General features: G+C 57.7%; 7 protein-coding genes across 8 annotated transcripts; 3 read left to right on the top strand and 4 right to left on the bottom strand.

The window, feature by feature from the left end:
* The first annotated feature begins 16,604 nt into the window (after positions 1–16,604).
* PLEKHG3 (pleckstrin homology and RhoGEF domain containing G3) lies at positions 16,605–41,685 on the top strand. The gene is made up of 18 exons (XM_065403440.1): positions 16,605–16,668; positions 20,570–20,934; positions 21,601–21,701; positions 22,982–23,051; positions 24,164–24,210; positions 24,737–24,887; positions 25,392–25,523; positions 25,928–26,110; positions 26,668–26,760; positions 26,920–27,006; positions 27,993–28,026; positions 29,149–29,253; positions 34,934–34,972; positions 35,649–35,743; positions 37,316–37,615; positions 38,191–38,271; positions 39,289–40,600; positions 40,886–41,685. Exons 1-18 carry the CDS (start codon positions 16,605–16,607, stop codon positions 41,683–41,685), a joined length of 4,059 nt encoding a protein of 1,352 aa, XP_065259512.1.
* An 8,614-nt stretch (positions 41,686–50,299) lies between these two features.
* SPTB (spectrin beta, erythrocytic) lies at positions 50,300–155,990 on the bottom strand. Its single transcript, XM_065403173.1, has 36 exons — positions 155,912–155,990; positions 126,942–127,139; positions 122,309–122,460; positions 120,742–120,915; positions 119,778–119,869; positions 119,174–119,254; positions 118,659–118,774; positions 117,651–117,763; positions 115,046–115,233; positions 114,099–114,216; positions 112,871–113,029; positions 110,421–110,723; positions 104,598–104,748; positions 103,001–103,871; positions 102,329–102,466; positions 97,255–98,011; positions 95,432–95,634; positions 95,163–95,253; positions 89,954–90,100; positions 88,816–89,079; positions 86,965–87,180; positions 86,204–86,293; positions 85,029–85,307; positions 83,032–83,162; positions 79,230–79,434; positions 78,288–78,662; positions 76,520–76,764; positions 75,799–75,937; positions 75,152–75,236; positions 74,645–74,841; positions 74,056–74,165; positions 72,747–72,825; positions 56,176–56,438; positions 53,377–53,550; positions 52,151–52,193; positions 50,300–50,467 (listed from the first exon to the last, which is right to left on the bottom strand). The coding sequence occupies exons 2-36, from the start codon at positions 127,087–127,089 to the stop codon at positions 50,300–50,302; spliced, it is 7,065 nt and encodes a 2,354-aa protein (XP_065259245.1). The 5' UTR covers positions 127,090–127,139; positions 155,912–155,990.
* An 8,716-nt stretch (positions 155,991–164,706) lies between these two features.
* CHURC1 (churchill domain containing 1) lies at positions 164,707–176,377 on the top strand. Its single transcript, XM_065402536.1, has 4 exons — positions 164,707–164,823; positions 167,702–167,837; positions 170,512–170,582; positions 176,182–176,377. The coding sequence occupies exons 1-4, from the start codon at positions 164,785–164,787 to the stop codon at positions 176,272–176,274; spliced, it is 339 nt and encodes a 112-aa protein (XP_065258608.1). The 5' UTR covers positions 164,707–164,784; the 3' UTR covers positions 176,275–176,377.
* A 3,661-nt stretch (positions 176,378–180,038) lies between these two features.
* On the bottom strand, positions 180,039–182,334 carry GPX2 (glutathione peroxidase 2). The gene is made up of 2 exons (XM_065403764.1): positions 182,071–182,334; positions 180,039–180,622 (listed from the first exon to the last, which is right to left on the bottom strand). The coding sequence occupies exons 1-2, from the start codon at positions 182,290–182,292 to the stop codon at positions 180,272–180,274; spliced, it is 573 nt and encodes a 190-aa protein (XP_065259836.1). The 5' UTR covers positions 182,293–182,334; the 3' UTR covers positions 180,039–180,271.
* A 9,356-nt stretch (positions 182,335–191,690) lies between these two features.
* RAB15 (RAB15, member RAS oncogene family) lies at positions 191,691–211,468 on the bottom strand. Its single transcript, XM_065404176.1, has 7 exons — positions 211,345–211,468; positions 199,696–199,756; positions 198,341–198,401; positions 197,280–197,357; positions 195,270–195,359; positions 194,923–194,988; positions 191,691–191,849 (listed from the first exon to the last, which is right to left on the bottom strand). The coding sequence occupies exons 1-7, from the start codon at positions 211,466–211,468 to the stop codon at positions 191,691–191,693; spliced, it is 639 nt and encodes a 212-aa protein (XP_065260248.1).
* Positions 211,469–225,909: 14,441 nt separating this feature from the next.
* FNTB (farnesyltransferase, CAAX box, subunit beta) lies at positions 225,910–259,437 on the top strand. The gene is made up of 12 exons (XM_065402535.1): positions 225,910–226,022; positions 237,590–237,654; positions 240,808–240,880; positions 241,767–241,858; positions 251,887–252,033; positions 252,817–252,900; positions 254,010–254,096; positions 254,349–254,478; positions 255,026–255,158; positions 257,713–257,824; positions 258,062–258,176; positions 259,036–259,437. The coding sequence occupies exons 1-12, from the start codon at positions 225,930–225,932 to the stop codon at positions 259,159–259,161; spliced, it is 1,257 nt and encodes a 418-aa protein (XP_065258607.1). The 5' UTR covers positions 225,910–225,929; the 3' UTR covers positions 259,162–259,437.
* Positions 259,438–262,495: 3,058 nt separating this feature from the next.
* Positions 262,496–277,361, bottom strand: MAX (MYC associated factor X). 2 transcript variants are annotated; one of them, XM_065403046.1, is made up of 5 exons: positions 277,307–277,361; positions 277,159–277,185; positions 269,518–269,625; positions 264,939–265,062; positions 262,496–263,653 (listed from the first exon to the last, which is right to left on the bottom strand). In XM_065403046.1, exons 1-5 carry the CDS (start codon positions 277,340–277,342, stop codon positions 263,466–263,468), a joined length of 483 nt encoding a protein of 160 aa, XP_065259118.1. In that variant the 5' UTR covers positions 277,343–277,361; the 3' UTR covers positions 262,496–263,465. The 2 variants fall into 2 exon arrangements, with proteins under 2 accessions (XP_065259118.1, XP_065259119.1); XM_065403047.1 differs by lacking the exon at positions 277,159–277,185 and having other exon boundaries at positions 277,307–277,344.
* Positions 277,362–278,045: the final 684 nt, after the last annotated feature.

Genomic DNA, 278,045 nt, shown 5'->3' with positions numbered 1-278,045 from the left:
GTGGAAGGGGGTGGGCTAGGGCTGTGCTCCAAGGAACGATCCTGGGGACCCCGGGAAGAGAGGCGCTCCCCGCTTCACTTGCAGAAGGCCTCTGAGAGCTCAAGTCCTGAGGAGTAGCCAGCCAGCTCTCTTGGTCTCAGCGGAAAGACTGAGATCCCTGCTGTACCTGTGACTGGAGGTCTGCTTCCCTGCCATCCCCCCTAAGCCCGTGCGGTGCTTCTCGCAGGCTCCACACCCAGCCTTAGGGCCAGGCCCTGGCTTTGAGGTGGACCAGGGCAGCCTGGACGCTTGGCGTGCTGCTGAGGTGGCACAGACCGTCATGCTCGGCTGTGGGTTCTGGGCCCCTCTGGGTTGGAGTGGCCGGCGCTCGGCTCTCAGTGCTGTAAATCCAGGGGAGGTTGCAGGGATTGCCCTGGGAGACTGAGCACCGTCTGTCCCCACTGCGCCACTCCTGGCACAGGCTGGCTCTGGCCGCGGAGCCCTAGTAGGAGCCCACCTGGCAGCACCTGCGTTTTGACTGTGTCCGTAAGGCCAGGAAATGGGGGGTGAGGGGGGTTTTCTCCCCTGATCAGCTCCATACACCTATTCCGCTCGCCTCCTGACCCCTGACTGAACTAACCGCCCCGACTTTGTCCTGTTGGCCCCACAGAGTGGCCGGGGCTGTGGGAGTGGCAGTCAGACGGGGCGGCCTGCGGTGGTACCGGTCAGCAGAGCTTGGGCGCAGAGCGGTCGCCGCAGCTGGTATTTCCAGAAGGGCTCACTGTGCACCAATGGGCCAGATCTGCAGATGGGTTTGGTGCCCGGGCTCTGAGCCCACCTGGGAACCTGGCACTGCTGGCTCAGGGCTGGGGTGTGAATCTGGCTCGGTCTGGCGCAGCCTGTGTTGGTGGGGCTGACGGGCGAGGGGCCAGCAGGACTCTCCGAGCCCTGGTGCATGTGCAGGGCTGGCGGCTAGGAAAAGCTCCGTTGTTTTGCTTGTGAACGGAACCCATTGGACCCGGGGTTGCTGGGAGAGACTAACCCAGAGCCCCCCTTCTGGAGTAGAGCCGGCTGGGCGTAGCAGGGGTGTAGACGAGCCCCCTCCCCTGCCCTCCTAGCTCAGGTCTGCCCTTGGCGCAGGGCTGTCCGGCACCTCGGAGCAGTGGAGGATGGAGCGCCTTCCCTTATATGGCTTCCAGCCCTTGCGTTTTCTTCCCCCAGCGCTGGGTTTGTGCCTGTAATCGCATGACCCACGCGGGCTCCAGCTCTCATGCCGCTCGCTCGTAGGCCGGCAGGGCTAGAATCCCAGGTGCAGGGGAGTTGCCGCTGCAGCTGTGGGGATGGCTCCCACTCCGGTCCCAGACCCCCCTGCTCCCTGGCTGGGCTCCTGGAGACAGCTGCTTTCCCAAATGCCGGCCTCCCCTCCCCCACAGCAGGCCAGCCATGGGAAAGCACCTTGGGCGGGCAGCGCCTTGCTCAGAGTTTCCTATGCAGAATGTGTGATGGGCCGGCGGGAGAGGCTCCTTCCTGCAGGCCAGAGAGCTGAGGGCTGGGCCCGCTCCCACTTGGCTCTGCTCCCTGCCTGCCCTGGGCCCCCTTCCCCTCCCAACGTCCCAGCCTGGCTACTCCCAGGTGTTTGTGCTTGCAGCCTGGGAATGGATCCCAGGGCGGATCCCACCACCTGTAGCCGACAGGCAGCCGCTGTCCCCACCAGCGCACCCTCCCCTGGGTGGGTTGCCATGCTGGGGAAGCGCCGCTCTTGGCGAAGGCCAGATTGCTGCCCCACGGGCTTCAGAGCCAGGGCCCAGAGTCCCAGCAGCAGTGGGGCTGCCAGGGGCTAGGGGTCTCTGACCCCATGGTGCTTGGGCACATCGTCTCATTCCCCAGCTGCGGGCCTCTCCGCTGCCTCCGGCTGAGCAGTGACAAATCAGCCCCCGGCCAGCTCCGCAGCTAGGAGAGGCACACGCCAGCTCAGCCCCTCGCAGAGACAGCAGGCTCCCCATGAGCTCATCCCGCTGCATGAAAATACCAGCTGTTCCCTCTATGGGAGCAGCCCCCCCCACCGCAAAGCCAGTCACCGGGGGTTAACCCACTGCCGCCCCCCTACACGCTCCCCCTTGGGTCATGCTGAGCCCCAAAGCTGTGGGCTCCCCCCGGCCGCCATGCCCCGCCTTAGCACCCCTCCCCCTTTAGCTGAGCCGGCTTGCTGCTGTGTGTTGAATGGGGCACGCGCAGGCTGGGCTGGCTCGGAGCTGTAGTGCTGATGGGATTCTTTCCAAGTCCGGAACATCCCTGTGCTCCGGGTGCTTGTGTTCGGGTCATTCAGGGGGTATGGGGTTCTGGTGCCAGCAGCAGCAGACCCCCCCGGCTGGCGCCTGGTCCGGTTTATTTATTGGAGATATGCATTGGAGCCTGCAGGGCCTAGTGAGCAGGGCTCCGGGTCCGAGCTGGGTTCTGTTCCCAGCCCTGCTGCTGGCCTGCGGGGTGACCTTGGCCAGCCATTTCCCCTCCCGCCCTCTGTCTGTCTAGCTGTTCAGGGCAGGGATTGTCACCGTGTGTCTGTGCAGCCCCCGGCACGACGGGGCCCTGATCTCAGCTGGGGTCAGGGAATTTCTCACCGCAGTGCCTGGCACAACGGGGCCCTGATCTCAGCTGAGGTTTCTAAGCGTTAACACATGTAACTACTACTAATTATGACTGTAAGATTATTGGCTGAAATTTCGCAGGGCCGTGGGGAGTTGGGTGCCCAGCTCAGTGGGTGGTGAAAAGGATGTGGATCTGGGTGCTTGATTCCCTGAGGCCCCTGTGCCCAGCCTGCCTGTGGCTCCCCCATTAGCCCCAAGGTGCCAGAAGGCAGGGACCAGGTGCTGCGATATGCGATGAAGGGACTAGCGTTGCTGAGCTGACGTCAGGGTGCTGCGTGTTGGGGCTTGGAGCCGGGTATTGTGGGAGGGGCAAGTGCTGCCTTTAACTGGGCTTAGCTCAAAGGGCAGGGAGTTTTGGTGTCTGGCTGTATAATATCAGCGCACATCCCTTTAAGTCCTTCAGCAGGTGCCAGGTCTCTCTGGTAATGTTTTCCCATGGCGAGCACGGGAAGTGGGAGAGGCAGGGCTGAGGGCTGTGCCGTTGGTGCTGCCAGGCGGAGGGCTGCAGACCCAGGGCTGGCTTCCCTCTTGCACCGCTGGCTCATGCAGCCTCGCTGTGCCGTGCCTGGCACTGTGGCTTTGCTGGTCCTTGGCTTTCCGCTCCAGCCACGTACCCAGCGCCAGGGTGAGTGTGCCTCGGCAGGACGCTGGGCATAGGTCTTCGCCCGGGGCAGAGTGCTGCCAGCTGTGCTCCGCCTCCTGTGTGGGGTCCTGGATCTCAGCCTGGTCTCGGAGGCTGCCCCATGTTCTGAGGGTCTGGGCTGCCAGGGCCGGACCTGGGGGGAACGCACATCCTGGGGTCAACGTGAGCCCTGCCCTGGGCCCGGCTGTGATTGGAAAACCGATGTGAGCAGCAGGGTGCTGTCGGGGAGGGCTGGGCACCAGAGGGGCCACAGGGAGCTGGGTGGCCAATTTCCCCCCCCCCTTCTGCCCAGACTCCAGCCCTAGGACGGGCTCAGGCTGCCCAATCCCAGCAGGGCTCTCCTGCCCCTGCAGAGGGACTCAGCAGCGATGGGCCCACAGGGCTGTTCCCAGGGTGACTGAGGGTCTTACAGCAGAGAGCTGGCAGAGCCTCCTTGCTACCTCGGGGTTCCCCTGGCACCAGGCAGGTGAAGGGACTTGCCCCAGGTTGGTGGCAGGCTGGGAATTGAACTTGGGCATCCTGCATGCCAGTCCGCTACCCCAGTCTCCCTGCTTAATAAGCCCCCTGGGCTGGTGGGGTGGCTTCTGCCCTCTGCCCCACGGTGACAGCCTGAAGGAGACACGTGGGCGGACAGCTGTGTTCTCGGAACATATGGAATGCGCCAGGCCTAACTGCGTCTGTGCACTGCTGGGTTCTACAACACGGAGCCCAGTGAGCGCCGCTAGTGGGCTCCCAAAGTATTTAAATGGTTACTGCCCAATTCCTCTTCCCTCCCAGCAGTCTGGGAGCATAACGTAGTGAAATCTCATTCCATGGGCGAGTTAGTCCTAGAAAGGTGAGGGAGGGGTCAACTGATTCATAAAAATCTACAGAACCGTGGTTTCAATGGTGTCACCATCTGTGGCATGGCAGGGGAAGAACTTGCTTTTCCCCCCCAGCCCCCCCACACTCAGCTCCCAGCTCCTCTGGTTGGTGGAAATGTTGATGACCCAGTGTCATCGAAAATGGGTCGAGCTGGGGATCGTTTGAAAGGGGATCATGGGGATCTTTCTCCCATGAACATGTGGCGCCAAACCTGACAAACCTAGGACAATGATGTAGATCTACAGTCGAGAGAATGCTTAATGATCAGTGTTGTTTTTAATTATACTTGAACTCAGGGGTGCCTTGATAGTACATAAAAAAGGCATTGATCTTTGGTCATTCTAGGGGAGTTAGCCTTGACATAGACTCGTAGGACTGGAAGGGACCTCAAGAGGTCATCTAGTCCAGTCCCCTGCACTCAAAGCAGGACTAAGTGTAGACATGTAGGACTGCAAATGTTTATTCTCCAAAGTCCTCATCCGTGTCGTCTCCTTCCAGCACCCTGCTGCTAGACACATTGTCACACTGATCCTCGTCCGTGACACACTCGCACGGCTCCATACGGGGCAGGCTGCTGGCCAAACATCTGCCGGGCGGTGTGCCTCTGGTCTTTACACCCGAGTATTTGGTTGGCTGAAGGATTGATTTAGCAGCACACATAAGTGGTGTGATCAATCCATCCTCCAAAACCGATCCGTGCCCGATAGGGGAGGATAGTTTTGGATGTGCTTGGCCATCCTGGAGTCATTCCACTGCTTGATCATTTGCCCTCTTGATAAATAAACACACCCCTATTGGTGGTGATTTTTCTCTGCTGCTTGATAAACATCCATCAATAGCTCTGCAAGTGCCGTAATGTTGGTCTTCAAATGATAAAGTTGGCATACAAACCCCTCCTGTGCACTTCTGATCTTATCAATGTTTCTCAGCCATTCTGAACACCTCCAGAGCAAGGAGAGAGTCTTCGGCGGCTGAATCAAATGCCTTCCAGGAAGATAATTTGGTCTTTCCAGGCAGCCTTCCAGTAGTGTCACATCCTGAAAGGGCGTGGAAACCTGGCAGTGGGCGGCATTAATGGTCCGAGTGATAGGAGCGTATCTCTGAGAGAGATCCAGCGATTCTGTTCCCTGGCAACAGGCACAAAATCAGCATCTTGCAGATGTTTTGAGTAGCATCTCTCTGAGAGCACTGGAACATCTGTGTCCTGTGCAAAAAATTGGGAGTTTAGTAGGACCTTTCTCCGTGGCATGGATGGCAGGCAAGGTATTTGAGCGTCCGCCGCCTCATGAGAACTACTGCCTCTGAGTAGTGCAAGGGAGCAGCTTTATTGCACCATGCAATGGCAAAATTCTTCCAGCAGTTCTTCGTACGCTGAAGCGTTTTCCCTGCAAGGTGTGCAGTTAACTCCTCCTTCGTGCCGGTACGACACAGTAGCTTCTGCATTGTGACGTTGGAGATGGTTGTGGAGTCAGTGACTTTTGTATTGGACAGGTGCAGTGCCATGGAGTTTCTTCTTTCTGGTAATATTTCTAATGGATTCCTCTGCGTATGTGTCGAACGTGAGGTGGACTTTGTCATAGGTCCAGTATTTTCCTGGTAGCCTCCTAATGAAGTGTACCTCCGCCATGCCACCTCCGACGGCTGCGCTGGAAGTCCTCTGCTGGCACAAGGTACAAGATGTGTGTGTGTTTGATTTTTGCCTGGCACGTATGCTTTGTTCCGTCACATTCAAACATTGATCATGGTACCATGGAGAACTCGTACTTTCCAAAGTCTCACGTAGATCAGCATCATGCTGAGGTCCAGACACGACCAGGAGATGAACAAACAGCAGCCTCTCTGCGGTTAGCTCTTTAATAGTTCCTGCCACCTTCACTCTGACTTTTTTCTTTGCATTCAAACACCGCTTTAGGCTTCTTGATTGGACCCGTAGATTGACACAGCCTTGGATAATTCTTTGGGTTTTGAAAGCTTCATACAAGTTGTGACCCAAAGTATCCACTCTGGCATCTGTAGCTACCTCATTGCTGAAGACTGCTTTCGTTGTGATATTAATGCGCTTCAGTCCATCAGACTCAAATGGATTGCCAGGGCATGTAAGTTCATCCTGTAGCTTTAAAATTGCCCCTTGTGGCATCTAATAATCTAGCTGGTGCTTGGTTACTTGTGGGGAAGCTATTCCAGCAGTTCTTAATGTTTTGTTCCAAATTCGATGGAGTTCTAGGGTTGTCAGGAAAAACCAGGAAAGATCATTTGGCTGCTGTGTTATGCCCACCAACCTCCTAGTGATTTCCATTGCTCTGTTTTCATATTCTAGGGCTTCGTCTGAACCAAGTGCCCGGAAGGGATCTGGTGACCTTTTGGCAGCCCAATTTCCCTTGCTGGAATTCCTCCCCTGTCATAGTCAGATTTTTCTATACCTCTTATCTCAGCCAGGAACCATGCAATCATCGCTGAATAGTTGTTTACACCTAAAGCAAAAAAGTGTTTCACAAAGTCTTCCAGTGCTTTGAGGTGCAAACTGCAATGAGCAGTCCTGACAGGTTGAATAAAGCGCAGCAAAGACTCAACCCTCTTTGCGTGTCGCCACGCAATCCCGAAAGTTGGCTTTGTCACTGATTTGGCCTCCTGGAATTGCTTGATCTGTTCTGTGCTATTGCAGCTTTCCATTGTGTGCGGTAGGTCATTGAGAGCAGAACACACGCTGGATGTGGGGAACTGGTCTTGCAAGTCCTGTCCCCTTTGGGGAGTGACTTCAAACACATCAGATTGCTTTCCAGAGAAGACATCTAGGTAGCATTTTTGAAGGGCAGTGAGTGTTCGGGTGCATGCTTCTAGAGCACGTCACCGCTTTGTCCCTGCAAGAATTTGGTTCACAGTACTGTCACTGTACCGAATCTCCCAGATCTCAGGACTACCAGTGCCATCAACAAAGGAGCCGATTGCACGTGTCGCTGTGATTGATATGTGCAATTCGCCAGGACATAGAATCCACTGTCAATGAAGATCATCGGGGGCATTATTAGCTGTTGGATAGGCCTGTAAAGGCCCATGTCTAGTGTCACACCACGTTTTGATTCAGTTCCACAGATATATTTGTTCACACGTTCCAGCCGCATAGGAAACATGCACTTCTTATAGCATGTAAGGTGCCACTGAGCGTTGTGTTTAACCAGGATCCTCCATGGTGATGTTCTCCATGAGTTCAGCGACTAGTCAGTGTTCTTCGTCTCCCTGTTGGTAACTAAAAGTGATCAAGACCAAAGTAAAAACAAGGATTTTGTAATACATTACCTTGGGATTGTATTTAATTCGTGGTCTGGAACTGTGGGCATACCATTTGTGGATGGAGTCCAGTCATTTCTGTCTGGATGCTGACCTCTTAACCAGCGCCTCATTACAACTCTTTCAGCATAATAAACAAAGCTGGATAATCAATATCACTGCTTCGCCATCATCGGCAAAAAAGAAGCCATTCAACTTGAAGCCTAGGGTGACCAGATGTCCCAATTTTATAGGGACAGTCCCGATATTTGGGTCTTTTTCTTATATAGGCTCCTATTACCCCCTGTCCCAATTTTTCACATTTGCTGTCTGGTCACCCAATTGAAGCCCCCCCGCTACTCTGTAATGTTAAAAAAAATTAACCGGGTCTCGTGTTCTATGCATTAACTGATCACGCAGGACTGTCAGTCAAGGGCCACCATTTACCTTCGCGAGGGCTGTGGGTTTGACGGGCCAGTACTAAAGTATAATTTAAAAAAACCTTGATTTTTAAACCTTTTCGGGAATCCAGAGCTGCATCATTGTTCTAGGCTTATCAGGTTTGGTACCATTGGGCTCATGGGAGAAAGGGCTTTCGAATGATCCCCAACTCGACCCATTTCCGATGATGTGTCATCAAAATTTCCACCAACCAGAGGGCCTGGAGCTGCAGGAGGGAGCAGCGAGTCATCCCCTCCCCCTCCCCCCATGCCACAGAAGGTGACACCATTGAAATTATTTTCTGTAGGGTTGTTTTTTTTTAAAGAAATCAGATAACGCCTCCCTTATCTTTCTACCATGAACGTGTCCGTCAAATTACGCATGCCCCTGACTAAGGGACATTCCCCTGGATGTGGTGGGAGGAAGCAGAGATCTGTGGCTGTATTGCCCAGCATCTGTCCTTGATTCTGTCTGAGGCCTGGGCAGGGGAGAGCTGTCTTGGAGTGGGGCAGGTGAGGCTCTAGGGGGTGTATTTGGATATTAGGAAACACTTTTTCACTAGGAGGGTGGTGAAGCACTGGAATGGGTTACCTAGGGAGGTGGTGGAATCTCCATCCTTAGAGGTTTTTAAGGTCAGGCTTGACAAAGCCCTGGCTGGGATGATTTAGTTGGTGTTGGTCCTGCTTTGAGCAGGGGGTTGGACTAGATGACCTCCTGAGGTCCCTTCCAACCCTCATATTCTATGATTCTATTCCCCTGGCTCTCTGGGTTGGAAGGGGAGGCCAGTCTGAGCGTCTGTTTCTGCCGCTCTTTCCAGGCTGGGCTGCGTTTCGAAGTGGCGCCTCCTGGGTTTAACGTTAGATCTAATCTGGTGGTTGAGGAAGTTGCAGGGAGAAAATCTGCCGCGTGCCTGCTGGGGGAGCGGGGGCGGGGGTTAGAGTAAGAGGATAAAGGCTCTCACTGCCCCGCTGACAGGGAGGGGTGCTCAGGGATGGCAGCATGGACAGCACCAGTGGGGCTGTATGTAGCCAGGGAGGCATGGCTCCTCTGGTGAGTCGCCGTTGGCTGTGGCGACATTCCCCCTGGCAGTAGCATAATCCCAGGCCGTTGTGCTGAGCAGATTAGTGCATCTTGGAAGGACAGCAGGGCTGGGGTGGACCTAGCACTTTGTGGGTGGCATTTAGAGGCGAGCCGCAGAGACTGCTAAAGCACAAATCCCCCAAATGGGAACGTCCCCAGCCCCACTGTGCCGGATCAGGTGTCAGTAATGGTAATCCCTCGTGCTTTTCAGTCATTGATCTCAAAACACTTCACAGAGCAGGTCAGTGTCTTTATCCCCATTTTACAGATGGGGAAACTGAGGGGGGCAGGGACTTGCCCAGGGTCACCCACCAGGTTGGTGGCAGAGTCAGGAATAGAACCCAAGTCTCCCGAGGCCTAGTCCAGGGCTCTAGTCACCTAGCTTCAGAGAGATGCTTTGAATTCTGGTTTGCCTGTCCCCTTCCCTCTGCCGCATCCTCTCTGCAAACCCTGGGGCTGTTGCCTGAGACTCGGCAGGCAGCGTTAGACGCAGGGCTCTGATTTAAGGCAAAGGGGGACAGGTGCATGGCAAAGGCCGTGGCTTTGTTTGGAGAGATCTACTGTGTCTATTATGTGCAGGAGGGATCGGGGTCTGAAGCCAGATTCCGACGTGCTACCTCTCCGAGGAGCGTATCCCGGCCCTCCCACCCGGGGGGTTTGATCCACTCCCCCATATCCAAGTGTTTGGTTCAGCCCGGTTCAGGGGCAGAGTCAAGCTGGGAGTGGAGCCGGGGCCAGCTGGGGCAGGGTCGGTTTGGGCTCTGTCCCGGGGGGGAAGTGGAATTAGCGGGAGGCTGCTGACACCAGTGTGGAGGCTCACAGGGTTGGTTGGCGGAGGGTGAGTGGCAGCAGCAGCATCCACAAAGATTGGGCCAAAGGGCCCTGTTCCAGAGTCGGCCCCTGCCCTGTGTTTATGGTCTCTTGCTCCGGCCCTGCCGATGGGCAGCGTGGCCTCGCTAGAGCCTCTCGGAAGCCTCCGGCTGACGCGCTTTGCCAGGCGCTGCCCTGCTGGGCGGAGCAATGGTGAGAGCGCTGGTGGCGCCGAAGTACCCCGTGCCCCCTCCCCGCTCAGAGCAGTGTGATGTCCTGTGCCTTGCGCATGCCAACTCCCCCAGCACTGCTGCCTCCTCTGGGCCACGTAGCCCAGGTCCGGAGGCAAAGGGCCCTTCTACCCCTTCCTTGGCTGGGAAGAGTGGTACAACCCCGGGCCGCTGCCAGCATGCCTAGCTCCTAATAGAGAGGGACCCTCGTGGCTGTGGCCTGTGGTAGTCCCCCCCCCCCCCCCCCAACGGCCCGCAGTGAGATCTCACTGGACCACCAAACACCACCTGGCGCCTGTGGGCGTCCCCCTACAGGCGCAGACTCTGGCAGATAGAGGCTCTCCGGATCATGCTCCGCGTGGTGATGGGCTGGCACGGGGAGAGGAATCTGGGTGCTTGGGGGGCCAGTGGCTTCAGCTGCTGCTCGAGAGGAGAAACCCCTGTTTGTGACGGCCAGAGGAGTGACTAAAATAGCTGACGGCTGGCAGCGGGAGGGGGGAGTCCAGAGTTCATTAGGGATTTGGCTAACTGATCGGGGAAGGGATATTGGACCTCCCGCTTCGGGGCTTTAGCGGATCGCTGGCTGTGAGACCAACCAGACTGAGAGCTGTGTGGGGAGCGGGTTATCCTGCAGTGACTACTGCGCGGGTCCCACGCCTCCCTGCTGCTGCCCGGACACTGGGCTGAATGGATCTTGGCCCGGTCTGGCAATTCCCCTGTTCCCAGCTGTCTCCGTTTTGGGGTGTCCAAAGACCCTTTAAATGGACCTGATTTTTTTTTTGAGGGGTGGGTGCTCAGCACAGTCTGAGAATCGCCCCCGAAATCCCTGGCCTGCGCTCCCTGCTGTGCCAATCAGTGAGCAATGCAGAGAATGTGAGGCGCCAGCAGAACTACTTCTGAATAACACTTTTATCAGCCTCTTCTCCAGGAGGCGTGTGCTGCTCTTTAGCTTCAAAGCCTCCTCCTAGCCACTCGCATGCTGGCTGTGTTAACTGCTTCCCTGCCGAATGGCACCGGGCAGCCGGGGCCCCTGGGCTGGGACCCAGGCGGGCTGGGTGTGCTAAGCAAGGTCAGGTTGGCATGCAGCTTGGATGGGTAACCTCCCAGTGTTCTGCAGGCATTGTCCATAGGGGCCGTTCTTCCTACTGGACCAGTGGCTTAGCATGATGGGAGGCAGTGGGGTGGAATGGATGGGTGGGAAGCCAGAACTTGGCTCTGCCAGTGACCTTGGGCAAGTCCTTTGGTCTCCCCGTGCCTCGGTTTCCCCCTTCTACCCTTTGTCTGTTTAGCTCTTCATCCAGCTCTGGACTGAGGTTGGTACATGTGGTGCGGCAGGTGAGATGTAAATACGGTCATTAAAGATCCCACATCACTTCTCACAAGCACAGGGCGTAGGCTTCAGTGTCCCAAATGATTACATTCCACCAGCCTGAGTTCTGAGCCCGTGGTGGTGGGTTCACACAGTTTGTCTTTGCTCTTTATAAGCAGCACCTAGTTGCTATGGTAGGAGGCGCTAAATAATTTTCCAAGCCGTTCCCATTGGAGCATCCTGCTCCTTTCCTGTAGCGTTGCTCTGTGTTAAGCAGCTGCCACGTTCCACCCCAGAAGTGGCCGCATGTCGGTGACAGAGACAGTGCTCCCCACCTGCAGCCTATCTGCCAGGTGGCTCTATTTGCAAAGCACGCTGGGATGATACAGCCGTGCGTCTGGGGGCGTTTTCATGTTGTGGGCTGCATCTCCGAGGGTACGTCTTTGCTGCAGAGGTAGCAGGAGGCTGCCTAGCTGGAGGGGAGAGCGGCCACACTACGCAGTAACAGTGGGCCGGCTGTGTCCACACTGAGGGTATGTCTACACAGGAAACTTCAACTTTGCGCTTTGAAGTGTGAGTGTGGTGCTCTCCCAGCGCTCCTGGTCATCCACCTCCACGAGGGGATTAGCTCCCAGCGCTCGGAGCCTGTCTACGCTAGTGTTTTAAAGCGCTCAGACTTGCTGTGCTCAGGGAGGTGATTTTTTCACCCCCCTGAGCCGGCAAGTTAGAGTGCTATAAAATGTCAGTGTAGACAAGCCCTGACACTCGTGTTGGGCGCTAGGTTGTATCTGTGGCTCTTTGCGCTGCAGGAAGCTGAGCCGCTCTTTGCATTCTTTCCCAGTGAATTGTCCTTTCCGGGCACATGTGGAGGAATTGTGGGATAGCTTTGGAGGACTAGCCTGGGTTGCAGTCTGGTCATGTTAGCAGCGGATGCGCTGTATTCTCGAGTGTTCCCTCGTCCCTGGGAGGGACCAGCCGGAGTGGGGTAACAGCACCAGGCGCTGGCGGGAAGGGGGTTAGTGTGTGGACGGGACTCGAGCTACTGACAGCGCTCGTGTGAACTCTGCAGGGACGACAAGCCCCAAGACGCATCTTCTCAGAGGCTGCTTCCTTCCCCTGGCGGCTCCTTTGCTTGGCCACATGAATGAGAAGCGATATTAGGGCTGTGCTGGTTTGCTTCCAGGGACATGGATTGATATTTCCTGATTTCCTTCCCATACCCTTCAATCCTGTGATCTCTCCTCCCGCGTCCGTGCCACGGCTCTGATTTGGGGCCCCGGCGGCAGAGGCGAGTCTGGCTGAGTTTTGGCCCCGGAGCAGAGAGGTGATACACTGGCATGGGCAGCGTCGGGCTTGGCTGTGCCTGTTAGAGGTTCCTGGGCAGGGCAGTGTGCTCAGGAGTGCCTGGTGGAACCCTGGACTGTGGGCATGGCGGTACCAGCCATCATTCCACCCCGGCACTGTGCGTTCGTGGCTAAGGCGGATGCTCATCCGCTCCTGGCTGTCCTGTCTGGGGCTGGGTGTGGCTCCCCGCCTCTTGTGGCTGTCATTTGCATGGAGGGTGGAGCCTGGGGGGGGGGGGCGGCTCGGGTTGTGTGCTGGGGGCTCCCTGCTGCCATCCAGGGAATGCTTGGAGCCTCGGCGTGCTACGGGATGTGCGGGCCAGGCCGTGTCACAGCTGGTCCCTCGTAGGAATCCCTGTGATGATGCAGTAAGCTTGGCAAAGAAACAGCTGCTGCGCCCCTCCCCAGAAGTGGCTGCATTTCAGCGCTGGGGTGAGGATCCCTGTATGGTTGCTGGGGCAGATTTCCTGTTCTTTTCATGCTATACAAAAGGACCGGAGGTTGACGGCAAACCTCTAGCTGGCCCTCTCGACCAGTGGGGGAATCTCTCCCCTCCCCGCAGCCCCTTGTGTTTGGGGCATGCCATGGTGAGGAAGAGGCAATCCCTGGCTGGCACCCATGCTGCACTAGTTTGTGCCTGGGGCTGGGAAGAGAATCAGTTGGCCTGTGACCAGCTCCTCCCTACCACATACGTCCCTCACCTATCTTGCTGCCTCTGGGCTGCCTGGGATGTGTGGGCGCTGGCAGGGCTCCCACGGAAGCTCTGTTCTTGGACCAAAGTGAGGCCACGTAATTGAAGCCTGGGAGAGCTCTCACCCATGCAGCGCTGGGAAAGGGGCCTGAACTTTCCAGGAGCGTGGGGGTTGCGGATGAGCCCGTCCCTACTGGAGGGGGCACGGCCGTTGAAAGGCCTGGGGTGGGCAGGAGGCCCGGCGGATGGCTCTGAGCCGAGAGCTGTGTGGTTTCTATGCTACCCTCCTTGAGGGTTTCTGTAGCGCCCATCGCCACGGCAACCGAGTGCTTCCTGGGGAAACTAAGTCTTATGTTGGCAGGTCCCTGTGTGTGGGGGGGGTCCTCTTCTCCTTGCCTTGGGTATGGGGGCCCTGCTGGATGGAGCTGGGTCCTGACCCACAGCTGGCTTTGCAGAGGACAGAGACTGTGAACTGGCTGTGGAGGTGTGGGGCAGCTGTTAGATGCAGGAGGGTGGCTGGCTGCTTGCTGTGCTCCAGGAGGTGGGTTATCCAATCCAGAGGTACTCTTTCCCCCCCCCCTTGAATCCCCACTTCCCTGCTTTTTTAGGCAGCTCCCTGAGTCCCCAGCTGAGATCAGGGCCCTGTCACTGCATGGACACCACCTCTGCTCCCAAGAGTTCCCAGTCCGGCTAGACCAAGGGTGGGAGAGGAAACTGAGGCATGGGGAGGGGACTTGTCCAAGGCCACCCGGCAGAATGTCAGGAACAACCCAGGTGTCCTGGGGTAGTGACCTAACTGCTGGGCCAGGCTGCCACCTCTGACCATGCCGAGCACTTGTGCCGTGGGCCTTTGCTGCTGTGCTTTGCACCAGGGTCACTGTGGGGAAGCTGCTTCTCCTTCGGGCTCTCTGGAGCAGATGGGGTTAAACAGGTTGTTTCCAGTCAGGATCCCTGTGCTGGGAAATCCCCTCCCCTGCCTGGCAAAGCGGCTTAGGTGTCTCTGCTGGGCATTGATTAGTGCCAGGCGGATGCTCCGGCCGGCTGGCTCCCTTGGCCGACGGCCCTGCCGGACTAGGGGCTGCTCCCACTGGAGCCAAGGCCACAGCCATGAGCGTGTTCCCACATGGCCGCTCTGTGACCACTTGTCCTTAGGGAGCCAGAGGAGCGTGCCCCAGCCCCAGCCGGTCTGACCGGTTCCTTTGCCCCAGGGATCTCCCACCCCGCTGGAGAGCTCTGCACGCTCCAATGCCCGGGCCCACGCCCCACATCCAGGCTCTGACCTCTCACACGTGCCATCCCCCCACCAGGCTGCAGGGGCTCTGCTTATCCGCCTCTGGCGTGGGCACTTGCTGTCCTTCCTGGCTGGCACCTGGAGCTCCCTGGCTATGTTCATATCGAGCCCTGCCATGCATGTGGAGGGATGAGTCTAGCTAATGGTCTCCAGGTCCCTAGGAGGGGAGGCGATTTCTACTAGCCGGGGGCTCTTTCCTCTAGCCGCCTGGAGCTGAAGTGACAAATCCAGACAGGAGATAAGGGGCCCGTGTTTAACAGGGAGGGAAATTAGCCATCGGATCAGCTGACCCAGGCACAGGCGAGTCTCCGGCACTTGGCGCCTGTAAATCCAGGCGGGATTGTCTCTCTACAGCTCTGCTTCGGCTCAGCCCCAAGTTCTGCGCTGGCCGCAGGGATCGCAGGGGGATGCTGGCTGGTTCTACGGCAGGGCAGGCTGGATGGTCTGATGGAGCCTGCTGGTTTGCAAAGGCTCAGATTCTCCCCTCTGCCTTAGAACTGCTGAAAAATGTAGCCGGTTGTTTTACTGCCCCTTTGAGAGGATTGCCCCTCCCCCAGTATCCCCAGCCTCGGGCATTCAGAAATCAGGAGCCTGGCTTGAAAATCAGGAGATCCTTAGAAATGAGGGGGGTTCTTGTTCTGCTGAGTGGAGCCTTTCAAACAGAAATCCAAGGTTCTCGCAGCCTCCCCTGACTCCGGGAGCTGGGGATTTAAGGAAGGCACCATGGAGGTGCCACCACCTAGCGCCAGGCTTGGGATACAATCCTGGGAGCTGGCAGACTCCCAAATGTTGCTGAGCCACACTGTGGCTATCTGTGCCAAGAAACTGTGGCCGTGACACCCCCTTTCCTGGAGAGGGGGCCCCCTCGGTGCCGGGAAGGGCTTCTGTTTGCTTGGGAAAGCTTTGCCAAATGTCACCTCTGCCTCTGTCCCTGGCAGTGCACCAGGCGTCTGGGACACATGGGGAGCCCCCCAGCTATGTTCTGCTGTGGGTGGCCCTGTGGTAGCTGCGCCCGCGCAGCAGCTCCGAATCCTTGGTCCACTTGAGGGTGGTGGGGTTGTGTGCCAGGGACCCCTGCTGCAGCGGGCACTCACTGCCTTCGACGGGCGTGCTGTGTGCTGGGTCCTCGGGGGGGGGGGGGGTGTGCGCGGGCTGCAGGCTGCCTTGCTTTGACAGGGGGAACAGCGGTTGGGACCCCCTGGCTGGGTGAGCAGCCTGGCTGGCGCATGTGGTGGCCCTGAGGGTCACGAGTCTGGGCTGCACCTGGCGCGACACGGGGGAGCAGGCCCCATCTTGGCCGGTTCTGCAGGTGTGACTGTAATACTGTTCCGGAGCTGCTGGGCTATGCTCAGTTATTGCAAACCATGGCCTGAGAGTGTGGCAGCAGGGCTGTGACACCCCCCCCCCCCCCGGGGAAGTTAACGTGCTCCCTATAAGCCGCTCGGATCCTGCGATGGGTCGGAAACAGGCCCCCAGATCCCCGAACCCCCAACTTTCCCCCTATACGCTTGCAGGGTCAGCGCAGCCCTTCCCCCTCCTGGAGGGGTCAATGGGCGTCCGGTGCCGCTTTCACCTGATCCCCTGGTGCCTTTCCTATGTGCTGTGCCCAGGCAGCCAGGTCTGGAATCACTCCCCACCCCCATGGGTCCCCTGGCGGCTGCCCTCCGCCCCAGAGCTGGTTGCATTTCAGGGCTGCCGAGGGTATGTCGGGGGGGAGGAGCTGTAGGGACGTACTTGTTGGGTCCCTTCGTGGTCTGAGCGCAGGTGGGCAAGGCTGGTGGGCTCTGGCTCAGGCCCAGCCCCCGCTGTGCACGGCTGGTGGCCCTAGCGGGTGAGTTTCCCGTGGGCATGGCGCAGACATGCCGCTCCTTCCTGTGCAGGAGCGGCTCTAGGTGAGGTCTGACGACAGCCGCCTCCACGCCCTGCCCCGCTCGCTCTCGGGTCGCTCCCAGGAAGGCAGCGCGGGCTCCCCCCAGCCGGTCCCCTGGCCCAACCCCACATGCTGGGACCGGGCATGTTCATCTGGGAGGAGGAGATCAGCCTGCCCTGGTTCCCTGTCTGTATCTCCAAGCTCTGGGGTAAGGGGGGGAGGCCGAGACCCTGCGTCTGGACCTGGGGTGCGGCCCTCGGGGAGGGAAGCCGTGGGGGTGCGGGGGAGATAGCAGGCACAGCGGTGGGGCGTCGCTGGCTGCCAAAGGGAGCCTGAATGTTGCAGGCCTGCAGCCACACGCCTGCCTGCCCTGCCCTGCCCAGCGGTTGGGGGGTGGGGGGGAGGGAAGGGAGGGTGTGATCCCGATTACACACGCTGCAAAGAATGTAGAGCCCTGCTGGGTGGGGGGAGGGAATGGCTAAGTGCTGTGTGTGTGTGTGGGGGGGGGGGGGGGGCAGGGTCCCGCAGCCTGGGCCTGAGAGCAGCAGGTCCCCTTCAGCCAGGCTGCAATTTTAGATCGACCCCATGGGTCTCCCTGACCTTCAGATTAGGGGGTGGTTAGGGGGGACCCTTCTTCTCCCCCCCACCTCAGGACTTGGTGCTGGACCCCTGGCTGGTCTGTTCTAGCGCTGCAGGCCTGGTGCTCTGGTGATGGGCTGGGAGGCGTTTCCGGTGCTGAGCCCCGGTTCTAGGGTGACCAGATGTCCCGATTTTATAGGGACAGTCCTGATTTTTGGGTCTTTTTCTTATATAGGCTCCTATTACCTCCCACCCCCTGTCCCAATTTTTCACACTTGCTGTCTGGACACCCTACCCGGTTCTCAGAGGCGTCTAATCTTTGGGCGGGTGTTTCTGAGCCTGCAGGCGGCTCGGTGTTCTTCTGGGGCAGCTGGGTAACTTTCTGTCCAGCTGGCAGTCGCCATCTCTGTGTGTCTGTGAGAGCACCTGTGTGTGAGACTGTCTGTGAGAACGCCTGTGGGGCTGTGTATCTGTGAGAGCACCTCTAGCTGTGTGAGACTCTGCGAGTGCCTGTGACTGTCTGTGTCAGACCTGTGTGTGTGTGTGTGTGTGTGTGTGACTCTGCCTCTGCCTCTGCGTGTGTCTGAGTGTGAGACTGTATGTGTGAGAGCCCCTGAGGGGCTGTGAGCGCGCATGTGGGGCTGTGCGTGGGGCTGTGAGCGCACCTGTCGGGCTGTGTGGGGCTGTGAGCGCGCACGTGGGGCTCTGTGTGGGGCTGTGAGCGCGCCTGTGGGGCTGTGAGCGGCTGTGAGCGCACCTGTTGGGCTGTGTGGGACTCTGTGTGGGGCTGTGAGCATGCACGTGGGGCTGTGCGTGGGGCTGTGAGGGCGCCTGTCGGGCTGAGTGGGGCTGTGCGTGGGGCTGTGAGCGCACCTGTCGGGCTGTGTGGGGCTGTGAGCGCGCCTGTCGGGCTGTGTGGGACTCTGCATGTGTCTCAGGGAGGGAAAGGCCTTTTTGCAGTGTCAGAAATTGCTGGGATTCTTTGCTGCTGTGCACATGGGAAATGGTTGGTTGTTTTCAGGCCGGCGGCGCTGTTGGGGATCTCTTGGCCTGGTCTACACAGCCCAGGCTGAGGAATCTGGCCCAGTGAGGACGGACTTGCCCACCAGTGCAGCTGCCCTTTGCAAAAGGGCCCCTGCTTGCTCCCTGGGCGCTCCCTGGGAGGAGGGGCGGGTGGTGGCATGGTTGTCACTCCGTGGCTGTGTGTAGAAGTCGGCTGGCCTTGCGGTTAAGTCCTGGGACTTGGAAGGTCTGTGTCCTGCTCTGCCCCTGGCCCCGTTCGTGACCTTGGTGTCACTTAGACCAGAGGTTTTACACTGATCTGGGTACCCCAAGATTTCTGGGCGCCTGATGGGTGGCGCTGGGGACCCCGCTTTCGAGGAGTGTTGGGCCCCCTCCTGCTGGAGTCGCTAGGCACGACAGGGGCTCTGCACTTCCAATGTCCAGCCCCAGGTGTGTCCAGGTGTCACCAGAACTGCTCAGCCTGAATCTCTGTGTCACATTCCCCATGTGGAAAATGGGGATCACTCCCCCATGAGCCTATCTGCCTCCCCCTGGCAGCCCGGCAGAGCCAGCTCAGCTGACGGACGGTGGATTCCAGTCCTGCTAGTGCACTGCCGGTGGAATTCCCACCCTGGGTTCCCTGTGCACGCCGCTCTGCAGCCGGTGAGCTACACGGGGGTTGCTCAGGCTGCAGAGGGGTCACCGAGGGCAGATCTGACCTGCAGACCCTTCCTTGGAGGTATTTAAACCACTTGGGCCAGAGGACGTTTTGGTTGCAATTTTCCATGCCTTGAAGCCAGGCAGTGCTGCCCCCCCCCGGTCGCGGTCACGAGCGGGGAGCTGAGTCTTGCTTGGCCAGCCCCATGGCGGGTACTTTCCCAGTTGGAGCTGCCTTCCCCATCGAGGGAGCGTTGAGTCCCATGGCCCCGCCGTGTGGCATTCAAGCACTGCCCGCCCGTGGCAGTGAGATCTCCTAGTATCTCCCCGTGTCCCCCAACAGTAAGGACTAAACCAGCCAGGCTGGGAGTTGGGAGCCATGGTGCCAGGGACTGTGGTGCCAGCCCCTTTCCTCTAGGGCCTGGCCAGTCTCTCAGGCAGGAAAGGGGCAGTGGATGGCAGCAGGGTCCAGGTGTCCTCATAGACTGTTGCTGTCTAACCCAGAAGCCTTCCTGCCGCGCTGCCATGTGCAATGAAAGAGTCACAATGTGAGCGTCAAGCTTCTGTCACTGCCATCTCCGTCCGCTCCCAGTGAACTGAACAGGGCAGGGCACAGCTCAGAGAGACTGAGGCCTATCGCTTCCAGCCCTGCCCAGCAATGGGCTCAGACTCTCGGCAGACTCAGGCAGTGTCGCTGGACCGGTCACACCTGGGGTAGCTCCCCTCCCCCGCCCCCAGCGATGGGCTCAGGCTCTCAGCAGACTCAGGCAGTGTCGCTGGACTGGTCACACCTGGGGTAGCTCCCCTCCCCCGCCCCCAGCGATGGGCTCAGGCTCTCCGCAGACTCAGGCAGTGTCACTGGACCGGTCACACCTGGGGTAGCTCCCCTCCCCCCCAGCGATGGGCTCAGGCTCTCTGCGTTGGGCACGTTTTGGAGGTTGAGTAGCTGGAGACTGGTTGGATTCTCTTTCAGTGAAAGCAGGGACCTCTGAGAGTGCTGGCGAGGCCAGTGGCGCCCCTCCTGGCCAGGGGAACACAGGGCCAGGGGCTGGGACTGGAGCAGGGGCTCACCCAGGCCGTGGTAGGGAGGGAGTGGCCCGGCCCCAGCCACTGGGGAGGCAGGGGCCCTGGCCGTGTCTGCCAGCTGCCATGCGTGTGTAGAACAAAGGGCCTGTGTCCCCAGGCAAATGCATCTGGGCAGTTCCAGGGTGAGGGGGGAACCCTGCCCCCGCTGACCCAGCCCTTCCCCTTCTGTGGGGGGCAGGGGCCTCGCTCCATGCTAGCCACTGGCGGGATTGGGTGTCCGGGACCCTGCTCGTGGGGCTCCCGGAGGTGGTTCCCTGCCCCTGGGGTTCAGTTGCCATGGTGGCCCCGGGCCAGCGCTGAGCTGTCTGACCCACACAACACATAGCCTGGCGCTGTGAGCCCTTCCCCCATCCCTCCGTGCCCCATCCTGGCTGCAGTTGTGCAGCCTGACACGGGCGGCCATGGGCGTGACCTGGGCGTGACCAGGGCCTGCGGTATTGGGCTGCCTGGCAGCTGTGTCTGTCAGCCCAGCTCTGAGGAGCATTGGTCAGACTAGCTCCTGGGCCTCGAGCAGTGCCCTGAGGTGGCCTGGCCCTGGGCTGCTTTGGCACCGCCCGGCCGTGAGGGGCTGGGACCAGGTGGGCGCAGGGTCGAAGCATGGCTCCAAGCATTTGCTCCTGCCCCGGCCACCTGGGTCCGGCCACTCCCCGGCCAAGCTCCCCCCCAGCCACTCCTCAGGCCGAGTCTGCAGCTGTGGCGATGGCATGGGGTCGGGAGCAGGAAGGGCTGCGGGACCTGGTGTGTGGGGCCCTGCCCTCTAACTACGCTGCCTCTCCCCCCACCAGAATCCCCCCGGCTGCCAGCACTGCCCTGCCCCGGCAGCTATGACAGGATGCCCGTCTGCGCTGTGGCGGGCGCGCACCCCCCGGAGCGCCCAGTGAGCCGGATGCCCATGGAGGGGCAGGACAAGGCCCCCGGCCATGCGCCGGCCCGGGAGGGGGACGCCCTGCGGGTCAACCAGCTGCACAACAGCAACAACAACGCCTCGCCGGGGGGCTGGCTGGGCCTCAAGGGCTCCCGCTCCCTCTCGCCCTTCGGCCCCCGGGCCCCTGCTGGCGCCAACCACAAGCTGAGCTACCTGGAGCGCGTCGTGCTGGAGCTCGTGGAGTCGGAGCGCACATACGTGCGGGACCTGCGCAGCATTGTGGAGGTGAGTCGGCCCCCTCCACGCCCCCCAGCTGGGCGTGAGCCGCAGGCTGGCCCCCTCGCTGCACAACAGCACCCCCTGCTGCCCCTGTGTGGCGCCGCATGGCTCCCCCGACCCCATCCTCCCTGGAGCTGGGGCGCCTGGGATCTCTGGCTCCTCTGTGCTGTCAGCCCTGCTGGTACCAGCAGCTGGGAGGGGCATGGCACAGTGCCAGTCCGGCTGGGTCTGTATCCCTAAACGCCCCATGGGGTGGAGGTCAGGGGGCATCTTTCATCCCCATATTGCTGGTCTGGCTTCTCCAGGGAGGGGTCTGCTAGCGGGGTGAGCTCCCAGCATGCACTGGGGGGGATGGAAATGGGGGGTGGGGTGCTGTCAGGGTCGATGGGCTCTGTGGGGATAAAGCCGCCCGCAGGGACCTTGGCCCATTGGCTCTGCCCTGGCAGGCTCCAGGGCGGCTGGGCTAGCGTGGGGGATGGCGCTGCCTGTGGCAGCAGGACGGGGATGGGGGACCTGAGCCCTCCTCCCACCACCGAATGGAGCCAGCTTGGCCTTGGGGAAGCAGCTCTTGATGGCTCTGACGGGAGGGGAGGGCTGGGGGGGCCCCTGGCCGCACGACAGCACCTCTCTGCTCGCTGGCCCGCGCCGTGGCTCACTGTGTGCGCCTGGCAGGACTACCTGGGGAAGATCATCGACACCGAGGAGGAGCTGCTGCGGCCGGAGCAGGTCAGCGCGCTGTTTGGGAACATCGAGGATATCTACGAACTCAACAGGTGAGCTGGGCCCAGAACTGCCTGCTCTGTCCCGCCCCCCGTAATTCCGCCCCCGCTGTCCTTGCCCCCCGCCTGCTCCTGCCCAACCCCTGTAACCCCAGCCCCCTCTATCCCTGCCCCCCATCTGCTCCGGCCTGACCCCCCTTCATTCCTGCTCTGGCCTGACCCCTGTAACCCCTGTCCCCCGCCTGCTCCGGCCTGACCCCCGTAACCCTTGTAACCCCACCCCCCTCCATCTGGCGCCTGACGCCCTTCATTCCTGTCCCCCATAACCCCTGCCCTCTCCGTCCCTGACCCGCTCTGGCCTGGCCTCCTCTAACCTCCAACCTGCTCCAGCCTAGTCCCCCTGACCCCCTCCATTAACACCCCCCCCCACCTCCTCCAGCCCCCCCCCCTACCTCCTCCCCCCCCACCACTCTCCAAAGGGGCGGTGGAGTAAATGCCCCGGGACGGGCTTCCCCCTAGAATTGGAGAAGTCAGCGTTAGTGCTCAGTAGAAAGGAATTGTGGCACCTAAGGAGCCTCCTGGGCTCTTCCCCTCCCCCCCAGCTCTGCCGGTGCCCATCAATCCCAACCCGTGGCCCCTGTTATCCCAGCCCTGGGCTCTTCCCCTCCCTCCTCCCCACCTACAGATTTCTGACTTGTGAGCTGGGGATCTCGTTGCCAGTCTCCAGAGGGGAGAGGCTGTTGCCACCTGCTCCCCGGCCCTAGGACAGCAGTGTCAGAGGGAGCCGCCCTGGTGGCCCAGGCCTGGCCTGCCTGAGGGCGGAGGAGCGGCTCTGGTCCGTATCTCTCCCCATCTCCCTTGGCTTGGCACTGAGGCTGTCTCAGCCGAGAGTCTTTGGGCAGAACGCGGTGGGGGTGGGGGCCTGTCCGTTGAGCTCTTTGCGGTCTCTGGTTGGGGCCCGTGTGGAACGACTGTAACACCGGCGGCGTGACTGAGAGCCGGGCAGGCCAGGGCCCCGGGGAGAGGGGGCAGCCAGTGCGTGCGTCTCCTCTCGTAACACTTGCTTTGTTTTCAAACCCTGCCGGCACTGGAAGGGGCCCTGCCCTGCAGGTGGGTACCACGCCGGGCACACTGCATGCTCTGCTGCCTGCCCTCTGCTTGGGGGTTTGTGTGCTGGGAGTGGCGGGGCACATGCCTTACATGCATGCAGCACATGCCTGGCCCGTGTGTCCCCTGGAGAACACGCGTGCTTGGCAGGCCCGGCCTGTGGGTCGCCCGGAGCATGTGTGCTCTTGGCAGGTCCTACATGACTGACAGTCTCTCTTTCTGCCCAGCGAGCTGCTGCAGGACCTGGACAGCTGTGACAGCAACCCCGTGGCCGTGGCCAGATGCTTCGTGGACAGGGTAAGGGGGGCTCTGGAGGTGGCACGCAGTGGTGAGCGGCTGGCGAGATGGCCCATGGCATCGTCCTGCGCCAGGCGAACTGGTGTACTCAGGGCTTAGTGCTAGCACCTGTCATCCTGGCATGTGAGCGTCTCCCAGCTCCCACGCCTGGCACAGCACATGGCCCTGATGGATTTCATGGGACGGCCCTAGCTTGGCAAGGGTGGGGGTGGGGGAGCTTGCGGTGCCAACCGAGCTGGGGGACTGGCTGGGGCACTTTGGGGATGCTTGCAGCACTGAGGCACTTTTGCGGGATGCTGATGCCCAGGCAGGTGGAATACTGGGAGGGCAGTGCCCAGTGTAAGCACTCGCTGGCAGCTGCAGCTGGGCACAGGGAGGGGTGCAGCTAGGGTTGCAAACTGTCTAATCGCAAAAACCCAAACACCCTTGCCCCGCCCCCTGCCCCGCCCCTTCTCCGAGGCCCTGCCCCCACCCCCTCCATCACTCATTGTCCCCTACCCTCGCTCACTTTCACTGGGCTGGGGCAGGAGGTTGGGGGTGGGGTGAGGGGTGCAGGCTCTGGGCGGGAGTTTGGGTACAGGAGGAGGCTCAGTGTTGGGGCAGGGGCTTAGGGAGTGGGGGCAGGCTCTGTCTGGCGCTTACCTCGGGAAGCTCCCGGGAAGTGACCAGATTGTCCCTCCGGTTCCTAGGCTCAGGGGCAGCCAGGCGGCTCTGTGCGCTGCCCCTGCCTGCAAGCACCGCCCCGGCAGCTCCCATTGGCCACAATTCCCGGCCAATGGGAGCTGCGGAGTCAATGTTTGGGACAGGGGCAGCACATGGAGACCCCCCCGCTGTGCCTAGGGGCTTCCAGGAGCCGTGTGGAGCCAGGACAGGTAAGGAGCCTGCCTTAGCCCCGCTGCATTGCTGACCGGACTTTGGCCTATTAAAATCTCCCGGATTGGTTTCAGACGCCACCGGGAGATCGATTCCGGGAGACTCCCGGCCAATCCGGGAGGGTTGGCAACCCTAGGTGCAGCTCCTGGGGCTAGAGTGTGGGCAGAGCGCTCTGGGAGGGGGCCTCCCCCTGTAGACCTCACTCACGGTCTCTCTCTTCCCCCCCCCTCCCCCTGCAGAGCCAGGATTTCGATATCTACACCCAGTACTGCAACAACTACCCCAAGTGAGTGAGCACGGGGCGGGGGATCCTTAGGGCAGGGACTCCTGCCTGTGGGGAGGTTGCACCCCACGTTGGGGTGGCCTGGCTCTGGCAGCAGATGATGGGATCTTGCCAGATTTGGGGGGGGGGGTTGAGATGGGGGCACTGCCAGAGCTGGGAGGGGCCAGTGTCCCCTCGTGCAGCAGGCTCTCCCAGCATCCCAATCGCAGGTGCCTCAGTCCGTGGCCTGGGAGGAGAAGGGGCTGTGTGCCAGCCCCGCCACGCACAGGAGCGGGTGGGGCTGGTTTCTGCCCCTGGGCCTATATGTGCCATGTGGATGTACTTTGCATCCCTCACTGTAATGTACAGGTGCTGTGCCCGGTGCCTGCCCCGTGTGAGTGGGGCATCTCCCATCACCGTGGTGTCTGGGCGCCGTGCCAGGCCCCTGCCCTGTGGGGGGGGGCATCTCCCATCACAGTGGTGTCTGGGCGCCGTGCCAGGCCCCTCTCCCACGTGCGTCTCCCCTCACCGCAGTGTCTGGTCCCTGCAGCTCGGTGGCGGCTTTGACCGAGTGCATGAGGAACAAGCACCAGGCTATATTCTTCCGCGAGCGCCAGGAACAGATTGGCCACGTGCTGCCCCTGGGCTCCTACCTGCTCAAGCCCGTCCAGAGGATCCTCAAGTACCACCTGCTGCTCCAGGTAAACGGGGGAGTGCGTGCCCCCCCCCCCCACTGAACCGGCATTGTGGTGCCTCCCGCCTCTCCCCCACCCCCCACTGCACGGGCATTGTGGTGCCTCCCGCTTCTCCCACACCCCCCACTGCACGGGCATTGTGGCGTGGCACCCCACCTGCCACGCGGTACCCCGTTCTACTGTGCGCATCACGATCACCGCCTCGGCACCTCCTCCCTCACCCACCGCAGGGTGCCCCCTGCCCCCACCCCCATCCCCACCGCTGTAGCGTCACAGGCCCGCCCCCTCTCCAGGAGCACTGCAATCCCCTTCCTTCCTTCCGCCCCGCGCTGCATCCCCTCCAGCCGCAGTGCTGCGCTCTGAACCCTAAAGGTGCCCGTTGAGCAGCCCCACCGCTGTGTCCCTCAGCCCTGCCCATGCCCTGGGTGCCCCGCCCCTGGGGAGGGCAAAGGGAGCGGGGCCTGTGGTGGGAGCGGGGCAGTGAGCCCTCATGCCGGGTGGTGCCCCCAGGAGATCGCGAAGCACTTTGACCTGGAGGAGGCCGGCTACGAGGTGGTGGAGGAGGCCATCGACACCATGACCTGCGTGGCCTGGTACATCAACGACATGAAGCGCAGACACGAGCATGCTGTGCGGCTGCAGGTGAGTGCTGGTGTGGGTGTGTCCCGCCCCCGACCGCGTGAATGCAGCCCCCGGCACCGCGATCCGGGGAGCGGCTCCGTGGGACCGGCTGGGAGCTGAGAGCCTCGTGCGCTTCCCGAAGGTCCCCGTGGGAGGTGGAAGTGAGCCCCTCCCGGCCGCTGCCTCTGGCCCGGCCACATCTGGGGACCCTTTGCTCCTGGCCCCATGTTCCTGTGCTCAGAGAAATGGCCTCCCGGTGCCCTGGAGCTGGGATGCAGCCCGGCTGGGTGCTGGCAGGGGCCCAAGGCCAGCGGTGGTGCCAGGACAGGGGGCAGCAGGGCTGAGACCCCCTCGCGGATCTGTGGGGGCGTGTGGCTGGTTTGAGAAAAGCACCACCTGAGGCTGCCTCTCCCCAACCCCCCCAGGAGATCCAGTCCCTGCTGCTGCACTGGAAGGGCCCGGATCTGACGACCTTCGGGGAGCTGGTGCTGGAGGGCACCTTCCGGGTGCACCGCGTGCGCAACGAGCGCACCTTCTTCCTCTTCGACCGCACCCTGCTCATCACCAAGAGACGGGGCGACCACTTCGTCTGCAAGAACGACATCCCGGTAACCCCCCCCCTCCATGGTTCCCCCCACCCCCCGTGGCTCCGTGGTGCCCTACACTGTCGGCAGCCGGTCGAGCTAGTTGGGTGGCATGGCCTGCCTGTTCCCTGTTCCCACCCCACTGTCCTTGGGCTGGGAGCCTCGGGGGGCTGCTGGTGTGAGGAGGGGAGCCCCTGCGGGGGCTAGTGGTGCTGGCAGCATGGGGTGGGGAGCGCTGAGGGGTGGGCAGCCCCTAGGGGGGAGGGGGGCTGCTGGCAGCGTGGGGAGGGGGAGCCCGGGGGTGTTGGTGGCAGTGGTGCTGGGGGGGGGGGGCTGGCAGCAGCGGTGCTGGCGCGGGGAGGGGGAGCCCGGGGGTGTTGGCGGCAGTGGTGCTGGGGCCAGGCGGGGGAGCACCGGGGGGCTGGCCGCAGCGGTGCTGGGGGGGGGGGGGCTGGCCGCAGCGGTGCTGGGGCCGGGAGGGGGGCAGCAGTGCTGGCATGGGGAGCGGGAGCCCCGGAGGGGTTGGCGTGGCCCCTGGGAGCGGAGTCATACCTGGGTTGCTGATGCCACTCTCCCCCCAGTGCTCCTCCTTGATGCTGATCGAGAGCACCAGGGACTCGCTGTGCTTCAGCGTCACCCACTACAAGCACAGCAAGCAGCAGTACAGTATCCAGGTGAGGACGGGCTGGGCACCATGCGGGGCAGGGAGGGGCTGGCTGGGAACGGGGGGAGGAGGGCTGGGCACGGGACCAGCCAGTGGTGTTGCGGGGGCTGGGTTCTCAGGGGTGACGTGCGGTGCCCGGCCCCATGTCATCATGTGTCCTTTGCCTCAGGCCAAGAGCGTGGAGGAGAAGCGGGTCTGGACCCACCACATCAAGAGGCTCATTCTGGAGAACCACCACGCCATCATCCCCCAGAAGGTGAAGTGCCCCAGTGCCACCCGCCTGCTGCCCCCGGCCCAACCCCCCCGGTCAGAGGCCCCATCCCCCCGTGGAGTCGAGCGCTCGGACCTGGGGCCCACGCAGACAGGGCCTGACGCCGAGCCCCAGCAGCTGGCTTCCGAGGGCGTGTGGTCTGGGCTTGGGGTCAGCCCGGCTGTGCCAGTGCGCAGGGAACAACAGCTACCCCGTGTGGGGCAGAGGGATGGGGAACGCAGCCCCCCGGCACGCTGGCGGCCGTGTGTCACAGGTCCGGTGTTCTCGTCCAGCTCTGGAACAGTCCCAGTGCGTCCGCCCCCGTAGGGTCACACTCACGCGCTGGGGTGAGCCCCTGGCTTCACCGCCTCCTGGGGCCGAACCTCGGAGCCTTCAGCACCCTGCTTCACACCGTGAGCTCCCTGCAGCGAGTCCACCTGGATTGGACACTTGGGGAAGACTCCTCAGTTAACATAGCGAACGGAAAGTTACAGCCGAGTCCATCTGGGTCAGCGCAGAGCCCTCTGACCCCTCCTCAGTCCCAGCACCCCAGCTTCTCCTTCCAGCAGCCCACACTTAACATCCCTCAGTCCTTTGTCCATCTTCCCGGGCAAACATTGTCCCCTGGCCCTCCTCCCTAGCTCTGTGTTCCCCAGCTGGTCACACCCGGCTGGCTTCCTGCGGAGGCTGGGCCCTCCATGCTCATGGTAGGCGCTAAATGTCCGGGCAATTGGAGTGGCCATTGTCTTCTGGGACTCTCCATGGCACGGGGGGCCCAGGCCCCGGACAGCCAGGTGTCAGTCTGCACTGGAGCTCTGCAAAGAGCGAACAACCTCCCCACCCCCACCTAATTAACCATGCAGCACATAGGGGAAACTGAGGCACACCCAGTACTCATACAAACCATTATGAAAAATTCTGACTTTGTTGCCCCCATGGCACCACTGCGCTGCCCTCCCTGTTCGCTAACCGACTGATCTCTGCACCCCTAGGCTAAGGAAGCGATCCTGGAAATGGACTCCTCCCGTAAGTGCTCCCTCCAGCTCGGTCTGTCTGCGGGGCGGGAGGTGGGGTGTATGTCTCTGGTCCTCTGTCTGGGGTGGGTCCCGTGGCTGTGCACGTCAGTCCTGCACTGCTGGGCCAGGCCGGTGCCCCATAGAATGATGACCCTGGCAGGGGCGCTGCAGGGATCGAACTGGGGGCTTTTGGGTCTAACGGCAGTCCCTAGTGCCTGAGCCGTGGGACCTGGCTCTGTGAGCACACAGGCTGCGGCAGGCTCGTAAGCCTGTTTGTGGGGCAGCCACTGGGGTAGGACTGCGTGCCAGGCCCGGGCTAGGCTCGTGGGGCTCATCTCGCCCTGCGCTCGCTCTGGCGCGGTGCAGAGGGACGGGACACGTCCCCCCGTCCTCCCCGCTCGCTCTGGCGCAGTGCAGAGGGGCGGGACACGTCCCCCCGTCCTCCCCGCTCGCTCTAGCGCGCTGCAGAGGGGCGGGACACGTCCCCCCGTCCTCCCCGCTCGCTCTGGCGCGCTGCAGAGGGGCGGGGACACGTCCCCCCGTTCTCCCCACTCGCTCTGGCGCGGTGCAGAGGGGCGGGACACGTCCCCCTGTCCCCTCCCCGCTCGCTCTGGCGCGCTGCAGAGGGGCGGGACACGTCCCCCTGTCCCCTCCCCGCTCGCTCTAGCGCGCTGCAGAGGGGCGGGACACGTCCCCCCGTCCTCCCCGCTCGCTCTGGCGCGCTGCAGAGGGGCGGGACACGTCCCCCCGTCCTCCCCGCTCGCTCTGGCGCGCTGCAGAGGGGCGGGGACACGTCCCCCCGTCCTCCCCGCTCGCTCTGGCGCGCTGCAGAGGGGCGGGGACACGTCCCCCCGTCCCCTCCCCGCTCGCTCTGGCGCGCTGCAGAGGGGCGGGGACACGTCCCCCCGTCCCCTCCCCGCTCGCTCTGGCGCGCTGCAGAGGGGCGGGGACACGTCCCCCTGTCCCCTCCCCGCTCGCTCTGGCGCGCTGCAGAGGGGCGGGGACACGTCCCCCTGTCCTCCCCGCTCGCTCTAACGCGCTCTGCAGAGGGACGGGACACGTCCCCCCCGTCCTCCCCGCTCGCTCTGGCGCGGTGCAGAAGCGCTCACCCGCACTCCTCTGCCCCTTTCAGACCCCGCTTGCTACAGATACAGCCCGGAGCGGCTGAAGAAAGCGAAGTCGTGCCAGCCCATGGACGAGGTGCCCCCGCAGGCACGGCAGGGGCGCCGGCAGTCGGGTAAGAAGGGAGGGTGCAACCAGACGGGGCCTTGGCATGCCCGGCTTAGACAGCTTGGTGACTAACGCCCATGTGGCTGTCTCTCCCGGCACAGCCCAGGTTTTCCAGGGCGTGCATGGCACCACTGCGGGCGGCTGCTGGCGCTACCCAACGGCTGGTCGCCCTGGGGATTGGGAGCATGGGACAGGATGGCCGCCCACCACCTGAGCCAGTCGCTGCCTCCTGCATGGGGCAGTTGGCAGGGCAGAGAAGGGCCCGTTCAGTGGTCTGCCCCTGGAGGCTGATGGAAGCAGGGGTCCCTGGCAGGCCCTGAGCTAGAGGGGCCTGGCAGAGGAGCAGTGCGCGTTGATGGCTCGGAGGGACGCTGTCACAAGCACCTGTCCGCCGCCACTGGGGAAGCAGCCGTGTAGGTGATTAGATCCACCCTCCTAGGTCGGCCTGGCCGGTGAGTGCACATGCCACCCTCCCTGCCAAGCCCAAAGGGGAGCGCAGTGCCTGGCACAAACCCCGAGATGCTACTTACACAGGGAGCTCAAGCTGCTGCCAGTTTCCTTCCTCCCCTGCCGGGAACCAGCCCCCTCTGCTCCCCGATCCGTGAATCTCTCCGATGTGAAAACCTGTAGGCAGCGACGGTGAAAGGGCACCGGATCGGCGTGGTCCCCCTGGCACTGGCTGGAGTGATGGCCCGGAAGCCGGGCTGAGGGGGTGTACGGCTGGGCTGTGCCCGCACAGAGAGTGGGCAGGTGGCTGACTCGCTCCCTGCTGCTCTGCGGGGGTGAGGGCGGGACTGGATCGTCCGGGTGCAGGGCAAGCGCTGGACAGTTTGGGGTTGAGTCCCCTCCAGCTGGCTCAGGCCAGCGCCCATGGGGGCACCGGAGATGTGGGGGTCTTTGTGTCCCAGCCTGCAGCCAGCCCCTGCCCGTCCTTCCCCCTGGGGTCGCTGTCGGGCGAGCTGTCAGCGCTGGCTGTGATGGGGGCTGTTGTATGGCCTTGCCTGGCGGTAGCTGGTCCCTGAGGATCCAGCCCTGGTATCCGTCCAGGATGGGCCCTATACCCACCCGTCCTTCTCCGGGTCAGATCACGGAGGTGACTGTCCTGCTCTGTCCTCAGCATCCTCCTAGCACAGAAGCTGCGTGGCCGGTTGGGAGACGTGCTCAGATTGATCCGCTGTCCCTGACGGTGCGGCTGGACCCCCGGCCACCTTGGCTGCTGTCGGGCCCAGGGCAGCCCTGCCTCCTCTGCTAGGCTGGGTGAACTTCGTCAGCGTCCCGTGTCTCGGAGGGGCCTGCAGCTCGGCCCTGGGCGCTTGCCGCTCTCCTGGGGGCTCTGGCCTTCTAGCAGGGGAGGAGAGCTCTGGGCTGCGAGCACTACTGTGCCTATGCCTAGATCTCCTCCTCTTCCTCGCGTGTGGTGGAGGCGCGGGCATGGCTGGCTAGCTCAGGCCAGATAGAGGTGATGCTGGGGGAGGGGAAGCAACCCCCAGGTACGCTCTCTTTCCCACCTGTCCTGTGAGCCCATGTTCAGGGTGACAGGGGTGTGTGTCTGTCAGGCCCCTGGCTGAGCCGCAGGGACCAGGGTCGCCTTTCCCCACCTGCCTCCAGCCAGGGGTGTTTGTCCCTGCATCAGAGAGTAGCTGTCCTCTCTACCGCCATTGGCTGGCTTGAATGGAACCCAGGAATCCGGAGCCCCAGCGTTCCATGGCTGTCCGCCCGTAGTTGTGAACCCGCCCAGCAAAGCGTCTGTCCTCCCCACCATCTGTGCTGCTCTGGGATTCACACCCATTGCGCGGGGATCGCCTGGACCTTTCTCTTAGGGGGCCCCTGCCCAGCAGCAGGTGTGACGGGTTCCCCCGGGGTGCCACCTGGAACTGGGGTACCACTGAGCCTGCCTGACCCACCAGCCTGGGCTCCCTCTCTCACTATGCTGCTGTAACAAGCTACAGAGCCCTCCAGCCTGCACTTTCACCAGCACACATACGGGTAGGGACGCGCCCAGCTGCAGTTACATGCAGACACTCTGATCAGCTCTGCATGGAAAGACTCCAGCTCAGGAACTTCCCAGCGACTCAGGCACTCACCCCCTCTGGAGTGTAAACCCAAAATTATACCGTCTCGTGCTGCACAGAGAACTGTACAGCGTAAGCTCATGAAATTCTCCCCCTCCCTCAATGTGGAGAAGAATATACAACAGCTTTCTGCCCCGAGTTACGACTCCCACACACTGGTTTTAGACAAAGCAAAAACAAGTTTATTAACTACAAAAGAGAGCTTTTAAATGATTATAAGTGATAGCAAGCGGATCAAAGCAGATTACCTAGCAACTAAACAAAACACGCCAACTAAGCTTAATATACTAAAGAGATTGGATCTGAATAGCAGATCCTCACCTTAAGAAATGATACAAGCAGGCTGCAGATTCTTAAGGCACAAGCTGCACTTGCTTACAGCTTGGAATCCCCAGGTCTTTCATACCCTTTAGCCTGGGTCCAGCACTTCCCCCAGTTCAGTCTTTGTTCCTCAGGTGTTTCCAGGAGCCCTCTTGGGTGGGGAGTCAGTGAAGAACCATGATGATGTCACTCCCCTGCCTTAAATAGCTTTTGCATAGGGTGGGAACCCTTTGTTTCAAAGCTTGGTTCCCACTCCAGTCAGGGGAAAAATACTGATATCCCAATATGGAATCCAGCACCAGGTTGACCTGGTCACGTGTCTCTGTAGCCATAACTGGGAGGCTGGCTGTAGCATCCTCAGGAAGGCGCCCAGGTGGGAGATAAGCTTCTCCTAAGCCCGATTGTTTTCCCTAATGGCCCTTCCCCACCCAGCTTTTCAGAATGAAAGTATCTTTGTCTAGTGGGCATTCCCCAGTTGTAAACAATTTGAAATACGGATACATAGTCAATATTCCTAACTTCAGATACAAAAAATGATACATGCATACGAATAGGATAATCATATTCAGCAAATCCTAACCTTTCCAATGACACCTCACATGACTTATCTTGCATAGAATACATTGTGATTGTCATCATCACATGATGATAATAGCGTTGTGAAGAATATGGGGTGCAGCGTCACAGCAGCCTGTTCCCAGGCTCTGGAGGGCGGAGGGGTGACTGTACCTGGCCCTCCCCCCAGCCCTTTGTTCTCCAGCTGGTCCCACCTGGCTGGCTTCCTGCACAGGGGGGCCTTCCATGGTCTCTAGGTGCCAAAATCCGGGCAACTGTTTCTGGGACTCTCCGTGGCATGGCCCCCAGGCCCAGACAGCCAGGTGTCAGTCACACCTGGATCTCTGCAAAGAGTAAACAACCTTTTCCCCCACCTAGTCAATCATGCAGCACATAGGGGAAACAGAGAGACACTCAATTCACATAAATTATGATGGAAAAAATGCTTACTTCGTCACAGGAACACACAAAGTGGGACCACCTGGGAAAATGCTGTTTTTTGGATGTTTTGCCCAGCGTCACACAGGAACTCTGGACAATTCTCTAGGGCAACAGTCAACTGCCCAAGCCAGGAGACCCTCTTGTCTCTTCCTGCCATCTCCTGCCTCATTCACTGTGCCCCTTCCAGCTTCTGCAACCAATGAGGCAGGGTCCTACAGACAACAGCCTCCTGCACTGCACAGCCCTGCTCCTTCCCCAGAGCAGGGCCTATCCGGTGCACTGATGAGGCAGGAAAAGCCTAGTATATTTTGACTGTCCTAATGCATACTTGCACAAGAGGCAGAGTTAAGGTGATAGAGGCAGCCTTAGTTCTGGCATTTCCTAATGTGAGTGTTTGACGCTGCAGCTGCAACTTTCCTTTAACATAGCTCTTTGCATGTAATTCCTTAGTCTGCACAAACGCAAACTGAAAAAAACACCAGTTCCATCCTGCGGCATCATCAAGTTGACCGCCAGGGGTCATCAGCAGGGTTGGAACCTTTAGCTCCACCCCCCAGAACTCTGCTGCTTGAGCTCACAGAGTAACTTGCAGCAGTAGAAGGTTGTCATCCTCTGTGTGGACCAGCATGAGGGAGAGACCCTTTGCCGGTGGGTTTCACAGCTATTTGCTGGCAGTCGAAGGGTGAGACTCAGGACTCCTGGGTTCTGTTCCCGGTGCTGGAGGGCAGATTGCCTGGCTCCCTGAGCAGTGGCCTCTCTTTGCCCACTCCGTGGTGGCCTCCGTTCCCAGTGGTGGGAATTCCCCACCGGGGCGGAGCTAGCCAGGATGACCCCCACGCATCCCCTTTGCATGCAATCAGACTGCTGCCTCCCTGCCCGGCCAGGAGGGCAAAGTTCAAGACCCTATCCTGGCTGTCAGAGCCTTGGGCAAACAACGGGGTCCATCGGCAAACCATCCCCCGCCTCCACCCGCCAGCCAATCGGATTGGCTGTCCAAAGGCTGGCGCGGTGCCCTGCCTGCCATGGGCCGACAGAGCTGTGCATCTGTAGGGACCAGGGCTCAGGGCTCCCTCATTCCCACGTGTCCCCCGTTCTGGGATCGAAGCTGGCACCAGCCACCCTCTGACTGCTGGCTCTGTGCACACTAGCCGGGCCCAGGGCCCTATGAAGGCACCACCTCCCTGTGGCCGCCAGGAGAGCAGGCAGGGTCCCTCCCCCGTGGGGTCGCTGGCTCTGGAGGGGTTCTCCCCCCCCCTTCCCTGCAGAGGCTGAGAAATGGCCCCATTCTGCTTGTCCCCGCACCAGAGCTGCCCGGCCAGGTCTCTCTCCCCTGCAGTACTGCGGGGGCGGATGGGGTGGGGGCGCTGCCGGGCTGGCTCCCAGGCCCTGCCCCTCTCACTGGGTTGTCGCAGATCCAGCCAGGGCCACCTTGCTGAAGCCTTGGAGTTCTGGGACTGTGGCCCTGGGTGGGCAGGGCAAGCCCCCATCAGCAGGGCTGCTTTGGGGCTAGCCGTGGGGCAGGCATAGCACGTGGCCAGCTATAGAGCATCCTGGGGGGACATGGTCAGTGCCCTGCAGCCAGTGCCACGCCAGATACACAGGTGGCAGGACTAGCATGGCAATGGGTGGGACAGCTGTGTCTCGGGGTGCTGGGCAGTGCCAGGCCAGGGGGTGCTGGGCAGTGCCAGGCCAGGGGGTGCAGGGCACACAGCCGGTTGGAGAGCTGCATTGGCTCTAAGGGCTGCATCTGTCCTGTCCTCAGAGCCCTTCCACCTCCGGCGCCGCAGGGAGAAGCTCCCGGACGGACTGCATGGCGGTGTGGGGTCGGGGCGCGCAGGCCGCAGGAAGTCTGGTGCGAGCTCCCCTCTACAGCCTGGGGCACAGTGTGGTGTGGGGATGGGAGCTGCGGTGCTCTGGGCTTGGTGATTCCTGGCACATGGTGCTCTTGGGGCCAATCACAGGGATGCGGCGAGGGGGCCTGGCGAACGCACCTCTCCAGCCCCCCGCGGCGGGCGGGAGGGGCCGTCGGGTGGCAGATGGGCTGCCCTGGGGCCCCGCTTTCCAGGAGCGGGAGGCGGTGGTGGAGGAGCCGCGGCGTTGGAGAAGCGCGTTCCCGGTGCCCTGGGACTGCGCTGGGCTTGGGTGGCGCCCGGGCCCCGCGGGATCCGGGGCTGGGCAGAAAGCAGACGTCTCCCAGCTGCGAGCCCGGGGGGGCCGGGCCTGCCCCACACCTGTCGGTCGCATCGCCGGGGGGCAGGGTACAACTGGCAGGCCTCTCACTTGCTGTTTTCCCCACAGAGCCTGCCAAGCAGATTGTCAAGCAGCTGGGTGAGAAAGGTGAGCGAGTCCCCGGGATGACACCTCCCCCACTCCCCCCCGCACCCGCTTTGGGCTGGGCAGAGCTCAGCCCTCCCTGCTTGGCCAGCCGGCTGGCTGGGGCCCAGCGCGCCTGACCAGACGAACTGCCCCATCTGCCTTTATATCAGTGGCTCTCAAACTTTTGTACTGGGGACCCCCTGAGTGAATAAATTAAAAACACCTTATAAATTAAAAACACTTTTTTATATATTTAACACCATTATAAATGCTGGAGGCAAAGCGGGGTTTGGGATGCAGGCTGACAGCTCGTGACCCCCCCCATATAATAACCTTGTGACTCCGTGAGGGGTCCTGACCCCCAGTTTGAGAACTCCTGCTTTATATGGTCATTACAATGACGCCCCTGCCCCCCCCTCCCCCGGGCCATTTGTGGCACTGCCAAGCCATTCCTGTAGCACCGCCTAGCTCACCCTGTGTGGTGCCCTGGGGGAGCAGGACTCGATGCCCTCACCCCAGCATGCTGGCCTCCCCCGGCTGTGGGGGGGGTCCCCACTGCTCCGTGGCGTTGAGGGGCCTGCGGGCGCCACACTCTGCCCCCGGAAGCTGAGTCTCTGCTGGCACAAAGGGACCAGCCACCCAGCCCCAGTCTGGCCCCCCCAGGCAGCTGCTCTAACCTTCCCTGCTCACACGTCAGCTCCCAACACCACAATCCGGGCGTTCGGCAGCCAGCCCAGCCTCACCGCCCTCGGCCCCCTGCAGCTCGTTCTGCCAGGGAGGGGCGGCATTGGGGTGATGCGCCTCCGCCTGCTCCCCTCACGTTGCTGTGGCCCCGGTGCACGGTGACCCCTTTGCTAATCGCCTGTCTTCTCTCTTCCATGCGCTGGGAATGCGGCAGCAGGACTGAAGGTAAGATCATAGAGCCACAAGGTGAGACGGGACCGCAAGGGTCATCTAGCCTAGCCCCTGCCAAGATGCAGGATTTGTTGTCTAAGCCATCCAAGACCGCTGGTTATCCAGCCGCCTTCTGAAAACCTCCAGTGAAGGAGCTTCCTCGACCTGCCTAGGCAGGTCTGTTCCATTGTCCTCCTCTTCTTGTCGTTAGGAAGCTTTTCCTGAGATTTAATCTAAATCTGCAGTGCTGTAGTTTGAACCCATCGCCTCTTGTCCTGCCTCTGTGGCAAGAGAGGGAAACTTTTCTCCATCTTTTTTTATGGCAGCCTTTCAAGTATTTGAAGACCACTATGATGTCCCCTCTTCATCTCCTCTTTTCCGAACTACACGTACCCAGTTCCTTCAGCCTTTGCTCGTATGACTTGCATTCCATTCCTGTGATCATCTTTGTCACTTGCTTCTGGGTCCTTCCCAGTCTCTCTACATCCTTTCTATATGTTGGTGACCAACATTGGACACACTACTCCAGCTGAGGCCTAACCAATGCCGTGTAGAGCGGTACTATCACCTCCCATGACTTGCATGCTACACCTCTGTTACTGCAACCTAAAATTGCATTTGCTTTTTTGCAACTGCATCGCATTGCTGGCGCATGTTTTGGTTGTGATCCACCACAACTCCCAGATCCTTCTCAGCAATGCTGCTGCCAGGACAGTTCCCCCCATTCTGTGTTTGTGCATTTGGTTTTTCTTCCCTAAGTGCAACACCTCCTATTTGTCTTTGTTGAATTTCATTTTGTTGCCTATAGCCCAGTTCTCCAATTTATCAAGATCCCTCTGAATTTAGCTCTGTTTTCCCAAGTGTGGGTAACCTCCCCAGCTCTGTGTCATCTGCAGCCTTGGTCAGGTCTACATCCAGGTCAGAAACTCCACCGGACCCGGAACAGAGCCCCATGGAACCCCGCTGGAGACCTCCCTCCAATCTGACATCATTCCATTAAGAGTCACTCTTTGTCTGCCGTTGTTTAACCAATTTTGTATCCACTTCATGGTAGTTCGGCCGAGCCCACATTTCTCCGGCTTTCCTAGCAGAATGTCATGTCGACTGCGTCAAAGCTCTGGAAGCCCACCTGAGCCTGGGGGCGGTGGGAGGGCGCGGAGGGGCTGAGTAGCAGTGGGCGTTGGGGGGGTCTTGCCGCGATGTTTCTGTGCAGCCCGGGCTTCCTCGAACACTGTATGTGCATCGCACGCACGCAGCCCCCCTTTGCCAGTCACACGTACGTTCACACCCACGCGCTTGTGCCCCAGCACGCATGGCCTAGTGGCCCCCAGCTTTTTGCAGTCACATGGAATCAGGACAGGGGCTGGTGGGGGGACACACCACGACTGGCCCTGTCGGGGCCCCGCCAGCAGCTCCGGCGCCCAGGGATGAGGTGGCCCTAAAGGGAGCCCTTGTTTGTCCCCTGAACAGCACGCCGACAGCACCGGAGCCCTCCTGGAGGCCGGGGCGCCCTTGCAGCTCCCAGGCAGCACTTGGCAGCCGGCTGAGGGCAAGGGGGGCGCAGAGGAGGAGGAGGAGGAAGCAGCCATGGGGAAGGAGGAAGAGCAGGCCCTGGGGCAGGGCTCGCTGGAGGAGCTGGCTGTGAGTGACAGCCGTGAGAAGGAAGCTGGGCCGGAGGAGGAGGTAGCTGACTTTGCGAGCTTCCTGCTGGCGGCGCTGCACGGCTGGCACTGTCGGGCCAACGCTTTGCTTTTCTCCCGGGGCCGCACGGTGAGGTGTCTCTCCAACCCCCTCTTGCATGCTGGCCTGGCGCATGGCTCGGGACTGCCTGCCCCCCCTGCTCTCCTCGATCTCCCACCTGCCGCCCTGCTCGGGGCAGGCTGATCAGCACCCCCGGCTGGATTGGAGCTATTAACCCTTCACTGACCTGACGGAGTGGCCGCTGTGACTCCCAGCATGCTTTGCAACCCCCCCCCATCTAACCCCACTCATGGCTGGCTGGCATGCCAGAGGCGGCCCCCTCGGTCGGCCCATCTCTCCCGTGGGGAAGCTGGTCCGGTTCCCTTGGAGCAGGAAGGCGACGTGCAGTCGATCTGAACAGTGCCAGGTCTCTGCTGGGAGCTCTGACATCGGAACCCGTCTGGGGCTGGCCGGCGGATCTCGCTCCACAGCTCTAGTGCCAGAACCAAGACCTCTAGGACGTTGCGCTGGAGGACGCTGGTGCTTGACCGGGTCGGAATTGGGCTGCTGCTCTGAGGTTCTCGTCCCTCGGGCCGGCACGGTGCCACCATGGCTGTCTGAGCCGTGGCCCAGCGGTGTAACGTGTCCCCTTTACTGTGTTTCAGGGCAAGGGGCCCAAGGGAAGCCAGGAGCCAGGGAATCCCGAGAACCGTCGCAGTGCAGAGACAGCCTCGGCCATCCTGGAGGTGAGTGAGAGACGACCCCATGGGGGTGAATGGGCCACCCCTCCCATTATCCTTCACTATAGCACCTTCCGCCTGTGAATTTCACAGCCCACTGCAAGGGCCTGTTCACCCAACACCGCCCTGCCAGGTAGTTGGACTGCTGTAGATTGGGAAACTGAGGCACAATGAGGTGGGATGATGCAGCGAGAGAGCGACAGCACCAGGACCCAGTCGTCTTCTTGTCCTCTGCTCTTACCACTGCTCACAGTGGCTCCCTAAACCTGGGGCTAGAACCCAGGAGTCCTGACTCCCAGCCCTGTGCTTTAACCACCAGACCCCATTCCCCTCCCAGGGCCAGGGATAGAACCCAGGAGTCCTGGCTCCCAGCCCCCTGCTCTAACCACCAGAGCCAGGGATAGAACCTGACTCCTAGTGCATCTCTTGCCACTAGCCAACATCCCCTTCCTTTTCCCTGGCTGATGGGTGGGAGTTGCCGAGTCTGTCTCCAGCCAGCCTGCCCCGTACCTCTGAAGGAGAAGACCCCTTCTTGGCTTCCTTCAAGGGGGCATTGAAAGAAATCAAAAATGGTAACTTGATAACCAGTGAAAGGCAATTAACCCCCTTTTCACCCAACGGGTGATCAGCCTGTGGAACTCCCTGCCACAGGAAGGTTGGGGGAGGGCCAGGAGCTGAGCAAGATGAGAAAAAAAACATTGGACACTTGTATGGCGATCAATGTGCAGTGTAAGACAGCAGCGAGTGCTTCAAACATTGGGGCATGAGATCTATGTGAAGGCCGATTATCTCCCAGCAGCTGCCGCGGGGGGTCCTACTTCTGGCACGGGCTGGGGTCAGAGCTGGGGCACCAGCCCGGCAATTCCCCTGTGCCTCAGAATCTGCAGGAATCCCGGGCTCCTTCCCGCCCTGGAGAAGACGAGCCAGCGCCCCAGGGATGGTGCGTCGGGCGCTGGGTCAGGGTGGGCGGGCTGCTGTTTGGGGAAGCACACGCCTCCACTCACTCTCCATGCTGCCCCGCAGGCTGCCCCGGAACCCAGTGAGCTCCCCGAGGAAGAGCGCCCAGAGGAGTCCCCTGAGGCCGCGAGCGCCCCCGAGCCGGCCCAGCAGAGGGCAATGGAGCAGAGCCTGGCCACGGCGGAGAACACGGAGGACCTCAAAGCCCTGAGCAGCGAGGAGGAGGAGGAGGAGGAGGAGACCAGGGCGAGGAGCATTCTGCCCCCGTCCGTGCTGGACCACGCCAGCCTCATCGCCGAGATGTTCGCCAGCAGCTTCTCACGGCGCAGCAGCCTGGCGCTGGAGGAGGGCCGGCCCGGGGGCTTCCTGACGCCCAGGCTGGTCAGCCGGAGCAGCAGCGTGCTGAGCCTGGAGGGCAGCGAGAAGGGGCAGGGCCGCGGCAGCGCCGCCAACTCCCAGGGCCGCGTCTCGCCGCCAGGCTCCACCCGCAGCGGGGCCGCTTCGCCTGGCCCCTTGGAGCCCGAGCGCACCCCCTGCCACAGGAAAGAGTCCATGCTCTCCCAGCGGGACCGGCTGCTGCTGGACAAAATCAAGAGCTACTACGAGTGCGCGGAGCACCGCGACGCCGGCTTCAGCATCCGGCGCCGGGAGAGCCTCTCCTACATCCCCAAGGGGCTGGTGAGGAACTCGGTCTGCCGCCTCAACAGCCTCCCACCCCCGCCGCCGGAGCAGCACGCCGACGCCAGGCGGGGAGCGGGCGGCGCGGGGAGCGGCGGGCGGACAGCCGCCTGGGTGCTGGCGGGCGTCCCCACCGCCGGGCCCAGGGCCGAGCCCAGCACCCCCGTCGCCGAGGAGGAGTTCCGCCCGCCCGCCGAGATGATCAAGGTGTGGGAGGGCATGGAGAAGCTGAGCGCCGGCCAGCCCTGCCTGGAGAGGGGCAGCGGGGAGGGCACAGCTGGCGCCACCACCGCGTGGCCCCTAGGCAGGAGCCAGGAGAACGGCTTGGACCTGCACGAGCCGCTGCTCATCCTGGAGGACGACGAGCTGAGCGCCATCGCGGAGGAGTCAGCCGGGCCCTCGCCCGAGAGCCGGTCCCCCACGGAGCGAGCGGGGCCCGCCAGGCTGGCCGGCCAGCTGCAGAGACTGGCGCAGGAACTGGGCCACCCCGCCAAGCCGCGCCCCCGGGTCCCGCCGCTCTCGGAGGCAGAGCTGAGCGAGCACCTGAAGAACAAAGTGTACCAGCTGGCGCGCCAGTACAGCCTGCGCCTCAGGAACCGCCAGCCAGCCGGGCACAGGCGGCTTGCCAACCTGGAGGAGCTGAGGAGCTGCGCTGCGTCCCCCCCGCGTGATGGGCACCAGGAGGTGAAGAGAAGCACAGGTGGGTGCTCCCCGGTCCGTGGGGCTGGGTAGGAGGGCTGGCACAGGGCAGGGAAGGCTCCGTGAGGCCAGGCAGGAGGGCTGGCACAGGGCAGGGAAGGCGCCGTGGGCCGTGGGGCTGGGTAGGAGGGCTGGCATGGGACAGGGAAGGCTTGGTGGGCTGTGGGGCTGGGTAGGAGGGCTGGCACGGAGCTGGCCAGACTTCCCAGGGCTGGGACAGGGCAGGGAAGGCAGGTGCCCCCGGCTCTGGCCCCTCCGCTCACCAGCACATGTGATTTCCCCCCAGACCCGCGGAAGAAGCCGGCGCTGTCTCTCGCGGCCTTTGAGCAGGTGGTGCTGCAGGAGTACAGCCCCCGCACACCGCTCTCTGCCACCGTCTCCTCGCAGGACAAGTCGCCCAAGTGCTTCTCCTACAGCCCCTCCTGCCCCACCTCGCCCGGCAGTGGCACCTCGCCCGGCCCCTCGTCCTGCAGCCCACTCAGCCCCATTATGGCGGAGACGTTCACCTGGCCCGACGTGCGGGAGCTGCGCTCCAGGTACTCCTTCGGCACGGCCTTCCCCGGCCCACGCCGCCCCCCCCCAGTCAACAGGAGCCGGTCGGCGCCGGAGAAGATGGTGGCCGAGCTGCCGGGAGGCGTCCTGGGACAGGAGGGCTGGCGCGGGCTGGAGAAGAGCCCCGGGAGGGACCGGAGCACTGAGGAGAGCCCAGACCCCAGCGCCCGGCAACGCCAGAGGAACCAGAGCGCTGGCTCACTGCGCATCACCGCAGAGGCCATGCTGGGCGACCAGCGGGTCATCGTGCTGGAGAAGGTGCCGTGTGGCGGGGACCCACCTGCCCCCGAGGAGCCGCCCGATGCCGCCAGCTACGTGCAGATCCGCTCGCCCACCTCGCGGGAGCGGATCTCGCTCAAGGCCGTGGCGGAGCGCTGCAAGGCCTACCAGGAGTCGGATGAGTACCGGCGGCTGGAGGAGGGCCCGGCCCCCGAGCCCAGCCAGGCTGCGGGCTGGGAGCAGGCGGCCGCCGGCCAGCACGGCCGCGTGAGGAGCCTGCGGGAGAAGTTCCAGACCCTGAACTCTGCCAGTTGAGTGGACGCCTGGCCCGCCCGGCTCATGAGGGGGAGGCCGGACTTGTGTACATAGAGAGCGCCTTCCTCCTCCCCCCACCCGCATGGGACTAAACCCCCAGGACCAGGCTGGGCCATGGCCAGAGACCTGCTCTCATTGGGGGCTCTGCGCTGAAGCATGCACCTGCAGATCCTGGGCTGGCAGGAGCAGCGGGCAGTGCCCACCACCAGGACCTTGGCGCAGAGTCTGCCCGCCGCCCTGGGGCTGATCCTTGGCAGCCCTGCAGGCACGAGGGGCTGTGCTGCTGGCCAGTCCTGGAGGAGGAGGGTGAATTGCTCTTGGCCGTGCTGGGTGAAAGGGAGCGTGGTGTACCTGGGTGCCCCACGCAGGGCGGCTGTATACATCAGGGTCATGTTGGCTGTACACACACTTCAGTGCAATAATCACCCCTCTCGCCTTCTGCCTGCCTCCTCATGTCTCCTGCAGCCGCGGCACCCCTGCTCTTCGGGGAGGGGAGGCAGCGTGGCCTAGTGGGCAGGTGCCATCTCGCTATGTGTGCAGCACCTGGCGCGTGTGGCCCCTGCGCTCGGCTGGTGCGGTAGTACGGGGGGCACAGCAGGCCCTGCACGGGGGCGAAGGGGGGAGGTGCGCTCTCCCTGGGGCGATGCTGTGGGAGGCACTCACTCATGCTCTGAGGTTGGCACAGGCTGTGCAGGGCAGCTCTGGCTTCTTCCTGTGCCAGTGCTCCCCACTGGGAGATGGGGCGGGAGCCCAGGGCTGGGCCACCCAGACAGCGGGGGGTGCTGTGAGCTCCCCTCCTCTAGGGGGCGTCACTCTTGGATAGGGCTGGGGAGAGGCCAGTGCCCCTTTGTCCTACAGGTGCCCAGCCAGGTTCCCGCCCTGAGAGCGACACCACTACCTACAGCTCCCACGGCAGGGACGCTGAGCGCCCCCCACCTGCCCTTAACCTGATGGCTGGTTGCTAGTGGTGCCCCCCTCCACTGGGCACTGCCTGTGATGCTCTTGCCCTGGCAGCTCGTGCTGAGCCCAGCTATGGCAAGGGGGCAGTGCCATCTCCGCTCTCAGGGGGCTGGGGGTGAGGCTGCTTTGCTAGGCCGGGTCTCCTACAGAACCAGGCACAGACTGGGTTTGAGGATCTCGGCTCATTGGGCTGCAGTACAACGGGGCCCCCTCCCCACAGCACTGCTATTGCCCACTGAGTTCCCGGTGCTGCGCTCTCCTGTGGGGGGGGGGGGGAGAGGGCAGGACGGTGCATGGGGCAGTGTGGGGGGGGAAGGCGGCAGGGCCGTGCATGGGGCAGTGGGGCTGGGCCATGCGTAGGGCAGTGTGGTATGCATAGTGACCCCCTGGCCACAGCACTGCAGCATTGTCCTTAGTGCATTATTCCTGGGCGTGTGCCCCCCACAGCCCCCTGCTTGCCAGTGGCTGACCCAGCCATGCTAGGGGCACAGTAAGGAATATCCACGGCCCACCCTTCAGCTCCAGGTTCTGTGGGAGGTGGGGCTCACGGGGCTGGGATCACACCTCCCTGCCCACCTCCTAACCCCCATCCTGCCATGGGTACTGGATGAGCATAAACCAGACTGGGCCGAGGGATGGGCGCTGCCTGCCTGGCCTCTGCCCAACAAGGGGCTGCTACTGCCTGTGAGCCAGGGCAGGGCCAGCCTCTCCAGCCCGCCTGTGAGCCAGGGCAGGGCTCTTCTCCAGCCCGCGCCAGCCCTCCTGTCCCAGGACGCCTCCCGGCAGCTGCCACATGCCCCCAGAGACAGCACTGTACAAATGCCCCATTCCCTGATATATCACACTGCAGCTGCACCCCCAAAACTTCACTGTACAAATGCCACATGCCCCCCACTATGTTACGGTGCAAACACTCCTGCCCTCATAATCACTGGGCAAAGGCACCCCGAAAACTTCTCTGTACAAATGCCCCAGCCCCCGATCTCACTGTGAAAACACCCCAATCGATCCCTGTATAAGTGCCTTGCATCCCCTCACTGTATCACTGTGCAAATGTCACATGCCGACATCTCACTCTGCAAATGCCCCAGACCCATATAGCCCTGTGCAAATACCCCAATAGATCATTATGCAAATGCCACTCCCCGATATTGTACAAACACCCCCAATAGACCGCTGCGCAAATGCCCACTGCGTGCCCCCGATAGCACTGTACAAATGCCCCATTTCCCTGCTATGGCACTGTATTGACACCCCAGACCCCCGCTATCTCCCCTTGCAAACACTCTCCAATAAATGCCACATGCCACCCCCCCCACCGCTATCTCACTGTGCAAACGCTGCAGACCCCAAGAGATCCCTGTACAAACGCAACATGCCCCCGGTGTAGCACTGTGGCAATGCCCCTCCCGCTAGATCACTGTGCAAACATGACAGCCCCCTGCCCCGGTAGCTCACTCTGCAAATGCCCCGGCCTCCTGAGATTGCACTGTGAAAACGACACCCACCACCCACTGTCCGAACACCCGTAGCCCCCTGGTATAGCACTGTGCAAATGCCACACACCTCCCCCAATAGATCACTGGGCAAATATCCCATGTCTGATATATCACTGTGAAAACACCCCCCCCCCCACTTATCATTGTCCCCCAATAGATCACAGGACAAAGGCCACACTCCCCCGCCCCGGCATATCACTGTGCACATGCCAGCCGCTCTGTGCAGGGGCTGGGCCTGGCCCCGGAGCTGATGAGATGTACGGGCATGTGACCCGCTGGTGAGTGTATTATAGGCCCGGTTTTGGCTGAGCCCTGGAGGCCAGGAGCCTGTGACAGCTGCTCCCTGTGCAGCCCTGGCACTTTACTGGAAACTCCTGGTTCTGTCTCCAGTGCGGCAGCTGCCGGCCTGGTTCTGTCCACGGCAGGGAAGTTACTGCTCGTCCCGGCCTTTGTGTTTCAGCCCTTCTGCCTGGAACTGTCACCGTCACACACGTGCCTGGCTAGCTAAAGGCCTTTTATGGTGCCCATCACCATTGTATCTGGGTGTCTCCCCTCTGCGGTGCTGCGATGCCCGTGGGACTCGGAGACGTCAGGCTTGGCTCCTCGGAACACGCACTGGAGCGTTTAGCTGGCGCCAGCCCCGCGGAGTCTGCATGGGCCAGTGAGCGTGCAACACGCCGGAGCGCTGGCAAAATCACCCCCCTCCGAGCCCCGCCGCCGAGCCCTGAGAGCACGTCCGCACCACAGACCAACGTGTGGTGGCACCCCAGCATGGGCCGGGGGAGACGGAGACCCGAGTCCCTGCCTCGTTACAGCCTCCCTGTGGGACCGCAGGGCACGGCCACGCTGCAGCTGGAGGGGGGATAGGAGCACAGGTGTGCCTCCCTGTGCCAGCTTTCATCTCACTCGTGGGGTGATGGGGCAGCCCTGGGGACCTTGGCTAGGCACGTGCCACCAGCCCTTTGCTGCTATTTGAGGGGTGGAGCAGATGAAGCCGGCGTTACACAGCTAGGTCTAAGTGAGACGCCGTAGGTGTATCCGAGCTGTAATCGCACCTGCCCGTGCAGAAATACCCACATCACCTGCCTAGGCCACGCCGGCCGGCAGCCTACTCCAGAGCAGGGAACTGGGCCCAGGTCTTCCAGCACCTCAGCCAGTGCCCTGACCACTGCTCTGCCCTTGCAACGCTGCAGCATGCCCCAAAGGAGGTGCAAGTGCCTAGCGCAGAGGGCTGGGTGTTAGGGGTGTGGAGCCCTGGGAGGGAGGGGGGGGCATGCTGCTCCCAGCCGCTTTCTAATGGGGCCTTAGGGAGCTGCCCCCAGTTGCAGGGGGCCTGGGTCCAGACACGGTTTGGCCCTGTTGCCAATTCCCAGCCTCGCACCAGCCACCAGGCTCTCAACTTCTCTCCGGTTGGGCCTCCAGGAAAGTCGCTGGGGGAGGTTTCCAGAGGTGCCTCAGGGCCATTGGCGAAGCTCTTCGGGCACCTACAGATGCAGAGCTGCCCATAGGGGCTTTTCAAATCCCCACTCGGCACCTTGCTGTATCTGTAGGTGCCTAAAACCCTTCATAAATTGGACCAAGAGCCTAAACCCCCTTGGCTTTCCCAGAGACTTGGGCTCCCAAGTCACTTAGCTGCTTTGGGAAACGTTCCCCTTGGGCCTCTAAAAAGTCCTGTCCTCTGTGCGCTGCTTTCCCCACCCTGGTGGTTCCTGGCTGGCTGAGCCAGCACCGTTCAGCCGACGGCGCCCTTGCCAGCCACTGCACAGGAGGGTTGTTATCGCAGATGCTCTTCCGCAGCAGCAGGGCTCCCTGCGGGTTCGTCCGGATTCCCTGCTGCTCGGCACAGAAACGGTCTTCCCCGGACCCCTAGGAACGTGGGGCGGGTTGGGCCCTCTAGTCCTGCCCCTGCGCTGAGGCAGAACCCCAGACCAGCCCTGACGGGCGTCTGTCCATCCTGTTCTTAAAACCTCCACAGCCTGCCTGGGTAACCCGCTCCAGGGCCTAATATCTAACCCGACTCTTCTGTACAGTACTGCAAATTAACCTCATTCCTTCTCATGGCGGCACAGGAACCCCTGGTTGGGGGAGGCTAGCCCCCTGTCCCCCCTCCCTTCTGCCCGAGGCCCCGCCCCTACTGGGCTCCCACCATCCCCCGCTCTCGCCCACCAGGGCCAGAGGAGCCCTGAGCCCCCACCGTGGTCAGTGGAGCCCTGGCTGGCCTGGCCAAGCCGCCCCATGCACTGGCCCGCTTACCCGAGCCGCCCCAATCTGCTGCCCGAGCTGCCCTGGCCCACCTGAGCTCGCCCACCCGAGCTGTCCCGAGCCCTGGCCACCCAGAGGAGATCTGAGCCCCGCCGCGGCCCAGCCCAGGGACCATTAACAGAGGTTTAAGCCTCCATTACATGCCTCCCATGTTCCTTCTTCTCCTACCCTGGGTAGCCATGGAGACCAATTGATCCCTGTTCCCTTTATAACCACCTTTGACACCTCTGAAGCCTGTTCTCAGGTCCCCCCGCCACCTTCTCTTCTCTAGATTAAACACTCCCAGTCCTCAAAGCTTCCCTCAGAGGCCAGGTTTGCTAAACCTCAGACCATTTTTGTCGCTCTCCTCTAGCTTCTCTGACTTTGTGCACATCTCTCTCCACGCGTGCTGCCCCAGACAGGGCACAGGCCTCCAGCCAGGGCGTCCCCCAGTGCTTTGTCTGACCCTGGTGTGAAACCCGCTGGGTAAAATCAAAACAAGATGCCTCAGCCAGAGAGGGGTTTGGCTTATTTATTTCTTAGAAAAAAAACATTATTAAAATACTTCTGCAGCACTGGCTGGAGGTTTAGCTGTTTCTATGCACAGTGGAAGTACGTGACAGTGGGTCGTACGCGGTGCCTAGCCAGCGGGAATCAACGAACCAACTCGAACAACGCGCCCCCCTGCCCCCCGGAGAGCTGCTCTGGCTGTGCGCCCGTTTCCTGCAATCATTGGGGCTCCAGCCCCCCCATGCATGTCTGCTCTGAGCCCGCGCCCCCCATCTGCGCGGGAGTGCAGTGCATGCTGGGAGAGCAGCCCTGTGGAGCAGAAATCCCGCCGAGATGAATTCAGCCGGAAGGAGGAGAGGGCAGTAATGGTCCAGGTGTCAAATGGCCTCACGCTGGGTAAAACAGATGATTTCCGGGTGAATCCAGTGCTCCTGGCTGTAATCGGGGGGGTGGGGTGGGGGCTGTATGTGGGGGAGGGGGCTGTGATGAGAAACGAAAGGTGTTTGAACCCAGCAACACACGGAAAGGGCTGGAGCCAAGACCTGCCGCATGCAGCCCTTCCACGGGCGAAAGGGGTGGAGGAAACGCGCGGGGTTACCACTCAGCCAAGGACAGAAATCTGCATGGAAACACAGGCCAGGAGAAAAATGCATGTAAACCACCGCACACCCCATGGCACTGACTGCCCGCAGTGCCTGCCTGTGCCCAGTGCGATTTCCAACACGGGGGTCAGGCCCCTCTCTGCGTTTTCAGTCCCAGTGTGTGTAAATATAGCTACACCTCCCCGAGATACACACCGGCATTTGTCCTAACTCCATATCCTGCAGTGTGGCTCGCCCAGGCTCTTTGGTTCTTGCAGGTGTCACTGAAAACACCCCCTTCCCTGCCCCTGCCGGCGACTTGAACTCAGGTGTTTCTTGGCTTAGAAAAGGGGACAGTTGTGCCTGTGTCACGTGAGCACTTGGGCCCCTTTGCTGCTGCGGAATAGCCCCAAAGATTAAAAGAACCAGAGCCGCCCGCGCTGCCTTACAGATCTCAGTACAGGCTCCAGCCCCGCTGCAGGGCAGGATCAAACCCCAGGGGACCAGACACAGCCTCATTCGGGGGGGTGCCAGGGCTGATAAACGCGAGGCTTACGTTGGCGTGAAGTGGGGGGATCCTTTCCTCTTCTGCACCCAGGACGTACCACACGTGCTGCCAGCCAGCACCCCCTGCTCCAGTACCATGTGTCCTGGTGCTTTGCTGAGCCAGGCTGGGGTGTGCGGAGGAGCTGATGGGAACCGTTCAGCGCTAGTGGGGTGGAGCTGGGCTCCGGCAGGCCTGGGGGGCGGCTTTCCCAGCGGGCTGTGGTGGAGGCATGATGCAGGCCCCGGCGTGGCTGGCTGCAGGTCGTGCCCTCCTCGAGAGCTGTGTACAACAGGGCCGGTGTGGGAGGTTGGCAGTGCTACGGCCCGTTACAGGGCGTGAACCTTGCCTTGGGCACAGCCTCCTGCCAGGGTGGTTTCTCAGCTGCTCTGGTGCGACGTCGCCTCCTGCAGCGCTGCTCTGCCCAGCACGGATGGCACTTGGGTCAGCCTGCTGGGGTCCCACAGCATCTCGCACCAACTGTGCAGAGGGCACGAGGCGGGGTTAGTCACTGCCCTCCCCCCCCATGGGGGGGCTCTGTGCTTGTCGTGACTGGGAAGGCTGTCTCACACTGGCTGGGCTGAGTTGCCAGCCACTGACCCCCAAGCCAAGCTCTGCTCTGGGGGGAGCCTGCTCGGCCCGTGCCATGGACCCCCCAGCTCAGCCAGCCCCTGCTGGGGGCAGGGATCAGGGGATGGGGGCCGGGAGCCCCTCTTTGGGGGCACGCAGGGTCATAGCCCTGGAGTTTTCGGGGCACGGTGCCTCAGCACATGGGGTTTGTTTTCCATTATTGCAGGTAAGGCACTTTCAGGACGGGATCCCCACCAAGGGAGCAGTGCTACTAGGAGCACCAGTACCAGTGGCTGCACGCATTGCCACGTCCCCCAGAGCCGGTCCTGGCAGTGCATGTGGTGGTGTGTTTCCCTGCCCTCCGCCAGCAGCGCCACCAGCCTGGGTTTAGGAAGCAGAGAGGCTCCCCTGGACCGACCTTGCTGGGGATGAGGCCTGCGGTAAATTCAGCAGGCGGTAACACGGCAAGAGTTGGCCCCAATCTGGCATTGCGTCTGAAGCACGCAGGGCCCACCCGGTGCGGGAGGCAGGAGTTGCATCCCTGTGTCTATGGGACCCGGGGCAGAAAGCGCCTACTCTCTCGCCCAGCCTCCTCGCCTCCAGGGATGTGCCAGTGCCCCTGAGGGAGTGCCAGCGGGCATTCAGCCCCTTGGTATTGCTTGGCTGGCTGGAACGCAGGGCCCCCACCGCAACACACTGCAGGGTGTTCCCCAGCTCCTGGGCAGCAGCAAGGATGCCGAGGGGGGGGCTGGGGGCTTTGGAGACGTTGGCTTTTGGGGGGGCTGGCCCAGCCCACAGGTAGCGCACAGGAACCACTAGGTCAGGGAGAGAAACAGGACCCAGGCCAAGAACGGCCTGAGCCCAGGCAAGGCCTGAGCCAGTACAACAGTGCCTACATGTGGGAATTGTGAACTCACACACACAAACATGCACACACACACACACAGTCACATGAAATGCAGACGTGTACACATGTAAACACACTCAGATGCACACACGCACACACACACTCAGATGCAGAATTACAACGATTCTCTTCCACCCTAATTTAGGGCAAACGTTTGTTCTCGGCTGCGCATGGCTTGTCTGACAAAGGGCTCTCTGTGGGTTGTGGCTCGGGGGTGTGTGGGGGGGGGGTGTCCGAGAGACAGCGTACGCGAGCAAGCACACCTCACGCCCCCTGCTGGAAGGACTGGCAGACCTGCCCAGGTGTGTGTGACCGTCGCCCCCTAGTGGCTGCAGGCAGCCCTGCCACAGCCGCGGCGCCCGGAGATGCGCCGGTCTTGGGCAGTCGTGGCACCTCGTCAGAGCGGCAGGTTGGGAAGCTCGCTGCCTCCATCCTGCCCTGGGCAGTGCGTCCCCAGCACTGCGTGGTCTTGCTGAGATGGTGCCTCCTCCGCCAGACGCCCGTGTGGATTCCCCGGCCGTGGGCGATGCAACGCGTGGGCCCTGCGCCGGCACCCCCAGCACTGGCCTTCGGCAGACACCACTCCTCAGCCCTCGCAGGGCTGGCTCGGTGCGGCGTGGGAGCAGAGCGGGGCGTGGGGCTGTGCCCAGGCGCTGGAGGCGGGGCTGTGTTGTGAGCACCAGCGGCTGCTGCCGGAGGTGCGTGGGGGTGGGGGTGGTGGCTGGGCCCAGCACGCCCGCGGACGCTCCCCCATGCACAGTTCTTAGGCAGCTGAGTGGGCTGCCCTCAGCCACCTCTCGGGTTATTTCTTTTTGGGAAAGAAGCTAAATCTTTTCTCTTTGTCTTTCTTGGCCAGGCTGACGTCCGTGGCGGAGCTGGAGGGCAGAGGCAGGCTCAGCGCCTTGGCTTTCACGCTTTGGGCTTCCATTATTGCTGTGCTGAGTCCCTGCAGCCATGCGTGCAGCTCCTCCTGTCGGACAGAGACCGAGAGAGAGCGTCCCTCAGTCACCGCGCCGGGACAGCGGCTTCTGAGCCTCCCGCCCCCCCAGCGCTCGCCCCAAAGAGTCCCACGCCTTACGGGGGGCAGGAGTCACCCCTGTGTCTAACCCAGCATGCCCTCTCGCCCAGCATTCCTCCCGCAGGCGGTGACCAATACATTATTGGCATTATCACCTCAGTGTCTTTCATAGGTTCACCCAAGCACCGGTAAACAGTAGGGCTGGAGTCTTCTGCCCAAGGGAGTTGGGCACCTGACGGCCATTGCATTTCAAAAGGATTTGGCCCACTTATTCCCATGGGCTGTTTTGAACCTCCCAGCCTCTAAGGCCCAGCTTCTCAAAGGTATTTAGACACCTAAATCAATGGGAATTGGGCACCTAAAGACCTAGGAGGATCTCACTCAGGGCTCGCTGTGTCCCAAACTCCAGCACTGCCCAATGGGGCAGGGAGCGAAGGAGAACGTCGTATTCTCCTGCATCTGCAGTCCCGTGGGGGGGGGGCAGTTAGGGAGGCAGAAGACGGCTACCCTAAGGGGGCCAGAATCCCAGGGCTAGTCACCCCATGGCAAGAAGCCCAGCAAAGTGGAGAGATGGGCTGCTGGGCTGATCCGATGCCCCGGGACAGATGCGGGGGAGCGATCAGATCTGTTCAGAAATCGGAATGTCTGTCCCAAGGCAGAGTCCAATGTGGGGTGGTACCGAGAAAGCTGGATCAGCCCAGCTTGATGGAACGGAAAGTTCAGACATGTCTGAACAGTTCCATTTGCAAGTCTGTTCCACCTTAATCTGTGTCTGGCTGAGTTGATGCAGTGCATCATGGGAGTTGTAGTTCAGGTGTCTCATGCCGACACTCTCCCCTGTGGGCTGGGCTCCCAAACCAGATTATATATCCCATGATGCACTGTGGTCTTCTGTCTTGCTGAGCTGCCATGGTGCATTATGGGAAGCGTAGTCTGGCCTGGGAATGTGTCCCATAGGGGAGAATGAGGGTGTGAGGCAGTTGAATTACAGTTCCCACAATGCACCAAGGTGGCTCAGCCAGATGCAGATGAAGGACCCCTTTCGGCAGAATTAACATACTCCTCATGGAAAACGGTGAGTCTGTGGAGTCTCCATAGCCCCCAGAGGAATGATGGCGAGGCATGCAGGAGGCAGAGGGAGAAGGCAAGCAGCTTCCACTGCCGCTGGCTCTGCAGCTGTATAGGCAGGAGCTGGGTGAGCCAGATATTGCTGGGTTCCAAGTGAAAGTCAGGGGCAGCTCACGTGGAGCAAGCCAGTGCCTCTGCAGAGCTACGCAGCCAGGTCTGGAAACGAGATGGTGATGCAGGGGCCTTTGCTCCTCATGCCACTCACAACCTGACTGCCCCTAGCTCTCTGGAGAGACACATCCTCAGCCCAGCTGTGGGCATGGCAGACTTATCTCCCATCATGCTTTGCCCCAGCCTAGGCCTACATCATAGCTACCCTGTAGGACTATGTCTCCAGAACACTCTCTCTGCTAGTGGTTTCCCCTTTCTTTGTACCACCCCCAGGCCAGGAAGCTCTCGTGACAGCCTCTGTCCCCATCTATGCAGCCAGGCCTGAATCCCTGCTCACTGAGACGTTCCAGCCTCCCACGTCCTCTCCAGCCCCGAATGGCCCACACAGGCACCAACCTCGTCCTTGCCATGGAAGAGCCACTCGCTGCCATTGCCGAGCCTGGAAAGCAGAGGGGAGATTCCCGGTCATTCAGACGCCCACTTAAATGTACCTTAATTAACTGATTTAAAGCCAGCATCTAGTTGCCTCTCCCTTCTCAGGGCTCCAGACGCTGTGCCCCCGGGCTCCTGACCCCCCAGCAGCAGCTCCCCACCCCTCCTAGATCTCCCAGCCTACAGCGGTCCCCGCGCCAGGCAGCCCCAGCATGTACTTTTGGAAGCAGTTGCTGGGGGGTGCTCGACCTCAGCTCCACCCCAGGCCCCGCCCCCACTCCACCCCCCTCCCTCAAGCCCCCACCGCCACCCTGCCTCTTCCCACCCCGTTCTGCCCCCTGCCCTGAGCATCCCTCGCCCTCGCTCTTCCCCCTCTCTCCCAGCATCTCCTGCACACTGCTGAACAGCTGATCACTGGTGGGCAGGAGGCGCTGGGGCGGGGGTGGGGGAGAGCTGATCGGCGGGGCTGCCGTGGGTGCCGAGCACCCACAATTTTTTTCCAGCCCCGGAACACCCACGAAGTCGGCGCCTATGTTTGGAAGCCAGCGTTAATTTTAAGGGGCATATTTCTGATGCGGCCAAGCCGTGGCTGGAGCCCGAGGGGGACTCCCCGCCAGCAGGTCACTGGCAGAACACCAGGACAAAAAGCCACACTTGCCGGCTGCGGCGCGGGGAGCAATGGGCTGTGGGCAGACCCTGCGCCAAGAGTGGGCACAGAGAAGGCAGGACCACGATCCTGATGGCAGCAAAGGGACAGGCATGAAGGGGTTAAGGTGGTGGAGGGGACTGGGTTTAGGGCTTGGCCCAGCAATTATCATGATCTCAATGTCCTCCGTCCGACACTGCTTGGCTGCCCCGCCTGCAGGGGGTGGCCTGGAAACCCCCCCCCCCATTCAGTGCCGAAACAGCGCCTCCCTCTGGGCCCCCTGCCAGATGCACCGGGCACTCTGCTCCGCCGAGGTGCTTCCTGTGAACCCCATGACCCCATGGGATGGCTTAGGTGCTAGCCAATCTTGCCCCTCACGGTTGGCGTGGGTCCCCTCCCCCCACTGAGTGTGACGTGGCTATTGGGTCCCAGGTCCCAGCCGTGGGAGGTTTATGTGCTGTGATGTACCCGGCGCTGGCTTGCGGGGAGCTCCCAGGGCAGGCTGGCTGCAGAGTCTGGCCCCAGGGCTCTGTCTGCACCTCACCTCAGCTTGAAGACGTGCTTCTTCTTCTTGTAGCCAGTGGCTACATCGCAGAGGGCGTTCCTCAGCTGGAAGGGCTCCTCCCCGTGGTAAGGCACTCCCAAGGCTAAGCTCTTGGCATCCTTGTAGAAGGCCAGCTCGCTGCTCCGGAGCACGCAGTATAGCGTGTTCCAGGACCTGTGTGACAGGCATGAGGACACGCATGTTACTCCAGCTCCATAACCCAAATGCACCTCACGCACCATCAGAGCCTGGAACCTGCAAGCCCCGGTGCCTGCTACATGTTGGCTGAGGTGACTTTCCTAGCACCCAGAGGTGACTTGATTGTGGGCTGTCGGGACCTATGTGGGAGGAGATTTCGGAGAGCGGGGAGGGGCTGGTGAATCTCAATGAATTCCAATGACTGGAAGCCGACGCCCAACAAATCCAGGCTAGAGGGAAGGCCCAGTTTTTTCACACGGAGGGGAAACTAACAGCTGACCCAGCTATGGGGCGGGTTCTCCGTCACTTGGGAGTCTGTAAATCCAGCCTGGTTTCTTGTGGTAAAAGCTCCGCTCCAGCTCATCCAGGAGTGACAGGGTTAATACATTGGGTCGGGCTTTCTAGTCTGGTCCCTTCTACGTGCCAGGGGTCTCGGGCAGTTGGGCTGAAATGGTTTCTTCATAGATTTCCCAGCCAGAAGAGACCATTGCGGTCATCTCGTCTGACCTCCTGCATAATACAGGCCAGAGAACGGCCCCAAAATAATTCCTAGACCAGAGTTTGTAGAACAAACATCCCGTGATGGTGAATCAATGGCCCTGGGTAAATTGTTCCAATGGTTAATTACTCTCACTGCTAAAACTGTACGTCGTATTTCCCATCTGAATTTGTCTAGCTTCAACTTCCAGCCATTGGCTCTTGTTAGGCCTTTCTCTGCTAGATTGAAGAGACCATTATTAAATGTTTGTTCCCCACTTATAGTCTGTGATCAAGTCACCCCTTAACCTTCTCTTTGTTCAGCTAACTAGATTGAGCTCCTTGAGGCTATCTCTGTAAGGCAGGTTTTCTAAACCTTCAACCATTCTCCTGGCTCTTCTCCGACCCTCTCCAATGTGGCTATGCCGTGGGGGAGAGTTGGCTCACGGCAGTCTAAGGAACTGCACCCGCGCCTACCAGGGCTGTGTCTGACATTGTCATCAGGGCCGCGCAGAGGGGGGGGCAAGTGGGGCAATTTGCCCCAGGCCCCGCAAGCCCTGGCCCGGCGGCAGTCCGGGTCTTCGGCGGCATTTCGGCGGTGGGGGGCCCTTCAGTGCTGCCAAAGAGGCGGAGCGACTGAAGGGCCCCCCGCCGCCGAAGACCCGGACCACTGCCAGGTGAGTACAAGCTCCACAGCTCCCCCGCTTTGCTCCAGGCCCCCTGAATCCTCTGGGTGGCCCTGATTGTCATCCAACCCATAGAGTCGGCTAAGGACTGTTGTGCCAGCCAGAGGGGCCGTGGTTCATGGTGTCGCACCAGGCATCGGGCTGCGGTGGTAATTCTGTACTGAAGTGTAAGTTCTGAGGCCTTTTTCTTTAGTAAGCAGCAGCAGCTACATTAGGACAGCAGCAGCCATGAGCTAAGAAGCAGAAAGTCACATCGTCCCCTTCCATCTAAATTACATCAAAACAGTGTAATATCAGGCTGTTAAGAAGGCTCCTGTCCTAAAGCACCCACCATCACCAGCTAAAGAAACAGATCTTCAGATCTCTAAACAAAACTTTGTTCTCCACGTTCTGTCTGGCAAGAAACCACTTATCGGCAGTTGTGGTTGTGAGATCTATAAGTCTATTGTTTTGCCTTTGTGGTCCCCACTTCTCTATTGTTTATCTGTAGGGTCTGTCTGGTTCTTTGATTGTTTCTGTCTGTGGCATAACTAATTTTGCAAGATTTAAATCAACTAAGGTGGTGGGGGCTGATTGGGTAAAGAATTGTTTCGTAATGGGCTGGGATCGGTGAAAAATACCGTTTTGTAGGACTTTCGTTTCAAATGATTGGGTAAGGTACAGCTAAGCAGGACTCACTGTATAAACTGGGGTCCAACGGGAAGTTCTTTGAAACCTAACTCCAGGACACAGCCCAGGATCAGAGCTGCCAGACTCAACACCCTGCCAACCATAATCGTGCAGAAGCTGGAGTTCCCGGACGACCTGATTCTGACTGGCCAGCAGGAAAAGTTTGTCTGCCTTATTGGGAGTGGCGAGCATTGTATGCTCCGTGTGTGCATTCTGTTTTGGTGATTGGTAATAAATAGAGGATAAGAATATGACTGTGTAAGGCTCTTTCACTGGTAAAAGGCCCCGCAAACCCACAGAAGAGTACGCCCTGAGCCCTAGGTGCCTTTCGCCTGGAGTCCTAAGAACTGGGTAAGTGTTGGGTCCCTAAATCAACTGGGTTACGCCTTGCGCCCATGGAAGGATAAAGGTGGGTGCCGTAGAGTGTGCGGGTAACAGATTTATGGAGTCGTGGGAGGTCGAAGTGAGGCTCAGGGGCCGGGCTGGCTCCTGGGCAGCGTGGCATGCAGTGGCCTTCTGAGGAGGGTGGCAGAGAAGCCTTCACCCTCCCACAGAATCTGTATTTCCCTGCAGGCAGCCTCCATGCTGCTCTGAGAGGCCCTCCGCTGGGGTCGCTCCCCAGCCCAGCGTGCCTGCAACCTCTCCCCACCTGGTCTTGCTGGGCAGCTGCCAATGCCTCTGTGGGCCAGGCACAGCTGACCCCAGCCGAGCCAGAGCCATTCCCTATGGGATACGTCCTGCAAGGCGAGTGCCCGCCGTCCCCGTGCACCTGTTTGAAGCCTTCTTGTTAGGAGCCTCCAGGTCATGTTTGCGGCCCAGGTAGCCCTCCATCTGGAGGCTGTGCGAGCGGTCCAGCTGCACGGGCAGTGTGGCGGTCTCGTCGCGCTCACTCACAGGCGTCTGGAGGACTTTGAACAGCGGGTCCATGGCGGAGGGCTCCTTGTCGTCCGCTTTCGTCTTCATCTCGGGCTGCTTGGCCTCAGTTGGCTCCGCCGGGGCCTGGGCTGGGTCTGCTTTCTCCTCTTCCACCTGCTGTGATCACGGAGCACAGCGTGTTACCCGAGACCAGAGTGGATCATGAATGCTGCTGGTCTGTCATGCTGCCCCTCGTCCGCTCTAGGAGAACGGACACCGCTAGCAGAGCCGGGAGACGTTTTTGGGTAGGAAACCACAGAAACCGGCCACACGGAAATGTTTCACGGATTCGTGTCAGTGTTGTTGGCTTGGGGCAAAACCAAATGTCAGCCGAATTCCGGAAAATCGGAACTGTTTCATGTTGACCGTTTTGAAAGGAAACATTTCGATTGTTTTTCTGTTCAGAAAGGACCTTGCCTTTCAGCCGTCCCTGTCGTTTTATTTTAAAAATGTTTAAAAATTGTCCAATTCGTCAAGGTGAAAAGTTTTATTTGACCCCAAACCATTTTTTCCCGTTTTCCACTTTGACAAAAATTTTGAAAAATGTCAGGTCAGCCCCAAACAAACGTTTTCTCTGATTTTTCAGAATTGTCAGTGAACCGAAAAATCCACTGTTCACCCAGCAATACCGCATGGGGGAGCACAGGTTAGTGGTGAGAGCAGGGTACACCTGCTCGTTTATTTCTATCTCAGCCACTGACTTACTGTGGGAGCTCGGTCAGCTCTGCCCAGTGTGTGCTCTCATGCCCACCTACGTGACTGTGTGGTCCAAGTCCCATTTTTGAAAGGGACTCAGGTGCGTAGGAGGTGAAACCCTGTTGACTTTCAATGAGGCATTGGCTCCTAAGTGCACAGGTCCCCTTTGAAAAAGGAGAGGCCCCATGCCTCTGCTTCCCTCATGAGTAGAATGGGGCTCTCGCCCCAGAGGAGATGGGGGTTGGAAGTTGCGAGTGTGAGTGAATGGAGGGGTGTAAGGCCTGTGGAAATGCATGGCTGGAAGGTGCTAGATATACACGTAAGCGTGACGTGTTAGGCTGACTTAGTGCTCGGAAACTTCCAAAGTATATGCAGAGTCTGCAGCACCAAACCGAGATCTGTCCACTTGTCTTCTCTTTAAGGCACCACCTGGCTTAGTCCCACACTACCTCTCATCACGCATATGCTACTGCAGATGTCGAGTCCCTCCTCTGATTGGCCACTGTAGCCTCCATCACCCACTCATTACATTTTCACAGATTCCTAGATTCCAAGGGCCCACTGTGATCATCTCGTCTGACCTCCTGGATAACACAGACCAGAGACCTGCCCCCAGATCATTCCCAGAGCAGAGCTTGTAGAAAACCATCCGATCGTGATTTAAACGTTGCCAGGGATGGAGACTCTACCGCGCCGCTGGGTAAATTGTTCCAATGGTTAATGACTCTCACTGTTAAACATTGACACCTTCTTTCCCAGTTGAATTTCTCTAGCTTCAGCTTCCAGCCACGGATCATGTTACGCCTTTGTCTGCTAGATTGAAGAGCCCCTTATTAACTAGTTGTTCCTAAGGGGATACTTAGGACTGTGATCAAGTCACCCCTTAACCTTCTCTTTGTGAAGCTAGATAGTTTGAGCTTCTTGAGTCAAAGGCAGGTTTTCTAATCCTTTAATCCAGAGGTCCCCAAACTTTTGAGGGTCGTGCCCCCCCGACCCCTGTCTGTGCCCCCCCCCCTCCCTGGGGCCAGGGCCAGGAGCGGGGCCGTGGCTCCTGGGGGGGCGGGGTGGGGGGGCAGACACGGACGGGGTAAGGAGGCTGAGGCTGGTGCTGCAGCTGGGGGTGGGTATGGGGCTGGGAGTGGGCCAGGGGCTGGAGCACAGCTGCAGCTGGACTGCAGTGGGGCCCAGCAGCCAGCCCGTGACCAGGTGCAGCTCCACTCCTGGCCTGGGCCGGGAATTGAGCTGCGGCCAGCGGCCAAGGCTGGGGGTTGGCGTGAAGCCAGGAACAGAGCCGCTCTGAGGCTGGGGATAGGGCCAGGAGGGGAGCCGGGAGCCGGCTGGGGTTGGAACTGGAGTAGAGCTGAGGGTGGGGAGGGACTGGGTAGCACTCACTCCCCGCCCCCTGTGGGGGCTGGCCCGGGCCCCACTGCGCCCCCCCGGATGTTCCTCCATGCCCCCTGGGGGGGGCACCCCACAGTTTGGGGCCCTCTGCTTTAATCATTCTCACGGCTCTTCTCTGACCCCTCCAAGTTATCAACATCCTTCTTGAATTGTGGGCACCAGAACTGGACACAGGATTCCAGCCGCGGTCGCACCAGGGCCACATCCAAAGTAAAACGACCTCTCTGCTCCTAATTGCATTTCCCCTGCTTGTGCATCCCAGGATCGCATTAGCCCTTCTGGCCGCAGCGTCGCACTGGGCGCTCACGTTCCGCTGATTACGCACCATGACCCCTAGATCTGTTTCAGAGTCACTGCTCCCCAGGATGGAGTCCCCCATCCCGGAGGTGTGGTCGACACTCTTTGTTCCTAGGAGTAAATCTTTACATTCGGCCGTACAGACAAACAAGCGCTTTGTCCCATGCTGCCCCTCCTGGTTGGGAGGAGCTCTCTGTAACCAGCCGCAAAGCTACCCCCTCAACCTCCTTCACAACCCTCCTTAAAACTTCCCTTTGCAGCAATGCCGTGCCAAACAAAGGAGCCTGGACAATGGCCAGGCCAGTGTGGACTGAGACCCAACGCAGTGACCAGCATTGTCTCATTGTTTCCTTGTGCTGCCCCGCCTGTCTCTCTCCAGCTCTTGTCTCTTGTCTTAGATTTGGCCTGTCAGGGCAGGGACCGGACTTTTGTGTGACGGAGTGTGCCTGGAGCACGGCGTGGGCTGCATTTTGTGCTGCAGCCTCTGGCTTGGATTGTGACTCGTCAGTTTGGAGCATCGCTGGAGCTTTTCTGTTCGTCTGTCGGAAAACCGACCCGTCCCACGGGAATGTGGCGGAGCGCAGCGGCATTTAGTTACGGACGGAAAAATGCGTTCTGGTAAGGTGGAAACGTCACTTCCGGATTGTTGCTATTTCATTTCTGAGCAACTTTTGGGTTCTAAGCAAAGGCGCCGAGTCCGTGGGTGTTCCGGGGCTGGAGCCCCCATGAGAAAAAAATAGTGGGTGCTCAGCACCCACCGGCGGCCCCGCTGATCAGCTCCTCCCCCTCCCCCCCAGCACCTCCCGCCTGCTGGTGATCAGCTGTTCAGTGGCGCTGGGGATAAGAGGGAGGAGTGGGGGCAGGAAGAGGCGGAGCGAGGGTGGAGCAGGGGTGGGGCCTTGGAGAAAGGGGTGGAGTGGGGGTGGGGTCTGGGACGGAGCAGGGGAACCAGAAAGTCGGTGCCTCTGGTTCTAAGTATGTGCTATATTGTACATGATAACATCCCATGAGTCGCTGAAAGTCCATGCAGTGCCCCGGGGTGGCAACTGGGCCTAGCAATCGACCACCGGTGCAGGCGCCCGCAGGCAATGAAATTGTTGCACACGAATTAGCCGTATAGTGCGGATGGTGATTGGCTGAGTTATTTCTGCTATCACAAGCTCTAGGCCCCTTGGCCTGGCACAGATACGTGCCTTCCTGTAGCTCTCCACCACCCGGGTGGTACTTCCTAAACTCAGAATGGCTGCAAAGTTAACAATTGGATGGTAACAGACTGAACCCCAGCAATGATTGAACCCGATGCGATTCTGAACCAAAAGAGACCTCAGCCAGGCCTGTAGCTGTTTCCATCTCGTCACACTGACTCACCAGCTATTCTAGGCTTCAGAGTGACACTCAGACAGAGTGGGTGAGGGAATATCTTGTATGGGACCAACTTCTCTCGGTGAGAGAGACCAGCTTTGGAGCTTCCACAGAGCTCTTCCTCAGTAGAAGTTGGTCCAATAAAAGATATCACCTCACCCACCTTGTCTCTCTAATATCTTGGGACCAGCAACAGACTGAGTGACAGTCCTGGACTCTTGCTCTAGAGATAAGCTAAAAAAGCCAGAATTGGAATGCAATGCTTTGATGGACCCACACCGACCTTTTTTTAGTCAACTTTGGTTTTGCAGGAAATTTCACAAGGTGTTAGCTTTCATGCCGATCCAGAACGAGAACAATTTTCAAACGGCTGGAATTCCCACGGGAGGGAAATTCGCCCCGTTAGAGACTTAAAGGAAGCGTCTGGATGATGCAAATTCCAAGTCTGGACGCGCTCTCAGAGTAGCCAGATTAGGGGCTCGGCCCCTAGTGGCGTGACGCTGGCTGAGAAGCCATCGCAGCATGATCAAGGGCCCTCAGCTCTGACTGCCAGGCCCCTATGGGACAACGGCTGCTAGACAGAAGCCTGGCAGAGGAAAGGGGCTGGCCAGGACTTTCCCGGCTGGAGCACGTGTGTGAAAAGGGACAGAAACCGTATTTAAAAGAGACAGCTTCTCTGAGCAAGGGGTGGGGGGTATGGCCACTGCCACATGCCAGGAGACTGAGTTGGAGAGAGAGAGAGAAGGCAGGACACGCCGAGCACAAACCTCAGACTCACAGCTCTGTAGCTCTAGTGCTTTGTTCAGAGTTAAGCGGCCGGTTCATCAACCCCTTGGCTCAGCCCGTGTCCCTCGCTGGCCTGCCACGCCGGCCCCGCAGGGCTCCCACGGCCAGTTGGGCACCGGGACGTGAGTCTAAAGGACTGAGGAGCTGGTTCCAGGGCCCAGCTGGCCGGGCTGTGCTGCCTGTGTGCCCAGGAAGGGTGGCAGACCTGGGGCCGCCCCTGGGAGTGCCCCCAAGAGGCCCAGAGCTAGGCCAGTGACCCGGCCCCAGGGGGTGAGCAGCCCATGGTAACTGGTGGTTGGGTCCCACCCCACCAGCCTGGGGTCTGGCCAGAGAGCGGGGCTGGGCCAGGTAGGGGGCCCTGGTCCATAAGTGGGGCTCCTAGTTGCTATGGCAATATACCCATGAGAAGGGGAGGCAATTCCCAAGCCAGCACTCAGAGACAGGCCATGCCACATCCTGCTTGAAAACCAGCAGGGAGGGCAGTTGTGCGGCGCCGCAGAGCCAGAGCAGCGGCGCCGGGGCTGAGGAAGGAATGCTAGAAAACATGCCTGGCACTCTGCCAGCCTGGAGACCAGCGGGCACAGCCAAGGTCATGGAGCCCCCAGCCCGTCCACCTACCCCTGGAGCGACTTCCAGGGTGTTACTTCACCCAGAGCTCCTCAGCGCCAGAGGGCTGGGATGTGCCAGCTTGTCGGGACCCCCGTTGGCATGACTGTGGCAAAGAGGCATCACGCTTTCATATTCAGCTGCAGCTAAGTCCCTTACAACCCTTCCCCAAGTCCACACGCTCCCTAACCTCGGTGGGTAACAACCCCCCGGCCAGCTCCAATGTCAGAGCACAGCCCCAGGGACCCATGTAACCGCAGTGGGAATAACCTCCAGCTCTTCGGTTCCTGTCACCTACCCCTGGAGCTAGAGAAAGACTTCCTCTGCTGCTGGCAATGAACAGCTGATATCTGTTCACCTCCCCCCTCCTCATGCAGGGATGGGTGTGAAGGAAATTCAACAACAGGACCTGGGGGGTCACCAATGCAGAGCTGAACAAGAGCTCGTGGAGGTGTGAACTCTGCCATTCATCTCAGGGAGGGGTTAACTCACATGCTCAGTGGCAGTCTTTTAAGAGCTTGTCCACAGGGGGCGTTGTACCAGTGTGACTGTAGGGATTTCAGTTCACACCTTGTCTTATCCTGGCATGACTCCTGGAATGGACACGTATCCCGGTACAAGGGGGCTTATGGCCTCATAGCATTCAGAGCCAGAAGGGACCATTAGGCCTTCCCGTCTGACCTCCTGTGTAGCCCAGGCCATCGATTTCCACCCCATGAGCCCTAGAACATTGTTACATTTCAGGACTAGGTGGGACTGAGGTGCCGCCAATGCCCAAGGCCCCTGCAATGGCAGGGAATGGATTAGGCGATCCAGGCCCAGCTGATCCCAGAGGTGACCTGGGTCCCATGCTGCAGAGGAGGGAGAACCCCCCCCACACACGGTCCCTGCTGGTCTGACCTGGGGAAAATTCCTTTCCAGCCCCCATCTGGCCCCCAAGCACACAGGCAAGAACCAGGCAGCTAAGAAAGGACTCTCTGACCCCCCGTGGCTGGGGTCCCATCTCCAGCTGTGGCCAATCCCGGGTGCTTCAGGCCAGTTGTGCATCACGGAAAAAACTCCCTCCTATCCTGATCCCTGGGACGCTTTGGAAGCAGATTAAGCTAAACTGTAAAGAGCCACTTTGATTACAGCCTAGCCTGTCCCCCGGGGCATTACAGCTGTCGGGTGTGATTACACCGGTAAAACATTAACCTTTCCTGCCTAGCCACCGCGTCACCACTGTAACTTCCCCAAGACTGGGGGGGGTGGGGGGGAGAGGAAGGAGTTGGTGTGTGCGCATGTGGGTGTGGGGCTGTGTCACACACTGACACACTTTGCCATGTGGGAAGGCTCATTTTGGGGCCACACAGAGTCAGGAGCTCCCCGCAGTTACTTCCCCCCCCCAAACCAAAAAAGAGCCCAGCTGAGCCTGTTCCCAGCTCACAAGGGGGTGCCAGGCCCTAGGAGGCCAGAGGTGCTCAGCTCAGGATGATGGACTTCACTGTAGGGCGAGCAGTGTCCCATTCTGGGTATGCATGGGCGGAGCTTGGAAAGGCGTCTCCGCCCCCTTTCTGCCTCCCTTCTGGCCCCATGTGCTCTCTCTCTAAGCAGCCTCCTCTGACAAGGGCGGGGGGGGGGGGGGGGGAGATGAGAAGTTTTTTTTTCTGGTCACGAATTAATGCACTGAGCAGATCAGGCTCTAGGGCTATTAGCCATGGGGGCTTCTTAACAGGTTCAGGCCACATTCACCACCGCGCCTAACGCCCCGTTAGAGACTTAAAGGAAGGGTCTGGATTACGCAAGCACCCGACACCTCCCACGGCATGGCTCCTTCAGCCGGGAAGAGGGCGGTGAGCCCTGTGCACTGTATTGCTGGTACAGCCCCAGGACATCGCGGCTGTTTATTGCTGCCAGGGCAATCGATCCGGGGCCTCGCTAAGGAGACGTGTGAGTTTAACTCACTCTCCCAGTCATGCAGGGAACCTGGAATGAGCTTCCTCTGTCGTGCAAGAAGACTGGGCCTCACAGAGACATCTCTAGAGCACCTGCTGTGTCGCAGGGCCTGGGCGAAGGGGGTGAACGGGGTGAAAAAGTGGGTTGTAAACACCCAGAAAACAGGCCTTGGAGAGACTGGGTTAAGCTGCTGGAGACAGTTTGGTCTGTGGGTCTGAAAGGAGGGGTTGTGTGTGACCCTCGCAGGACGCAGATGCTGAGAGAGAGACAGCAGCTTTTTGGGCACAGGGCTGGTGTGTCTGGCTAGGGATTTTGACACAGGCACATGCTGGATGTTCCCACTGCTGTCCAGGGAGGCAGGACTCTCTGTATAGTCTTGTAAATAAACAGCTGACCCCCTGACTCTGGGCTGCCCATTCCTTAGCCAAACCCTCCCCCCCACACACACACCAGGCTCCCAGTTTCAGATCTCTGTGCTGAAGGGCTGGCCTACAGAGCAACACGATCACCCCATCGCTGTGCACGGCACTTTGCAATTAGCTGTGATTGGCAAAGCGTGCTCAGCTGGAGGGGTCCATTTGCAAACAGGCCCAAGTGACTTAGGAGCCCAAGTCCTGTTGTCAAAAGTGCAGGTTGGGTCAGCTTGTCAAGGGGATTTAGGTGCCTGGCACCACAGCTGGGATGTTTTGGAAGCGCCTAGGTGGGTTTGGTGCCTAATTCCCATTGGAAGTCCATGGAGTCTGGTGCCTGACTCACTTAGACACTGTTGTGAACCCACTAGGCGCCCATCTGCAGCTGGAGGCACCTAAATCCCTTTGTAAATATGCCCTTGGTGCCAGAGGCCTGAGTTTGGAAATGGGACTAACGCCCCTGCTGCTGAACAGCTGCCCCAAAGGTGCTGCGTGCCCGGGATTGCTCTGGGTGGGGCCCTGGCCCCAGAGAGCCCTGCTCCCCACAGGAACAGGATTTCCTACATGGGATCAAGTCCCGCCTCCTGGCCCTGACAACAGCCCACACTTGACCCTTTAAAGAAAGGAGAACCCTTCCCAGAATGCACCTTGCTCTTGGCGAACCCCTCCCACAATACACCTTGGCCAATGCCCCCTACAGCATGGCGGTGACGCCATCCTGGCTCGTGACACGCACACCCCCTGCAAAGCATGCGGACATTGGGGCGGGTCCTTGGCTGGCATCACTGCCAGTGCGGCTTATGGCCCCTAGAAATAGCCGGCCCTATCGCAGCGGGAGTCCTGGGCTCCCCTGAGGTGCTCAGGCTGGGCTGGGTGTATTGGGGTTAAAGGAGCCCGCCTTTCATTTCGCGGCATAGCCCTCATTTACAGGCAGGGGAATGGGCCAGCCCTCTCTGGTGTGTCGTGTGGGTGAGGAGGGCTGGGGGGATGCTGCCTTGAGCCCGTTGCTGCCCGGGGGCTGCCATCGCACTGGAAATGCTGCCCAGTGGGGCTCAGGCGGGGTGCCAGGGAGCAGCGGGGTTCTCCAGGTAGCAGGGAGTCCCGGGGAGAAGGTCCGGAGCGGCGAGGTAGGTGGGGGGACACTCAGCAGCCACACAAAGCACGCCCGGAGCCCGGCGCTTTGCCACATTGGGACGCGCCTCCTGCTCAGAGGGGATACGTGGAAACCCGCTGCCCATCACACAGCCCGACAGCCACAGCTCGACGCCTGACCAGAGACGCGGTAGGAGGCGGCCTGGGGGTCGGGACCGGTTGGGGAACCCTCCACGTGGGGCTGAACCCAGCCAGGGTGGTAACCACCAGATGGTGCTGCCAACTGATGGCTCTTGGCAGTCAGTGAGAAAGGACAGGAGAGTGGGGCTTGGTTCTGCGCCAGCTGGACAGGGTCTCAGGGGCTGCTGGCCCAGCAGAGTGAGGCAGGGAGTGAGGGAGCACTGGGGAACGAATCCCCCCTCCCTGGGAGCTGGGCCCCCTTGTGCCGGGCCGGAGGTCACAGCAAAGTGCTCGGTCTGCGGGGGGGCCAATCTGGCACCTTTCCCCAGCACTGAACAAACTTAAAACCCAGCGGCCACCAGGGCGGGGATGACAAGCTGAGCCCAAGTGCCAAAGTCACTTTGGAAAACGGGCTTTAGGTGCTTTGAAAAATCACCCCCCACAGCTCTCAGGAGGGTTAACGCTTGACAGAGGCGAGATGAACAGGGCCAGCTTGGTGCTAGCGGCTGCTAAGCCCAGGTGGGACCTCTGCCCCCGGAAGCAAGTCAGCTGGGATTGATTTTTATTTATGCAAACAGAGGACAAAGGGTTTTCTCCTGGGCGCTAGCCACCATCTGCAAGCGACACTAGGAACAACCACCCAGCTAGGGGCAGGTAACGTGGGGGGACTCACCCCCTGGGCCGCCTGCAATGGGCCAGACTCTCTAGCGTGTGCATCTTCCCGGGCCGACGTGAGCTTTCCCCAGTGTGGCTGCTCTGTAAAATGATGCCGTTGGAGTGGGTCCGATCAGGGAGGCGGCAGAGTCACCTACACCGGCCGTGGCACTGGGCTGGTGGGAAAAATATTCCTAGGCATTTTCCAAAGGGCCCAGGCTGGAATGTAGGGCTCCAAGCTGCTGGCTGATTAGACTGTAGCTTGTATGAGAATCATAGAATCTCAGGGTTGGAAGGGACCTCAGGAGGTCATCTAGTCCCATCCCCTGCTCAAAGCAGGACCAATCCCCAGAAGAAACTGACTCCACCATGACGATAAGGATGAGAACCGATCAGCTGCGTAGAACGGAGCAAGCTTTCCAGCAGGACGGGACCCGCCTGCTTAACAAGGCAGGCCCTGGTTTGGCCACGTGTTGTCCCCGTCCCCTGTAACGGCGAGCTGTCCGGGGCCAAAGTCCACCCCGGTGTAAAAAGGGGAACTCTGCCTCCTCCTGGTATTGCGGCTGCCCATTGCGCTGGGTGGGGCGGGACATCAATGGGGCGACCCACCATCGCAGAACACCGCCGGCTGGTGCTGGGGGCACTCGGGGCTGCCCAGGCCTGGCAGGGAAAGGGCCAGCTACCTGTGGAACAGGCACATGAGGCGCTCAGGAGGACCCCACATTCCCAGCCAGCCAGGGCACTTGGGGGAGCCACCCCCCAGAGCCTAGCACAGCTGGGGGTGGAGGACGGCCACCTACCTAGGCCCTGTCCCAGTTGCAGCTCAGAGAATGCGCCCAGGCCGGAGTTGGGGTAAAGGGGAAGTTGTACCGACGGGCCCGAGGGATAGGGTGGGGAGGGGGTTTACACCCACAGGGTGTTGTGGGTGTGTGTGTGTTGCAGGCTGCAGATCCCACTGCATAGACCAGGCCGCAGGGGTTCCCAGACTGGGCATGTGAACAGGTGTCGAGGGGGTGCTGTCACCCTGACATAAGGCTAAATGGGGAGGAAGAGGGGGTGGGGCACTTTGGGGAGTCTGTCTGCACAGCTGCTGAACGCTGGCCGACATGGTGAGGTGGTTACTGTGAAACAACTGCTGTGTCGTGGGCTCCACCAGCTGAGTGGGGAAACTGAGGCAGGGAACCTCCTTTCTGGGTCTGGGTTATTGTTTTAGGCTAGAGCTGGGCATTTCTTGCATTGCTAAGTGATGGGCGGCGGTGGCTTAGAAACCTGTGCGCAGCGTGTGGGTATATGTGTGTTAGTCACACCTAGCGCGTGCCCTTGGAGCGTTCACCTGGGAACCCAGAAGGCCCACGCGGCTGCAGTGCTGGGCGAGGGTGTGGTCAAGCGATGAGGAAGCTGAGGGTCAGCACTGGGCCCGGGGGGCTGGGTAGCTGGACGGTGAAGTTGCCCCTCTCGGGAGTGGGTACCAGACAGCATATCTGTGCCCCGAGCGTGGGGCTCGGATCACAACTCAGCCGCTGGAGGCTTCTGTACATGGGACCCAGCAGTTGGATCCCTCCCAATGCCAAGAGGGGGCGCTCAGCTAGTTCTGCGATGGAGGCCTGGGGTTCCCAGTATGGGGTGGCTGGGAGCGCCTGGCCTGGGGGGCGTTGGGGCACATGGGCTTGCCAAGGAGGTTATGTCATTTCCACTTAGACCAACCCCCGTGGAATGTCTGGGACCCTGGCTGTGCGCGCCGCATGGGGCTCTGGCTTACGGCTGCTGTCCGCGTGGGCGCTTGGGGGTGCAGGAGCTGGGCTGAGCCGCCGTGCTCCTGCTGGAGTCGGTGGGAGGAGGCTGGTGGCAGAACATTCGCAGTCCGTTTGCAGGGTGTGTGTGTGTGTGTCATCTTTGGCTCTGGAACTCACAAGCCCTAGAGGGGACCCTGCCAAGCCCCCCTGCTTTGGAAGGCCCGTCCTGGGGCCAGGCAATGCGACGGGGCTCCGACGTGGGTGACTGTGGGCTGAGCAGGTCTTTGCAGGGACACCCTTCTGGCTCGTAGCAATGGCTGCACCTGCAGTGCAACAGGGCAGCACCAAGCAGGGATCAGGGCTCCATCGCCTCAGAGCCGGTCTGTGACCTGCCGGCTTCTTCTCCAGACTCTCAGCTCTCACAGAAGGAAGAAAAGGCCCCTAGCTCTCAGTGCAGTGAAGAACATTTCCAAAACAGAACCCAATGTGACCGATGCAGCGACGCTGCCTGAGTCTGCAGAGAGCCTGAGCCCGTCACTCCCAGGGGGGAGCTGCCCTGGGCGTGACTGACACAGTATTTGCTCAAAGGACCCATGATGCTCATTGGATGCCTTGCTCCAGGGCTGGGGGGGGGAGGGGGGTAGGAGCAACTTTCCCCGGGGGGGGACCAGCTCCAGGGTGAGGGGGGGCAGCATTTCTCATGGGGGCCCTGCTCTGGGGTGAGGGTAGCATTCCTCCAGGAGGGGACCTGCTCCAGGGTGGGGGGGGGGCAGCATTTCTCAGGGGGGCCCTGCTCCAAGGTGGAGGGGCAGCACAGGGAGAGGGGAAGGAGGCAGAGCAGGCCCCAAGCAGGGCACTGGCCTATGGAGAAGCTATGGCAGATGGAGAGGCTCTAGTGTCCCCTGGAGCCAGCGCTAGCTCAGCAGGGCCCAGAGCATGACACAAGGCCTGCATGACAGCAGAAAGCGCACGGGAGGCCTTAATGCCCAGGAGAGCGAGTGTGCCTGGGACCTGAAGCAGATGAGGAAGCAGGGGCAATGTCTCAGGGCACCAGTCGGAGCTGGCAGAGCTGGGCAAGCGGTGTGTGGGGGGAAGATTTTAGCAGGGCCGGAGCGGAGGCACGCAGGGAACTGGGGGCGAAGTGGTGCAGAGGAAGAGACCAGCACGCCGCAGGGACTGCAGCCAGTAGAAGAGGGAGCTGGAGCTGGGTTGGAGTCTACTCCAATCACTCAAAGAAACGCCCTCTGCAAGCAGATTAGCTGGCGGAAATGAGGGGGCCGGGGAGTCCCCGAGGTGCAGCAAGCTAGCCCCCAGGAAAGGGGTGAGCTAAGGGCAGCGCTGGAGAGAAGATGACCAAGGAGGAGAAGGCAGGTAGGCAAGGAGAGCTAAGAATTGGGCCTGGTGCAAGAGGAGGAAGAAGATGCAGTGAGAGGAAGAGCAGGCTGATAGGCAGGAGCAGCGTGAGCTGCTGCTGGAGGCGGCGCCGAGGCCAAGCAGCACAAAGAGCCTTTGGCAGCTGATCCAAAGGTTGCCGAGCGTTTGATGAGCCGTCCGTGTCTCCCACCGACACCGGGGCGGGCACTGGGGAGCGCCAGTTCGGGGGTCTCTGCGGGGCCTGCCTCGGATGGGGCGTCATTCTTCCAAAGAAAATAACGGCAAGAGGTTAGAATTCCTGCAGGGGAATGAGCCGGAGTCTAGGCCCACTGCGTGGGGTGTCGGGAAACAGATTACCCCGCGTTCCTCTCCTCTGCTTCGCTGGTGCTGCTACGGAGTCGAGAGGTTTGCTGCGTCTCTGGAACCCGCCGGCCCAGTGGGTTGTTGTGCTAGAAGAGCTGGTAGGAACATCCAGGTCGCTAACAGGTGTTGGGGGAAGTGATCCAATGTGCAGTGAGGTCCTCAGCTCTGGAGCCACAGCTCCGGGCACCAGGAGTCACCTGGGCAGCCCGGAAACCTGAGCCCTGGAGGTGCTGGGAAAGGTGGGCTGGTGTGTCACGGATTCTCCTAGAGCTCTGCCTGGAGAGGAGGACAGCAGAGTATCTCCCCTCTGCCTGCGTGTGACCCTGTGGTGCTGGGGGTGTCCTAGACACACAGGTCAGATCCTCCGCTGGGGTAGCTGGGCAGAGCGTCCCACGACGCCAGGGGTGCTACGGACAATTGGCACCACGGGCTGCCCCATGGAGACGCGGCCCGAGCAGCTAAGGCACAGCCCACGGCCAGCGCACAAGGAGGGGGCAGGACCTGACCCGGATGTTGGGAGGCAGCTCCAGGAGACCTGCAAGCCCCAACTGCCCAGTCCTGGATCTATCGAGGTAGCTCTCAGGCCTCCCGGCAGTGGATGGGTTTAGCTGCTCACCCTCTGTGCGAGGCAGGGAACGCTACCCCCAATGACAGCTGGGCGCTGAGGCCCAGGGGCGGTTGATTTGCCCAAGGGCACCCCAGCAGAGCCAGGACTAGGAGCCAGTTCTCCTGAGCCCCTGGCCAGTTCCCTACTCCATCTTTCCGGGCCTGCCTCCCCCCCGCGGATGCACCTGAGGCTCTGCGGTGGGGCTGCCAGGTAAGCCAACCCCCTGTCCACACTGGGAGGAGGTCTGGCCTGAACCAGTGCCGAAGCCTCCTGTGAAGGTGACAGTGCAGACCTATACGCTGAGGAGGCCACAGCCCAGCTGCCCGGAGCAGGATTCCCAGGCCATGAGCGGGAGCAGAGGGCCCTTCTCTTGGGTGCTGGTGGGGACCCTAAAACATCTCTGCTGAGAGCAATCTTCCATGCGGGGCTAAGGAGCGTGTCTGCTATTTGGAGGGAGGCCCAGCTTCTGGAACAGGCCTTCTCCGGAGCGCCCCAGATCCCCGGCACAGGGGGAAGAACCAGGGCTTCTTACAGCTACAGAGCCCCGGCTTCTCACGCAGGCTCTCGTGGGAGGGCCCAGCTAGCGTGTGTGCGGGTGAACGGCTCCCCCAGTGGGGGTGTGCGATGAGGGAGGCATGGGGCACTTGCTATGGGGTGGGTCCTGCTGATGGGCGTAGAGCAGATAGGAGGTCAGACTAGATGAGCACAGTTAGTCTCTGCACACCCATAGGGAACCGAGGGCCACGTGAGGCTCCCCCCTCCCTTCACCGTCCCAGCCCCGGTTGTGTCCACGTCCTCCTTAGGTTTCACGCACCTGCCCAGCTCCTCCTGCTGCCCCGTGGGCACTGGTGTGTGAGCCATGCAGCTTGGAAAGGGGGGTGGCTGGTGTCCAGACTGCCCAGAGTGCTGACACACAGGCCAGGTCCAGATGGGGAAGAGCTGGCCTGGCAAACCCCCTAGCGGAGACCCAGTTCAAAAGGGTTTGTGCCAGTTCCCTGAGCAAAGGGCGTGCAGCGGCAGCAGACTCTTATGCCCATATAACTGCCCATGCGCCGGGGCTTCAGCCAGGAGAGAAACGTCACCAAGAAATCACCCCTTGTAACTGACATTCTTATGGCCAGGTCTACACCAAAACGTCAGGTGGAGCCAGCAATGCCGCTCGGGGCGGGGTGTGTGAAAAATCCACCCCCCTGCGCAACGTCGTTACACCATCAACCTCGCGCTCGCCTCTCAATTAGCTCCAGCAACAGGAGAGCCCCTCCTGTCGCTGTAGCAAGTGTCCGCACCGACGTGCGTTTCTAGTGAAGACAGGGCCCAAGACAGCAAATCAGCCTCTAGGGAACAGCCGGCAGCTTTTTGATGAGCTGCCCGCGATCCCGCAGTGAGCCAGGAGTGGAACCCAGGAGACCTGAGTCGTAGGCCCCTCCGCTAGCCGTTGGATGTTATTCTCGGTGTTCCTGTAGCTTTAACCTCTTTGCTTGTCCTGGCCAGTTTCAATGTGACTAGACATTGAGCGGAGCATGGGGGCTGAGCATGGGGGCTGGCTGTCTCCCTCCCTGGGGTTCCCCCGGCGTATGGCCAGAGAGCAAGCAGCGCCCACTCAGCCTGCATTCGCCGGGCGACACAAGGCCAGCAATCCCCGTCTTGTCGGCCTGGCTGGGTGGAACAGTGCAGCTGTCACTGCGCCCCCTTTCCCCGCTCTACAGACCCGCCCTTCCTCCCCCTGGAACGGATGGAGTTTGGCAGACAAGGCATTTTCCGAGAGGGCGCTGCTTCTCCGCACATGCCGGCAGCGTGGGGTCTCCCAGTGCACCCTTCCAGACCAGCTTATGCATACGGCCCTTCCCAGGGAGGAAACACCGGGTGCTTAGAGGGCGGAGAAAGGCAGGACATGGCTGGGAGCGGAAGGTAGATGTTTAACCTGCAGGGGATTAACCCTTAGGACAAGCTACCCAGGGAAGGGGGGATTGAAGACATTGAGAGATGGAGAATCCAGACCGAGGCCTTTCTGGAAGATCTGCTTTGGCCAAACACAAGCGATTGGGCTCAATACAGGGGTAACGGAGCGGAATTCTCTGGCCTGGGCTACACAGGAGGTCAGGCAGGACAATCCAATGGTCCCGCCTGCCCTTAATGTCTCTGGAGCTAAGACTCTGTCTACATTGCAGAAAAGGACCCATGGCAAAGAGTCTCAGAGCCTGGGTCTGCTGACGTGGGCTCATGCTACTGGGCTAAAAATAGCCCTTTGCTTGGCCCGGAGCCCTCTCCGGTGAGGGGTCGGGTCTCAGAGCCCGGGCTCCAGCCAGAGCCCAAACCTCTAGGCTGATATTTTTAGCCTCACAGTGCGATCCCAGCAAGCCTGTGTCAGCTGACCCGGGTTCTGAGACTTTCAGCCGCACGCACGCAACCTCCGCTCGAGCAGGGCAACGGTGGGCAAGCGAACCCTTCCCCCAACCAAATGAGGGACAGATGTATCGGATGGGACAGATCCACCCCGCGACGAGTCAACCTGGCAAACTACGCCCTTTGCTCGTTGGGGAAATTCCCGCTGGGTTAAAAAAAATTGCATTTTCTGCGGGTGGAAAAATAGACTGTGTGAAGGTGGGTATATTTTTGTGGTGAACAGTAAATTATTTGTCATGTGAACATTTATTAAACTAATTCAAGAAACGATGGATGAATGCGTGGTACAAAAACCTTTCCACCTGCTTCACTGATAGCAGAGGAGGGAAGAACTAGGGGGATGAACAAACACAAAGCAAATAAGAAAACAGGAGGCTTTTGTCAGAGGGAAACATTGGCACATTGTTAACAGGCTTCGGCAGAGAGGCAACAATTTGCAAAGAGCTTTATAAAAAAAAATCCCAGGGAATTATGCAGCTGGGGGTGGGTGGGTCCAGGAAGGAGAAAACTAAAATTGGTAACTGACCAGTGATGAGTCTTCTGTAGCAGGTTCAGAGAGGTCCTGTGAAATTACCCCTGTTTTCGTCTCTTTTTCTTCCTGAGACCTACGGCAAATAACACGCCCTTTAAAAAGAGGGAATTTGGGTATTTTCTTTCGCGTAAGAGGCCCGTAATGTGCTGTGGAAAGGGTTTGCCCAGAATCACCAACATTATTCTGAATCCGATGCTTTTCAGACTGGGCGTTTCTCAAGCTAAGTGAGTCGCAAATGGCTGTTCCGGATCTGGCCTCTTCAGCTCTCCCCTGGGGCATGTAGATTTACAAACAACGGAACCAAGAAGCATGGCCAGCGTGGCCAAGCAGCTGCTGCATGCATTGTGCTGGCCGCTAAATTCTGTATCCCCAGAACACCCCAGCCCTGCAAGAGCTTCCCATTCAGCTTACAAGCATAGATGAGTCACTTCATCCACCGCTGAAATCTTAGAGGTTTTTAAGGTCAGGCTTGATAATGCCCTGGCTGGGATGATTTAGTTGGTGTTGGTCCTGCTTTGAGCAGGGGGTTGGACTAGATGACCTCCTGAGGTCTCTTCCAACCCTGATAGTCTATGATTCTATGAAATGCAGCTGCCTCTGGGGTGGAACGTGGCAGCTGTTTAATGGACCACAGCAAAACTCAAGGACAGTTTAAGTAGTTAAAAAAAAAAAGGAATCTCTTCTGCCTTTGATGCTACCCAGAGACCTGAGCCAGCAGGCTATAACTACCCGGGCTGGGTTTTAGCGAGGGCTTTGGGGCTGCAAACCCCAGGCACCACGCCCTGCCCCCCAGCGCCAACCCTCTCTTCTGTCCCCCTGGCGCCACCTCTCTTCTACGCCCTCCTGACCCCTGGCACTGCCCCCTTCCATACCCCTGACCCCCGGCACTGTCCCCCTTCCACGCCCCTGTCCCCTGGCACTGTCCCTCCCTGCCTCCAGCACTGCCCCCCCTTGCACACCCCTGACCCCCAGCACCGTCCCCCTTCCATGCCTCTGGCCCCCCGGCACTGCCCCCCCCTTCCACGCCCCTGACTACTCCCCCGGGCTCCCAGTGCAACCCTCCAACGGCACCAGGCCCAGCTGCAGGTTTGCAATCAGTGATCTGCCGGTGCAAGGCACGGGCACTAGCATGCTGGGATCCCCTGCTGGCAGCTGGCTACTAACTCACTAGCCCATCCTCCTTAGTCTCTGATACCCCCAGGACCTGGTGAGCCACCCGCTGCCTCCTCGGGTGCAGAATCACCCCCCAAAGGCCCGAAGGGAAGGATGCAGGTTCAGTGAAACGGGCAAGCTTGTCACTTACTCCAGTGCTTCCAAAGCCCCAGGGTCAAAGTCGTCCTGGGGGTCGACGGTCCGGGTGGCTTTGTGCTGCGTGGATGCCTCTTGGAGCTTCCGCTTCCCTAGCAACTCCAGCTGGAAAAGGATTTGGGGGAAGGAGGGGGGGGGTTATTTAAAGGCTGCAGATTTGCAAATGGCAGAAGGTCCAAGTGCTTGGCAGGGAGCTGTGGGCGAAGGGTGGGAATGCCGAGAAGGGAGAGCAGAGGGAGCGGGAGGCTGAATGCAGTGCTACCACCAGTGTCATGACGGCGTCCAGGGGAGATTCCCCCTCAGTGAGACCCGCCAGGCAGGGATGGTCTCTGGAGGGAAGTGGGGAAGCCCTGTTCTTTGGATCACTGATAACCGGAGTGGCTAAAGCACCCGGGAATGTGCCCAGCTATGCACCAGCCGGGCAAGGGATCTGCCTGCCGTCCCTGTGCAGCTTCTGCTTGCGGTGGGGCTCTCTGCCCCCCTCTAGTGGCAGCTCACGGGAGCCTGCTCCTGGCATCCAAGCTGCTGAGGTTCCCCGGTTCGATCCCCGTTGCCGACGCCCCGCCCACCCAGGCCGCGCTCACCGTGGTCAGCTTCTGCAGCGCGGCGAAGCGCTCTTCCCATGTGGTGGTGGATTTCTCAAAGGCGTTGTGCCTTTTCAGCAGCTTCTCGACGCTGTCCATGGTCTGTCCATAGTCGCCGCTGGCCAGGTACGGCTCCTTGGCGATCAGCCAGGCCTCGGCCACCGAGGCGTCCCTGGAGAACTGGCACACTTCCAGCACTGCCGCGGAGAGAGCAGAGGGGCGCGTTACACGCCCGCACCAGGTGGGGGGCAGCAGGGCCAGTCTCTGCGCTGGGGCTGGCTGGCTCCCCCAGCCAATGCTTCCCCCCACCCCCTTCTCCTGGGAGCCGCCTATAAATGATTTGTTGCTGCAGCCGACAGGCCAGATTTCCCAGAGCTCCCATTTCCCAGAGCTCAGTGTGCTGGGGCCGGGTGGGTGCTAAGCACCTGGAGGTCTGGGTGAAGTCCTAGCAGCTTCCTGGTGCCCACCGACCCTCCCCCACCACCGACATGCCCGTGTGGCACTCACACAGGCGGAGCCAGTCCCAGTGTCTGTCCCACATCTCCATCATCTCACGCCTCTTCTCCGTCAGCTGCAGCAGCTTCTCCTTGATCTGGAAGGGGAGAGAGGAGAGAAATAACCACAGCGTTTTCCACTCCCGGCTCTGGCGAGTGTCTCTGTAACTGGCTCTACAGATCTGCCTCGTGCTGCTCCGGAGGGCCCTCAGGCGGGAAACCGCCATCGGATGTTGCTTTACATGGAGCATCCAGGATACGCTGGGCACTTTGCAGGCTCTGAACGAGGGATGACACCGCCGCCGCGGGGTCGGGAAATGGGGGGAGGGGCTCACCATGGACAGTTTTGATGGAAAGAAAAAAGTTCATTTTGAATGTACATTTTCCAGGGAAAATGTTGCGGTTTTGATGAAAAAAAAAAAAACGCACCCGGGAAACCAAAATATTTCCATTCAGCAATGCTGCCGCGGTGCCTCATGGGAGTTGTAGTTCGGGTGCGCCATGCTCCCATTGTCTGTGGTGGGCTGGGCTCACCAGCCAGACTACCTCCCCCATGAGGGATCACAGTGGGAGGCGCAGGTGCAGTGCACCCTGGGAGATGTAGTTGGGCTAGGCTGCCCTGCCCATAGAAGTGAGAGCATGAGGCATCGTGCTCCTCACCTCGGCGCCTGCTTGGTGTCTGCGCTGCAGCAGCTTCTTCCCCAGGTCGACGCAGCTGGCGAAGCTCTTCTGCCTGGTTTCAATCTCGGACTTGATCCCCTGGTGGTATTTCATCAGCAACTCCACGGACGAGACATCTCTGCATAGGGTTTTGATCAGACAGTCCCTTTTTTAAGCCCTTTCCCTGCCGTCCTGACTTTTTTTGGCAAGAGTGGGCAGTTGGTAACAGCAAACGGGACAAATGACCACTTTCGCCAAAAAAAAAAAAAAAAAAAAAAAGTGGGGTGTGGAGGAACATGTGGGGGGGGTGTGTGCGAGGGGTGATGCCAGCCCTGCACAGGGGGAGGCAGGGCTCGGTCAGGGGACAGGCAGGGCTTGGGTGAGCAGTGACGCCAGTCGTGCGTGGGGGGGGGAGTGGTGGGAGGGGCTTGGCTCAGGCAAGCGGCATGGGCCAGCCCTGTGTGGGGAAGTGGGTTTGAGTGAGAGGCTCGGGCCAGCCCCATGCACGGGGAAGAAGGGCTCAGGTTAACCCCACATGGTGTCCCATTTTCCCTTTGGGAAATACGGTCACCCTGTCTCTACAGAACAGGAGACTTGCAAAGTTCAGGGCTGCTTCTCAGCCTCTGATGAGTCTCAGGTGAGGATTTAAAAGCTGGGAATAGAGACGCCCCCGTGGCATGTCGGACCCTGTATGGGCCATTCCCCCTCAGTGGCGATTTACCTGGGCTTCTCCTGGGTTTCGATCTGCCGGGTGATGCTCTCCATCCAAGACAGGAGGTCCCGGACCATGCTGAAGAAGCGGAATTTCTCGGCCGTGTCCACCAGCTGTGCCCGCCGCCCACTGCAGGCATCCAGCAGGGCCTTCCAGGCCCTCACCACCTCCTGCTCTTGCCTCTGGATCACGTCGGCTTTTTCCCCCGCATAGGCTGTCTGCAGCCGCGCTGCTACCTCCCGGAACTGCTGGACCTGCCGGAGAGAGCACGGGGAAACGTGGCCAAGGGGGGGAAAGCCACGACTCCTGGGCCCCATTCCACCATCTGCCTGTAGTCCCATCACAATTCCCGTCTGTCAGACAGGGCTGATCCCATAGAGACAGGGAAGTGGTAAATAACAACAAGGACGGGTCACTTGGTAAGCTGGGCACACGCAAACGACGTGTATTTTGATATGGCCAAATGCAAGGTTCTATATCTAGGAACAAGGAATGCAGCCCCCAGCTACAGAACCGGGAAAGCGGGGCCTCTGAAAGGGACTTGGGCATCACCCTGGACAAGCAACTCAGCATGAGCTGCCAGGGTGATGCTGCAACTGGGAGGATGAACGTGAGAATACTGAGTAGGACTAGGCAGGCGGTATTGTGGCTGTGTACGGCATTAGTGGCACCGTTCCTGGAGACCGAGTCCAGTTCCGGCGCCCACCCTGCTCCAAGGACGTTGAAAACCAGGGAAGGGCCCAGGAAAGAGCTCCAGGGCGATGTGAGGTCTGGGAACCGGCCGTGCAGCAGGAGACTGGAGGGGCTCAGGCTGGTTAGTTTATTCAGCACAAGGCTGAGAGCTGACTCGATCCTGCTCTATTGGGCTGGGCAGGAGATTTCTGCTAGCAGGGGGCTCTGTAATCTAGTCCAGCGGTTCTCAAACTTCACTGCACCGCGACCCCCCTTCTGACAACAAAAATTACTACACGACCCCAGGAGAGGGGACCGAAGCCTGAGCCCGCCCGAGCCTCGTCGCCCCTGGCGGAGGTGGAGCCCAAGGGCTTCAACCCCGTGTGGGGGGGACCTGTAACCTGAGCCCCCCACCCAGGGCTGAAGCCCTCGGGCTCCGCTTCAGCCCCGGGCCCCAGCAAGTCTAACGCCAGCCCTGGTGACCCCATTAAAACAGGGTCGCGACCCACTTGAAGTCCCGGCCCACAGTTTGAGAACTGCTGATCTGACGCCGTCCAAGTGAGAGCCAGCGGCTGGGAGCTGAAGTCAGCAACATTCCAGCTTGAAATGAGATGCAGATGTTTAGCAGGGAACAGATCGCCCAGGGCAGGGCAGGTTCTCCAACCCTGGTCTGGCATCTATAAATCCAGGCTGGATGGCCCCTCTCGAAGCTCTGCTCCAGCTCAGCCCGGTGTTCTGGGCTGGTCGCAGGGATCCCTGGGGGAGACTCTCTGGCTGGTTTACAGGAGCTCAGAGTGGGCTTGTCTGGCCCTGTAATCCATGCATCACCTACGAGCCACGTTCCGCGGCTGGTGGCCTACAGGTGGAAGGGAGCGTGGCCTAGCGAACCCCAAGCAGGGCAGACACGGCCCCTCATTTCCCCCAGCTAATCACACCACAGGGAAAACACTCCCCAGCGAGCCATGGTGCTGCTGTGACAGGAGCGGCTGGCAATAAGGCAGCCCAGGGGCATTGCCGGCAGACGCTCTATCGTGGCAGAGCGGAGTCTGATCCCAGACCCCCGGAGCTCTAGGGGCCCTGAGCTCCTGCAGTGGGGGAGCTGTACCTGCCCCTCCAGCAGGCGGATGTCGCGCTCGAAGGCCGTGTGCATGCGGTGGAAGGACTCAGCGGTGTGGGCGTCCTGGCCCAGCTCCGCGGGCAGCTCCCGCTGCTTCTCCTGGATGAACCCCAGGATCTCAGTGCCATCGTAGAAGTACTTGTGCAGCTCGTAGGAGGTGGTCAGCAGCTGCATGCGCGTGTCAATGAGCTCCAGCAGGTCGGCCCAGCTCTCGTTCAGCCCGTCCTTCCACTCGGCCAGGGTGGCGGCCTCCGAGTGGCCAGCATCGATCAGCTGCTCGATGACCAGGTTCACGTTGTCCACACGCTCCTGCCCCACGCTGCCCGTCTCCCGCGCAAAGTCCCGGAACTTCTCCCGCAGCAGCTGGCGGAGAAACAGTCCTCACCGGGGCGCTCTCCTCCCAGTGGCGGATTAGCCACTGGGCCAATGGGGCTGTGCCCAGGGGCCCCAGCCAACTGGGGGGCCTGGCCCCCGATCCGCTCCACCCACCCGGCACTCCTGCAGGGAAGCGGAGCAAGCCCCCATGCCCTGACCCCATTTCCCCGGTAGGAGCACCGGGATGTGGGTGGTGGGGCCCCCTCTTGCTCTGGCCCAGGGCCCCACAGAACAGTAATCCACCTCTGTCTCCTCCATACCCCCGTCACGCCCACCTCACCATGGGCATGCTCCTCTGTACAGCCCCCACCCCCATCCTGGGTGCGCTGCTCTGTACACCCCCCCCTCGCCCTGGGAGCGTTCCTCCTCCCTCTGCCCCCATGGCCAGGCTGCCCTACCACGCTCTTTCCAGAAAGATGCCCCCTCCCCGCCAGGCTACAGAAAGCTCCCGCCTCACGATGCAAACACCGGGCAGGCGTCCCAGGCCGGGGCAGCCGTGCATTCGGCGAGGCGCTGTGTCCCAAGCCGTGCCCTCTGCCCTGCACGCTAACTCACCGTGACATGGTCGTAGTCCTGCCCCATCTCCTGGGAGGAGGCGGCCAGGTCGCGCTCCGCGATCCACTGCTCCAGGTCGTCCACCTCCCGCTTCAGCTGGAACAGGTGGTACATGTTCTCCAGCCTGTGCCGGCGCTTCTCCGCCAGGTCCTTCAGCCCTGCATACTGCTTATCCACCCGCCCCTGCAGCCGGATGATCTCCTCCCTGGGAGGTACAGACAGCAGACAGGTCAGGGACCATGGCGGCCGGGAGCCCCGCCGTTCGGAAGACGTTGGCGTTCCCAATCGGAACCAAAACAAGGGTCCAAATTTCCCACAACACAAAATGTTAAAATAAAAAGTGCTTGGGGGAAATGGAACTGTCCCAATTTCAACCTTTAGAAACAACGTCTCTTATATGGTAACTTACAATACAATCCCAAATCAACCAAGTGCTCGGGATGGCCTGGTCTGATAGGATCAAACCGGGATGTTCCCATTCTTTTTCAAAAGGAAATGTCATCCAAATCCACACGTTCACAGAGAAAGTTTCAACCTTTCCAGACGACTGTACCCCTTTCAGCAGTCTGATTTGTCTTGTGTACCCCCAAGTTTCACCTCACTTAAAAGCTACTTGCTTGCAAAACCAGACATAAAAATACAAAAGTGTCACAGCACATTATTACTTACAAATTGCTGACTTTCTCCTTACTACCATATGATTATAAAATAAATTGATTGGAATATAAATATTGTACTTACACGTCAGTGTCTAGTATAGAGCAGTATAAACACATTGTCTGTATGAAATGTTAGTTTGCACTGACTTCGTTAGTGCTTTTTATAGAATCATCGAATCAGGGTTCGAAGGGACCTCAGGAGGTCATCTCGTCCAACCCCCTGCTCAAAGCAGGACCAATCCCCAACTAAATCATCCCCGCCAGGGCTTTGTCAAGCTTGACCTTAAAAACCTCTAAGGAAGGAGATTCCATCACCTCCCTAGGGAACCCATTCCAGTGCTTCACCACCCTCCTAGTGAAATAGTGTTTCCTAATATCCAACCTAGACCTCCCCCACTGCAACTTGAGACCATTGCTCCTTGTTCTGTCATCTGCCACCACTGGGAACAGTCTAGATCCATCCTTTTTGGAACCCCCCCTCAGGTAGTTGAAAGCAGCTATCAAATCCCCCCTCACTCTTCTCTGCTGCAGACTAAATAACCCCAGTTCCCTCAGCCTCTCCTCATAAGTCATGTGCTCCAGCCCCCTAATCATTTTTGTTGCCCTCCGCTGGACTCTTTCCAATTTTTCCACATCCTTCTTGTAGTGTGGGGCCCAAAACTGGACACAGTACTCCAGATGAGGCCTCACCAATGTCGAATAGAGGGGAACGATCACGTCCCTCGATCTGCTCGCAATGCCCCTACTTATGTAGCCTGCTGTAAAACTAGGCAAATATTTAGATGAGTTGATGTACCCCCTGGAAGACCTCTATGTACCCCAGGGGTATTCATACCCCTGGTTGAGAACCACTGGTCCACACGACAGAGACTTCCCTGCTGTCCCGGATGACACCAGCGAAACTGACCGAAGCACCCGTCTCCCAGCTTAGCTGCACCGACACTGGAGGTTTTGCTGGCTTTTCCCACTCTTAGCTGACATAGCTATGCCGGCAAATCTTCCTAGTGTAAACTAAGCCTCAGTTTCAACAAAATAGCAGGGCAGGGCCTGTCTTTTCCTTCCGTGTCTGCCCAGCGCCTGGGCCCTGGCAGGGGCTCCTCGGTGCTGCGATAATACAAATTAATAATAAAGTCCCGAGGGAAACCGTGTCTGTTGGAGAATATGTAAGCAGCTGTGTTCAGGACAGCCAAAGCCAGCATGGCTCAGGGGGCACGGCACTGGGCTGGGAGTCAGGAGACCCGAGTTCATAGATTCCACCTCCTAAAGGACCATGTGATCATCTCATCTGACCTCCCGTATAACACAGGCCAGAGACCGGCCCTGAATTAATTCCTGGCTGAGCTTGTACAACAATATCCCATCTGGATTTAAACATTGGAAGTGATGGAGAATCCACCACCACCTTTGTTCCAATGGCTAATGATTCTCACTGTTAAACATTGACACCTTATTTCCAGTCTGAATTTGTCCAGCTTCAACTTCCAGCCACTGGACCCTGTTAGGCCTTTCTCTGCTAGACGGAAGAGCCCATTGCTAAATATTTGTTCCCCACATCGGTACGTACAGACTGGGATCAGGTCAACCCTTAACCAGCCTTCCCTTTGTTAAGCTAAATAGATTGAGCCTCTTGAGGGTTAAATTCCTAGATCAACCACTGACCTGCTGGGTGACTTTGGGCAAGTCCATTCCCCTCTCAGTGACTCTATTTCCCCTCCCAGCCCGGTCTGTTTAGAATGTGAGATCTTCGGGGCAGGGCCTGTCTCTCACTGTGTGTCCGTGCAGCGCCTGCCCCCCAGGGCCATGATCTCAGCGGGGGGAGGGCCTGTCTCTCACTGTGTGTGCAGCGCCTGGCACAACAGGGCCCTGATCTCAGCTGGGGCAGGGCCTGTCTCTCGCTGTGTGTCTGTGCAGCGCCTGGCACAATGGGGCCATGATCTCAGCTGGGGCAGGGCCTGTCTCTCGCTGTGTGTCTGTGCAGTGCCCGGCACAACAGGGCCCTGATCTCACCTGGGGCCTCTCTGTGCTACTGTAATGCCAACAATAAGTCTGGCATTCCCAGCAAACAGCATCATTAAAGGGAAACTTGCTAGAACATTTAGTAACCCCCAACATCCCAGCCAAACCTCTGCTTCAGAGCTACCAGACATGCTAGTTACTCTGCATCCTGTCTAGCAGCTGACGGCCCAGGGATCCCAAGGAGAGTTGCTGGTCATTCTGCATAGGAAGGTTCCCTTTATAAACAGTTCCTATGAGGTGAGTCAGTGTGTGATGTAAAAATAACAGGAGTACTTGTGGCACCTTAGAGACTAACAAATTTATTAGAGCATAAGCTTTCGTGGGCTACAACCCACTTCTTCGGATGCATATAGAGTGTGTGATGTGTTGATGTTTTAATGAATGGCTCATCAGCTGATGCAGATTGTTACAGAACCAGCAGGCAGTTCACAGCCACGGTTTATAAGACCTTCTGATATGGCCTATAGCCACCTGCAACACATCCTGCTCACGGGCCAAGCAGCTATTAACCCTTTACAAATGGCACCTTAATATGATGTGGGACAGATTTGCGCTTAGCCCACACGGTAGAGGCCAGGAGCCAAAGGCCCTGGATTGGGCATCTCTGAGTGGAACGGGAGTCCTGCCAGCTGGCTGTCTCTCTGCCTGTCTGTGCAGCCGGACACTCCCGGGTAGACACCGAGGGAACTCCCAGCTCTGGTGGATTTACCCTCGCTAGCTTTGATCGAGCTAGCCCGCTAAATACAGCGATATGGCCGCGGTGGCATGGGCAGCAGGAGGGGCTAGCCGCCCCTAGTGCTATCCCGTCCGAGACCCAAGGTACCTACCCGGGCCACTCGCCTATCCCACTGCCGTGCTGCCATGGCCACGCTGCTCTCTGGAGGGTGCTAGCTCGGACAGGGACAGTGCATATAGATCTGCCTCTAGCTGTAATGTAGACGTACTCCGAACCTACACAGCAGAGCGGACAGAGCTGGTGCTAGCCCCTGCACGTTTATGGGCGCAAGGAGCAGGAATCGAAGCAGCTAGCGAGAGCTGGCAGGCAGGCCGCCCGCCACCCCAGTGTCCTTAGATGGATGGGTCAGTGCTCCGGTATTAAGGGGCTCCCCTGCCCGGTTCATACGCACCCCTCCGGATGACCCGTGGAGAGCAGCGTCTGCGCCCTGCCAGCCAGCTGCTTGATGTTTTTGCCATAATCCTCCATGGTGCGCTGCTGGCGGAGATGTCTCTTCAGCATCACGATGCTGCTCTCTTCATCCTGCAACCAGACAGGGTTAGCACCGGGAGGGGCGGGGGGGTTGCCAGAGCCCACGCGCATCTGGGTAAACATTCCGGTTCTGATGCTCCACTGCCCCGCGCTGGCCAGACGTCGGGGCAGAACGCGGGCGACAAAGCTGGGAACTGGGCCCTCGCTTGTTCAAAGGGGCACCTGCCATTCTGGCCTCCACGCAAACTAGTGCCAAGCACAGGATTCCTGCCAGGCTGCCTTGTCCCAGCCATTTCCAATCAGGGGGGTTGCAACCTCCCTTTGGGGTGCTCGTGCTAAGAGTGTGTGCGTCTTGCTGCACTCGGGAAGCCACGTGCAGTACATGGCCAGAGCAACCAGTGCTGCCAAACTGCACAATAGTTATGGGTTTTTCTTAAATCCCCAGCTCCTGGAGTCACGTGATTACCCGGCTTTCAGGAGAGCGTTTCCTAGCACCCGCGGTTATGGAGAAAAGCTGGAAATCATGAGCCAAGTGTGACCCTCACAGCTTAGAAACCAGAAGGCAACTAAAATAATAACAACGCTGCCACCCAGCTTTCATCGTCAGTAGATCTCAAAGTGCTGTATGAAGGAGGTTGGCATCATTATCTCCATTGCACAGAGGGGAAACTGAGGCACAGAAAAGGGAAGTCACCCTGCAGCAGAGCAAAGAATAGAACCTAGATCTCCTGAGTCCCCACCCAACACGCTGGCCACTAAGCCACCCTGCCTTCCCCTAGCCAACCCTTAGTATTTATTTTAAATCTCATGATATCGGGGGCCCTGGCTCATGATTGGGGTTGGCTGATGCTGAACCATTCTTATTGTTCTGATAAAGCCCAGGAACAAAGGTGCGTATTGGGGAGCACCATCTACTGGCACCTGATCTACTAAGTACCTAGTTACGCATCTACAGACTTCTCTGTGTTACAACGCGCCCCTGGACCAGCCATCTGGTCTCAGGTGGGCCACACCCAGGCTGGGCTTTTTTCAATTGCAGTGACACACAAACAATCCCACAATGTTCGGCAAGGACAAAATCAGCCTGTTGTATGGAATGACCAGGCCTGGCTCTGAGGGAAATGGCCTAAATCTCCAAGCGGAAATCCTCACCCCTGCTCTGGCCTCTTTGCACCAGGTGAAAGGACGGAAGCAGTGCAAATGGGTTCTCAAAGCCCTGGCTTGGCGAAGGGTCTGTCGGTGGGCAGGATAGAACCTGGGACTTCTGAAGCTTAGTGTATGTGGCTCTTAGCTAAGGCTGTAGCAGACTCACCAATCTCTAGCTGGACTAGATGCAACTAGAGGGGGCAGAGTGCCATGCCCAGCAGGCATGGATCACACGGGCTGTCCTCTGAAGAACCCCCTCACAGGCCCTGGTATAGGGAGCAGCCAGGGATGTGGCTGGGGCACACAGCGATGTGAGGGCAGCCCAGGGAGACTGTTGTAACTTAAACAGGCCCCTAGGGCTAAGTTACACCCGAGCCTCTGTGGACCCCAGGATCAGGAGGTCAGAAATGTGACTTAAAGCCACCTTTGTGCAGCCTCCTCCTGGGCTGAGTGTTCTTTGCTGATGGTTAGATTCAGGGATGTGAGAGGGGGGAAGAGGCGGCGTGGGGGCGGGGATTCAGGGGAAGGGGTAGTGCGGGAGTGGGGGCTCAGGGAGAAGGGGTAGCATGTGGGTGGGGCCTCGGGGGAAATGCAGGGGGACGGGGCTTCAGTTTGGGTGCCACTGGCCCCCCCACTTTTAGGGACTTTCTGCTGCTCCTGAGAGGAAAGCTCCTGTAGGGAAACAATAACGCCCAGACCCCAGTGCGCTGACCGCGGCGGGACCGTGCCTGCTCTCTGCGTGTTTTATTGCTAAGCTCCAGCTGGTCTCACCTGTGGCTTCTCATCAGCCACCACGTAGAGTTCTTGCTCGCTGATCCAGGCCTCTGCCTCGCCGACGTCCAGGTAGTACTGCTGGGCCTCATTCGCCTGCTGCAGCCGCCGCCACCTCCTCCCCGTCTCCTCCTGCAAAGTGCTCCACGACTCCTTCAGCACCCGCCGCCGCTCCTCCACGGTACTGCAGTCCCCGTCGGCCGCCGCCACCGTGCGCTCGGCCCTGCGCAGGACGTCCTCCACCCGCGGGGAACGGCCTGCGATCTCCTTCTGGAGTGTCTAGCGGGGAAGAGCCCGCGTCACCGCCCAGAAACACGCCCACTGCCCCGCGGGCATCGTGAAGGCCCAGCGGAGGGGACGGCAGGAGTTCTACATTCACATGGGCACGCTCGCTGCTTCCCAGCTAACCACCCCGATTGCAGGGCAGAAGTGGCTTTTTCCTGCTCGGCTGGTGTGCGGGCAATGAACGTGTCCGGCTAGTGCCCCGGCACTGGGAAACTGGGACACAAAGATTGGTTTAAATCTCGTCTTTTTTTCCTGCATTTGTACAGCACCTAGCGCAACGGGGGCCTGGTCCTAGGCTCGATGATAATACAGCTAGTCAATAATAATATCAAAATACCCACAGAGACAGAGGCCCCGGAGTGTCACCACAACTAAGGGGTGGGAGGGGCTGGTGTGTGTGTGTGTGTGTGTGTGTGTGTGTGTGAAGGGGTACGTGCCAAGGAGCAGGAGGATGGTGCTGAAGCATATGGCTAGTGATGGGGTCACACTCCGCAGGGAAGGGATGAGCCAGGTGGCCGCTAGCTCCGCCCACGGCCTTGGTCTGTAGCAATGGGACCGTAACCATCTGACTTCAGCATCGTTGACACGCTCCGGGCCTGCACGCGGGAGGAAAGAGATGTATGGTGCCCTCTGGCTCTCCTGTGCTGCCTAGGGAGTCTGGGCGCCCAACTGCCATTCGTTTTAATGGAAAATGAGTGTCCAAATCTCCTAGGGCTGAAAGCCTCAGTTTACACGGCTCGTCAAGGTGAGTGTTACCAGACTCCTAGGGGATGCATCTGGGGCCAGGTCCTAGCCACGTCCTGAACGCCTCTAGAAAGGCCCATTTAGCCTTTTGCTGCCCGGCTTTGATCTCAGTGTTGGAATGAGCAGCCAGCGATGGACAGACTCACCTGATTCTTCTTCGTCAGAAGCTGCACGGTCTGGAGGTTGGTGCCGTGGTCAGTGGATCTGGCCAGGGGCAGCCTCTCCTGCACCCAGAGCTGCAAGACGGAAGCAGAGGAGAATGGAGAGGCTGCGGCCGAGGGGCGGGCAGGGTGGCGGGAGGCCGCGGTGCGGCACGGGGCGCAGTGGGCTGGCGATCTGACAGTGTGGCAACCTGCCCACTCACGCCCCCTGCCCCGCCAGTCAACAGGCTCCACTCAAGCTTCAGCGCCAGCCCCTTGCACCCAGACTCTGCCCTGCCAGGGCTCACTCTAGCCATGAGTCCCGGGCATCCCGGCCCACTGAACCCCCGTCAGAGCGGTGACCCTGTTCCCGGGAGCTGGTCTGGGACCTTCCTTCACACTACTCACTACCGAGCAGCAACCAAAGGAGACAGAATGGAAGCTCTGCATGGCAGGGACTGTCCCTTTGTTCTGTCTCTGTACAGCGCCTAGCACATCAGAGGCCTGGTCCATGGATAGAGCGCCTAGGAGCTACCGTAATACACCTAACGTACAATACCCAGTATACGGAGGGCCTGGTCCATGACTAGACCTCCTAGGAGCTACCGTAATACACCTAATAAATTATGTACAAGACTTTGCTGTACCACCCAGGGCACTGGAGCAGATGCTCACAAGGGGCTGGGAGGCTTGCGCGAAAGGCCCATTGGGAAGGCAAGGTGCATCAGGAGCCATAGAGGGCGCGCGTGGCCTTTCAGGGAGCTCACCGTTTCGTCTGCCAGATCCCGGTTGAGCTGGTACTTGGCTCTGGACGACTCCAGCTCCTTCCTCCTCTTCCCCAAGGGCTCCAGGAGATCCAGGAACCTCCTCTCGATGCTCTGCTGCTTGCTGTCGGCCTCGTGTACGTCCCCTCTGGGTGGAGGGGCCTGCGAGAGCAGCTCTTCCATCTCTCTCTTCCGCGTGCTCACTTGCTCATCGAGTCTCTGAAAGCAAAGGGTTGACATTCGCCACTGCCAGCCAGGCGATGGCACGGGGCCACGGCCGCAGCAACAGCCACCGCGGCTCTGCTCCTCCCCTGACTCTTCGGCTCTGTTTAAGAGCCGGGCATGGGGGCTGCCCGAAGCCGGTAGCGCTCGGGCAGCCCCCATGCCTCCGGACCCTGCGCCGCCGGAGCCCGGGAGGGGAAGTGCCCGGCTGGGGGCGCAGGGTCCGGAGGCATGGGGGCTGCCCGAAGCCCAAGCGCTACCAGCTTCACGGTTTGCCTGGCAGCCTCCAGACCCTGCGCCCCCGGCTGGGCGCTTCCCCTCCCGGGCTCCAGCTGCGCTGGGCAAGCGCCGGCCGGGGGGCGCAGGGTCTGGGGGCTGCCCGGCAAACCGTGAAGCCGGTAGCACTCGGGCAGCCCTTTCCCTGTGGCTGGGAGTGGGAGGGAGGAGGGGGCGGAGTTAGGGCGGGGAAGGGGCGGAGTTGGGGCGGGGCTGGGGGGTGGGGAAATGGGCGGGGCCAGGGCCCGTGGAGGGTCCTCTTTTTTTATTTAATAGATATGGTAACCCTAGCCTAGGGCGCGAAACTTCCTTGCACCAGCCCTGCTCCCATGAGGTACCGAAGCTGCATTTCCCAATTGTAGATTTCAGACTTTGATTTTTCATCAAAAAATTGAACTTTACTGTGGGAAAGTTTTTGACAAAAACTTTTTATTTCCTTTTCAAAGAATTTTCTGTGGAAAAAAGCCCGTTTTCTAACCAGTTCTCCCAGAGACGCTCTTCATGGCTCCTAATTCCAAACATGACCCAAGCTAACCCAGTACAACTACCCATCCCCTGGTAGTGGCTGGGTAATAGACGTTTAAGAGTCTATTAGTCCCTCTGAGCTAACAGACCTGGCCTGACAGTGCCAGCTCCTGCTTTTAGAGCCATAGGTTCAATCCCAGAGAAGACCTTGCCACAGGGCAGCGTGACACACACATGTTGAATGTTTATACGGGGTTAGATTGAATTAAAAACAAAATAGAAAAGAGTTTTCAAATGACCAGTCCCTGCGGGATTCATCCCCTTGGAGGAAGGCTACTCATATTACCCAGGAGGGAGGGATTGCAAGGGACCCAGGGGATTGAACTAGAGCCCTCTCAACTGAAGTATGAGCTGCTTCCTCTGTAACAGTGACTGACAGCTCATATGCTCTGCGGATTGGCACAGATGAGGCCGGTAACAGTGAATCTGAGCTGCTGGGATCTGTGAAGCTCAGGACAGGCTGCCCCAGCCAGTGGCAGTGTCTAAACTAGGCTAACGCCGTGTGGCTGTCTGTCCCCCGCTAGCGGCTGGACATCTATGGAGGTTACAAACGCTTCTTTCCCGGCAAGGACGAGCGTCTCCTCCGCCAGCTGAGAAGAGAGCGGGTGGAGCAAGCCGCTGCCGGAGAATCCCTTTCCCCCGCCACCCGGGAGGCCGAATGCTTCGTCTTTGCAGCCCCAACCCCTGCCAGCCACAGGGGCAAGAGACGGGAAGGGGTGACTGCGGAGCGATTCGTCCTCTAGCACTGCCAGTCTCCAATGCACCCCCCTCCCCAGCAGGACATCCCTCCACCCCCCGCAGTCCCAGTGCTCGTGGGAGATCACCACCTACCATCAGCTTCTTTAGCAGCCTGTTGGTGCTTGTCAGGTCGGTGCCCTGCTCGTCCGACTGCAGCTGCATCTCCATCTCTCCTATCCACCTGTCCAGGTCGGAAAAGCTCTGCGCGTACAGATCTGAGTGGTTGGCATCGAAGAGGTGCTGGGCCTTCTCCTCTGTTGTCGACTGGAGCTTGTCCCAGAGCCGGTGCAGCTCCGTCAGCCTCTGCGAGACCACCGCCCCGAACTGGGGCTTCTCCCGGCTCAGCTGCCGCCCGTCCTGGACAGAGGTCAGGGGAAAAGAGAATCAGCAACGTGGGGCTGGAAGGGACCTCCAGCAGTCCTCTAGTCCAGCCCCAGCACTGAGGCAGAACCAGGCAAACTTAGACCATCCCTGTCCAACCTGTTCTTAAAAACCGGCCGTGCCGGAGATTCCACACCCTCCCCAGGGAACCTGTTCCAAGTTTTTCCTAATAGTCAACCTCAATCTCCCTTGCTGCACGGAGAACAATCGATCACCGCCCTGCTTGTAACATCATTGTACATATTTGATGACTGTTATCTGGTTCCCCCCTCAGCCTCCTCTTCTCTAGACTAAACCAGCCCGGTCCTTAATGCCTTCCCTCAGAGGCCAGGTTTGCTACACCGCTGGTCATTTTTGTTGATCTCCTCATGACCCTCTCCACTTTCTCCACATCTTGCCTAGAGTGCGGTGCCCGCAATGGGACACAGTGTGCAGCTGAGGTCCCACCAGTGTCCGGCAATCACCTCCCCTGTCGTATGACACTCATGTTGAGGGGGGGCTGTGGATTGTACCATGTTGGCCGGTGAGAGGGGGGGTGGTAATGAAATCCTGTGAACACGAGGACCCAGCCGGAAGGCAGTGTAGGACCCACTCCCTTCTTCCTGCTCCAGTGCTACCTCCGTCCCGCCACCTGCTACAGCCTCACCCAATCCTGAGACAGCTCTTTAGCACGTGCTTAAAGCTAAGCATCCGCTGAAAGCCCCATTGATGTCGATGGGAGCTGGGGGCTACCTCAGCCCATGGGCTGCCTGGCCTGCGCTAGCCTTCGGGTGTGCGCTCAGCGCCAGGTGCCTGAGGCGCGGCAAGGCCTGGGAGGATGCTCCCCCAGCCCCCGCGGGAGGTCACCTACCTCATCCACCTTCTCCAGCCAGCCTTGGTGAGAGGCCAGCTCAGCCATGAAGGCCTGGTGCTTCAGCCACTTGCTGTGCAGGTTCCGGGCTTCGTCATAGGACGCGTCCTGAGCCGTCAGTATCTTCTCGTCGATCCAGAGGGTGAGCTGCAAAGGCAGGGAAGGGAGCACAAGTCACAGCGCCAGCCCCACCACTGCGCGTCTCCGAGGAGCCTATGGGATTCAGGCACCTCTGGAAATCCCAGCCCGAAATCTCTGTCGGCCCCCTCCTCCACACCAGCAGAACAATGAGCGATGTTGGCTGGAGCGTATGCCTGAGGAATGGGGACGCGGATGCACTAAAACTTAGGCAGCCCCACGCCCCCCCAGGGAGACTGTCTTGCTGCTCATACTGCCCTGCCGTGGTCAGAGGCACGGCCCTTAGAGCACAGGACAGAGCGTCTGCAACATGACCCCAGCCTGTCCCAGGCTTCCTTCTAAGTCATGCTAACCAGCCACAAACCTACCCTCCTCAAACCCCTTCTCCACCACCCGCTGCTGGGCGCTATTACAAAGATGTCACCCAGAGTGTCCTGACGCAAGAGCAGCTAGCCCCAAGTGAGACAAGTTCACACACCGATGAGGCTAATCCTAACCCTCCGTGCAAAAAAAAAAAAAAAAGATTCTGTCCTCAAACCAACATGCTCTAGATTCTGTGTTGAAAAGCAAGTCAATAAAAGGGAAGATTGAGGAATCTAACTTTGCTTGAAGCTTGCCTCGAATTAGTAACCGTGAATGGCAGACCTTTAAAGTCGATGGAAGATTAAATCCTTAACCCTTTCCTTCAAGGTTTTGGCAATAAAAACTGCCAATAAATGATGAAAATATCTGAGATGAAGTCGCTGCCCTTCCAGAGGATGATACGAACATAAGCAGGAAGTCAAGGGCAAGCTGATTTCTTTGAAAGTTGATTGTGCTACTGTCAAGGCTGATTCCACACGCTAGCTCTTCGAGTGCAGAAGGTGGGGGCCCTCAAGGATTCTAAAAATTAATATTGGCCACTCCAGGCTTGTATTAAACTCCCAAGGTTACAGCTTTTCTCTGACCTTGGATGGGTAGATGCTGCCACCACCCAAGTGCAAAAACCCCTTTTGGAACCCAGGAAGGAGCACTTGGGAATTCCTCCCTGTGGGGCACCCTCCAGCCCATTCACCCCCTCCGGGGAAGCACTGAGAAAGAAAACAAAGGAAATGAGCTGTTGCCACCAGCTAATTAAACAGCATGTGCACAAACCTCTTAGGGACACAAAAATTCAATCCTGTTCTTAAAAAAGGTTAATTTTATTAAAAACAAAAAGAAAGAAAATACATTTGGAACATAGGCTTTTTGCTAGGTTTAAAAAAAAAACAATTACAAGGATTAAGCATCAAGACAGCTTAAAGGTTACAAGCAAAACAACAGCACCTGGGGGTTAGCACAGAGGAGCCCACAAGCCATAAAGAAATAAAAGAGAGAAACCTAATCGCATCTTCCTAGACATTTCCTGATGTACTTACATAGCTGGGGTTTGAAATGAGTCGTGTCTAGGTAGGATCTGATGATTTTCATACCTGGCACAAGCTTTTACAGCATAGCTCCAGCCCTATCCCTGCTCTCCGGGAGAACAACACAGACAGACAAAAGGGGAGTCGTGTTTCAATTTTAAAAAGTTCTGGCCTTCCCATTTGCTCTTTTGGCCTGGTGCCCACTCACTTCCTTTTACCTATGCATAGCAGTGAGACTTTTAACCCTTTAAGGTAAAGCAAGTAGAGAACAGCTACTAAGAGGGATTTTATAGCTACTGGCTGGCTGGGTGTCCATAAAAGGGAGCTCCCCCTCCCCCCCCCCCTTCATTTATCACAGCTACTCATCTTGCCAGGTCTGCATTAGGAGTTAATATGCAGCAGATTACAGATAGAAAATGATTCTCCACACACTTGCTATGAAGCAGATCAATTTGCAGCACACTTCTGAACACCTGAAGGCAACCATACTCGAAGGCAGAAGCTGTTCTGGGATGTCTCTGAGGCAGCTCTGTACCATTACCACTGATAATGCAGCTAATGGGGCCAAATCTGTCAAGTGTATGATTGAAGATGAGGAAGAAGAGGAAAAAGCTGAACCTGATGATGAGTGTGAAAAAGTGGGGGACAATAATGAGGACTTTTGTGGAAAAGAGACACCAGGAGATGCTATTATGGTTGTGAAGAAAACTTGAAAATGTGATCCAAGTGTGATTGATGCAATGACATCTGCCTGTGTTTGCAGAGAGCCTGAGCCCATCGCTCTGTGGGGGGAGAGCTGCCCCAGGTGTGACCAATGCAGCAACGCTGCCTGAGTATGCAGAGAGCCTGAGCCCATCGCTCTGTGGGGGGAGAGCTGCCCCAGGTGTGACCAATGCAGCAACGCTGCCTGAGTATGCAGTGAGCCTGAGACAGGGTCATAGAAACAAGCTACGTCTTATCAGGAATAATTCTAAAGCCCTAAGATCCTCGTGTAAACTGCTTAGAAGGAAATGGACAGCCTACTCTTCCTTACACAGACCTGCCTTTCTTGTGGCTAATAAGAATAAAAGGGGCAAAAGGCCGCCAGGGACTGAAACGAGAAGATTCGAGTTAGAATTCCCATCTCCAGGAATTTGTTTGGAAACAATGGAAATGGCAGTAGATTCCCATGGTTCAAATGAAGTCTATGGAAGTCTGCTCCAATGAAGGGAGAGTCCATCCCTGCTCATCCATGCTGCAAACCTACCCCGATGAGCAGGCAAAGCCATGTTCTGAACAGAGCTGTGCTGAGGACGGACATTGTGTGTTTCACCAAGGTGATGTTGGCATTTGGCTTTGTTCTGATTAGGAACAAAACCCTTCAATTTCAAAATTCTCAGCCAAAAAAAAAAAGGGGGGGGGGAACCATTTCCAGCCAATTCGAACATCTTGTTTTGATTTTGCCTTCATTTTATATGAGAATATAGGAGAGAGAATGTAAGCTGGGATCTGAATGAGCTCTCTTCTGCCACCTATTGATGAACTGGAGGAAGAAACCTCAGAAGCAGACTGTATTTGCATAGACACACCTCCTTTGCCAAAGTGAGCAACACACAGACCGGCTTTGCTAACGTGATACATTTTGGCTGTTTTAGGTTAAAGTTCACTTAAGTCTGGGATGAAGGGTAATTAAATGTTGTTATCCTTATTAGATTACTAAAAGGCAGCAGAACTGTACTTAACATGACCTAATTGAGGCAGTCACCATCACTTGCAGAGCATGGGATAGTGAAGTGAATCCCGGTGAAAGACCAAAGACATGGATAAATGTTGATACTTGGCAGGGTGGGCTCCATTTAAAGAGTCGTGGATGTCATTTGGCTTCTCTTCCAGTAATTAAAGACAGAGATGATCAGACTCAATAGTCTCTCTGCTTAATAATCATTAGAGCTAAAATTGCTAATAAGCCGGTTGGGGTGGTGTGAGCTTCAGACTAGAGAGGAGAAAATGCTCTGGTGGAAATCAACGCAGAGGAGAGGGTAGGGCAGTGGGGTTCCCCACTACCCAGCGAAGTCACTTAAGAGCTGGGTTAGCTGGTGGAGTCTCGGCACATGGCATTGCAGCTTATGGCAGTGCAATAAGAGAGGCAACAGCAGCAGCAAAGCCTGTGATAGCTGGGCTAGGGGCTGTGGCGCTGTAGGACCAGACCAGACCAAGGACACAGCAGAGGCAGTGGCAGCAAAGCCGCTGGCGGAGGCATCACTTGCTGAACCACCCCCAGGGGCTGTGGTGAAACCTTCCCCGCACCCCCTCCCGAGCGCACCCCTGCACTCTGGGACTCCACTGACCTCTGACAACAGGCCATGAGTGGGGTGGAGCGGAGGGCAAGGGGGAGTGGTATGAGTGGGGTGGAGCGGAGGGCAAGGGGGAGTGGTATGAGTGGGGTGGAGCGGAGGGCAAGGGGGAGTGGTATGAGTGGGGTGGAGCGGAGGGCAAGCGGGAGTGGTATGAGTGGGGTGGAGCGGAGGGCAAGGGGGAGTGGTATGAGTGGGGTGGAGCGGAGGGCAAGCGGGAGTGGTATGAGTGGGGTGGAGCGGAGGGCAAGGGGGAGTGGTATGAGTGGGATGGAGCGGAGGGCAAGGGGGAGTGGTATGAGTGGGGTGGAGCGGAGGGCAAGCGGGAGTGGTATGAGTGGGGTGGAGCGGAGGGCAAGGGGGAGTGGTATGAGTGGGGTGGAGCGGAGGGCAAGGGGGAGTGGTATGAGTGGGGTGGAGCGGAGGGCAAGCGGGAGTGGTATGAGTGGGGTGGAGCGGAGGGCAAGGGGGAGTGGTATGAGTGGGGTGGAGCGGAGGGCAAGCAGGAGTGGTATGAGTGGGGTGGAGCGGAGGGCAAGGGGGAGTGGTATGAGTGGGATGGAGCGGAGGGCAAGGGGGAGTGGTATGAGTGGGGTGGAGCGGAGGGCAAGCGGGAGTGGTATGAGTGGGGTGGAGCGGAGGGCAAGGGGGAGTGGTATGAGTGGGGTGGAGCGGAGGGCAAGCGGGAGTGGTACGTTAAAGCGACATTCCTCTACTGGACTTTCACACCACAAGGTGGGAAACGGAGGCAAAGGACTATTGTCCAAGATACTGTGGGGCAGTGGTGTACAAACGTTTCCAGTCATGCCCCCTCTTACCCGTAACAGAAGCTGTCTGCGCCCCCCAACCCCATTACTGCAACTCCGCAATGGAGCTTGGGCGGAAGGTGGAGTTGGGGGCGGAACTGGAGATGGGGGAGGAGCCAGGGCTAGAGGCGGAGCTGGTCTGTGGATGGAGAGGGAATGAGGGCATAGGTAGAGTGACTGGAACACCCAGTCGAAAAGGGATCCTGGAGGCTCCCATCAGCACCGCTGACTGGGCCGTTAACTGTCTGGCTGGCGGCACTACACAGCGGGGCTGCCTCTTCCCCGAGCGCGCCGCGTTCATCCTCCTCTTCCCTCCCTCACAGTGCTTGCCGCTGCAAAACAGCTGTTTCGCGGCGGGAAGCGCTGGGAGCTAGGGGGAGAAGCAGCGCACTCAGGGGAGGAGGCGGAGCGGAGCAGAGGCGGAGGTGAGCTGGGGCTGGGGGGTGGGGAGCTGCCGGTGGGAGCAGAGCACCCACCAATTTTTCCCCATGGGTGCTCCAGCCCCAGAGCACCCACGGAGTCGGCGCCTATGCGTCCAGCAGCCTACCTCCTGGCAGTTTTGCAAGAAGCTCTGCAGGTCGTGATTGTCCTTCAGCAGATCCAGCACTTCCTTCGATTTAGCCACATTCGTCCTGGACCTGGAAAGGAGAGAGGACAAGGAGGCTGATAATTGCTGCAGCAGCTTATCTCGTTTGACACCCGCTATCAGACCATAACCACCGGGGCGAAAGCTATCTGCCAGCGGTGGGATTGGACAGCATAGCCAGCGGCTGGTTCCCGGGGGCCCCCTCGCTGGTAGGATGCAGTTCAATTTACCTCTCTTGTATGACCTGGGCCTTTTCATTAATTTTGTCGGCGTAAATATTCCCGTCCACCACCAGCTTCTCGCCGCTTTCCACCGGCCCTGTTATCTTCTCCTTGTTGGCCTCCATGGTGGCCAGGAAATCCTCGTATTTCCGCAGGGCAGCTTCCGACGCTTCCAAGGTGTTCGGGGGCTCCACATGAGCCAGGATGTACTCCTGGGACGGAGGGCGGGGCAGGGTGTGGGGGGGGAGATGTGATTTAGCAGGGTCTGTAGCACCCGCCCTTCCCCCCTCCCCACACTGCTCCAGCCACGCCTGGCACATGCTGTGTTCCAGGAAGGCCGCTGCATTGACAAGACTAAGACTAGCAGAATGCAGGGTGCTGGGCCTAGCCATCTCCAGCACACTCCTTGCTCTAGCGTCTGGGTTGGGTATCCATGGTGCTCTTGAGCCACGTGTAACTCTCCAGGACACGGCACAGGGCTTTTTGCACTGGCCTGATGTATGCAAATGCACCAGTAGCATGAGAGCAGCTGCCACTGACCTTTCCTGCCAGGCAAAAGGGGGCTGGGGAAGGAGGCAATAGGCCAAAATCAGCCCTGGTGGTGCAGGCCCAGGGAGTTACTCCAAGGATGGATTCACCGTGTGCCCGAATCACAGCACAATGCTTACCAGTGTGCTGGGATCTCTGCGGGGGAGGTGATCAGAACGGGCCATGAAATCAAGGGGTCTCTGCTATTGCATCGGTACAGAAGGGTATTGCCTCGGTCACAGGTGATGCAGCATTCTATTCTCAGGTCTTTATCGGTGCCCCGGCGCCGCTGTGCCTTGGCACCTCCCAGTCTTTACCATGTATATCCTCAACCCCCCTCTGTGCCGTAGGGCAGTTATCCCCATTGTACAGATGGGAATGGGGCACAGAGCGGCTAAGGCCCAGATTGTTAAAGGTACTGAGGTGCTGCTGCACTGAATTTAGACTCCTAAGTGCCTAATTCCCTTTTGAAGATGAGACAGGCTCCTAAATCAGCTTGGCACAATACCTTTAAAGATCTAGGCCCAAGGGAGGTTCCCCAGGCTGCATGGGGAGTCTGGGAGAGAACAAAGAATTGAAACCAGGTCTCCCGATCACCAGATCCATGTCCTAACCACTGGGCCATCTCACCTCACCAGGGCTTACTTGTCTCAGAATCCCCCTGATTAGCCAAACCAAGTTATCGGGCTCCTCCATACAGGGTGTGACTGACTGGGCTGGGCTATGCAGATCTAACGGGCCCTTCAAACTCTGCCAACCAGCTGACACAGAGAACATTGCTCCCTTGGGGCTCTGTAACACGGACAGACCCCGGGCGTCGGCGGGCAGGATCAAACCTGGGACCTCTGAAGTTTAATGCATGAGCCTCTAAGTGCCATGGGCACTTAGGTAAGGCTGTAGCAGACTCATCAATCTCTGGGTGGGCTTGGTGCCGCTAGAAGGGGACAGAGCACCACGCCCAACAGGCATGGGTTACATCAGCAGAGGGGAAGTGAGGTTCGATCTTCACAGATCAGGTCTATTAAATATGAGGGAACAATTATAAACACTGTCTCACTTGGTAGCCTAGTGCAAGGAAGGCTGAGTGGAAATTCAGAAGCAGCAGGGCCTAGTAGCTAGGGACTCGGGAGATCTGGCTTCCACTCCCGGCTCCACCATCTGCCCTTGGGCAAGTCCCATCCCCCTTCTGTGCCTCATTTTGCCCCTCCGTCTCTTCAGTGACCCTGCAGGGCAGAGGGCTCCCAGAGCATTGGGACGGTGATGCACATCATCATCATAACAGACAGATGCAGCCGCTTCCCTACCTGATTGCTCAGGATGACTTCGGCTTGTTTGCCATCCTTGAGGAACTCCTGGAAGCCCAGGCACTGGGCGAGGAACTTCTCCCGGCTGTCCCACATCTTGCACAGGGCACTCCAGCCCATCTCCACACCCTGCAGCCGTTGCTGCAGCTGCAGGTACTCCGGGTCCGTCTGCCCGTGCGTCACCCTTTCCCCCGTCTCCTTGACGTTGTGGTAATCGCCCTCGTGCTGGTCGATGTCCTCCTTGATGGCGGCGTGCGCCTGTCGGAACTGCTCCGCCTCGGCCAGGGAGCTCGGCACCTCTTCCGAAGCCACGGCCTGCTGCTCCTTGAACAGCCAGGCCTGGAAGTCATCCAGGTCTTGCAGGAACTTCTGCAGCTTGCTGGCCTCCCCGAGCGAGGCCTCCTGACTCTGCAGCGTCCTCTGAAGCTCCTGCCAGAGGCCGCTGATGGTGGTCAGCCGGCTATAGATGTCAGAAGCCAGGTCAGGGAGCTCCTCGGCCAGCCGGAGGGCCTCCTCCTGCAGCACCCCCAGCCGGGTCTGGATGGCAGCCAAGTCGCGCTCGATGCCGTACAGCTTCCTCTGGATGGCGATCACGCCCGCTAGGTCTCTGCTCATCTCCTGGGTGGACTGGATCACGTTGGTTTTGTCCAGGATCCATTTGCGGGTCTCCTCGCAGTCCATGCAGTAATTGTGCAGGCTCAGCGCCAAGTCCACCGCTTTCCGCCGCTGCCCCACCTTCTCCTGGAAGACGTGCCACCTGCAGAGAACACAGCAGATGCCCCATCGAGCGGTCTTAGAGCCCCTGGTTCACGAGTGACCCCTGCCCTGTGTGAGAGCGCCAAGGAGGAGAGGCAGGGAGAGAAGGGCTTCAGACACTCTCCGGCCAGAGCAGTCAGTGTCTGCAAACCCGGACTCTGTAGGAACTCAGTTCGTGCTACTCTGCTGGGCCAGGGCTGTCCCCAAAGTGGGGCAGTGCTGGCTGGGAAGAAAGTATGGCCAGGGATTGCAGGGGTACTCACCCACAGGCTGCTATGCAGCCAGGCCGCCCACGCTCCTGATCTGAAAGGGCAATGCCAGACCCTAACAGAGTCTGGCAGCCCCTCACCCCATCCCAGCTGGCCACGCCTCCGAGGCCTTCCTGCCCTTCCTCTGAGGCTGTGAGGGTCCTGAGCTGGGGGAGTGGAGGGGAAGGACGGGGTTGAAATGGAGAACCCTGAAAAGGGCCGATTTGCAGAGTGGGAGAGTTCAGCCCTGTGTGAAATCACTTCTCAGGTTGGGCTCTCAAAAACGGAGGCATCAAAATCCGGCCGGTTGGTTGTCTGCTACCTGCCAGGAAAATGGAGGTGGGGCTCGCTGAGATACAGGGGCTCGTGGCAGCCATGACACACTGTCCTGCCCCAAATCAGCTCTGGGTTATTACACATGGCGTCCTTCATCTGCATCAGTCGCCGGGCTCGGCCCCGCGCAAAGCACACGGCTCATATCGAGATGAAGGTGGCCACTCACACGTTCCCAGAATGCTAGACGTTTTGGTACTTCCGGGAATGGTGTGAGCCCACCCCTGCCGGCGTGATGGTGCATGTGAGGTCACACACATTTTTAAGAGCCAGAGGATGCAGAATGGCATCCCCCCATCATACCGGACAAAGCCATGTCCGGTTTTGTCCCGGTTCTGAAAGGGGGACAAACCTTCCAAAAAGAGGCCCGTTCGGTTTAACACTGGATGAGTTGCCTCTCTAATCGAAACATGCGCCAGCACCGGGCGGGGCCTGGTGGGCGAAGCCCCCTGGAGGACGAGGCATTTGCACTGCAGCAGCGCTGCCGTTGCTCAGGCCTGGTTCTGACCTCACTGATTTGTGCGGATCAGAGTTTGTGAGCACACAGGAAAATGCCACAAAGTCCGACCTCATGCAGCTGTTGTAAACGCTGGCCTTGAGTGACACAGAACGGTATTCTGTATTTAATCTAGTGGAGGAAGGTAGAAAAACCAGTGGCTGGAAGTTAAAACCAGACAGATTCTAATTAGAAATAACGCACCGATGTTCACCAGGGAGGGTGGTGACCCATGGGAACAAACTCCCAAGGGAAGGGGTGGATTCTCCATCGCTGATGTCTTCAGATCAGACTGGAGGCCTTTTAGGAAGACACGTTAGCCAAACACCAGTGACTGGCGTCAATACAGGGGCAACGGGATGAAATTCTCTGGCCTGTGCTGAGCAGTAGGTCAGAGCCGGCAATCAGATGGTCACTTCTGGCTCTGAACTCAATGTGTCCAGGCCCTGTTTGACCAGGCGGCATGCTGGGAATCGCGGCCCTTGGGCAGTAAGAATTCTGCAAGCACAGGTCAGGCTCCCCCCTTAGTCATCTCTTTTCCAAGCTGAAAAATCCCAAACTTACTAATCTCTCCTCAGACAGAAGCCGTTCCATAGCCCTAATCATTTTTGTTGCCCTTTTCTGAACCTTTTCCAATTCCAAAATATCTTTTTTCAGACAGGGTGACCACATCTGCACACAGTGTGACATTACACCCCATATTCGTCATAGAAATATTGTTATGATATGAATATGGCATAACTAAGATATGTTTTATGCAAGATGGGTCATGTGAGGTATCATTGGAAAGGTTATGATTTTCTGAATGTGTTTATCCAAGTTGTATGCATGGATCATTTCTGTATCCAAAGTTAGGAAGACTGTGTATGTAACCATTACAACTTTATGGGTATGTGATTGGGAAACGCCCATCAGACAGTAAGCAATCAGCCTTAATGGGCCATTAGGAAAAGACAATGAGTCTTCGAAGCTGTGGATCCCCATCTTCCCAGGAGTTCCTTCCTGTGGACCTTGCAAATAAACCTTGTCTCATGGTTGCCCTGACGCTGCAAGGTCATGTGATAATGTCACCTGGTACAAAACACCACCTTGGACACTGCTGGTACTTTTCCACTGGAAACAAAGGCTTCCCGCCTTCTGTACATTCTATTTAAGGCTGGGAAGGAAGGCATTCAGGACTCTCCTCCATTGCCTGCCCAGGAAGGAAGACTGCTAAAAACACCTGAAGGGAAAGGCAGGGGTGAGTCCAGGCTGTGAACATTGGTCTAGCCCAGGGGTGGCGCAACCCATTAGGTGACCTAGGCGGTCGCCTAGGGTGCTACAATTTGGGGGGTGGCAACCGCGGCGGCATTTCGGGGCGGGACCTTCCGCCGCCTCTGTGGGGGGCGGCATTTCGGGGTGGGACCTTCCGCCGCCTAGGGTGGCAGAAAAGCTGGCGGCGCTCCTGGTCTAGCCCAGGGGTGGCCAACCTGGGGCTCCGGAGCCACATGCGGCTCTTCAGAAGTTAATATGCGGCTCCTTGTATAGGCACCGACTCCGGGGCTGGAGCTACAGGCGGCAACTTTCCAATGTGCCGGGGGGTGCTCACTGCTCAACCCCTGGCTCTGCCACAGGCCCTACCCCCACTCCACCCCTTCCTTCCCGCCCACTCCCCTGAGCCTGCCGTGCCCTCACTCCTCCTCCCCAGAGCCTCCTGCACGCCACGAAACAGCTGATCGGGAAGTGCGGGGAGGGAGGGGGAGGCACTGATTGGCGGGGCTGCAGGTGGGTGGGAGGCGCTGGGAGCGAGGGGAGGAGCTGAGAGGGGGCTGCTGACGTATTACTATGGCTCTTTGGCAATGTACATTGGTAAATTCTGGATCCTTCTCAGGCTCAGGTTGGCCACCCCGGTCTAGCGTGTAAAGAGATATAACTGGAACTCTGAGCTGCAGAAACTCTACCAACCTGCCTGAATAACATTTAGAGTGAGAAATTACTAGGTGTAACCTGTTTCTTTAGTGTATTAAGCTTACATGCTCAGTAATCTGCTTTGTTCTGTTTGCTGTCCCTTATACTCACTTAAAATTTACCTTTTGTAGTTAATAAACTTATTTCTCATTGATCACAGAATCCAGTTTGTGCAGTTCGTATCGGGGGGAGAAGCTGCGCATATCTCTTTCCATATTGAGGGAGAGGACGATTTTTATGAGCTTGTGCTGTGCAGATTCATCTATACAGCGCAAGACAATATTATTTTGGGTTTATTCCTCAGAGGGGGTGTGCACGTGAGTGCTGGGTAAATCCCCGAGCTGATTCCTCCCACACAGAGCTGGTCTCAGTGTCTCTGTGTCCATTTGCAGCTGCGTGTGTCCCGACCTGTGTGTGCTGGCGAAGGCTTGAGGGCCTGGCACAGCTAGGACAGGGTGAGGAAGCCCAGGCTGGTGGAACGAGTGGGACCCCAGCACATCAGTTGGCATCCCAGATGGGGGGTCCAACCCTCACACACAGTATGCAAGATGTGGGCCCACCATGGATTTATATGGGGTTATATAGCAAGTGATCCATCCACTGTTATCCAATCCCAGTGACTGGCAGTCAGAGGCTAGGGACACTCAGAGCATAAGGTAGCATCCCTGACCACATTGGCTAATAGCCATTGATGGATCTGTCCTCCATGAACTTATCTAGTTCTTTTTTTAACCCTGTTATAGTCTTGGCCTTCACAACATACCCTGGTAACGAGTTCCACAGGTTGATTGTCTGTTGTGTGAAGAAATACTTCCTTTTGTTTGTTTTAAATCTGCTACCTGTTAATTTCATTTGGTGACCTCTAGTTCTTGTGTTACGTGAAGGGGTATATAACACTTCCTTATTCACTTTCCCCACACCATTCATGATTTTATAGATCTCCCTTAGTTGTCTCTTTAACAAAAGTCCCAGTCTTTTTAATCTCTCCTCCTCTGGAAGCTGTTCCATACCCCTCCTCATTTTTCTTCCCCCCTTCTCTGTACCGTTTCCGATTCTAATATATCTTATTTGGTCCTTGGGATCCTAGCAAACGGTTAACGCAGCCAGCATCAAGATGGGGGACACCCACTGTGGTTTTAGCATGAGCACACACTGAATATGCAGCTCCTGGGGATAGGATCATTGTAAAGCATCCAGTCAGCCGTGTCCCCGACAGGCAGGCCTGGGACACAGCTAGTGTGGCTCTCTACGCTGGCGGTGCCGCTCTCTGGGCAGCAGAGGGGTGGGGCGGTACCTGTTGTTCAGACGCTCCTGGCACTGCCTGATGCGGCTGCTGCGCGGGTGCCCGCTCTCGACGAGGCTGGCGGCTGCGCGGTTGACGCCGTCAATCTGGGAGGCCGGCGTGCTCATCTCCTGCTCCAGGATGTCAAACCTGCAATCACACAGGCAGCAATTCGCAGAGCAGCGCCGGGACTGCCCAACTCCGTAGCAGCTGTGCCTAAGGTCCCCTCCCTGGCTGAGCTGGGCACAAGGCATTCCCCGCCGCCTTCCCTCTGGTGCCAGCGTGCACCCTGGGCAAAGTGCCCAGAGCCCTGCGCCAGCACCGACGGATGGAGCAGCAGCGCTAATGCTGATGACGACACACAATGTTTGTCAGCAGAGCTGGGGTGGGCTAGGAATGGGGCTGGGGCCATAGCACACAAAGCAAGGCTACGTGCCCGCTGTTGAGCACAAAAAGAAGGGAGCCAAGGGGGCTAGGAGCCACCCCCCCTTCCAAACCCTGGGCACTGCCAGAAGGGGCAAAGCCTGACGCGCTGGAATAAGGAGAAGCTGCCCCTGAAGTGGATCATCTGTGCTTCACAACCCCAGGTCCTACGTGTATCTAGCTAGGTGAGGGTCGGGGTTAGGGTGAGGGGGGCAGAGGGAGGGGGTACCTGGCTGTCCCTGATGGTGGTAGCCCAGGTACCTGTGCTGCACTACGTCCAAGTCCTCCAGAGTGTCTGGGATCTCCATCTGCTCCAGCCACTTCTCCTTCTCACTCATCCAGAGCTCGCAGGCGTCCATCTCACTGAAGATCGTGTAGAGGTCCAGGGCATCCTGCAGCTTCTGCCTGCGTAGCTCAGCCAGGGACACTACCTCGGCGTAGAGGGTCTGGATGGCCTGCAGCCGGTTTTGGAACTCCGGGGCGCCCCGCAGCTCGGCCGGGAAGCTCTGGGCCTGCTGGCTCAGGCTGTCCATCACTCTCTTGTTGTCCGCCACCTCGTCCAGTAGGTTTCGGTGCTTTCTGACCAGGGCCTGCGTGGAGGACTCATCGTGGCCCACCTCGTCGCTGGACACCAGGCGATGGGCATCCTGCAGCCAGGCCTTCAGGTCGTCCGCGTCCACCTGGAACTGGAAGAAGTTCTCGGCGTCCTGCAGGTTCTTCTTGCGGAACGAGGCCAGCTCCTGGAGCTGAGCCCACAGCGCCTTCACCTCCTCCGTCCTGCCTCGGATCTTGGAGGAGCCGAAGTGCTTCTGGGCCACCATGTCTCCCCCATCCTGGATGGTTTGACGCAGGCGGGCGCCTAGGCCCCGCAGCTCGTCCTCAAAGGCCTTGTGCTTCCGCTGCAGGATGAGGAGGCTGGTCAGGTCTTTCCCGTAATCCAAGGTGGAATAGATTTGCTCCTTCTCCTTGATCCAGCTCTCCGCCTCGTCCAGCTCCCAGAAGAACTTCCACAGGCGCTTGGACTGCTCCAGGCGAGCCTTCCTCTCGGCGGCCATCGCCAGCAGCTCCTGGTGGCACAGCTCCAGGTGGCTGACGCGGTTGCGGATGACCTTGGGGTCGCACGGCCGATAGCCTGCGCGGGGGAGGGGACAGAATGCAGGCAGCTTTAAAGCATGAAATTCCATCACCGAGGAGGCCTCTTCTCTAGATCTCAATAGCCATCCCGTCCCTCACACCACCAGGGTGGGGCAGAGCTCTCGAGTTGGCCACCCCTCCCCACCGATTGTCATCCCCATGTCACAGCTGGGGCCCAGAGAGACTAAGGCTGTGTCTACACAGCAGTGGGGAGGGGTCATTCCCAGCTCTGGGGGCTGACAGCCGCCCCCCGCAGGGCCAGCGCGCCCATAGCCGCCCCCCGCAGGGCCAGTGTGCTGATGGAGCTGGGGATCCCACCTCCCAGCTACAGTGTAGACGCACCCTAAGTGCCTTGCCGACGTCATGCAGCCAGCGGCAAAGCCAGGAACTGAACCCAGTCTCCCTAGTTCCAGGCCCTCTCCCACTCGCTGTGCCCCCTCTGGCCCGGCGAGTTTTCGATGCACGGGCCTGCCCTGGGGAAGTAAGAACACAGCCGGCTTTCGGCCCTCGGACCTGCACCTCCTCACTGGAGGGATGTAGACAAAAGCCAAGGCACCCAGGGAAGGGCAGAACAAGCCGAGGGCTGGCACGGGGCAGGGTTGAAGAGAAGTGAGAGTGTGATGACGGGCCAGCAGCGGGGCCCCTTTGATGGGCTCTCTCCCAGCCTCATCCCCCGCAGCCGGCCCCGCCGGCACGAGACGCGTCGCTCGCTGCTTCCACGTACCGTCGCCGTTGGCAAACTCAAGGGCCTTCGCGCTCACGGCGCGCACCTTCTCCTCCTGGAGGGCCATGTCAGCTTCCAGCAGCTTGTGCGTGTGCAGCAGGTCCTCCACTTCCAGCAGGTGCTTGCCGAACTCGGGCGACAAGAGACGGGCCTACGCAGAGCAGGGCGAGAGGGCAGGGCTAATCATTTACCCTGGTTTTGACGCCACGGAAGAGAAGCCACGTTTCCTTTCCCCGGCCCTCGCCTGCAGCATGCTGTGCCCATGCCACGGGGCCTGCTTGGCTGTTGCGGTTCCCAGACCCCAGCTCTAGAGACTTGGGCTCTGCTCCCTGTTCTTTCACTGACTTGCTGTGCGCCCTTGGGCACGGAACCCCCGTGTGCCTCAGTTTCCCCCAAGGGGGGGAGAATAGTCCTGCCCGTAGCTCATAAGGTGAGGGGTTGGAAGCATCATTAATTAAACGTCTGAACCACACAAAAAAACTGCAGAGGAAGTGTGACGTTATTGATATAATCTGGGACCATATAGATCATTGTTGCAACCAAGGTCCTGTAGTGGCACCCAAATCTTGTACAACGGGGGTGAAATGGGGTGTCTTAGACAAGGTTATGGTTTACTGGTTATGATTATGCTGTCTATATGTGTGTATCAATTTTGTAGTTGAAGTTATGAATATTGGCTCTATACGGTCTGTATTTCAAACTTATGCTATGCTGCTGGGTGACATCCCAGACAAGCTGGTGTTAGCTCTGCCTAGCCTGCTTGATGGCCCATTAAGGACCATCAGCTATACAATGGACCCATTGAGAGAAGGCAAATTTGCCTTGAGACTCAGCAAAGTATGCAGGAACTGGCCCATGTGACTCCAGACTCCATTTTGCTGTAATTTTCCACAGTAAGAACAAAGGTATTCTTACACCTGGAAAAGACTATATAAGGCGGATGCCTCATCTCCATCTGGTCTTCAATCCTGCTTCTTACCTCTGGAGGAACTTTGCTACAAGCTGAAGCTTTGAACAAAGGACTGAGGACCCATCCCAGCGGGGGATGTATTCCAGAGACTTGATTTGACCCTGCAGTTTATTCTATCACTGCTGCAAGCCTGAACCAAGAACTTTGCCATTACTGTATGTAATTGATCCCATTTAACCAATTCTAACTCTCATCTCTATCTTTTTCCTTTTATGAATAAACCTTTAGATTTTAGATTCTAAAGGATTGGTAACAGCGTGATTTGTGGGTAAGATCTGATTTGTATATTGACCTGGGTCTGGGGCTTGGTCCTTTGGGATCAGGAGAACCTTTTTCTTTTACTTGGGTATTGGTTTTCATAACCATTTGTCCCCATAACGAGTGGCACTGGTGGTAATACTGGGAAACTGGAGTGTCTAAGGAGATTGCTTGTGAGACTTGCGGTTAGCCAGTGGGGTGAGACCGAAGTCCTCTTAGTCTGGCTGGTTTGGTTTGCCTTAGAGGTGGAAAAAACCCCAGCCTTGGGCTGTAACTGCCCTGTTTTAGCAATTTGTCCTGAATTGGCACTCTCAGTTGGGTCTCGCCAGAACCGCATCGTCACAGGAAGACAACAGCACTGACCACAAATGCGTTGCGGCAGGCCTGGCACAGAAAGGCAGGCTCCGTGTTACGTTGCTATCGCAGGCGTGGGCAGGGGGCGCTGTTCCACACAAGCTTACAAGTTCTTCTCTCAGCATGCAAGCGGCGCATGCTGAAGAAACGCGGCATTAGTGTTCGTTTTAGGATGTGCAACCTTTGGCTGGGGAGCTCTTGCAAACAGCAGGAGGGTTTACTCTCTGCTTTGACCTCTCTACCCAGAGGCAGTTCTTGGGGCAAGGGCTGCTCCCTGGGAATCAGGCATGGAGTGTGTGGGCTGAGATCCCGGATGGTGGGGGGCTGGCCTGCATGCTGTTTGTGACCACTTCTGTCTAGGGTTGACAACCCTCCTGGTTTGTCCAGGAGTCTCCCAGAACTGGATGTCCTGGTGGCTACTGAAGCCAAACCGGGAGCTTTTAGGCCACTAAAAGTCCGGCGCCACAGCAGGGCTAAGGCAGGCTCATGTCTGGAGCAGCTCCTAGGCGGAGGTGCAGCAAGGGGGGGTCTCTGTGCGCTGCCCCCACCCCAAGCACTGACTCCGCAGCTCCCATTGGCCAAGAACGGGGAACCGCGGCCAATGGGAGCTGCGGGAGTGGTGCCTGCAAACGGACAGTGCCTAGAGCCGCCAGCCCCCCTGAACCTAGGAGCTGCTGCCGCACATGCTGCTGCTTCCAGGAGCCACCTGAGGTAAGCGCTGCCCGGCCAGAGCCTGCACCCCGAGCCCTTTGCCCCAGCCCCCTCCCGCACCCCAAACTCCCTCCCAGAGGCTGCACCCTGCACCCCCTCCTGCACCCCAAACCCCTACCACAGCCCTGAGCCCCATCCCGCACCTGAACTCCCTCCCAGAGCCCACACCCTGCAGTCCCTCCTGCACCACAACCCCCTACCCCTGCCCCGGCCCCCTCCCACACCCCTCTCGGAGCCAGCACTCTACATCCCTTCCCACACCTGAAACTGCTGCCCCAGCCCTGAGCTTCTTTCCTGCACCCAAAATCCCTCCCAGAGCCCGCACCCCGCACACCCTCCTGCATCCCAATCCCCAGCCCCAGCCCCCTCCTGCACCCAAGCTCCCCCCCGGAGCCCGCACCCTCTCCTGTACCCCAACCCCCTGCCCCTGCCCTGAGCCCCCTCCCGTATCCAAACTCCCTCCCAGAGCCCTCCCCCTCATCCCTTCCCCAACCCCCTGGCCCAGCCCTGAGCCCCATCTCACACCCTAGCCCGCTGCTCCACACTCAGCCCAGAGCCCCCTCCCACACTCCGAACCCCTAGGCCCCACCTTCTAGCCCAGAGCCCTCACCCCCTTCCATAACCCAACCCCTTGCCCCAGCCCGGTGAAAGTGAGTGAGGGTGGGGGACAGCAAGTGACAGAGGGAGGGGGTGGGGCCTCAGAGAAGGGGCAAGGCAGGGGTGGGGCCTTGGGGAAGGGGGTGGGGCAAGGGTGTTTGGGTTTGTGCGATTAGACCAGGGGTGGGCAAACTTTTTGGCCAGAGGGCCACATCTGGGTATGGAAATTGTATGGCGGGCCATGAATGTTCACGAAATTGGGGCGTGGAGGGTGGGAGGGCTCCAGCTGGGGGTGCAGGCTCTGGGATGGGGATGAGGAGTTAGGGGTGCAGGAGAGTGCTTCAGGTTGGGACTGAGGGGTTCGGAGGGCAGGAAGGGGGATCAGGGCTGGGGCAGGGGGTTGGGGCATGGGAGGGAGTCAGGGGGACAGGCACCGGGCGGCGCTTACCTCAAACAGCTCCCAGAAACAGCGGCATGTCCTGCCTCTGGCTCCTAAGCGGAGGTGTGGCCAGGTGACTCTGCGTGCTGCCCTGTCCACAGGCACCGTCCCTGCAGCTCCCATTGGCTGCGGTTCCCAGCCAATGGGAGCTGCGGGAGCAGCGCTTGGGGTGGGAGCAGCGTGCTGAGCCCTCTGGCTGCCCCTACGTGTAGGAGCCGGAGGGGGGACATGCCGCTGCTTCTGGGAGCCATGTGGAGTGGAGCAAGACCCCAACTCCGCTCCCCGGCTGGAGCACCAAAGCGGGGCAAGCCCTGTGTGATGAAGTGGGGGATTTTCTTGTTTTTTCCTTGTTTTTCCAATGGTTTGCATGCAGAGGGGGTGGGACTCAGTTTCCCTGGGTGTTACTGGTTTAATGAGGTGATGGGAGAGGGAGTTGTTGTTACAGAGGACCAGCGAGGGAATTTGGGACCCCAGCCAATGGCCTGGAGAATGGATACCCCAGCGACTGGTGACCTGGTGACCTGGAGGCCCAGCTCAGGAGTCACAGCCGGTTCTGGCCAGTGGGAGGACAATGGGCTGTAAAGAGAGGACCCCGGTGACCTGACCAGCCGGTTCCAGCCAGAGGGGGCCAGAGGACAGAAGAGAGGAGAGGAGGCCCAGGCGACCCTGTTTACCTGGACAGAAGACAATGGACAGAGGTGGGGTTTGGGGGAGGAGACATCAGATGCCCAGCTGGGAAGCAGGGAGGCTCTTGGCTGGAGGGGGGGAGCAGGCAGAGCCCACCTGGATGCAGGGGAGACTTATGTGCTGTGCTGAAGGAGGCCAGACCTGAGGGCCCTGAGAGTTTCCTATGCTGTGTTCAAACGCTCAATAAACCGTCCTGTTTTACGCCGGCTGAGAGTCACTCCAGTCTAGAGATCAGGGTTGCATTATTCCCTTTGGGAGTGGAGGCCCCGGGGGTCCAGAGCGAGTGGACTCCCTGAGGGGGCCCACGGCGAGAGACAGGTGTGCTAAAGCTCAGAGAGGTGCGGCTCCAGGAGGTGGAGGGGCCTAACCCTGAGAGAGAGTGGACCCCCGAGAAGGGCTGTCACACTGAAGGGGGTTCCCCCCAGGGACCGCACGGGGCCAAGAGTGGGCACGACCTGTGAGTCCGTGACACCCTGGACGCTGCTTCCCAGCGGGAGCTCAAGGGCCAGATTAAAACGTCTCGAGGGCCAGATGTGGTCCCTGGGTCGTAGTTTGCCCACCCCTGGATTAGACAGTTGGCAACCCTACCTCTGTTCCAGGACGGGTGTACCGATAGGGTAAATAAGCAACGGGCACTAAAAACCCCCAGATCCCACATCAGTGATTTCTCCTCCATTAGGAAGCCAACCTGCCTGGCCCCCACAGCTGCTGCCACTTGGCAGAGGGACAACAATATTAGGGGCTAAAAGATGACTAAAATGACTAAAATATGCATGATAGAAGGCTGCCCCGTGGGCATAGGCCCTGACTTTCATTTTTCCCCGGGGGGCTCCACCCTTGCTCTACCCCAAGGCCCCACCCCCATTCTGCCCCTGAGGCCCTGCCCTCGCTCCGCCTCCTCCTGCCCCCATTCTGCCCCTTGCCCGAGGCTCCCGCCCACCCGCCACTTGCTGCTCTCCACCCTCCCCCAAGTCCCTCCCCCAGTCGCCAAACAACTGACCGGCATGGTGCCACCCAAGAGCTGGTCGCTGGGGCCCCACCGAACAGCTGTGGCTGGTGGGTGCTGAGCACCCACTATGTTTTTTGGAGCACCCATGGAGTCGGCACCTATGCCTGTGGGTAGCAGGCCCCAGAGAGGGCCACAGGCAGTGTTCCCTCTAATTTTTTATGTCCATGTGCGGAATGAATTTTGTTCTGTGCACCAATATGGAGGTGTTGTGTGGTGGGGGTGGGGCCGAGGGGTTCAGAGTGTGGGAGGGGGCTCAGGGCTGGGGCAGAGGATTGGGGCGTGGGGGGGGGTGAGGGCTCTGGATGCGGGTGAGGGCTCTGGGGTGGGGCCGGGGATGAGGGGTTTGGGGCATGTGAGGGGGCTCAGGGCTGGGGCAGAGGGTTGGGGTGAGGGTTCTGTCTGGGGGTGTGGGCTCTGAGGTGGGGCTGGGGATGAGGGGTTTGGGGTGCAGGAGGGAGTGAGGGTTCTGTCTGGGGGTACGGCCTCTGGGGTGGGGCCGGGGATGAGGGGTTTGGGGTGCAGGCTGCCCCGGGACTGCGGTGGGGAGAGAGGACTCCCCCGCAGCCCTCTCTAGCCGCAGCAGCTTGGGGTCGGGTGAGAGGCACCTCTCCACGGCAGTGGTAGCTCCAGCGGGGCTGGGCTGGGCTGGGGAAGGGCCACCTCTCCCCGCCTGCGTGGCCCTTGATAGCCTGCTGCACTGCCGCACGGCTGCGCAGCTTACAGGGAACTTAGGCCACGGGCCCCAAGGGTAGCAGGCTCCACTCCTGCCCTTGGCGTTGCCCAGCCCCCCAGCCTCACCTTCATCTCGTCCATCCAGTTGATGCCTTGAAGCATGTCCTGGAAGAGCTGCTGCAGCGTCAGGTTCTTCTCGAGCCGCTGGCGCCGGGCGTGGAGCAGCTCCAGCAGGTAGTCCCACAGCCGCAGGATGTTGTCCTTCCGGGCCTTGATGCGCTTGATGTCGTGGTAGTTCTCCGCCTCCAGCTCCCGGGCCACCTCCTCGATGGCCTGCACCCGCTCCTTGTAGGCCGCCGTGTCCGTCTCGATGGCCTCATGCTTCTTCTTGGCAGCCTCCACCGCCGGCAGGTCGCAGCCGAAATTATCCTGTCCAGAGACAGCCCTGGTCAGACGCAGCCCCCGCAGCAGCCGCGCCACAGAGAGTGGGGCAGGGGCTTCCCAACGCCATTAACGGGAACGGAGTCTCCAAACCCCACCGGTCGGGAGCCCGGGTGCCTGCACCTCTATCCAGCAGGAGCGCGAACCGGCACCAGACGCGCCACCATGCCCCATCCTTGCCCTTACGTATCCGTGTGCCGTGCAGAGAGCAAGGGGGCCGTGCTCCAAGGGGGAGTGGGGTCTGGGTGGGACCCACCAGGGAGGATGTGTCACCTGCACAGCTGGGCAGACAATGGACTTCTCGTTTTGCCGGCAATTCTGAAAACTCGTCGGGGGGGGGGCGGCGGGGGGCGGGGAGGGAATTGTTTTAGGCTGCCCCGAAAATGATGTTTTTTCTAAACATTTCATTTTGATTTGGACCATTTTTAAACATTTTTTATTGTTTTTAAATAAAAATTAAAGAAAATACGAAGACCAAAGGTCGTTTAGAACCAGAAAAGCAAAAGGTTTCAATTCTTCCAGATTTTTTTTTTTTTAAATGTGTTGATAATTTGGCAAAACCGCCACGCCGCGGCGAAACATTCCCGCCTCGCCGAATCTGCCTTTTTCTCCCCAAAGGGCTTTGTACAAAATAATCGCCGGGCTCTAGTTCCAGGCCCCTCCCTGGGCCGGATCCACCGAGGATATGAGCTGTTCCAGCCCAGTTACACTGTAGCTGCCCTTGCGGTTCGCTTCGGAGGACCCTGGGTCAGTCCCGGCTGGGACAGGCGCATGGACAGTGGTTTGAGCATTGGCCTGCTAAACCCAGGGTTGTGAGTTCAAACCTTGAGGGGGCCACTTAGGGATCTGGGGCAAAATCAGTACTTGGTCCTGCTAGTGAAGGCAGGGGGCTGGACTCGATGACCTTTCAGGGTCCCTTCCAGCTCTATGAGATAGATAGGTATAGGTATGAGCAGCAGCAGCGGCAGCCAGCCCTTAGTGCAGCCGGGCGCTGCTCGCAGGACAAAGGGTGGAGGAAGGGTCGTGAGGAGAAGTGGGGTAAAGCGACGCGCTGCTTGGAAGAGCAGCTCTGCACAGATGGCCTCAGGAGCTCTGTGCTCACTGCCACGCAGTTGCTGTGGGTCACAGTGCACTCCCCCCCCCCCCCCCCCCCCGCAGGGTGTTGCAAATTAGCAAAACTCCACGGCCTTCAGGGGACGGCAGCCGCAGGTCTGGCCTTGCCAACTGTCTAATGGCACAAACCCAAACACCCTTGCCCTGCCCTGCCCCTTCCCCAAGGCCCCATCCATGCCCCTTCTCCGAGGCTCCAGCCCCCCCGCATCCCTCCCTCCCTCTCCTCCACCCTCACTCACTTTCACCAGGCTGGGGTGGGGGTTGAGGTGCGGGCTCTGGGCTGGGGCCGAGGGGTTTGGAGTGTAGGAGGTGGCTCCAGGTTGAGCCTGGGGCAGGGGGTTGGGGTTCAGGAGGGGGTGCGGGCTCTGGGAGGGAGTTTGGTGTGGGAGAGGGCTCCAGACTGAGCCTGGGGCAGGGGCTTGGGGTGCAGGAGGGGGTGCAGGATCAGGCTCTGCGAGGGAGTTTGGGGGAGGGATGCAGGCTCAGAGCTGGGGCAGGGGGTTGGGGTGCAGGAGGGGGTGCAGGATCAGGCTCTGAGAGGGAGTTTGGGTGAGGGGTGCGGGCTCTAGGCTGGGGCAGGGGGTTGGGGTGCGGGAGGAGGTGAGGGGGGCGGCACTTATGTTGGGCGGCTCCCGAAAACGACCGGCACATCCCTCTGGCAGCAACTCCTAGGTGGAGGGGCCGGGGGTCTCTGTGTGCCACCCCTGCCCGCAGGCACCAACCGCACAGCTCCCATTGGCCGCAATTCCCGGCCAATGGGAGCTGTGGAGTCGGTGCTCAGGGCGGGGGCAGTGCACAGAGACCTCCTCCCCCTCGGGCTGCAGGGTCGGTGCTGGCTGCTTCCGGGAGCGGCACAGGGCCAGGGCAGGCAGGGAGCCTCCTTAGTCCCACTCTGCTGCCGGACTATTAGTGCCCCAAATCTCCCAGTTTGGCTGCAGTAGCCTCTGGGAGATAGGGCCTGATTCTGGGAGGGTTGGCAACTCTACTGCTCTGTCTCCCCGCCGGCAGCCCGCGCTCCGTACCTGGGCCAGCAGGCGCTGGTTTTCACTCAGCCACGTCTCCCGCATGGCCGCCTTGCGGTCAAAGCGCCTGGCCAGCTGCTCCAGCTTCTCCTGCCGAATGAGCTCGTTTCTCAGGGCCAGCTCCCGCTCGTGCTCTGCCTTCTCCAGCCGTTCCCAGGCCTGCTCAGAGGCATCACGGAAAGAGTGAGGCTTCACCGGGCATGCGAAACCAGCTGGCAGGCCCAGAAAGGGCTAATAACGGTCCTAACAGACGGCCCATTGCAGGACCAGCCAGAAAGCGTTCTGCTCCCCTGCTGGCTGCCTCCCCCAATGGCCCCACGGACATCCTGCTCAGGGCCGGCTCCAGGCACTAGCGCCGCAAGCTGGTGCTTGGGGCGGCCCATGGAAGGGGGCGGCACGTCCGGGTCTTTGGCGGCAATTCGGCGGCGGGTCCCTCTCGGAGGGAAGGACTGGCTGCCGAATTGCCGCCGAAGAATGAAGCGGCGCGGTAGAGCAGCCGCCGAAGTGCCGCCGATCGCGGCATTTTTTTTTTTCTCTCTTCGCCGCTTGGGGCGGCAAAGAAGCTGGAGCCGGCCCTGATCCTGCTGCTTCAGCAAAGTGCCAGCAGGCCCCGGGGGGGTGAGATCTTCCCTCCCTTGTAGCCGCACTGAAATCTATATTGTATCTCTCTGGACTTACCTGGGAAACGCTCGCTGAGCCCTAAGGAAAGCCAGGGAAGCACACGCCTAATGTTAAGGGCGTGTTTAAGTCCCCCTGGCTTCCATGTGAGCTCGCAGCGCCCGTCCTGAGCATGGGGCTAAGTGCTCTGCTGCATCCAACGCCAGCTGGCCCTTCCCCCCAGCCCTTCCCCTTGGGTGTATGGCGACAACTGGGGTCAATGGGCGAGCTGCAAAACGGGCACCCAAAGCGGAGTACAGCCAAAGAGTGCGGCCAGCCGGTGAGGCCCCCCCCCCCATTCTGGACGGCGTCTCAGGGCCTGTCTACGCTGCAATCGGAGCTCACGTGTAGCTTGGATCCAGCCTGCTCGGGTGCAGACAGCAGTGAAGCCCCAGCAGCCTGGGCTGTGTAACCTCACCTGGGCTAACCTATACTGCCGCCGCTCCGCTGCTATGTGCTAGATCGAAGCTGGCTGGGGACCGTCACCCTGAGCTGCAGTCATCCCATCCCCTAAGTGACCACGTCCCCCCTCCCTCTCCCGATGCAGGTGGGAAGCAGGAGTTCCAGGTACCCGGTTGATGTCGGACACGAGTCTCCCTTCATGAGGGGTGTACGCTTTCTGGTTGTTAGCTCGCATCCGGGACTGGATGGTGAAGAGCAGAACCTCGAGATTCCCCTTCTCCTGGAACCTGCGCGGCGAAAGGGAGAGATTACGGACAACGGGCGGACCGAGCTAGCCCCGTCGCTGAGGGACAGCACTGTCCAAACTCTGGCGTCAGTAACAGGCGTGCTGCTCAGGGCTCAGGGCTGGGCAAGCCAGAAGCAGAACATCCGGGTGATTATGGGCTGAACTTACTCGTGTTTCCACGGGGGATAGCTAACGTACCACTGTGCAAGGCATTGGTAGGGCCTCCTCTGGAATAGTGTGAGCAGTTCTGGTCACCCAGGCTCATGAAAGATGAATGCAAAGTGGGCCAAGTGCAGAGAAGAGGTTGTAACGCCTGGAGCAGAGCCCCAAGCCCTGCCAGGCGCACAGCACAGGAGTTGCAGGAGACGTCACTATGGGGTGAGTGCCAGGCAGGACCCAAACCCCAACTCTCTGGGGGGGCCGGATCTGACCAAAACCACCCCACAGCCTCCAACCCCAGACTATTTACTGAGTCATGACAGGCCATAAACTGTTACAAGCGGATCCCGAGCCCATAAAGGTTGAGAACCACTGCTTTGGACTTCATTTCAGTCAAGAATCATTATTAAGAGAGGCAGTGTGGTCTAGTGGGCAGGGCACTGGTGTGGGAGTCAAGTAGAGCTGGGTTTGATTCCCAGCTCTGCCACCAATCTGTGCCGCAACCTTGGGTGAGTCGTGGCCGCTCCGTGCCTCAGTTTCCCCACCTGGACCATGGAGATAAGGCTACCTCCTTTGTACAGCTCATTGAGCGGGATGGATGAAAAGCGCCTTAAAGAGAGTGATGAAGGCAAGTACAGCAGAGCTGGCTTCCTAACCCAGGAACTGCTTACTTGGGGGGCTTTTCCACGGTGCGGTAGGTGCTGAAACATTGCAGCTGCTGCTGCACCCCCGTCAGGGAGTTGGCAAACGTGCGGCTGTTGAGAACGGTGATGGTTTGCTCGATCCAGGTCAGCAGGTCAGAGGCCAGCCCTCCGTACCTCTCAATCATCCTCTCCGTCTCCATCAAGTGGTCCATCACCTTCGGCAAGCAGAGGAGAACAATGAACACTGGCAGCGTCTGTGCTCCTGCATGGCAGGGACCCACTCCGGGTGCATATGCCCAGGGAGGGTACGCAAGGGAACCACAGGACCATGCTGGGCTGGGGCTGGGCCCCCCAATCCCCCACCAGAGCCCTGACCACCGGGCCATGCATGGGTGGGTTAGGGCTGGGCCTCCCACATCCCAGGCCAGAGCCCTGACCTCTGTAGCGTGATTAGGTGTCCGGTTTTCGACCGGAACACCCGGTCAAAAAGGAGTCCTGGTGGCTCCGGTCAGCACTGCTGACTGGGCCGTTGACTGTCCGGTTGGTGGCACCCGGGAAACAGCCGGCATGTCCCCCCTCCGGCTCCTACGCGTAGGGGCAGCCATAGACTCCACACGCTGCCCCCGCTCCAAGCACCGCCCCCGCAGCCCCCATTGGCTGGGAACCATGACCAATGGGAGCTGCAGGGGTAGCGCCTGCGGACGTAGAGCTGCCTGGCTGTGCCTCCATGTAGGAGTCAGAGAGGGGACACGCCGCTGCTTCCGGGAGCTGCTTAAGGTAAATGCTGCCCGGAGCCTGCACCCCTGACCTCTTCCCAGGCCCCAACCCCCTGCCCCAGCCCTGATCCTCCTCCCACCCTCCGAACCCCTCGGTCCTAGCCCGGATCACCCTCCTGCACCCCAAACCTCTCATCCCCAGCTCCACCCCAGAGCCCACATCCCCCAGCCAGAGCCCTCACACCCCCCCCACCCCAACCCCCTGCCCCAGCCCGGAGCCCCCTCCCACACCCTGAACCCCTAATTTCTGGCCTCACTGCAGAACCCGCACCCCCAGCCCAGAGCCTGTACCTCCTCCCACACCCCAACCCCCTGCCTTAGCCCAGAGTCCCCTCCCGTACTCCGAACCCCTTGGCTCCACCCCCCAGCTCAGACCCCCCTCCCGCACCCCAAACCCCTCATCCCTGGACCCACCCCGGAGCCTGCACCCTCAGCTGGAGCCCTCACCCTCTCCCGCACTCCAGCCCCCCTGAACCAGCCTGGTGAAAATGAACGAGTGAGTGAGGGTGGAGAGAGCGAGCGACGGGGGGAATGGAACGAGCAGGGGCGGGGCCTCAGAAAAGAGGCAGAACATGGGCGGGGCCTCGGAGGAGGGGCGGGGTGGGGCAAGGATGTTCGGTTTTGTGCGAGTAGAAAGTTGGCAACCCTAGACCACCGGGCCATGCTGGGATGGGCTAGGGCTGGGCCCCCCACATCCCAGGCCAGAGGCCTGACCACCAGGCCATGCTGAGTTGGGCTACGGCTGTCTCTTTCTCGCTCGCTCCCTTTCGTTTTCTCGTGGCCCTTGCCACGAGAAGGGGCTAGTTGTTGTGCTGCTGCAGAATAAAAACAAACACCTGAAACCTGGACATTTTTCACGAAAGGGAATTGGTGTTTCCAGGCCAGGCCCTGCCCTAACCCCTCGGTTTCCGAAGCTGGGAGAAGGGACTGCGTTAGGGGCCTTGGGGCTCAGAGACGAGGGGGATGGAAAGTGCTGTTGGCGGGGGGGTGGCTGGGCCTTAAAGAGGTTTCACAGATTCTGCTGGTTTCACAGATTCATAGGCCTTAAAGGTCAGCAGAGCCCATTCAGGGCCTCCAGTCTGAGCTTCTGCAGACCAGGCCAGAGAGCCTCCTCCAGCCATCCCTGGGCCAGCCCAGAACTCAGGGTTGAGCCAGAGCGGGGCTTTCAAAGAGACAATCCAGCCTGGATTTACAGATGCCAAGTGATGGAGAACCCAGTACCCCGTCCCGTCCCTGGGTCTGTTTTTCCATTGCATAACTCCCCTTCCTGTTAAGAATTTGCACTTTCTTTCTAGCCCGGATTTATCTAAATTCCCCGCCCTGCCACGGACTCGCTTCCTGCCTTTGCCTGCTAGCGCGAGGAGCCTCTGCTGGCTTATCCAAAAGAAGATTAAGAGGCAGCTGGTTCATGCGCTGTAAGTACCGATTTGTACAACCCTTAGAAGACACAAGAGCTCGTGTGTACCACACTGGCATACACTGCTTTGTATCAACGTCTTGGGCTAGACCTTCGCCTGGCGTGCACCCACTGACTCCAAAGGAGCCAATTCACACCAGCTCAGGACCTGGCCCTTTGAATTAAGGACTAAACCAAAGAACGGACCGTCACGTGTCTCTGATCTAAATCAGAGCAGGCCCAGGAGATCCCTGCGGAGGAGGTGCTGTGATACAGCTCTCCAAGGCTATGTTTTGGTAGGGTCTGCTTGGTTTCCATTGCTTGTGCATATTTTATATGCTTCCTGTGAACTTGCAGAATGGCGTTCGGCTCAATGAAGCCTGAAAAGAAGAAATGGAAGCTCATGGCACCCGAGAAGGCCCAAGCACGCCGAGTCGGGGACCAAGGGCTCCGCGCTCACCTTGCCGACCCGTTTCCCTTCCACCGCCAGAACCTTCATCTTGGAGAAGTAGTGGTAAAACGCCACCACATAGGTGATGATGGATTTCTCATCGGGGTTCTCCGTGAAGACATCTGCACAGCAGAGAGGGCAAGAAAGTAGTGAAGGACTCTGGGACAAAAGTGCTGGCTTGAAATCGTGAGCAATAGCCTTGTGATGCACCGATACCGAGGCCTAACACTAAACCGTCATCCCCAGTCATGTGTGCCGGAGCATCCCATTTACCCGCTGGGATGGAGTCACCCACACACGATGGCAGACGCAGAGCGAGTTAAAACAACCCTTAGAACATTCCATGGCACAGCGTCTGAAAGGGGCCCATTTTCAAAAGCTAAACCTCTCTCGACAACACCGCTGTGAGGTCTCCTTTCCCTGAAACCCGGGATCGTGGTGAACATGAAATTCCTGCCATTGTTCTGATAAAAGATTTCACCAGAAGTGATCCTTTCTGGGAAGCCCATTGACATCGTCTTGGGTTTACACTTGTTTTAAGAAGGCCAAGCGGGAAACTTACAGCGCTCCAGCGCCCTGTGCAGGACATTCCATACAAAGATTACAAATGAATAACGGCATCTGGCTCTTGTCTAGCACGTGTCCTCTGTAAATCCCAAAGCACCTTCCAAAGCCGGGCAGGAGCATCATCCCCATTTTTTTAACAAATGGGGAAACTGAGGCACAGCAGGGCCAGGACTTGCCCCAGGTCACCCACTAGAGCCAGGAATAGAACCAAAAGACCCAGTCCAGTGCTCTACCCACTAGGAAACACTTCCTTCCTAACATCATAGTGGGGAGGGGGTGCACTTTGCACACACCACTAAGGCATTGTTTCATTTTTAAGGTGGCCTTTAATATTTTGCGCTAAGTTGTGCCATGCAGCTCCGACCCTGTGCAAGGGCAGGGTGAGACAGAGCCGAGTGCATTGCAGTAACCTCGGCGGGGTGGGGTACGTGTGAGCCAGGTGGCCCTTACCTTCCGGGTCGAGGAGCTGGGTGATGCCCAGCTGCCGCTCGGCCACGCTGAAGGCATGCTCCAAGTTGTGCCGGGCATTCGAATGCTCCAGGTTCTTAAAGTCGATCAAGTCGGGCCTGCGAATGCAGAGGAACTTTAAGATCTGCACTAGGCGAACGGAATGAAACGACGTGTGACAAGGCACTTTCCAAGCTGACAGCCTGGCTGCTCTCTGGGACCTTCTCCAGCCCGGCAGTATCCGGGCGCCTCACGGTCCCTAACGCATGTCTCCTTGGCAGCAGGGCAGGGCTTTTATCCCCGGTGGGCAGAAGGGAAACTGAGGCACGGCACCTAAGTGACTTGCTCGAGGTCGCCCAGCAAATCTGGGGCAAAGCAGGGAACTGAATCCAGGTCTCTCGAGTCCCAGTGCAGGGCACAAACCACTGGGCCATCCTAGCCCTGGAGCCCACCCTAACGATGGGGCAAGGGGTTGGTGAGGGGAGAGCGGCTAGCGAGGGTGGTGACGGGGCTCTTACCTGTGCTTGTGGATCAGGGCGTTGAAGGCCAGGCCGTCCTTCCAGCTGGAGGTGAAGTTGGTCACGTTAACGTGGGGATAGCTGCACGACAAAGAGGAAACATGGCGTCACCCTCCAGCCCAAGCGCTGTGCTGGGTGTGGCTCCTAGAAAGGCAGGTCTAGATGGCTGTTTGGCCTGGGAGACAGGGGCCAGAGCGCTGGATACCTGCATGGGAATGCAGAGGAACCTACCAAAAGCAAAGGGGAGCCGGGAGCCTGAATCCCAGAGGAGGCCACTTGGGAGATCCCAGCCTTACCATGTTTTTCAGCACTAGACACAGACACCATGTACTTCTTACACTGCCAGGAACGTCCTGGAAGGCCAGATGCGCCTAGCAAGCCAGAGGGCCACTAGACTATTTGAGACATGTATACCCCACCCCCTCTGCTGGTGCCGATGGGATTCGTGGGCCCGTTAGATTGTAGGAACTCCAGATGCTGTTCTGACTCAGCCTCCTGGACTGGAAAACACTGGATCCCGTAAGCCAGACTCGTGTGGCCGGGCTGCTTCTGTCGATGCTGGGATGGGGACAGTTATGAGCTCCTAGCATTAGCTGGATCGTACCCCGCGGTCTTCATCTGACACCAGAGTAGCAGCGCTTCCTTGGCAGAGCGCGTCTCGCGGCCTTCCGGAGTCTGCACGATGATGTCTTCGATCTGAGAGAAGCACAAAAAGCATTCCAGAAGGACCCCGAGCCTGCTGCCCAGGACACAGCCGAGGGGCTTCCCCCAGGGCAGGCGCTGTCTAGCAGTCTTAGGTTCATATGTGCCCAGCTACTCGGGAGGTCCTGGGATCTGAAATAGCCAGGAAAGGCCGGCAGAGGCAGGAGACTTTTGTGCCCCGAGCACCCCAGGGCTGGGAAGCCAGCTCTCCCCTCTGCCCGGCACCCCTACAAGCAGCAGTTTCTGCCGCCCGCCCGCCTTCCCTGCTCCTCAAGGGCTCTGCCCCGGGAGCAGCCCAGCAAGCAGACGGCGACTCAGCCTGTTCCCCCTGAGCGAGCAGGAGGCGGGGCCATGTGAGGAGGAGGCGGCATGGGAGCGGGGCCTTGGGGAAAGGGGTAGTGCAAGGGCGGGGCCGCAGGGGAAAGGAGTAGTGCAAGGGCAGTGCCTCAGGGGAAAGGGGTAGTGCAAGGATGGGGCCTCAGGGGGAAGGAACGGCATGGGGGCGGGGCCTCAGGGGGAAGGGGCGGTGTGGGGGTGGGGCCTCAGGGAAGGGGCAACACGAGGGTGGGGCCATGTTTCAGGCACCGGTGACCCCCCACTTTTAGGAAGCTTCTGCAGCTCCTGCCTCCCAGCTGCGCTCCCTCCCACCCATGTCCATCTACAAGGGACGGGCAGGGAGAGGCGGTTCTGCGAAGGCGGCTTCCCTCTCTGAAGCGGGGAGCTGGCACAAGGGAGTAAACGGGTGCCGAGCGCCCCTCATTCTGTGCCCCCGGCTCCCTGCACACAGCACAGCCTGGCTGCCAAACGCTATAGCCGGGGACGTGCCCACGGCCCCGCTCACCAGCTGGGCTCAGAGCCAGGCCTACCTGGAAGCGGAGGATGATGGTCCAGATGAGGCCCAGCACCAGTCGGTGGTTGCCGTCCACAATGTCGTGGGAGCCCATGTTCTCCAGGTGCACATGCTTCTCCTTGAGGAACTGCAGCGCCTTGTCCACGTTCTCCAGGCAGTGGATGCGCATCCGTCCCTTGGTGGGCTTGGGCTGGGAGAGGACAGATGATGAGCCAATCACCCAGGGCGCGCGCAGCCACCAGGCCTGGTGCAACGGTGCCCCCCAGCCGGCTGGAGCACACAGACGCCAGTGTGATGCAGAGCCTACAAACTAACCAGGGTGGGCAGAGGAAACAGGCTGGCGCAGCCCTCCCTGCCCTGTTCCCATCAGAACTCAGCCTCCCCAGGCAGCTGGGAGAATGTCTTGCACCCACACATCGCCGCTGGCCTCGGTCACCCCCTTCCCTGCAGCCTGGAGCCCTCCCCGTCCTGCTATGCGCCTCAGACTTTGAACAAAGGGATTCGGCCCAGATCTATAGGGGCTTCTGCCTATGGACAGTGGGCCCAATCCTGGGCTGAGGAGATGCGGCCAGCCACACTGCTGCTGCAAAGCAGCCCCCGCCCCAGCCCTGAGGGAGGATCCTGGATGGGGCAGAGCACTCCACCAGATGGTGACGTACAGGAGGGGCCTATGCCCAGGCTCCTCTGCCCTCTGGCTATTCCCACCTGGCGGCCAGAGTCGGCTCGAGCAGCCTTCGGGGCCAAACCAGCACGGCGCCGCATGTGGGGCCGCGCAAGGGGCCACTCCGCCACCTTCCTCCGCAGCGGCAGCAGGGACTCCGGCCCAGCGAGTGTAAAGCAGCGAGCCCGGAGCTGGAAGCTGCAGCCAGGCCAGGGCTGGGCAACCAGCTCTTCGCGGAGAGGAACGCACGGCCCAGGAGAGAATGTTTTCCGGGGCCCTTTGTTTTAATGTCTGGTAGCTTGAGGTGGCAGCAAGAGGCGTCCACGTGCGAGCGAGCCCAGAGCTAGTGGCTGGGCATGTTCACACGCACAGACCCTCCTGCACTCCTGCTCGTCAGTCCTTGGCCGCTCTGCTCAGGCTGCTAGCAAGGAGCCAGCTGGAGGGTGGCTTTTGTGGGGCAGGTGTTTGTCCATGGATCCCTGGGTGGAGAACCCTCCCCCCCGTCTCCCAGAGGCCATGGAACGCTCCACCATTGACAGATGGAGCTGCTGGTCGCTTCCACCCGGGCTAGATTCCCATGGACAGGGACTCCCATGGGGAGACAAAGGTGCATCCTGGGGGATGAAGTCCCACCGGGGAGCCTGGTCTGTAGGAGAGAATGGGAGTGTAGGGCACCCGGACTACAACTCCCACATGGCACTGTGGTGGTGTTTTCGAATCCAAATATTTCTGCCTGTGGTTTTCCACCGAGACGTGGAAGTTCTCCGCAGCAAAGCAAAGCGTTTCCAGACCGGCTCCGCTGTGCCCTCTGAGATGGCCACCTTTCAACGCTGCCTCTTTCGACAACAGAGGAAAGGCTCAGCACAGTACGTGTGGCCTGTATCACACATCCCAGCGGAGGGGAAGGAGGAATGGAACTCACCAGGGGCTCTCCCGAAAGCACTTCCAAGAGCTTGATCAGCATCCGCCCGTCTCGGAGGTCCATGTAGAGATCGGAAATGCGGCAGGTCATGCGAGCAAGGTGTGAATTCACCCACTTGGTGAAGGTTTTCTTCTGCACGGCTTCCCGCTCATCTGCAACAGGAGAAAGGCCCCACCACCCTGCTCCAGAGTCCTGCACCAGCACCCCGGAACAGGGAGCCGGGAAACAACTGTCCCAAGCCCCGCGGACCTGGGCCCTGGGTCAGGCATGAATTCCCATTCAGGAGAGCACATAGGCATGCGCTTAGCTTGAAGAACGTGCTCAAAACCTATGCATGGAGCTTGTGCTTTAATGCTTCCCTGAACTGGGGCCATGATACACCACACTTCATAGATTCCTACATTCCAAGGCCAGAAGGGACCATTGTGATCATCTCATTGGACCTCCTGGCTAACACAGGCCAGAGACCTGCTCCCAAATAATCCCTAGAGCAGAGTTTTTAGCAAAACATCCAATCTTGATTTAAACATTGCCAGTAACGGAGAATCCACCACAATCCTGGGTAAATTGTTCCAGTAAATTACCCTCCCTGTTAAACTTTTACACCTTATTTCCAGTCTGAATGTGTCTAGTTTCAACTTCCAGCCACTGGATCCTGTTAGGTCTTTGTTTGGTAAATTGAAGAGCCTATTATCACATTTCTGTTCCTCGTTTAGTTACTTATAGGCAGTGATCAAGTCACCCCTTAACCTTAGCAAGGAAATTTTTGATTTTTCTTTAGAAATTCAAATACTGAAAAATGCTGACTGAAAACCGAAACATTCCAATTCTGTAAATGCAGCGTGCTGCCTCCTGGGAGCAGTTGTTCAGGTACCCTGTGGGCCAGGCTACCTGCTCAGACTACATCTCCCAAGATGCACCCTGGTCTCCCCCTCTTGGAGAAGGAAGGTGGTGCATTATGGGAGTCCCTGGCCATGGTGCATCATGGGAGATGTAGTCCAGCTGGGAGCCTAGCCCACAGAAGAGAATGGGGACATGAGGCACCCAAACTACAAATTCTACAAGGCACTGTTGCAATATTTCTGCATTAAAATATATCAGGTTTTCAGCATTCATTTTTTTGATAAAAAATGAACACTCTCCTTAGAAAGCAGAACTTTTTGCAAAAAAAACCCTTTAGTCCAAAACACAAATTTCCATGAAAAAAGTATTTCTCAGTGGAAAAATTCCCATCAGCCCCAGTGTTTGTAGAGTGCCCAGTGCAATGGGGCTGCAATGCTGCCTGTGGCCTGTGGGTGGCAGTGCAATACAAGTTCTTAGTAGTAATAATAAACACTGTTAAGAATCCCCCCCTCCCGTGGACCCAGCACCTGGTGCAGTGCATGGCTCCTTCCTGCACTGGATATGGTTTCTCTGACGTTCCACTGCGGCTGCAGCTTAGCCCAGCCAGAACCTCACGGCGAGCGTGTGCCTGTGTCTCTACCCCGCTGCGTTTGCACTGCGCCCAGCTCTGGGGTGTGCCAGTCACGGGGAGCGCTTTCTGGCTGCAGTGGGGCAGTGCATTTCAACAGTCTGCTTGCTCCTTAGCGACAGCGATGGGCTGCAGCACACAGCCAGGACCGGGGAGTGAGTAATAGCAGCACAGTGAGGCCGCCTGCTTTTCCTTCCATGACTGTTTCGATTAGCGCAGGGCCTGAGGCAGCTCGGGGGACCAAGCCTCCGCTCTCCTGGCTGCTGCACGAACAGACGGAAAGACACGCGAGCAGCCAGCGTTGCTGGCGGGCTCACTCCATCCTTCCCTGGTAAGAAAATGCTGTTCGGGGAGGGGGGTTTTCCCTCCTCCACTTGGCCCCACACGTTAAAAGGAAAGCGCAGCAGGGCCCGGGGCCGCGGTGACCAACGCCTCACGCACAGAGGGCATCTCTGCTGTGGGAAACAGAGTTACACGGAGTTCCCTGGGAAAACGCTACACGCAGATGCTGTGCCAGGGTGGCCGGTTCCTTCACGGGGACCTAGGGGCAGCCAGCCCTGTGCAGTTAGTCCTGCCCCACCCCTCCTGCCTTGGGGGTGGCACTTACAAGGAGCTCCTGTGGGAGCCAGTACTGGTCCAGCTGGGAGTGCTGGACTGAGCTAACAGCTGCAGGCAGAAACGGTGGAGCCTGGACTGCAACTTGGGGCTCCTGACTCAAGGAACGAGACACTGAACTGGGGTGTGGCGCTTTCCCCTAAGCAAATGGGGAAACTAAGGCAGGGCACTCGGGAGGGGGCCGCCCAGTGACAGGCTGCTTCTCCTGAGCCACAGCGGCAGACGGGAGCCTGGTACATTGGAAGAACAAAATTAAGCCAATAAATACTTCATCAGTGTAAAGAATTTCCATCATGAATGGGTGTGAAGGCGGCGGCAGGGGGAGCCCTGAGCTGGGAAAAGCGTCATGGACGTGGTTCTCATCAGCCACCATCATGGCTTCAGGGTGTCAGGCTCCCTCCAGACTGGGCCAGGAAACCAGCACACTGATCATTTCGCACGTGTGAATTGCAGTTGGATGCAGGTTCCAGGCGGCTCCTGACGCACCTTATCTAATCGCTTTCCAGAGAGAGACACCTTGGCTCATGGCCATGTGATGGATACTCCCCTCCACAGGCTGTGTGCCACTTGCGCGGGCCTGGCAGGGGGCTGCTGCGTGGTGACGAGGTGGCAGACAGGCACGCTGCCACACCAATTGTCCACAGGCACAGAGCCCCCTACAGGCATCCTGCCAGTGGCGTAGCTTAGAGCACCCCCTTAGCTGCTCTAAACAACTCCAGGGCCAGGCAGAGCATGAGCAGAGCGCTATGGCTGGCTGCCTGATGTCTCTCCTCCCTCCTCTGAGCCCCGGAAGAGTGGACAATTCCCTGCACAGAACTGAGGCCTTAGATTTGGGATGCGGTTTGTCATCAGGGCTCTGCATCTCTCCCTGAGACAGCAGTAGCAGGCTGCAAAGGGATTCCAGGAAACACAGATGCCTGACCCGGGCTCCCAGTAGCTGAGGGAGGGGAGAAATGCTTTTCTGAGACTCTGTTTATAAATGTACAGTGAGCGCCATTCTTGGCTCTGTTGCTTGTCGGCTGGGCAACCTTGGGCAAGTCCTTTGCCTGCTTTGTGCCTCAGTTTCCCCACCTGAGAAACCGAGATAATGATCCCAACCTCCTTTGTCAGGTGCTTTGAGATCTACTGATGAGACATGCTGGATAAAGGCTAGGTTCGTTATCAAGGCACCGCATTGTTCGCCCGGTGCAGGAGCCCTGGACAGCTCAGCCAAGGCGCCCAGGGAAAGCCGAAGGTCACAGCAAAGGGCAGGCAGCGTTTTTCCATTGAGGCTGGTTTTCAACAGCCACCTGGGAGCTTTGACTGAACGTTTTCCGAAAAGCATCAGCTCCCTGCAGAAAACGGCCAGGGTTTGTCCAGAGAACAGAAGCATCAAAACCAAAATGATTTGGGCCCAGAATTTGGGGGCTTCTGATGAAAGGTTGAAATTTTCAGGGGAGAGGGAAAAAAGGAACAAAAACCTCATAGCTTCTCGCCAGCTTTACCCCCGACTCCCATTCCCTGCCAGGCTTGCGAGGTGGGCACCGGGCAGGGAGGGGTTAAATGGCTGGAGGGCAGCGGCAGCTAGGAGGAAGAGGCAAAGAGTGGCTGAGGGGTGGGGAAAATATTGGGAGGGGGACCTAGATGGCGGCGCTGTGCCCACAGGGGAGGGGAGGGCAGGGCAGGGGAGGGCTGGGCCGAGTCTTCATCTGGAAGATATAAAGGCCCAGAAAGGACAGAAGAACCTTGTAGGGTTTTGACTTGTCCAGTGCTCAGTCCCGACCAGCCAGCCCTGACCTGGGATCTTCTGCGAACAGTTCTGTGTCTATCCAGCCATGTGTCTGAGTTCACAGGCGCTGACTTGTATTTTTCCCGGTGAGTGTTCCACCTCTGCGCCGCCCTGAGGCCCCGCCCCCTCAATCCCTTCTCCTGAGGCCCCGCCCTCGCTCCACCTCTGTCCACCCCGCTCCACCCCCTTCCCTCCAAGAGCCTCCCGCCATCCGCAAAACAGCGGATCGGCGGGGCTGCTGAACAGCTGTGGCTGGTGGGTGCCAAGCACCCACTTTTTTTTTTTTGCAGCACCCACGGAGTTGGCGCCTATGTCTGTGCTACTCCTCAGCCCCAGAGACCCAGGCAGATTCTTGGAGCCTTACAGATGGCTACATGCCACCCCAGTATGTTTCCAGCACCCCTAGGGCAGAGTTTAGTTCAAACAGCCAGTGACTGACCATCCAACCCCGGGAGTGGCATGTGCTCCACTTATGGAAGAGCTCCCAGCCCCCCAGAGTTCTTCTACCCAAGGGAAACCCTGATTGTCCCCTGTGCTGGGCTCAGGGGGTCTGTTCTACTGCACCCCGCCCAGACCCCGTCCGCTGTGTTATTGGGGCCCCAACTCAGCAAAGCAGCCTCTCGCCAGCAAAGCACGTGCTCAGTTTTTAAGTCAATGGGGCTGCTCAAAGTCTCCAAAGGTTAAGCAAAGAAGAGGCCCAGAAGGGCTCCATCTGGGAGGTGCTGCGCCCTCAAGGGGGGACGACGCTATCAAGCGCCCGGAGGAGGTAAGCGCGGTACCTGCCAGAGCTTTGATGCGGGATCTCTCGAAGAGCCGTGCGGAGCTGTTGTCATTGTCCAGCTCATCGTCCGAGGCTTCCCAGCGCGCGTTGATCCGGCCGTACTGCTGTTGAATCTCCAAGTGATCGTAGTCGGGGGTGGAGGTCATGTTCCGGGCCTGCCACAGCTGCTCTGGCTTCGGTTACGGGGAAAGGGCCCCTGCAGAAAAGCACATGTGAGCGTCAGCATCTCCCTGGGACGCTCGGGGGAAACTGACGAGCCGCGTCCCACGCAACCGGCTCATTCAGGGGAGCCACGCACCGTCATGGCCACTGGCACCAATTTCTGCCCCAAGCTCTGGCACGTTATGAAATATTCCAGCAGCCCCAGCAGTAGGACAGCCCGACCGAGCTGAAAGCACTCGAACCACTGTGCCCAGTAGGTGGAGACGTAACTCACAAGGAGCCCTGTAGGCTTGTGCCTACAGCTCTATGCTTGTATCACTTGTCATGCCAATAACCTGTCACTGAACTGAGTGAAAGTGACGCAGCAGTGCCTGGCCGACTGGAGAAATGAGTGTTGGGAATATTATCCAGACACTAAGGCCCTGATTCAGAAAAGCGCTTGAACACATGCTCGGGGTTGCCGATCCTCGCCGTATATTGAGGCCACAACTTCAGGAGTCCTGGGATCAGGCAAGATTTTCACCTTGAACTTTTTTTAAAGTATATTTCTAGCTCTCCTGGTTGCAGAGAAAAGCTGGAAAACATGACCTAAAGAATTACTTGGTTAAAATCTCCAGATTTTTTAAACCCATCTCACGCTATTCCGGGCCTGATTCGTGATTTTTGAAAGCTTCAGGTTGGCGACCCCATTGCTTCACTTCAGGTAAGTGCTTAAATTCCACTAATTTTAATAAGACAAGCATAGGTTTGATTTTAAGCCTGTGCCTAAATACTCTCTTGAATCAGGGCCTACTTCTCCCTAGCAGCACAGCTGAAAGGAGTGGTGGTAAACACCGTGTCAGCTTCGAAACTCCACTGGCATTTGTACATCACTGCGTTATTCCAGCTGGCCAGACAGCCTGGCCTCAGGGAAATTCCAATATTGTTTTGTCCTGAATCAGGAGAAAAAGTTGACATATCAAAACAATGGAAAGTTCCAAAAAAAGTTCGGTATGAAATGTTCCGTGTCTGCACTTCCGATCAGCATATTTTGGCTTGGTTCCGTGGGAATCGGTGCCCACTGAGCTGCCGCAGTGCCTCGTGGGAGATGTAGTCCAGTCAGGCCCATAGAGGAGAATGAAGGCATGAGGCACCGAAACTACAACTCCCATGAGGCCCCACAGGAGCTCAGGCAGATTAATGTCGAATTGACCCAAGCTGAAATATTTTCTTTAGATTTCTTTTTTCCCCAGTGGGAAATTTAAAAAAAAAAATTGGTAAAATTTGATAAAATTCTGAAAAAAATTGGTAAAACTCCATAAAATTTTTGCGGAAAGTGCATTTTCCTTGGAAAAAACATTTTGATGGCAGATTCCCGACCAGGATGGCAGCTCCCTTGGAAAGTCCCCGTGAAACAGAGAGAGAGTTACAGGAAACACGTGCTGGTGCGACGGTTCCAGTCCTGCGCCCTCCCTGAAGCCCGGCTAGATACCTGCAGAGTGGGCAGTTGTCCTACACCAAAAAGTCACTCAATCACTTGTTACCTTCCCTAACAAGCCTGCCCTGGCCAAAGGCGTTTTGTTTGCAAAGACGAGGACTAATCTCTTTCTCTTGCAGGAAACCCAAAGGGGGAAGAGGCCAGGGAGAGGGGTCATCCCATAGCGGGCAACAGGCAGGGTGTCCCACCCCCCAGGGCTGCACTTTGCTTTCCATGGAAATGCAGCCTCCTGTGGGGTAAAACCCGTCCACTGTTTAACAGCGTGCAGCAACGCTTCAAAGGCAGGGAGTAAAGACCAATCCCAGGTACAGTGGAAGCTGCACCTAAAAACGAACCATCAAGCGCAAGGACACCTCCCGGCCGGTGTCAGATGGTTACGCGTGGGGCAGGACAGCCAGGTGGCAGAACGCACCTTGACTCTCCAAAACACACCGCGGTGCCAGTGGAACCGGAAGCAGAAATCGGACCATTTGGGTGGCGATTTCGAACGTGTCCAACTGGCTGCCACGTCTGGCCAGGCTAGATTTTGATTAACACTGGAAGACGGCCCAGTTCTCACCACCAACGAAACCCTGAGCCAGGAGCTGCAAAAACAAGCAGCCTGACTTTAGAAAGCAAGGGCTGCTGTATCCACAGCCCCAAACTGGGCCCGGTAGCCGAGCGAGAGCTCCGGACTAGGACGCAGGAGGCCACTGCCCTTCTGGGTGAGCCTGCAAAGTCATTTCCCTACCTCCCTCTGCCTCAGTTTCCCCATCTACCCAGGGGAGATAATGATACTTGGTAAAGTGCTTTGCGAGCAAGTGAAGACAAGTGCTAGGTAAGAGTCGATGCAGGGTCTCCCATGTCCCTGAAGAGTTTCCTAACCACTGGGCTATGTGGGGGTGGGCTGAGAAATGCCACTCTGCCCCTGAGAAACCTTCCCAGTCCAAATGTGATCGCAACTGCTCTGTTCCCATGCAAAGTTCTGGCTTCCACAAATCAGCATCTTCCAATGAAAAAAACGCTTTGTTGAAAAAGTCCTGCCCAGCTCCACTCCCTAATCCCTCCCCCCTCTACCCCTCTATGTACGGGGACGGACGAGGGCACGGAACGGGGAAGCTGCCCGGCTCCGCTCCCTGTGCCCCGCGTACGGGGACGGGCGAGGGAACAGAACGGGAGAGCTGCTCGGCTCTGCGCCCCGCGTACGGGGACGGGCGAGGGGACGGAACGGGAGAGCTGCCCGGCTCCGCTCCCTGTGCCCCGCGTACGGGGACGGGCGAGGGGACGGAACGGGAGAGCTGCCCGGCTCCGCTCCCTGCGCCCCGCGTACGGGGACGGGCGAGGGGATGGAACAGGGGAGCTGCCCGGTTCCGCTCCCTGCGCCCCGCGTTCGGGGACGGGCGAGGGCACAGAATGGGAGAGCTGCCCAGCTCCACTCCCTGCGCCCCGCGTACGGGGACGGGCGAGGGGACGGAACGGGAGAGCTGCTATCCAAGGAGCAGTCTCTCTCCAGGGCACCCCACCCAAGGAAAGCCCCTGGCATGCGTCTCTCATGGCCCCTTCGGGCAGAGAGTGGACGGATTGACGGAGTTGGTTGGTCAAGCGCACTCCATGAAAGCCGGTGGAGTTGCGCCAGCAGCGAGCTCAGCCGGAGGGGTGTGAATGGGGAGAGTCCATGTTTAATCTACTAAGGAGGATTTGGTGTCTCATGCAGCTTCGAAAGAGCTCATCTGGCGCTGGCTCGTTGGGAGCGTGGCCAAGCCTCCGGGTGCACATCTGAGCCGCCGTCTCTGGTGTTTACGGGAAAAGATGAAGATATCAGCCTGGGGGGAGAGGTGGCTCCCAGACAGGAAGCCGCCAGGCACCACGGTTCCCACTGTGTATGGATCCACTACCCCAGACTTCAGGGTCCCCTGTGTGCAATGCCCATTTCATAGCTGCTACCAGGCTCCGCCCTGCCCGTTTGCCCGGGATCCCCTGTGTTGTTCTCTGGGGTACGGCACGTCCGTGCTGCTGTTTTGCTTCCCCTCCAAAGAGGAGATCCTGCCTGAGCTGCCCCAGCGCTGCGCTCCCACCCCTGGCCAGAGCCGCCCGAGTGCCGTGGCAGGAGACACGGGTGGCTTGCTGCAGGATGCACACATGGGAAAGAGGCAGGGCTGATGGGGGGTACCCAGCCGCTCGGGTTTCAGTACAGGCTGGGGCTGGCTTTTGATGGGCACCTCGGTACAGATGGCGTTGTGCCTTTGGGGCCTCTGTGGCCCCAACCTGCTGCCAGTTCCCTGGAGGGGTAACCCCAGCAGAACGCCCTGGGGGATCCCCGCCAGGTTCCCCTGCTCACAGCACCCAGCTGCAGGGCAGCCCACACTCCTGGGCTCACTGACTCCAGCACAGCAGCTCCCTGCCCAATGGTTCTCACCATAACGCGAGGCTAACGGCGGGTTTGCTGAGCGAAGGGAAGAGCCGGAGCGGAAGGATCTCGCAGGGGGGGAGGTGAGGGTTGCCTAAGCAGGTCTGGATTTCAGTGGCTTTCCAGCCCTCCTGAGGTTCAGCCTATCGCTAGTTACCAGGTCAAACCGCCATGGCCTGTAGCTCTGTTTTCTATGCTAGAGCACTTCCCTGGCCCCACCCGCCTGCCCCATGTGCAGCCATTGATAGCAGCGCAGCTTGTGTAACACGCACCATGCACAATACTGTTATTAATTATTAGCATTACAATAGCACCTAAGAGCCCCAAGGCAGATCAGGGCCCCGTGGTGCCAGGCGCTGCACAGACACACAGTGAGAGACAGGCCCTGTCCCAGCTGAGATCAGGGCCCCGTGGTGCCGGGTGCTGCCCAGACACACAGTGAGAGACAGGCCCTGTCCCAGCTGAGATCAGGGCCCCGTTGTGCCAGGCGCTGCACAGACACACAGTGAGAGACAGGCCCTGTCCCAGCTGAGATCAGGGCCCCGTGGTGCCAGGCGCTGCACAGACACACAGTGAGAGACAGGCCCTGTCCCAGCTGAGATCAGGGCCCCATGGTGCCAGGCGCTGCACAGACACACAGTGAGAGACAGGCCCTGTCCCAGCTGAGATCAGGGCCCCGTGGTGCCAGGCGCTGCACAGACACACAGTGAGAGACAGGCCCTGTCCCAGCTGAGATCAGGGCCCCGTTGTGCCGGGCGCTGCACAGACACACAGTGAGAGACAGGCCCTGTCCCAGCTGAGATCAGGGCCCCGTGGTGCTGGGTGCTGCACAGACACACAGCAAGAGACAGTCTCTGCTCTGAAGAGTTTGCAGTCTAAGTACACAGGGAAAGGAAACATTCAAGTCACACAGCAGGTGGGTGGCACAGCCAGGAACCATACCCAGGTCCCCAGACTCCCAGCCCAGAGGCCTGCCCAGGAGAACACACTCCCTCCCTGACTGCACTGTGGGACATTCCATTTCCTTAACACCAAGCAGCTGGGCTCCCCATGGGCCCAGACCTGCATTGCTGCAGCATGGCCGGGTCCCAGTAGACCTGCAGCAAAGTTTTAATGGACGCTTCTCTGTGACGGGATTTCTTTTGGGAAGGAAGTACACCCGCCTGGCTCCCTGGGCAAATCCCCCCTTCCTGGGAGCAGCCACCTCACCTCCTTTCCAGGAGGTGTTTGCCTCTCCCATGCTGGCCTGGCTGCCGGCTGCCACGGGATGGAATGCCGAGACAGCGCGCAGCTGACCCCGGAGCGCGGCGTGGTGCCGTGATCTCACTCCCGTTCCACGCGAGGCAGAGAGGAAGGGAAGAATGAGCAGGCCCTCTTACCCAGAACGCCTGTGGGGCATGCGTCATGAAAGCAACCCCCTCTAGCTCACTGATCTGCAGTCCCGATACCGTCCCCCCACCCGCTAGGAAGGGCCCCTAAGAGCTTGTCTGCACTTCAGTTTGTCGTGGGTCAACCCGAGGTGTTTTGGGTCCACAAACAAAATATCTCCTTGCCGCTCGCCTGGCCCAGATGACGGGCTCAAACCAGAGGAACCATGGGAATTATAGAGGCTGATCCTGAGTCTCCATAATTCCATGGCCTTCTGGTAGGAACGCATCCCCCAGCGCACAGCACGAACAGTCCCCGAATGCATACAGAGCACTGCACCACGGGATGTCTGCTAGTGCTCATTCTGGCAGAGGGGAGGCAACATGAAACTTGATGGCGGGAGTGCAATGCCGCGTGTACAAACTGATTGTTGCGGGTCACTTAACGTGCGGGGGAAGGGGAGACCTTGCACCAAGTTAAAAGCGTAGACTTGCCGGCTTTGCCAGTTAACGTACTGGAGGGCAGCTAGGAGGGAGAGGGGCCGATCGCCGATGGCACTGGCTGTGGACGAGCCTTCTCGGTGCAATGGAAGATTCCGGACGGGAACCCAAGCACTCCTCCGGTTCCCTTCTGGAAGCTGGCAGGCTGTTGAAAGCTGAAGCGGAGAGCGAAAGAGCCATTTGCGGGTGTGGCGCTGGAGGCGGCCTGGCACAGAGCTCCCAAGGCGGGGCTTGATAGCATTATCATCCCGCGCCCCGAATAGCGCAAGTGGCGGTATCACCCGGAACAGCTGGAGCCAACCCGCCGCTATTCTGAGCACACGAAGCAGGCTCCCCGGGCGGCCTCCTCCTCCTCCTCGGCCGGGAATGAGGAAGAGCGCTTCTCAGCGTGCCTGGTGTAGAAATTCCCCTCTAAAAGTAGCACGGCTCCGAATAGCTTGGCATGGGCGATATCAGCCCCAGCTGTCCCGGGCGGGGGGAGGCGCCGCATGCCCATGCGGGTCATTTGGAAGATTGAGGTCTGAACGGTTACTATCTATAACTGTCTGGAAGCAATTGTCAATTCAGAAAGGATCGGGTGTCTCTAGCAGCGCCAGCGCTCATGGGCCCAGCAAGCCCCACCCGGGAGATTTAGGAAGATTAAAGTTCTTCTTGCTAGGAAGAAAAGCCATTCCAGGGGGAGAGAATCAGGCAGTTCTCGCCATTTGGGGAAACAGCTGATGTCAAAGAATGTTCAGACTCCCAGCAGACAGAGGAACCGCAGCGGAAAGGGAGCCTGGCATTTTAATTTCCACCTGTTTTCCAGCTTTGGCCAGCAAGTATTTTCTAGTGGGGAGGGCAGAGGGGGAGCAGTACTTCATAGATCTTATGGGCAGAAAGGACCAGTGTGATCATATAGTTTGGACTCCCCCATAGCACAGAACCATCCCACACCTCTTCTCCGCTACGAGTCCCAGGCCCGAGTGAGACCACGTCTGCAATACTGATTCCAGTTCTGGTCCCCCACGGTTGAGGCAGATGAACTCCAATGGGAAGAGGTGCAGAGAAGAGCTAGTAGGGTGATCAGGGGAACGGAGGGCCGACAATAGGGGCGGAGACTGGAAGACCTGGGCTTGTTTCGCCTGGCAAGTGCAGGAAGAGAGGCTCCGATTGCTGGGGGACACCAGGGAGGGTGAAGAGCTATTAAAGTTAATGGACAAAGTTGGAACAAGTAGAAATGGCGATAGACTGGCCAGCAGTGATCTGGGGCTGGGAATGAGAAGAAGGTTTCCACCCATCAGAGGAGGGAGGTCCAAGAACAGCCCCTCAAGAGGAGCAGTGGGGGCAAAGACCCTGAAGATGGGGCTGGAGCGGTTTATTTACAGGATTTTAGGGCAGGGGTGACCTGCAACAGCCGAGACGGGACTCGATGACCCAGGAGGGCATTCCCTGCCAGGTCCTCAGCCGGCACAAATCGGCAAGAGACGCCCATGGAGCAACACTAATTCCCACCAGCTGGGCGCATTGTCTCCAATGCAGCTGCGCTGATTTATACCAGCTGGGGACCTGGCCCCATTGGCTGCAATGGAGCTATGGCCAATTGGCACCAGCTGGAGATCTGCTTAATTAACTCCAGTGGAGCGAGGGCCAACAGCAGCTGGAGATCTGGTCCCCCTGGCTCCAATGAAGCTATGACTGACTGACACCAGCTGGGGATGTGTCCCTGCACCCAGGTCCCTTCTGCCGGTCTCTGGAGTGCCGTCTGGGGGATGTTACAGAACCCCACGCCCTTTTCGAACGGAGTCAGGGATGGCCTCGGTCTCACTGGCCGTGCCATGCATGGACTATTGCTTTAAGGACAGCGCCCATGCCCGTGTCTTTGGCTCAGGTTTGGAGGGGGCACCAGCAGGCTGTCCAGCACCCCATTCACATTGTTTCATTGGTGGGATAACTTGACTGCCTTGATGGGAGCTACATGGTAGACCCTGCTGCCTCGTACACGCAAGACCCCACGTGGCAGCCCACTACCTAGGCCTGTTTGCCATTCCATTCACCTCTTATTTGTTGATTTATGCAGCCCACTGCACAAGCCTCAAGGTACTTTGCAGCGTTACAAGGTGTATAAATATTACAGGCAAAGACCCTCCCCTCCCAGCGCGAATGCAATCTGACCTCTGCCAGATCTGGTACTCAAAAGTCAGGGACCGGCAAGAGTTAAAGGTGCTTCTCCCGACCATATCCGAGACATTAACGCTTCGAATGGGAGCTGCACGCCACCCTGAACAGACTAGATTTGACCTTCAGAGTGGCCCTTAGCAGCTCCCAGCGAGACACGACGCCACGGCCATCTGGGAGGCGACTAGGGATCCAGGTGAAACTGCCAGGGAAAGGGAGGCCGGCAGCAGATATTTACCAGTGCTGGGACTGGGCCAGGCCCGTCGGGTTCACACGCTTACTCCTTAGGAGAGTGCCACGGGATTTCCAACGACAAGTGGTGAGGGTCTCGCTGTTCATCTGACCCAAAAGACAGCAGCCCCAACCCCACCCAGGAGCACTGGATTTCCCCTGGATTCCTCCCTCTAAATACCGGTCAGGGCTGGCCCCGCTGAAGGGCGTGGCTTGGATCGGAGTGGGTCTGGCGTAGCATGCTTGTTGTCAGGCCACATGCCGTTCTCTCTTGGCAGCTATCAGCTGTCAGTGCAAACGTCCCCTGCTAGCCTAGCACACATGACACTATCCGCTCTTGTCGTGTCCACGAACGCTGCTGGCCTTACAGCATGTGCCTTGTAGCACCCTTGCGTGCGGTCATGCTGTGCACACTATGTACACGGGTGTGTACGCACCTGTCTGCTGTGGGAGTGTGTTCACAACGCAGGCATTTAGCCTAGACATGCTAGTCGCTAACCTAGTGCAGCGGGACCTGGCATTGTAGGGTATGTGCCTTCACGCTGTCCACTCCCCACCCTATTGCCACACGCACCCTGCCCATTCTTGTGCCCACCTGCTGTCAGAGCGGGCACCCACGGAAGCTGTGTGCCATCACCGGGCGCTTTGTGACTACTCGCTCTCCGCTGGCATTAAGTACACATGCAGAGACTTCTCTTTCTCACTGCCTGGCCAGTGGGTCTTGCTCCAAATGGTCAGGGTCATGCTGACCACCAGATTCAGGCCAGATCAACTGGGACCTGAGGGAGGTGTTTCTCCTTCCCCTGCAACACAGGGAGCGGTTCGCCTGCTGGGATTGGCTGGCTCTCTCTCACCTAATGAGTCCCCCGCCATTGCCTGGGTGGCACCTCGGTCTCCCCTGGTCTCTGCAGGTGGCTCACAACAGGTTAGACGCCTGAGGGCGGAAATGCTTCAAGGCGTTGGGTAGCTGGGTGGTGCGGGTGGCCTGTACCGGATCAGAGTGGAATGATCTGATGGTCCCTTCTGGCCTTAAACTGCAGAAACTGCTAGCAGGAGAAATGTGATATGGGACCAAACTTCTGCAGCTCTGTGATGGGGCCGATCACCAGTGGGTGGAGATTGTCCTAGCTCCCCCCTGGGGGGACAGGTGACCCACGGCTCCCTGTGTGCTAGGCGGTCCCCTCTGAGCCACAGACACTCTGACTCTATTACAGCTTCCCCAGAGGGGAAGTGAGCCTGTCGCTCCAGCTGTCCTGCCTTGTGCCTTATGGGGTGGGAATCAGGACACCTGGGTTCTAGTCCCAACCCTGTGAGCCTAGACAAATTGCTTCCCCTCCGTGCCTCAGTTTCTCTCTCTCTCTGTTAAGACTGTAAGCGCTTTGAGGTGGGGCCTGTCCCTCGCTGTGGGGCTGGCATTCAGCATAACGCAGCCCTGATATCAGTTGGGGTCGTTAAGCGCGACAATAATACAAATTAGAAACAACGACCGAGGGGCTTATCTGTTCTCCTTTGGCAAGGCTAGAGTTTAGATGAGCCCTGTCGCAGAACCGGCCTCCGGAGAAGAACAATAGCGTTGAATGTCGTTAGGGCGGGGGATCCAATCGAGCTGACAGCAGTCATTTAAAGAGTGGCTACTCTCAAACCTTTTAAGTCCTTTTCCATCGCGGTGCCTGAGCAATCCCATCTGACAGAGAAGGGCCATGGGCAAGGGCCTTTGTGTAGTGACGGATTCTCTAGGCTCCTGTGCTGATAAAGCAACCAGGCCCTGACTCCCTACGGGACGGCTCAGAAGAGGGCAGCATTAGGTCCAGGGGTAGGCGGGGTGGGCAGTCACCCTCGAGCCCGGCCTGCCACCTTTGCCCCCACCCTGTCACTTGCAAGCCAAGCAAAACATGACGAGACCTTCCCCGGCCCTCCTGAGCTTGTCAGTTGCTCTAGTGGCACAAGGAGCAGAGCACAATCCAGGGAGCAGGGCGTGAACTTGTGGCCTCTTGAGCCACACACTAAACCACGCAGCTCCGGTAGGCGAGACTGTAGCCACCCCATCAGTTGCTAGCCGTGGCCCAGCCACCACTAGTGGGGACAGCGTGCTGCCTGGAGGGGCTTACCCAGGCCAGCCCATTTCACCCTGATTAGCTCTTCCCCATGCATCCTGGTGAGCCTGCGTTCCGGAGCCATGAGCATGCTGGGGGGGTATGGGGCTCTCAGCAATGCATGCATTTGGGGGGGGGGGGGTTTCTCCTGTGGCCTGGACTCTAACCACACGGGCCAAGATCATCTAGTGATGCTTTTCCTGTTAACCCCATGGCAACCATCTCCCCAGTGATTTAGACTATCATAGAAGATTAGGGTTGGAAGAGATCTCAGGAGGTCATCTAGTCCAACCCCCTGCTCAAAGCAGGACCAATCCCCAACTAAATCATCCCAGCCAGGGCTTTGTCAAGCCTGACCTTAAAAACCTCTAAGGAAGGAGATTCCACCACCTGCCTAGGTAACGCATTCCAGTGCTTCACCACTCTCCTAGTGAAAAAGTTTTCCCTAATATCCAACCTAAACCTCCCCCACTGCAACTTGAGACCATTCCTCCTTGTTCTGTCATCTGCCACCACTGAGAACAGCCGAGCTCCATCCTCTTTGGAACCCCCCTTCAGGTAGTTGACGGCTGCTATCAAATCCCCCCTCACTCTTCTCTTCTGCAGGCTAAACAAGCCCAGTTCCTTCAGCCTCGCCTCCTAAGTCATATGCCTGAGCCCCCTGATCATTTTCGTTGCCCTCCTCTGGACTCTCTCCAATTTGTCCACATCCTTTCTGAAGTGGGGGGCACAAAACTGGATGCAATACTCCAGATGTGGCCTCACCAGTGCTGAATAGAGGGGAATAATCACTTCCCTCGATCTGCTGGCAATGCTCCTACTTATGCAGCCCAATATGCCATTAGCCTTCTTGGCAACAAGGGCACACTGCTGACTCATATCCAGCTTCTCATCCACTGTAATCCCCAGGTCCTTTTCTGCAGAACTGTTGCTTAGCCTGTCAGTCCCCAGCCTGTAGCGGTGCATGGGATTCTTCCGTTCTAAGTGCAGGACTCTGCACTTGTCCTTGTTGAACTTCATCAGATTTCTTTTGGCCCAATCCTCCAATTTGTCTAGGTCACTCTGGACCCTATCCCTACCCTCCAGCGTATCTACCTCTCCCCCCAGCTTAGTGTCATCTGCGAACTTGCTGAGGGTGCAATTTATCCCATCATCCAGATCATTAATAAAGATGTTGAACAAAACCAGCCCCAGGACCGACCCCTGGGGCACTCCGCTTGATACCGGCTGCAAACTAGACATTGAGCTATTGATCACTACCCGTTGAGCCCGACAATCTAGCCAGCTTTCTATCCACCTTATAGTCCATTCATCCAATCCATAATTTTTTGACTTGCTGGCAAGAATACTGTGGGAGACCGTATCAAAAGCTTTGCTAAAGTCAAGATATATCACGTCCACTGCTTTCCCCAAATCCACTGAGCCAGTTATCTCATCATAGAAGGCAATCAGGTTGGTCAGGCATGACTTGCCCTTGGTGAATCTATGTTGACTGTTCCTGATCACCTTCCTCTCCTCCATGTGCTTCAAAATGGATTCCTTGAGGACCTGCTCCATGATTTTTCCAGGGACTGAAATGAGGCTGACCGGTCTGTTGTTCCCCAGATTCTCCTTCTTCCCTTTTTTAAAGACTCGGCCTCCCCACTCCCTGTAGGGTCTATTGCTCACACAGACCCCAAACCTAGGCTCTGCAGGGGTGAGAGAACGCGCCGGCCAGCTGCCTCGCAGCCTCTGTTGTGTTGGCTGTGGGGGGGGGGGGGAACCTGCAGCAGCTCCGCTTTCTCCTGCTGCCCTTTCACCTTCTCTTGGGTTTCTTTAGATTAGGTAATTCGATTATGACTTTTACTTCATTCTTCAGCAAACAGCGGCATCAGCTAGCTTAATAGAGGACTTGTTACAGCCATCTCCAGCATCGTGCAAACCTAGGAGTGGTGTGCCAGGGGAAAATCAGAGAATTTATCTATAATATTTATCAGCCCCCCATCACAACAGTAGCCCAGGCCCACTTCAGCGCTGATATATTGAACCTCACGCACCCCAGTGCAGGGGTATGAGCCCCATTTTTCAAATGGGGATAAGAGAGGCCAAGTGTCTTGCCCAAGGTCACACAGGAAGTCTGTAGCAGAGCAGGGATTTGAACACAGGTCACCGGCTAGCACCCTAACCACAAGGCCATCCTTCCTTTCATCTTGCATTGCTGATGGAGGGGACAACTGATTAGCAAGTTCAATGGTGCAGCCCCCGACCCTGCCTGGGTTTTGTTCAGCGGCCCGCGAGAGCCCTGCAGCTCGGGAGGCAGTGGAAGCACGACCCGTCCTCGGGAAAGCAACTGGAGTGGGGAACGAGATGGGCGCGTTTTGCAGTCGCTCGACAAAGTCCTGCGTTTTCTGTGTGCGCTGGTTCTGAACCCACTCCCGCGTGTCTTTTTCACTGAGACTTTTAGATTATATCCTATTACACTGTGGTTTCTACTATGCCAGTCTAACCATTTTGATTTTATAAGACAATATAATGATCATGTATTGTTATTTGTATTCATGTCGCATCTCGGAGCCACAATCATGGCCCCATTGTGCTAGGCGCTGCAGCGACCCAGGACAAGGAGATGGTCGCTGCCCCACAGAGCTTCCCAAGGAGTTTAAAATAACAGAAGAGGCGAAACGCTAAAGCTGGAACACAAGGTTGTGATGCTCTCCTGTGAGGGCGTCGATGAAATCGATATGTTCTCACCAAGCGTTGCAGTTTTGTCCAAGCAGCGTTTTCTGTCGGAAGGTTTCCCACCAGCTCTCGTTTTCGGTGGATAGGCGATAAGATTGGCCCTCGTAGCAAGGGACTTTGTCCAACAATGTAATCCAGGGCACGCTGCTTTGGGAAACGTCTCGCCAGGCTTTCCGAGTATTTGTATCCTACTGCTTCCCATGGATGCTTAGAGCGTTTCTGCCTTGCACGACAACAGAGTCGCTATATTATAATGTGACGCCAGCCCGAGCAACTGGCCACACTGAACCCGAGAGGCTCATTTGCTTTCGTTTTATGAGCTCCATCTGCCATCCCTGAAGCACAGGCTGGGTAGGAACCACAGCCAGCCTGCAGCCACCCTGCTCATAGGCCTCAGCAGTGCAACGTAGCTCCCACATGCTCACTCACACAGGTGCTCCATTCCCTGTGGACCTATACAGTGCCAGGGGCGTCGGAACGGGAGGGGGAGCAGGGGGCCATGGCTATGCCCTCCCACTTTTTACAGGGCAAGGGCAAGCGATGGGGGGGGCAGAGAGGAGTGAGCAGGGGGCGGGGCCTGGGGGGGGAAGAAGAGGCAGTGTGAGGGCAGGGCCTTGGGGAGAAGGGGCAGCGCGGGGACGCGGGGCCACAGTTCGGATGCTGGTGTCCCCCCCCCCCCTTTCAGGGAACTTCCGCTGCTCCTGTACAGTGCTAGATGGAGAAAATCCCACTGATCCATTCGCTGCTGTTAAGATGCGGTGACTCCGAGAGGCGGATTTCTTCTGAATTCCAACCGGACCTTGCCAACCAGCAGCCATTTTAACAGCGGCAGCAACTCCACCTCTTTCCTCCAGCAAAGGAGTCGGGCCCCAGGATGAAACGCACATTCCCAGGTTTGTACACTTCCTCGCCTGGCGACACGGGCGTGCCAGGGGCTCACCGCAGACAGAACCTGCTTTGGGGGCCGATCACCCCAGAACCGCTGCAAGCAAGACTGGCGGCTTCCCTGACTATTTTTCCAAGCATACCACTACTCGCAGAAAAGCTGCTGCCGAAATTAACGGGGTCAGGGGCTGCCACTGACTGAGATCCCACCGTGCCCCGCGCAGAATGTCAAAGCTGGGCAAAGGAGGCATCTCAGAAGGGCAGACCCAGCCTTGTAACAGTCTCACGCCCGCCCCGTCTGCGTAATAACTATAAACGAGTTTGGGGCACTAGTTACAGCGTGGCTGCCTGCCACAACACGGTAGAAGTTTAGACACTTTAAGGCCAGACGGGACCATTCTGATCATCCTGTCTGACCTCCTGAATAGCCCGGGCCAGGCACCCTCACCCAGTGATCCCTGCACTGAGGCCAGAACTGCTGGCACAGCAGAGCTGCCAGATGATGGAGAATCTGCTCCATCCCGGGGTCAGCTAATTCCCCTGCCTGTTAACATACGAGCCTTGCCTACAGTTGGAAATTGTCTAGCTGCCAGCCATTGGCTCTCATGCAGACTTGGTCTGCTCGAACCTTCTGCTGTCAGACACCTCCCCTCTTTACCTTCTCGTGAATCCTTTGGCTGTGGCTACACTAAGTCTTTACTCCTCGGGGAATTTTGCGCCACTGTACGGGCACAGAATTCATCTCCCCCGCAGATTTATTTGCTTCCCTGCAGAAAAATGACTTTCTTACAGGAAAGCAAAGGGATGCTGTAAGAGCGGTCATGCACCCCTCCCTAGCAGCACAGGTACATCGTTTCAGGCACCCGGAGCAGTCGGCGGAGAGGTAAATCACCGCAGGGCTGGGGACACCCCAACCGGTGGCTCCTACCCTGCGCCGGGATCAGATGCTACTCTCGGCTGAGCTGGAGGCAGGAGAGGACAGGGCTTCCTCTTCCCCTGCAAGGAGTGGCTGGGGCTGTGTCAGACCCACCCCCAGAAACCTCCCCCAGCTGCAGGAAGCTCAGCAGCCTCCCCTCCTTCCAGCCCCTATCGCTCCTCAGCCGCGGGGAGAGGGGTCACTGTACAAGGAGCTGCTCCCCCATCCACCCAACCTCTGTGCATCCAGACATCCCGTACCCGGACCCCTCCACCAAACCTCACTCTGTACACCCAGATCCCGCCCCCCCCACAGCCCTCCATACCCGAACCCCACCCCACTGAACCTCAGCCCCTGCATCTGGAGCCCCTCCGGAATCATACCCCCTGCCTCCAGACCCCCACCTCTGCACCCAGACCACTCCCCACTGAGCTTCCTGCACTCAACCCCCACCCTTATGAGCCCCACCCCCTTGCACCACCCTGAGCCCCCACATCCAGACCCCCACCCCACTCACCCCCAACTAGCTGCACCCAGACCCCCAAGCCCCACTCCCCCAGCACCCAGGGGATGTCATGAAGGCCAAAACTACAACTGAGTTCAAAAAAGAATGAGATCAGTTCATGGAGGATAGGTCAGTCAATGGCTATTAGCCAAGATGGTCAGGGACACAACCCCAGGCTCTGGGTGTCCTTAAACTTCTGACTGCCAGAGGCTGGGACTGGATGACAGGGAACAGATCGCTGGATAAATTGCCCTGTTCTGTTCATTCCTTATGATGCATCTGGCACTGTCCACTGTCAGAAGACAGGATACTGGGCTAGATGGACCATTGGTCTGACTCAGTATGGCCATTCTTATGTTATGTTTAGAAATTTATGGCCATCAGAGTTAAGGACAATAAAAAGGAATTGTTTTAAGGTAATAGGAATAAAAATAATCCTAATAATGGTATTGGTCCATTACTAGATGGAAATAGTAGAATCATAAATAATAATGCAGAAAAGGCAGAAGTGTTCAATAAATATTTGTATTTGGGGAAAAAACATCACCTGATGATGATGACATTTTTCCCCATTCCACTAGTATCTCAGGAGGATGTTAAACAGTGGCTACAAAAGTTAGCCGTTTTAAAATCAGCAGGTCCAGATAACTTGCACCCAAGAGTTGTAAAAGAGCTGGCTGAGGAGCTGTAAGTGTTGATTTTCAATAAGCCTGGGAATGCTGGGGAGGTTCTAAAAGTCTGGAAGAAAGCTAATGTTCTGCTAATGTTTAAAAAGGATAAATAGCATGATCCAGGTAATTATAAGTCTTCCAGCCTGACATCAATTCTGGGGAAGATAACGGAGCGGCTGATACGGGACTTGATTAATAGAGAATTAAAGGGCGGTAATGTAATAATGCCAGTCAACATGGATGTTTGGAAGACAGAACCTGCCAAACTAACGTGATATCTTTTTTCTATGAGATTACAAGTTTGGTTGATAAAGGTAATAGTACTGATGTAATATACTTAGACTTTGGTAAGGCATTTGACTTGGTACCGCGTAACATTTTGATGAAAAAACTAAAATGGTAAAATTAACATGAGACAAGGTGGGTGAGGTAATATTATCTTTTATAGGACCAACTTCTTTTGGTGAGAGAAAAGCTTTTGAGCCATACAGAGCTCTTCTTCAGGTTTAGGGGACATGGTGGATAATCAGCTGAACATGAACTCCTGTGATGCTGTGGCCAAAGGGGCTAATGTGATCTCTGGATGCATAAATGGGACTCCTGAGTAGGAGTAGAGAGGTTATTGTACCTTTGGATGTGGCACTGGTGCGACCACTGCTGGAATCCTGTGTCCAGTTCTGGTGTCTGCAATTCCAGAAGGATGTTGATAAATTGGAGAGAGGTCAGAGAAGAGCCGTGAGAATGATTAACGGATTAGAGAGAAAATCTGCCTTACAGCATGTGACGTTATTGATATAATCGGGGACCATATAGATCACTGTTGCAACCAAGGTCCTGTAGTGGCACCCAAATCTTGTATAAAGGGGGTCAAATGAGGTGTCTAAGACAAGGTTATGGTTTGCTGGTTATAATTATACTGTCTGTATGTGTGTATCAATTTTGTAGTTGAAGTTATGAATATTGGCTCTACACTGTCTGTATTTCAAACTTATGCTATGCTTCTGACATCCCAGACAAGTTGGTGTTAGCTCTGCCTAGCCTGCTTGATGGCCCATTAAGGACCATCAGCTATACAATGGACCCATTGAGAGAAGGCAGATACGCCTTGTAACTCAGCAAAGTATGCAGGGACTGGCCCATGTGACTCCAGACTCCATTTTGCTGTAATTTTCCACAGTGAGAACAAAGAGGTGTTCTTACACCTGGAAAAAACTATATAAGGCTGATGCCTCATCTCCATTTTGTCTTCAATCCTGCTTCTTACCTCTGGAGGGACTTCGCTACAATCAGAAGCTCTACACCAAGGACTGATGACCCATCCCAGGTGGGGATGTATTCCAGAGACTTGATTTGAACCTGCAGTTTATTCTATCTCTGCTGCAAGCCTGAACCAAGAACTTTGCTATTACTGTATGTAATTGATTCCATTTAACCAATTCTAACTCTCATCTCTGTCTTTTTCCTTTTATGAATAAACCTTTAGATTTTAGATTCTAAAGGATTGGCAACAGCGTGATTTGTGAGTAAGATCTAACTTGTATATTGACCTGGGTCTGGGGCTTGGTCCTATGGGATCAGGAGAACCTTTTTTCTTTTATTGGGGTATTGGTTTTCATAACCATTTGTCCCCATAACGAGTGGCACTGGTGGTAATACTGGGAAACTGGAGTGTCTAAGGAGATTGCTTGTGAGACTTGCGGTTAGCCAGTGGGGTGAGACCGAAGTCCTCTTAGTCTGGCTGGTTTGGTTTGCCTTAGAGGTGGAAAAACCCCAGCCTTGGGCTGTAACTGCCGTGTTTTAGCAATTTGTCCTGAATTGGCACTCTCAGTTGGGTCCCGCCAGAGCCGCATCCTCACACAGCAATAGACTCAAGAAGCTCCATCGATTAGCTTAACAAAGAGAATGTTAAGGGCTGACATGATCACAGGCTACAAGTACCCGCATGGGGAAGAAATATTTGACAATCTAGCAGAGAAGGTCTAACAGGATCCAGTGGCTGGAAGCTGAAGTTAAACAAATTCAGACTGGAAATAAGGTGTACATTTTTAACAGTGAAGGTAATTAACCATTGGAACAACTTACCAAGTGTCGTGGTAGATTCTCTATCGCTGGCTATATTTAAATCAAGACTGGATGTTTTTCTACAAGCTGCTCTAGGGATTATTTGGGGGCAGGTCTCTGGCCTGTGTTACACTAGACTAGATTAGGGTGGGCAAACTACGGCCCACGGGCCATTTTAAGCCGGCCCGCGGGTCGCACCACGCGGCTCGGCCCTGCTCCAGCTGTGGCGCTGGGTTGGGGCTGCACCACGCTTGAGGTAAGCGCCGCTCGGAATCTGCACACCTGAGCCTCTCCCCACGCCTCAACCCCCTGCCCCAGCCCTGATCCCCCTCCTGCTCTCCAAACCCCTCAATCCCAGCCCGAAGCACCCTCCTGCACCCCAAACCCCTCATTCCCAGCCCCACCCCAGAGCCCACACCCCCAGCCGGAACCTGCACTCCTTCCCACACTCCTGCCCCAGCCCTTATCCCCCTCCCACGCTCCGAACCTCTCGGTCCCAGCCCAGAGCACCCTACTACACCCCAAACTCCTCATCCCCAGCCCCACCCCAGAGCCCTCACCCCCTCCCGCACCCCAACCCCAATGTTGTGAGCATTCATGGCCCACCATACAATTTCTATTCCCCGATGTGGCCCTCGGGCCAAAAAGTTTGCCCACCCCTGGGCCAGATTATCACAATGGTCCCTTCTGACCTTGGAATCTATGAAATTGCAAAACAAACCAGCTAGCAAAAAAGGGAGCATTTGTATCTACAGACAGTGTCTCCTCCCCCAGCCATGCCATTGTACGCTGGGTGGCTTGAAAGAGTGCGAGCCGCCCTGAGATCCCACAGGTGTGGTGGCACAATGCCCAGCACAATGAGGCTCTGGTGCCAATCAGGACTGTGGGTATAACTGATAGAAACACCCAGGGAACGTAGGCGTCCCGACCCCATTGAAAGCCAATGGGCCTCCACGGTGGCCAGTGGGGAGTGTCTGGAATTAGCCCCCAGCCCAGTCCCACATGGTTATAAGATACACGCAGCCTGGTTTTGTCTGTGCTCGGCCTACGGCTGGGGAACCATAAGTGTCTCTTGGCTCCACAGCAGCTGGGTGTCTTATTTTGGGAGTTGGCAGCCTCAGCCAGTGCCCTGGCCTCAACACAAGCCTGAGCCAGCAGAGACGCTGTGACAGGGAGGAGAAACGAAGGGTAATTTAACAGCCCCAGCAAAGTCATTTCCCCACAGCCACGGCTCTGCCCATCTCCCCCAGTAGCACGCTCCGAGCGGCCGGAGGCCCAAGTGCCACAGAGTTGCGGCAGTGCTGGGGCATGGGAGCGGGGCAAGGGCAGGCGCAGGGAAGCCGATGACAGCTTTCTGCTGCCACTGTCTCTGCTCCCTCCGCCCTGCGGAGGCCGGAGACGTTCCAGGGCAGGAGCTGCCGCCCGCTGCTCTCCACAAAGCAAGCCTGGGGGCCCACAGTGCCAGCACTTTGCCCGACGCCCCAGCCTGCCCAGCGCGGTCACCTGGCTGGGCTCCAGCTTTCCACACTCAAGGAAGTTACAGGAAAGGAAACACACACACACACACACACACACCCCGCATTGCAGACCCTTCCACGGGCTTGGTCTGGGTCTGATCCACACTGAGTCAGCCAGGCCTAGAACAGAGGGGGGTGGAAATCGGGGAATGCAGAGCTGAGATAGGAAACAATGAGAGGTCATGTAGCAGGCAGGCCCCACGGGAAACCAGCTCCCACTGGGAATGGATGAGACACACACAAGTGTCTCTCACACACACACAAAAGTCTCATGCACACACAAGTGTCTCACACACACACACGTGTCTCTCTCTCTCACACACATATACACACACAACTGTCTCTCGCACACACACACAAGCCTCACACGAGTGTCTCTCTCACACACACACACACACGCGAGTGTCTCACATGCACACACACGAGTGTCTCTCTCTCATACACACACATACATGAGTCACACACGAGTGTCACACACACACACGTCTCTCTCTCTCTCACACACACACGAATCTCTCACACACCCAGACACACACACACATACATGAGAGTCATACACACACACAAGTGTCTCTCTCTCACACACACACACACACACACACACGCACACACGAGTATCACACACACACAAGTGTCTCTATCACACGAGTCACACACAAGTGTCACACACTCACACACGAGTCTCTCACTCACACACACGAGAGAATCTCTCACACACACAGACACACACACACACATACATGAGAGTCATACACACACACACGAGAGAGTCTCACATACATGTAACCAGGATCTTGCCAGAACATGGGGTGCGGGAGGGTGTTGGGGGTGTGTCCAGGGTAGGGGATGGGCACACACATGTGCTAGCTACTGCTGGGTTCTTGCTCTCACGGGGTATTCCCCTCCCCCCACCACCACAGGCTGCCCTGGGTGTGAGCATGCGGGGCTGGGGCTGTGGGCCAGGGTCACGGCCGAGCATAGCCTGAAGCCCTGCACATGTGCGTGGCTCGCGCTGGCTGCTGCAGGAGCAGGGACAAAGGTGGGCAACTTCTCACAGCTCTTCCCACGCCCCCCTCCCCCCAGGCTGGCACACATTGTCCAGGGGAGGGAGGGGGGCGGTGGGGACAGGGGCTGTGCTCTCCAGAGTGGCAGAGTGGTGGGACGGATCCCGCTGGTAAAGGGCTGGAGATCCCAGCCGCTGCTCTCCCCATAATGACCGGGCTGGATTTCACCTGCTCCCTCCAGAGAAGGGGTACCCCTTGGCAATGGTGTAACTGGGAGAAAGAGTCACGTTCTCACAGCTGGGTCAGAGACATGGGACTTGTTCCGGGCACTCCCGGCTGCACTCCCCGCCTGCCGCATGGGGAGCGACGGTCCCCATGGCACAGCCCATCCCAAGGATGGAAAATGCTTGTTAATCTCTGTCCCACTGCCCTGCCTAGTGACGCTGGCCCCCAGGGGTGGCAGTGGTGAGGGAGCGCCAGGCATGGCCATCTTCACCGCCGGCACGCGGACACATGCATCCCGTCGGCACGGGCCCAACTGCGCTTCCACGCGGCAGCCTCAAGGTCGGCCCGAGGGCCGGCAGGAACAAGCGATACGAGTGAGTGTGAGCTGATGGGCGGTGCCGCTCCTTCTCCAGCCGCCGTGGCCCGGCACCCCGGGCGGGGGCAGAGAATTGATGCACCGGGAAAGGCGAGTGGCAAAGCGCTACCCCCATTCAGTGCTGCTGGAAGTTGCACAATCCTCAGCAGAGAAGAGCCCTGTTGTAACAGGCAGAGCCCGTCTCCGTGTCCCCAGGCTCAGCACCGCGCCTACGGATAAGGGGAGCAAGGGACCGCTGCATCGTTCAACCACTGGGACGCGTCTCCGCCGATGTAAGTAGCATCAGTGGCTCCTCCAAGAGGGCAGACGCGGACGTCCCTCTCCCACCACGCACTGACTCTGTCCTAGTGCTCTAGGAACCATCCAGGCTTCCGGCTGTCCTGCTCTCGCTGCGCCCAAGGGGACTCGATCCCGCTGCCAGCCCATCCCCACAATCCGCAGGCCTCTGCCCAGACAGCAGCCCAGCCCAGAAGCACGGGACGGCAGAGTCTGTGGGATCTAGCTTTCTTCTTTGGGAGGGTGCTGGGGGGGAAGCAAATAAAGAAACAACCCTTTTCCAGACACATCACGTTTCCCCAGAAGTCAACGCCCAAAGGTGTCCTGGCCCGGCCGACTAGCCAACACTGGGCACATCCTGAGAGCAGGGACTGGCTGCAGTGAGTCTCCCATGTCAATTAATCTACAGGATGTATGCACACGCTGACACTCCACAGGCTAAAAATAGAGCTCAGTGACATAAACCCGAGTATAATCTCTGCTCCCTTCGGAGAAGTGTCCCCCTGCCACAGACCTCCCCTGCCTTGCCAAGCCTCACCGGTTAGGGATCAGCAAGCAGGCTCCCCCCCAAATACAATCCTTTTTAAAATCATCTGATTTTCTCCCCCAAACAACCCACGAGGTTCCCTTTCTTTGCCTTCTAAGTTTCAGAGCCTCAAGGGGCTAGCTTTTCAAGCTTTTCTCTGCAACCACGTGGGCTAGACTTACTGTTTTCAAAGGAGGAAAGATTCTCACCTGACTCCAGCAGCTGGCGCTTTACAACAATACCAAATATTGTAAGAGTCATGGGAAAAAACCCATAGGAGCTGGCAGCACTGTAGCCCACTCTTAGACTTGCCTTTTCCAAGGCAGTGGTTCAGGCACTAGCCCAGGACTTGAGACCTCAGTTCAAGTCCCTACTCTGCCACAAAGTTCCTGTGTAACTTTGGCCAGGCCACTTAGCCTCTCCATGCCTCCGTTTCCCATCTGTATTACCATTATTTGTATTACCACAGCACTTAGGAGCCCAGGCCTGAGCCAGGACCCCATTGTGCCAGGTGCTGGACAAACAAGATGGGCCCTGCTCCAAGGCGCTTACAATCTATGTGAAATACGGTCAAGGGGTCTACTCACTGCAAGAGCACATCCCCATAGCCAGAGGTGGTACAGCAGGGGTATCCCTGGATGATCCCCCTGCCCACAGTCACTCCATCACTGCAGTGGTCTCTCTTCCTGCCACTTGGCCCTCCGGTCTGGTCACGCTTTAGTCCACACCTTCCGGGGTAACAGAGAGTCCAACCCAGCTATAGTCCTGGGGTCTTGCAGCAGGTCTTCCCTCCATCTCTGGGCTCTGTGGTCCTCACACCCCCTAACTCCGCCCCCTCCTCCCTCCCACTCCCAGCCACGCGAAAAGGGCTGCCCGAGCGCTACCGGCTTCGGGCAGCCCCCATGCCTCCGGACCCTGCGCCGCCGGAGCCCAGGAGGGGAAGTGCCCGGCTGGGGGCGCAGGGTCCGGAGGCAAGGGGGCTGCCCGAAGCCCAAGCGCTACCGGCTTCACGGTTTGCCGGGCAGCCTCCAGACCCTGCGCCCCCGGCTGGGCGCTTCCCCTCCTGGGCTCCAGCTGCGCTGGGCAAGCGCCGGCCGGGGGCGCAGGGTCTGGGGGCTGCCCGGCAAACCGTGAAGCCGGTAGCGCTCGGGCAGCCCTTTTCGCGTGGCTGGGAGTGGGAGGGAGGAGGGGGCGGAGTTAGGGCGGGGAAGGGGTGGAGTTGGGGCGGGACTGGGGTGGGGAAATGGGCGTGGCCAGGGCCCGTGGAGGGTCCTCTTTTTTTATTTAATAGATATGGTAACCCTAGTCTGGACATAAGCTGAGACGCCTGCTTCTGAGAACAACAATGGAAAGAGCGCCCCTCCATTAGGTATAGCAAGCATCCGTGCCCACCTGGTCACAGCCACTTGGGTGACTTTCATCAGGCTAATCACAGATTGTTATACAGGAAAACCAAATTTCCTGATCACCCAATTTACTAAAGGGCGATCAAAAACGTAGCCAACACAGAGCTCACGCTGTGAATTTCAGACCCCCCCACAGGGTGCAGGAAACGTACCCTGTCACTCTTGTGTCCCCTCCATCTCTCACAGTGCTGGGTCTGGGGGAGGGGGTCTCCTTTTAATTAACGGGTGTCAACTGCTGACGTGAGAGGCTGCCCCGTGAAAACAACATGATAGGAATCAAGAAGCTAATCCCTCACCATTTGCTCAGGGCCGCCCCAGGATCAGGGAGTGTTTGGAAATCCCTTTGAAGATTAACATGCTGGAGAGGTGCTACGCGGGGAGATAAACCATCTGTAGCAAGGGAAAAGGCAGGTCTGTTTGGGCAAAACTCTGCATGTTCACTTTAGCATCTAACTTCTAAAGCCTCTAAGAATTTGAGGGTCAATGCATCTGATGCCATCTTTCTACTTTCTGCAGCTTCGCTGACTTCTTTAAGAACCAGGGAAGTTAGGCCCGGAGGAGAGGGGAAGTCAGCACAGGAAGCCCAGATGCCCCTCCATGCGGTAGCAGCACCCGCTGTCTCAATTTCCAGAATCTCTGTTTCATTTAAAAACAAAGTCAGTCTTTAGCCGTTATGGTTGTGAAAACAAATCTCTCAGAAAGGTGTCTGGGCGTAACCAGCCCGGGGTCTGCAGAGAGCCTGGGACCATCGCTCGCAGAGGTGTGAACTGCCCCGTTCTTTGTGGTGAGGGGACGTCGTCACTGTCAACCATAACACGGCACCTGTCACAAAGGAAGGGGAGGGGCTGCAGGTCTGCACGGCTCACTGCGCGCCGCGGCTCCTGGGTGCCGAACGTGCATGGCCTTCGGGACACGCCAGCATTGGGGGGTTTTTGCCAGTCAGGGAGCCCGGGCTCATCCCAGCTTCAGAGAGAGGGAGCCCAGCAGCAACACGACCCTGTCCTGACTCATGGGAGTGGGGCCCCTTTTGTGGGCAGAGCTCAGAAGAGCCCTACCACCACCTTCCTCTCCCGCATCTGACTGGGGCTAGGAACCAGGTTGCTGGTTGGTTGGGCATCTGGGGTCAGAGAATTAACTTTGTTCCTCTCACTGCAGCACCCAGAGGCTCCAGTCAGGATTGGAAGGAAGCTCAGGTATCCGGCCTTGTAATTAAAGAGCCAGCAGGTAGATCCGACTCACGGCCACAGCTGGGCCCCCCAGAAACAGACAGACCCTGCACCCAAAGAGCTGACATTACACTGCAAGGTGGGGTGGCGAGGTGTAGAACACAAGAGGAGACGCTGAGACAAGAGGACCAGTACTAGAAATGCTGGGTCACCTCTCAGCTAAGGCTATGGCTACGCCCATGGCGGTGTGTAGCGCACACGCTGCAGGGAAAGGCTCCGGCAAGTGTCGGCAGTGGGGAAAGGCTCCCGGAGCCTTTCACCACGGTGGGGAAACACCCTGGCAGTGGAGAGGCACCGGGCTACCACGCTGCTAAAAATGTGAGTGTAGCAGGGGGCGGCACTGCTTGGGCATGGTGCCGGAAGTGTAGACGTAGCCTTCGTGTGCAAATTGGAGGCTTCCTAGTGTTTTGCTTTCAGTAAGCAGAGATATTAATACGGCAGCAACAGGCCACCTGCTGAGGCTGTGGGCGGGGTGCTTCTTCGAAAGGTTTAGTGGCAGGGTCAATGCGGATGGGACCCCTGGGAGGCCCAGAAGCTGGGATAGGGTAAACAATAATACTAGCTCGCTCTTACATTGCGCTTGCTGTCAGGGGATCTCAAAGTGTTTCACAAAGGAGCATTCTGCCTCTTTTACAGATAGGAAAACTGAGGCAAAGGGAGATGAAATGACTTGCTCAAGGCCACCCTGCAGGGCAGTGACAGAAGTGGGACTAGAACCCAGGTCTCCTGAACCCCAATCCTATGCTATATCCACTAGACAACACTGCCTGCCCTACGCAAGGGTACTAGCTGAGAGGGGCGGGGCAGTATGGACAGGTTACGGCCTTTCAGATCATGCAAAGAGCGTAACCAAAGGACGCAGCCAGAACTGTAGTAGGGTGATGCCAGGCCAGTCTGGGACACTTTGCTGAAGGAGCAGAGGGTAAACAGCTAGTAACAGCACAACACACACAGCCATTGCCACCACAGCTGGGGCGCTAGGCCCCCCGGCTCTCTTTCTCTCTCACCGTGTGCTGGTAGCGCCTAGGTGCCCCAGCCACAGCCAAGGTCCCCATTGGACGAGGCACCGCACACACAGAACACAAGAGGGCCTTTGCCTCGAAACGCTCACTGTCTCCATAAGTGACATGGTCCCCATCCCCATAGTGTCTGAGCAGCTCCCAATCTCTGTGTGCTTCTCTTCACACACCTCCGTGCTGGGGACAGAGAGACAAGCTGACCTCACACAGGGAGTTGGCAGAGAAGCAGGAAGCTGGATCCAGGTGGTCCCATGTCCAAGCTGAGTGCCCCTAACTACGGGGTCACCCGGCCTTTCTCGCAAAGTCTACAAAACCACCTCACACGGAGCGGACCTCCCCCCGCCAGCGCTGCCCAGACATTCTGAAGCCTTAACTCAGGGAGGACACAATGTCAGATCTTTCTTTTCGAGCTCTGAACCTTGGCAGCCCTCTCGGGCACAGACGATGCGCAGGGCAGGCCCAGGGAACTGCATCGGCACATTTTGACAACATCCAGAAGAGTGACAGAGATGACCACTCGCTTGGATCATACACTTAGCAACGAAAATGCGTCAGGAGGACAACCCCCATCAAACTCAGTGTCAGGACGGCTGTCCGAAGCCAAGCCGTGACATCAAGCCTTCCGCCGGAGGGTTTGCACGTCGTATTTCTATACATGAACCGCGGAAAGGAAGCCAATGCTGGGGCTGGGATCGGAGGTGCTCAGGGACCGAGATGTGATCGCCGTGTGCAATGTGGGCCGAGTTAGCATTGCTTCAGGAAGCAGAACTTTTGAGTTCCTGACTCTGGGTCTGTTGATGCTCCGTCACGCTACCCGGCTGCATTCGATGAACAGACTGGAGGGCAGAGCGGGGGCTCTCTGGCTCACACCTGCACATGCAGGAAGGTGCAATCTGAGGTGCTGCTACATTTGAAATGCCGGGGGCAGCCAGCCAGCCCCTCCTGTCTCCTGTCAGTTTCAGGCCCCACAGTGGCAGCGTACTAGGGTGACCAGATGTCCTGATTTTATAGGGACAGTCCTGATTTTTTGGGGCTTTTTCTTATATAGGCTCCTATTACCCTCCCACTTCCTGTCCCGATTTTTCACACTTGCTGTCTGGTCATCCTACAGTGTACACAGCTTGAGAGACAAAACCCCAGCGATGCGAATCGAATGGGGCCCATGCAGACGAGAACTCGGGCTGGTGGGAGGACTAAACGGTGGGCTAATGTACAGGAAGGATGGGCCAAGGCTAGCTGGATTAGTGGGGAAGCCAGGCTCAGCTGGGTGAAGGCAGATTTCTCTGCCCAGGGTTCTGACCAGACACTGCACACGCAACACAGGCAGTTTCACTCCTTTTCAAAGTGCAAGGAGCTGGATGGACTGAGAGCACCAGACAACAATACTGCCATCATGGGGTCCACCAAACGGCCCCCGCCGCGCCACAGCCCTGGGGGAAGTGCCACTTCTAAGGCCAAGAGGAAGCTTCTTCTCAGTCACTGGCTTTCCCCGGGGAAAGGCAGAAGCTCCCATCACTTGAGACTCACGAAAGATGGGAGCAAGCACCAGGATACACGCCATAACGAACCATCCTGCGCTGGCAGGGAGCTGTATGCTGACTCCTGCTAGAGGTGCCAGCAGTGGAGGGTTGGCTTGGGCTCTAGGCACCTGAACCCAGACCCGCTCATGTCACAGCAGACAATGGCAGCGGCTCCTTAACAACAAACACAGGCTGGATTCAAGCCAGAGACCCCCAGAGGAAAGGCTCCATAATCCCCCCAACCCGCCCCTTTTATCCAGCTTGTCCTTATGCTGCAACTACCGACAGGGGATCTGGACCCTTTGGCTGTTCACAAGGCTGGCCATCACCCTGGCATCCGGACGCCTGCCCCCACCCACTTTTCCTCTCCTCGTTTATTATTTGCACTGTGTTAGGGCCCAGGATCCCTGGTCATGGACTTGGCTTGGCCCCGTTCCTGTAGTGTTGAACAAACACAGAACAAACTGGACAGTCGCTGCCTCAAAGGACTTGCGATCTAAATACTAAATGCCACAGACACACAGACCCGAACTTTGCTCTTTCTGTACCAGATCTTTCCAGAGACACTGCTGCCACTTGGGGCTGTGCTGGGAGAGAATCCCTGACCACAGCACACAGAGACACACCGGGAATTGGCTTCTTAGCGCCCCAGTAGGGCAAGGAGAAAGGGACCCTCATCCAGCTCCCCGCGCAGGAGTCCCTGCGGCACGGCTGGGGGACCAGCCGGGAGGAGAATGGAGGGATTGAAAACCCCCCCACACACACACCTTCCAGAGGCTTGCCAGGAAACTGTCTCCAAGTCCACGCTATAAATAGGCTTCTCCAGGGCGCATCATTCCACGCAGCGCCCGGGCTCCATGCGGCACAGCAGCCCCGCCAGCGCAGAGGGCTGGGCCGGTGTCCGGAGAGGGGGGTGTGTGTGTGGGGGGAGTCTGTCCCCTCTCTGTGCGCCCCGGCTCCGTCCCTCTCTGCGCCCCTGCAGCCTCCTCCCTTGCATCCCGCCCCCCTGCGTGCGCCCTGGATCCGGACCCCTTCCTCTCGTGCGCCCCGGATCCGGACCCTTTCCCCTCCGTGCGCCCCGGATCCGGACACTTTCTCCCTCCGTGCGCCCCGGATCCGGACCCTTTCCCCTCCGTGCGCCCCGGATCCGGACACTTTCTCCCTCCGTGCGCCCTGGATCTGGACCCCTTCCCCTCCCTGCGGCCCGGAGCCGGACCCCTTCCCCCCTGCGGCCCGGATCCGGACACTTTCTCCTTCCGTGCGCCCCGGATCCGGACCCTTTCCCCTCCGTGCGCCCCGGATCCGGACCCCGTCCCTTCCCTTTCCCCCGGATCCGGACACTTTCTCCCTCCGTGCGCCCTGGATCCGGACCCCTTCCCCTCCGTGCGCCCTGGATCCGGACCCCTTCCCCTCCGTGCGCCCCGGATCCGGACACTTTCTCCCTCCGTGCGCCCTGGATCCGGACCCCTTCCCCTCCGTGCGCCCCGGATCCGGACACTTTCTCCCTCCGTGCGCCCCGGATCCGGACCCCGTCCCTTCCCTTTCCCCCGGATCCGGACACTTTCTCCCTCCGTGCGCCCTGGATCCGGACCCCTTCCCCTCCTTGCGCCTCAGATCCGGACACTTTCTCCCTCCGTGCGCCCCGGATCCGGACCCCTTCCCCTCCGTGCGCCCCGGATCCGGACCCCTTCCCCTCCGTGCGCCCCGGCCCCATCCCCGCGCAACTCACGGCCGGCGCGGACTCACCTGTCCAAGGCAGCGGCTGCAGCGCGGAGTCCTGGGCAGCGGCGAGGCAGAGGCGCGGCGGGGCTGGGGCAGCGCGGGGAGCGCCGAGCGGAGCCGCCCAGCCCTGCGATATAAATAACATTATCTGGGCGAGCAGGGACATTCCTGCCCGAGGACAGCGCTGCTGCCCGGCCCAGATAGTCCCGCTGCCTCCAGGGGAGGGCGGGGGAGGAGGCGCCCGCCCCGCAATGCAGCACAGCGGGCCCCCAGGCCAGCGCCAGCAGCGGGCAACCGGCGATGCCCAGCAGCGGCGCCGGGGCCAGCAGGCCCGCACCAGGGCTCGGCCACACCCAGCGCGGTGCGGCGGGGCTGGCCCTGCGGGGGAGGGGGGGGAGGGAGACGATGCTGGTGCCGCCGCTGCTTGCAGGCTGGGTGGAACCAGGGGCCGCCTCTGCGCTCTGCCGTGGCACCCCAGCCACAGAGGGCCCCCCAGGTAGGCCAGAGTCAGGAGCCAGATCCTGCAGGGGGATCTCACCTAGGGAACCCCACCCCCAGCTTGGCTGGCACAGGGGAGCTGGAATGGCCAAGTGGCGCCTGACAGCTGTGCCACCTCTGGGTAGTAGGAGTGAGGGGGGTTAATCAACCTCCGCTTGGCCACTGCATCCAGGCTTTCCCCAGGCGAGTCTGCATGCCAGCCTCCCTGGCTCTGACCGAAGACTACAGGGTGGGGAGATTGGCCACCAGGAGGATGCATCCATTTGCCCGAGGCTTTTACCAAAACCTACCTCTTTGAGCCGAAATCAACCCTGTGTCTCTTTAAATCCAGGTGAGCCGGACCGGCACATCCCCACATTGGCTGTCCGGCTGCTAAAGAGAACTGGGTTCTGTGCCTCCAGCCCTGCCTGCCTACGGAAGGGCCGAACTAACCCAATACAACACAGGCTGGAAGCGAGAGTTTGAGTCCAAGCACTTGAAAAGCTTCCCAAGCCACTTGTTTTTAAGAAGGGCCAGACATCTGGAACGGTTGCAAATCTAAAAACATTTGGGGACAGGGTCCATGGATAACTAGACCAGGATTTTCAAAAGGCACCAAGATCCAGATGCTCAGGAAAGCCCAGCATGTCACGTGCTGAGTCCTTCTGATCACCTTTCCCCCCAATAGTGGGTGCTGAGCCCTTGGAAATCTGGCCCTGAGCTGGATGGAAAATTTGGCCCTACATGTCTGTGCAGTGTCTAGCACCCAGGAGCCGGAACTTGGATAAGGCCTGGAGGTGCTGTATGAATAACTGTCGATTCCAGTTTGCTCACCCCCGTTAAAGGGCTGGGCCATTCGCTGCCCAGGCTAGGCACGCAAGGGTGCAATACAAAGTAACATCATCAAACAATGGACAAACTAGAGCACAAATGATAAACTGCAGCGAGATCGGCGCAGAACACAAAGCCTCCGCCTGAGCCTGGGGACAGTTCAGATAACGGCCTATCTCAGCTACACCATAGCAGGGCCAAGCAAGCGGAGTGATTCCCCCTACACCCAGCTGCAAACACTCAGTCTCTGGTATCTCTAATAGCAGTGACTCCACAACCACCCTCCACAGCTGGTTCGCTGATAACGCCTTCTGAGGGGCAGCTCCTTAGCTGGTGTGAATTGTCCCAACTCCCTTCATGGCTCTTCCCCTTAGAGACTTGGGGCCAGATCCTCAGCTGACATAAACCAGTGTCGTTCTGCTGGCTCTTCACAGCAACATTCAATTGCTGCTCTTCCAATTGGCACCCACTCTAGGGGCCCACACGTCTTGAACCCAGGGCCTTGGCAGCCCTCACACTCCAGCAGCACCCAGCGCTATTGGAAGCGAGAGGCTAGCATAACTCTGCCTCCTCCCAGAGGCCCCACCCACTAGGGGACGATGACTGGCCCCTTTGATTGGCCCAACCATCCTATTTAAGCCAGAAGGAGGCACAGGAAGTTGTCTGAACAATTGGGCGACTTCCTGACTGGCTGCTGTACTGCACCTGACCTATGCCTTGATCCCTGGTTCCTGATTCCGGCTCTGACACCTGGCCTGGTTCCTGATTCCTGCTCTGACACCTGGCCTGGTTCCTGATTCTGGCTCTGACCGCTACGCTAGACAGCCCATGTCCCAGTTCTGATACCAGTTGAGGATCTCATCGATGAAGATTTTTTCTAATGTAAGCCTGGCTTTAACTAATATCACACCTGAATTGTCCCTGCGACTAGAATAACCCATTACTGCCAGGATAACGTTCCCCTGCCCTCCTGAGACCATCCTGTTACATACCTCTAGAGAGCTGTCATCACATCCCTCCCTCTGATTCGCTGTCCCTTTCTGAGTGACAGTCGTCCAGGAGAAAAAATCAGGCCAGTATGTAACTATCAGCGCTATTTTATTTCAACTGCTGAGTCAAACTGCCCCTAAGAAATAAGCACTGTGACTAACTACATAGATGGGAGTTAAAAAACCCAGTGTTTTAATTTGCTTGATTTGATTTTGCTTAATTAACATCTGGCAGTGGCTGCGTATTATCAGCGCTCCGTTGGCACCAACAGCAGCCGGGCAGCGGCTCTGGCTTTGGTGCTGCCATTGCTCCGGGGGGAACAGTGCAACAAAGTAAAATGCAAATGGCATGTGGGGGAAAGGTAATTAAAATTAAGCAAGTTCTCCGGAGGAAGCCGTCACAGTGAGGGAAACTGTCAGGTCACTGAAGCAGAGGGAACCAACAACGGTGTGATGCTCAAAGATGGGAAGGCAACTCGTATTCGGGAGGGAAAGGCCTGTGGAATAACATATGGCGACCAAAGTCTCTGGACAGCACCGCCCAGCTTGCAGTTAGCCCAAATATGGTTTCTATGCCAAGCAACAACAGAAGGGGATGGAAGGCTTGCAGCACGTGTTGACTTAGCTCATTAACAGCACCCAGGCACCCTGGTGAGGAGGCCTGTTTGCTGGCAATTCCAAAAATTGGGGGGGGAGGGGAATGTTTTGGGTCAAACCAAAACCAATTTTTAAAAAAATGTGCCACTAATTTAGCTGTTACCACTCAAGAGAGAGAGCTTGGAGTCGTTGTGGATAGTTCCCTGAAAACATCCGCTTAATGTGCAGCGGCAGGAGTCAGAAAAGCAAACAATGTTAGGAAACATCAAGAAAGGGATAGATTAGGGGTGGGCAATAATTTTTGCAGGGGGGCCACTCCATGAATTTTGGTACGTCGTCACAGGCTGCACATTTCTACTATATTAATAGAGGGGGTGTGGGGTCTGGGAGGGAGTTTGGGTGCAGGAGGGGCAGGGCCGGCTCTGGGTTTTTTGCCACCCCAAGCAAAAAAAAAATCGGGATGGCCAGAATGGCAAAGCAAAAAAAAAAAAAAAACAACCTGAGGGGCGGCCGGAGCCAGGGTGCCTCCCTGCACTGCAGACGTGCCCCGGCTAGCGGGGGGGAGAGGGAGGGAGCGGGGGGAGAGAGAGAAGGGGGGTGGCCAGGGTGGCCAGGGCTTCAGCGGGGTTAGGTTGGCGGGGAGGAAAGGAAGCGGGTGTGACGTTATTGGCATAATCTGGGACCATATAGAACATGGTTGCAACCAAAGTCCTGTAGTGGCACCAAATCTTGTATAAAGGGGGTCAAATGAGGTGTCTAAGACAAGGTTATGGTTTACTGGTTATGATTATGCTGTCTATATGTGTGTATCAATTTTGTAGTTGAAGTTATGAATATTGGCTCTATACTGTCTGTATTTCAAACTTATGCTATGCTTCTGGGAAACATCCCAGACAAGTTGGTGTTAGCTCTGCCTAGCCTGCTTGATGGCCCATTAAGGACCATCAGGTATACAATTGACCTATGGAGAGAAGGCAAATACGCCTTGTGACTCAGCAAAGTATGCAGGAACTTGCCCATGTGACTCCAGACTCCATTTTGCTGTAATTTTCCACAGTAAGAACAAAGAGGTGTTCTTACACCTGGAAAAGACTATAAAAAGGCTGATTCCTCCTCTCCATTTTGTCTTCAATCCTGCTTCTTACCTCTGGAGGGACTTCGCTACAACTGAAGCTCTGAACAAAGGACTGAGGACCCATCCCAGCGGGGGATGTATTCCAGAGACTTGATTTGAACCTGCAATTTATTCCATCACTGCTACAAGCCTGAACCAAGAACTTTGCCATTACTGTATGTAACTGATTCCATTTAACCAACTCTAACTCTCATCTCTATCTTTTTCCCTTTATGAATAAACCTTTAGATTTTAGATTCTAAAGGATTGGCAACAGCGTGATTTGTGGGTAAGATCTGATTTGTATATTGACCTGGGTCTGGGGCTTGGTCCTTTGGGATCAGGAGAACGTTTTTTCTTTTATTGGGGTATTGGTTTTCCTAACCATTTGTCCCCATAACGAGTGGCACTGGTGGTGATAGTGGGAAACTGTAGTGTTTAAGGGAATTGCTTGTGTGACTTGTGGTTAGCCAGTGGGGTGAGACCGAAGTCCTCTTAGTCTGGCTGGTTTGGTTTGCCTTAGAGGCGGAAAAACCCCAGCCTAGGGCTGTAACTGCCCTGTTTTAAGCAATTTGTCCTGAATTGATACTCTCAGTTGGGTCCCGCCAGAACAGCATCGTTACAGCGGGCTGCCCTGCCGGGCTTGCTACAGACCTGGCACTGGCTGAGGCAGACGGAGCAGGGCGCTCCCCTCCTCCGTGCCGCCAGCCCCTACAGGGCGGCTGGATCGGAGAACAAAACAAAAAACAAACAAAAAAAGCGGCCGTGCCACCCTAGGATTGGGCGGAATGCTGCCCCGTAGAATCTGCCGCCCCAAGCACGGGCTTGCTCGGCTGGTGCCTGGAGCCGGCCCTGGCTGCTGCTGGCACGTCTCTGCATGCCCCTGGCAGGGGGGAGGTGGCTCCGCGCACTGTCCCCGCCCCTAGCACCATCCTCACAGCAGCCAATGGGATCTGCAGAGGTGGTGCTTGCGGGCGCAGGCAGCTCACGGAGACCCGCTGCCCCATCTCTCCCGAAGGGGCGTGCAGAGATGTGACAGCAGCAGCAGGCCCCAGCCGCTTCTGGGAGCGGCGTGGGGCCAGGGCAAGCAGGCAGCCTGCCTGAGCCCTGCTGCACCGCCAGCCGGGAGCCGCCTGTGGTAAGCGCCTCCCGGCCAGAGCCTGCACCTCACACCCCCTCCCGCACCCCAATCCCCTGCCCCAGGTCAGAACCCCCTCCGGCACCCAAACTCCCTCCCAGACCCCGCATCCCCTCCTGCACCCCAATCCCCTGCCCCAGTCCGGAGCCGTATTTTGCCTACCCCTGGGATAGATAATAAGACAGTAAATATCATAATGCAGCTATATAAATCTATGATATGCCCACACCTTGAATATGGGTTGTCCCATCTCAAAAAACATATATTGGAAAAGGTACAAATGATTAGGGGTATGGAACAGCTTCCATATGAGGAGAGATTAATAAGACTGGGACAGTTCAACTTGGAAAAGAGACAGCTAAGTGGGAGGTATCATAGAGGTCTATAAAATCATGACTGGTGTACAGAAAATAAATAAGGAAATGTTATTTACCCCTTCACATAACACAAGAACTATGGGTCACCCAATGAAATTAATAGGCAGCAGGTTTAAAACAAACAAAAGGAAATACTTCACAGAACGCACAGTCAACCTGTGGAACTCATTGCCAGGGGATGTTGTGAAGGCCAAAACTATAGCAGGGTTAAAAAAAAAACTAGATAAGTTCATGGAGGATTGGTCCATCAATGGCTATTAGCCAAGAAAGATGATCAGGGATGCAACCCATGCTGTGGATGTATCTCGCCTCTGACTGCCAGAATCTGGGAATGAGCGACAGGGGATGGATCGCTTGATGATTACCTGTTCTGTTCATTCCCTCTGGGGCACCTGGCACTGGCCAGTGTCAGAAGACAGGATACTGGGCTAGATGGATCATTGGTTTGACCTAGTATGGCCATTCTTATGCTCCTATGTTCTTATGCATCTAACTGAAAATTGTTTTGAGTCAAACAAAACATTTCATTTCAATTTTGATCATTTTTACATGTTTTTGATGGTTTTAAAATAAAATTAAAGGAGGTTTTGAAATATCAGACTCAGAATGTTTCATTTTGAAAATGTCAAACAAAATGTTCCAATTTTTTCAGACTCTCTTTGTTTAGGATTTTTTTCGACTGAAACAAGTGGGCGAAACTGATGTGAATTCACAGAACGCGTCAGTGTCACCTATTCTTCATTTTTTGCTGTCAAAAGTTTTGGATGAAAAATTTTGCCCGGCACTACTAGCCATTAGGGCAGCCAGCTCTCTTCACACCAGAGTCCTCAATGGAACAGCTCCCCTTAGGAAGTGCTAGGGAACATGAGGGGGGCTGAAATGTAATTAGAAGGAGCCCTCTGATTCTGTCATCTCTGAGCATCAAACTGTCGCCTGAACCTTTCTAAAAACACATACTGTCAGAGACAGTAGTGACAGGGTAGGGACCCCACTGACTTCATCATGGTCGTCCTAGAAACCCTAGCAAAGGGCAGCTCTGACTGACCACGCACTGGTCATCACATCTTGCAGCAGCCAGGAGCTGGTACTAGTTAAGGCGGGTGGTTTTCCCAAGAAGAATTGGTAGGCTCATTTTGGGGGAAGGGATAGCTCAGTGGTTTGAGCATTAGCCTGCTCAACCTAAGGTTGTGAGTTCAATCCTTGAGGGGGGCCATTTGGGGCAAAAATCTGTCTGGAGATTGGTCCTGCTTTGAGCAGCGGGTTGGACTAGATGATCTCCTGAGGTCCCTTCCAACCCTGATATTCTATTATTCTAGTGCATGGAGACATAAAGTACACATGAACTGTGTCCCACAAGCTTAACTCTGCCCCCTGAGGCTGGCAAAAGTGATTTAGCCAGGGCTGCCCTAGAATTGGGGGTTCTGTTTTGGGGGGGGGGGTATTCATTTCATTTGGGGGAGGTCAGCAAGTTCTGAGTTGTGTGTAGATGTCCAAAAATCAGGGGAGGATTTGTTTTGGGGTGGGGGCAATTTTTTCTTTGATTCTGTAACAAGAAGATTTTTATCAGGTACTTCCCAAAACTCTTGCCTAAACAGGGTCTATTTCAATTTGTATTCCATATAGAAAAATAACGAACATGTTAGTTGAAGCTTTGTATCTTTGTTATCAAACGCTTGGTTTAGCGTTCATTGCCTTTATTCCCTAGTGTGTTTTCACAGTATTGTTTCAAACAGCACTATGTTAAAGTGCACTAGGGAACCTTTAGTGTGCACCCAGCAGGGTCTACACATACCAAGTAATGCATAGCACCTTGTGCTTTAAAAATCACACCCCTGTAGTCCGCATTTATTGGTTAAACACCAATTCCATTTTTTGGTATCTGGGGTGTCTGATCAGTGTTTCTTGGATAAAATCACAAGGCCTACATACGGAAGGACAAAGTAAATGTGCCATCTGATGAGTTGTGTATTCTCTCATTGCTCGGCGCGCCCTTCACGGCGTAAGAGACAGCTGTACGGACTGGCGCAGAGATTAATTAGGGTAGGTTGCCCCAGCCCACTCTGCAACCTGAGAGGTGCATCTGCAGCCAAAGGGATCACGAACCCCTCGTTTCTGTGCAGAGCTACGTGGATTGTGCGAACAGAGGAGCACAATGCTTTCTTCCTGCCATTGGGGTTTGTAGCAGATATCACAGTGCACTACAGGGCAGAGTTCGATCAGATCTCTGGAGCGAGTTCCTCTGGGCCATCTCCACTGGCTCCTTACATGACTTTGAGGGGCACTGGGAGCTGCCAGGGGTTCTCTGCTCAGGTCCCCCTCCAGCTCCCTCATTATTAACCTCATTTGAGGCCTGGGTCTAGTGCAGGGGTGGGCAATAATTTTCACAGGGGGGCCACTCCATGAATTTTGGCCACACATTTCTACTATATTAATGGAGGGGGTGTGGGGTCTGGGAGAGAGTTTGGTGCAGGAGGGAGCTCCGGGCTGGGGCAGGGGGTTGGGGTGCAGGAGGGAGTGCGAGGTGCAGGCTCTGGCCGGGAGGCGCTTACCACAGGTGGCTCCAGGCCAGCGGCACAGCAGGGCTCAGGCAGGCTGCCTACATGCAATGGCCCCACACTGCTCCCAGAAGTGGCTGCGGCCGGCTGCTGCTGTCACGTCTCTGCGCGCCCCTTGGGGGGAGGTGGGTAGTCGGTCTCCGCGTGCTGCCCACGCCCGCAAGCACTGCCCCCGTAGCTCCCATTGGCTGGTTTCTGGCCAATGGGAGCTGTGCCGATGGTGCTGGGGGCGGGCACAGTGCGTGGAGCTGCCTCCCCACCCCGCCAGGGGCATGCAGAGATGTGCCAGTCCGTTAAACACGCACAGAGAGACACACACCTGAAAGCCCTGCTTCAGACAAGCTACAGCCCCCACCCAGTTGCCTAACGCCTCCCCCCTTGCCCCACCCTGGCCTGGCCCCACAGGCCACATGCCACTGCCCATAGGCCATGCCCCATTCCCAATAGACCCCTCACCTTGATGCTGCAGGCCACACCCCACAGGCCACACCCCACTCCCAAAAGACCCCCCCACCCTGACCCTGCAGGCCACGCCCCACTCCCCATAGGCCACGCCTACTCATCCATAGGCAACGCCCCCACTCCTCCAGACCCCACCTGCTCTCCTCAGACCCCACCCTAGGTCCTGAGTGACTCTCCAGAGCCCAGTTCCGACCCTTCAGGCCACGCCCACACCCCACAGGCCACGCCCACCCAGCCTCCGGCTCCTCCCATGCCCCGCCCCTAAACCCTCCCGGGCGCGCGGAGCGGGACTGGCAGCTCTCGCGAGACGCGATACTCCTGGAAGCCGGAAGAGGCGGTGGCAGCGGCGTCGGCGTCATGTGCGGGGGCTGCGTGGAGACCGAGTACCCGTCCCGGGTAAGGGGGGCGGGGCCTGGTCCCTCCCCGCCCCTGGATCCCCACCCGGGAGCGGGGGCTGGAGCCGGGACTCCTGGGTTCTCTCCCCAGCTCTGAGCGGGGGCTGGAGCCGGGACTCCTGGGTTCTCTCCCCAGCTCTGAGCGGGGGGTGGGAGCCCGGACTCCTGGGTTCTCTCCCCAGCTCTGAGCGGGGGGTGGGAGCTGGGAGCCCGGACTCCTGGGTTCTCTCCCCAGCTCTGAGCGGGGGGTGGGAGCTGGGAGCCCGGACTCCTGGGTTCTCTCCCCAGCTCTGGGTGGGGGCTGGTGGGTTAGAGCAGGGGGGGCTGGAGCCAGGACTCCTGGGTTCTGTTTCTGACTTGATACTTAGGATGAGTCGCTCCCATCTCCCTCTGTAGAGTGTGCTCCCCCCCCCCCCGGCCAGGGGGGCTAGAGGCTGCCCTGGGTACCTTTGGCACCCACATGCACCCAGGGGTGCTGCTGGAACAATTTGTATACTAGGGATGCTGAGAGCCATTGAACCGAATTGTAAGCCCTGTATGTGATGGAAACCACTTCAAGCCAGGGGGTGCGGTAGCACCCCTAGTTCCAGCACCTCTGGATGCACCCTGTGTGGGGGGTAGTCCTGCTCTCTGCTGGGTTCTAAGGGTGCGGTTTTCAAGCCTAACTACTCCCACCAAAGTCACTGGTAAAACTTCTTGTGATTTTAATGAGTGCAGACCCAGGCCAATGCCAGGCACTTCTGAAAATCCCTCCTTTGTCTGGACCTGCCAGGTGTCAGGATCCTGATGTCCCTGCACGGCCTGATGCAAACTTCGGCCCATGTCGTAGCAGGGGGCAAAGGCAATGTGAAGCTGCCTAAGGGATAGGACATAATACTGCAGACAATGCAATGCCGGTACATAAACCAGCCATGCCCCTGCCTCTGGGATAGTGTTATCTTGAAAAAGATAGAGCAGAAAGAACATCGTACTGAGATGGTAACAAAAACAGTGGGGGCATAGAAAGACTGCTCTGTGAGAAGAGACTGAAAAGATGGGACAGTTTAGCGAGGAGTTAAATAAGAGGGAACATAATCGAGATATGCAAAAATATTAACAATAAGAAGGCAAGTCAGGGCCTTCTTTGTAGTAAGTAACACAAGAACAAAGGAACATTCAATGGAGTTGAAATACAATACATTTAAAATTATAAAAGGAAATAATTATGCTTTGTAAAAACCTGTGGAACTCATTGCCACAAAGTATTGCTGAGACCAAGAGCTTAGAGGAATTCAAAGAATTAGATACATGGCTAAGGAGCTCATACGCAGTTACAGTAGAACCTCAGACTTACAAACTGACCAGTTCGTACCTCGTTTGGAACCAGAAGTACGCAATCAGGCAGCAGCAGAGACAACAACAAAAAAGCAAATACAGTACAGTACTGTGTTAAATGTAAATTACTAAAAATATAAAGGGAAAGCAGCATTTTTCTTCTGCATAGTAAATATTCAAAGCTGTATGAAGACAATGATCATTTGTTAACCTTTAAAAGAACAATCATAATGTTTTGTTCAGGGTTACGAACAACCTCCATTCAGGTATGGGACTTTTCAGCCATAGATCTCAAAGCAGGTCAATATCATTACCCCAATTTTACAGTTGGGGAAACTCAGGTAAGGAGATTGACGTGACATGAGGGATATAAGCCCTCATGTTTCAAGGCATAAGCAGGTCACTAACTGATTGGGTTATCATGAAACTCCACTCAAGGGAAGGTTATTCCCGAATTGGCTACTGCTGGCTTCCTTGCACTTTTCTCTGAAGTATGTGTTACTGGACTAGATGTCCCACTGACTCTGGGGTGACATTTCAGATGTTCTTGTTTACCTCTGTGTTCTTGAGGGGGCCATTTAGGGATCTGGGGCAAAAATCTGTCTGGGGATTGGTCCTGCTTTGAGCAGGGGGTTGGACTAGATGACATCCTGAGGTCCTTTCCAACCCTGAGATTCTATGATTCTTACCTCTCCCCAATCCCCTCTGTTATTCCAGACTCATTGAATGTACCAGTCTAGTACTGGGTACAAACGCCAAAGCAGTTCCCATCAGAGCGAGATCCCTGTGCTAGTCAGGGAAGGGAAGCTGAATTAGCCAGCAGCATCTGCCTGCCAGGAACATTTGCGTAGATGTGATTTGTTAGACATGGAACATGGGTGGCTCCAAGACACTCTGGTGGGATGGCTCCATGTTACGGGGCATTCTGAAGTCACCGATGGCTTTCTTGCTCAGTTGATGCTTTCCTGCTCTTGGCTCTGAACACTCTATCCTTCTGGGATCACTGCAACACTTCCCTTCCTCCCCTCCCCCCCCCCAACACTTTTTTTAGGTACATAAAAAAAAAAGTAAACCATTAACTTTTACACAAGCTGGCTGGTCCCAGGTCATTGCTAAGACTGCAGTATTGTCACCCTTCCCTTTGTTCCTCAAGTGGTTTGAGCACTGACCTGCTAAACCCCGGGTTGTGAGTTCAATCCTTGAGGGGGTCATTTAGGGATTTGGGGATTTAGTTGGGGATTGGTCCTGCTTTGATCAGGGGGTTGGACTAGATGACCTCCTGAGGTCCCTTCCAACCCTGATATTCTATGATTCCTGCTATGGGGCCTGCAGGGAAACTCTGCTGTGTCAGTTAGCAGCTGGTGAACAATTTGCCCCCCAAACTCCCACATACTTCCTGGAGCAGGGGGGTGCGCCCCACAGTTTGGGGACCACTGTCCTAGCCCTTGCATGTGCTGTCAATAATTTCCACTAAATACAACGTTGGGACAAATTGAAGGGGTGGGGATGGGTGTTTGACAATAGCATAGGAACGGAGGTGGATAGGTTTCCTCTCAATACTGTAGGGTAACACCTGCCTGGAGAACGGATCTTTCCTGCTCAACTACATGGGGTGTGTGGAGTGCAACAAGAGGGACTTTGTGCTGATTGCAAACAGAGCAACGGAGGAGGAGGATGGAGAAGAAATCATCACTTATGACCGTAAGGAGTTTCCCTTGTTTGTCCCCTCCATTGAGTGTGCACGGAGCCACAGGCTCATGTTTGATTATTATTATACGCTGCTACCTCGATATAACGCGACCCGATGTAACATGAATTCGGATATAACGCGGTAAAGCAGCGCTCTGGGGGGGCAGGGCTGCGCACTCCGGTGGATCAAAGCAAGTTCAATATAACGCGGTTTCACCTATAACGCGGTAAGATTTTTTGGCTCCCGAGGACAGCGTTATATCGAGGTAGAGGTGTACCTGTTGTGGGGAGGGATAGAGTTTAGTACTTGACTTGAAAAAGTTCCCAGACATCTCTTAGCCAGAGGGTAGTAGGAAAGATGGCGGGAGCTCCCTAAAGAGATCTAAGGCAGTGACCCAGGTCCCCAGCTGTGGGGAAGGAGAAGGTTGCTGAAATTTTTACTTTGCTGCTATCCTGTGACCTTCCTCATGAGTGCCACTTTCACATAAGTCCCTGGCTGGAAAGTGTCTAAGGCCTTGTCTACCCACAAAAGTTGTACAGTTTAAATTATCCCAGTGGGGTTCCTATACCAGTTGCTGGGGGTTAAAGCCAGACAAATTCAAAATTACCAATAAGGCCCACGTTTCTAACCATGCCCATCGGAGGAGCCAAGGGAAGGGGTCGCTGCTCCCTCAAAGGCTTCAGATCCAGACTGGAGGCCTTTCGGGAAGATCTGCTTTAGCCAAACGCAAGTTACTGGGCTCAGTCCAGAGAGAACTGAGTGAAATTCTCTGTCCTGGGCTATACAGGAGGTCAGATGAGATGATCTAATGGTCCCACCTGGCCTTAAGCTAGGAATCTATGAATATGGCACAACCCCCCTAGCGTGGATGCAGATATACCAGTACAAAGGTGTTTATACCAGTATACAGCGTCTCTCTGGGAAGAAGAAGGATCTATTCTGGTATAACTGTCTACATGAGGGGTTGTATCAGTATAACTATGTTGGTTTAAAAGAAATCACATCCCCTAGCCAACCTAGTTACAGCAGTACAAAAACTGTGTGGTATGGCTACAGCTAGGTAAGCATGTGCCTAACTGTTCTCAGAATCCGGGTCTGAGGCTGGAGCTCCCCTCCCTACTCCAGTGCCGGAGGAGTGTCTGCTGCTGAACGCTCCCCCCTCACCCCCCAACCTCTCCGCTGCGCTGCTGAGACAGGGCTGGTGTCCAGAATCTCTCCCCTGCCTCTGTTTGTGTGTCATCCTCACCTGTGATTAGCTCCAGTGCCTGCCTCTGCTGCTGCCCACTGCCCCCAAGAAGCCCTGCCTGAAACGCTTCACTGATACTCACAGTGTTGTGAACAGCCGCTGTGAAACTGACCAGAGTCTTGTGAATGTCAATCTACTGCTGCTCACAGCAGCAGAGGAACTGGAGCTAACTGGCCTGCAAACTCAGGGAAGGCAGCTCTGTATCTGTTCACATTTTGCAACCATGCCAGGTTAATGTTTTGTTTTTAGAGCCTAAATTCTCCAGCAATTGATAGCTTAGCTCTCCCTAATCACCGGAGTAAACCTCCTGCTTGCCACGTGTGCGTCGTTTTTTTTTTAAGCCAGGGAAAATGTGAGGAAAGAGGACTGAAGGGATGTGGAGAGAATGGGGTTGTGTTTGATTGTCAGTATCACTGTCTCTTTTAAAATGCAGAAAGAGTTCTCAGCTTGGCATTTATTCGTGTATGTTCCATTTACACTCTTTGGAGTGAACGGATAATTTCCATCTGCATTGGTGCTCGTGGAAGGGCCTAGATTGACCCCCCTGGATTCTAAAATCCAGTGACAGTCCAGACTTCTCCCTCATCCCCTGCCTGGCCCCCGACCACCAGGGAACCATCTGCAGGGCTACAAGAATCATTTGCCCTAGCCCATTCGGCGCCTTGGCCTCCCTGCTGAGACTGAAGTGCAGGTGGCTTTTGCAACGTGGGAGCTTATCTTATGCCCCTCAACTCATTTCACAGAGGCCTACAAATAGCCACAAGCTGGAAACAATTTCTGCAGGATTTAAACAGCCAAGTTAATGACTTTGGTGGCGCTCCAGCCAATTGCAGGGTCAGAGCCGGAGTTGCGCTCGAGCGTGAATAGATTAAATAAATGTGCTTTGTAGGTTGACACAGGAGCTGAGTTGGGAATGGTTAAAGGTGGCATGTTTCCATTATTCCCCTGAGTTTATACAGTGCCTTTCCCCAGTGATTACAGGGTGCGGTGTAGAGGACCCAATGAGCATGCTGCTTCGGGGAATATCAGGGAGTGAAAGGTCTCCTTTTCTGTTCAATGCCCAGGCTCCAGTGGTTAGAAAAGTTGACTACTTTTGAACTATTTGCCCTGCTCCCAGCCAAAAATGGCCCTGGCCCGTACAGTGAAGGTGAAACCTTATGTAGTAAAACAAATTCTCCAGGCATTTGTGGGGCTGCGAAATACAAATTTTTGAATTGCTTTGGTGAATCCACAAAATGTATTGGAAAACTGGGGGGGATCTAGCCAGGGGGGATCCAAAGATATTTGGCTGCCTTCTTGGACCAGGAGGGCTTTTCGTCACTGACGCAGGATAGCAGGTCCTTGATCTCAGATCAGTGCGATTCCCCGCCCCCGGGTTGTGGAAAGTGAGGTCTCCCTCCAAGTAGGCGATCCTTGTGAATCTCTGGTTTTCGTTCCAGATGTGTGTAAGAACTGTCATCACATGATAGCCAGGCACGAATATACATTCAGCGTGGTGGACGATTACCAGGTATGTTGTCTTACATGCTGTCACGGAGCCCCAGGATCAGTGCTACGGCCATAGGTGCCGACTCCGTGGGTGCTCCGGGGCTGGAGCACCCACAGGGAAAAATCGGTGGGTGCTCTGCACCCACTGGCAGCTCCCCGCCCCAGCTCACCTCCGCTCCACCTCCTCCCCTGAGCGCGCCATGGCCCCGCTTCTCCCCCAAGCTCCCAGCGCTTGCCGCCGCGAAACAGTTGTTTCATGGCAGCAAGCGCTGGGAGGGAGGAGGGGGAACGCAGCCCGCTCTGGGAAGGGCTGGGGCAGGGATTTGGGGAAGGAGTCCAATAGGGGCAGGGAGGGGGCGGAGTTGGGGTGGGGACTTTGGGGAAGGGGTTGGAATGGGGGCAGGGCAGGGGTAGAGTCAGGGCAGGGCCGGGGGCCAGCACCCACCGGCCCTGGGAAAAGTTGGCACCTATGGCTACGCCCCCAGCTTTGGAACCAGCCCTTCAGTGTGCTGGACCCCCAGGGGTCTCACTCTTCCTGCAGTGCGGGCCAGCTAGCTTCATCACCTCCTTTGGCTGCACCTTTGCAGCTCCAGCCCTCCTGCTTCACACCCTGAGCTCTGCCCAGCAAGTCCAACTGAGCCACACCCCTGGGAGAGACTTGTCCCCTCTTCAGGGACCATGCACCTCCACAGTATTTGCGGTGACACTCAGTGTTAAAACAGCCAGGTTCAGCAGTCAGCTGTTGCACAGCACAGGAGGGCCGTAGGTGAGCACAGAGAAATGAAGGTTAAAGCACGGCCCAAGTCCGTCCTGCTCCGCCCAGAGCCCAGCCAAGCTGCGGGGAACACCTCTGTTCAGGCTCTGTCTCAGTCTAACCTCCGTTGTCAGTTCCCAGGTGAGAGCCCCGACTCCTTCCCACAGCCAGCTCCTAACCCCACCTTCCCAGCCCTTTGTTCTCCAGCTGGGGGGTTTGCTCAGCCTCCCTGCTGAGAGGTGGGAGAATCCATTCCCCTCTGGGGCACAGGCTGCTAGGTGTCCGTGTCCTGGTGGTTGGCTTTCCCATTGTCGTCTTGGATTCTTCATTGATATGAGGTGAGCCTCAGCCAGTCCTTTGTAACGACCCATTCAGGCTCAGACAGCCAGATGCCATTCATGCCTCTGTCTCTTAAGCCTGCCCTGAGAGCAAACAGTCCTTTTTCCCTACTGGATTGCCATGCAAAATGTAGGGGAAACTGAGGCACGCATAGGGGGCATAAAAACGTCACCGAAAATTCCACTTCAGCACACGTGCACATACACAGATCACAAATACGCACTCCTTTATTCCTTCATACGAACGCCCCGAGACTTGGAAAGCCCTGGGAGTGCTGTCACGGAAGCACAAGGAACCCCAGGACCACAGCGGCCGGAGTAGAAAGTTCTGCTCTGTGGGTTTCCATCTGGAGGTGCTCTTGGGTTCTACAGGCTACTGTTGCCACAGTACGTGTGGGATTGTGTCCTGAGCAGCTCGTCTGCTGCTTCAGCTAGGGGAGGGATTCAAGTCACCGCCCAACCCGCTGTGCTTTTCTAGGGCCAGCTTCACTGTAAAACGTGGCTTGACTTCCCAGCTGTGGATTCCAAGCTGCCACAGCCGCACTTCCACCCGCTGGGCGTGGTGCCCGAGGTAGGTGACGGGTGCATCCCGCTGATTAGCGTCTCTCCAGCTCCCAACACTTTGGGCCGATCTGACACCGTCGGATCAGGCAAGGGGACGTCCATGCAACACGAGGGTTGAGATTCTGTGTGCACAAGCAGAGCCTGGCTCCCGTGCATGGATGTAGCATTTAGCGCAGTAGTTCTCAAACTTTTGCATTGGTGACCCCTTTCACACAGCAGGCCTCTGAGTGCGACCCCCTCATCAATTACAAACACTTTTTATATTTAACACTATTATAAATGCTGGAGGAGAAGTGGAGTTTAAAGGGGTGGAGACTGACAGCTCATGACCCTCCATGTAACAACCTCACGACCCATTGACGGGTCCCGATGCCCAGTTTGAGAACCCCTCATTTAGCATGATTGCCTACAGCTCTAGCTTTAGGTTGGCATTTTGAAAAGCACCTCGACTTAGGAGCACAAGTCAATGGGGTTTGGGAGGGGGTAATTTTCAAAAGCACTTCCCATTGACTTTTAATAGGACTTGGGGTTCTAACTCCCTTAGGTTCTGTAGAGAATTCCAGCCTGAGTGCTTTAGGACCCGATGCCATGGGGTGCAGGGCTGAGTACCTTCCACCCCACATGAAGCGCTGCAGCGCTGAGGGTGCGCAGGACCCTGCTGAATCAGTGTTTTAAAGCAAGGCCATGGGACAATTGCTGGAAGAACCACAGCTGTTAATTTCTTCTGCACAGGAAGGTCCACAGGGCTCTTCAGCCCCGGTCCAGCCTAGGAGGCAGACCCAGGCCCCCGAGCCTCTGGCAGGATGGGTGTGGCCTGACCCCTGACCTTGCTAGTTGTGTTCTCCCTCTACCTCGGCAGCTGGGTTTTATCAGACCTGCCTGCAGAGCCGTAGGTGAGATGACAAGGCCGGTGGAAGCAGATGGGGAGGAGGGGGTAGTGGAGGAGGGGAGTTCTCTGGCAGACCCTGGATCTCACCCTGACAGTCAGCACGGCTTCAGAGCAACAAAGGGAGCCAGATTACAGAGTTTTGCGATGGATTGGCTTGAAAGACCAGCGTTGGGCATAGTCCACCAACCAGAGCTGCGGGACAATTCCGAGACGCTCTGAGATGCGAGCGTGCATTAGCCGCACCTTCAAGCTGCCCTCTCAGGGGGGCAAAGCAGGGGAGGGCTGATGGAGCTGCTCTGGGTCTGAGGTTCCTAAACCGATGCCTCCGCAAGCTGAAGTTGACCGCCTTTCTGTTCCAAACCTGCAGTTGCCGGAGTGTGCTCCCATGCTGGGTGTCATTTGCTCTTTGTAACCACCAGAGGGAGCTAGCGGGCTCGGAGGGGCGTGTTTTCGGTGGCCGCCCCCTGGAGGCTGCTGCTAGCCGCAGCCCTTGCACTGCCAGGCCCTGACTACCTGGAGGCCTCTATAAAGCTGAACCCTGCTCTGCTTTCTGAGGGGCTGGGCTGCCGGTCCATCTCAGGGGCTCTCGTCTGATATCGGCCCTGGGCAGCGTTGGGCAGTGTCTGTGGGTGGGAGCGAGTCTGACTCCTTTTGAAACTGGCGTTGGGTGAGTGAAAACAAGGCCAGCGGTTTGCAGTCTGTACTGCGAAAAACTCCAGCGGCCTTTCCCTTCCCGCCTTGCGGTGGTTGTACCTGCATTGCCCGGCGCGGGATGGGACGGCCTGTCGGTCCCTTGGCAAGCCGCTGCAGAGAGTAAGACTAGCAGTCTGCAGCGCCTGGTGAAAGTGTGAGCACCCATTGGGGAAATGCAGCCGTGGGCTTCAGGGCGCTGCCGGTGTGAAGCAGAGGAGGGCGTTGAAAAGTTACCATGCACGTCTGCTGGGGGTGGGGCGGACAGACTCCATCAGTCAGATACCCTGTTTCATGTCCCAGGAGGTATAACTAGGAGGAGTGGGGATAGGGAAAAGGAAAACGGAGCTAGTTACATTCCTTAAGCTTTTAATCCTGACACCTCCATTAAGGAAGCATCTTATCAGATTTCCTGGTCCGTATTTAATGATTTGGGAGGCGAGACCTGCAGTCCTGTAACGATTTGAACCAGAAATCTGTGAGCAAACCCTGCTTCCTGCACCAGGTCTTGGCAAGGGGGCTCACCTGAGCCGCGTGGGTTGTAATGCAGCCAAATGCAAGACCAGACGGCTAGGGACAAGGAGTGCAGGTCGCACCTATGGGAGGGGGACCTGCATCCTGGAAAGCGGCGACTGAAAAGCCTTCGCACTGAGTCCCAGCGCAGTGCCGCAGCCGAGGGGGTCTGCGTGATCCTTCGACGGGCGAGCTGGGGAATGTCCAACACAAGTAAGGAGGTGATGTGACCTCTTTGGCGCTGGAGACTGTGCCCGGTGTTGGTGCCCACCCTGCACGAAGGATGTTACAAAGGGGACAGGGCTCAGAAGAGCGCTAAGAGGAGGAGTCGAGTTCTGAACAACCTGCCTTCTAGCGAGAGACTTAAAGGAGCCCAATCTGTTCAGTTTAGCCAAGAGAAGGCTGAGAGGTGACTGGATCACACTTCCAGGGAAGAGATTTCTGCTAGCAGAGGGCTCTGTGATCTACCAGAGACTGGCCGAGCGAGATCCGGGGCTAGGAGCTGAAGGGAGGCATGTTCAGACTAGAAATAAGGTGCCAGTGTTTAACAGGGAGGGACGTTAACCATCAGAACCACTGACCCAGGGACGGGGCAGGTTCTCCGTCACACGGTGTTCGTAAGTCCAGGCTGGATTGTGTCTCTCAAGCTCTGCTCTGGCTCAGAGCGGAGTTCTGGTCTGGACGCAGGAGTCGCTGCGGGAGGCTCTCTGGCCTGGCTTATACAGGAGGCCAGACTAGCTGGGCAGAACAGTCCCTTCTGGCCTTGAAATGTCCAAGGGCAAGTCCCTTTTCCTGCTCACTTCCGTCCCCGGAGCCCCGGTCAGTAGCTGCGCGCAGGCTGGCGGGCGCTCTGCATGCCCTGATTGTGTTAACCCATCCCCCTCGCTGGGGCGGGGTGGGACGGAGCCCTGATCTTGCTCGGAGCTGCTGCTCTGCCTGCCTGGCACTACGGGGGAGTGCTGGTGGTTTTGTTTGTAGAGTGAGGACAGTGCTGATGAAGGGAGGATGGAGACAGCCTGCTGGGCTGACCCCGAGCTGTGGACTAGTCTCCCTGGGGGAGCTGTGGATGCCCCAGCTCTTGGGATGTTTGAATGAGCGACTACCCCAATGACTGTCCGAGAGGGAGCAATCCGGCCCTGGCCCTGTGGGTCTGGTCTCCAGCGAGGCCTTTCGAAGCTTGCCCTCACTCAGGGCCTGGTGCCCCGTCCGTGTCTGGCTCACCTGCCTTGATCTCTCACGCCAGCCTGCGTGAGTCCCTCTCCAGCATGACTCTCGGCTGGGCGCCCTGCTGGGCCGCATTGGAAGGGACTGAACGCTGTGTCGCTATGTGGCAAGGTTGGCATCTGCGCCCCCTTGTGGCCCACTGTGGCACTGCTCCTCTGGCCTCAGTTTCCCTCCAGGTCTTCACAGGTCAGCGGCCATCTCCGGTATGGTCTGGTGCCGTGGTGGCTCGGCCCTCCGGCTAAATCACACCAAAGCTCTGCCCCTGCGGGGGTAGCCAAGTTGCAAAACAAATACAAGGAACTCAGAAAGGAGGGTCGGCCGGGGCTGGACCCCCATTCTACTCAGGGTCCCTTTTCTTGTTAACACTTGCCTGGGCTCCCAGCTTCAGGCCCAGCCCCCCTTCCCTCCGAGAGGCCCTGACCTGTACCCAGTGAGAGCTGGAGATCGGCTTCCCCTACCCCCAGAGCTGGGCTGTCCCCCTTTTAGCTCCTCCCTCCAGGCCTGAATCTTGGCCAGGGTGTAGGTGCATACCCCATCTCACACACACACACCCCCGGGACAAAGGAGCGTCACAGCCTGGATTCCCAGCCCCGCATCCGGAAGCGAGCGCCTCCTTGCCCCCGCGTGAGCGCCCTCTGTCTCGTTGCAGGAGTACACCATGCTGTGCCTGCTGTGCGGCAGGGCCGAGGACTCCATCAGCATCCTGCCCGACGACCCTCGCCAGGCGGCCCCCTTGTTCTGAAGCTTCGGCCGCCGCCTCGGGGCCGGTTTGCGTCCAGCCTCGCCAGGCCGTTGGCAGAGTGATGGCGGGTTACAGTCATTAAACACGTGCCCTGTGTTGTGAACGTGAGTCGCCCCACAGTCCGGCCCGCCGCTCCTCCCCAGACTCGGCATCAGAGAGGCTCAGGCCCCTGGCCCCTGCCTGGAGGAATGAGCGGGGAGGGGGGTGTAAGCTGGGCTGCCTGGAGGACTGGTGCATGCTGAGGGGCAGGGAGTGGGACGGTCCTTGGCACAAACCTGCTATCACGTCCACGGTGCCCGGCCTGGGATCCCCCACCCCACCCCCGGAAGGTAATTTTACAGCCGATGCGCAGGGGCACTGCATGGATCTATAGTTTCTAATGAAATTAGAGCCGGCTGACAGTTGCAGAGCCCCGCGAGACACACCCCAGCGTGCCCCCCATAGGAGTCCGGAGGCTGGTACACCTGCTCTCCGTCCAGTTGTCCCTGTCTCAGCTGTTCTGCGGTCACTCGCAATCCTCCCCCCAGGTTAGAGCCGTCTCAGGAGACTTGTCAGCAGCTGTGGCCAGGCTGTTGGGGCTATGCAAGGACCTGTAGTCTCCCTCTGAATGGAAGGGGAAGGTGGCTCCGGATCTCCTGGCCAGCCTTCACCGGGGGGCGTCCGGTGCGGCTGGCTCTCCTGGGGGTGACCGGCTGCAGGGTGGTGGTCCCCTTCAGGAGAAGAGCACAGCTGACAAGTTGTTCGTGTGCACGGGTGGGCAATAAACTGGGAGTGCTTTGGGGCCCTGGTGGTGTCTTCAGAGGCGTCTGTCCCGTGTCGAGCACGGTGGGGCCCCGATCATTGCCTGGTGCTGCTGCAGCCTCACCGTGCCGCCTGCAGCCAGCCTGGCCCTGAGGGAGTGGGGATTTCTCCAGGAACTGGCTCATCCCAGCAGAGGCCTGCTCTCCTTTATAACCCACTTCCTCCCCCCGCCCCAGGCTCTGGTGGGGCCCTGCGGTGAGTCAGCCTTTCTGCTGCCTGTTGTCCCGCTCACCGGTGGGGCAAAGAGCGGGGCCTGTGAATTGCAGTGTTTGCTGTCTGCAGCCTCGCCAACATGGGGTGCTATGGACACGTCTGTTTGCTGTGCTGCTGGGAGCCCAGCGGGGGGCCCTGGGCCCTGTGGCCCCATGTGAACAGTGCTGGCCCTGCCACAGAATCCTGATTGCTCCTAGGGCAGGTTCTGGGCTAGACAGAATGAAATTCCTGGGAGGGTTTGCACGGGGCAGTCGTTCATGAAGGACTGCGCAGGGCTCGCTGGGCTGTTTCCTGTGCCCCCTGGGACAGGGGTTCTGCTGTTCCAGCCCGGCAAGGGGGGGCAGGCAGTGAAATGGGTAATGTGTCACAGAAGGAAGCCACACGGATCCACAGCGTTAGACCCAGCTGGCTCCCTGCCACTGTGGTGAGAGGAAGTGAAGGCACAGCATTGCAGCCTCCTCTGGCCCTGCACCCTGAGGGCGTTTCTGTGCTGCCTCACAGGAGGGCCCTGCCCTGGGAGCACCCTGCACGCGAGCTGCCAGTGCTTCTGTGACTAGCTGGGTGCTTTCGCTTGGCTTTAATACGGAGCGCCTTGCTGGGGCTTTTCCGCCAGCCATCTCCAGGCGCTGTACAGAGGAGTCTCAAGAAGCATCACACACACCCCATTACAAGCAGGAAAATGACTTGTCAAAGGTCACCCAGCAGCAGCGCCAGGGATTGCCTGGAGAGGGGTCAGAAGAGTGACCAAGGATTGAACTCACAACCCTGGGTTTAGCAGGCCAACGCTCAAACCACAGAGCTATCCCTCCCTCCTGAGAGTCGTCACTATTATGATCGTGCCCAGAGGTCCAGTTGCACCAGGTGCTGCACGTACACAGCTGGAGATGCTGTCTTCCCCATAGGGCTCACGCTGAAGGCAAATGGTGGGGAAACAGAGGTACCGAGCAGGGCTGTCACTTTGCAGCAGAGCTGGGGGTAGAACCCAGGTCTTCTGAGTCCTAGCCCAGTGCACTAGCCACTAGACCATGCCACAGCTCCCAGCACAAGATGCCATCAGTGATTCCCACACTAGGCACGGAGCCACCTTGGCTGCGGCTGGAGGCAGGGCAGGCGGGAGGGGGTGTGGCTAGGGCAGACCTACCCCCTGCAAAGCACCATGTGGCCATGGCAGCAGGGACACAAGTTGAGCTGCCTTAGCTGGAGCCAGGAGCCACCCAGGCCCCTGAATTGGGCAGGGAATCTGCCCCTCAGGCTCTCTGTAGCCTCAGGTGGCGTCGCTGTGTCAGTCACGCCCGGGGCAGCTCCCTCCCAGCAATGGGCTCAGGCTCTCGGCAGCCTCAGGCAGCGTCAGTCCCACTCGGGGCGTGTTTTTGAGGCTCTGCACACGCAGCCGGGCTGGGGCTGTAATTCTGCAGCGAGGAACCAATCCCTGGGCTGGGGCAGGCGAAGGGGGCTGGGCAATAGACTCGTTCTGCCACGGGCAGTTCCAGCCATCCCAGAGCAGGCCAAATGGGCCCCACGGGTGGCAGAGCAGCTCACTGATGCCCCTGTGAGGGCTTGTGGCATGGGGAAGCAGCTCCTCCTGCTGCTCCTGGAAGGCAGGTCCTCAGCTGTCGATGTGGGGGTGGGGTGCCCTGCCAGATAGGAGGCTGGCAGAGGAATGAAGAGCCCATGGGAGGGGGTAACTTCCTGGTCCCGTCCAGTGGGGGTGGGGGGAGAAGGCAGACACAGTCCGTCCGTCCCACCCCCCGCAGAGGACATTGCTGCAGTGATTTCTGTGGGGGCCAGGAAGCAGTTGGAGGCAGCGGGGCTGACCCTCGCCCCCCCAAGCCACTTGTCAGGGGGCTTCCTGGCTTGGGACGCAGAGCCCCCACCTGGCCTGATGCTTTGCAGAGGGGCTGGGTTTGCTGTCGGGGATGCCCCCCGACCTCCCCTGCAGCTGGGGCTGCTCCCAGGGCAGCACACAGGGGCTGGGTTTGCAATGGGGCATGGCCCCTGGCTGGGCTGCTCCAGGGGCATGGCAGAGGGGCGGGTTGCCATGGGGCATGGCCCCTGGCTGGGCTGCTCCCGGGACGTTGCAGAGGGGTGGGTTGCCATGGGGCTCGGCTCCCAGCTGGGGCTGCTCCCAGGGAATTGCAGAAGGGTGGGTTGCCATGGGGCACGGCCCCCAGCTGGGGCTGTTCCCGGCGCATGGCAGAGGGGCAGGTTGCCATGGGGCACGGCCCCTGGCTGGGGCTGCTCCCAGGGAATTGCAGAGGGGTGGGTTGCGCAGTGCCCTGTGGTCTTTGCCATCTCTGGGCCCCTGCTCACAAAGAGCTGTGAACCCGCTTTGCCACGAGGGGCGCCTGCCCTCACAGCCATTTTAATGGGCGAGGCCCCTTTAGGCAGGAGGAATATTAACACTCACTCCCTGCCAGCCTTGGTGACGGGCAGCCCTCTGCCCAGCTCGCTGCCCTGGGCACCCACCACTCTGCGCCGGGCTCCCTCCAGCACAGCCCCCATGGGCGTTCAGGCTCTGCCAGTCTCTCTCCCCCCCCCCCACATCCTCCACCCCTGCAGCAGCAAGGGCTCAGGTCCCTCTGCCAACATGGCGGAGGCTGGCGCAAGACCCGGGGCCAAAGTGCCCTGGTTGTCTCCTCTCGTCTGGGCCTCCCTGCTCTGGCCAGTGGGAGGCAGCCGACGCTGTTGTCCTAGTGCCAGGCTTTGCAATTGGTGGGGGGGCAGGGGTAGAAAACACACAGAGACCCAGCTCCCTTCAGGCTTGTTTATTGGCCCCAGGCGGTGCCCGGTGCCCAGAGGGCCGAGCGTTCAGTGCCTTTACCCCCTTCGGGCCCCCTCCCGTGTGGTTTAGAAGGGGGCCGTCACCCGGTAAAGCGCTGATGCCGGCCGCAGCGGGCTGAGACTTAGGGAGTGGCCGCTGCTCCGATGGGCGCCGTGCCCCTCCAGCAGGGGGCGCTGCAGCCGGGCTCCCATTACTGCCCCCCTATTTGGTTAGCTTGAGGAGGCGCTGGATGTCGGGCTCGATGGCAACGGTCTGGAACTTGGGGCTGTAGCGTTTGAAGGGCTCCCCCTCGGGCCCCACCAGGAACTTCTCGAAGTTCCAAGAGAGGTCGTCGCGGCGCACGGGGCTCCACACGACGAACTTGGGGTCGCCCATCAAGGCGGAGGGCTCGTCGGCCGGGGTGGGCAGGTGGGCCTTCAGGTAGGCGAAGACGGGGTGCACCTCCTGCCCGTTCACCTGGCATTTCTGGAAGAGGGTGAAGTTGGGCTCGAAGCCGGCCCCGGGCCGCACGTATTTCAGGCTGTTGAGGATCTCCTCATTGGTGCAGTTCTCCTGCCGGGGAGAGGACAGGGCGTGTCGGGCCACAGAGCAATGGCGTCCAGGGATGGACTGGAGCCTGTCCAGCCCTATCCCTCCGCCTCCCGCTGCTCCTTAGTGACTCATGGATGGTCCCAGCCCCCACCGTCCTGGCCCGGCCTGTTCTGCCACTCCGTCATTTGTTTGCCTTCCCGCAAGCACACAGTGAGGAATTCAGGGTGTGACTGAGATCCCCCCCCCCCCTCGCCGCCCGTTGTGTCCTGAGCTGCACAGACCCCCGCTGAGATTGGGGTGGGGGCATTGTCCTGGCACTGCTTCGACCCTGGCGGAGATCACCTCCCCCCCTCGTGCCAGGTGCTGCACAGACCCAGAGCGAGCGCTAGTCCCTGCCCCAGGGAATAGACAACACAGGCAAAGGGGAAACTGAGGCACGGGGCAGGGAAGTGACTTGCCGAAGGTCACCCAGTAGAGCTGTGGCAGGGCTGGGAAGAGAACCCAGGCGTCCTGTGTCCCTGTTCATTGACCTCCCCGCCGGGCCACCATGTGGGAGCAGGGGAAACGTCCTGACCAGCAGCTGGATTGTACGGTCCCAGCAGCAAAGAAGGTTCTCCAGGCAAGAACCCTGCCCTGGCGCCTGGAAGGGACCCAGCCACCCTGCTCCGTCGCTAGCTGCTCTCACGCCGCTCTGGTTGTGGGGGCAGCCCAGGCCCTGCCCGTCAGACTGCAGCCAGGTGAGAGATTCGCACGCTGGGGCTAGGGTGGAGCTGCTCCAATGCCCCCTTCTGGGCAGTGCTCAGGCTGCCACTGAGGGGTCGCCAAGGAGGCTTTACGTGGGCAGGAGGGCGCCCAGCCTGGACAGCAGGAGGCAGGCTGGGAGGAGGGAGCCCAGCCTGGGGCAGGAGCGTGCAAAATGCACTCCATTCAGCATAGACCCACCTGGGCCATTGGGTCTTACAGGTGCAGCTGAGGCCAGCATCGGCTACTTAAATCATTCCTGCCTGTGCCATGCAGGAGGGAGAATCAAAGGGCAGGATGCTCCCGCCCCACACCCTGGTGCATGGCAGAGCATCGCTGGTGTAAGCGACAGGGCAGTGGGCAGCCGATCCCTTGGGTCACTGCCTGGCTTTGGAACTGATCTCTGGGCTGGATTGGGGGCACCGGTCCCATGTCGCCGTGCTGCTGCGTGGCCATCCCAGAGGGGCAGTGCCCCCCCCCGCGCAATTCCTACCCCAGCGGCTGCTCTGACCCTATCCCACGTGCCCAGGCGAGACGCCATAGGAGGAGCCGGGGCCGCACACGTCTCTTGTTCCCAGCCCCTGGCTGGCGGGAGCTCTCCAAGCACCGAGCCAGCACCCGCTGCATGCCCAGCACGCTGGAGGGGGATGATCCTGCAGGGCCTGCAACCTCCAGGGCTCTTTGGTGAGGCAGAGGACATGGGGTGGGGGGATGCAGGTGCCACATACCTGGTAGCCAAACTGGTTGCAAGGGAAGCCCAGCACGACCAGCCGCCGCGGGTACCGGGCCTGCAGCTGGTTGAGCTGGGTGTAATCCCGCACCGTCGTGCCTCAGAGGGATGCCACGTTCTCAATCAAAACCACCCGGCCCCGGAAGTTGTTGAAATCCACCTTCTCCCCATGGATGTCGGTGGCGCTCAGGTCGTAGAAGGATTTGGCGATGTGAGCCATGGCTGTAGCTGCACAGTGAGCCTTGCCTGCTGGCAGGCGCTGGCTTAAGGCTCGCTCCACGCCCCACGCCCCATGACCCACGTGATCTGCTGCTCCAAAGGTCTCTCCGTTCCTGGCACCGCCTGGAAGGAAATCAGAGCGCGCCCCTGTCAGTGAGCCAACTCTTTCCAGCCGCAGAACAAAGCAGCAGGTCAGGCCTGCACAGGTCTCGTTGCAAAGCCGGCTCGCGCCGGAAGGAAATTCAGGCCAACCTGATACTCCGGCTCGCTCTCAGTAATTCAAGTCGGTTAGCTCCTCTAGCACTGGGTGATGCAACTGAGAGGGAAGAATCAGACAGTGACTGGTAGTATGTGCCTTCCACTGGCCCCTAGACATCCCAAGATCAGGGCCCTGTTGTGCCAGGCGCTGCACAGACACACAGCAAGAGACAGATCCTGCCCCAGCTGAGAGCAGGGGCCAGGTGCTGCACAGACACACAGTGAGCGACAGGCCTTGCCCCAGCTGAGATCAGGGCCCGGTTGTGCCAGGCACTGCCCAGACACAGAGCAGGAGACAGATCCTGCCCCAGCTGAGATCAGGGCCCGGTTGCGCCAGGCACTGCCCAGACACAGAGCAGGAGACAGATCCTGCCCCAGCTGAGATCAGGGCCCGGTTGCGCCAGGCACTGCCCAGACACAGAGCAGGAGACAGATCGTGCCCCAGCTGAGATCAGGGCCCGGTTGTGCCAGGCACTGCCCAGACACAGAGCAGGAGACAGATCGTGCCCCAGCTGAGATCAGGGCCCGGTTGTGCCAGGCACTGCCCAGACACAGAGCAGCAGACAGATCGTGCCCCAGCTGAGATCAGGGCCCGGTTGTGCCAGGCACTGCCCAGACACAGAGTAGGAGACAGATCCTGCCCCGGCTGAGATCAGGACCCCATTGGGCTGGGCACTGCACAGACGCACAGGGAGAGACAGGCCCGTTTCAGCATCCCTAGCCACAAGTGTTCAAAAATTAGGAGATTTCTTTAAAACTTCATGAGATTTAAAACATAACAAGCCAACATTTTTGTTTCCTTTTCTTTTTCCTTCTATCTGAGTATGTGGGAAATTTTCTGACAACGGTTTTCCATCAGAAAAAGTGAATCTGACTAAATGAAAACATTCTGCGGTAACGTCGATTTCTATGACGTGTATAGAAGAGAATTGACAAAGCATTTTGACTTTCTCAGAATGGAACCTTTCACTTTTTCATTTTGAAATGACTGTGCTTCAGAATTTGGTTTATTGGTATTTTTCATTTAATGTTATATTATAACTAAATAACTAAACCCTATTGTAATATAAAAATATATAAGCAAACTTTTAAAAATGCATTTAAAAGATGTCAGACTGGGGGCTGGGTCTCGGGTTCCCTGCCTGGCCCCGCGCTGCTGCCTTGGAGGAGAATGTTCACCTGCTCTGCACAACACCGCTGGGGACTCCAGGAATCTCCTGCATTGCTGGCACCAGTGCCCAAATTTCCCTCTTCCCAGGGCTTGGCTTTGCTGGTAACGCCCAAGCGAGGGCACAACAGCCAAGCTCCGCTGCCTGTGGCGTTTCCCTACAGACCTGCCCTGGCTCGCTGGTTCACTGCCTGCCCAACGCTAACAGACACGGGCAAGGGAAAGAGAAAAGGCACTTTGAGTTTGGTTTGCACCTTCCTGCTCTCAGGCCAGGCCAGGCAGGGGGTGACCTGCAAAGGCCTCGGGGAGGAAGGAAAGCTGGCCTGGGCTTCAGGACACCTGCGTTCTAGGCCCGACTGTGCCGCTGACCTACTGGGTGACCTTGGCTAAGTCACTTAATCCACCTGGTGCCTCTCTCGTGAAATGGGGCTGCTCCTTCCCCACCTCCCAGGGGCACAAGGGTAATTCTGTGACTGAGGGTGACGCACTCAGATACTGTGTGAACAGGGGCCTGGCAAGGCAGTGGATAGATGGGGCTTGTGCCAGGCTTGCATCTGGATGAGGTATTCAGAGGGCCTTAGATAACAGATGAAGGCTGCTGCATGGGCCGCACACTGGAAACTCAGCTGGTGTCTGTGCAATGAGCTGCCCAAAGCCCAGCCGGTGAGAAGGGGGGGCTCCACTCAGACAGGGTAGAGGGGTCAGCTTTAAATCTCGCCCGGGACAATTTGATTCCAATGGACACAAGGGAGAAAGGAAGTCTGAGCGCAAATGCACGCTTTCCATTGAGATGTGCGCACTCTCGCTGGGCGAGGCAGAGCCCGCCGGGGAGAACAGACTGTATGTTCCTGGTCTATAGCAGTGAGCAAATCAAATGAGCACATGTAACGCTTTTCATCTGTCGCTCTCAAAGCAGGGCAGTACCATTACCCCCAGGGGGAAACTAAGGCCTGAGGCGGGGCCTTCCCCAGCAGGCCAGTGACAGAGCTGGGGCTAGAACCCAGGGCTCCTGGGGCCCAGGCCAGTGTTCTAGCTACTCACTACGCTGCCTCCTCGCGGTAAACGGAGCCCCACCCCCACCCCCCTTTTGTTAATAATCCTCTCGGGGGCGGGGGTGGCCCCATCCTTGCCAGAGCCCCACTCGTGTGTGTGTGTTTCCCTCCATCCAGGCTGGCCGGGCTCGGCGCCCACAGCAGGTTCTGAGGCTGGCGTCTCACCGCCCTGGGAACAGTACCCGGCAGGCACAACCCCGGCCCTTGAGGGGTTTCCAAGGCAGCGGCTCTCAGAGGTACCTGAGCAGGCTCCTGCCCACAGTGGATCAGTTAGCTGCCGGCTGCAGGTCATAGGAAATAGCTGGGTAGGAAATTGGTGGGGGCAGGGCAAGGCAGGGCCCTGCAACTCTAGACAGCTGGGTCCTGCCACCTCCAGGCCTCCGTTTCCCCTCCACCCACTGTCTATGGAGGCTGTGAGCTCTTAGGGGCAGGGCCCGTCTCTCACTGGGTGTCTGTGCACGGCCCCAGGCCCAGTATCGATGTGCTCCTGGAACAGTAGTGGGGGTATTTATGGTAAATGGGGCAGGATGTAATTGTTTATAACAGGGCCCCCCACCTCCTAGCTTCTTCTGGACTCCTCCAGCAGTGCGGCCCAGTCGCAGAGAGCCCGGCCATCCCAGTGTGGGGCCATTACTGGGCACTCGGCCCAGCTCCTGTGGGCTTCATGCAGCCCCCTTGCTGCCCCTGGCCCAGCAGTGCGCAGATGGCCCGGCCTCATGGCAGTAGGCAGAGATTAGATGAGACTAGACAGCATGGGAGTGGGACACGGCCCCCTGGCACGCTCCTCTCCATGCCCCTCTCCTCAGCCCCTCATCAAGTGTCCACGCATCCGACCTCTTCTACTCCAGGGCTCAGATGGAGGGAAAAGAGCTGGGGGCCCTTCCCAGAGCCACCCACCCACTGAGCCAGCTCACATTAGCCAATGCAGCTGATCAAAACATGAGCAGGTTTTCTCGGGGCTCTCCCAGTGGGGCTGGAACAGGGCCATGCTCACCTGACTGGGGAGGGCATATAACCCTTCTGCCAGGTGGTGTTGGCAGCAACAGGACAGGGTCAGTTCCTCTTCACAATACAAACCAGAACTGGCTCAAATCCCACCCCCTGATCTGGGAAAACTTAACAGGGGCCTTTGCCTCAGTTTCCCACCTCCTGGTGTGAAAGTCCAAACAAACGTCCCTTTAACACACCACTCCCTTCTAACTCTGCGTCACCCCATGCACCCTAAGCAACACCCCCCTCACTGCTACCGCCCCCTCTGCAACTGGCTCACTGCTGCGGTCAGCCCTGCCACTGTTGACACTTGCTGCTCACTGCTACGTCCACAATGTCGTGTTCCGAGATCCCCCAGCTCTCGGTGATTTCACTGGCTAGCTAGGAATCTCTGCGCTGCTGCCCTTTCGTCGCCTTTCACTGCAACGCCGCCCCCACACCATGACTAAGCCAGAGCCCCTACACTTACTCATCAGGGATTTCAGCTCTACCCATCACTGCACAGAAACAAGGACTCTCACTCGAGTCCAATCAGCTCTGTCTTTAAGCACTGGAAAGGGGAGGGTCAAATTGCAGCTCGGGCTATGTCTACACTACAGTGGAACAGCTGGGGCGGGTTTGTGCCAGTTGACTCAGGCTCACAGGGCTCAGGCTAAGGGGGTGCAGTGAAGCATTCAGGCTTGGGGTGGGGTCCGGGCTCTGGGACCTCACAAAGCAGCAAGATCTCCAGCCATCAGCTCTACACTTCAGTTAAACACCCCCTTAGCCTGAGCCATCTGTCACAGGCCAGCCCCAGGTATTTACCAGCCCTGTAGATGCACCATAAAGCTCAATCCAGAATGCAAACAGCCAAGTAGAAACACCACAGCCCACGCACTCATTTTCAGTGGTACTTGGCATCCCTATTGCTGGCTTTGCGACCGAGGTTCAGCTGAGGGTGACACCCTCCCCCCACCCCACTCAGGTGATGCTAGGCACAGTTCTGCTGTCCTTTACTCAGACACGAAGGACAACCACATTTTGTTATCTCTGGGCTCAATAAAGTGATTTATAACCCCAAACCAGCCAACATTGATTACTTCCTAACGCAGCTCTGCCCGCTGACCACCTAGGCAGAGTGGGTGTGTCTATGCAAATCCCAGCCGGGGTTGCTGGATGTCAGGGGAGAGCTCAGCCTCACTCTAAGCAACTAACCAGTGAATGGGAGAGACATTCACAATCCTCACAACACTGGGTGGGTGAAGTTCACCCCCACACGGGAGATAGATGGGACAGCTCAGATCTCTCCAACCTGCAGGGCTGAGGAGAGGATGAAGGTTTTTCTTGCAACCACTTCAGCTGCAGTCTGACTTTAAACAAACAAGCTGAGATTCTGGAGCCGGAGCCAGCAGCTTGAGAGAAATGCTGAGCCGGTGTGTGGTCAGGGACTGGCTGGGCCTGGCCCAGCTCCCTCCATCACCCCAGCTCCTCACCTGCCCCAGTGCTGTCATGCCAGGCTGGCCTCCTGCCTCAGCCTCTGCTGCCACGGGTGACAACACCCCTGTGGGAGGCTCATGTGGTACCAGCCCCCCCCACACACACTGCCAGGAGCGGGCTCTGCTCCTGTCGCCAAGGCAGATGGTCCAGCAAAGGAGTTTTCTAGCCAGACTAGACTGGGCCAGGGCTGCTGGGGGGAGCTGCAGCTCACGGCCAGTCAGGGAAGGCAGCTGGGTGAGCCAAGGTGCCTGCAGGCCGCCCCTGTGGATGCCCAGGGCTCTGACCGTGTGCCCAGGCAGGTGTACAAGGAGCTCGGCTCGTTTCCTGCAAGTGGACATCAGTGCATCTGCTCTCAGGGGGCCAGTGCCCCAGCGCCCGGAGCTCTGTCCCGCTGTCGCCTCCGGTGCTGGGGAACCACAAACCCTGCTGCAGCAGCTGCAAGTAGTGCCTCCGCCCGGCTCCCAGGCGCTCTCACATACACGCTGTCAGAGACCCAGGTTCAAGGATTGCTTGGGAGCCAAAATCCAGCTCAGGCCTCAGTTTCAGCACAAGCGACTGCCCCTGGGTGGGCACTCAGCCCATCTGACACCCCACTCTCGAGGAACGGGAACACCCTGGGGTGCCTGCCCTGCCCCCCCAAAAGGGAACACCCCCCAGGTGCTCAGCCCCTCCCGCCCCAGGCAAAAGCAGCTGGAATTACTGACAGCGGGATCCGATTGCCGGCCCACCGGGCCCTTGTGCAGCTGCCTGGAACCAGAGCCGCCCCTGGGGCAGCGGAGAAACCAGAGCCCGGGCTGACGAGGGTTTGACGTCCGGCTTTAGCTTTTCCTGGCTGCTGCTAGTGCCCATGGACAGCTGCCCCAGGCCAGTGCAGACAGAGAACAGTGCCAGGGCTGTGGTCACCGTCTATCGCATCCAAGTCCTTGCTTTGCCCAGGCGGTGGGGGAAAGGTTCTTAGCCTGCACTTGCAGAACATCTCACAAGACGGGGTGTCTCCGGGCCAGACTCCCGTCAGTGTTCCCGACCCCCTGCGCTGCCCTGCTGGGCGAATCTGCCCAGTAAGAACAGACAGCTCCCAGCTACTGCAGAACCATGGCAGCTCCGTCCCCCCGCCCTCCCTGTCCCTGTCCAAGGAACAGCTCACTGCACCGCTTCACAGGTCAGCTGCTGTGCTCCAGGGCCCCCCAGGGCCAGGAGAGACGTGCTTAGCAGGCCTGCATTGCCCACCCAGCCCGAGAGCAGGTGGCGCCAGCGAGAGACAGCAGCAATAACTGACCATCCGTGCGCCCACCAGAGCCAGACCCTCAAAGTCACTGCAGTCCCATTCCGCCGCTTAGGGCCCCGTCTCCAGGAGGCGAGATCCCAGAGAGAAGCGTCAGGAACGAGGCAGCCCCCTCACCGGTTTGAAATCACCTTTATTTTGTAAACATTTGTGTCTAAAAGAATGAACTCCAGGAATAGGTCACATGAGGCCCCCCCGGGCGGGCAGAGGGCGCCACGGGCGGAACGGGGACACACAGCCAAGGACTCACGGGGGGCAGCTTTGTGTTTTCAAACAGGACCTCAGGACGGGATGCGCAGACGGTCGCTGCTGGAGACAAAGATCCATGGCTAACAGGACATGGGGCAGGCAGGACGCCCCGCTCAGAGGGGCCTTGTGGTATCCATGCACCGGAGGAAGCCTGGTCCACTAGCAATGGAGGCGTTGGGTCCAGGAGCTGGGAGCATTTCTCTAGGAATGCCCATAGCGCAATCTTACTGCCACCTGGCATCAGGGAACTCACGGCGCTCTGCACCGAGCCAGCTCAGCGACCATCGCCTCTCGGTCCAGTGCCAGCAACAGGACCTACCCAGGAGGTGCCTAAGAGAAGCAGGCCCGCCGCCCCACAGAGCCACGGCTTCCTGTGTGGGGCAGTCAGTGCTGCCTTCGCGGACACGTGGAGCCCCCCAGAAGCCATGCAGCGAGGGGAGGGTGAGCCGGAGTCTAACGACCTCCGGCAGCAGCAGTTCCTAGCTCGGTTCAGAGCGCAGCATCTGCACCTTGGGGCTGAGCGCGGAAATACGCGGGCGGATTCCTGCTGGACGGGGCGACCCCATCAGGAAGGAAGGATCGGACGGGCGCCCTCTCCCCCTCCCACAGCAGCACACTCCGCCCCCGTCCGCTGCCCGCTGGCAGGGGCACCGAGAGCCTTCGCCTGCAGCGTTCTCCTCTTTGCAGCGCTCCGCGAGTCCCTGTTCCCCCTCGTTTCAGACGAGGGCTCCGGGGCGTCTCACCAGCAGCGAGGGGCGGGAGAGCTGAGCTGATCGCATCCCAGCCCTCCGTCTTCAGCGCCTGCTTTCCTGCAGGGCTCCTGAGCGTGCGTGCTGCTGTTGCTGCTGCCCCATGTCCCCGCTGGGTTTGACGATGAGCGCCCCCTTGTGGCGGGACAATAGGCAGCGCTCTCCCAGGCCTGCCCTGCCCAGCGCCACAGACAACCAGGGATGGTGGGGGAGGGCCATAGCCAAGGCCCCTGATTAGCCCAGCAGGGCATGTGGAAGACACTCAGTCCTGCCCATACATCTGACACCACCTTCGGTGTAGCGGGTAACCGCCAGCACCGGCACAGAAAGGGTTAATACTTGCAAAGTGAGACCCCCACCCCACCCCAGGCTCCCACATCCCCTGCTCCTCGGACACCAGAAGGGGGAAGGGGTGGAAAATGAAGAGCACGATTTAAACACATTCCGGGGGGCGGAGGGGGCACAAACCCATTTCCCGGCTGGTTAAGTGGTGTCTGCCGGCTCCGAAGAGCCTCCTAAGAAATGGACAGAGGAGCAGAGCGCAAAGCAAGGAGGGTCCGTCTGCCAGCCGGGCACTGGCTGGCCAGGAGCAGCGCCAGCAGGGATATGCCTCACAGCTCAGCTCCCAGTGGCATGGACCGGGCAGCCCCCGTTTCACTGCCCTGCATGTAAATGCAGGCCACCCTGCAGAAGCTCCTGGACGCGGGCTGGGAACTGGACTCGGAACCATGCAGTGCAGAGACTGGACTGGAGATGCTCTCACACCCCCTGGCTGGGCCAGGCCCAGTCCCACAGGGGAAGATGGCGGATCAGCCCCAAGAGCCTGGGAACGTGCCAAGTGCACCAGGCCTCAGGCCGGCCAGGCAGGAGCCAGGAACAGGATGGGTTGAGCCAGCACTGGCTCTAGATTCTGCCACGTTCCAGATGGCCGGCGGGGCGGGCGATAGGTGGCCGACAGCTCCTCCGGGATCCAGCCAACTGGATACGTGGCCTGAGCGTCTCGTGACATGACTCTCCTCGGCCAGTCCAGAGCGGAGGAAGGCCTTGGTGTACGTCCTCCCAAGGGGTTCACCTCTACCTGGGCCTGTTGGGGACGCGGCCAAACCAACCTCCGGAGATCGTTAGCCCCCCTGGCCAGGCGTGAGCAGACTGGCTGCCCCCACGGTCTGGCATCTGGCTGCCTCCCAGCCCAGGCAACCCGAGATGAGCCAAGGGACATCTTCCACTAGCTGCCAGAGCTCTTGGGAGTCTCCGGGCAGTACAGCAGTGACCCCATTAGGGCCCAGGATGGCCTCAGAGCCCGTGTTGGCACTGAGCGGCCTAGGGGAGCCCAGCAGCCGGCCGCAAGGCCCCTACCTAGAGGAGTGGCCCCATTCGCAGAGGCACTGGCCAGCCGCAGCTCCCGCCGAGAGCTGGAAGAGATCAGCCCCTTGGGAAGGCCAGCCACTTCCCTGGGGCTCCCGGATTCCTGTTGGGGCACCAGACTGCAGGCAGCCGAGCGGGTGGGGAGAGTTTAGCTGAGGTTATTGCTCCCAGGCAGCCCCAGCGTCACCCACCACACGGACAGGCGTCTGCAGCAGCGCTGCTCCCAGCCGGGAGCCTTCAGGGCAGGCGGCACCGGGGACACTGGCAGAAGGAGGCAGAGTGTTTGAGACAGCCAGAGCCGCATGTCCACAAAGCCCCTCTATGAAGCCGCAGCTCTGGACGCCCCACCTGGAGAAGGGCACGTTGGCAGTGGAACGGCAGGAGAGGCGATTCCCAGAGTCTCTCTGCTCAGGTTACTGTGGGCCAGGCCTGGCACTGCCTGCCCAGCAGTCCCGGCCGCCTCACTCATTGCAGCGAAGCGGAGTCCTTGCGAGCACAAGGAAGCAATCCCTGGATAGCACAGCCAGAGCCGAAGTCCAGCCGGCACCTGTGGGTGCCTCCTTGGAAGGCCGCACGGGAGACTGATCCTGCTCCGGTTGCGGGGAGGGGGGGGACCACAAATGCACCAGGATGGGCAGAGTGACACCGGGACATCTGGCACACACAGCACGTCGGGAGGAACCTACAGAGCACGGCAGACCCAGGGGACAGCAAAGGAGACACACCGGGGAGCCCGAGGAGAGTCCAGCAGCGCAGGGAGCGGAGCAGGCCGGCGGCAGGGTAGGGGGACCCGGGCAGCAGAGAGGCCCTTCAGCACCAGCAGGCTTTGGGAGAGTTCTCCGCCCCCTCGGGTTTGCACTCCTCCTCCTCCAGCTCGGCCAAGTTCAGTTCGTCCGCCGCATACGAGCGCAGCCCGTCCAGCTCCTTCTTGTGAGCTTGCAGGACCAGCTCCGTCAGCCGGGTGAAGGACTGCGGGAGAGAGCCCAGCGTCAGGCACCCTGGCCAGGCTGGCAGCACCCCCTCACCCTGCCCTCCTCCAGCCCATGCTGCTGTAAGGGGCCAGCCAAGGCAGGCACCTGGGGGATTCAGATGCTGGTCTCCCCGTCTTCCCTCAGGGACCCCCTCCCTCCCCATTGTCTGTCACGCCCTCCGGCCGGCTCTTGGTGCTATTGTGATGCAAACAATGGAGAGTTCCTGACATTCACCATTGTGTTCTCCTTTCATCCCACTCTTCCTAGCTAGACCCCCCTTCCTGCCCCTCCACCCATCCGGGCTCTGACCAGGGAACGCTGGCAGAACTCACTCCACGCTATCTACAGGGAGAGTCACAAGACGGCTCAGAGGCCTGGAAAACAAGGCAATACCCTGACTTATCAATGGATTCCATCACTGGTTGGGGAACGCGGGAGCGAAGCAGCCGATGACCCGGCCAAAGCTGAAAGATCGGGAACTCAGGTCGGACTGACAGTTGAGGACATTGACGCCCTATCAAGGGAAATGTTGGCTGAAATTAATGGTCAAAAGATGACAGATCCGCTGACTGATATCAGAGCATCTCGGAAAATCACATCCTCGACCATGAGATTGTGGACAGGAATGAAAATCAATAGAGATGGGACCACAATATAGCCACTCTGCAAGAAATGTCGGGAGCAGACTTTAATACCTGCCCATGTTTTGGAATGTAGTATAAACTCTGGCGAGTCAGGCTTAACAGTATAATACAAGGCAGGCCAAAAAAGACTTTGAAGAGCAATTAGCAAAAGACACAAAAACTAACAGTAAATTGTTTTTAAGTACATCAGAAGCAGGAAGCCTGCCAAACAGTCAGTGTGGCCACTGGATGATCGAGATGCTCAAGGAAGACAAGATCATTGAGGAGACGTTAAATGAATTCTTTGCATTGATCTTCATGGCTCAGGATGTGAGGGAGATTACCACACCTGAGCCATTCTTTTTAGGTGACAAATCTGAGAAACTGTCCCAGCTTGAGGTGTCATTAGAGGAAGTTTTGGAACAAAATGATAAACTAAACAGTAATGAGTCACCAGGACCAGATGGTATTCACCCAAGAGTTCTGAAGAAACTCAGATATGAAATTGCAGAACTACTAAGTGTGGTATATAATCTATCACTTAAATCAGCCTCTGTACCAGATGACTGGAAGGTAGTTAATGTAACAGTGATTTTTAAAAAGGCCTACAGAGGCAATCCCAGCAATTACAGACTAGTAAGGCTAACCTCAGTACCAGGCAAATTGGTTGAAACTATAGTAAAGAACAGAATTATCAGACACGGAGATTAACACAATTTGTTGGGAAGAGTCAACATGGCTTTTGTAAAGGAAAATCACGCCTCACCAATCTATTAGGGTTCTTTGAGGGAGGCAACAAGCATGTGGACAAGGGTGATCCAGTGGATATAGTGTACTTGGATGTTCAGAAAGCCTTTGACAAGGTTCCTCACCAAAGGCTCTTACGCAAAGTAAGCAGTCATGGGATAAGAGGGAGGGTTCTCTCATGGATCAGTAACTGGTTAAAAGATAGGAAGCAAAAGGTAGGAATAAATGGTCATTTTCAGAATGGAGAGAGGTAAATAGTGGGGTCCCCCAAGGATCTGTACTGGGACCTGTGCTGTTCAACATATTCATAAATGATCTAGTAAAGGGAGTAAATAGGGAGATGGCAAAGTTTGCAGATGATACAATAATACTCAAGATAGTTAAGTTCAAAGCTGATTATGAAGAGTTACAAAGGGATCTCACAAAACTGGGTGACTGGGCAACAAAATTGCAGATGAAATTTGATGTTGATAAATGCAAAGTAATGCACATTGGAAAACAGAATCCCAACTATACACATAAAATGATGGGATGTAAATTAGCTGTTACCACTCGAGAAAGACCTTGGAGTCATTGTCTAAAAATAATCCGCTCAATGTGCAGCAGCAGTCAAAAGAGCTAACAACGATAGGAACCATTAGGAAAGGGATAGATGATAAGACAGACAATATCATAATGTCACTATATAAATCCATGGTACGCCCACACCTGCAATACTGCGTGCAGTTCTGGTCACCCCATCTCAAAAAACATATATTAGAAATCGAAAAGGTGCAGAGAAGGGCAACAAAAATGATTTGGAGTAAGGAGGAGCTTCTGTAGGAGGAGAGATTAAAAAGACTGGGACTGTTCAGCTTAGAAAAGAGCCGACTAAGGGGGGATGTGACAGAGGCCTATCAAATCATGAGTGGATGGAGAAAGTGAATAAGGAAGTGTTATTTACTCCTTCACAGAACACACGAAGAACCAGAGGCACCCAATGAAATTAATAGGCAGCAGGTTTAAAACAAACAAAAGGAAGTATTTCTTCACACAACGCACAGTCAACCTGTGGAACTCATTGCCCGGGGATGTTGTCAAGACCAAAAGTGTAACTGGGTTCAAAAAAGAACGAGATAAGTTCATGGAAGTTATGTCCATCAATGGCTTTTAGCCAAGATGGTCTGGGATGCAACCGCGTGCTCTGGGTGTCCCTAAACCTCTGACTGCCAGACGCTGGGACTGGATGACTGGGGGTGGATCACTCGATAATTGCCCCGTCCTGTTCATTCCCTCTGAAGCACCTGGCACCAGCCACTGTTGGAAGACAGGATACTGGGTGAGACGGACCATTGGTCTGACACAGGATGGCCATTCTGATGTTCTTATTGTAAGGAAAGTGAGGCTATTTACGGTTGGACACCTTGGATCAAGTTGTTACCAAGGCCCTTGTACATGTTGACAAATTCATTCCAGATTCCTGGCCTGAGATAACAATCGTGGGACAAGACGACAACAACTCTGACCTGGGCCAAAGCAGAACTCCTGGGAGACTGGTGGGGCTGGTTGAGGGATCAGCTTGAAATCCAGTCTGGAGAGAGCAGGGGAAACCACCGGCTCTGGGCTCTTTTTCAAGGTTTGCTCGTCTGATGGCAAGGAAAGGAGCCTGCCCCCCACCCACCACCCCTGCCCTCCCATCTCAGAACATTGCTGGGCTCTCACCTCCTTAATGTTGAAGTTGGTGCAGGCACTTGTTTCGTAGAAGTCCATCCCATACTCCTTAGCCAGCTGAAAAGCAAGAGAGTCCCTTAGACAATCACTGAGCCGGGCATCGATTGCCAACCTCAGCACAGTGGAGACAAGTCCACCCTCCCCCTCCAGACACGTACGCTCACTCCTGAGTGCTGGGAGCACGTGGGCAGCTGGAGGCCGACCGGGGGGTAGGGTGGGGCCGGGAAGACAGAGTATGTGGGGCGTGGCCCCCACAAAGAGCAAGAGCATGGGCACCAGGGGGGATGGGCACCTGTTGAGGGGAGCAGGACATGCTCTGCGGTGTGAGGCCCGCTCACCTGCAGGCCTTGTTCCCTGCCCACTTGTCTCTTCTGTTCCTCGTCCGCTTTGTTCCCGATGAGGATCTTCTGGACCCCATCTGGCGCATACTGGGGAGGGAGGGAAGACTCGTTAGCCCATCCCAGCATGCACTGGGGCACTGCCCAGCCCTCCCATAGCTCCGCCACAGGACCCCGGGGCTCCCAGCATGCACTGGGGCACTGTCCAGCCCTCCCATAATAATAATTAATGGAGATATCCCATCTCCTAGAACTGGAAGGGACCTTGAAAGGTCATCGAGTCCAGCCCCCTGCCTTCACTAGCAGGACCAAGTACTGATTTTTGCCCCAGATCCCTAAGTGGCCCCCTCAAGGATTGAACTCACAACCCTGGGTTTAGCAGGCCAATGCTCAAACCACTGAGCTATCCCTCCCCCCCCCCATAGCTCCGCCACACAACCCCATGGCTCCCAGCATGCACTGGGGCACGCTCCGCCACAGGATCCCGGGGCTCCCAGCATGCACTGGGGCACTGCCTGGTCCCCTCCTGAAGCTCCACAGCACCACAGGGAATGACCCTGGGGCTCCCAGAATGCAATGGGGCACTGCCTAGCACCCCCCAGCACCGCCACACCACAGAGAATGACCCCAGGGCTCCCAGGCCCCCCCTGCCACCCCAACCCCACCGCAGGGACCAATCCCAGGGCTCCCAGCATGCACTGGTGCACTGCCCAGTGCTGCTGCCTCCCTCCAGCCCCGCCGCACCAGGGACCGACCCCCGGCTCCCAGCAGCGACAGGCCAAGCCGCCCGGGAGCGACAGGTGACCCGGTGGCCCAGCTAAGACCCCTTGAAGGGGCCTGACCCAGAGGGCGGCGCTCAGCACCGTCCAACAGCTGAGCCCTTCCAAGGGGTCTCCACTGGGCACCCAGGATCACCCGTTGCTCACGATGGCCTTGGCCAGGATGGCTCAACCCCCAGTAGCATTTGCTGGAAGCGACGCCCACACGGCAGGGCACAGGCTGGGCAGCAGGCCTGCCCCGAGCCCCTGGCCTGCTGCAGGGAGGGCATTTCAAGGGGTCAGGTCTTCAATCAACGGCCCTGGCTGCTGCAGGGGGACCCAGCCCCCATGAGGGCCCGTTCTGGATGCCCTGTGGCTGAGTTACTGCCCCGTGGCTATTGGCACAGCACAGGTGCCCTGCACCCTATCCCCGGGGGGGAGTGCCTGAGCTGTTCCCACCGGGTGACGAGGCAGCCAATACAAACCAGCTGCTCTACACGACTCATTGCCACAGGCCCCACAGTTCCCATAGGGCTGATTTGTGCCCTGCACCCACGTCCGCTCCCAACTCTCCAGCCACGCGTGCCCTGCTGCTCGCTGCTCTCACAAGCCGGCCTTGCACGTCGGCTGCAACCCACGGCATGGGCCACGTGCCATCGGCAATCTGCGCTGCGTGCTGCCCACTGCCTACCACTGCAGATCCACTGCACACACTGGCAGAGCCCCCTGCTGCCCATCCCCCACACTGCAGGCCATCGCCAACCCACCCCACGCACTGGCAGAGCCCCTGCCCCTGCTGCCCACTCACTGCCACTGCAGATCCACCCCACGCACTGGCAGAGCCCCATGCACCTGCTGCCCACTCCCCGCCACTGCAGATCCACTGCACACACTGGCAGAGCCCCCTGCTGCCCATCCCACACACTGCAGGCCATCGCCAACCCACCCCATGCACTGGCAGAGCCCCATGCCCCTGCTGTCCCCCCCGCTGCAGACTTGTTCAGGGTCCCCTGCTTGGCAGCCAGACTCCAGCTGTTCGTTTGGCTCGACAGTCTGTTCGCTCCAAGCTTATTCCGAGCCCCGTCACTGCCCCGCCTCGCTGCTCAGGGCTCAGCCCCAACACAAGCCGCCCGCTCAGCCTGGGCCCATCCAGACCAGGTCACGGCCTCAGGCAGCAGGGACTCCCCTCCCCACATGTGCTCGGGAGCCAGAGGCCACCAGGGAAGACAAGTGGCTCCGAGCTGACTCCTACCTCGTCCACGTCGCTGGCCCATTTCATGATGTGTTGGTAGGAGCGCTCGCTGCTGATGTCGTAGACCAAGAATATCCCCTGCAACGAGACCCAGCGCACAGGGGATGGGGTGGGGGAGCAGAGGACAGTCTTACCCACAGTGCACTGGGGCAGAGAAGAGGCCACCCTCCCTCATACCATGTGCTCCTATGCACCTGCCCTCTGGGAGGCACCAGGGCGTGGGCAGGGACCCCCGGTTCCCGGGAGGCACCGGGGCGTGGGCAGGGATCCCCGGTCCCCGGGAGGCACTGGGGCGTGGGCAGGGACCCCCGGTTCCCGGGAGGCACCGGGGCGTGGGCAGGGACCCCCGGTGTCTAGCCCTCTGGGAGGCACCGGGAGCAGGGTCAGCTGAACACACCTATCTAACCTACAGTCACTCCACCATCCCAGTGACAAGCCCAGGTGGCCTCCTAGGACAGGCCACAGTTAGCCTTAAGGGAACCCAGTGTGGCCTAGGGGGTAGGGCCTGAGACTCCGGACACCTGGGTTCCATCTCCAGCTCTGCCAGCACCTGCTGGGTGACCCTGGGTGGATCCCTTCCCCGTCCCTGCGCCACAGTGTCTCCTCCCACCCTTTGTCTATTGAGCTCTTGGGGGCGGGGCAGGCTCGGAGGGGTGGGGAGGATCCTGCCCTGGCCCCATCAGCCTAGCCCTGGGCGCAGAAACCCTGAAGGGCCGTGATTCCCACAAGCCTGCTCTCGGTGGCACCCTGAGAGCCCCATGCGCACAGTGCCATTTGCCCCCCCCCCCCCCCGACTACCCAGCCTCTCCCTCGGTCTCTGACAGAGCAGATCTTGCCTTCGGCAGTGAAAGGCGGGGGCCCAAACACTGGCCTGGAATGGCGCCAGAGGGACACCAGGAATCTGCCAGGTCGCATGACCCACTGAGCAGCAGGTCTTACAGGTCCCACTCTGCGCCAGGCCCACAGGGGACGGAGTCCGATCCAGCCCCCGTTACGGGGCCTAGAGAGACGTGTGCTGCCCACCCCCGGTATCGCCGCCACAGTGAGGGTGGCGCCATTACCTGGGCTCGTCTGTAGTACTGCTTCGTTATCGTCTGGTACCGCTCCTGGCCCGCCGTGTCCCTGCAGTGGAGCAGAGGTCATGTCAGTTGCGGGCATTCCCTGGGCGCCATGACCCCCGAGGGACGGGGATACAGCGCCTCCTCCTGCCGCAGGGCGGGAGCAAGAGCCACAGAACAAACAGCACCAGGGCTGGGGGAGCAGCTGCAAACCCAAGGTGGGCACAAGCCGTGGGGCAAGTGACTCGTGGGGCATCAGTGGGAGCTGGCCATTGGTGCCAAATGGAGCCAGAGGGTCTCGGATGGGCACACATAGCAGGGCTCATCCCAGACACCCCAAACACACACACTCTCCACCTTCGATGGCAGAGGATGCCCCTATCTGAGCGCTTTGTCCTGGTGCCATTAGCTGCTGTGTCACCTGGCTACCCGGCGGGTGGGTGGGCAGTGCCAGGATGGACACGGGACAGCTGTGGCCACTGCTGCCTCTGCCAGGGAGCGCTGCAGCCCGGCCAGCAGCTCCCATCTCTGGCTCTGTCCTTCCCCAGCCCCTCTCTGTGACCTGGCAGGGCCTGTCGGCAGGAGGGTGGGGAGGGCTGCGAGCCCAGCGCTCTACAGAGACAGCCCAGAGAGCGCCCTGGGCCCGGATTGCTGCCCTCCAGCTGGCTGGTACGCTGGGGCCTGCAGCTCGGCGCCAGGCCCTTTAAAGCAGCTGCAAGGGCACTGCGGGCTGAGGCCAATGGCCCACCCAGTTTTGCAGCCTGCTTCCAGCACTGGCCAGCAGCGGGAGGGTGTGCGGCCCATGACAAGCATGCAGCAGCCGGTCTGTGGGGGTGGAGCTTTCCTAGCCCCAGCTGCAGCAGTTCATCCGCGGCCCCCACTGCCCAAATGAGAGACTTCTGCCTACGGTGGCACCTTCGGTCCCAGAGCAGTTCACACGCTACATACACAACATCCATCACCACTGCAACGCTGCCACCTCTGCGGAGGGACATGGCAGCTGAACACGACAGGACAGCCTAGGGTGGGAAGCGAACTGGAATGCTGCAACTGATGGAGACTGGGCAGCGGGATTCAGGAAGACACACCTGTGATGGAATTGGGCCAGGAAACGCAGACCAACGCGCCTGCTCTTGCAGAGATTGCCAGGGTATCTGTAACCACCCCAGGGGCACTGGGAGAGAAGAGCACCCCCTACTGACTGCCACCCCTCACAGCAGCAGCCACATGTTCTGTAGAGGTGTTGAAACAAAGTACTGGCCCAGCAGGACCTCAGCTGGTGAGCTTCAGCAGGGTCCCGGCCCTGGATCACCGCACCCTGGCCCAACACCCCTGCGGCCCTCGGCTTCAGCACTCACCAGATCTGTATTCGCACTTTGATACCATCCACTTCTATGGTCTTCATCTTGAAGTCGACCCCTGGGGAGAGGGGCGAGAAGAGAGGCCTTATGGGGAGCGGCGCTGCCTTGCTGCTAGCAAGCGCTCTGCCAATTGGCAGCCACGCCCTGGGTGTGGCACGGAGAGCAGAGACTTCCATTGGCCTGTGCGTCCCATGTCATCCGGGCTGTGCTAGACTAGAGACTGAATTGGGAAGCTCTACCCAGCCTCTCGCCCCTCCCACCGCATGCATTCACCCCCCACCACCACCACCACCCAGGGCACTGAGGGCTAGAAAGGTGCCTTGGTATAACTGGAGTCAGTGGGAGCCACACCTGCTGGACACAGCCCAGTGTCTCCTCTCCAGGTCACGGCCAGTCTGGGATACCGGGGCAAGGGCCAGGGCATGGACAGGAGAGCCGACCGGGTTCTGCTCAACTCCAGCAGCGCATTCCCTTTGGGGGCAGCATGTGCAGTGGTTAGAGGAGGGCAGGGGGATGCAGGTCTTGTGATGCCCTGGACTTGAGCTCACTCCTTGCCCAGCCTCCTCCCCACTTCCCACAGGTCCCCATGCCCCTGAGCCATACAATCCCACAGTCCCCCCTGGCATCTGTGCGCCCCGCATCGCCAGGACTCCAACCCCAAGCGCCCGCAGCCCCCCAGGATCTGATGGATTTCAGCCAGGAGTTCGCAAACCACCCCCCATTATTGGGAGACCTGGATGGGCGTTAGAGGAGGATTCTGGGATGCGGGTGGGACGGGCTCCAGGGCACTGCATGCTGGCTCTGTGCTGCAGAGGGGCAGCTGTCTGGGTAAGCCAGGGCCCCGGCCCCAGCCCGGCTGCTCTCCACACTAGGCGACAGCAGGTCGGCGTTCTGGAGATGCTGCCACAGGCAGGCTTAGAGCGCTTCTTCACAGGGCCCACCTGCTGCACGGACCGTTCTCTGGGCTTTGAGTTTGCAGCTCTCCATAAACAGGCTGCAGGAATTCAGCGATGGAGGGGAGCATCACCTACTCAACTCGGCCAACCCCTACTCTCCGAAGTTAGCATTTAGCTTCCAAGCAAGGCTAGTTAATGAGGTACGGTCCCAGACACGCATGTCTCCTCAGCACTTCCTAGCCCACTTTTTCAGAGAGGGAGAGAGGCTCAGGTCCGTCTCTGTGCGGTGGTTGTACAGCGCCTAGCACAACGGGGGTCCAACAATAACAACCACCTCTGACATTTTGCTGAAAGCCTCATGTCGACATTGGTTGTGCGAAGGGGGCCACACCCAGCTCAGAAATGAGCTACCTGCTACCAGCAGCGGCTCTCCACAAAGCTGCTTTGAGAGAGGGGATTGTGAAGAATCGCCTCTGTGCTCGGGGTGATGTCTATCGGGAATCCCCCGGCCAGATCAGCTCAGGTTTTCCAGAAAACCCCTCTACCTCAGCTCCAGATCTGACCCGCCGATTACAAAGCAGAAAGGACCTTCGGGGTTTTAAAGTGGACACGACATTAGGCTTATAACAAACCCTGCTGCAGGTTTTGCAGCAGATAGCGTGGCTCCACAACCCATTAAAACCAGAATACTTCAAAAGACATTAAGGGTGCAGAGTCAAGCTCTCAAGAGGCAGGAATTGCCTAGACCACCTCAATCGTGTCCCCTTCTCCATAAGCAGCATTATGACACACACAATCACACACTTGTTTCTGCCCGAGTTTGAACCCAGAACTTTCGCCTCCACAGCACAAGAGGCTAACGTCTGTGCTAAAAAAGTAGCAGGTTTCACCCACCTGTGCTAACTGGTGGCTATGCAGACTTATCTCTGTGGGCCAGCCACCAGCACGTCACACAACTCCTGCTTTGCCAGTGGGCTACACACAGCAGCGGCATATGCCCTTCCTGCAGCCCCCATTGGCCTGGAGCGGCGAACCGCGGCCAGTGGGAGCTGCGATTGGCCGAACCTGCGGACGCGGCAGGTAAACAAACCGGCCCGGCCCGCCAGGGGCTTTCCCCGAACAAGCAGCAGCCCTAGTTTGAGAACCACTGGGCTAGAGGGTATGTTGATGCAGGAGACAGGCTGGCTGGCTGGCCCAGGCAGCTCATACAGGTTTGGGAGCATATGCCGTGCAACTGGAGTAGGCAGAGCGTTAAGAGCAAGCACAGGCTCTCCTGTGTCTGTGCAAATGGCAGTTCCCTGGCTCAGCACCGGGGCCAGATCTGGACAGATTGTCACAGAGAAGGCGAAGAGCCCCTCTGATCCCAGGGCTCTAAAAGATTTCGGGTCCCGGCTCCAAACCAGGGAAGTGCTAAAACCAGGAACAGTTGGGAAATAATTTAGACCCCGGCCACGCCCCCTCTTCCTTCCTAGCTTTGTTCTCAGGTAAGACTGCACCCTTTGTGAGGAGACGTTCCAGTAAAATCCAGCCTGCAGCGCACACCGAGCCTGGGCCCGAACGGGAACAGTTTTGCAAAGCATTAAGCAACTCGTTACCCTCTGTCTTCATGGGAAGGGCTGGGCCTCACTGCCCGGGCCCCTAGAAAACCGGCCCCGTGTCAATGGCTGCGTGTGTTATGTTCACAGCACACAGAGAGAAGTTAGATCCTCTTGCTGAACCGTAACATGACCGTGTTCCGTAGAATCCCGAACGATAACGCACAGAGCTGCCCACAATGCAGGCTGCTCCCTAGGGCAGAGTGGCCCATTCACCTCGCCCTGGACTAGCCTAGCTTCTTCCAGGCTGAGGCTGACCCCCTTAGCCGGTAAGCAGGACCAGGAAACACCCCAACTCTTAAAGCGACAGCTTGCACTTCTAACCCAGACCTCGATACACCACAGTTCGGAGACAAAATAAACTGAACGAGAGGTTATTTGTTCTGTTGGAAACTCCGTGTCTTTAGTTCCCTCCGGGGTTGTTTCCCTCCACACACACCTTAAATGTAACCACATTTGCAAAAGCACATTTCCTTTGCTTTTTGCTACAAGATGCCTTAGCTGCCGAGCCCGGCTGCCTTTCCCATAAATCACAGCTCAGCATCCCAAGAGCAAATCGGGAAGCCAAAAATAGCCCCAGCCACTGTTTCTGATCGCAATAGCTTCGTCATGTCTCATCCATCCCCCTCCAAAGACGTGCAGAAGCTGGACCTGCAATACCCAGCCTGCGTTATGTGCTTGTAGATCAGGGAACCCGTGCTCTGCGCAGTCACTTGGAATGGTATACAGGGTGCCTCCCATGCCCGGTACCAGGACACCGGCCTGATTGCTTTCTAGAGAGCAAGGCCAGAAGGGCCCATTCTGACCATCTAGTCTGACCCAAGATGTGGCTGCTTAAAATCAGCTGACATCGATCTAGCTTCATTTGGAATTTACCCAGGGAAGCTAGAATATAGGCCAAACTAAGTGTTGGGCAGGAAAACTTTGGTGCCCTACGAATCCGCACCGCATGGCTGCACATGGATGGAGGTTTGTGCGAGCGGCATCCTGTTCACTGCGGCCCAACAAGTCCATTGCCAGCACCGGCCCATCCCAGAGACAGGGCTGCGACTGGCCACACCTCACCTGGGGCTGTGGCAGGCAGGCCAGACCCAGCTGTGTTGTGCCATGTAGCTAGAGACTGCAGCAGCAGAGTGTTTTTTGCAGCTTGGGTTTCAAGAAAGCCCCTACGATTCATGCTCGCTGCTGTGGCAGGACTGCCCCCGCCCAGACAGAGGCCTGGGGTCCTTCCAAAGCTAGTTTTTATGCATTTCTAAGCCTAGTAGGAAGTTAAGAGCCCTCCAGCCACTCACAGGGGTTTACAGGGAAACACGACGGTTCTATGAGCGGAGATCCATACCCATGATACAATATTTGACAATCATAGAATATCAGGGTTGGAAGGGACCTCAGGAGGTCATCTAGTCCAACCCCCTGCTCAAACCAGGACCAATCCCCAGACAGATTTTTACCCAAGATCCCTAAATGGCCCCCTCAAGGATTGAACTCACAACCCTGGGTTTAGCAGGCCAATGCTCAAACCACTGAGCTATCCCTCCCCCATATGTCATAATGTTCAGTGTCGTGTTGGATTCTCCATCACCGACCATGTTTAAAGCAAGACTGGATGGTTTTCTCACAGCTCTACGCTAGGAATGCTTTGGGGGCAGGTCTCTGGCCTGGGTCACACAGTGTGAGCTCATCACACTGGTCCCTTCTGGCTTTGGACTCTAGGACTCTCTTAGGAGCTGCCTGCCTGGCAGAACAGACAGCTCCACTTCTCAGGCCAGTGGGACTTGCTGCCACCAGGGCAAAGCCCATCTGTGCAGGAGACAGAGCGTCCTCTGGGGCCGGTCCCACCCTGGGTATGAAACTCCCTCAGGAATGAAGCTCTGTCCCAGCCTTCCCCACCCCTGCTCCAAGGGCCAGGCACACTTCTAGGAACCATCTCTTCTAACATAAACACAAGTCCCGTTTGAAAAACCCGACCAAAACAAGCCACTCCCTGCACTCTCTTCTCCCCGGGCAGGGGTGCGGAAGAGGAGAGAACCACCAGCACATGACAGAGGTTAGTCATATTGCTGAGGCACAGCTGGAAGGCACTCATAGGACGGTGATGAGCACGGCATAAGAGCTTATCTAGAACAGACAGCAAGGGAGTGCCAGATGTCTCCATGAGCCGAGCTCATACCAGGAGCAACAGCCCGGGCCTCTGTGATCAGCGTGAGCTTGGGCCCAATCGCTCACGTCTCCTCTGTCCATTTCAGGACAGAGGGTTCCTGGGGAAGGAAGGGGCGATTCCGGCCATTCACCAGTGGGATGCCCATCCCATAGCGCATTGCTGTCTCCAGCCAGCCATTCCAGGGGCTTGACCATTCACAAGGCCTCAGTTCTCAAGCCAGCCCGCTTGTTTAGCAGGACCCATCGCTCTAGGGAATTCCACGTAGTACATCTGACTCCTTCGGGCCATGCTCACAGAGGTGGTGCCACCAGACCCCCGGCCATCTCTCTTCATCTGGAGAAGGCCTTTCCCAGCTGACTAGCTACACCACCCACCTTGCCAGGTCTCCTCCTTCGACCCCAGAGGGGCTAACCAGCACAGCGCAAGGCGGCGACGCTACGGGGCACAGCCCCCATCAGTGGCGCTATCTAGGGACTCAGACAGTGCTCTGGGGGGCGGTTATGCCAGAGCAACAGTCCCAGGAGAGAGACTTCAGCCAGCTGGTGCTAGGGGCTGCTCCATGCTTCTGTAGCACTGCCCAGCCACACGCCAGCGAGCGCGTGGCAGGAGTCCCAGAGCCCTCTGCAAGGCAGCGTGGATTAACGCCATTGCAGCCCATTTTACAGCTGGGTCCGATCCCTTGTACTGCGATGCTGCCCAGGAGCTGGCCCTTGGTGTGCCAGGCGCTGTACAGCTGCAGAACAATGGGGCTGCTCCACAGAGCTGGCAAGCGAAGCCAGAGCGTGGTGGAGCGAGTGCCCAGGCAGGTCGCCGGCCCAGCCAGCCTTTCCCTGGATCTGACCAGTGGACTCATCTTCCTCTCTTGGCAGCCTCCATGCCAGTCTAGTTCTCTGCCCCTGCCTGCTGCGGGCCCAGAAATCACGGGGTCCTTTCAGTCCTGCACACTGCCTCTTATCCTCCCCGGCGATCTCGCAGGGAGACGGCACACCCTGGCATAGGCGCAGCCGCCCGTGCTTCATGCAGGGGAGGGCCAAGGCTGGGCGATCCAAGGGGCAGCGGCACAGCCCTGTCGTAGCGAGGAGCACAAGCTGCTTTTAGGGGGGGGCTAAGCGACAGTGAGCTGACAAAAGTCACTGTGGGAAACCGCAGCTTCCCGTGTGCCAGTCACACGGGTTCCTTTATGTACCAGCACTGCCCAGAATACACCCCGCCCGGGCACACGGCTGAGACGCCCAGCAAGGAGCCTGTAACCCGTCATGAAGCGGGCGCCCAGCGAGAGGAGGGTTACTGGTCACAGACAGACCCTGCCCGCTCAGGACACGCTGACTGCAGGGATCCTTTGAACCGCAGCGGCCTGCAGGCCACGTGCAAGCCGTGGACAAACCGCCTAGGAAGGGGCTATGAGGATCGGACGCTCCTGCTGGGCACTGCTCTCTATATATTTGTGCAGCACTCAGCACAATGGGGCCCGACCTGCCTGAGGCCACTAACTAGTACTACAATATAAATGATCAATACACACCAAAAGCGCCGGAAGGCTTGCACCAGCACGCAAGGGTTAGATGATCCCAGAATTAAAGGTGCCGATGCAACTGCAAAGAGACCCCCGCTCAGCCCGTGAATGGGGCAGCTCAGGACAGACAGAATCTTTGGAGCGTTTAGCTGCCAGACTCACGGCTCTATTGTGCCCCGCAAAAAGTTTTTTTTCAAGAGCTTATAACTTGGTCAAAAATAGACCAGTTTTCACCAGGATAGCAAAAGGCTCCGCAACATCTGGGCGAGCCCCCTGCTGAATCACAAGTCCCTGCTCCAAAGCCGGGAGGCACTAGAGCTTCTCAATGAAACGTTTTTTTTAAAACATGGGCAAAACAAGATTTTTTCCCAGCCTCATTCTCGGAAATGGCTGAATGATTTTTGCTGAAACTTTCCAAAGGGATTCAGCCTGAGGCAGACACCCAGCATGGGAAGTTTCAGCACAATCGGTTAAAGGTTAGCAAAGTTATAAGCAATTGAAAAAAGGGTCTTATAATGGAAAGTGTCAGGCAACCTTAACTATGGGTGGAGCAGATAGATGATTATTGTAACACTCACTGCCTGATTTACAGAGCTCCTAAAACAGTTTGTGAAGCTTTCAAAACCTCTAATTGAGCCATCCGTACTCAACCCCCCAGCCACCTCCCTTTGCTCTGGGAAGCAGAAAGTTGACACCCAGCCTGGTGGATCTGGATTAGGGTATCTGTGCCCCCGACAGAGTGTTAGCGTATCGATGCCAGCAAACGCTCAGCCTCAGCAATGGAGCGAGAAATTAGAGGAGTGTGGAACACAAGCCATATGACAGCAGCAGCCAGAAGTGTGGGAGGAGAGAAGAGTGGTTCTATTCATTATTAGGGGTATCGCCTGGAGCATCTAAACCCAGATCAGGTTCCCATCATGCCGGGCACTGCACAGAGTGCAGAAACAGCCCCTGCCCCAAAGAGCTCGCAGTCTAAACAGACACCAGGTGGGAAGGGAAACTGAGGCATGGAGACGGGAAGGTCTTTGCCCCAGGTCACCTGACAGCGCCATGGCAAAGCTGGAAATATATAGTCAGGAGTTCTGTTCCTGGTTCTAGCTGCCCTGTGCTTTAATCCAGCTGGTGGGAGAACTTCTACAGCTGGCGTGTGAGTGTGTGTGCGTGGGGGGATATTGCTGCGGAGGTGCCCCATCCATCCCCTTGCTTCACAGATGCTGGGGTGGGGATGGGGGGGGAGAACAGAATTGCCTGCTCCTAACATTTGCTCTGAATTAAGACAATGACTATAATTCAACCTCATGCTTCAGGGCTTCCGCCAGTCATCTGCAAAGGTCAGGAAGAAATTCCTCCTCTGCCTTCTTCCCCTCCTCCCCAATGCACAATTGGCCAGATGTATTCTGGGGTTCCCCCCAACACCTTCCTCTGGAGCATCAAGAATTGACCACAGCCAGAGACAGCACACTGAATACGGTGGGCTGGTGCTCTGACATGGACCAGAGAATCCTCTTTCTTAGCTGGCTGGTTCTTGCTCACATGCTTTGAGTTATGCTGATCACCAGATCTGGGGTCGGGCAGGAATGTTCCCCCTTGGGGAGGGGGGGAGGGTGACCAGACAGCAAATGTGAAAAATCGGGACGGGGGTGGGGGGATAATAGGAGCCTATATAAGAAAAAGACCCAAAAATCAGGACATCTGATCACCTTAGTGGGGGAGTCTCCTTCCTCTGCAGCATTGGGCACAGGTTGTCTGCTGCAATCAGTGGTCTCTGCCTGGGGATCACAACAGGTTAGCCTCCCGAGGACTGAAATGCCTTAGTCTAACAAGCCTTGGGGCTCAAGACTGGGGTGAAATGTAATAGCCTGTGCTATATGGGAGGTCAGTCTAGATGGTGAACTCCCTTCTCGCCTTACACTCTGGAACTAGCCAGTAGGCCATACTGCAGGGGGGCAGGCCATTCCACCTGGGAAGGAGAAACTGCTGAAGGGAAGAAAGTAATTGGCACAACCCAATGCAGCTTTGCGTGTCTAAGCGTTCAGCCCGTCAGTTTGCTGGAACTCTGAACATTTCCAGCTGCCCTGAGTGGGCACAGAGAGGGGGGGCAGAGCTGCTTGATTTGCCGGAGGCATCTGACCTCCTGTACACGGGCAGTGTACTGCTCTGGGGCACGGCACAGCAGTTTCCCTTTGCTTCTCTGAAAGCTTTCTCGGGAGGAGAGCACCCCCTGCAGAGTAACCCAGGGCTGCGGATGGAGTGAGTGGAATTTTATAGAGCCGTGTTTCTAGCCATGTTCAATTAGTCCGGTCAACTGATCACAGCTCCTGCCTATTTCTCTCTTAGCATATATTCATGGATCGGGGACCCAGCTACCAGCTTCCCTTTTGTCAGAGAAGGCTCGCAACCCTGGGTACAGGAGAGCGTGCTGGGGTTTCACCTACCAATACCCTGGACGACGGTATTGAATGCAAGGTTGCAAGTGACACTATCGAAGGAAAAGAGCAGATAGGAAATAATACCGCCTAGTTCTTGTACAGCCCGCAGGCCAGTATTATTATCCCCATTGTACGGATGGGGAAACTGAGGCACGGAGCAGGGCCGTGACTTGCCCATGGTCATCCAGCAGGCCAGCGGCAAGCTAGAAATAGAACCCTGGTCTCCTGAGTCCCAGTCCAGGGCTCTGTCCACTAGGCGGCACTGCCCAGAGGTGCAGTGCTGGAGGAGCTCCTGGAGCCAGAATGTAAGTAAGAAAGAGCGGTCGGATCAGACCCTCTGCAGGAGGCCAACTTATTAAGCCAGAAGCCTGCAGTGCATATCAAAGGAGTTACCCTGGCTTGTGGGAAGGGGCTGCCCCAGGCCAGGAGCACGCCTCCTCATCCCTTCAGCGGCTCAGGAAGGGACGCAGCCGAAAGCAGGCTCAGGGACACGCCCCGGGGAACGGAGCGGTTTTCTAAAGCCACTGCCGGGCACCTTCTGCCCATTCCTGACCAGGCCCGGAAACCCTCTGTCCCGTCACTGCAGGAGGGCAAGGAGAGCTGCAGCCCCGGGGGGGGGGGGGGGGGATTCTAACCGCACGCTGCAGCCCACTGCCATGGCTCCACACCTGCTGCCTGCACTCACTGGAAGAGGCCAGCCCGCTCTCAAGCCGCAGCGACCCGTGGCCACGGTTCCCAGCAGTTCGTTGCCCTGAAGCATGAGGGTTGCTGTTCCCTGTACAAAATGATCCCATCTAACGTAGCCCTGGATGTTTTTACTAGGTACGCCCCCGGCCAGCCCTTTGGGGTCCTGCTATGCGGTTGGCCTCAGTGGCGGCAGGTACCACAGGGCAATCGAAGCCCCATTCGCTGAGCCGTCACAGGGGGCGCCCAGTTTCCTCTCTAGCTCAGCTGTTCTCCTCGGGGCCATTCCAAGGTGTCCCAATCTCTTTACACAGGAGCCTCTCCAAGGCCCTGAGCCTTTTCCTGGGGGAGGGAAGGTGTCGGGAGGGGGAGCAGCAGCCATGCCCTGGGAGCCCCAAAGATTCAGTTGCTAAAGAGCGCTTTTCTTTTTCCATGGCCCAGCTGATTGGCTGGAGCAGCGCATTCAGTCCCTGCCACATCTGTTGCACTCGGGGCAGGATTCACACCGAACCAAAGGAGGGCGAAGGATCCCCCAGCACAGAACAGGGCAGCGCAGAACAGGGACCTACTGGTTAACTGCTGAGTTGAGAGCCCACTGATGGGAGGACGAGACGCTAAAGGCCGAAAACAGCCCCTCCTTGGCACGTCCCTGGGAGCAAGCTCCCTGGCAAAAGATGGTAGCCTGCGAGGTGGACTTATAGAATAATGGACTTTAAATAGCACCTTCCACCCAAGCAGTTAGTTCACCCAACGGCCACCGACATGGAGCCAGGTCTCAGGTGTGGAGCACAGAGACTGCTCCACAACCGCACAGCCACACTACGCCCTGGTTTGGGAAGGGGAGAAACCCAATTCGGAATCCGGTCCCAGCACCCAGACTGACAACCCCAGCACCACACATCAGAGGGCCTCTCCTGAGCATGGCGCGGCCAGGACCTCTGTTTTTCTCTTCTCCACAGCCCCTCATGCCGGAGGGGAAGGCAGGTTCCGGAGAGAGGGACTAGCTATAGCACCACATCCAGGATCTCCAGCAGCAGGGCCTGCAGCACCCAGTCCCCCTTAGGAGTCACCGGACTGGGGTACACAGGATTCCTCCCCCCCCCAACATTAGGCCAAGGGCCTGCAAGATTTTTGCTCCCCCCTTTCCCCTGTGCCCAGGAGGGACCCAGAGCACTGACTGCACCAACGACACTGGGAGGCTTTCTGGCAGATGTGAGGGGCCCCTTTGTGGGTAGAGAGCACCCAGAAAACCTTGCCGAGGTTCCCCCGGTGCACCCAGGGGTCAGTGGCTGCTCACAGCGGACAATGGGTGACAGGGCCCCCAGCAGCAGCCCCTCACCCAAGAGCTGGGAGAGCTTCTATGGAAGGGGTCAGGGTTCCCAACCCAGCCTCACCGATTTCCCCCTCCACCCCATGGCTCTCAGCCTGGCCCCATCGATTCCCTCCTCCGCGGTTCCCAGCCTGGCCCCACCCATTTCTCGCTCCCGGCCCGGACCCATCGATTCCCCCCCGCTTCTCCCAGCCCGGACCCATCGATCCCCCCTCCCCCGCCCGCACTCGCGGCAGCGCGGTGATGAACAAAGAGCCGGTTCCCGAGCGCTCAGCCACAGCCGCCTCCGCGGGTCCCTGGGCCGGGCGCCCTCGCAGGGACCCAACGCGCTGCCGACGACGCTGCACAACGGGCAGGAGCCCAATGCGCCCGCTCCCCCGCACCAGTGCACCCCTCCCCCCCCCGTCTCCTACCCCCATGCCCACCCCCCCAGCACCAGTGCGCCCCCCAGACCTGGTCCCCTACCCCCATGCCCAGCCCCCCCAGCACCAGTGCGCCTCCCAGACCTGGTCCCCTACCCCCATGCCCAGCCCCCTGTACCAGTGCACCCCCCCCAGACCTGGTCCCCTACCCCCAAGCCCAGCCCCCTGTACCAGTGCACCCCCCCAGACCTGGTTCATCACCCCCATGCCCAGCCCCCCGGCATGAGCGTGCCCCTCCGCCAGACCCTGTCCATCACCCCCATGCCCAACCCACCCACCCCCCGCATCAGCGCGCCCCCTCCCCCCAGACCCGGTCCATCACCCCATGCCCAGCCTCCCCCCGGCACCAGTGCACCCCCCAGACCTGGTCCATCACCCCCATGCCCAGCCCCCCCGGCATCAGCGCGCCCCCTCTCCCCGACCCTGTCCATCACCCCCATGCCCAGCCCCCCGCATCAGCGCGCCCCCCCCCCGACCCGGTCCATCACCCCCATGCCCAGCCCCCCGCATCAGCGCGCCCCCCCCCGACCCGGTCCATCACCCCCATGCCCAGCCCCCCCGGAGCCGGCCCCCCGGCGATGGGGAAGATGCGCCAGGAGCCCGGCGCGGCCCGTACCGATGGTGGAGATGTGCGAGGGGTGGAACTCGTTGTCGGTGAAGCGGCAGAGCAGGCAGGTCTTGCCCACGCCCGAGTCCCCGAGCAGCAGCAGCCGGAACAGCACGTCGTACTGCTTGGCCATGGCGGGGAGCCGGGGCGGGCTGCGGGCTCCGGGCTCAACCCCGCGCCGCGCCTGCTGCTGCCATCGCCGCCCGCCCGCCCGCCGCGTCCGGCCGGGCTGCAGCCCCAGCGCCCGCCGGCGGGGGGAGAGCCGGGACCGCGCCGCCGCAGAGCCAGGGCCGGCCCCTTCCCCGCCCGGGGACCGCTACCCGGGCTGCAGGTGGGGCCGGGGGCAGGAGCGGGTACAGGGGACTGACTCAAACACCTGCATGAGCCCATCGCTGGGTGGGGGAAACTGCCCCCCGTGTGACCCAGGCAACCACCCTGCCTGAGTCTGCAGAGAGCCTGAGCCCATCGCTGGGTGGGGGAAACTGCCCCCCGTGTGACCCAGGCAACCACCCTGCCTGAGTCTGCAGAGAGCCTGAGCCCATCGCTGGGTGGGGGAAACTGCCCCCCGTGTGACCCAGGCAACCACCCTGCCTGAGACTGCAGAGAGCCTGAGCCCATCAATGGGGTGGGGGCAGCTGCCCTAGGTGTGACCGACCCAGCCACCCTGTCTGAGTCTGCAGAGATCCCATCCCAGAGCCCATCGCTGGGAGGAGTGGGAGGTGCCCCTATTAGCTCTGGAACCCACTGCCACCACCTCAGGAAAGGACGCGTGACGCAGTCCGGCTGCTGTCAGCCCAGCGTGACTGTGCTGGGGTCAGCTGGCGCCCCCACACAGAGCCCCATGCTCAGGTGGGCGGAGCCTAGGGTGAGGAGACAGCAAATGTGAAAAATCGGGACGGGGTGGGGAGTAATAGGAGCCCATATAAGAAAAAGATCCAAAAATCGGGACTGTCCCTATAAAATCAGGACATCTGGTCACCCTAGCGGAGCCAAGCCCTCCCTCTCCAAGAAAAACCCTCTCCTACAGGCAGCCAGGGAAGCAGTGACCCAGGGAGGTGGGCAGGCCCCACCAGATGGCTTTTGTGAGGGTGGCCCCTGCCATTACCACCCCAAGAAGAGGTGGGGTGGGGCGGGGCCACAGTGTGAGGGCGGAGCTGTGTTGGAGTATGCCTGCAGCCCTGGATTGCGGTAATCCTGCCCTGCCGGCAGCTCCATCTCCCAGCCCCAGAGCGCTTCGGTTGGCCAAGTCACGCCGTGGGCACGGTCCTGCAGCTGCAGATCTAAACTCTGCACAGAGGAGGGGTGCCGAGACAAGTCCCTGCCTAGGACATCCCTGTATGTCTCTGGTGCCTGGTTTTGTGGGAGCTGCAAGGCAAGGTGCATCCCTGGTGGGTATGGGACCGTGCTGGCCTGAAGGAGAAAGCTTGGTGGCATCAGCTTTCAAATACCTCCGTGCCCTGGAGAATCAGGTGCGAAGGCAGAGAGCAGGGACTCAGCCCTTTGCCCTGGTTCTGTTCCACGTTCTAACACTGCGCTGGTTGCCGTAGGGTCTGAGCACAGGACAGCGAAGCTGTGTGAGCAGCGCTGGGATTCGTGGGGGGAACGAGGCTACAGAACAACATTTACTAGCCATGGGTCTCTGGTGAAACCAGATTAACCCAAAGAGTCCAAGCGTAGAGGGAGCACCCAGCTAAGGGAAATATGGACCTTTTGGGTGACCTCAGGCAAGTGCCTTCCCCTCTCATCCCTTGTCTGTTTAGACTGTGAGCTGTTCAGGGCAGGGCCTGTCTCTCGCTGTGTGTCTGTGCAGCGCCTGACACAATGGGGCACTGATCTCAGCTGGGGCAGGGCCTGTCTCTCGCTGTGTGTCTGGGCAGCGCCTGACACAATGGGGCCCTGATCTCAGCTGGGGCAGGGCCTGTCTCCCTGTGTGTCTGTGCAGCGCCTGACACAATGGGGCCCTGATCTCAGCTGGGGCAGGGCCTGTCTCTCCCTGTGTGTCTGTGCAGTGCCCAGCCCCATGGGGCCTGATCTCAGCTGCAGCAGGGACTCTCTTGCTGTGTGTCTGGGCAGCGCCTGGCACAACAGGGGTCTCTCAGTGCTGCACAACACACCTGTATCCTAGTTTCATTTCTCTGCCTTCCTAAGCCAGAGGAATAGGACTGGCAATTCAGAGTAATTCCCTTCAGCTCAGACTGCTACAATTCCTATTGCTCAAACTACAGCTAATATTCATCCCATCCCCTTTATTGGCATCATTCGCTGCTCTCCCCTCTCTTGCCATCATTCAAGCCCAGCAGAGACCCCGCAGCAAGCCAATACTTCTAGTGGTGTGGTGAATTTCCCATCTCCGTGACAATGACTCTGCCAGTGGCTCTGAGTTCTACAGGCAGTGAAATTCCACCCCGCAGTTCTCCCTTAGAGAAACAGCAGCATACCATGCACTGCAATAACAATGCTGCGGGTCTAGGGATAATGTCATAAAAAACCCTACACTGAAAGAACATTCAGGTTGCAAAGTGAAGCCCTTGAAAATTAGGAGATGCCCGTGCAGCTGTAACTCTGCCCCCGTGCCCATGTGCATTATGCGACAGCCTTTAACGGCATGATCACGTGCTACTGTTTCCATGAGACCCTGCCTCCTTCTGTGCCTGGGCACTGCCTTTTAGCCTCCCGATCCAGTGTGTGGCCCCTGCATTATTTACTGCCCCATCCACACGCAGAACTGTGCATTTCCTCCTGGGTGTTCCTGCGGTGCTCTCAGCGTTGTGTCTGAGAGCTTCTCAAACATTAATGAATTATCTGGTTGAAGACATTATCCTTACGCACACAGGAAACTGAGGCACACAGAGATTAAGGCCACCGTTGCCAAGTGCCCACTAATTTTGGGTGCCCAGTCAGGGCCTGATCTTCCATAGTACTTAGCGTTATACAGCAGTTTATATGTTCAAAATACAGGTCCCAGTGACTGCAGTTCCAGCTGTGAGCGCTCAGTGTCACCGATTTACAGGGTTCTCGCCTTTATACGGGCTCCTCCGGCAGTGCCCCCGTTACTGTGCTATACCCAGTGCAATATTTGCACCTGCCACTAGGGGGGGATGGAGACACAGACTTTAGCAGTAGCTTTGATAGCTATTTGGTCCCAGCAGAGGCATATAGAGACTCAGTGATCCTGGGATCCAGTCCAGGGTCTGGAGAGGAGGGTCTTGTGGTTACACTCTTCTGCCCCTCTTCCCTCCCTGTCCCCTTCTGTTCCAATCTCCACTCCCCAGCTCCTGCTACTGCCTCCCCACCCCGACTCTCTCCTCTACAACTCCTTCCCCTCTTATATCCTCTCCCCCACTCCTGGCTTCGGCCCCCCTCTGCTCCTGCCTTTGTCCCCCCTCCCCTGTGGTCTGCAATTCTTCTCCCCTGTCCCCCACAGGAGCAGCAATTGTAGGGACAGTCCTTGGCTGGAGCATGGACTCTGCTGAGATTTTAGCTGCCCAACTCTAACAAGTCTCTACTGAGCATGTGCAAACTGAGATTTTTTTTAAAAGGTTGATAATTGTGCCAGATTTAGGTGGATTTTTGCCGGAATAGCACAGCCATCGGGGCCACCCCTCTGCCAAATTTCAAGCCTCTGCTGCAAAACATGGAAGTGCTAGAGCTTCTCAATGAAACAGTTATAAGAATTTTTTTACATGGGCAAAACAGGGGTGTCATTTGCTATGGTGCATGGGGGGGCAGTTGCCCCTCCCCCAAGACCTTGGTTCCCTCCTTGACTCTTCATAGGTCTACATGCCTCACTTTCTGATCCCCCTGCTCCCAACTTTGCAGACTGTAATATTGTGACGGGTTGGGTCACAGAGACGCCCTTGGGACTGCCACCTGATGTGCTGAGACTACCTCTGAGCCCGTTTTCCCTGGCAGCTTGGGACTTCAGTATCCTGTCTTGTTGAGCCAGACATGCCAGTCTGCTGCAAACACAGACCCAGATCTGAACCACGTCCCCCAAAAGCCGCAGATTTAACTGAAAACAGCTTAAGAAGTGTTCCCGTCTCTAGCACCCAGACACCCAGTTCCCAATGGAATCCAAACCCCAAATAAATCCATTTTACTCTGTATAAAGCTTATACAGGGTAAATTCATAAATTGTCCGCCCTCTATAACACTGATAGAAAGATATGCACAGCTGTTTGCTCCCCCAGGAATTAATTACTTGCTCTGGGTCAATTAATAAGCAAAAAGTGATTTTATTAAGTATAAAAAGTAGGATTTAAGTGGTTCCAAGTAATAACAGACAGAACAAAGTAAATTACCAAGCAAAATAAAACAAAAACACGCAAGTCTAAGCCTAATACAGTAGGAAACTAAATGCAGGTAAATCTCTCCCTCAGAGATGTTCCAATAAGCTTCTTTCACAGACTAGACTCCTTCCTAGTCTGGGTCCAGCAATCACTCCCACCCCCGTAGTTACTGTCCTTTGTTCCAGTTTCTTTAAGGCATCTCTTTGGGGAGGAGACGCTATCTTTTGAGCTAGCTGAAGACCAAATGGAGCGGTTCCCAGGGCCTTATATAGTATTTCTCTTGTGGGTGGAAACCCCTTTGTTCTCCTGTTTAAAATCCCCTTGTCATGCACTCACAGGTCGTGCCCACTCTTGGCCCCGTGCGGTCCATGGGGGGAAACCCCTTCAGTGTGACAGCCCTTCTCGGGGGTCCACTCTCTCTCAGGGGTTAAGCCCCTCCGCCTCCTGGAGCCGCACCTCTCTGAGCCTTAGCATGACTGTCTCTCTCCGTGGGCCCCCTCAGGGAGTCCACTCGCTCTGGACCCCCGGGGCCTCCACTCCCAAAGGGAATAATGCAAACCTGTTCTCTAGACTGGAGTGACACTCAGCCAGCGTAAAACTGAGTGTTTGAGGGTTTATTGAGCGTTTGAACACAGCATAGGAAACTCTCAGGGCCCTCAGGCCTGGCCTCCCTCAGCACAGCACATCCAAGTCTCCCCTGCATGCAGGTGGGCTCTGCCTGCTCTCCCTCTCCAGCCAAGAGCCCCCCTGCTTCCCAGCTGGGCATCTGATGTCTCCTCCCCCAAACCCCACCTCTGTCCATTGTCTTCTCTCCAGGTAAACAGGGTTGCCTGGGACTCCTCTCCTCTCTTCTGTCCTCTCTCCCCCTCTGGCTGGAACCGGCTGGTTAGGTCACCGGGGTCCTCTCTTTACAGCCCATTGTCCTCCCACTGGCCAGAACCGGCTGTGACTCCTGAGCTGGGCCTCCAGGTCACCAGGTCACCAGTCGCTGGGGTATCCATTCTCCAGGCCATTGGCTGGGGTCCCAAGCTCCCTCGCTGGTCCTCTGTAACAACAACTCCCTCTCCCATCACCTCGTTAAACCAGTAACGCCCAGGGAAACTGAGTCTCACCCCCTCTGCATGCAAACCATTGGAAAAACAAGGAAAAAACAAGACAATCCCCCAGTTCGTCACACCCCTCAACAAGATGGAGTTTGCAGTCACCTGGGCAAGTCACATGTCTATGAATGAATCAGCTTTTTGCAGGCCCACGCCATTGTTTACATGTTAGTTTGAACCTCCCCAGGAAAGCTCAGATGTGGATTGGCATCTCCCAAAGTCCATTGTCAGTTAAGTGTTTCTTGATTGGGCACTTACTGAGACTAGTCCTTGCTCAAGAAGCTGACCAAATGCTTCACTAAGGCTACTCAGAATCAAACAAGTACATAGCCAATATTCATAACTTCGAATACAAAAATGAGAACGCAGACAGACAGCATAATCATAACCAGCAAACTACAACCTTCCCATAGACACCCCACTTGGCCTCCTCTGTACAAGACCTGGTGCAACCATAGGACCCTGGTTGCAACAATGATCTATACGGTCACAGTTTATGTCAATAACGTCACAAATCTAATCACATATTATGTTCTCTGTGCTGGCACAACTTTGCCTGTCCCAGAATTTTTCTGAAATGATGCCCTGAGAATGTATTTCCCCCTCATATTATTCTCTGAAGCAGCTGAAGCATTTTCTCTGAAACAAAAAAGGTCAGCTTGTGCATTGAATGATGCAGAGGGCCTGAGGGGAAAAAGAAATCGGTGATCACGTAATTATAGCCCAGAGGTCCCCGGGGGGCACAGAGGAATGTTTGGGGGGGCATGGCTAGGGCCTGGGCCAGCCCCCATGGGTGCCAGAGAGGGAGAGCTAGCTCCAAGCCCACCCCGAGCTGTGGCCCCAGACTCCTTATCCCTGTCTGCCCCCCGCCCCGTAGCCGCAGCCTCAGCTCGGGGGGCGGCATGGACAAGAGTAAGGGGGGTGCAAGGTAAAAAGTTTGGGGACCACTGTTATAGACTGTCTCATAATGCAGACAGCTGAATTCAGGTTGCAAAAGCAACCCTTATTATTCTGACATTTGCTAACTTTTGAGTGTTGGACTTTGCAACTTGAACATTCTTTTAACGAACTTAATTGTAGAGAATTGCCTAGGTTGATTTAAAAACATTCTGTGATGGGTGATCCATAAACCTCCATCCTTTGCATTAGCAAGGTTTGAATTATGGGCTTTCCGCAGGGGCCTCTACCACCTGAACTAAAGGATCATCTACAATAGGTGGCAGCAGGTGTAGGTTGTTATCTGCAGAGCAGCCACAAGAGGAAAATGCGTAACACATTGAAACGGTGAATCGCCTCATTTTCCAGACAACGTAGCCAAGCGCTTAGATTTGGCAGCTTCTTTCTGACAGCACGACTGAGGCTTGGGCCGGCCCACCTCAGAAAGCAGACTTCTATTCCAGCCCTGCAAAACGTCTCAGTGGGCTAGCTAACCTGGCTCAGTAAGTTACAAGGGTTGTGAAGGACACAGAGCTTGGACAGCAGTCAGGAGACATGAGGCATAAACTCATAGTCTGCTGGTTCCCAACCTAGTGCACTTTCCCCTCAGCCAGGAAGGTCCCTGGTGGGGAAGCAGGAAGCATTTGCCCCAGCTACGTGTGGCACACTGAAGGGAACCACTGGGGCAGTGCACGCAGGTGCTGATGGGATGCTGGAGGATTTGAGTAGCAAGCTCTACTGAGTGAAGCTCAGACAGGAAATGATGCTTTTCAGCAGCTGGCAAATCAGAGCAGCTTGCTCCGGTGCCCCCGAAAGGCACCTGTAACCTCGCTGATCCTAAGACTATCCAACCCCTGCTAACCCTCCAGATCCCCGCTGCACCACGCCAGGCGGCATTTGAGCTCTTCACCAAAACACTCCGACGAACGTAACAGAAAACGTTCGGCCACTCAGATGCAAGGAGCTCTTCACCTGCCCCTTTAATAATAACCCTTTGAACGGACAGAGCATCTCCCAGGCCAGGATCGCAGCTCGCTTTACCAAGGTGCATTGCCCCAGTTCTCAAAGGGGGGACTGGAGCACAGACAGGTGTCCACTTGGAGCTACGTGCCCCGGGTCACACGTGGGTGTCAGACTCTGGAAAGGACCCAGGAGTCCGAGCTCCCAGCCACACACGCTGCAGTAACCCCGTGGTGAATTGCTGTGTCAGGCAGCTGCTGCAGGGCACTGCTATTAACCAGGCTAGGAGAAAGGTGGGCATTTTGGCTCATCCAACTCTAGGTTGGCAGGGCCTGTCTCTATTCTGTGGGTATGCAGAGCCAGGCACAATGAGCCCCAATGCAGATCGGGTGCTGCTGTATTACATGGAATAAATAGTCACTCAGATTCACGGCAGCATAGGCACTGACAACCTGGAGCAGACCCCAGGCCTATCCAGTCCAGGATCCCATCCCTGACAGTGGCCAGAACCAGGTGCTTTAGGCAAAGGGGTAGGACCCCCACCGTAGCAGCTGCGGGATAATCTGCTCCTCCCACAGGTCTCATCCTGGTCTCTCACAGCACTGGGCTCATGTCCTGAAGCAAGAGGGCTCAGAATGCGTGCCAGCATCAGCTATTCCAATGCTGGATATTCTCGTTCTGCATAGAAACGTCCAGTCCCCTCTTGAACCTGGCTCAGCACTTGGCCCTCACACCTTGTGGCAGGGAGTTCCACAGGCCAATCACCCGCTGGGGGAGAAGGGATTTCCTGGTAGCGATTTTCAGTTTGCCCCCTTTTTCTTCCATTGATCACCCCCTTGTCCCTGCGCTAGGAGACACCAATCATCTTGTTCCCTCCCCTGCTGGAGGCAGCTCTGACAGACCGCAATGAGGCAGCGGGAGGCGCCATCGCCCTCGGAGCAGAGTCCGCGCTGCGTGTTAGCTCAGGCCTGCCGTTGCCTGTCGAGCAGCACTGAGCAGGCTCCCCGTTCCTGCAGGACGTGAGGGCACGGCCATGGAGATCTGCCATAGCAACCGATATGAAGCAGAGAGAGCACACATAGAAATGCGGAGCGATCTCCCAGCGCCGGGGCTGTGCACGAGGAAAAGGGGATCCCATTGACAAGGAGCCCCCCTCCCCCCCCACACACACTCCATGCAGGCGTTAGCACCTTTTACTTGCCGGACTATGTTGCCTTTGCCAACTGCATACAGATTTATTTGGCCAATGTTCACCTGCAAAAAGCCGCCTTTCTGTGCACAGACTGCAGGATTCTCCCTTGGGGCTTGGCTATAGGAGGAAATTGACGGGTGACCCAGGCCTTGGCTAGGCTCTGCCTACTGGGAAGAGAGGCATAGGCAAAGCAACACACCCTTATATTTTAAACTTTATAGAGGAACCCCCCAGACATTTGGCAGGACGAATAATAGAATAGAAATAATCGAATAATAATAGACAAGAAATCATGGAAAGTAACATCAAGTGCTTGCTTAGGAAAATACTAAACTGTAAAATACCATCCTAGGAAAAGGAGTTTTTCCACCCACTGCTGCATCACCCCAAGGACTCAAGTCCCCGTCCCCTGGCTGCGAAGTCCAGTTTCACCCCTGCTGGCCCGTTTTCGCCTCCCTCTGGCTTGCCACGCTGCTTTGCTTCACTGCTGCGATGATTGCAGCTCTTACAAGCAGCTCCCCCACCAATGACAGCTCCTCACCTGCAGGGCCACCCCCATTCCACAGGCGCCAGGGTACCGGGGTAACCCTCCCTCGTCACACGCACTGTGCCCTCGTGGCCGGGCTCCTGGCACACGGCCCTTCGCGGTCCAGCTTCCTCAGCAAATCTCCTCTTCACCCAGCACTATCTCTTCATCTCTAGCCGCCTTCCCACGGCCTCTTCAGGCGGATTCCCAGCCCCTGCCCTCTCCGTGGGCGTCTCTCTCCCTGGGCAGTGTTCTGCCAGCTGCAGCAGGGGCCAGGGCCAGGGTTCCAACGTGACCGACCCCATGAGGGAGAGAACAAGCCCAAGTGGAAGGGGATCAGCTGGGGCTGGGGCTTTGTCCTCAATAGGACCAGCCAGCGCCCACTGCCTGCCATTCATTGTGGGCGGGCTCTGCCCCCAGCCACAGTGTGGACTGCTCCAGTGAGGGTGGGGGACAGGGGCAGGCAGCCGCAGCCCCCTGGGACCCAGCAGGAGCTCAGCAAGGGTTGGGCAGCGCAGCTGTTGCTCTTACTCACGTGAGCAGTCCCACTGCTGCATGAGTAAGTGCTCCCCGGCATGGGGGAAGGTTGCCTGATCTACCCCTCGGGCAGGAAACTCAAAGCACCAGCAGTCACTGGGGACATGCTTGCGCCCAGTGCCTCTGGGACAGGCACTGACATGGAGCTCTTAGGTCAATGGCTGCTCAAGAATACAGCTCCCTGCACCAAGAGGGAAGTGGGTGGTAGCATCCAATTCCCCCCTACCCCTACACTCTCAGAATGGGAAAGGGCACTGAGCTGGGGGCCTGTAGGCCAATCTCCGCTCTCCTGCTGCCTGGGTTAATAATTCGGTGCATTTCACACCTCTCACTGCTGAGCAAGGCCTTGTACCCCAGCTTAGGAGTCAGCAAACAGCTAGTGTTAGAAGGCTGTTACCCTATATGATCATTAGCACTAGAGCACACGTTGCCAGTGAGTCACACAACAACTATTTGTTAGACAACAATAGAATGGTAGAGCTCAGGCTTCCTGGGAGAGGATTGGGCTCTGTGGAGTTGGAGGAAGTCAGGACTCCTGGGTTCTCTCCCCAGCTCTCAAAGAGGAGTGGGGTCTATGGTTAGAGTTAGGACGTCCAGCTAGTGATTCTTTGTATTTACATAGTGCTCGTTCATCTGTGAAGGTGGGTATGTATTTTCTAGACAAGCACATAGTCCTGGCAAATTCATTCTGAAAGGCAGTGTGTCTAAGTAAATGGAACTTGGGGCTGCCACGTAAAAGACTCGGGGTCTAAAAAAACAGACATGTTTAGTCTTGAGAAAAGAAAACGGAGCAGGGGTAGCTGATAACGCTCTTCAGATATGTTAAGGGCTTTTATAAAGAGGACAGTGATCAATTGTTCTCCATGAAGATAGGACAAGAAGTAATTTGGTTTATTCTGCAGCAAGGGAGATTTAAGTTAGATATTAGAAAAAAAAACTTTCTATCTATAAGGATAGTTCAGCTCTGGAATAGGCTTCCAAGGGGGGTTGTGGAATCCTGTCATTGGAGGCTTTTAAGAACAGGTTGGACAGATGCCAGCCAGGGATGGTCTCGCTTTCCTTGGTCCTGCCTCAGCCAGGGGGCTGGACTTGATGACTTCTTGATGTTCCTTCCAGTCCAGCTTCCAGCACAGCAGGGCCCTGATCTCAGCTAGGGCAAGGGCTATCTCTTGCTACGTGTCTGTGCAGCGCCCGGCACAACGGGCCTCTGATCTAAGCTCGGGTCTGCACAGCACCTGGCACAAAGGGAATTGGGGGTCCTGATCCTGGTTGGGGGGGTCTGCACCAGTGCCCAGCATGCAGGCTATGAGCTATGGGGCAGGAGACAACCTTGGGGGCCATGCTAGGGGTGTGATGTTTCTTGTGGTACTCAGGAGTGTGAATCACCTTGTTACCCCTGTCACGGATCAACAGATCTGGTGCTTTCATCTGGCTCTGGTACAGTCCCTGGGAGGAGCCCTTCAGTGCATCAGCCCCCGTAGGGTCACACTCGGTCACTGGGGTGAGCCCCTGGCTTCACCGCCTCCTGGGGCCGAACCTCGGAGCCGCCGTGAGCTCCCTGCAGCGAGTCCACCTGGATTGGTCACTTGGGGAAGACTTGTACCCCCCAAGGGAGCGATGCACCCCCAACTGAATCAGGGGGGACTGTAAAGCAGAAGGGTTTCTGAGATGTCTGGAACACAGCCTACAAACTCCTTAGGTTAGCACAGAGAACAGAAAGTTCCAGCATCTGGGTCAGTCCAGAGCTCAGGGCTCTCTCTCTGACCCGCCTTGAGTCCCAGTCCAGAAGAGTGTGTCCTGCTTCCAGCAACCCACACATAACAACCCCCCCCAAGGGCCCCTCCTCCATCCTTTGTTCTAGTTCCCTGGCAAACTTGGTCACCTGGCCCTTTGTTCTCCAGCTGGCGAAACCTGCTGGCTTCCTGCAGAGGGGGTCTGTTGTCCATAGTTGTTAGTTGCTAGGTACCAAATGGCCAAGCCATTGTCTGGGCCCAGGCCCCAGAGAGCTAGGTGACAGTCACACCTGTATCTCTGGGTCTCTGCAAAAAGCAGACAGCCTTTTCTTCCCACCTAATTAACCATGCAGCACATAGGGGAACTGATACACACACAGTAGTCATACAAAATATTATGAAAAATCCCCCCTTTGTCACTACCCCCCCTTGCCTCCAGCATGAGGGAGACTTGCTTGTGCTTAACTGGTGTCAGCACCCTGACCCCACCAGGCTGTGAGCCACCCACACACTCTCCTCTGAGCTCTGCCAGCCTTTACTCTGCCTTGCGGGTTAACAATGGGACACCCCAGTCTCTGAGCCCCTGTAAAGCGTTCCCCTGTAGTGCCAAGCCCCTTGTCCACCGACACTCACAGGAATAGCAGCGCTGCTATCCTCAAGGGAGCAGCGTACACCCCAGCTTGTCTGGTTCTGCTCAGGACCAGCTCCTTGGTAAATATCACAGCCCTGAGATGTATTTATAGTAGGGCTGTCAAGCAATTAAAAAAATTAATCGCGATTAATCGCACCTTTAAACAATAATAGAATACCATTTATTTAAATATTTTTGGATGTTTTCTACATTTTCAAATATATTAATTTCAATTACAACACAGAATACAAAGCGTACAGTGCTCACTTTATATTTATTTTTTATTACAAGTATTTGCACTGTACAAAAAACAAAAGAAATAGTATTTTTCAATTCACCTAATACATGTACTGTTGTGCAATCTCTTGATCAGGAAAGTTGAACTTACAAATGTAGAATTATGTACAAAAAACCTGTATTCAAAAATAAAACAATGTAAAATTTTAGAGCCGGCAAGTCCACTCAGTGCTACTTCTTGTTCAGCCAATCACTCAGACAAACAAGTTTGTTTACATTTACAGGAGATAATGCTGCCCGCTTCTTGTTTATAATGTCATCTGAAAGTGAGAACAGACATTCTCATGGCACTGTTGCAGCCGGTGTCGCAAGATATTTACGTGCCAGATGCGCTAAAGATTCATATATCCCTTCATGCTTCAACCACCATTCCCCAGGACATGGCTGAACAAGAAGTAGGACTGGGTTGACTTGTAGGCTCTGAAGTTTTACATTGTTTTGGTTTTGAGTGCAGTTATGTAACAAAAAAAAATCTACATTTGTAAGTTGCACTTTCTCGACAAAGAGATTGCACTACAGTACTTGTATGCGGTGAATTGAAAAATACTATTTCTTTTATCATTTTTGCAGTGTAAATATTTGTAATTAAAATAATATACACTTTGATTTCAATTACAACACAGAATACAGTATATATGAAAATGTAGAAAAACATCAAAAATATTTAATAAATATCAATTGGTATTCTGTCGTTCAACCGTGCGATTAAAACTGCGGTTAATCACGATTAATTTTGTTAATTGCGATTAATTTTTTTGAGTTAATCGCGTGAGTTAACTGCGATTAATCGACAGCCCTAATTTATAGAGAAAACAAGGGGAAGTTTATTTATTTAGCATGTGCATAGTCATTTAGCCAAGTGATGGCATCTTCAGTGGCATGATGCAGTTCTTCTAGGCTACCGCTGAACCTAGTCAGCAGGCATTCATTGACAATGTGCGTCATCGTCTGTGTTGTGTCACAGCTGCACACAGGCCTGTCACGAAGGCCCCAGCTATACTGGTTGGCCGCACAGAGACCTTGCCTGGTCCAGAACCTGTTCAACAGGGACCATTGGCGTTAGGGCTAGGTGACCAGATGTCCCAATTTTACAGGGACAGTCCCGATTTTTGGGTCTTTTTCTTATATAGGCTCCTATTACCCCCCACCCTCTGTCCCGATTTTTCACACTTGCTGTCTGGTCACCCTAGCACTCGGGGCAGGTCAAAACCAGGCAGGCAAATTGTGAAGTTTATTACCAAGATTCAAGAGACGCTGGGCAAGGATCATGGAAACAAAAGGTTACATATAAACCAAATCCCTAACTTGCTTTCTAGGGACTAAGGTTTATCTCACCCAAAGCCTTCAGCAGCATCTTCAGCCAAGGCTGGTTGTGATCCCGTTTACCTCCTAGGCACAGAATATGGGGGCGTCTTTCTTGCCTTCTGCTTGTATCCCCAAAGTTCATTGTCTGATCTCGGAGACAGTATAACCCTCCTCTGGGCTCTCTCCTGTTCACTTCACATCTCTCTGTTGACTTCGTATGCAAGTATGCCTACAGTGTTAGCTTACGGGTGTAGTTTACATCCCAAGGGAGAGAGACGTCAATACATAGGTCAATACATAGGAAACCTCCCGCTGTGATACACACCCTAAGAACGAATTTGCAGAATACACACAGAATTCCTTACTAGCTGTACATGCATTTCACAAGGGTAACAGTCATCAGTGGGACCCCGGCTTTCATTTAAGACCTCCCATTACACTCTTTGGTGACCCAGAATGTAGGAGTCAGGACATTCCTGTAACCCCCTTGCTGTTGGCATTGGGGGGTATTTGAGGAACACGGGGCACAGGGGGGCCATGCTACGGACACAGGGGAGTGAGATGCACCAGGGGCATGCGGTGGAAACACTGGGGCATGCAGGAGGGGCAGGCATGGTAGCAACACATGTGGGAGTGGGCACAGTACAAGCATGCAGGGGACATGCTAAGGGCACCTGGGGCACAGGGCATGCTAGGGGCACATGTGGAGGGGGACACACTAAGGGTATGCAGGGGGCACATGTGAGAAGGGGACATGCTAGGGGCATGCAGGGGACATGCTAGGGGCACACGTGGGAGGGGGGCCACGCACGCACGCGACAGGGGCGGCATGTGCCCACGCGTGCGCCAGGAGCGCACAGGCGGGGGCAGGCAGCGCTGCAGTCCCGCCCACGGCCGGTAGGGGGAGCCCAGCCGGCGCCGCGCAGGCCGTCAGCGGGGAGGGGGCCACCTGGGCGCTGCGCTCGGCCGCCTGCATTGGCGTCCTGCGGCCGTGCGGGGGAGCCGGCGAGCGGATCGCGCCCGGCCCGAGCCTTTCTGTCCCCGCCGAGCCGCCGTCGGGCTGCCCGCCTCTCCCTCCGCTGTGGAGCATGGCAGCTGCCTCCAGGCCCCCGCCGGGTCCCGAGCCCGGCCGGGATCGTCTGCGGGACGACGGCGTGCGGACCCTCACCTCGGCCGAGCAGGTGGGGCCGGGACTACGGCTCCCGGCGTGCCCCGCGCGGGACTGGCTGGCGGGGGCGGGGGGGTTATAGAGCGGGAGAGGGGGGCTGGCCCGGGCTGGGTGGGGGGGGTTATAGAGCGGGAGAGGGGGGGCTGGCCCGGGCTGGGTGGGGGGGGTTATAGAGCGGGAGAGGGGGGGCTGGCCCGGGCTGGGGGTGGGGGGGTTATAGAGCGGGAGAGGGGGGCTGGCCCGGGCTGGGGGTGGGGGGGTTATAGAGCGGGAGAGGGGGGCTGGCCCGGCCTGGGGGTGGGGGGGTTATAGAGCGGGAGAGGGGGGCTGGCCCGGGCTGGGTGGGGGGGTTATAGAGCGGGAGAGGGGGGGCTGGCCCGGGCTGGGTGGAGGGGAGTTATGTAGCGGGAGAGGGGGGCTGGCCCGGCCTGGGTGGGGGGGTTATAGAGCGGGAGAGGGGGGCTGGCCCGGGCTGGGGGTGGGGGGGAGTTATGTAGCGGGAGAGGGGGGCTGGCCCGGGCTGGGGGTGGGGGGGAGTTATGTAGCGGGAGAGGGGGGCTGGCCCGGGGTGGGTGGGGGGGGTTATGTAGCGGGAGAGGGGGGCTGGCCCGGGCTGGGGGTGGGGGGGAGTTATGTAGCGGGAGAGGGGGGCTGGCCCGGGCTGGGGGTGGGGGGGAGTTATGTAGCGGGAGAGGGGGGCTGGCCCGGGCTGGGGGTGGGGGGGAGTTATGTAGCGGGAGAGGGGGGCTGGCCCGGGGTGGGTGGGGGGGGTTATGTAGCGGGAGAGGGGGGCTGGCCCGGGCTGGGGGTGGGGGAGTTATGTAGCGGGAGAGGGGGGCTGGCCCGGGCTGGGTGGGGGGGTTATAGAGCGGGAGAGGGGGGGCTGGCCCGGGCTGGGGGGGGGTTATAGAGCGGGAGAGGGGGGCTGGCCTGGCCTGGGGGTGGGGGGGTTATAGAGCGGGAGAGGGGGGGCTGTCCCGGGCTGGGGGTGGGGGAGTTATAGAGCGGGAGAGGGGGGCTGGCCCGGCCTGGGCTTGTTTTATGATAACGAAGATAACTGCCCTGCTACTGGCAGGGATGTGGGAGTTTATACCAAGGAGCCAGACTAGCCTATTGAGCAGAGCCCTGGGCTGGGGCCTGAGTGGCCTGTGCTCTCTTCCCGGCCTTGCCACTGCTCTGCTGGGTGATCTTGGGCAAATCCCTGCCATTCCCCGTGCCTCAGTTTCCCCTCCCACCTTGTGAGGATTGTGAGTGCTCTCACCCCTGCAGCACAGTGCGTGAGGGGGCGTGTTGGGAGCAGTGCCCAGCATCGTTCATCCGGAATGGGCCGCATGGAGAGCAGATACGTGTTTGTGGAGTTAGTTTAAATGTCACTGGAAACAGGTTGCTGTTGGGAGGTGCTTGAATTCCTCTGCACAGGCGTGAGAGCCGGAAAGGGCAATGTGGCCGTAGACTGCCAGGTTCTGTTGGCCAAAGCGAGAGGAACGAAGAGAGCAAAGGCTGTGAGTGGTGGAAAGGAAAGAGGCTATTAAAACAGACAGAACAAGAGTCCGAGCTGGTGCTAGGTTTCAGAGGGGTAGCCATGCTTAGTCTGTATCAGCAAAAAAACGAGGAATCCTTGTGGCACCTTAGAGACTAACAAATGTATTTGGGCATAAGCTTTCATGGGCTAGAACCCACTTCACCAGATGCATGGAGTGGAAAATACAGGAGCAGGTATAAATACATGAAAGGATGGGGGTTGCTTTACCAAGTGTGAGGTCAGTCTAATGAGATAAATCAATTAACAGCAGGATAACAAGGGAGGAAAAATAACTTTTGAAGTGGTAAGAGAGTGGGCCATTACATACAGTTGACAAGAAGGTGTGAGTAACAGTAGGGAGAAATTAGTATTGGGGAAATTAAGTTTAGGTTTTGTAATGACCCAACCACTCCCAGTCTTTATTCAGGCCTAATCTGATGGTATCCAGTTTGCAAATTAATTCCAGTTCTGCAGCTTTAGTGATCTAGGCGGGGTGGCCAACCTGCGCCGAGAGGGAGCCAGAATTTACCTATGTACGTTGCCAAAGAGCCACAGTAATACCTCAGCAGCCAGCAGCCCTGCTGATCAGCGCCTCCACCTCCTTCCCCATGCCTCCTGTGGCATGGGGGAGGAGCGAGGGCATGGCAGGCTCAGGGAATGGGGCAGGAAGGAGCGGGGGCATTGGGAGAAGGGGGGGAAGTACAGGTCGGGCCTGTGGCAGAGTCGGGTTGAGCAGTGAGCACCCCCTGGCACACTGGAAAATTGATGCCTGTAGCTCCAGCCCTGGAGTTGGTGCCTATACCTGGAGCCACAGGTTGGCCACCCCGATCTAGGTAATAGAAGAAGTCCAGCGGAGTTCTGATTTCAATGTCCTTATCTCCATGCCCAGTGGCAGTTTCAGCAGGCAGCTATAAGCATGGGCAGGAGTGTTGGGTCAGAATGGAGGAAAGTTCCCCAAAAGATGCATCCATTTGACGGTTTTGTACTTGTGCCCATCACCATAGTGTCTGGGCCCCTCCCACGTTCATTAGATTGGCATTGCAAGGTCCCTAGTGGACTTTGAGTCTTCTGCTCTTCTCGCTTCTCCGGCCATGGGAAGCTCTCGTTGGGTAGGTTTGTTGTGCTAACAGTCATTCTGTTTCTGGCGGAAAAGCTGTATTAAAGGAGACGTGGTGGCATTTCCTAAAGCTGCCCAGGATTTGGATGAGTTTAATCTCTGCTGGAAGTTTGTTCTGCAGCCAGATCCCTTCGAGTGCCTTATCTCAGTCTCTTATAGGCTCTCACACGCTTCGCCCCGGGCTTTAGGCGCTGCATTGCCCCCGAGAAGTGCTCCAGAGGTGGAGATGCAGCCGGGCTTTGATCCATTCGTAGCTTTCAGAATCAGGACCAGTTGGCTGTCGTCTCTTTAAATGAAGGGGTAGGGTTCTTCGCACAGAGTGTAGCTGATTAGGTTCTGGAGAGATTTGGGTGCCCATGCTGGCTGGCCCTGCGGTGAGTGTGTGCGCCCTAGTCGCAGGGACAGTATTTGTTGAGCTCTTTGCGTTCATTGCCTGACTCAAACCTGGCGCATCTGTGGTGGAAACAGGAAGTTCTCTGTGGTGGTGGCAAAGATGAGCATGTTTCTTCCCTCTCCCCTTCTGGCTGTCAAGTCAGAGGCCTGATGGGGAGGGAGAAATAGACGTGTGGGTGTGTTCCAGAGGAAATAGACACTGGCAAATGGAGATGTGTGCTGAGCCCCAATAGGTCGGTGTGGCCCTGGCATTCTGAAGTGTGGGATACAAAACCACTACTTAATCCATCCAGAATTTTGCCCAGTGATTGCCCTCCCTTGCTAGCCCTCTGGCATGATGATGGATGCTGTCTATGTCTCCTGCCCGCGCTTGCTCCTTTCTGCCCCCTCCTGCCTTAAGGGCAGTTGTGGGGAGGGGGCAGAGAGGAGCAAGTGGTGGGGCAGCCCTGCTCAACAGCTGATGAGGGGAGGGCAGGACCAGCTGCTGAACAGCTGATTGGCAGCCAGCCCCAGGACCACCAGAGCAGCAGCCCCGTGGGTGCTGAGCACGCTGTATTTTTTCTCCATGGGTGCTTGAGCCCCTGAGCACCCACAGAGTCGGCGCCTATGCCTCAGCATCTGAAATGGCTTCCTGGATGGGGGGCATCGGTGCTGATCCAGATTTTCATAGATTCCAAGGCCAGAAGGAGCCACTGTAGTCTGACCTCTTGTCTAACACAGGCCAGAGAACTTCTCCCAATAATTCCTAGAGCAGAGCTTTGAGAAAAAACATCCCGTCTTGATTTAAAAATGGTGAGTGACAGAGACTCCACCACAAGCTTGGTAAATTGGTCCAATAGTTCATTGCTCTCATGGTTAAACATTGACACCTTATTTCCAGTCTGGATATGGCTAGCTTCAACTTCCAGCCACTGGATCATGCTATGCCTTTGAATGTCTGGAGTTCATCCCCCAGGGCAGGACCAGCAGGCATGAAAATGCTTTTGGATCCTGGAGGCTTATCTGTGAGGGACCTGTTGCTGGTGTTCGCTATGGCCGGCAGTTCAGTTAATGCTACAACCCCTTTCCACAGTATAATTTTTCTGACTAGTTATTAAGGAGTGATTTGTTTTTTTCCTGGTGGCCAGACTGCGTATAATGGAAGTGTTCTGCATTGGTGTCTATGCACTTATGTCCTGGGCCCAGATCTCAGTGGGCTATTCCCGTGAATACCCTGCTCATGCTGCGGCTTTTCACTGAGTTTGTAGTCAGGCACTGGCCCTCCGTGTGGTTTGTGACCACACACCATAGGTGCAAGCCTCAGGCCACCACTAACCCTGCTCGGGGCACGCCTACAAAATGTCAAATTTCAATACGGGCAGCTGCCAGTGCCTTGTTTAAACCAGTGGCTCTCAACCTTTCCAGACTATTGTATGCCTTTCAGGAGTCTGCTTTCTCTTGGTATCCCCAAGTTTCACCTCACTTAAAAACTACTTGCTTACAAAATCAGACATAAAACCACAAAAGTGTCACAGCCACACTATTACTGAAAACTTGCTGACTTTCTTATTTTGACCATATAATTATAAAAAAATCAATTGGAATATAAAGATTGTACTTACATTTCAGTGTATAGTATTTAGAGCAGTATAAACACGTCATTGTCTGTAGGAAATGTTAGTTTGCACTGACTTTGCTCGTGCTTTTCATGTAGCCTGTTGTAAAACTAGACAAATACCTAGATGAGTTGATGTACCCCCTGGAAGACCTCTGCGTATCCCCGGGGGTACATGTACGCCTGGTTAAGAACCACTGGTTTAAACTATTACTCCTGCTGGTGCTACCCCTAGTGGAGGATGTTGCAGATCCAGGAATTTCTTTGCAAGAGCGGGTCATAGGCTTAGATTGCTCCTTCTCTCTCAGTTCTGCAGCGTGCTGCTGTCCAACCCCAAAGCGGCTGCGTTTTCGGGGTCTTCTGTGTGTGTGTGTATAGCGTCTAAAGAGCTTTGGGATCCTTTGGAATTATATAAACATAAGGCGGCAAATATAAATAGTACCAGTGACCGGACTTCTATATTCAGCGTCAGTAGAGGCTGGATTTCTGATGGTGGAGAGGGACACTGGAGCCGTTTACTAAAGCAAGGGTTTGGCTAGGTGGGGCTTCCCCCAGCTCTAGCACAGAGAGCTCGCCGGCTCCCCAGGATGGCGCTCCAGTTCTGGAAGAGTTCCCAAGTCCTGCACAACTGAAGCTGTGCTCTGTTGTCTGTGTTGCTGGGGAGTCGAGACCCCAGTCGTAGGCCGGGCCCCCCCTGTTCTAGGTGCTGTATGGAGAGAACGCCGATGGTCCCTGACCCAAAGAATTTGTGGTCTAAGTGTAACCTGAGTGACAACAGGCAGATACGACATATAAGCGGTGCAGCTCCCGGGATGGGCTGGAGCAGATTTCCGGGGCTGGTGCAGCCCTGGCGAGCGTATTGACCAGACATTTACCAGAATAAATCGGGGTTTCACCATGCAGTGTTTTCTGGAGAGTCTCCAATATCATAGAGCAGGCAAATGCTGCCCACAATATATTTGTGTTCCAGGGTTGGGGTAGATTAGTGCAAATTCCTCCTACGCTAGGCAAGGCCAGCGCTCTTAGTGGGGAGAGAGCTCATGATCGTTCTCTCGCTATTCGTGAAGCACGCACGTGGCTCAAGAATGTGCCTGTTATGACCCTTTTCTTAGAGCTTTGTGGTGTCAGATTCAGTCGATTCGTGTTTCTTTCCCCTCCTTTGTTAGGGAGGATTTACCGAACACCTCGGCTGAAAGTGGTGCTTTTTGAGAAGTGTCCTGCGCTCGCATTTACCTAGAAACAGAGGATTGTTTTGTTGTTTTCATTAGAGAGCGTTGGCTAATTTTCTGTCCTCCCCACGGTGAGCCTGTGTGCGGAGTGGAAAGGGAGGGCCCTCAGGGTCAGCTGGACGGAGAAAGGGCGTGGAAGATACTTTAGGAGGAAAAAAAAACATCTCTTGACATCTTGCTTGTGATTGTTACTTATTAGGTATATGAGGGTAGCACCTAGGAGCGCCAGTCGTGGCCCAGAGCCCATGGTGCTAGGCGCTGTACAGACGCAGAACGAGAAGACAGTCCCTGCCTCCAAGAGCTTACTGTCTATTTCTGTTTTGTCTGGCTCGTAGCATGGAAGCTCCTTGGGGCCGGGGTTGTGACTTCCTTTGTGTCTGTCCAGCCCCTAGTGCAGATAGGCCCTGATCCCGATTGGGGCCTGTGAGTGCCCCCATAAGAGAAACACTAAATGATCTTAGTGCTGGTGGAAGGTGTCAGCCTGACAACCCTGGAGGCTTGTAGCCCTCTGTTCTCACCATGGCTTTGTACACGTAGATCCGCCTCACTCCTGCCCTGAAATGATTCCGTGCAGCGGTGAGGGGGCAGTTTGGTGTTTCTGGCTCACGCAATGCTCGTCCTCTCTGACTTGCATCTCCAGGGAGCGGCATCGCTAGCTGTGTTTATCGTTTCCCAGCTCTTCCAACAGAATAAACCCCCCTTTTGTCTCGGGTATAACTCGGGTATCTGTTTCCAGATCCAGAGAATCCCCACGCCACACCCAGATTGTTACGTTATGAAAAGATATTGCCATAGGCTTCGCCGACCACACAGTTTGTGTGCTTCAAAAACCAGACCTAGGGGTTATACTACCAAATCGAGTTAATGTTTAAATTTACATCTCTCTGCTCTCCCTCAGCTGGGAGTTCTGGGCTGGATGCAGGGATCAGCGGGTGAGATTCTGCAGCCTGTGTCATTCAGGAGCTCAGCCTAGATCAAGTGGTTCTCAACCAATTTATCATTTTGGGCTGCATATGCGACCCACAATTTGTTACCTGGGCTGCAGGTTGAGAACCACAGCATGTCCCCCACAGGCCTCTCCACAGACCCCTATGCCCAGCGCCTCCCGCCCAGAGACCCTTCCATAAAGTGGGGCAAGGAGTGGAGCCCTGGGCGGGGGCCGGCAGCAGGGACCCTGGACCCTGCTGTGTGGGGCCGGGCAGCAGCCCCGACACTTTACCCGGCCAAGTGGGGCTGAATGGTTGGGCAGCCAGGCGGCAGCCCCGACGCCGACCCCCGACCCTCTGTGGGGCCGGCTGGGTGGCAGCCCCGGGCCCCGCCATGTGGGGCCAGCCAGTGACCCCCACCCCACCCCACCCCACCCCACCATGCACTGCCCGGCCGGGAAGCCCAGACCCCGTGGTGCTGGGCGGCCAGGCAGCCAGTAATCCATGTGCTAATTGAGAACCACTGGAATGATCACAATAAAGCCAGAAGGACCAGAATCTGTTAATCTGTACACCATCCTAAAGTAAAAATGTCTCAATCTCTCATATTCCCAACCAAAAAAATCACAGATGGAGTTAAAATTGAATATATATCATTAACTGAAGAGTAAGAAACATCTCAGAAATGTTGTGATTATCTCCCAAAACAAGCATTAGAAACCCAGGAAATTTAGAATTAATTTAAAAGAAATCCAAGGTCTGACACAATCCAATGGCTGGAAGTTGAAGCGAGAGAAATTAGCGAGGGTAATTAACCATTGGAACGACTTGTGTATGGTTGTGGTGGATTGATTGGATGTTTTTCTAAAGTTGTGCTCTAATTCGTCCAGGGATTAATTCAGGGAAGTCCTGTGGCCTGCATTATCCGGGAGGTCAGACTGGATGGTCACAGTGGTCCCTTCTGACCTTAGAATCTATGACGCGTTAAGGTCTGGAGACGTATAGCTAGGGCACCCAAACAGCCTTAACTTGGCTTTATAGGGATGTCATGTCGTAACAATCCCATTATAGTGTAATACGGTTTGGTATCAGAGGTCTCAGAGTAAAGTGAACTGGTTTTTAAAGGCATTTTTTTCCTCGTGGCCAATTAAACTGAAGCCTGGCCGAGGAGCCGTTTTCTTTTCAAGCTTCCTGATAAGCTGCCTCTCTGTTGGAGATACATGAATTCCCCTTGGACAAACAAAAGTCACGTCGGGGTTGTTTGATGGCTTACGGGTACGTTTTGATTCCTTGAAAAGGAGCCTCCGATAAGGCAAAGCTAATATATACTTAGTTGAATAAACCCTGTCGGATCAGGCAGGGGTTCTGACAGGAGAGAGGAAAAGCCTTTGAGAGTTATTGGCATCAATTGATTCCTTTAGGGAGCAGTGACATTTGCAAAACACGGCACCATTGCTGCCAGATCCATCTTTGTACGTTTGCAACCTGATGAATTCCAGAACCAGCGACTGTGGTTACGCAGCCAACCACTGTCCCTACCCCTCACGCAAGAAGTGGCAAGGGCAGCCGAAGGCACCATGTGGCGCTGTTGGGCCATGGTTCCATTGGCTGGTTGTAGATGTGATATTTGGATGGCTCTTAGCTCTCTGAGATGCGAGGGTAGAGATGTCTCAGATCTCAGAAACAGAGCATCTATCAGCTCTCGGCCAATCGGAAAAGACTGACAGGAGTGACCGGCCAGAAAACCAAGTAGCAGGAATGTTCTAGCAAAGAGCCTGGCCATTGTACTACGTCTTTGGAGTGGCACGGTGGCCAAGGCCATGCTCCAGCACGCTGCTAGGCACATGCCTGCCTCTGCTCATGTGAGCAGCCCTATTGACCTCAGTTGGACTGACTGGATCAAGTCAGGTGTGTGCTTAAGAACTGGCTGGACTGGGGCCTAAGTGTTCATTGCTGCTGCAGAAAGGGATTTTGGAGTGGCCGGCCGCCTAGGCAAGAGAGATTGGGAATTCATGGCACACACAAGAATGACATTTTTAAGCCACTCCTAGCCCCTTCCCGTGATCATTCTTTAAGGTCTGTCTTTGGAGCATAGAGTCATAGCAACATAGGGCTGGAAGGGACCTCGAGAGATCATCTAGTCCAGCCCTGTGCTGAGGCAGGAGCAAGTCAGCCTGGCTCATCCCTTGCAGGTGTTTGTCCCACCTGCTCTTAAAAACCTTCCTCAGGGTGAGTTTGTAATTCACAGCCAGGTGTTACTGCTGAGCCTCTCCCTTAAAAGGTCTGGTGACTTGTGGCACTTTCTTGTTGACTGGGGATGGTTGACTTGCCGCTGTCTCATGGTGGTTGGTAGCAAAGTATGGTCTGTACATTGACTTGTAGGGCCTCAGCGTGCTGTAGTGGCAGTGGAGCGGTGCCCAGGTGTTAACAGGGAGAACGTCCCCCAGTGTTGTTTTCTCTCTCCAATGATAACACATCTATAGTTCCTTCCAAAAAGGGCTCCAGAGGTGACCATGGCAACTACAGGCCAGTAAGCCTTACTTCAGTACCGGGCAAATTGGTTGAAACTATCGTAAAGAACAAAATTGTCAGACACATAGATGAACATAGTTTGTTGGGAAATAGTTAACATGGTTTTTGTAAAGGGAAATCATGCCTCACCAATCTACTAGAATTCTTTGAGGGGTCAACAAGCATGCGGACAAAGGAGATCCAGTGGATATAGTGTACTTAGATTTTCAGAAAGCCTTTGACAAGGTCCCTCACCAAAGGCTCTTAAGCAAAGTAAGCTGTCATGGGATAAGAGGGAAGGTTCTCTCCTGGATCGGTAACTGGTTAAAAGATAGGAAACAAAGGGTAGGAATAAATGGTCAGTTTTCAGAATGGAGAGAGGTAAATAGTGGTGTCCCCCAGGGATCTGTACAGGGATCTGTACTGGGCCCAGTCCTATTTATGACTGGAAAAAGGGGTAAACAGTGAGGTGGCAAAATTTGCAGATGATACAAAATTGCTCAAGATAGTTAAGTCCCAGGCAGACTGTAATGAGCTAGAAAAGGATCTCACAAAACTGGGTGACTGGGCAACAAAATGGCAGATGAAATGTAATGTTGATAAATGCAAAGTAATGCACATTGGAAAACATATGATGGGGTCTAAATTAGCTGTTACCACTCAAAAAAGAGATCTTGGAGTCATTATGTATAGTTCTCTGAAATCATCCACTCAATATGCAGCGGCAGTCAAAAAAGCGAACAGAATGTTGGGAATCATCAAGAAAGGGATAGATAATAAAACAGAAAATATCATGTTGCCTCTATGTAAATCCATGGTACGCCCACACCTTGAATACTGCATGCAGATGTGGTTGTCCCATCTCAAAAAAGATATATTGGAATTGGAAAAGGTTCAGAAAAGGGCAAAAAAAATTATTAGGAATATAGAACAGCTTCTGTATGAGGAGAGATTAATAAGACTGGGACTTTTCAGCTTGGAAAAGAGGCGACTAAGGGGGGATATGATAGAGGTCTATAAAATCATGAGTGGTATAGAGAAAGTAAATAAGGAAGTGTTATTTACTCCTTCTCATAATACAAGAACAAGGGGCCACCAAATGAAATTAATAGGTATCAGGTTTAAAACAAACACAGGAAAGTATTTTTTCATGCAACGCACTGTCAACCTGTGGAACTCCTTGCCAGAGGGTGTTGTGAAGGCCAATACTATAACGGGGTTCAAAAGGGAGTTAGATAGATTCATGGAGGATAGGTCCATCAATGGCTGTTAGCCAGGATGGGCAGGAATGTTGTCCCTAGCCTCTGTTTGCCAGAATCTGGGATTGGGTGACAGGGCATGGATCACTTGATAACCTGTTCTGTTCATTCCCTTTGGGGCACCTGCCATTGGCCACTGTCAGAGGACAGTATACTGGGCTTGATGGACCTTTGGTCTGATCCAATATGGCCGTTCTTGTGTTCTTCTTATGTTCCATTGTCTGCACACGGGTTTGTACGGATGTAACTATTTCGGTTAGGGGTGTCGTGGTTTTTACCAGTATAGGCATACTGCTCCAACCCCTGATGGGGACAGTTACACTGATATTGTTCATTCCCCTTCCCATATGGGCACAGCTGTACCGGTGTAAGGACCTTGATACTGACAGAACTGCATCCACACTAGGGAGAGGTTATACCGCATTCACTAGCCCGGTATGATCAAAGCTGTACAGCTTGTGGTAGACAAGGCCTAAGCACTCTGCCAGACCTGCCGGAGTGATCGTCCCCAAAGCCCATTTGGCACACCGGGAGAGTGAGGCAGAGTGGGTGAGTGACGTCCCACAGGGGGTCAGAGACAGGGTGAGAACAGAAGAGTTCTCGGCTTGTTGTCCTGGGGTCAGACCACCACGCGGATTTGAAACACACGTCGATATTGATCCCGGCTTTCCTCTCCCTGTTCTGTTAGTGAGAGTGAACTTGCTCAGGCGTGAGAAGCAGCTGGGGTTGCCCATCCAGCCATGCTACAGGCCTCTTCCCTGGCCCGGGGATCAGAAGGCCAGAAGCCGTGTGCGGCTCTGACACAGCGTGGTCTTTTCTCATGTTGTAATCCTGTAACTCTGTCCTGGAGTCTACTCTCTGGGCACATCCTGGTCTTAGCTAAGCTGCACCTGCATGGCTGGATGGGCTGTGGTCACAAATGCTGCTTGCTAGGTGAACTTGGTGAGGTTGCTTTTCAAAACTAAAGATCTCTTTTTCTTCCTCCCGCCCCCTTCCTTTATGCTGCTTCATGACCGTCACTCCCTGCAGACCAGAGTGGAAGACTTGGTGCAAGAGGTCTTCAGCGCTTACAAGACGAACCACCACGCCTCACAGTAAGTTACTGTAGCAGACCCAATAGAAGCCATGGGAATGTTTGACCCGGGATTCTTGGGTGAACTTTGCAGGGTGGTGCGTTTGGAAGTCATGTCCGCTGGCCGGGTTTTAACCTAGGCCAAAGCATGGCCTCGAACGCGCTACTCTCTGTGTTGGTGGCGGTTGTCAGTCGTGTTAAGTGGACTCGACTGAGCTAGCGCGATGGGCGGACACCCTCTTTTTGCCCATCAAGAGAGCGCCCAGGAGTCAGACGTCCCTGTCTCTGCTTTTCCATCTCACATTGGTTTGCTCACGTGTTCTGGCTGGCTGTGTCGGAGATGTGGCTCCTAGGAGCTTCCAGTGCAGCCTGATGCTGCATTTAGTATTCACCCAGAAACTACAGGTCCCATCATACATTGCTCCACTTTGACCCAAGCTGCCTAGCTGCACGTTGGGAGGCAAGAGGATTAGACGCGTTTGCCACCTCCTGGGCTAAGCTGTTAGGGTGACTCCCTGGATCTTCAAACCCAACAACTCTGCTGCTCTGCCCACCCGGTGCGTCTGTCCCATAACCTTCCTGCGCGGAGCCAGCTTCCATTTGCACACACAGCGCTGAGTAACACCCCCACGTGGATGCTGGAAGGGTGGGAACAGTAGGGGATGGGCATAACGCCTGCAGCATCGCACCATCCTGTCTCCTGGATGGACCAGGTGCCTTTTCCAGGTTGGATTCTGTATGCCCTTAATCTCTGCTGATTGGCTCTTTGCCCCATCTTCCTCCTGCCCCCTTCTTCCTCTCAGCGCTTCTCCCTTCTCTTCCTCACTCCCTACTCCTGTTTTCTTCTCCCTCTTCACCGTCCTCATATCCACTGCTCCCAATTTAAAACCAAGATCAAATCAAATCCAGCAGCAAAGTATGGAACTAATGGAGCAGCACCAGTCATCACACATGTGCGATCTAGTCCCTCCCCCATCCAAAACCACCTCTGGCTAAAATCCAGCTCCTGGTGCACCTGATCTCGGGTGACCTTTGCTTCCTCACACGGGAGGCCTGTTACTTATGCCAGTTTGTGCTCCTAGCGTGCACATGTGGGCGCTTGACTGAATGTCTGAAATCAGGTGACCACCGTGTTACGAATGATATTTTCACTCCGGTAGTGCCCACGGGCCAGCTGAGAGCAGGGCCCTGGTGTGCTGGGTGCCGTACAAACGCAGAGCAGTCCCTGCCCCAGAGAATTCACACTCTAAATAAGCCTTCCTCCGCAGCATGGGGCAGGGGTCGCTTGCTGGAGGATTCTCTGTGACTTGAAGTCTTTAAATCACGATTTGGGGACTTCAACATCTGAGTCAAGGGAGAAAATTATTCCAGGAGTGGGTGGGTCAGCTTTTGTGGCCCGCATCATGCGGGAGGTCAGACTAGATGATCATAATGGTCCCTTCTGACCTTAAAGTCTATGAGTCTATGAGACAGAGAGTCCTGTGGCACCTTATAGACTAACAGACCTATTGGAGCATAAGCTTTCGTGGGTGAATACCCACTTCGTCGGACGCAAGGTGGGTATTCACCCACGAAAGCTTATGCTCCAATTCGTCTGTTAGTCTATAAGGTGCCACAGGACTCTTTGTCGCTTTTTACAGATCCAGACTAACACGGCTACCCCCCTGATACTCTAAATAAGAACTGTCCCTGACATCTGAGGGTCCAGTTTAGGATTATGTTCCATACTCGGAGCCAGATTTACAAAGCAGCTTGGAAGCTTAAAGGATAGGTACCTAAGCTAATCCCTAAAAATGCCCAAGCAGGCTAGACGGCTAACTCCCATTGACAGCCAATGGGCTTTAGGCACCTAGACCCTTTGGGGGCCACTCGGCACCGGTCTACATCTTTAGGTACCTCAGTCCCTGTGTCATTCTGGCCCTCGATGGCCCGAAGGGAATGAGCACCTCACGCTTCTGTTTTCTAGCTCTGTGGGAACATGGAAATAGTGTGGTTCAGCTAAAAACCAGTTCCAAGTCCCTGCATGTATTCGATTTAAAACTAATGAGAGCAGAGACAGGTGAGAAGTGGTGGATTAAAACCACAAAGGACCTGACAGAGAGCTGGGGCCAGACTCAACAAGATGTAGAGCAAGAAATTATAGTCTGTGTAGAAGGGGTGAATCAGCTGTTCTCTTCCTGCAGGGAGGTCGAATTTCCCAAATCTGTTGTAGCGGATAGTATCACAGCTGGTATGTCCCGACTCGGACTGCCTCGATTGGCTGCACGCGGTAATGCTGGCTGCACTTTCCAGTGAGATCCCTGCCCCGTCTAGCTGTTGAAAGCTGTTGTGGAGGAATGTAAGAGAGCATCTAGGCAAAAAAATGGGTTTCTAACTGACATTGGAAGCAGTGGTAATGCAAAGAGCCAAGTGAGCATTACGCTTGGCTTCTGGAGGGGGGGTCTAGAGCTGCACAGGCTCTTGGGAGAACACAGGGTTGCTAGTACTCTGATAAATATGGTAGTCCAAACCTTGTGCTTGCTCTCCCAAGCGCTGCTCAGCACATGGCAATTACGCCTTTACAGGATTTTAACAGCAAAGAGCATTTGTACCCACAGTAACAGTATGCAACTGTAAACTGCATAGAAAGGGCTAATCATTCCACGGGCTATTCTTCCTGCCCTTAAAATCCCACCTGTGTGATCTTTTCTGTGCCGTCTCTCTTTGTCCTGACTCACTGGTTGATATGCTGCTGGAGAAATTTGTAAATATCTTCAATTCATGGCAGCTACAATATTTCTCTTCCTCTATCCTAAGGATGCCTGAACAGTGTCCGGCTGAGGGCTGCATTAGCAGCTTGCATGGCACTAGAAAGTTGCACTTTGCATCAAACCTTTCTTACCTTGATCTTGGCTATGGAGGAACTACAGCTCCCAGCATGCATTGCAGCCTAGCAGTCCGAACAAGATGGAGTGCTGCATGCTGAGATTTGTCCTGTTGCATGGTAAAGATGCAGGCACTTGCAGTCGGCTGTCTCTTGGTATGTGTGTAGTGCTTGTTGTGTGGTATCCGAGTGGCCTAGAGGATGCCATGTTAGGGCGTCTCCACTCTGAGCGGTTGGGCTGTAAAAGACGAATACACTAGCAAATGCTGGGTGAAGCTTCCGAGCACTCTTCACCTTCTGTTTGCCTTTCAGATTTGTTCTGCAGCGCGAGAAGCATTTCCACTACTTGAAGAGAGGCCTGAGACAACTGACGGACGCCTACGAGGTAACCACGCAGTGACAAAGTCACAGCTGCCTTCTGCAGCCGCCCCGTCAGCCACCCCAGTCCCAGAGCTGGCAGCAGCAGTCACCAGGGATCCTATCCAGCTTGTTTCTTGGCTTGTAAAACTTCCCACTTGTTCCCCCTGCCTTCCTCGGCCTGTCAGTCTTCCAGTACAGCGCATGCTGCCTGGGACTTGCAGTTACTGTTTTGTCCAGGGGCACTTTTGCAGGCCACGTATTAGCTACTGGAGCTCTGGTGCTCATTCCATTGCATGTCTTGCATTTAAAGGGCCGCCGGTACCACTGATTGGTTATCGCTGGGTTGTTTTATGCTTACCTTTGTTTTCATTTTCCAGTCGGCGTGAAACCCAGTTTTCTAGGTGACTGGTTTAATTTCAGTTAGGCATCCTCCTTTGCTTCTCTACTGATGCTGTGTGGCATTAAATGGCTGAAACATCATGCCCCAGAGGTGGCTGCATTTCAGCAGTGGGTGAAGTGATCTCTGTGCTGTGTATGTGGTCCGTAAAGCGCTCTGGGATCCTTCGGAATGAAAGCCTTTATTATTGTTTTCGGGTTATTTCCTTTTTAGATTCTTTTTGGAGCGTCTCTCTAATTTTCATGGCTTTGCAGGTGTTATGAGTTCCATGCCCTCCTAGTCCTCTGATCTGCCTTGCTTCCAATGACCTGCATTGTGACTTTTCTACTTCTCTTCCTTAGAATAATTTCAGTCGCTCGCTAACTCACCCCAGAGCCGTACAAGTGAATCCGCTTCATTGTGCTTGACCTCAGCGTAGCCCTGTCTCCATCTCCCTGCTGCCGTGGAACAAATGTTGTATTGTCGGCAGCGCCGGTCCGGGATCTGACTGCTTTCTTCTTTTTCCCTTTTGTAGTGTCTGGACGCCAGCCGCCCCTGGCTGTGCTATTGGATCCTGCACAGTTTGGAGCTGCTAGACGAGCCCATCCCAGAGTCTGTGGCTTCGGAGTAAGTCTTGTTCGGTGTGTGCTCAGCGCTCTGTAATGAATGCAAACCCCCTGCTGCAATAGGCAGTCAGTAAGGCAGGATATTTGAACATAAACTCCTGGGGATCTCTTCTTGGTCTCCATGATATTTACAAGTACTGTACCCTGGTCTAGTGGGCAAAACAGGAATCCTACCTTCTCCTCAGCCTGGCTTTTAAACCATTGTGACCGCCCCTAGCAAGACCTTCTGCTTAGCACCAGCCAGGGAATCTCACCCACTGGGTCCTGCACTGAGCCCAGCGACTTGTGGCCTACATGGTATCCGTTAGAAAGACATCGGGTCTTGATTGAGAGGCTCCAGGTGATGGAGAACCCGCCTCTTGCCTAGGTGAGCTGTGTGAGGAGTGGGCGGCCCTTACCCTCGCTCTCTGACCTCAGACAGGTCCATGAGCTACTCCACTGGAAATCAGATGCAGCAACTGGCTCCGACTTAAGAGGAAATGAAACCAAGTCGCTTTGGCACTTCGGGATGAATTCATCCCTGGGGTGATTCCACTGACTGCGCTGGACTCGCACCTGGGAGGAACATGGCCCATTCTGTTTCGTCCCAGTACTACATAAGGTGCCCCCATTACCTCCTGTTACCGTTCGCCAAACGGGGGATCGAATGGTGCTGATTTTGGGGGGGGTAGGAGAGAACCGTAGCACCCATAGGTGTGGATCTGGCCCTGTCAGCTGCAGCCAGCATGGTTTATAAGCCAATCACCCTCTTTAGCTCTCTTGGTATTTCTCTTTTGGGGGGTTACCTCTCACTCCTTCGCGGAGCTGCTAGGCAGAGAGCGCTGACTCCCCCATTCAGCTCCGCGTCAGCCCATGACTTCTAGCCGAGCTAAAGCACGTCTCTTGTGCTCTGCTACTGATTCATTGCGTGACCATGGGCAAGTCCCTTAGGGCCTGATTTTTCAGTAAGCCAAAATGGGAGGCCTCTCTGTACCCATGAGCTTGCCTCGTCCGCGCAGGCCAGGGCTTCACGCACACCAATGGGGCCACATGCCATGGGAGTGCTCCAGTTCCCAACGCGGCTGTGCAGTTGTGTTATCTGCATGCGAGCATGTGGACCTGGGGCCTTCACCTGCTGACAATCAGGCCTGTAACCTCTCTGTGCCTGCAATTTGTGTCTGCCATAGAAATAACTGTCCTGACCCAGGCAGAGGGCTGTTTTGTGGCTTAATTCACGAGCGCTAATTTGGGCAGGATGGTTCCAGGTTTCCGGTGTCCCAGGACTGTCAGAAGGTATGGGAAACCCGTGGCCCTGGCCCCTCCAGAGGAAGAGCGGACAAGTGTGTGGCAGATGGAGAAAAGACACCCCAGTGTTCCTGAAAACTGTGCCAGCCATGGGGACGGCACACAGACCTCCCAAGCAGGTGGAGAAGGTGATGTACAGTGCCCAAGAACCGGAGAAAGAAGGGACCTCCCCAGTCCAATGGTTACGGAAGGGCTATGTCTGATTGCAACCGTGCTGACGGGGCTGAAGCAGGGAGAGGGTGCAGAGCTCCCAGCGTCTCACAGAGCCAGTGCTGAGATGGGTCCCACACCCTATTGGGGGATGGTACGGCTCAGCTCTGGATTCAGCAGCCGCAGAAGGCTCTGCTCTGTTTGATCATTTGGATCACCGGGGGGATACAGAGCTCAAGAACGTGGAATCCCAGGGAAAGAGAGCGAGAAAAAAGACAGACCACGGATGAAGCCGAAGGGAAGGAAAAGGCCAAGCAGAGGGCCAGAGGGAGATGAAAGAGGAAATGGCCATGCTGGCCTGAAAGGAGAAGCACTGTAGATTACTAGAGAGGCAGATGGATATGGGGCAGAATCTACCCTGTGCTCCAGTTAGGGTTTATAGTTGGGTCTCCCTGGGCTTTCCAGTCTCTGTGTGTTTGAGCGGAGAGGGGAGCTGTGCAGCCAGGCACTGAGAGGGTTAACGCTGGGCTCGCTGCACCCAGAAGTGCTGAGTCTGATTCCGTGCCCCGCTCCCTGTTGTAACCATGGAGTGCCCCCTGCACTGTCCCGCAGCAAGCGCTGCGGTGATCGGAGCCCTGCACACCCGTGCGTGTGGACTAACAGCACTCCTTAATCAGGTGTCGCTCACAGAAGCGGGACGGGTTCTGCGTCTCCATCCTCCTCAGCGGGCATTCAGACGGGCTGCCGGGCCGCTCTGCCCCTTGTCGATTGCATCCCTCCCTTGGCCTCTGAGAACGATCTGCGATCGCACGTGTGGCTTCTCGTCAGTAACATCAGCCTGGCCCGTACGGGGTTCAGACCGAGACGTGGGAGGTGATAGGTGCCTGCTTCATGCAGATAAACTACAAATTCCCCTGCTGCTTTGACAGCCAGCTCTGTCTGAGGCACTGGAGTGAGGAGAGCTGTACAGACAGCTAATTCGCTAGCACCCGCTGTTCGAAGCGGGTTACCCCTTCTCAGCCGCGCTGATGCAGTCCTGGCTTTCCTCTTAGGTGTCTCTAGAAACGAAATAAATCTGCTAGCTACAGCCATGGCCTATCTGTTCAATTCCCGCCCCCCTCTCTGCTGGACCCCTCTGTCCCACGGGTAGTGGCTCGCTGTCCTGGCAAGCTTCCAGGTGTGTTGTGCAGGTGCATTGCCCAGGCCCGGCTCTGGCTCGGTATCGCCCGTCCTGCACCTCGGAGTGACGCTGGAGAGCGACCCTGGAGGTGCTTTTGTCTGGGTGCTTGGCCAGCTCCCCCTCCCCCCCCCCCCACCGCATGGATAACGCTACTTCTGCAGCACAAAAGCACTTTGTGCCATTCATCCTGCTCCAACAATAACCCCCATTGTTGCCTTCCTGAGCAGCAGGGGGGCATCTTGTGAGAGTTATCGATGGTGGTGATAAGGACGCCCACCCCCTTCTCTTGTGGGCAGGGAGCTGTGCAAGGGAAGGCGCTGGATGAGGTGCAGCACAGGGGAGGTTGGCCACAGATTCAGTGAGGGGAGGGAACGCTGCCGGTCCTGCAACGCTGCCACGCATCTCAGAGCCAAAGACAGGAGCACGCGGCAGGGAGGGGAGGTGCTCTGGTGCTTCCGGGCTGAACTATTTGGCATTGCGTACAAGCAAGAGCTGCTGATTAAGAGGAGCTGTGTGGAAAGGGAAGGCAGTGTCGTGTAGGGGGTAGAGCACTGGACTGGGTCTCAGGAGACTTGGGTTCTGTGCTCAGATCTGCCACTGGCCTGCTGGGTGACCTTGGGCAAATCACTTCCCTTCCTGTGCCTCAGTTTCCCCACCCTGTAAAATGGGGACAGGGATGCTAAGCTGCTTTGGAAAGCGCTTTCAGATGGACCGATGGAAAGCTCTAGGGGTTATTAGTAATAATTAGCGTTGTTGATTAATTACAGTTAACTCACACGATTAACTTTACACACACCGCTGGCGAATGCATCAAGCGCTCCAATTGAAAAATAAATGAGAGAAAAGTATTTTCCCCTCTGATCTCTCTTGTTGCTTCTAACGTTCCGGGGTCCTTATTACATGGCAGGAAAAAGGCTTCAGTCAGAAGAGTGATCATCCCCTTTAAACTACCAAATGTTTTCTCCTGTCCAAAGCAAAGAAGAAAGGTGCTGAGGTGATAACTGCAATGGGATATTATTATTACTAGGGCTGTCACGCGATTAAAACAGTTAATCGCAGTTTTAATCACACTGTTAAACAGTAGAATACCAACTGACATTTAACAACTATTTTTGGATGTTTTTCTACATTTTAAAATGTATTGATTTAATTTACAACACAGAATACGAAAAGTACAGTACTCATCTTATATTATTATTTTTGATTACAAATAGTTGCACAGTAAAAATGATAAAAAAAAATAGTATTTTTCAATTCACCTCATACAAGTGCTGTAGTGTCATCTCTTTGTCGTGAAAGTGCAACTTACAAACGTAGATTTTTTTTGTTACATAACTGCACTCAGAAACAAAACAGTGCAAAACTTTAGAGCCTAGAGTCCACTCAGTCCTCCTCCTTGTTCAGCCAATCGCTAAGAGAAACAAGTTTGTTTATATTTATGGGAGATAATGCTGCCTGCTTCTTATTTACAATGTCAACTGAAAGTGAGAACAGGCATTGGCATGGCATTTTTGTAGCTGGCATTGCAAGGTAGTTACGTGCCAGATACGCTAAACATTCGTATGCCCCTTCGTGCTTCAGCCACCATTCCAGAGAACATGCTTCCATGCTGATGATGCTTGTTAAAAAAATAATGCTTTAATTACTTAGGCCTTATCTACACTGCCACTTTACAGCACTGAAACTTTCTCACTCGGGGGAGTGCAAAAACACCCCCCTGAGCAAGCAAGTTTCAGCGCTGTAAAGTGGCAGTGTAGACAGTGCACCAGTGCTGGGAGCTACTCCCCTCGTGGGGGTGGTTTTTTTACAGCGCTGGGAGAGCTCTTTACAGCGCTTTCACGCTGGTAGTGAAGACGTAACCTTAGTGACTGAACTCCTTGGGGGAGAATTTTATGTCCCCTGCTCTGTTTTACCCACATTCTGCCATATATTTCATGTTATAGAAATCTCAGATGATGACCCACCATAAATTGTTCATTTTAAGAACACTTTCACTTCAGATTTCACAAAATGCAAAGAATGTGAGATTTCTAAAGATAGCTACAGCACTCGATCCAAGGTTTAAGAATCTGAAGTGCCTTCCAGAATCTGAGAGGGACGAGGAGTGGCGCATGCTTTCAGAAGTCTTAAAAGAGCAACACTATGATGCGGAAACTACAGAATCCAAACCACCAAAAAAGAAAATTAACCTTCTGTTGGTGGCATCTGACTCAGATAATGCAAATTAACATGTGTCAGTCTGCTCTGATTTGGATTGTTATCCAGCAGAACCTGTCATCAGCATGGACGCATGTCCTCTGGAATGGTGGTTGAAGCATGAAGGGACATATGAATATTTAGTGCATCTGGCACATAAATATCTTGCGATGCCAGCTACAACAGTGCCATGCGAACGCCTGTTCTCACTTTCAGGTGACATTGTAAACAAGAAGGGATCAGCATTATCTCCTGTAAATATAAACAAACTTGTTTGTCTTAGTGATTGGCTGAAGTAGCACTCATTGGACTTGTAGGCTTTAAAGTTTTACATTGTTTTATTGTTGAATGCAGAGGTTTTGTACATAATTCTACATTTGTAAGTTGCACTTTCATGATAAAGAGATGGCACTACAGTACTTAGGTGAATTGAAAAATACTATTTTTTTTTACAATGCAAATATTTGTAATAAAAAACCTCCCTCCAGTGACTGAAAATACCCCCTTTCACATTGCTGGGAGGAAGCATGGGTCTCAAACGCAGGTCCTCAGACAGGCCTCAGACTTGCTGGGTCCAGCAGGAAGTGTGGGGCTGCTGGACCCTCGCTCACTAGAGGTGCCACCCATGAAGCTCCTGATTGGAGGAGATATCCAGTCTCTCCGATTGGCTCAAATCTGTTATTGAAGCCAGAAGGAGGTACCGGAAGTTGTCCCAGTAACTAGGTGACTTGCTGCCTGCTACGGCAGACCCTGCCTTCTCGCCTGAGCCCTGCCTTCCTGCCATGTCCCTGATTCTCTGCCCTCCTGCCTTGTTCCAACTCCCTGCTCCTATGCCTCACCCTTGGCTTGACTCCTGGCTCTGGCTCCCCTCTGACGCCTGGCTCCGGTTCCTGGCTCTGACCACTAGGTCTGACTGCCTACATCCCGGTCCACGGCAATTGCTTGGCCTGTTAACTGGGCTGCTCAACTAGTGTAAAAAGCATCTCTCCTGCATTTCAAATGTAGCTAGCTCAAATTCCAGGTTGTGCTTTTTATTCAGGGTGCCTCAGCCCTGAGTTCCTCTCTGCATGCCCGGGTTTGTTGTGTTCTCGGTACGTCATTACTCCGTCACCTCAAGAGGCTTCAGGCTTTACAGAAAGAAGTGAAACTGGTGGCTAATCCCAGGCATTTCCCATGTATGTAAAAGCGCTGTTGCTGTGGGGTCTGGAAGAGCAGGGCCCGGTGGGTTAGAATGGATGCTTTGTTCAAAGTCATTTCAAGGTAGCCACTGTTGCATTCCAGGGATCAGCAGAATCTCTCTCCACGTTGTCTCTTCCAGTGCGTCCCATAGCAAACGCTGCTCAGTTGGTTGGCCAGAGGGATGATTTTTCTAGACTCCTCCTGGGATCTGAGAATCCAGCCCCCTCTGAGGCCCCTTGTGCTGGCAGTTCGGGGGCTACGGTCAGTCCTAGCTGAGTGCTGTCTTGATGCGTCAGGCACATTAGATAGCGGCTCGCTTTGTGGGCTGTTCCAGCTGTGCAGGTGAAGAGCGGTCAAAAGGGATCAGTGTCAGCGGCTAAGACCGTAAGGTTTATCTGCACCATAGAATCATAGAATATCAGGGTTGGAAGGGACCTCAGGAGCTCATCTAGTCCAACCCCCTGCTCAAAGCAGGACCAATTCCCAACTAAATCATTCCAGCCAGGGCATTGTCAAGCCTGACCTTAAAAACCTCTAAGGAAGGAGATTCCACCACCTCCCTAGGTAACGCATTCCAGTGCTTCACCACCCACCTAGTGAAATAGTGTTTCCTAATATCCAAGCTAAACTTCCCCCACTGCAACTTGAGACCATTACTCCTTGTTCTGTCATCTGCTACCACTGAGAACAGTGTAGATCCATCCTCTTTGGAACCCCCTTTCAGGTAGTTGAAAGCAGCTATCAAATCCCCCCTCATTCTTCTCTTCTGCAGACTAAATAATCCCTGTTCCCTCATAAGTCATGTTCTCCAGCCCCCTAATCATTCATCTGATGAAGTGGGTATTCACCCATGAAAGCTTATGCTCCAATATGTCTGTTAGTCTATAAGGTGCCACAGGACTCTTTGTCGCTAATCATTTTTGTTGCCCTCCGCTGGACTCTCCTATTTTTCCACATCCTTCTTGTAGTGTGGGGCCCAAAACTGGACACAGTACTCCAGATGAGGCCTCACCAATGTCGAATAAAGGGGAACGATCACGTTCCTCGATCTGCTGGCAATGCCCCTACTTATACAGCCCAAAATGCCATTAGTCTTCTTGGCAACAAGAGCACACTGATGACTCATATCCAGCTTCTCGTCCACTGTGACCCCTAGGTCCTTTTCTGCAGAACTGCTACCTAGCCATTCGGTCCCTAGTCTGTAGCAGTGCATGGGATTCTTCCGTCCTAAGTGCAGGACTCTGCACTTGTCCTTGTTGAACATTATCAGATTTCTTTTGGCCCAATCCTCTAATTTGTCTAGAGAGTTTAATTTGAGCTAATGAGAGCTAATTTGTGTAGAGAATTCGTCTAGACGTGCGGAGAGTTCAGGCTCCAGGAGATCGATTACACTAGGCCTGAAGTGTACTGCAGGCTGTAATCTGTGTGGGGCAGACCTCTGCCCATGCGGTTAACTCCGGTGATCGGTAGCTGGATTCGCCTGGGCCGGGTGTGAGCTGCGCTGCCCTGGGGTGGCGCTAGCATTTCCCAGGGCATATATGCTGCAGCAAGCTGAACCGCTCTGGATCTTTCCCAGTGAATTGTGGGAAAGCTTCTCTCTCCTGGACACGTGGGGGGAATTGTGGGCAGGCGCTGGAGGACTAGCAGCATTTAAGAGATTTAGCCTGTGTCCTCTCTGCATAGTTGTCTGATTACCAGCCTGAGCGAATGCAGCACCCAGACTTTAGCCCACAACCCCAGCTGGGCCAGCTAGCCCGGGCTGAAAGCACCACCACCCTGGGGTGAGAGGGGCGGGGGTTGGGTAAGAGTTTGGGCTGGCTGCAGTGAACAGACCCAGAGTGAGTGTATCTGGGTCGTCAGAGAGGTGGTTTTACGTAGCCCATCGCAGCCGCACTTCGATAGCGAGGCTGGGGCCTCGGCGATGCTCTTACCAGGTGGACATGGACAGATGGCCACTAAACCGTCTCTCTGCATGTGGCTTCCTGTCGAGCAGCGTAGCCTTAAGCAAGTTGGGATGATCGTGTTCTGAGAGGTGCCCATTCTGACCACTTGGTGGCGCTCCATCCCCAGCATTGGCAGGAGGGAGGGGCTGAAGCAAGTGCCTGGGGAGACCGGGAAGGTGTGAAAGCCTGAGTGGCTGTCAAGATGCCGGCGGTTGTGCGACAGCAGCAAAAGCGGGGGACGGATGCTGCAGCTCTTCAGGAGAGGCCCTGCAGACGCCGTTTCTTCGTCTGTATTTTTCTGTCTGTGTGCGGCACAGAGAGCAGACAGACGTCCCCAGGTGCTGGGCCCCAGCAAACTCCATCAAAACCCAGGGGAGCTGCTGAGGCTCAACACCTGCCTCAAGGGCGTTATCAGGTGATCATTAGCCATCGCCCGTGCTCCTGATTGTGGGGAAATCAAGTCACTCCCGTGCTCTGTGCCTCAATTTCCCTCTCCATGAAATGGGGGAGAAGAATATCGACCTGCTTTGCAAAGCACGTTGAGATCTGTGGATAAAGAGCTGGTGGACATCGTGCAGACCCCGTTTCTTGGGAGGCAGGACAAGGGAGGTAAATAGATCAGCAGGCTGAAAAAAGAATGTGCTAATGACGATAGTAAATGGGTCAGTGAGTTAAGAGAGACCGTGTCTGTGCGACCTACGATGATGGGGGGGAAATCCCAGGACAAGCTAGCGATGGACGAGAGAAGCGGGGAACGTAAGATGAGACAAGGAGGAAGCTGTGGGCGGTCAGCGCAAGAGCCCAAGCCAGTCCTGCAACGTGTGATGCAATGTATAGGCGATGCAATGAGAGGTGCAAATGTATGTGAAGGAAGAGGTTTGCTGTGTGGTGTGCACTGGGCCCACCCCCACGCTTGAGTCTGAGCAACTCAGCGTAGCTTTGCTGTGTGGCAGATAAAGGCACCTGAGTGGCCCAGAATCTAAACCTGAACCTCAGTGTCTGAACCTTTATTTTTCTCTGCTAACCTGCTGCGTTCCAGTGACTAACAAACTCCGTTCCGAAAAGGCTGCCATGTGTCACTGCAAACACCGGCTGGGGGGTGAGAGCAGCCAGGTCTCTCCAGGGGTCTGGCTCAGTGGGACACGCCGGGCAGAGCTCGCGGGGGGGAGCAGGAGGGCTGGAGCCCGGAGGGTCCATCTCGGAGGCGGTGAGGCCGCGTGGCTGGCCCTGGCGGAGGAGCGGGACCCTTGGGGGACTGGCGCGCTGAAGAGCTCCTCCGAGGGACTGTTTAAAAGCTGGGGGCTAGCACCGATCCTGGAGATCTGCTACAGCAGGTGCGGCCTGCGGAGAGTGTAGGCTCCAGGGGATCGATTGCACTAGGCCTGAACTGCGCTGCAGGCTGTAATCTGCATGGGGCAGACCTCTGCCCTCGGGATGCCACGTGCTGCGTTGGCTCACAGGCCACACGGGAGGCCCCTCCATCGGCAGTGCCCTGCTCCCCCAGCGCCTGACGATGGGCACTGCTTCCATTTTCTTTGTAAATTACCTGCCCAGCCGCCCTTTCCCTTCAGAGATTCCCAGGCCGGCAGGGAACCCTGTGACCATTTCCTCTGACCTCCTGTTTAACCTAGGCCGGAGACCTGCCCCAGAACAATTCCTAGAGCAGAGCTTGTAGAAAACCATCCAATCTTGATGTAAACATCCACCACAGCCCTTGGTAAGTTGTTCCAGGGGTTCATGACCCTCAGTTGTTCCGGACCCTGCTAGGTTCTCGGAAACCTTTGGGATTTTGCTGTCGATCTGGGCCCCACTTTCTTACGTTCGTAGTGCTCCACGTTAGGCTTCAACTCACAACCTCAGCACACCAAGTACTGCTGCGGTAGTGCTGTGTGCCAGCCGACTGCGCCGCCAGAGCAAAACCCCTGGTCGGACTGGGACTGGCGATCTGTGAATCCCCCCCGCTAGCCGCTGCACCGTGGAGCCAGCTAGTTCTTGCACCCAGCAGACAGGCCGGGGCTCTGTGCTGGAGATTTGAAGCGCAGGTTTGGATGAACTGTGCCCAGGTATTTTTTTAACCAACCCCGTCTCTCCCTCCAGCGTCTGCCAGTTCCTAGGCCGGTGCCAGAGCCCCAGTGGTGGGTTCGGAGGAGGGCCGGGCCAGCACCCCCATCTCGCTCCCACGTATGCCGCTGTCAGCGCTCTCTGCATCATCGGTACCGAAGAGGCCTTCAACGTCATCGACAGGTGAAAACGGCGCCGGTGTGGGACTCCCGGCCTGCTATGGGAGGTGGGAGGGAGGTGACCCAGATCGCAGCCCTTTTCCCCAGTGGGCTGGAGCCCCGCCTGCTCTGATGGGTTGGTACAGCTCTCGCAGGTGTCAGCCAGTGTGCGGCCCGTGTGTGTACACGGGAGAAACGCCGGCTGAGGACTTTGCCACAAGGGCTTCTTCGAGGTCTCTGCTACACAAGGTGCTCACGTGCTGGGCTCCCATGGGAGTTATTGGGGTTCTCAGGTGTCGAGCACCTCACAGCATTTGGGCCCTGGGTGTCCAGGAGGTGAGGAGTGGCCTTGTGTAAAGCCATCCACCCCCAAACACCCAGGCCAGGCCCAGATCTCTGCCCGGGCAAAAGTGCTCTTCCTGGAACCCTTGCTGAAGGCAGGCCCCTCCCGCTGCCCCTATTGGTTGGTTCCCCTGTGTGGGTGGGGATGTGGCAGTTTGATTGGCTGGGTGATGTGACTGACTTTAAAAGATAAATTGTGAACCACTGTTGTGATTGTGAAAGTGAGACGCTAACAGGGCTGGCTGGAGCTGACCCTACAATGGCAACGTCCACTGTCTCCTTACCTAGGGGTCTTAAACCCTCATGCGTCAGGGCATGAGCCGACCACTAACTGTCAGGGGTCAGGCAGGAACTGGCCAGGCTGTCCTAGCATTGCCTGTTCGATTCAGCTGCTAGTGGGCCCCTGGCCGGCCAGCTCCTGCATCGGGCGGCGTGAGCCCCTAACGATGCCGTTGCTGCTTTTCAGGGAGAAGCTCTTGGAGTATCTATACTCGCTGAAACAGCCCGACGGCTCCTTCATCATGCACGTGGGAGGTGAAGTGGACGTCAGGTGGGTGGGAGCCTTCATAGCACCGGTCAGAAATTCCAAGGCCAGGAGGGACATGGACCGACCTCCTGCATCACCCGCCCCACAGATTCCCCCTCCAGCCCGATAGCTTGTGGCTAAGTTGTCCCGTCCTGGTTTAAAGACTCCGGGTGATGGAGGCATGGAATAGCCGGTGTTGCCTGCCTGGCAGTGTCCCAAGTTGAAATCCTTGTCTGCCAGGCACCCCTGCAGCTACGGACGGTATGGGGACGTAGGGAAAGGCAGTGTGTGGCTATATCAGTCTTAGGGCTTGTCTGTGGGGGGGCAACTTCCTGCCGGAACTGTGCCAGGGTAGTTCTAATGTTGCACCTCCCATGGAAGCGAAGCCAGAAAAAGGTCCTCCTCTCCTGGGGTCGGCCACACTGGGAGTTATCCGGGTGTAACCAGAGCAGTAGAAATAGATGGTCCATTTCCCCATGTAGACAAGCCCTTCATTGCACCAAAAGCAAACCACAGCCGACGAGATGATCTAGGGTTTTTGTCTGGGAGGTGTCCAGTGTGGGACGTCTTCTGAATTTTGCTGTAGGCCTTCAGCGTTGCTTACCTGGAGCAGCGCCTGAGGCCCTGGCTGAGGAGCTGTCTCCTGGCTTGCTCTCACTCAACAGATCAGGGGTCTGTTCGGGAGGCAACGTTGCCTAGTGGACAGAGCACTGGACTGGGACTCAGGGGAACTGGATTCTATTCCCAGCCCTGCCACTGGCCTGCTGGGCCACTTTGGGCAAGTCACTTCCTGGCCCCATGCCTCAGTTTCCCCATCTGCAGAATGGGGATAGTGATACTGACCTGCCTTGTAAAGTGCTTTGAGATCTACAGCTGGAAAGAGCTAGGTAAAAGCGAGGGGTTATTCTGATGACCTTGCAAGGCGCTGCTGGAGTGGGGCACTGAGTGAATCTCTCCTAGGGATAAAGGGACTTGCACCGTAGCGAATCTCGTATTTATGCCGCTAGAAGCCAAACGCAGTGGAGCAGGGATCGCTGGACGCTCGTGGAGTTGGCAGTGCAATAGCTGCCAGCCCTGGGGCTGTCCATGGCAAATGGTGGGGGCCGACTCTCCGATCCGTCTTTCCATCACAGGAGCGCATACTGCGCCGCCTCAGTGGCTTCGCTGACCAACATCATCACGCCCACGCTCTTCGCAGGGACTGCCGAGTGGATCGCAAGGTGAGCAGAGCCCAGAGGGCTGCCGCTCTGTGCAGCGCTGCAGCCTGTACCCCGGGGAGAAACGAGGCTCCCCTCTGTTGGGGCAGGCCTGTGCGAGATCCCATGGGCTCAGCAGGCTGCCCACGGGGATGTGCGCTGCATCGCAGGAGGGTGGTGCGGCAGTGCCAGGGGTGAGCTGGGGGAAGAGAAGCATTAGGCGTTGGCATCAGTGGCTGTTTCCATGTTCTCCCTGCCTGCCCCTCTCTGAATTAGGTGCCAGAACTGGGAGGGTGGCATTGGCGGAGTCCCGGGCATGGAGGCCCACGGAGGATACACTTTCTGTGGCCTGGCAGCGCTGGTCATTCTGAAGCAGGAGGACTCACTGAATCTGAAATGTTTGTTAGTAAGTGGACTCTGCTGGGGGGGCGCTCACCTTGCCCTTGGGGAGGCTGGAACCACACAGCCGAGGAGGGCCCCGTTTGCTGACACCACCCCACGGCGCCCCCTGCTTCATGCCAGCCAGTGTGGCTGGGGGGCACCGCGCTCATGGCTGGGCTAGAGACCCCATGCTGACGCTGCAGAGCGGCATTGGGGTGGCCAATACCAGTCTGGTGGGCAGCGTTCCCGCTCTTTGCACAGATTCCAACACCCGGGCACCAGCGCGGTGTGCCGGACGACTGGCACGCCGACCTGTTGGGCCAACGCGCTGCCAGGGGCCAGCCCTTCGGAGGTTGCTTTGCTCAGGCTGAGGGCTCCTCTCCACAGTGCCGAAAGAAAGTGGTTTCCTGGGCCCATGGAGGCTAGGGGGGAGCTGGCAAGAAGAGGGAGGAGGTGAAATCCAGGGTCAGAGGGTGGGAAACGGAGCCAGGTGCCGGTGCCACGAAGCTGGTCGTCCCGTGGCGGCTGTGACTGTCCGAGCCCTGATGCGTATCCCCGTCTGTCCCTTCCAGCACTGGGTCACGAGCCGGCAGATGCGCTTTGAGGGCGGTTTCCAGGGCCGCTGTAACAAGCTGGTGGATGGCTGCTACTCGTTCTGGCAGGCGGGCTTGCTGCCCCTCCTCCACCGAGCACTGCATGCCAAAGGTGAGTCCGGGGCCTGTGTCATGATTACAGCAGTGAAGCCAGGCCCAGTGACCGTGCCAGCTAGGCTACTGTGTCGTCTGCATCAGTGGCCAGGTTGCCTCCGTAGCAGAGGGATCCTATATTAGGCTGCCTGGAAATTTTGTCAATTGGGTGTTTGACTAAACTGGAATCTTTCAGTTTGGACATGGGACTTGTCCGTGTGGCCTCATGCTTTTGTTCTCCTTTATCAGCTGGGCTTCCTGATCGGACTACATCTCCCATGATGCACTGCCTCCCTCTCCAAGGGGGAGACCATGGTGCATCCTGGGAGATGGAGTCCAGCCTATAGAGGAGAATGAGGCACCCAAACTACAGCTCCTGTGAGGCGCTGTAGCTGCATTTCTGAATCAGAATTGTTCAGGTTTGGGATGAACAAAGCATCCCAAACAGGTGATTAAGAGAAAGCAGAAAGCCTACAAGGAATGGAAGATGGGATGGATCAGCAAGGAAAGCTACCTCTGGGAGGTCACAGTGTAGGGATAAAGTGCGAACTGCCAAAAGCCAAGCAGAGCTGGACCTTGCCAGGGAAATTAAAACTGATAGGAAAAGGTTCTCTACCCATATAAAGAAAACAAGGAAAGAAGATGTGGGACCGCTAAGCACTGAGGATGGGCTGGAGATTAAAGATAATCTAGGCATGGCCTCATACTTAAATGAATCCTTTGTCACAGATTTTAATAAGGGTAACGAAGAGCTATGGGGTAGTGGCAGGGTTGCTAGTGGAAATGAGGATATGGAAGTAAAAATTACCACATCCAAAGTGGAAGTCAAACTCAGACAGTTTAACGGACTAAATCAGGGGGCCTGGATAATTGCCATCCAAGAACGTTAAAGGAACTGGCTAGTGAAATTGCAAGCTCAATAGCAAGGATTTTTAATGGATCTGTAAACTCGGGGTCGTATCCTGTGATTGGAGAATTGTTAATATAGTACCTGGATTTAAGAAAAGGGGAAGAAGAAGGAAAAAAGGTGATCTGGGAAACTACAGGCCTGTTAGTTTTACCTCAGTGGTGTGCAAGGGCTTAAAAACAAATTTTGAAAGAGAAAGTAGCTAAGGCCATAGAGGTGAACGGTAATTGGGATAAAATACGACATGGTTTTACAAAGGGTAGATCATGCCAGACCAACGGGAGGGATAGCTCAGTGGTTTGAGCATTGGCCTGCTAAACCTAGGGTTGTGAGTTCAGTCCTTGAGGGGGCCATTTAGGGATCGGGGGGGACAGGACTGTCAGGGACAATATTTGGTCCTGCTAGGGAAGGCAGGGGACTGGACTCGATGACCTTCAAGGTCCCTTCCAGCTCTATGAGATAGGTATAACGTAATCTTTCTTTGAGAAGAGAACTGGTTTTTAGACAAAGGAAATGCAGTGGGTCTAATCTACCTGGTTTCAGTCAGGCATTTGATACAGTCCTGCATGGACAATTATTGGTTAAACTGGAGAAGCTGGGGATTAATATGAGAACTGAAAGGAAGTAACCTTAGGAACTGGTTAAAGGGGAGACTACAACGGATCACATTGAAAGGTGAACTGTCAGGCTGGAGGGAGGTATCGGTCTCGGGACCAATCTCATTTAACATTTTCATTAATGACCTTGGCACAAAACGTGGGCGTGCGCTAATGAAATGTGCGGCTGCCTGGCAATACGGAGGAAGTGCTGCTTGTTCCTGGCGTCAGCCTGGGCTATGTTCTCCCAGGCTGGGATTCCAAGGATGGCAGAGCGCTTTCTTCAGTGGCTTGCCGGTCGGGGCTGGGGAGTGGGGCTCCTGGGCCGCAGCCTCGCCTCCGCCACTGACTTCCTGGGTGACACTGGGCAAGATCTTTAACATCTCTGTGCCCTTCCCCCCCGCCCCGTCTGCAGGATCACTGGGGTGTTGTCAGACAGGGGAAGCAGGGTCAGCAAGGCCAGCAAGCGTGGCAGCGAGAGGCGGGTTCTGTGTTACGCCGCGTGGGGCGTTTCCTCGCCTGGCAGAGGCAGGAGGGACGCTGAGTGCTGACGCGGAGAGAAGTGTGAGATCACGCCGAGTGGGCGTGTAGGGGGAGGGGGTTCAGAAGCTCCTATGGGAGTGAGGTGCCCAGCTCCCCGTGACTCTCAGTGCCTCACTGCCTGCCAGCGGGGAGGAGAGGGGGGTTGGAGCAGCCATTATTCTTAAAGCCCCCCCCCCCACCATTCCCCTTGGCTGTGGTGCCTCCCATGATCCCCCACGGCCAGGCAATCTCCTGGCTCCCTGTGCTTGGAGGGCCTCCCCCAGGCACCGGGAGCTCTGTTAGCTGTGACCTCAGAGTGGGGGGGACACCCGGGGGCAGGGCCAGCTCCGTGAGGTCCCTGTCAGCCCGCAAAGTAAACGCGTTTCCCCGCGTGGGAGAGGCCAGTGACGGTCTCTCTGACCAGCCCCATCCCTGGCACGGGTACAACGGGATGGAGCCAGTCTCGCTCTCCTTGGCCGGCGCTAGAAACGGGGGACTTTGTCTCAGCTTTCCCTAACCGTCCCCCGCGGCCTGTGCTCCCTCCCCAGGCGACCCTGCCCTCAGCATGACGCACTGGATGTTCGACCAGCAGGCGCTGCAAGAATACATCCTCCTGTGCTGCCAGTGCCCTGCCGGGGGGCTGCTGGACAAGCCGGGCAAGTGAGTACCTGCGAGGAGGTCACAGCACCCGCTGAACGCGCTGGCTGCCTGGAGCTTCGTGGCCGGTGCATTCCCGAGAGCCAGTGTGGCCCAGGACAGTGCTGAAAGGGTTAAGAGACGGCTGCAGCATCGAGCGGCTCATTGGGGCTCTCAGGGGTGGTGCTGGGGGGCTCCATAGGGGGGCTGCTTTGTGCCATGGGGGGGCGTCTGACCAAACGTGTCCCTGCTTGACTGCAGGTCACGGGATTTTTATCACACCTGCTACTGCCTGAGCGGGCTGTCGATAGCCCAGCACTTCGGCAGCGGAGACCTGCTCCACGAGGTGGTGCTGGGAGTTCCTGAGAATCGCCTGGTAAGGGGGTCCACGGCCAGGCATCAGCAGGAGGCTGGCGCTGCCCAGGGGCCGATGGAGCCCTCCCCACATCAGCTGCGCGCCCTCCTCCCTGGGTCGCATGGGGCGGGATTAGAGCTGGGTCCACGTGAATACCGGCCTGGCCTGTCACTCAGCCAGCCTCCCGAATGGCCCTCATGCGGCAAGTGCGATCCCCCTGAAGCGTTGTGTCTGGGGCCAGCCTGGCGTTCCCCAGCATCACACCACAGCGCGCCCCGGGTGCAGCCACCACATGAGGCACGCCCTGCGCTCCTGACCCACACGGGGAGACGGTGGGGTGGGGAGGGGCGGATTCCAGCCTTGCATTCGGGTCTGTAGGAGGCGGGGGCGTGCACCTCGGCACCAGGCGTCTGTGCGCACGAGGACTGGACGCCTGACTCCTTAGCAGGGGCCTGGTGATAGAGGCTGGGTCAGCAGGAGGAGCCCTCTTCCTTTCCCAGGCACCCCTAGCCCTGTGGGAGAGCACAGCCCTGAGTCTGGGTCGCAGCCGGGCTGCCCCAGGCTGATTCCCATGGCCTCTGTGGGCCGCAGGGGCAGCCTTCCTCCTCCTCCTCTTAAAGGGCCGCAGCTGGTACAAAATTGATGCATAGATTCCAAGAAGGGCCCATTGTGATAGTCTCGTCTGAGCTCCAGGATAACGCAGGCCAGAGACCTGCCCCAGAATAATGCCTAGTGCATGGAATGCAAAACAGCGTCCCCGGTGCCTCTGCCCCACGCTTCCTCCCACACCCGCCTGCCCTTTGTGCCTGGGCCACGTGAGCCGCTCGCCTGGGCAGGCCCCCCCTCGCCACTGTTAACTCGGGTGTGTTTCTCCTCGCAGCAACCGACGCATCCCGTGTACAACATCTCCCCCGACCGAGTGGTGCGGGCGGTCATGCACTTCCTGCGGCAGCCCGTCCCCGGCATGCCGGCGGCAGAGGAGGCGACAGCGGCTGCCGGAGACTAGACGCGGCTGCTCCCTTCGCGGAGGCTGTACAGACGGGCTCTCCCTGCAGTCGGAGCGCAGCGCGGACCCATCCTTGGGGTTTGAGAGCAGGGCGGACAGAGCGCTCCCCCCTCAGGCCGGTGCGAGCTCAGGGCGCTAGCCAGACCAAAAATAGCCACGCCGGCCCCCTGCCATAGGCACACACGGGCCCCGGGCCCCACTAACCTTCCTGCCAGGAGCAAAGCTGTTCTGAAATAACGGGCTGTGAACGTTTTAGCATCAATAAACCAGAACTGATTCCCTGGTGGTTTCCTTGCCACCACCCTAAATCGGCCCGAGCTGCTGCCATCGAGCCTGGCCAGTGCAGGCCCTGCCCCACGGCACTACCTGGGAGCGGGCGTGGGGCCTGTTCAAAATTAACACCGTGGGAAGAGAGGGAGGCTGGTGCCACAGGGCCTGCTGCCCGATACTGGCTGAACCTTGGCTTGGCATCGGGATGGGGGGCTGATCAGAGGCAGTCACTCCAGCAGGGGCAGCGGTCCCTGCTGCTGGGGGGCCTTGCGTGGAACAGGAAACCCAGCGGGAGGCTAGCTACGGGGACAGGACTGAAATGGGCAGCAGCCCCATTCCCGCTGCCCCCTGCCCAGGGTCTTGCAGGGGGTGATTCTGCCAATGTGGTTATTAACCCTTTTCTGGCTGCCTCCTCGTCTCCAGTGCAGGGTGCACCAAGCCAACCCGTGGCTCTGCGGTGAGAGGGGCCAAATCCTGGCACTGCTGCAGGCTAGGGGTGGACCAATGGGCGCGGGAGTCAGCCTGGCCTCTGCTCATGGGCCCCTGTGCTTTAGTCTGCTCAGGCCCAGTATGAGCCAGGTCCTGTGGCCGGAGCTGCATGTTCTCCATGTCCGACTGACCTTTGTGCTGCCCCGGCCTGTCCTGGGGGCCTGCAGTGTGGGCTGTGAGAGGGCAGCTGGGTCTGCCCTTTCCAGCCCCCTGTTGCCAGCCCCAGTCTCTGTTCTTACCTTGCCTAGCACATCAGTAATCTGGGGCTAGGGCCTCTGTACTGGGCTGTGTGAGTAAAACACCAGGGGCCCATCCCTGAGAAGGGCTAGGGGGAAGCTCCATTTGGCCAGTGCTGGGGGAGAAGGTGCCAACTCCTCCCAGAACCTGGCACCAGTGGGAGCAGGGCAGGAGCCTGTGGCCCCAACCTACTCAAAGAGCAGCTCAGAGCCACATGGCATCTTGGGTGTTAGGGGAAAGCCACCCTGAGATTGATGGGAGGGGCCAGCCAGACCCTCTCGTGCCCTGAGGCCAGAGCTGCCAGGCACGAGCCCAGTGGTCAGAGCCCACTCCGGCAGGGGGACCTGGATTTGCACCCTGGCTCCAATGCACAGAGCAGAGATTTGAAAATGGGGCTCTCCCAGCCCAAGGAAGGGTTGTAACCACTGAGCAGGTTGGGTGTCCCAGGGGCATGCCCCCAGGATTGGGCCCTGCAGGCCAGCATGATGGGGCATCCCTGGGGCTCAGGGGTGAGCCGCTTGGCACCCAGCTGTGGACAGAAAGATAGGTGCTGAGGGGGAAGCGGTAGTGGTGGGGGGTCTCATGGCTAAAGGGGGCACTCAAGTCCCTGTGTGACTCCAGCTCTCAAGCCCAGTAGCTGCAGCCACAGGGGTCACGCCATCGTGCTTCCCATGAGCACAGCTGCAGGCTGCGTGTCACAGCGGGGCGGGGCAGTGGTGCTAACAGGGGCTCTGATGAGCTCCTGGGGCAAGGGCCAGGGTTCCTTGTTTAGAAGAGCAGCAGTTCAGCTGTGGGAGAGACCAGCTGCCTCTGCATGAAGCAGCAGAAGGCAAGGGGGGACTAGGCCTAGTGGCCCTAGCCAAGGAGAAGGGCCGGGTTCTGTCCCTCAGCCCAGCTCCACAGTGGTATTGTGGCATCCGACACCGGTGGAGAGGTGAAGGGCAGCATGGTGGCTTAGATAAACAACCCCCACCCAGCACGGCAGTAGCTATGCCCTGTAATGTTATCTGAGGGACAGTTGTACCCAGCTGCCTCACCCCAGAGCAGGGCCCCGTTCCACCAGGTGCTGCACAGACACAGGGAGAAACAGGCCCTGGGCAGCCCCCACACAGCAGCAGTCCCTGCCCCCCAGATGCTCACACTCAACATAGGCACATGAGAGGAGGGGAAACCGAGGCACAGAGCAGGGAGGTGAGCAGACATCCCCATTAGCAGCCATGCCCACGAGGCCAGGTTGTAATTTAATGGGCTGGATGGAGTCACATGAGGGTGCGGTGCTGGGGCCTTACAGAAGACGACAGAGGGACAGCGAGAGCCAGGCAGCCTGTCCAACCAGGGGTGCCCATGCTGCAGCCTCCCAGGGCGGGGAGGGGGAAGAACCTCAGGAGAAACAGATGAGGGGAGACGGGATTGGTGGAGGGTGAGGACAGAACTGTTGGGGGCAGGGGTGCATCAGGCAGGGGACACCTCCCCGCTAGCCCTGCCCTGCCAGCACAATGGGCACTGGCCTTGGTGCCCCCCAGGGCCAGCCCATCAGTGGTTCTCACCCTTCCCTGGCCCTGCTGTGACTCCCAGCCCCACTCTGCTGCCCATCCCCAAAGGCCCCTCCCCCTCTACACCAAGCTGGTTGCATGGCCCAGAGCTGGGACAGGGGAGCTAAGGCCTTGGCCACCTGGACCCCCTCCCCAGGAAGCAAGCTGGTGCTGTTGCCAGGCAGTTCCCTGTGTGCCCATTCCTGTTACCAGCCTTGGGGTGAGCACCCTCCCGCCAGCCACTCTCCACACCCACAGCACAGCTGGTTCCCCACCCCACAGACAGGGCCCAATTCCTGCAGCCCCTGCTCTTCTTCCTCTGGGCCCAGCAGAGGAGCCAACGAGCTTGCGGCCTGGCAGCCGGGGCATTGGCCAGGCACTCAGGAGATCTGGGCTCTATTCCCAGCTCTGTCCGGACACCACCAGGCAAGTCCCTTCCCCATGCCTCAGTTTCCCCAGTGGTGAACTGGGGACAGTGCTACGGACCTGCTTTGAGAGGGATGGAGGAAAAGAGCTGGGTGTTCACACTCGTTCTGGAGTTCTGCCCACAGAACCGGCCCGTGCCCAATTCACTACAGCCCAACTGCCAGGGGCAGCCTGATGCCAAAACGTCCCCTGCCACTCCCCTGGCGCTGGGGCTAGCTGGGCATCCCAGCACCCAAAGGTGTTTTCAGCATGCCCAACGTCTGCAAAAAAGTAGAGCAGCCGCCCGGCTCTGGGGGCGTTTCCTACGTGGAGTGGGGAGGGCAGCCTGGCAAAGCGCGCTCCCCCTCAGAGGCCGTAAGAAAATGCTGCCACCAACAGGAAGGATAAAATAAGATTTTTATTTATAGTCTCATAGTAAAGGGGAAGCCTTAACTTGCAAGACACTTCTGGGGCAGTATGTACAACATACTTCAGCTCCGCCGGAGGGAGCCAGGCCCTGGCCAGGGAGCCTGCTACATGGTGTGCACTAGAGATCGGAGAACGCCACGAACCAGGGACGGGGGGAGCAGGGAGAAAACAGGACAGAGAGAGGGGGACAGACACACATACACACGCGCTGGCCGTCGCCAGGCCCAGCCCCGGTGCCCCCTTCGCACCCCGCTGGGACGGAGCCCGGCTGCCCTGGGCCGAGGCCAGCGCCACACAGCCGTTATTAGTACCAGCTCTAATGCTTGGGGTGTATTTACATCCGAAAGGCGGGCGGCTGAGGGACGCCCGCGCACAAGGGAATTTGATCATTACTCTACGAATCTGTCGCCTGGGCCTCTGGGGGCGGGGGCAGCGGCAGAGTCTGGCCGGATCGAACTGAGAGCAGGAAATAAATAGCAATTCATCACCATTCACCCGAGATAAAAAACTCCTCCCCTCCCCCCCCTGCGCATCACAGCGGGAGGCCAGAGGCCTGGCTTCTGCCAGGGCAGTGTGGGGCCCTTCCCGAACGGCGAGGAGAGGCTGGCTCTGGGCGCGCCAGACGGGCACCGCTGCTCTCTGCCCCTCCCCCCAGCGGCTCAGATTCACGGGGCGCGTTAGTATAAATAGAAACACTCGTAGAAAATGGACCGGGTGACTCGCGGGGCGTCTCCTCCGAGCCGAGCGCTGCCCAGAGTCTATCCAAAGGCCGAGCGTCCGGCTGGCCCCCAGAGGAAACGCTGCCGGGCCCGGCGGGGCGGGGAGGGGCAGAAAGCTGCAGTCCGAGAGCCTCTACTAGAGAAGGGAGAGTCCTTACAGAGCGGGCGGGCAGGGGGCTAACGGCGCCGGGGCGGCCGGGGCCAGTCCGTCGCTGCCAGGCGTCTAGCTGGCCTCCATGCGCAGTTTCTTTCGGCTCTGAGGCTCATCCGGCTCCGACTCGGAGCTGGAGTCGGAGCCGCCGTCAAAGGCGGAGATGGCGCTGCCCTTGGGGTTTGTGTAGAGGCTGCTGTCCGACGAGGAGTAGTTGGCCTGCAGCTGGGCACTCGACCGCGCCTTCTCCAGCGCCCGGACTGCGGGGAGAGGGACAGTGTCAGGGGGCCCCCATGGGCCCCGGAGTGACCCCCAGGGGGCGGCAGAGCCCAGGCCCGAGGCTCTGGCTGCCACCGCCCGAGGGGTTCGCCAACGCCGAGCAGGCACCGCTGCCAGCCCAGCCCCCAGCACAGGCCAGGGTGGCCCTGAGCAGCCTCGGGAAGCTGGAGTGAAGCCACCCACAGCTGAGGCCACAACACAGGGTCAAGGCCAGCAGGGCCGCCCTGACCCCCTGCCACGCACAGCGACGGGCCCGAGGACAGAGAACTCCAGAGCCCACTCAGCTCCAGCGGGGAGCCAGGGCTAAGATGTGGGGCAGGTCCCCCCACCCAGTGCTGGCAGAGAGCCAGGTGACCCAGGGCTAAGATGTGGGGCAGATGCCCCCACCCCACACCCAGTGCCGGCAGGGAGCCGGCCAGCCAGGGGCCGAGACGTGGGGCAGAGCCCCCCACCCCACACCCAGTGCCGGCAGGGAGCCGGCCAGCCAGGGGCCGAGACGTGGGGCAGAGCCCCCCACCCCACACCCAGTGCCGGCAGGGAGCCGGCCAGCCAGGGGCCGAGACGTGGGGCAGAGCCCCCCACCCCACACCCAGTGCCGGCAGGGAGCCGGCCAGCCAGGGGCCGAGACGTGGGGCAGAGCCCCCCACCCCACACCCAGTGCCGGCAGGGAGCCGGCCAGCCAGGGGCCGAGACGTGGGGCAGAGCCCCCCACCCCACACCCAGTGCCGGCAGGGAGCCGGCCAGCCAGGGGCCGAGACGTGGGGCAGAGCCCCCCACCCCACACCCAGTGCCGGCAGGGAGCCGGCCAGCCAGGGGCCGAGACGTGGGGCAGAGCCCCCCACCCCACACCCAGTGCCGGCAGGGAGCCGGCCAGCCAGGGGCCGAGACATGGGGCAGAGCCCCCCACCCCACACCCAGTGCCGGCAGGGAGCCAGGCAGTGCTGGCGCAATCCCCATTTATTCAGCACTTTTCACTCTGCAATGAAGCCCCATAACAATCTCCACCAGATGGGCCCCCCAGTCCCAACCGGATACAACTCCCCACCCAATCTCTCAAGTCTCCCTTTGCCCCCACCCCCAGGGCACCCCAGAGCCCAGCTGTCTCGGCTGTTTGGACTGGGGAAACCCAGTGCCCGGGCAACAAGCACACCCCCCCACTGCCCAGCAGCTGTGCGCTGCGGATCCGGCAGGGGCGCAGGCAGATGACGAAATGCCCAGGCGCACCGAGCGCCCCCTGCCCTGGACCCGCGGGCGCTGCCCGCTCACCTTGCTGCTCCAGCAGCGCGTTCTGGCGCTTGAGGTCGTCGATGTCCTGCTGGTGTGTGTGGTTTTTCCGGCGCATGTACTGGATGTACTCGGTGGCTTTGTCGAGGATTTGGGCCCGGGATGCCTGTTGCAATAGTAGGAAAAAACACAACAAAATAAAGACCTAGTTCATGGGGGGGAGCTCCCGGGCCCCTCCTCCCCGCCAGGGGGACAGGCCCCGCAGCTGGGCAGGCCTAGGCATGGAGCGGGCGGTGTGAGCGGCTCAGCCGGAGCCTGTGGCAAGACTAAGCCCATCGCGGGGGGAGCTGCCCCAAGTGTGCACGACACAGTGACGCTACCTGAGTCTGCAGAGAGCCTGAGCCCATCGCTGGGGGCGGGGGGTGCACAACACAGTGACGATGTCTCAGCTTGCCCTCGGCTGGGGCCCGGCCCTGGGGCAGGAGGGGCGCTCTGAGCGCCTGTGCTGGTGTGGAGCAGTAAGCCTATTGGCTGGCATTGCTTGGGAAGCCAACCAGACACTGGCAGAGAAGGCGTGTGCAACAGTGGCTACGACTGCGGCTTCCACACTCTGGTAACAGGGGCAAGGGAGGAGGGTGGCAATACTTGTTTCCTCATTTTTCTTTTCCAAACCCTAGGAGGTTCTCCCCAAAGGTGCCATTAGAAGAATGGTACAGCTGCAAAGCCAGCTGCCCCAGCCAGCCGTGATGGGGTTAAGGCTGCCAGCATCACCTTAACTCTGCCCTTTTGGCACACGCTGCAATGCAGATGTTCATCACCTGATCAGCCTCACTTGGTGCCCAGGAGGGACAGTGCCCAGTGGGGGAGGTAGTGATCCCCGTCCAAGGGGCAGCCCCTTGGCCCTAGTCACCGTCAAAGCTGCACCAGAGGGTCGCTGGCATGTCAGAGGCACGGCAGAGTGCCTGACAACACCGAGCCACATGCCTGGGACCCACAGCCCCTTTGACAGCTGGCAAACTGAGGCACAGATTATGCAGCCTGCATGGGGTCACTCAGGCTGTCTGAGGCTAGCAGCAGCTTTGCTGGGGCCCACCCACTGCCCGAAGCTCAGCTCCATTCACTGCTGCTGCAGAGAGGGAGGGACTGGCCCAGGCTGGCCTCAGCCGCTGTCCAACAGGCAGCCTGGAGGAGCTCCCAGCTGCAGGTTACCAGCCTGGAGAGCGAGGCACTGCACTCAGCCTGGCCCATCTCCACAGGCTGCACGTGGGGATCCCAGCAGCTCATCGCCACAAGCTGGTCCGAGCTCAGTGCTGCTCGGAAGTTAAGCAGGATCTGGCCACGGCAGCCCTCGGATGGGAGACCGGAAAGGCTATCCCCAGCCCGCCCAAAGTGGAGCCAAGTGAGGACAGCGTGGGGCTTGCGGAGGCTGGGCTGGACAGAGGCCTCCTCCCCACCAAGGGGACCCACTCAGTGCCCCCCTGGGCATTTTGCACTCGAGTTAGGGGCGCTCCAGCACCCTGGCCTGGGTAATCCCAGCCTGCTCTCCGGGACACAGTGTGTCACGCTTTCTGACACGCTCCCACAGCATCGCTGGGCCTCCAGAGGTGGCTGCATGTGAAGGGTTCTCTCTGCTTACAGGGGGAGCAGTAGGAACCCCTGCGTTCAGGTTGACTGACCTTTCCCATTATAATCCCCTGTTTTCACTTGCTTGTAACTCCGACCCATTTGAAGTGTTCAAGCTGAAATATTCAAGACTTGGCCTCTAGTTCCAGTTGAATGTTTTTGGAAAGTCTGAGCAAAATCAGCAAGTTTTGATGAGGCAATTTCCACCCTCCACCCCCCCCCCCCCCCAGCTTGCTGTGGGCATCTCCCCAATCTACCGTAGGAACCAGATATATGGACCGTCCACCATCCCTGGGAAAGCGGGTTCAATTCGGCCAAGTTGTTCGACTCTCCCAAGTTATAAGCCACAGAAAAACCTCCCCGGGCTCGCAATCAGGAGAACACGTCGGATGCTCGCTCTCAGTCTCCTGCGCGCTCCCCTGCTGGACCGTAGCCACGTGACAGACAGAACTAAAGCAAAACACACCCTGACCCTCCAGCTCCTCTTCAATAAATTTGGGCCTAGAGGAAGGTGCACTGGGTTGGGAGCCAGGAGCTTCTCTATCTGACTGGCGTTAATTCTATGTCCTTACTGAGCAAGGCCCTTGCTTTAGGGAGCAGTCAAGCGTGGGTCCTCCTCATTTGACAGGAGAGGCAATGAGGATTTGAGAGAGCACAGTCACTTCGGGCGCAGAAGCCAGGTTTCAGTGCCTCTCACAAAGCAGCTGCCAAATCTAGGTGCTTGGTGTAGGTTTCTATAAGAGACTGCTCCTGCAGAGCCAGCTGCAAAGTGCTGTGAGGACCACAGACGAAAGAGTCCTGTGTAATTTCAATGCCTCCTCTCAATCCTAACTCCGCCCGTCACTGAGCCACACTCCCCACCCAGGGAGCCTAGTTCCCAGCGGTCTATTGGTGTCTAGCCATCATCCGTGTCACCCACTGGCAGAGTGCAGCACCTCACCCTCTGGGGGCTGGTGTGAGAACAGCTTCCTACCGAGAGCAGTGAGTGGAGTTCCTCCTCTGGGCTGTGGACAAGATGGTTCCAGGTTCGAGCCCAGCCCATGACCCAGGGGCACATATTACAGTTACACAGGATGGGGTTCTCTTGTGGGATCGCTCTAAAACGCAGTAGGGGATTGCACATCATGAGCTCTGCATGGGGGAGTAACGCTCCGCGTCTCTCTCTGCTGAGACCGCAACTCCCCAGCTGAGATTTCCAAAAGCGGGGGCCTCCCCCGCGGTTCCTACCTCCGGATTGCAGCATCCCAGCGAGTGGCCTGACTTGCTGTGCTAAGCAGCCAGCAGCTGCCACAGGCTGTGAGGAGCAGTGCCGCAAATCAGGGCCTAGGCAAGGCCTCGGGAGCCAACTGCAGGCCCCCGTTCTCAGCCCAAGCCTGGATGAGGAAGGATGGGTCTGTCCAGGGCTGCGATACAGCGTCATTGACCTGACTGCACCCAGGAATGCTGCCTAGCAGGACGTGTGCCTGGCCCGGAGCCTCTGGCCTTTGCAAAGAGCCGGGTCTGCGCTTCCTCGTTCTTTCCCCAGAGCTCTGATGGAGAGCTAGCTCCACCCGCAGTCTGAAGGGACCCACGGCCCTCCTTTTAGACTCCTAGCTCAGAGCCGGTGCCAGCGCCGACTCCCTTTGAAACAACACAGGGCAGAAGGTAGGTCCACAGTCAAGAGCCTGGCTTTTCCAAGCCACAGGGCCTCCTCCTGGGAGCCCCCAGCTCTCCCCTGCCAGCCGACCCAGAGCAACAGGAGGCCAGAAGAACCGGGTGCCAGAGACCAGGGCAGGGGGTGCAGGTGGTGTCCTGGGGGGAACGGGATGGCCCCAGAGTAATGGAGCAGGATGCTGCAGGGCAGGTCCAAACCCAAAGCGGTGCTGCGCCCCGGCCATGCCCGCTCCGACCCAGCGTCACCAGCTGCCTGCCCGAGGCTGGAGGCAGCACAGCCGGCCTTAGGGAAACCCCATCACTATGTGTCCGGCACTAAGACGTCTCAGGAGAGATGGGGCCCTGCCCACGGCAGGCCAGAAGACGCCCGCCTACGTCAAGGCTCCCAGTCTCCAGCGCAGGCACCTTTGCCGCTGTCTCCTGGGCCGCGCGGCCCAGCCACCCAAGGCTCCCAGCAGGTGGGCCACAGCCCAGCGCCGGGTCCCTGCCAGGGGAAGGCGGGCTGACTTGTGAACGAGTTGGGCGACTTGAAGTGTTTGGGCATCAAGCCGTGCCGGGACAGTCACGGTGCCAGGCCGAGTCTCCACGCGGCGGGGAGACCACGTGTGGACAGGAGGAGGAGCAAGCCCTGCCCGCAGCCTGCCCCAGCGAGGTGCTGGACGAGCGCCAGCCCAGCGTGGCACAGCCACGGCTGCGGGCGGGAGGAGGAGGGAATTCGGGGCCCAAAAGGGACACACCAGCGGACAGCAGGGTGCCATGCCGGCGGTCACTGAGGAGACAGCACCAGCCGCCGGGAGGACGTGGCAGGACAGGCAGCGCCCATCCCTCCCTGACCCCCCAGATCATGGGATCTAGGCAACAATGCAGCTCTCCTAGCAACACCCTTGTACCGTTCCGCCCTCAGATCAACCTACCCTGTCCGATACTGCGCCTTTCCTCCGGAGTCCGGCTCTGCTCCCCACCTCGTCTCGGATACCCACTGGTGCGCCGGGGATACCAGCCTGTGACAGCCGCCAGCTCCGGCACCCTGGTCTTTTAGCTCAAGCAGGAGCAGCTCAGGCTTCCAGCTCTGGAGGGCCCCGGTTCGATCCCCGGTGTGTCAGCGGCCGTCACATCTCCTCAGATGCCCCCTGGCACTGGGGCACCCAGCACAGAAAACGCCCCAGGTGCCTCCCCACGCTGACCGCGGGCTCTGGATCTCAGCCTCCAGCGGCACTCACCCGGGGTGGGTCTCACTGGGTCACTCTTGGCCCATGTCTCTAAGCCGGGGCTGCAGGGCGGCCGGCAGAGCGTGTGTAGGAGGAAGCCGGGCCGGGCTGGGGGCTAGCTCTCTCAGTAAACTCACCTTCTCTCCCTGGAGGGACGGGACGGAGTCCCGCAGACTGTGGAAGCTGTCTTTGATGTGGTCCCTGCGCTTGCGCTCCAGCGCGTTGTGGTGCGCCCTCTTGTCAGCCTGCAAGAAAAGGACAGAGAGACGGGGCGTTAGGGACCTTCGGCCTGGCCCAGCGGGGAGGGCACCGGCAGCACCGGGATGGCGCTGCGCTCGGGGGACAGCGGTCTCTGGAGTGCGGCCCTGCTGGATGCAAAGAAAGAAAGGGAGGAACAAGAGCAGCAGCGGCAGTGGCCAAGGTAGCTGGAGTCAGGCGTGCAGAGGAAGAGCTGTCATCCAGGCAGGAAGAGGCTCCGCCCCCATGCTCAGGCCGGCCCCGCCCCCATGCTCACAACCAACCAGGATCATTCGGTGACTGACGCTAACAGCCAGTGACGATCACACATCTAGGTGGCATCTCCTGGGTGCCAACGGAGATGTCAGCCCCAGCAACAGATCCCTCCTGCACACGGCGCTTCAGCACCAGATACCCGAGGAGCCAAGGGGGAAGAATCAGACTCCAGGGCCGGACAGAGTCCCATTCTGTCCTCCCACCTCTGCCTACGCTGGTTGGGCTGCGGGAGACTCTAGGACCACCCAGCTTCCTCCTCCGTCACCTCAAACCCCAACCACTCCTCACAACAGGCATCGCCGTGCCCCCTAAATTCCAGGGCCAGATGGCACCGTGAGATCATCGCGTCTGGCCTCTGAATGGGATGCCAGGTGCCATGCCAGCATGGGCACCGGTTTCCCTCAGAACCCATTTCTCTGGCAGCCTCAGGTGCCCACAGGTTCCGGTCACCTTCCTGTGCTGGCTGACTCAGGTACAGGATCGACAGCAGGCAGCACGTGCTGCCAACACATCAACGCTGGCTTGGGGGAGGTAGTTCCTGGAGGCGAGCTGGCACAGGCGGGTGCAAGGAGACAAGTATGCAGTATTCTTACCAGGCCCAAATGCCACCCGGCTGCTGCAGCCCAGGCAGCCTACCCGTGCACTGGCATGACTGCGCCAGGGCCCCAGCTGCCAGGGGTTACCGGCGGGGCATCGGGGACACAGCGTGCCCGAACCTACAGGCTGGGCAATGCCATCGCCGCTCCAGCTGGGCGCCGGATCCACTTAGCAAAGAGCTGAGCTCTCAGGCCTGGGGCCTGAAAACCACATTCCCTCCCCTCCTCCCAGCACAGGCAGGCAGACACCCTGCCATCAGCTCCCCGGGGGACCAGCAACCGGCCAGCTTCTGCTCTTCACAAGGCCTCTGTCTAGCGCTGCCAGCTCCGTGCCAGCTGTTCGCGGAGGAGGCGCAGTGCCACACCTACCCTGGGCTCTTACTGCGGGCAGGGGAAACGCAGGTGCTAGCTGCCCCCTAGTCATCCAGCACCAGGGGGTTCAGTACAGCCACGCACACTCTCAGACTTACAAGGAGTTGGCCCCAACAGCAACCTGTCAGGAATGGAGGCACTGCTAACCGCCCCTGCCTTCCCGGGGCCAGGCCCGCCCCTTGGCCATCCGCAAAGAGCCGCTTTGGAGACCCAGGCTGAACTGGTCCCTCGACTGGCGTGCGGGGGGTGGGGAGGGGGGTGTGCTCCCGCCAAGCTGGGCTATTTGTATGCAAATCACTTCCCCCAGCCTCTCTGGTGCTGGCAAGCAGCGGCAGCCCACGATAAGTCAAATGAAGTCGTCCTGGGCTCCCCCACTCACCCGGGCACTCGCCCAGCTCAGCCCCTCTCAGCCCTGGCAGCAGCACAAAGGGGCAGCTGTGCCAGGAGCTTCTCCGCAACCAAAGCAGAGCCTCTGTCCAGGGCCTGGGTGAACACAGCCAGTCCTGGGAACCAGGGCCGCTACCCCACCTCTGCGGGGCCTTACAAAGGCAGAGCCGGGAGAGCTAAGCAGGCACAAAGCCGCCGGCAGCGGCTGCCGTGCGCTCAGTCTCAGCGGCCGAGCAGCACCGGGAGTGAATGGCTGGAGAAGAATACGGCCATTGACCATTCAGCAACAGCATTGGTTTCCCATCTGGCTTGGTTCCCAGCCAGCCCTGGAAGCTGGCTTGGCGACGCAGGCAGCGGTTGTGGCTGATGGGTGCAGACCCAGAGCTAGAAGGCTGCTGTGCTTGCAGCAGGGAAGCTTGCTGGGACGGGGGTATCAGCAGAACAAAAATCCCCCCCATACAAGGGCTGCCCACTATGCCAAGGGCTGCCACCTGCAGCAACTGAGACATGGGGATGGCCCAGCATCACCCACGCCCTGGACAATTGCAGCGTGGGGCAGTGAGCCCTAAGCCCAGACAAGGGCGCAGTGAAAGCAGCATCGGGCTCTCCCACGACCTGCTGATGGAGAGGATGCAAGACTGGCTCTTATCCGTCCAGCTCCACTTGGCACAAGCCGTGCCTGGTGCCAAGCGAGGCCCGCGTGACAACACTGCCCCATTCATCAGCCAGCATGGCCTGCTGCCACGTGACTCTCCGTTAGTGCTTCCTAGCGCCCATCCCGGGCTGGCAGGTGCTGCAGAGGGTCTCAGCTTGGGCCAGCCCTGCGGTGCCTTGGTGGGGACTGCCAGCACCCGCACAGCCGGGCCTCGGGGCACACGCTCCCGAGAGGAAGGAAAATACCAACCCCCTGGCACCTCGCGCCCAACCGTCAAACCTTGGCTCAGACATATGGCTGGATGGCCCTGGGCCCTGCTCTGTCTTTAAGAGTCACAATCACTGGAAAAGCAGGGCTCTACCTAGACATCCTTGGGCAGTGAGGAGAGCAAATCGCAGAACAGCCAGGCTCACGGCCCGCACAGCCAGCACCCCGACGGAGAGGGTGGGCAGTGGACGCAGCAGCCTGTGGAATCGTTGCACTGCCCACCTGGCCCCTGCCTGCACATGCCTTCCACCCCCTCCATCGGGAACAGACAGAGCGCTCCAAGCTCCGATCGCCCCCACCGGCAGCAGAAGGCCCTGCCCAACACAGCCCAGCATGGGGGAGACGGCCTGAACCCTTAACAGAGGGGAAGAGTAAACCCAGGTCAAGTCATCTAATGATACCTGGTGGGAATAAAAACAAAGCTGCCTCCCTTCCAGGTCACCCGAGGACACGAGCCAGACCAGACACTTAGTCAACATTCAGGATTAGCCAGCAATGCAATCGCATTAGCTCAGAACGCCAAGCCGCCGGCCCCCATGCCCTCGAGGAACGGAGCTGCCCACCGGGGACACGCGCCAAGGTGTCTCCTGCTTGCGACACGGAGAAGCTTCCAACTGGGCCCCCTGGAAGCTGCTACTCTGCAAACCGACCAAAGCTGTGGGAGAGCAAAACAGAGCCTGCCAGGAGATGCCCTGCACCAGTCTGAGCCGGGCAAGCCAGGGCCTGATCCTGGGCTTTACCCAGTTGGAGCAGATGCCACAAGGCGGCCTTTTAGGGGCTGCTTTTAAAGTTCTTCCTTGAAATTGTCACTTTCCATAGCCAGCCCCCCACAAACCAGGAACCAAATGGGTGCTGTTAAGGAACAATCCCACGGTGCCTATGACACTAGGCACAGCACATCATGGAGCATTTGTGCGAGGCCAAACAGGAGCAGCTATTTGCTTTAGCGGCTTGAACCTCAATGTATCACGGCTTCCCAGCCCCTCTCCCGAGTAAGCTGCACTTTCCACAAACAGATCGTTTCGCAAGGCTCAAGAAGTACCAACAAGGGAGCCAAAAAAACCACGCACTGCTCGACAGGAGACCATGCTTCTCCAGGCCAACAACCCTCCACAGGCCAAGCTCATGCTCACCGGGGTTCTTCCACCAGCTGGCAAGGGAAAACAAAGGGACTTCCAAAGTCATTTGCTCCCATGACTTATTTAAGGAAGCCTTTATCTAAAAAAGCAGCCGCCCCACACTTCTTCCCCTAGCAACTCACAGCAAGTTGTCCGGCGCCAGCACTGAGTTTAGAGGCATTTAGAAGCTACAAGTTGAAAACTGGACTCCAAGCGGTAAAAGCTAATTTACTGTTGGCATGTTTGCTTACTGTGAAGCATTTCCCTCTAGCTGGACAGCGCAAATAGGCAGAATGTTTCCCGGCCTGCTTCTCCCACACGAGCAGGAGGCGAGCGGGTTAAGGGTACAACCGCTGCAGAGAAAGGTTTGCAGTCAAAAAAGTTTTCACTGCAATTCGGAGAGATTCATAAACACGGCCACGCAAATCATGGCTTCAACTTTTAGGCCTACCGGGTAGTACTGTAGCTCTTTCTACACTGCCACCCTCTGGCTGAGACCTGAAATCCTTCCTGCTGCTTAAAAAAAGCAGTAACCACTTCCGTCTGAGCCATGTTTACTTACATTTGTTACCAGAAACACCTAAGATTATGGAAACTGAAAGGCTGGAGGAAAGTGTCCTGGACTTTCAGTTTCTTTTCTTCGGGCATTTGACAGCTGCTTGCTCTGTTCGTGTGGTTCTTTCGCACAGCAAGAGGGGTGAGAAATATTTTTTTAAAACAGGAAAATCTGGATGTGAAACCATCTCCATCAGCAAGGGCCTTCCAGGCCAAACACAGCTAGAAGTTGCCTTGATTTGGTGGGGTGGCCCTTTCCCTCCAGAAGAGGGGAGCACGAAAACCTAGGATTTCGAGCAGTGAGCAAGATTCAATTTGATAATCCAGGAGTCAACAGAGATATATGGCCCAACAGCAGTCTAGGAAGGTCCTTTTACACAGCCTCGGGACCTGGTTCACCCACATGCACCATTCCCCAAAGGATTCAGGGAGCAACCGATGTATTGCAATCTTACTGGTCTAGGCAAGGCCTGGTACAGGGACAAACATCCATTGAGGGACACGAGAACAATATGGGATCTCGAACTATAAAATACCGGCACGTGGCACCATCTAGTCAGACAACGAATTTCAAGACAAACCAAGGAATGGGACGGAAACCCCTTGGCACTGCTGATGCTCCGCTAACCCGAAAGGCGACTGAAGGCAACTGCTAGCTGGCGATCAGGGACCCACTTGGTTTAGTAACCGGACAACCCGAGCTAAATCCCCTCTATCTGCCTCTTGCAATCCAGATTTTACAGACTAGATACCGCTGGGAACCTGACTGGAAAAAGGCTGCTGCTCCATGCAGAGGTGGCACCTCAGACAGCGACGCAGCTGCGGAGGCTAAGGGCCACCCCAGCCAAACGCGCAGGGATTTTTCAAAGAGCCAGCCAGGACCCCCAAGACAGTGTGTTGTGTTTTCAGTGTCACCCATTCACATTAACCACCCCAAAGAAGACAACTTCCCACTCGGTACTCATTCAATCCTCTGGAGGCAGTGCGGGGGGGGGGGAAGGAGGTGTGGGGGTGTCTGTACCACAACCCCACCTCGGCTGGACTCAACCATTAACACAGAACGACTCCCTACAAGCAGTCACTCCCAAACAAGACAAATGCCTTATGGGATGTCACAGAACCACAGCAGTTACACCTTCAATCCCTGACCCAAGCTCTGGGCAGGCTGCAATGTCCCCAGCTGTCCCCCCACCAAGGAAGGGTGGACCCCAAAACAGGTTCTCTCCCCTGTGCTCAGAATACCACCACCTGTCAGGCCTGGGATCTCAGCCCAGTAATTCCTTCATGCTCGAAGCTACTCCTCCATAGAGACGGGGGCCCCCTCTCCCAAACCATCACTGCTCATGGTGTGTATGTCCCCCATCTCCCCCCGACCCCAGCCAGTCTACACTACCCACCCTTCCCATGCATGGCTTAGATCCCCTTGCACCTTTCCCCACACTCACAGCCTAGAGCACAACCCTACACACAATGAGCCCACACAGCCCAACTCTCCCCCCACACACCCAGCCCACGTCCCCAGCCACACATGCCAGTCCTAGGTCCCCCCTCCAATTCCTCACACCCTGGCCTAGATCCCACACACCCCCAACCTAGAACCTCTCCACATGCACGTGCCTGGCCTAGATCCTCCCCAATTTCCCACACACACTCAGCCAGGCTAGATCCCGCACATACACGGGAGCAAGCCCAGCTGGCCTAGATCCCTCTCCCACATGCCTGGCTGGCCTAGATCCCTCCTCCTCCACCTACATGCCTAGCCTAGATCCTCCCCACTTCCAGCCTACATCCCCTCAACACCTCCCCCCCCCAAACCTGGCCTAGATCCCCTCCACCATCACTGCCATGTCTAGCCACGATCTCCACATACACACACAGCGTAGATTCTCCTCTAACACACACACACCTAGCCTTGATCCCACCCCCACCGTACATGCTCAGTCTAGATTCCCCTCCAAATCCTCCTTCACGCATGCCCAGCCTAGATTCCCATCCACACACACCCCAACCTAGCATGCCAGGTCTAGATTTTTCTCCACAACCCCCACTCATGCTTGATCTTGATCCCACCTGGATCTCATACACGCTCCCCTGACACATGCCCCATTCTAGGTCCTCCTTCACACCACTGATCTAAATCCCCATCTCACATACTGACCTCCCCCTAAACACACTGGGTCTATATCCTCCTTCCCACCCCACCCTAGATTCCCACTCCACATATGCCTGCTACAGATGCCCCTTCCAGCCACCACTCTACACCTCCCTGATCTAGATCCCCCTTCCCAATCCCATGCCCAACATGCCTGATCTAGATTCCCACCCCACCACAGATGACCCTTCCCAATCCCACTCCACCCCTTGAGCACATGAGCCTGGCTGACCCTTCCCTGACCTAGATCTCAGCTCTAGATCCCCTATACACACCTCCCAGCCTGGCTCACCTGAGCCTGGCTCACCCTGCCCTGGATCCCCTATACACACCTCCCAGCCTAGCTCACCTGAGCCTGGCTCGCCCTGCCCAGCCTAGATCCCAGCCCCATCTCCCCTATACACACCTCCCAGCCTGGATCTCTGAGCCTGTCTCACCCTGCCCTAGATCCCAGCCCCATCTCCCCTATACACACCTCCCAGCCTGGATCTCTGAACCTGTCTCACCCTGCCCTAGATCCCAGCCCCAGCTTCCCTATACACACCTCCCAGCCTGGCTCACCCTGCCCTAGATCCCAGCCCCAGCTCCAGCTCCCCTATACACACCTCCCAGCCTGGATCTCTGAGCCTGGCTCACCCTGCCCTAGATCCCAGCCCCAGCTTCCCTATACACACCTCCCAGCCTGGATCTCTGAGCCTGTCTCACCCTGCCCTAGATCCCAGCCCCAGCTTCCCTATACACACCTCCCAGCCTGGCTCACCCTGCCCTGGATCCCCTATACACACCTCCCAGCCTGGATCTCTGAGCCTGCGTCGCCCTGCCCTAGATCCCAGCCCCAGCTCCCCTATACACACCTCCCAGCCTGGCTCACCCTGCCCTGGATCCCCTATACACACCTCCCAGCCTGGATCACCTGAGCCTGCGTCGCCCTGCCCCGGCCTGGATCCCAACCCCTGATAGCTCACAGTACATGTCCGTCTCGGATCACATGAACTTAGAGCCAGCTGGGTCGGGTCCCCTAGATCCACTCCCTGCGCACCCGGCCTGCCCCCCCCCGACCCCCACCCTAGCGCTCACACCGGCGCGGCCTGGCTGCCGGGCCGGGCCGTGCCGTGCCGGGCGGGGCGGGGGCGGGCGGTAAGCAAGGAAAGGCAGGCACGTACCGCAGACTGAAACCTCGGCTGCTCTTCCTGCAATAAGAGAGAGATAGAGAAACACACGCGTTACTGTCAGCGCCGCTGCCCGCGCCGAGCCGGGCCGGGCCGGGCCTGACACGGGCCGGGCCGCAGGGGGGCAGGGGGCGCCACTCACGTCGCTCTCCACCTCGATGTCATCGTTGTCGCTCATGCTGCCGGGCCTCCGGGCGCTGCGAGCCGAGCCGAGCCGGGCGGGGCGCGGGGGGGGAGCCGCGGGCAGCGCAACAACAACAGCCCGCACCGCGCAGCCACCTCCCTCCCGCAGCCCCAGCAGCGCCGCCGCCGCCGCCTCCACCACCGTGCGCCGCCCCCGGCCACGTGACCGCCGCCGCCGCGGGGCCTGCTGGGGGGTGGAGTTCGCTGGGGTGCGGGCGGCAGCCGGTGTCCCGCCTCCCCGAACTACAATTCCCAGCGGGCCCCGCGCGGCCCTGTCTTCGGCCCCGGAGCCCCCTGCGGCGGCGGCGCGCTGCACGCCGGGGGCTGTAGTCTCGGGCAAGGAGGAAGGACTCCGCGGAGAAGAAGACACGTGGATAGGAGGCGGAGAGAGTGCGGGACCCCACCCTACTAACAACCCCACGGTGCGGGGCTGTGCCCGGGCTGCTTCCGCACTTGGAACAGACCCCGCGCTGGGGTGAGGGTGTCCAAGGCCCCTACCGCACCTACGGGGCAGGGACCCCACCCTGGGGCGGGGGGTTGTGTCCAAGGCCCAAGCCCACCTAGGGGGCACGGATCCCGGGGGGGTCCAAGGCTCCTGCCAGCCTATGGGACACAGACCCTACAGTGCGTGAGACTGTGCCCAAGGCCCCTGCCGCACTTACGTGGCATAGACCCCTCCAACCCTACATTGGTGGTCT

Source organism: Emys orbicularis, chromosome 4, assembly GCF_028017835.1.
Source record: "Emys orbicularis isolate rEmyOrb1 chromosome 4, rEmyOrb1.hap1, whole genome shotgun sequence".
NCBI lineage: Eukaryota > Metazoa > Chordata > Testudines > Emydidae > Emys > Emys orbicularis.
This window is presented reverse-complemented; position numbering and strand designations above follow the sequence as displayed.

What these genes read in the sequence shown, in the direction of transcription:
- PLEKHG3 (XM_065403440.1), top strand. Translation starts at nt 16,605, where the DNA reads ATGTTCATCTGGGAGGAGGAGATCAGCCTGCCCTGGTTCCCTGTCTGT. An exon ending in AGTACCACCTGCTGCTCCAG is followed by an intron (nt 24,888 to 25,391) that starts GTAAACGGGGGA and finishes TGGTGCCCCCAG; the next exon opens with GAGATCGCGAAGCACTTTGA. An exon ending in CAGGGAGGGGCGGCATTGGG is followed by an intron (nt 35,744 to 37,315) that starts GTGATGCGCCTC and finishes TCCCCTGAACAG; the next exon opens with CACGCCGACAGCACCGGAGC.
- SPTB (XM_065403173.1), bottom strand. Translation starts at nt 127,089, where the DNA reads ATGACCTCCACCCCCGACTACGATCACTTGGAGATTCAACAGCAGTAC. An exon ending in TGCTTTCGGGAGAGCCCCTG is followed by an intron (nt 120,916 to 122,308) that starts GTGAGTTCCATT and finishes GTCCTCTCCCAG; the next exon opens with CCCAAGCCCACCAAGGGACG. An exon ending in AGGACTACGACCATGTCACG is followed by an intron (nt 78,663 to 79,229) that starts GTGAGTTAGCGT and finishes TTTCTCCGCCAG; the next exon opens with CTGCTGCGGGAGAAGTTCCG.
- CHURC1 (XM_065402536.1), top strand. Translation starts at nt 164,785, where the DNA reads ATGTGCGGGGGCTGCGTGGAGACCGAGTACCCGTCCCGG. An exon ending in AGAAATCATCACTTATGACC is followed by an intron (nt 167,838 to 170,511) that starts GTAAGGAGTTTC and finishes TTTTCGTTCCAG; the next exon opens with ATGTGTGTAAGAACTGTCAT. An exon ending in GCGTGGTGGACGATTACCAG is followed by an intron (nt 170,583 to 176,181) that starts GTATGTTGTCTT and finishes GTCTCGTTGCAG; the next exon opens with GAGTACACCATGCTGTGCCT.
- RAB15 (XM_065404176.1), bottom strand. Translation starts at nt 211,468, where the DNA reads ATGGCCAAGCAGTACGACGTGCTGTTCCGGCTGCTGCTGCTCGGGGAC. An exon ending in AGTACTACAGACGAGCCCAG is followed by an intron (nt 197,358 to 198,340) that starts GTAATGGCGCCA and finishes GTCTCGTTGCAG; the next exon opens with GGGATATTCTTGGTCTACGA. An exon ending in GGGCCAGCGACGTGGACGAG is followed by an intron (nt 195,360 to 197,279) that starts GTAGGAGTCAGC and finishes CTCCCTCCCCAG; the next exon opens with TATGCGCCAGATGGGGTCCA.
- FNTB (XM_065402535.1), top strand. Translation starts at nt 225,930, where the DNA reads ATGGCAGCTGCCTCCAGGCCCCCGCCGGGTCCCGAGCCCGGCCGGGAT. An exon ending in ACTGCCGAGTGGATCGCAAG is followed by an intron (nt 254,097 to 254,348) that starts GTGAGCAGAGCC and finishes TCTCTGAATTAG; the next exon opens with GTGCCAGAACTGGGAGGGTG. An exon ending in CCGAGCACTGCATGCCAAAG is followed by an intron (nt 255,159 to 257,712) that starts GTGAGTCCGGGG and finishes CTCCCTCCCCAG; the next exon opens with GCGACCCTGCCCTCAGCATG.
- MAX (XM_065403046.1), bottom strand. Translation starts at nt 277,342, where the DNA reads ATGAGCGACAACGATGACATCGAGGTGGAGAGCGAC. An exon ending in AGCCGAGGTTTCAGTCTGCG is followed by an intron (nt 269,626 to 277,158) that starts GTACGTGCCTGC and finishes CTTTTCTTGCAG; the next exon opens with GCTGACAAGAGGGCGCACCA. An exon ending in CGTCCCTCCAGGGAGAGAAG is followed by an intron (nt 265,063 to 269,517) that starts GTGAGTTTACTG and finishes CTATTGCAACAG; the next exon opens with GCATCCCGGGCCCAAATCCT.